The 288,358-nt window shown below is 40.9% G+C and overlaps 1 protein-coding gene across 8 annotated transcripts; it reads right to left on the reverse strand.

Moving 5' to 3' along the window:
* Positions 1-4,432: 4,432 nt before the first annotated feature.
* Positions 4,433-243,107, reverse strand: Cntnap4 (contactin associated protein family member 4). 8 transcript variants are annotated; one of them, XM_048355090.1, is made up of 25 exons: positions 243,023-243,107; positions 191,850-191,960; positions 157,731-157,924; positions 115,333-115,480; positions 98,457-98,660; positions 97,766-97,950; positions 96,542-96,685; positions 93,807-94,068; positions 84,672-84,821; positions 78,824-78,995; positions 71,941-72,047; positions 69,699-69,818; positions 59,020-59,220; positions 56,195-56,351; positions 52,776-52,903; positions 43,815-43,985; positions 42,715-42,933; positions 31,899-32,138; positions 29,118-29,342; positions 27,326-27,459; positions 26,288-26,375; positions 12,228-12,272; positions 12,054-12,131; positions 11,084-11,155; positions 4,433-5,269 (listed from the first exon to the last, which is right to left on the reverse strand). In XM_048355090.1, exons 1-25 carry the CDS (start codon positions 243,105-243,107, stop codon positions 5,076-5,078), a joined length of 3,834 nt encoding a protein of 1,277 aa, XP_048211047.1. In that variant the 3' UTR covers positions 4,433-5,075. The 8 variants fall into 8 exon arrangements, with proteins under 8 accessions (XP_048211047.1, XP_048211046.1, XP_048211045.1 ...); XM_048355089.1 differs by having other exon boundaries at positions 12,054-12,272; positions 157,731-157,921; XM_048355088.1 differs by having other exon boundaries at positions 12,054-12,272.
* Positions 243,108-288,358: the final 45,251 nt, after the last annotated feature.

Raw genomic sequence — 288,358 nt, forward strand, 5'->3', positions numbered from 1 at the left:
GGAGGAAAGGATGATGAGCCCAGGAATGTGAGCAGTCAGGAGACAGATCTGCCACACACAAAATCCGGCCACCTCCTTGGTCTTATAACACAGTGAGACAAGCTTTGGAACGCTAAGCTACAGAACTACAGAAAGAGAAATATATAGTGTTAAAAAAAAAAGAAAAACATGTTGTACTCCATAACAGAAGTAATACAAAAGTAATAAAGGAAGTTGAGTCAAAGTCCATGCAGAATCAGGAAGACTTCTTTGTCCCCTTAGACACTGAGAATGAGGAGTTCTTGGGGTTGGAGGTGTGGCTGGGGTGGTAGAGTGCCAGCCAATGAGAGTGCCAGGTACTGAGTTTGAGACCTGGCCTCAGAGTTTAAAGAGAAAAATAAAAAAGGTCTTCTAAGCATAGTAGGTTTCAGAAAATTCCAATCAGGTATTCATTCCCTCCCTCCCTTCTATCTATATGTGAATGATGCACAAAGATCATCTGATGTTTGAGAGTTGGCCATGAAAAAATATTTAACAAAAACAAATCAATCATAAGCCCTTCTCCCAAAGAAGAGATTGCAGGGAAAAATACAATGTTAGAGAAGAAAAAGGAAAGGACCCTTCCTCGAATTTACCAATAATATGATAAAAATAAGAGATAATAAACAGCCATAGATAAATTAAATAAATCAGAAAAGCACACCCATAGAACTTGTGAGTGTAATGTGAGCTGGAATTAAAATCTGTCAATAGAGGTGTAAAAGGATAATATGAGGGGGAAATAAACCTCTTCACAAAAGTAGAATAAAATGCCAAGTGGATGAAGGCAGAAGAGAATCTTACAGTACAACCTCAGGAAATATAGACGATTTTTAGAAGGAATGAAGACATAGAAATCAGGTGTGGTAAAGATTAACTTGGCCCCAAAGAAGGCTGGCTTTTGCCCCAAGTCCTGGTGAAGGAATATCTAGGACCTTCCAAAGTCCTACCAAGCTTGCATAAATGGCCCATAACCTTCACCAATGTGTCACGATCATACATGTAGGAGGAACTATTTCAGACAAAGGAAAATGAAAACAGCACGTGACAATTTTTACTATAAAAGTCTGAACTGGATCTTTTGGCTACATTATTGGTACCATCAGCAAATCTATGCATTCTAGAGACAAGATGGGTAATAATGTGGCCCAGACCTCCAAACGTTTTCCAGTTTAACAGTTACAGGACATTATACTGATTATTTTTAAAGTATAATCATGTGTTTACATAAAAAAAATTTATCCATGGCATCTAAGAAAAAAAAATAAAGTAAAAGGATTTTTAAGAAAAGATTGCACTGGGGGCAATCATTGTAATTGCGAATTAGATTTACTTTCGTGTGTAAGCCTTTAAAAAATCAAGCATCCTAGAAGGTATTGATTACTCAACCAAAAATCTGGCCTTTTTCTCATATAACTGCAAATGGTGTCATATTCCTTCTATCTTCATTTCCTGTGCTCACTCAGACACATGAAAGTCATTCCCCATACATCTGCCCAGTACCACAGAATCCTGCTTCTGGATTTTTCTTCCCCATCACCACCCTCCATCATGCAGAATTTGAACATGTTGGGGGGTGGGGCGGGTATTCAAGATGATAAAGTCATCATTTAGTCAACACATGGGTTTGAAAGCCAAGTTCTTTCTGAACCTGCTTTAGTTTAGGATGTCCCTGATTTCATCTTTATTTGATAACTCAGTCAGATCCAGTTCCTGTTGTGGGTTTCACTAAACTTATATCAAAAACTGTTTATGTGACCATTGTCTATTCTGGAGCCAAGGTCTCTAAACTTAATGGTTTTAACAGAAAAACTAGAACTATCAAGGACAATGATCCTTCAAATAAAAGTTAATTGTCATTGAAAAGAGATTGTGGATAAGACATAGAACTATAGCTTCGAGAGTCTAGGTTCTAGATTCTAGATCCAAACGATGGGAGGCTCTCAGGGATTCTCAGTGCTTTCCTACACCACTCCATAATGGCCAGAATTCTAGGTCTTGGGCACACTAAGATCAACACCAGCACAGTGTCACACCCTGCACCCTGCGATTGTGCCCTCAGGAGCAGACATTTACTTCCCTCAGTAAAACCGAGCTGCCCAGGAGGCCACAGGGCGGTACTCTTCCTTCTTCCACTAGGAATGCTCTTAGGAAAGCTGCCAGTTTGAAAGACGATGCCATCTAATAAAAGCTACTCTTAAATGACTGACCTCTTTGGTGGTGGTTGCTGAGTTGCTTTTTTTGTTCTTTCACATCTTCAGGGTGTATTAAATGTACTTTAGAGAACAAAGTTTGGGAATGGATCTCACAAAGGGGCTGTTTTCTAGGGTGCATAAGGGTTCTTTCAGGAGCCGGATTCTTATAGATGGAAATGCCATCCCTCAAGGTTGGCATGCTTCCAGTGCCATACTAGCTGAGCTCTTGTGTATGGTTACCTTTCAATTTAACGACACTTGGAAATGTTGCTCTACTTAAGATGAGACTGTTAATTATGCATTGTTTTCATTTGAAAATCACACAAAGAGATTTATGGTGTTAAACTAGAGAAGGCTGCACTATTTTTTCACATCCCATCTCTGCAATTTGCAGGCAGTGTTCATTTGCTTTCTGGAGAACAAAAGAAAAAAAAAACGAATCAATTTGAATATATAGAAATCTTTCCCCAAATGCTGGCAGCCAAACCCTTGTTTTCTGGCCAAAACTTTAAATCTACTGTAACTCTACTTTACTTGTTACAATTAGAAAACATTTTCCTACTTTTCTTTTTTTCTTCCAGTTCAAAGAAAAAAAAACACATCACTACAATATCAGTTCACAGTTCATGATAATCACAAAATCTATCTAAAAGATTTAACACACAACTTCGTGTGCATTCACACACACAATCATAATATCGAAGGCAAACATCTGCACATATTTTTTTCGCTATTTTAGGAAAGAGAAATCCAGTGTTATTCCCTCATTTTAAACGTGTATACAACATTTCTTAAAATATATTTGGCATTTTATTTCAAAGCGCAATTTATTAAGAAACAAAGGAAGGAGTGGATAACAAACTGGGAAATCAGTGTACTGGGACAGCCGGAAACTGCTGTCTCGAGCAGTGCAAACACAAGACTATGCAACTCCTCTGTCTGTGCTCCTGTCCACGTTCCATTTACAAACAAGGGCAATACTACCACTCACGAAAACAAATACTTGTCAAAGATTCAGAGCTGTAATGATTGTTGCATTTTTAACATTAAATATGATCACTTTTATGTTAAATCCTTCTCTTGCCATCACACATCTTCTGATATATATATGTATATATATATATATTTTTTATCTGAAGGCCATTTACCAACATAGATCTTTGATCAACTGTTCATTTGAGTCCTTTAACATTTAATCAGGCATTTACAGAGACACCAATATGTATATAGACAGGCAGGTTTTAAAGAAGAGTCAGACAGGGTAAGTAAGTAAGTAAGACAGGGACTAAGATGATAGCAATGCTGATTTTACATTTTTTCCAAGCTTTCTGGTACACATAAATTGAAGAATATAATTTGTGCTTGGGAGGCACTTGAGGGCAATGAATATGGGTAATAAAGTGCCTTTATGATTTCATTTGGCTTATGGAACTCAAAGATAGTTCCATGCAAGTATCCTGTTTACATGGCCTCAAGAATAATTATTGTAAGAGTTCCATAAAGATACTGATAATTATTTGATCTCCCAGTATATGAATACTCTCCAATTAGACTGGACTAGTTAGTGACATATGGATTGGGGTATTTTTTGAGGAATTAATACTAGCATCCTAGATGCGAAGGGACTAGAATGACAGATTTGATACAGATCTTATAGTAGGCTAACTTCCCTCAGAGTAGATATCTTTTATTTACTCTACTAGTTGTGCACAAATGAGGTTATGGTGAGTTTTTTTTCTCTTATTTCATATTCGAGGTTTGTGTACATCAAAATTCATGCCTAAAGGTAGATATATGTTAGAATAGGGAATGAAAAGCCTGCACTTGAATTTGTTTCTTTTTTGCTAATATGTAAGAAGACACTCCATGGAATGTAATCATAGGAGATCAAAGAAAAATTGATGATAAACTTTAGAAAAACAGAAATAAAACTCTACCAAAGGAAAAAATACTGGCTTAAGGTTTGGGGAAAATATTCTCAAAAGTATATTTCCTTCGAGGTATTATAGTTGTCCTTAAAAAGAACGTCTTTGCTGTGTGAAGAATTTTTTATATTAACAGGTTTAATTGAAAACAAGTTATAGTCTTTGGGAAATTGGTATTATTTGGGGTCTTAACTTCTGTTACTATCAAGCAATGATAACAAATAAAACAGAAAACTCTGAAAAGGTAAGACATCACATACGGATAAATAACCACTGTACCTGCTGAGGTTTTGTTTTGTTTTGTGTACATACAAATCGCATGTTCAGAGTCAAAGCCAGATACTCAAAACCAAACATGTTCAAAATCATTAGGAAGAGTCAAATAGAGAAAGAGCGATACACACAAGCCAAAGACAGCAAAACATTTTTCCCCAGATGATTGGTGTATTGAATGAATACAGAAAAAGGCAAAAGGGGCTTTATATACTCTTGGCCATTGAGGATGCAAACACCAGCCAAACAGGATCTTACAAGCATTTCCAGGTCTATGAACAACACCATGAGAAGACTAAAGCAAACACAGAGTATGTTCTCAAAGAAAGCCAGGTCATTCTAGTCCAACTTTGATTTCTTACCTCTAACGACATTTAGGTTTAATGCCGTGGAGACCAAGGCTACAGTTTTCAGGGCAGGCATTCAGTGAACCTTCTTAGAGATCAGAGTTGTAAATGAAGAACAGTCTCTAGTTCCGCGGTGACATCGAATGATTGCTGGGAAGTCTGTCACTGGATGAGGACTCCTGGAGCCATCCCAAGCCTGGACATGGGGTGAAAAATCCATTGCCAGAACGTTCCATGTAAGAGCAGTCCTCGTCCATTGAGAGCCCCTGGCTATCAAAACCAACCGTCTTCCTTAGCCCTGGAATACGAGCTGTCAATCAGAAGAAGTACTCTTTCTGATTCTCATTGACTGTATTTTGTATATTAAGCTCGCTTTTCAAAACAGCCTGGGCATGGTCTACATTCTCTGACCTTTTTGTCTCATTTCTTTTGTATAACCTTTTCTGCTGATAAATCCGAATGGCTATAGCAGTGATGCAGAGCAAGATAAAGATCACGACAGCTATCAAACCTAGACAAGAGAGAAGAAACGCCAAGTCAGAACCTCTGGTGGAATACAAGCCATGTTGACCTCATTGCTTCATCAGTGTTTAGGAAATTATTTTCCTTCAATCAGCCTCTACAGAATAGAAATTCTAAATAGGACAGCTTCAAGCATTTCTAATTCAAGAAATATCAGAATGCATTGGGTTTCTTCTGGAATTTGTCAAGCTCCTAGGGTCTCTTCTGATTATTCCAAATATACAATCTTCTATTGATTGATCAATCGGTTGATGATTGATGGGTTGTACTGGTAACAGGACTTAAACACAAGGCCTTGAGCTCTTGCTTAGCTTTTTCACACAATGCTGGCACTCTACCATTTGAGCCACAGCTCCATTCCTGGCTTTTTGCCAGCTAATTGAAGATGAGAATCTCATAGACTTTTCTGCTTGCGTTGACTTTGAACTGTAATTCCCAGATGTCAGTTTCCTGGCTAGCTAGGATTTACAGGTGTGAGCCAACAGTGTTGGGTCTCTTTGGGCTAGTTAGTGACTTCATGTTTAACAGAAAATATGACTTGGTGACCTCTAAGAATATTGTGGCCACTTCATAGAAAGACAGAGACATTTTCATTATTTTGAAATTACAAAAAATGTTAATATATCAAAACAATTAATAGATGATTATGTATGTTTATGATGAAATATTTAACAAGTTTAATTAAGTTCAGAAAAGCCCATAGGACTCCTATCTCTGATAAACTACTCAGAAAAATCCAGAAGTGGCTCTGTGGCTCACGTGGTAGAGTGCTAGCCTGGAGCACAAACAGGCTCAGGGACATTGTGCAGGCCCTGAGTTCAAGTTCCAGGACTGGCAAAAAAAGAAAAGGAGGAGGAGCATTTCAACAGGTCAGTTGATGAGTACTGAATGTTGATCAACAAAACCTCTTCTGCAATTCTCATCAACTGTTGAATAGATCACATCTTTGAGTAACTCTAATAGAACATAGGTACCAACACATGGCTATCTATCTATCTATCTACTTGATTATGATGAAAATAGGTTTTTGAAACTTCAGGTTTACAAATAAAAGTTTCAAGCACTGGGACTCTTGGCGACCCCTGTGGGTATCCGCAGCTTAGAGTTACTGTGAGAGGTGGATGGATGGCCCACAAGCATGACTGTCAAGTTCCTGGCATCCCTGGAACATTAGGAGGAAGTTCAAAGGGTAAAAAGTGATTTCAGGGGGCTGGGAGTATGGCCTAGTGGCAAGCGTGCTTGCCTCGTATACATGAAGCCCTGGGTTCCCCAGCACCACATATATAGAAAATGGCCAGAAGCGGTGCTGTGGCTCAAGTGGCAGAGTGCTAGCCTTGAGCAAAAAGAAGCCAGGGACAGTGCTCAGGCCCTGAGTCCAAGCCCCTGGTCTGGCAAAAAAAAAAAAAAAAAGTGATTTCAGGAGCCAGGAGCCTGTGGCTCACACCTGTAATCCTAGCTACTCAGGAGGTGGAAAGGAGAAGATCGTGGATCAAAGCCAGCCCAGGCAGAAAAGTCCCTGTGAGATTCTTTTTTTTTTTTTCTGCCAGTCCTGGGGCTTGAACTCAGGGTCTGAGCACTGTCCCTGGCTTCTTTTAGCACTCTACCACTTGAGCCACCGTGCCCCTTCTGGCTTTTCCCATATATGTGGTGCTGAGGAATGGAACCCAGGGCTTCATGTACACAAGGCAAGCACTCTACCACTAGGCCATATCCCCAGCCCCCCCTGTAAGATTCTTATCTCCACTTAAGGATTCAAACACTGGGAATGGCTCAAAGTGGCAGAGTGTTAGCCTTGAACAAAAGAGCTCAGAGACAGCACCTAGGCCCCTAAGTTCAAGCCCCACGAGGGGCAAAAAAAAAAAAAAAAAGAGAGAGTCATCATGATTTAAGCTATGTTTCCCTAGGTTGAAACTCCCAATGATGGTATAAAACGAATGTAGGTGACATTCCTAGTTCTTAGCACAAATGAAGGCAGGGACTGTTACAAAGGGAATTCTCCTTGAATTCCTGAAGCAGAAATGAGCACACTGCCAAGCAGAAGCCGGTTCATTTGAGGGCGTCCTTGATGAAGCAGGAAAAGGTATTCGTGTTATTAGATCTGACCCTCGACTACAATTCTTTTTAATGTTTTGTGCGCTCAAGTGGAAAATATACGTAAAGCATTTCTGGTACCCGCTGAGGGAAACACGGTCACTAGAAGCGCTGTGCGAACACTGGATGTTATGAGCAGAATTATGTTTTGGTGTCTCATTTATTTGGAAAAAGAACCGGGAAACTCCAGTTACTCGGATGTGAGTACCTTGCGGAGTATTTTCTAAGATGAATGAAGCCAACAATCTGTCTGCTCAAGGGGGGTAAAAAAAAAAATACAACTAGCAGCAGATGTTGTCAATGCTAAAATTTTAGTTGTCCCATAAAAATAGAATTTGGCAAATTGTCGTCTGGCACCACAAGTGTGAGAATTCCCTCACGTCTAAAAACACTTTGAGGAAGGAGTGGAGGTCCTTTCAACAAAAATAGGTACTATGAAAACAGTAATGTGGAGTGTTACTAAGCCTCCATTCTTGTATAAAGTAGACTCAGGCGGGGAGACATGGCTCAGAAGCAAATTGCATGCCCAGCAAGGGCAAAGCTGTGAGTTCAAACTCCAGTACCACTAAAAAAAAAAACTCTTTCATTAAATAAATGCTTGTGACTGTAATGAAGTCCAATCAAGTCTTTAAGATTTCAGTAAATGACTAGGCAGATGATATGCTAATGTTGTGACGGGCAAGTCACAGGATTGGCAGATGGGGCCTTCAGTCAAAATCAGGGGCAGACAGGCAGGTGGCTCACACCTATATCCTGGGTTCTCAGGAGGCTAAGATCTGAGGGTCAAGGTTCAAAGCCAACCCAGGCAGGTAAGTCTACAAGATCCTTATCTTCAATTAACCACCAGAAAACCACAAATGGATCTGTGGCGCAAAGACCTATAGTACTAGCACAAAAAACTCAGGGACCTGAGTTCAAGCCCTATGACTGACCAAACAAAAAAAAAAAAAGAAATCAAAAGCAGTCTCTCAACTTGTCTGCTCCAAACATGTGATTCGTCCCTTGAGATTGGGGCATATTTCATTATCATAATCTGTTGTACTCAGAAAAAAACATTGATCTCAGCTGTTAGCCCCCCTCAAAAGTACAAAATAATATTCTAACTAAAAGATGGACAGCTACTCTACATCCAAAGCATTCTTGCAAATACGTCCTTATGAAGATATGGTAAAGCTTCCCCCCACCCCCATCTCTAGCTGCCTATTTATGTCTGGGTAGCCTGGCCCCAAACTTTCTAGAACATCTGCATCATCACTTCGGAAGGTCTTATTAAATCCACTCTCCTTTATCCTCCTCACTTAGTTTGTAAGGTAAAGAAATAGATCGTTGAACGTTGAGCGCATAGGGGCATTAGCCAGTTTGTAAAAATGCTTAAGTGGATTAATCGTGGCTACACACTGGGTGCAATTTATGAGGGAACTAGACAACAGGCAAAGTTCTACCACGGGGCGACCAGATGGAGGAGCACACATGAGGACTATCCAGTGTGATTTAGCAGAAAAATGCCACATGGTCCAGATGAAGCCCTCTGAGTTTAGATGGCCTTTGCCAGCTGCTTCTGTTCCTGAAAAGATCAAAAGCAGACAGCACTGGTTTTATGGAAGCTGGTGAGGCCCCCAAATGGCAACTTTTCCATACTTCCTGTCTCCTTTCCGAACATATGAGGGAGTCGTTCACAGGTGAATGTTACTTGCTGCGTTCTAAGATAATAGTAGAACGACTTTTTAGCACATCTTATACCCCACTTAACTCGGTTAATCTTGGAAATGATCTTTGCCCAAAGCAACAACAGTCACCTAAAGATGAAATATTTTGCTCTACTGTTGGTTTCACTCTACAATATTCTGTATTTTCATTGCCTCAATAGCTAACGCACCTAGATCCCTACCAGCCGAGCACATAGTAGGAACACTGTGATAAACAGTGGGTTTGACTAGGAATCTTAGTTTAAAATGCTGATCAAATTGTGAATCCAATAGCTCCAAATGTACTCTTACTGTAGAATGGGTTTCAACATTAACGAAATTACAGATTCTTATGCTTTATTTTTCAAATTTTGTTTTGTCAGATGACTAAATGGGATTTCTATTTTATGTATCTTCACCCATCGGGACTAAGGAAAAGAAAAGGTACAGAAAGAGCAACAAGCACAAAGATTTAACCAAGACTATTCATTGTTTAAATAAAATTTCAACTCCATGAAGAAAGTTCATGTCTAGGTAAGTAGGAATATATTACTTAGTTCCATAAGATCCAATGTAAAGCCCACATAAAAATTTTTCAAGTATATGAACAGCCACTTTAATGTGATGAAATAATTATTTACTGTGATATGTCCATATTATATTCAGAGTGTGGAGAAAAGCTAAGCCACTTAACATTTCAGTAATCTGATTAATAGCATCTTATGAACATTAATCAGGAAGAAAAAAGAAACGGTTATTTCTGGAGTTGGTTTTGAATAAATTATCCCTCAGAGAAGATGCTATCACTTTATAAGGGAGATTTTTTTTTAAGTTGTTGTAGCTGGGTGCCAGTGGCTGACACCTGTAATCCTAGCTACTCAGGAGATTAAGGTCTGAGCATTGCAGTTCAAAGCCAGCCAAGGCAGGAAAGTCTATGAGATTCTTATCTCCCATTAGCCACCCAAAAACTGGAAGTGGAGCCGTGGCTCAAATGGAAGAGCATTAGCCTTAAGTGAAAAAGCTCAGGGACAGCACCCAAGGCCTGAATCTGAGCCCCACTACCTTTACAGCCACCCACAAAATAAGTTTTAGTATTAATTCTGCAGTTTAAAACTATAATGAAACATTCAAGCTAACAGCTTTATATTTGATAAAATATGATTGAAAGTATAATATCCATTGATAGGAGTATCCAAACCATGCAAATATCCTCTTTAATACGTATTAACACAAAAGATATGCTTATAATCTCAACTTGAGATTTGTCTTGCTTTCTCCATGAGAATTGATATGCTGAAGAAGCCAGGAAAGAAATGACATTTTCAAGGATATATTCAACACTCCTTTGGGTTAACAATTGGCCATTTTCAGGTTAAATGCTATTCATTATAACAGTACTGTGACTATTTTTTGAGTGTGATGCTTTAGTAAAATTGTCAATAACTTTACTGCAAGTTTCCAAGGAGGCCAAGAAAGAATTCTGGAAGATTGCATGAAACAATCTAGCTCAAGTAGTAAACTGCCCCTGGGCCCTCTCAACTCAGTGATCGGGCACTTGGGGTATGTGTCGTTTCTGTATAGTTTTATGAGGCTATATATTTGCCATTATTAGGGTTTTTTAATTTATTGTCAAGGTAATATACAGAGGGATTACTGTTTCATATGTAAGGCTGTGAGTACATTTCTTATCTAACGTGTTACCCCCTCCCTCGTTTTTCTCCTAACTTCCCCTGCCCCACTCCATTTCCCTTCCTCCCCCACCCCCAAGTTGTACAGTTGGTTTTCAGCATGATGTCTTGTAAGTATTACTGTTGCATTAGTTCTCCTCTTACCCTTTGTCTCTCCATTTTGGTGTTCCCTTTCCCTAGTTCCAATGAACGTACAGGGTTTTTTTGGTACTGGGTACTGAACCCAGAACATTGTATCTGAAAGGCAAGGACATTGCCACTGAGCTACTTCCCAGCCCTTCACCATTATTAGTAATGATAATAAAAGCTGCTCATTTGCTCACTCATGCTTCCCATTACCTCCAATGACCGCAGAGTCACTTTTGATGGCATTGGTGAGAGGTTCTCTGTCATCCAGAGTTCCAGAATGATCTGCAATTAAAGTATAAAACGGGTCAGGGCGATAAAGACAAATAAAGAGAAGAAAGTTTGAAAAACTCACTAGGGGTACGGTTCAAATGTTGGAGCACTTGCCTAGCATGCAAGAGGTCCTGAGTTTAATTCTCGGGACAAGAAGAAAAAGGAGAAGGAGCAGAAGGAGGAGGAGAAGGATAGGAAGGAGAAGAAGGAGGAAGAGGAGGGAAGGGGAGGGTAGTTGGAGGAAGAGGAGGAAGAAGAACAGAAAGAAGATTCCTGGGCTACAAAAAGAAGGAAGAGAGGAATGGGGTAGGACGGAAAAGAAAGATGCATCATGTTTTAAACAAAAACGAAAAAAATAACCAACCCTGGGGTTGGAGGCATGTCTCGGTTGGTAGAGCGTCAGCAAGTGAGCAAAGCATCAAGTACCAAAAGATAAATATATTAAACAAAAATAGGACAGGCCAAGCATAGGTGGCTCAGGCCTGTAATCCTAGCTACTCAGGAAGGCAAGACCTAAGGATCAAGGTTGAAAGCCAGCCTGGGAAGAAAAGCCCATGAAAGTCTTATTTCCAATTAACCACTTAAGAACTGGAAGTGGAGCTGTGGCCCAAAGTGGTAGAGAGCTCGCCTTGAGCACAAAGAAGCTCCAGGACAGTGCCCAGGTCCTGAGTTCAAGGCCCAGGACTAGCAACAACAACAACAACAAAAAGGAAGGATGGAGGTGAGCCTAGGGCCTCTGTAATTTTCTATTCAAACAATATCAACTGCAATCGAAATGGTATGACTCTGGAACAGAAATAAGAAAGCAATTTGCAAATTAAAACCAATGTTCAGAACCCGTCTCCTGACGGCAGTAGCATCACGATACAATGATCTCGTGCAGGTCTCGTGGGGAGACATCCTTCATCACCTGTAAATGAGTGCGTTCTTTCCCTTGACGTGGCATCAGTGCCAGCCTGGGCCACACAGCTGGACTCTGTCACATGTCCTGTGATGGTGACCGGGGTGGGGTGGCTGGGGTGCAGGGCGGCCTTCAGAGGAGCCACGTGGCTGAACTGCACCGCCGAGAGGCAGCCCGTGAAGCCCTGGGCTGCAGCCAGTGCCGTGTCCTGGTCTACTCCACTGTGCTCTGTGAACCCAAAGACACGCCGCCAGGTTAGTGAGATCTGACAAGTGCAGTCAGCCAACGCCGCAGAGCAATCCATCCAGCAGCCACCAAGCCGTAGCAACGGGGCGTCTTCTTGTTGGATTTGTCAAACAGAATAGAGGCGTGGACTCATTCTACAACTCCATGTTGAAATATCCCAAGTTCATGAGCGTCATTTGCAAGTGTGGCTACCTAACCAAGACAGAGCAAGCTCTGCTAAAATGCCCTCACCAAGAATAAGGCAGATGGGCTGGGAATATGGCCTAGTGGCAAGAGTGCTTGCCTCCTACACATGAAGCTCTCGGTTCAATTCCCCAGCACCACATATATGGAAAACGGCCAGAAGGGGCGCTGTGGCTCAGGTGGCAGAATGCTAGCCTTGAGCAGGAAGAAGCCAGGGACAGTGCTCAGGCCCTGCCAAGGCCCAGGACTGGCCAAAAAAAAAAAAGAATAAGGCAGAGTATGAGCCGATTGGGGAAGGGAGACAGGTTCTAACACTGCCAGTGTACAAACAGACCATTAAAATGTATGTATGAGATGGCTTGTAGTCAGTAGTATCAAGAGATGTGTCCTAGATTTTGAAACCAGTTCTGCTCAACTCTGTGTGTGTGTGTGCGTGTTCTTTTCTTTTCTTTTCTTTTTTGAGAGATAAGCCATGAAAATAACAGAAGATAGATGGGAAGGAAAATGACTCTCTACGTTTTCCTGGTCAAATGCTGGTCCTGAAAATTCAAACTGGCTGAAAGCTTTCTGGGACTTTAAGATGCAACCGAAGCCTGCCAGGGCCCTGCTTCTAGAGGTCATAGTATAAGGGCATTAATTTCTCAGGTACAGCACTGAATTTTCTCTTTGTTTCAACAACAGCTGATTAATTGGAAATATGTTTATGCCACCTAGGTAGGTAACACCTGCTCCCATGTGAATGAAAATTTAGTTCGTGTTGAACTATTTTAAATTCTCAAGGATCAATACTATTTTGAATTATATTATAATACATTGTATGTAATAAATATTAATAATTTGGCAGCTCAGAATCTAACCTAGATAGCAATTGTTTAGCATGCCTAAAATCTAAACCAAGAAAATAGATTGTAGAGGTTTTATTTACTGCTATTATTAATTATAAAGGGATGACAATTCCATAAGTCAATTTATGAGTGCAATGTTTCTTGATAATGTCAGCTCTTCATACGTTCTCCCCCACTTTCCCCTCCCATCTCTACCTACAAATCACATAGTTCATTTTTTTACATAACCTACCTTGAAGACAATGACCGCATTGTAGAGTTGTTGTTTTTTTTTGTTTTGTTTTGTTTTTTTTGGTCTCTCTATAAAAAACCCCTAGTAGGCATTAAGCATTCATGGAGTGTATAGGATGCGCTGGGCACTGTGATGAGGAACTCTCGTGTTAATATTTAAATGTTTCCATGTCCTCAGAGGAGGGTCACAGCCCAGCGCCCAGATGTGCGAGACTGGGCTCCGGATTTTAATGATTTACGGGACGTTCCACAGGGTACTGGCATTTTGTGCTGGACCTCATCACGAGTTCCTTTTGTTCAGAAACGACTTGGATGGCTCCCATAGAATTTCCTTTCTGTGATTACATCTTCTGCGGTGCCATTTTACATTTTCTTTTAATTTTAGTTTTGTTGGGGGAGTGAGTTTCAAGGTCTTTCTTTTTAAGGTAATGTTAAGTAGCTCAACTCCTCAGCTCCAAGCCTGCTTTTCTTGATACATGTAGGTGTTTGAAGAATGCTTTCTTCTTTTTTAAAAAAATTTTATGGTACAGAGGGGTTACAGTTACATAGGTAAGGTCATGAGTACATTTCTTTTTAAACAGTGTTATCCCCCTCCCTCATTTTCATCCATTTTCCTCCCCCGACTCCCCTCCTCCAACAAGTTGTAGAGATCATTTTTGAAGAACACTTTCTGTTGGCTCCATTTTCATTCATATTTTTTACCTACTGCAAAGAAACACCGAGCAGACATTTAGTATCATGAGAGTCAATCTCTAGAAAAGAAAACAAAAGATTAGAGAGACCACATCATTTTTCTGTTGTGGCCTTTAATCACTTCCAGAACGTTCACCGTGTATCATTCTTAATTAGCTATACTTAGAAGCGTGTGTGCATTAACCCAAGAGATCTCAACACTAGTTATGGAAAGACTTAGTGGATTTTTTTAAAAAAAGAAAGACGGAAGAGAAAGGACTTTAATATTTAGACACATACTGTGGCTGCATGAGCAGGCCAGTGGAATACAGGATTTCCAGTTCGAATGGCCCATCTCTGGAAGCCATGTCTGACATACACGGAACACCCTCTCCCCCAGTAGTCTTCTGTCTCTCCACACAAAGGCAGCATTGAGAAGATAACACTGGTTCGCAGTCCTAAAGCATCTAGTAAACGCTAAGCCTCCAGTATTAGGGGAAGCACTTCATCCATACACATAGAGCCAAAGGACCACTTAGCCACCCATCATAGTCATCTCTCTGTAACTCAAGTGCTGAATGGATGAATCGGAATGGGTGAGTCAGGAACAGATGAGTTGTGGGTGGATGAATCCTGAGTGGATGTATGCTCAGCCTGCCAAGAGCCGCGGCTCAACTATCAGCCAATCCAACCAACCTTGGATAAGACACATCCTTTAAAAATGGTATCCATATTAAGCATGTAAAGACTTTTCCTTAGTATTACTCTCTGAACACGATAGGATAACAATTATTTGCATAATATCTGCGTTTTTTTGAGTGTCATAATAATTTAGAATGATTTTGAACATCTGGTGATATTTAGAGGTTATCAATTCTACACCATTCTGCATAAGACTCTTGAGCATTCATGGATTTAGGAATCTGAAGGGCGTCCTGGAACTATTCTTCCTGGATAAGAAAGTACAACTATAGATTCAAAAATACATATATTTTAGGAAAATTAGCATTCTTGCTTTGGGAGGTTTTTTGTTGCTGTTGGCTGAAAGTAACTACACTTTAATAGCACCATAATCAGGGCAGTGTTTCTTCCCATTTCTTCTACAAGAAGGTTAAGCGGTTGAATAAATATTCTACAAGTTTTTTAAATAATCGTATCCTTGAGCCAGAAAAAAATAAATGTAAATAGTCAACATTCATTTTCCTCATGGAGATCTGATAGGAGGCTTTTTTTTTTTTTAAACCTCGCATTTACCAATCCAAGTCATTTTGCCTTTTGTATGAGTGATACTGGTTCCAGGGAGAAGAATACAGGAGCTGGATTTCCTGCGGATCTCACATCTTGCCTTTGAGCCGAGAGGACAGATAATAAACATAGAAACAGAAAGTAAATGAGAATTCTGAACAGCAATAATGCTGTTGGGGGAAAAACAAGTAGATCAGCCACGGTGATGGAGGGTGTGTGAAAGAGGAGGTTATCTTGATGGATTGGGTTTGCTTTTGTGTTTATTTTAAGAAGCCCTCAGTCCAGTGGACCTGTTTGCTTAATACTGCATGAATATTACCGCTGCATTTTCTTTCCTTTTTTTTTTCCAAATTTTTATTATCAAGCTGATGTACAGAGAGGCTACAGTTTCATACATTAGGCATTGGATACATTTCTTGTACTGTTTGTTACCTTGTTACCGCTGCATTTTCTGACCCTGTTATTTCTTCTTCTTTTAATGTTTGTCATATTCTTTGTGGGTTTTTTTTCCTGTTTTCATTTTTATCATGGGTTTTCCTCAATAATCTTCCCTCTGAATTTGCATACAAACTATTTTAGCTTAGAAACTTTTCCATAGGTTGTGCAGGCAACTATTGTTTCAATTTTACCTTCTGTGTCCCTTTGTCCACTATATTCTCTTACTGGGTGTTATTATTATTATTATCCAAATGATTACATTTTCTCTCTTGATATCTATTATTGTAGGACTTACTTCTGTGTAAGCCAAAGGTTTTTCATTGCCTTTGTTCTCCAGATGATAAAGCCAAGAATCCATAAAGATGATTCTTCCCAGTTGAATTTGTAGTTGTCTTCTCACCTAAAAAAAAATCATATCTTTAATTCCCAAGGTCCTTTTGCTGCCTTATTGGAATTTTCTTAACATACCCTTGTTAAGATCCACTTGTGGCATTTTCTGTATCCTTGAATAGTTTTATTTTGGTTGAGGAATCTTTCTGGCTGTTTTGTTTTCTCTCTCCTCTTTGGTTGATGTTGAATCCTTTTAAGCGTGAGAGTTTTGTTTCAAAATCTGCTTCCAGATACTAATGTGCCTTGCCTTGAATAGCTGAACCCCGTAAAGACTGCTGGAGTCTGTCGCCATGCGCCCGCAGTGTACCATCTTCATGCAGTTTTGGAGAAGATAAGATGAAGATGATGTTGGCGCCATTTTTAGGTTCTCCTCAGCACCTCAAGACAAGGGGAAAACAAGCAAATTGATGCTTTCTAGGGCAGATCTTTCCTGTGAAGCCCAAGCGTCTCTCTCCACAAAGCGAGCATCCAAATCGTCTTCCCAAGATTCTTCTAGATTGGTCCCTCACATTTCCAGAAGAAGACCAGGAGTGATAGGACATTTTCCTTGCTGGTATCTTCCAGACTGACTCTCCCTGCGCTGGACCATCAACTCCTGGTCCCAGGATCAGGAATGGCCTGGAATTAGAACTAGGACCAAGGACGACAAGAGGACTCAGCTGCCATCTTGCCAGAATGGTGTTGCTTTTGAGAAAATAAGACAGAAAACAAAGAAAGGATAGCTTTACCCCAAAGTCGCTTCTATGCGACGCCAGACTTGCAAACACATAGCATCATGCATTTGCTTTGACAATTGTACAACCCAAAATACTCATCTTGCTTATTTTTCTCTTTTCAGTTAGGGATACTTATGATCAGAAACATATGGAATACTATTGCCTTGTCATCTGTCTGTGAAGCTGAGGACAAATCCTTCCTCTGCTTTCTCTTCTCTAGCCTTTTACACCAGGTTGGCATTTCAGGAATCGTATAATAAGAAACAGAGCTGGACCCTGCTGGTTTATGCCTGTATTCTTAGCTACTCAGGAGGCTGAGATCTGAGGATCACAGTTCAAAGCCCTCAGGGACAGCAACATCCATGAGACTAGCAAAAATCTAGAAGTGGATGTATGACTGAAGTGGTAGAGAGCCAGCCTCAAGCAAAAAAGCTAGGCGAGAGCACATGGTCCCAGTACTCTACAAAAATAAGCTCCCATTGCCTATGCCGACAAAGGGAATAACTTCTACCTGTGTAAAGAAAGGCCATTGAACCAAAGCCCTACAAGAGAAACAGAATCCTGAGAAATTAGAATGTGATCGAGTGTCTTTCTATTACAAAGAAGGGGGTATGCCTGGGAAGCTATGGCAGTAAATGCACTAGACAATTACAGGAAGTACTTTACAACATTCCCTTGGGCTCCCAGGAGCCCCCACAATTAACCATAGGGAAACTCAGGAAACCAATGTGCCTTGGCTGTAATTTCAGACCTCTGAGAGGGAAGCCATCTTTAAAAGGGATCTCAGTATCTTCAAGCCACTGAGAGAAAGAGAAAGAAAGCTAACTACAAAAGTGGCACAACGAATCAAAGAAGCAGCCAGGGAGAAAGCCAAGCAATGCGTGTGTGTCATGCTAGACAATCACACCAAGCCCTCAACAGAGAAAGAATTAGTGAGGGGGGAGGAGGGAATAAAAATAAAAACCAGCAAAGCAGATAATAAATACCATGCAGATAAAAAGAGAAGCTTATTTTAAAAGGTTATTTAACTGCCAAACCTAACTTCTCGGAGGTATAAACTATAAGCCCTAATTAATACAAAAGTTATTTATGGATGGTAATGTTAAGGTAACCTATATTCTTCCCTTTTTCTTTCAGAAAAAAGTCTCAATTGAAGTATAATTTGACAAGGGATTTACAAAATCAAAATGTCCTTAATTATATGCCTCTATGAAGGCGTAGAATGACACTGCCCCATTCGTAAGGAAATGGAAGGACTTGGAAAAAAAATCATACTAAGTGAAGTGAGCCAGACCCAAAGAAACATGGACTCTATGATTTCCCTCATAGGGAATAATTAGTACATGTCTAGGATAGTCACAGCAGAGGATCACAATAGCTCAATAGCTACGCCCATGTGAACATATAAGATGATGCTAAGTGAAATGAACTTCATGTTATGGAAATAAGCGGTATATTATTGTTGTAGTTATTTCCAGCATGTCATGTGAAACTGTACCCTGTTTATTTTTCTCTTGTATTTCCTTCCCATGGCTTTACCGTTGCTATCACTGTATCTGATCTTAGTACCCTGGGAAAGGGAATACCAAAATCAAGAGATAAAGGATAAAAAGACAAACCATTGCAACAGTGATACTTACAAAACCAATTAGTGTAAACCAACTGTACAACTCATGGTGGGGAGAGGGAAGTGGGGAGGAGGGAGACAGAGAAAAATGAGGGAGGAGGTAACAAGTTGGTTAATAAATGTACTTGCCTTACACATGAAACTGTAACCCCTCTGTACTTCACTTTGACAATAAAGAAGAAAAAAAAAGAGAAATTTAATTATACTTTTTTTGAGGATACCTTTGGCTTTTGGAAGCATGTTTTCCTTAAAATCCTCTTGAGATTAAATATGGCTCCTAAAGCTCTGCTGGAGACTGAGCAGGCACCCTATCCTCTCAGACCACATAGTTATTCCATTTCCATCTGCTAAATCTCCAAGGCAGAAGTCCCAGCGTAACGCCTGCTCTGAGATCTCAGAAGAAACAAATGATCCACCTGCCTCATTGCCTTCAAATACACCAAACCTAATGTCCAGAGACTTTAGAAAGCTCTGCGACCAGCTCATGGGCAGAATTCAGAACTTAATGTTATAACAAGTTTGGGATCTCAGGGGCAAATGTAAGAGAGACAACCCATGAGTTGTTGAGAACAATCAAAGGTATTTGGTACAACCCGGCTTTTCTCACTACTGGCATGGAATACCACCAACTATGGTTGTCATTGTTCATAGGCCATTGCATATTTGACATAAAAAGTAGTAATAATCATGAACTTGAACTTTCTGGTGTGTTTGTGCCAGAGTACTGTAGTAACAGCTTGAACTTAGGGCCTGGGCATTGTCCCATAGATTTTTCACTCAAAGCTGGTGATCTACCACTTGAACCACAGCTCCACCTCTAGCTTGTTGTTGTTTTTTTTTTATAGTTAGAAATAAGAATCTCACAGACTTTTCTGCCTGGGTTTGACTTTGAATTGCAATCTTTAGGTGTCAGCCTTCTAAGTAGCTAGGATCACAAGCGTGAGCTACCAACACCCAATTTTCATTTGGTTTTGAACAAAGATCAAGATGATATTTTAGACATTCTTACAACGGGTTAAATTATATCAGAGCATGAGCACATTTTCCCATGAGCGGGTTTATGAAACTTTAATATTATATAATTATCTTAATTGAGATTTGTTTTTCATGAAATATAGTTACAACCAATACAAGTTTAATAAATTAGCAACACAATCTATACCCAAATACCTCCTTTGATTAATGATGTCTTAGGGAAATCTCTTTTTATATAATCTTCCTCATAAATGTTTTATTTAATAAGACTCACGGATGAATCATTCACTTTGACACTGGAACTTAGGCAGGTTGTAAACAACTTATTTAATAAAGAAATAATCTCTGTCTTCCTGCCTCTTCATGAGAAATAGGAAAATAAAAGCAATTGCTTTCCTTCCATCCTCCAATACTCAATTCTACAGATGAGTTTGGACTTTGACAACAATATTTCACTCAATCGTCATTGACAAGAATAGTAGCAGAGATGAAGTGAGAAGCTCTCATTTTTAGTTTATGTTATTAAATAGTGTTAAGCATACATAGAACCTGGGAACTAGTGGCTCACATCTGTCATCTTAGGCACTCAAAAGGCTGAGATCTGAGATCATGGTTTGATGTCAACCAGGGCAGAAAAATGCCTGAGACTCTTGTATCTAATTCTGTTAAAAAAAAAAAAGGCAGGCATGGGGGCATGACTCAAATGGTAGAGTACCAGCCTTGAACAAGAAAGCAAAGCCAAGATCCTGAGTTCAAGTCCTAATGCCAGTACACTGTATATGCACACGCACACACACACACTGGCAGAATCGAAATGTGGCTGTTCTTATACTAAAAAAAAAATGCTAGGATTATAGGATTATCTGACAGAACCATCCAGCACCTTCTGTCTGTGGCTTTGCCCTCTCCACAATTATATTTTCCTCTCTCCCCCATCCTTACCCCTTCTTTAATCAACTTACTCATCGATTAGCCTAAATATCTCCTCATGGCTTTATATTATTTAACTTATTCCTAGTGTAGATCCATTTTAAACATGATAACAATTAAGGAAATAGATCATTCCTAGCTCTTCTTTATTTTAGTAATGATTTTTGCCTTGTCAGTATCTTAAACAGGTTGTCTAGGTTTGTGGCCTGAAAAGACACTATTTCAGAAAGATGACTTTTGCTTTTATCACAGGTATTTTTTTTTTAAGTGTCAGCAGAGTTCTGCATCTCATCACGCTTGACTGCCGAGGGAAATCAAGGCGTGGGATTCCACTGTCAGGGACAGATGCCTGCCCAACCCACGGAGATGGCACACTCGTGATTATATGCGCTTTGACCAAAATCCCCATTTCCACCTTGTCACTTGCTCTGTAATTAAAATTAGGTATCCAGGCATGGCGGTGCACACCCGCAATCCCAGCGACCCAGGAGGTAGAAGTAGAAGGATCACAGTCCAAAGACAGCCCAGGCAAAGGTTAGCAGGCAAACCGTACCTGAGAAACCAACTAAACACATAAGGACCAGGTGGCTACAGGGCCAGACTCAGAGTTCCAGCAGCGATGTCCACATGAAGGAAGGAAGTAAAGTCAAATGAGCATCTCGAATGTCATCCTGCTTCTGATCTATGGTTAGGTCTCATAATTAAAAAAAAAATTATAAGATGCTAACTGATGACCGGTTTGTACTACATAAATAGTTCTCTGGAGACAAACCAAGGTCTCCCTGAGGGTGAAGCTATGTGACATGTTGATGTTTTCATTACTGAAAACAAAACAAAACCGAAAAAGCAATGGGGCTGATGGTTGATTTTCCTCCTTCTCGCATGCATTTCTTATTCTGGCATTTGATTTTACAGCTTGCTTTTAAATTCACTAGTCGGTGAAATTTTGGAACACTGGAAGATACGGATCTAGGTAGGGACTTCCTGAATTGGACTCGGATAGCTCAGAAAATCAGAGCAAGAATTGACAACTGGGATTGTAGCAGGTGAAAGGAAAGCGTCAACATAGAGCATGGGAGAAGATTTTGATAACTATTCATCTCCCATGGGATTAATACTCAAACTACATATCGAACTGTGTATTAAGCACCAAGCTGGGCCCTGGTGGCTCACACCTGTAACCCTAGCTATTCAAGAGGCTGAGATCGGAGGATAGCAGTTCAAAGCCAGTCAGGATGAGAAAGTCTATGAGACTCTTAACCCCAATTACCCACTAGAAAACCGGAAGTGGGGCTGTGGCTGAAAGTGGTAGATTGCTAGCCTTGAGCCCAAAAGCTCAGGGACAGTGACCAAGCCCTGAGTTCAAGCCCCGTGACTGACAATAAATAAATAAGCATCAAAATATCAGATAATCCAAATGCATCACCATTTTCCAAAGGCCAGTAAACACATGAAGAAATATTTAACATGCTTTAACCATGAAGGAAATGTAAACCAAAGCAACACTGAAAATCCATGTTTTCTCAGTCAACACAGCACTCATCAAGAAAATAAACAATACTAAATGCTGGCGAGGATGTGGAGAAAAAGGGACCTTCCTACCAGTTGGTAGGAGGTTAAACTAGTGTAGACACTATGGAAATCAGTATGGAATTTCCTAAGGAAACTTAGGACTACCATAGTCTTTTGCTATAGCCTTCTGGCATAGATTCATATACAGCTCAAATGCCTGCTCACCCATGTGTATTGTAGCATTGTACACCATAGCCAAATAACAAAACCAGCCTAGGTGCCCAGTATCAGATGAATGGATAAAGAAAACATCATATATATTCACTACAGAATATTATTTCACCACAAAGAAGAAAGAAATTACATGTCATTTGCAGGGGAAAATGGATTGAACTAGATATCATCATGTTACACAAAATGACAAGCCAGACACAGAAAGACAAATAATAACCATTTTCTCTCCTATGCAGCATCTAGAGCTAAAGGAATAAGAACCATAAACATAAAAGGGTTATTATTTCCCAAAGTAAGGGAACTAGATGAAGGTACCAGGGGAAAAGAGAGGGTGAGGAGAGAGAATGTAGTGAAAGTGCATTGTTTCCATTTGTGAAAAGGTCGGAATGACACCCAATTTGTTTTTAATTACAAGGAAGATTTTCAAAAGGTAGGGGGGCTTGTGGTAAGAAAGGACAATAATAAGGGGTAAATATGATCACAGCATATTACATGCATGTCTATGAACATCCTAATGGAACCACTCACTTTATACAATTAATATGCACTCATAGAAAAGGGAGCTGATTTCAAACTGGATCTTCCTATCTTCCCTCTTTCCAGTAGACAGGATGACCCGTGTATCAGGCTTTCTGAGGCAGAATTGATCTTGGGAATTAGAGAACTCTGAGTTTGGCTGAAAGCTTGCTAAAGGCTCAGAAGTCTACACAGTTCTGCCCCTCTCTGTCCTTCCCCTGAAAAGAGTTGTATTTATCAGCCGGCCTTTAAAGTTCCTTCCCCATTGTCTCTGACATAATGCTCCCTTAATTAAAGACACTGCCTATATTTAATCTCTAATTTCTTCCAGAAGCGGGTCTAAAGTTATAGGTAAACCAAAACTGAGCGATTCTCTTTGGAAAAATTATTAGCCTTATTTTCTCTTTTCCTTCGGTGCTGGTCCTGGAGCTTGAACTAAAGGGCCTGGGTGCTATCCCTGAGCATTTTGCTCAAGGCTAGTGCTCTGCCACTTGAGCCAGAACCCACTTTTGGCTTGGTGGCTAATTGAAAATAAGAGTCTCATTGACTTTTCTGCCCAGCTTGACTTTGAATGGTGATCCTCAGGTCTCAGTCTCCCGAGTAGCTAGAATTACTGGCGTGAACCATCGACGCCCAGCATTAGCTCCGTCTTTAACTACCTTGTTAATCTATTTCACCATAAATTATGACAGTAAGATATAATCATCTATTCTATAACACTCCATAATAAATTCATAGGACACACACTATTTGACCATAAGTCATTCGTCTCCTTTGAATTACAAATGATGAGGCCACTATCAAGATCTACACCTCAGGCACAAGTTAAATAAATGATCACTCAAACTTTGGGGAGGATAAATTGATTCAGATTATAAAATTCATAGCTCAGCTTGGACTTTCATCTTATTTTTCAACATGAACGATATGCATTTGAATAATACGCAGCTTGAATAAAAACATTAACATCTTTAATTCCATACTAATCTCTCATACTCATTTGCAAAAAAGGGAAACATATATTAAATGTCATTCTCCTATTTAGTTAATACCATCCTCCTTACAGGATGAAAATTAATCCCTTCATTATTGTAAAATACATTTAGCATATTTCCACTCACCAAAAAGTATTTTGAGCATCAACTCTAGCATTAAATTTGAAGATAAAAGTAGGACATCAGCTGGATTGCAATGGCTCACGCCTATAATCCTAGGTACTCAGAAAGGAGAGATCTGAAAATCCCAGTTCAAAGCCAGTCCAAGAGACTTTTTTTTTTTTTTGGCCAGTCCTGGGGCTTGAACTCAGGGCTTGGGCACTGTCGCTGAGCCTCTTTGTGCTCAAGGCTAGCGCTCAACCACTTGAGCCACTGCGCCACTTCTAGCTTTTTGGTGGTTAATTGGAGATAAGGATTTCACAAATTTTCCTGCCTGGGCTGGCTTTGAATTGCAATCCTAAACTCTCAGCCTCCTGAGTAGCTAGAATTACAGGCATGAGCCACTGGCGACCCCTCTCTGTGAGACTCTTATCCTCAATTAACAGCTCCTCTTTAAAAAAAAAAAAAAAGCTGGAAGTGGCGCTGTGGCTCAAGGGGTAGAGCGCTACTAGCCTTGAGCAAAAACTTTCAGGAACAGTACTGAGTTTAAGCCCCAGGACTGGTACACAAGAAAGAAAAAGCAGGACTTTGTCAAAAAATACTTATAATGGTTCAAATTTCTTTCTTAAAGTTCTTGACATTAGCACTTGCTATCTTTATTTGGTTTTAGTTTTTAACTTTTGACTATAGTTTCTTATGCATCTTACTCTATCTCCTTTTGTTCTTTCTTAAATGTTTTGTTATTGTTGGTGGGAGTCATGGGACTTGAACTCAGGGCCTGAGCACTGTTCCTGAGCTTTCTGACTCAAGGCTAGAGCTCTACCACTTTGAGGCACAGTTCCACTTCCAGTTTTTAAGTGGTTCATTGGCAATAAGAGTCTCAAAGGGACTTTCCCGATGGGCTGGCTTTGAACTGCCACCCTCAGATCTCAGCCTTCTGAGTAGCTAGGGTTGCAGGTGTGAGCTGCAGGCATCTGGCTATTTTCTCATTTTAACCAAAGGTCTAGCCATGGTTTCTGTTCATTCTCAATTCCGACTAAAAACAAGAACTCGCGGGCACACATTGTCTGATCTGCTAATTGCTCATCAGAGGCCAGAGTCTAAATCAACCTTAAAGCTACAAAATGAAACAGAATCACCATTTCATGTCAGATGTGTTCATCTCTGCATGGATCCTTAGAGAAAGCGGTACAAATGTCAATATTAAATACTTGGATTTGGGTTTTTGTAATTAACACTGCAAGGTGCACTTGGAATTCTTTCACTTAAGTTTTCAAATAACTAAGTAGGACTGAATACACACACACACACACACACATCCTCTGTGGTAAAATGGAAGGGCATTGAAATTCAGGATATCTCTGCTGTTTGGAACATAAGAACACATAATTTTGGTGCTCATCTTAATACTTATAAGCCTATAAATATTTATAAGCTGAGCTATTAACCTTCTAGAGGGCCAATATTTTGATCATTCACCCATGGGTTTAATCAAACATCCTCAAGTTCCTGAGACTCTATACAGGGAACATCAGGAATGATTAATTGAGGTACAAATAACTGGAAAGGTCAAAAAGCAAAGGATTCCATTTATGATCATGGGCAAAATACTCCAGGGTTACTGTCAAATACCTGAAGAGGAACAATAAACAAACTCTAAGACACTCCCCACCTCCACTGCCAGATAACATGAAATATCAATACTCGCCATAATTTATTCATAACTAAAAATAAAATCTCTTTTAAGATGGACCTCCCTGCTTTCAATTAAGGTCTTTGTCAGCAAGCATTTTTTTAAATGCACAAACAATTTGATGTTCTATTGGCAATAGGACGTCTCCACTTTAAGTGCTATTATAAGAAACAAATCATGAAAACATGTAAGAATTAAACTGTGATTATCATTTGGATGGTGTTTCAGCAGGAGTGGCTAGTAATTAGAACATCGCAATGAAGAAACCAGGGCCCCAGACACAGTCTAAAGCATAGTCTTCAGCTAGAAGAATAGTTATTCTGATGGCCCGAGTCCTGTAGGCCTCATCCTGTTTCAAGGATGAGATGAAAGTTAACTGATTGCTGCATATACCTTGCTTCTACCATCATCTGGTATTTCTGAAGTGTGAGGACAACCTCATACTTCATCATGCCAAATGGCACACGATAGAGCCCAGAGCAAGCGTACTGCGGAAAGAGGAAGCTTGCATACCCCATAGGAAGTGCTTGTTCAGAGTGACACGTGCTTGCCTTGATCATCGCTCATGTGAGATTTGAAATCAAGTAAGAGATTTCCTTTGGCACAGTGCAGTGTGTGTGCATGGTATGTGACTCTTCTGATTCATATACTTGTATCAGGAGTAGGGGAGCGAGAGAAGTTGTTTCTGATACATACCTAAAATCCTGCCCAATACCAGAGACTTCACTGCACTGAATTCTGTGCCTGATGACAGGCGGACGTGTCGTCTCGTGCTCTCGTCGATCTGTGTAGTTATCACACAAAATGCAACCATCCAAATGGGTGTGGGTTCATTGAGAAAGTGACAGGAAGCAAAGAAAGACAGAAAACGTGATAAAAAAAAAAAAAACACCAAGCAATTGTTAGCTCAGCCCTAAAGCTTTAAGGAAAAAAGTCTTTAAAGACATCCTTTTTTTAAGAGGCTAATTTTAAGATACTAATTTCCTTCACCTTTTATCCCCTTATGCCATTCCTCTCCACTGTAGAAGAAATCCACAATTGATAAAGCCAGCAAGAAATCATGAGTTCTTTTTCACTTCAGCACTTTTACTTAGCTTGAGTTAAATATACATATAATATATATATAATTTTTTTTTTACTGGAATCATGCTGCTAAGAAATTTTCTTGTATGGAGATCTGGACATTAGTGCTCTTCTTCAAAAGCTACCACAGGGGAAAAAAGAGCCCATTTTGCTGTGACTCACATCCTTTTCTAAAATTTATCCTGATAATGCAATCATTATTATCTGTCCTAGGATTACTGCTGTGTTCCTACCCATCAAAAATAATTGTGTTTCCTTTGAGTGAAGATGGTCCTACCAGTAGTTCAGGAAACATAGGACATCATTTCTCTATTAAGCAGAAGAAAACCAGGGCAGGAACTTTGGCATTTGAAGACTCAGATATTGGTAATATATAAAACAGGTCTAAAAAAACAGGAATACAAAACAGGTATAAAACAGCTAGAAATAAAAATAAAAAGCAAAAACTCCTGGCCACTATTGATGATTTTGCTTTTTTAAAAAAATGGGTGTTATATCTGTTGTTTTATGTTTTTGTAATCAGTAGAAGACTACTACAAGGTGACTTCGCTATTCTACTTGGGATTCCATTTCTGCTCTAGGTATTGCGTGCTGGGTGGGCTTCGTGTAGCTTCTGTTAAGGTTTTGTTTGCTTGTTTTGTTTTGCATTACCTCTACAAAAAGCATATCCTCTTCTCTGTTGATCTTCACATGGTGAAGCTGTCCGTCGGCCATGGGTTTCAAGTCAAAGTTAACAACATCAGGTTCTTGATACTTATTCAGCTTGTACCTTATTTGCAAACTTCCTAAAGTAGGAAAAAAGAGGTCTTTTCAGTACAAGAAAGAAAGAAATCACATTTTAAAATTACCTGTAGAACCCCAAAATTCTTTTATTGCTGTTCTTTCTTCATTTTCTGAGAAAGATTCACAATCACTCATGTGGAGGCATTCTTTAAACATCATTTCTAAATGAAAAAAAAATCACTTTCTGAGTGAAATGATGTTTTCAAAACCCAGATGTCATTTCCTAGCCCTAAGTTGTCTCTTTTCTGAAAACCTTACATTTTGCCCCTAAAAGTCTAAGACAATGTATATGCAACTTTCTTCACTGACCTCTAATTTTAAAAATAATAAAGAAAATAAAGTATTTCTGCAATGCCAGATTATTGTGGGATACTGAAACAGTGCTCTTTATAATCTCATATTTTAAAAAAATATAGCTCACACTCTGGAAATACAGTTGACTAATAAGATCATGATAAATAAATGATGTTTAAGATAGGAAATATTTTCAGGCAACAATGATCAGAAACTTTGGAATCAAATTAAAATGAAAACAATGGCTTAAAGGCAAGTTTTCTATTAGAATCAACCTTCTTCAATGGTCTGCAGAGATGTTAATTAATTTATCTCACAAAATATCTTGCAATGTAACAAAGAAGACAAGCTTCAAGTTCAGGCATAGAGTAAAAGCAAAATACACTGATTGAATAATAATATTTTTAACTGTAGTAACCCTTGCCATATTGGATTTAGTTGAATTGACAAGCTCATGTATGTTTGTCATCTTTTCCACCTGGAGAATTTATTACTAAAAATTTCACCTTTCATCCAGATATAGGGTACAGTAGAAGTCAGTGGCTGTCTGTGATTTGTGTTTCTGTAGCTGAGCCAATACTTAGCACAAATGGACCAAGATCTCCCCAGGACTGTTTCCTACTGTTCTGCTACTAGACTGCTCCTAGAGCCCATGTGTCATCTTATAGATACTTTCTTATGCATAATGTTGTTGTGTTAATACGGCTTTGATTTTTTTTTTTTGCCAGTCCTGGTGCTCAGACCCTGAGCACTGTCCCTGGCTTCTTTTTGCTCAAGGCTAGCACTCTACCACTTGAGCCACAGAGCCACTTCCGGCTGTTTTCTGTACATGTGGTGCTGGGGAATTGAACCCAGGGCTTCATGTATACAAGGCAAGCACTCTTGCCACTAAGCCATATACCCCAGCCCAATATGGCTAACTTTGAAATGCAAGGAAATATTTATATACAAAGAGACATCCTATCCTAAAATGAACCACAAAACCCGTTCCAGTATTCACGGAACTAGTGAAGAACTCCAAGCAGTAGGAAACACTAACAACTCTTTTAGAGGATAGAACTACTTATTTGTGTTGCTAGGCAAAGTTATCAAAAGCATAAACATCTCAAAGCATCTTAATGACTGAAAGGAGTCTTTTGTAGATCAAATGTATGGGATCATACTGAAGAAGCAAAAAGAACACACAACCTTAGCACATCCTTTTCTCCCTGGTGATTGTAGTCTTGAAAATCAAGAGTGATGCATATTGTCACTGCCCTAATATTCTAATTCAATCTGTGTTCTCTCTCTCTCTCTCGTGTGTGTGTGTGTGTGTGTGTGTGTGTGTGTGTGTGTGTGTGTGTGTGTGTCATGTAAGAGCACTCACCATTTTTGGCAATGATGATCGAAAGGTATTCTTTGTAAAAGGAACTCATATAAAGCAGCAGGCTTGGGGCGCGTGTGGTGCGGAAGCTAAATTCGATCATCTCCCTGCTCAGCTTCCTATCTCCATGAAAGGAAGCAGCATGAGAGCTGGAGTTTTTACTTAAGGAATAATTTTCTTGAAAATTGTAAATCACAGATGAGCCAGTTCCAAAATAGGCAGAAATCTCTGAAATGACAGGCACATTTTATGTTTAAAAAAAAGAAAAACAACACACACGCATACACTTTAAGAACAAGAAAGCTTTTCTAAGGTATATTTATTGATATATTAACATTTTAAAACAACAAGCTCCACCAGGGGAATAAGGCCCTAATTAGCATAATGCACAAAATTAATAGGGTGTTCACAACAGCTCTTAACATGGCTTTATGTAAGAATGACATGTAATTACTTCTTGTGTGTAACATTGCAATTGAAAGCTTGGCACTCTCTCATCTGAGTTCACATAGGAACCAAACACCTAGTATTTTATCACCTTAAACATCAACTTTATTATTTAAATTGTTAAACTTCCATCTATTTGTCTGTAGATATTATATACTAATCCTCCTGGAATCAGAAACAAAAAAAAAGTGTGAAAGACACTTTTGATTTCCAGGATCAATAGGAAGGAATTTCATCGTGTGTGTGCGCGCGCACGTGTGTGTGTGTGTGTGTGTGTGCACATACGAATGCTAGTACTGGGGCTAGAACTCTGGGCCTAGGTGCTTTCCCTTAGCTTTTTCACTCAAGGCTGCCGCTCTACCATTTGAACTCCAGCTCCACTTTTAGCTTCAGCCGGCTTCAAAACAAGGTCCTCAGATCTCAGCTGTAGCTAGGCCTTTTTTCCCCCATAATGCTTTCTTAGATTTATTATGCATTACAAAAAAGAATTCTGTGTCTAGCACTAGTGTGAGAGAGGGTAAAAGATATTTTCTTGTCAGGAACTAACCAAAGGAATCACACAGTCTGTTATACGTCGTTTAACCGAAGTCTAGTATTTTACCTCTGGAGATGCATATCTAAAATTTAAACACCGAATAAACCATATATATATGCATGCAAATAAAGAGAATAGTAAGATGAATAATTTGCTTTGAATTCCTAAACTCATTTCATTCCAGTTCTATAGAGCTCTGTTGTTTGAACATAACATATATAGTTTGATAATACAGTCTGGGTCACAGAGCCACAGTTTGATTCCTTTTACTTTTTCAAATGATTACTTTTATTATCTGTGACACAATGCATCAAAAGTGTGCAAACAAAATGACATCCAACCTTTGCACTTAGGAGATTGAACTAGAAACTATATCCTGCAAGAAAAGATATGTTCTTAGAAAGAGGGAAGTCTTAAGTCCAACTTAAACAAAAACGTCTCCCACACTAGACCCAACAGGGTGTGCTTACTAAATCAAGTCGGATTTGAAATGATAGCTTATTCTTGCTAACAGCAGATGCCTTGAAAAGTGCATTTATGCCAAGTTTTCATTAACTGCTCCCAGTGCTGTCTTTGTGCATCAGGCAGGAGTTGCTTTGACTTGGAGCCAATCTCTGCTAGCCTCCTTCAGGGAAAAGTTCAGGAGCCCAGAGATAGTCAGACAAAAGTAAATGAATTTAAATTAATTGGCTGTCAGTTTTCTATGGGAAAGTATGCAAATATTAGAAATGTTTGTATACCAGGAGAAGTCTGTCCAGATCACTTACAACACGCCTTTCTTTGCTTCTGCCAGCACGTGGATACGTAAAATAAGAATGGAAAACAGTCTGCTATTCTGTTTCACCGGCAGATATCCATACTGGATCACAAAATATTTGAGGGACCCAATGTTGGTTCCAAATCAATGTGTGTGTGTGTGTGTGTGTGTGTGTGTGTGTGTGTGTGTGTGTGTCCTAGGGCTTGAACTCAGGGCCTAGGCACTGTTCCTGAGCTCTCTTGTTAAAGACTAGTGCTCCACCACTTGAGCCACAACTCCACTTCTGGCTTTTTGGTGACAAGCGTCTCTCAGACTTTTCTGCCCAGGCTGGCTTCAAACCTTGGTCCTTAGATGCCAGCCTCCTGAGCAGCTAGGATTACAGATGTAAACCACTGGTGCCTAGCCACATCTGGCTTTGTGTGTGTGTGTGTGTGTGTGTGTGTGTGTGTGTGTGTGTGTGTGTGTGTGTGTGTGGTTAATTGGAGATGAGAGTCTCATGGACTTTCCTGCCGGGATTGGCTTTGAACCACTGTCCTCACATCTCAGTTGCTATCCTGAGTAGCTAGGATTGGCACCTGGCATACATTGCTATTTAAAGGGAAATCATTGTTGGGCAAAATCCAAAACAAGCGAAAAGCAAAATAAAGCTTCCTGCATTTCCTTTCATGGATGGACATCTTCACCAAAAATAACAACACAGCAAAGACCTGGAAACACAGAATTAGAAACACAGGGCTGGCTGCTGAGCCTCATCTCCTCTAAGCTCACCAACATTAGCTAAAAAAGAGAGCAGACACCCGAAGGTAACTACCTATAGATTTTTCCACAAGAGATACCTATTGTTTTTCTTCACGGACTGAGTCACAGATATCTGAGTTTGTCAAAAACCGAAGGGAAGACATCTGGTTGGCCTTCGGGAGATACGATGCAAAGAAATTCACCAACGGCAACCTCTCCTTTCCCGCCGCTACGCAGGAAAGGACTGCGGGGCGTTTGGTGGGTCGTGAGTGTGTTCTGCCATGCGAGTCTGTCTGGTGTCACCTACCGTGGGAGCAGAACGGCCCCGTGTATGCCGAGGCCGAGCAGTCACAGAAGAACCCACTGGGCTTTTCTCTGCACTTCCCTCCGTGGCGACACAGCTTCCCATAGCTGCCACAATGTCCGGGACAACCTGGCTGCACGCCGGGCGTCACCGTGGCTCTTTCTTCCAAATCCAAGGTTACCCCGTTCAGCTGCAGAGACCGGATGCAGCCCAGAAAGCCTCTCTGTCTGGTGGCCGTCCCACCTGGAAAGGAAATACTGCAAATGCAAGCATGTTCCCAGGGATCTGAGTCAGAGGCCTGGCAGGAGAGCGCTAGCTCTGATCTAACAGAGGAGAGCAAGAATGAAAGGAGCAAGTGTAACGTAAGAATTAAAACCCAAAAATGTGATGGTAGTGGGGTTTGAACTCAGGGCCTTCACTTACCAGGCTGGCACTATACCAGCCAAGATACATCCCCGGCTCTTTAAGTTTTATTATTTTTCAAATAGGATATTGTTTTGTGACCAGCCTCCATAGTCTTCCTCTTTATGCTTCCTAGCATAGCAAGAACGATAGGCATATGCCTCTTCACCGAGCTTTTTGTTGCTTGAAATGATCTCCAAGCTGGCCTAGCACAGTAATTCTCTTGCAGAAATGAGCCACTGTACTCAACTTGAAACACTTTTTCTTTTGGGGTGGGAGTACTAAAGTTTAACCTCAGGAGGGCCTTGTACTTCCTAAGATTGCTTGCTCAGCAGGTGCTCTACTACCTGAACCAGGACTTCAGCCCTACTTTTTTTGCTAGTCAACTGGAGATTAAGTCTCACAGACTGCTCTACCTGAGGTCTTATTCAACCACAATCCTCCAGCTCTCAGACTTCTGTCTAGCGAGGATGATGGGTGTGAAGTCACCGCCATTTTCAGATCAGGAAACATAATTTCATTTTTATAAAGTTGCATTTATACTTTTTCTCTAAGAAAAGATGATTTGTTAAGCTTTCACTTGGAGATTTTTTGGTTAGTCTCTTTATTTTAAAGAACAAAATAAAATCTATAGGATTAACTTGCATTCAAAACAGCAATACAGGATATAATTGCACTTCAGGGACTTATGATTTCAGTTTGTGATTTTCAATGCACATCTATGGATGGGCAAATGTACATGTGTCTTGGAAACCTAATCCTGCTCTGTTTGTTTTAAGTTATTAAGGAAGCCTTGAGCATTTCCAACCTGGTTTGGCCTTGATCTAGTCTTCCTGTTGTTAGGCACATCAGCAAGATGGCAAGGATCCTATCAATTACTTTTCTCTGATGTATTTTCCAGTGGCTACTCTTCTCCCTGATGGTGGTGAGAGTGTTCACTGTGTATGCTTGCATAGACCGCCAAGAGCAGTTAAGAAAGGAAAACAATAAAGCAGTATCGGAGCCATGCCTGCTGACCACACGATCATCACAACTTCAGGCCTATGCCCATACATGGAGGGCGTCTGAGAAACGTGGGCCCCAGGGGCTGAGCCTGTGGCCCAAACACAGGAGTGAGAGTCTACTTCACCTCACAGGTTGTCCTCATCCACACAACCCTGTGACCACCCTTGTGCAAGAGCTAGGACACACACACAGAGGACTTCGTGTGCAAGGATGCCCTAAGGCGAAGATGACTGCCCTTCGTGTAAGGAAGCTGGACAGGACCACTGAGTAGCTACTAGATGGCTGCAGAGTGTCTTACAAGAGTCTCCATCTTTGAACAGCTGGTAGAATCTCTTACCTACTCCATAAAACATCTTCGTTTTCATGTTCTCCTCTTCTAACTCGCTGGGCTACCCGCAAATCTAGCCTAAATTACTCGGGCTCTCCTTATCCTCTGAGATTAAACAGCTCTATGGAGTTCAAGACTTTACTCCAAATCTTAAAAACAGCGGTCATAAAAACTCTAAATCCAAGTTTGTCATCATCGACTGAGTTTGACATTTCACTCCTTTCCTTTGCCTGGGTGTCTTGTCCTGAGGCTGCGCATTAAACGGGGCCACACCGTTCCCCGGGGCATTGACAGCACATGTTCAACCATACCGCATCAGCTTGGGATTTTCAGGGTTGAAGAAGGGACCCAGAGATGCTGGGGACCAAACACATGATCATTTCTGAGTTAAGTTAACTTGCAGGTAATGAAATACCTTATAGAAGAAATCTCTGAGGGTTTGGACTGGGGAGACCTCCAGCACCGGTGTAGAAGTCAGACACATAGGCCGAATGGTCTCTATCCAAATGGTTGCATTCAAATTTCCATGTTCACACTGGTTTATAGGACGTGCACAACTTCAATGAAGGCTCAGGTTCTGAGAGAGTGGGATTTGCAATATACAAATACAGCACAAGCATGGGCTGGGGTCAGACACGCTCCCGTTTCTGTGGGCACAGGAAGGAGTGGACTCCATCCCAGAGTGTCAGAATAGCACACTCTTCATGTTTAGTTCCTCCTACATTTACTCCATTTCCTGTTACACTCCAAGTTTCTCTTCTCCCCTTTCTCTCTGGGCTCCTTTCTGTTTTCCCCCATGAACCTGCTCCTCCCACTGGCTTCTCCCTTCCCAATCTTCCCTCTGCTGGTGTAACTCATGGAGACTAGAGCTCGCAGCCCTCAGTGAAGATCTTTCCCAGGTGAGGCAGTGTATAGCTTCTGTTTACTGTTGAAACAGGAAAATGTTGCAGAGGGACAGTTGCTCTGAAGACTGGAAATGTCGGCTGGCAGATTTCGTGCCACAGTCCATTAGATCTTGAGATGCAATGCAGACTTTGTGGTGACAAAAGTTGCTTTCTTGTGCATTTGCTGCTCCGTAATATCTATGTCTCTACTTCAGGGCTCGTCTTAATCCTCCGGGAGCAAAACAATAACTATAGGTAATTTGGGGTCCAATAATTACAACCAGCCTACTTTTGTCTATTCAAATTCACCTTTCATTTGTTTGAAATGATGAGGGGCAGATGAATGGAGAGAGGAAGAGAAAGAAAATGCCGTTGCAGTCAGTCTACAATGCACTTCTGGGAAAATGGCACGAGGTAACTTGAGGGGATGGGGGAGAACAATGAAAAGGGGTAACACTGATGAAGACACATTGTGCTCCCAAACTGACATGCTGAATTGAAACCCCTCTGCAAAACTACTTAAAGATAACCAGATGGATGGCTGGATGGCTGGATGATAGATGAGAGAGAGAGAGAGAGAGAGAGAGAGAGAGAGAGAGATGCGGAAACAGGTAGACAGAAGCTTAGAAATGGCTGACCATGGATGCAGTTAAAGAAACATTAAAATGACTATGTTTAGTTAAATAGGCAGTCTAATTTTAGAATCCATAGGCAGCCTTCATTCAAAGGTGGCCCTTTCTGTCTCCACTCCCAAGTCAGATTCAAAAGGAAATCTCTTCTATTTTCTCCTGCAAATCAGCTCATCTTTGCTTGGCCTGGCATTTAACTATTCCCTGGTTGGCTCAGCAGCTTTATGCTGGGCAGTGTGTGACATTTCAGGGACAAAGTTGGATGTGATTTCTCATGCTTTTAAAGAGATTACAGGGTAGTAAGATATTTAGACAGGAAAAACAAGTGGTGTTGGCGGCAGAAACAGATACAAAAGGAGAGGAATGTGAGAGAATGTGGTTATTAATAGGAAAAACACATATTGTATGTATGAAAGTGAATTATACGCAGAAGAAGAAAAGAAAACCAACTCCTAGCTTTGTAAACATAATTTCTTTATTTCATACTTCCAAAAAGTGCATGTTTACCTGAGCCTAAGGTTTTTCAAGGTATCTTTACTTGAATCGAAGGACATAATGTCTAATTAGACATAAATGGACATATCACACATTCACTGAAGATTTCTACTTTGCCATTAGGTTTTAAGTAACTTTTTTTTTTTTTACTCTTCAGATGTAACTCTGAAAAGCATGGCTCATGTAAATAGGATTGGGCTTGAAAGCTTAATTAAAGATTGCAATGCCTTTCCAGGGTTAGAGTATGTCCAATTAAAATGAGTTGCAGTTTGATTAATTGATTCCGGATGTTTCTGCTGAGCTATTATGTTTGGAACTATCTTCCAATTAATTTTCTATCAATTTACTTGCCATGCAGTATCAGGCATAATGAATTCTGGAACTTCTCAAACACTGTGTATCTTGTGAAGCAAATGTCCATCCAACTTTCCTATGTGACCAGATCTCACTTGAACCGTCTGCCTGCATAACAGGATTGAGGTCTCGGCACCCAAGGAACCCAGTGAGGTGCCGAGCAGAGACTAAATTAGGCTATACCTGTTGGTCCAACCCTTTCATCGCATCCATTCCTCTCAGGAAGCTCGTCTAAGTGACAGATGTTATTTTCACGGACTTGGAGCCAGCAGCTCTTTCCTATGCCAATTTTCCACTACTTTTTGTGGCAGGAAGACCTTTGAGATTGTACTTTGATTTTTTTTTTTGGTACAAAAAAGGCAATTTATTCATGTGCTGTGCTCAGATATCATGGAGGATTAATTGGGAATGACTGAGTAATTGGCCCAGGAATTCTTAAAGAAAGAATTCACGATGCTTATACTTCTCTTTAAAATTCAAGGTTATAAAAACTAGCGTGGCAGGGCCCACGGGCTCTCCTTGACCTTGACAAAAGATCAAGAGGAAGGCAGGTAAGGCTGGCTGACAACCCAGCTCAGGTCACGCATGCAATGGGGCACATGGACCAGGCCTAGGCCAGTTGCAAAGGTTGAAGGGAAACAGCCTTCTATGTCTCTAGAGCTCTGGGTTTGTGTCCTGCCGGCGTGTAGCCATCTTGAGGGGAGATGATCTTGCAGAAAGGGGTGGCGAGGCAGTGGAGAAGACTGTTCAACTGGAAGCCCAGCTTTACTTTTGCAGTGTTCTTGTTGAGCACAGTCCTGGCTCCATGGCACAGAGGAGCACCGTTCTCATTGGACTTCTCACGTATGGAGCCCACCAGAGCTCTCTGGTTTGACAGTAGTCACGTCTGTCTTAAAGAAATGAACTGCTGGGGATGGATGAACGTGTGTTGTCTAGACTCAAGTGATTCTATGACCTGAGGTCGGCCTTGGGTCAATGACCTGCAAGATTTTCTTTCCCCACGGGATGAGGGAAAGCAAGCACAGTAAAGGCTTCTTTGGCTAATGATGAAGAAGAGATCTCTCAGGGAAGAGATAAGCGCATCGTTCAGGGGATATGATTACATTACAAGAGAAACATGACCCATAGTGTACTGAATTGGTAATGAGGGGGCACACTTCCTACAAAAGAAAATTAGACTGGAATAAAAAGGAGTCAAACATAAGGCTATTTGATAGCTTCTTCCCAGGATTATATTTTTGCATATCAAAAACTGAAAGTTTAAAAAAAGACAAAAATCTGGAATATATTATAATTAAGAACTGCTATTCATCAAAAGACATCGTTAGAAATAGGAAAATGCGGTTCAATTCTCTGAGCGGTATAAGCTATTTGTAAGAAAGTTATACGACAAAGGCTAATCCAAGACATATAATGAGCCAATACATTTATATCTTAAAAACAAAGGAAAACCTTATAGATGACAGCAACAAATTTGAGCAGCTACCACAAACAAGGACATACAATATTCAACAATGATATGGCTAGGCTTGCTGTTTAGCACACACCCTATGAGCCACTGAGGTACAAATGGTTACGCTAGAAATACAAACATGCACTCACGGAGGAAACAGCACAGCAACGCATTTGTAATATCTGGTGTTTGAAACTACTCAAACGCCCATGTGCAAAGTTCTAAATCTATCTTTGTTTTGACATTGCCCATTTCCCAAAAGAACTCAGGTAATGCCACTGACCGGGTAAGATTCAGAATTAAGAAGACTAGGTGCGTTCACTATCAACCTTTGTGTAAGGCACTGGGAGATTGTTCGCTCTAGATACTCCATAAATATTCGCTGATTTGATGCAATTCAAATGTAACGTAAATAATTTCTGACTATGTCAGGGGTCTTTACATCACTGGGTTCTAGTCCCACTATTGAAATGGAGTTTAAGTCATTTAAAAACTTGTCAGGAAAGGCATTGAGACAGGAAACAAAAATTGCACAGTTGGTTGAATGAAAATCAATTCAAGGCTAATTTAAGAAGCTTCTGGGGGAGAAAAAAAAATGCTGAGTTTACAAACCAAAATAGAAAATGACCACTGTCACATTTCAGTTTGAAAAAAAAAAAAAGATTGATTCTTTTCTCTCCATCCTTTCCATAGCTGGTGAAGGAATGTTTGGGAGTCCATGATAACAGCAGTGGCTCTGGACATCGAGTTCTCGGTGTTAAGCAGGTCAAGGGCAGAGATTGAATACACGGATAGCAATCACGTCACAAAAAATGTTTCCCAAAGCAATAGGTAGCAGCTCTGAATACGACTATTTAGGATGTCACAAGTCTCTTCCTCTGTCTGTCTCTCTGTGTCTCTTTGTCTGACACACACACACACACACACACACACACACACACACACCAATGTGAAAAGGACCCTGTGCTACAATTACAAAAAAAAAAAAAAGAGCTGGGAATATGGCCTAGTGGTAAAGTGCTCGCCTCGTATACATGAAGCCCTGGGTTCGATTCCCCAGCACCACATATATAGAAAAAGCCAGAAGTGGCGCTGTGGCTCCGAGTGGTAGAGTGCTAGCCTTGAGCAAAAAGAAGCCAGAGACAGTGCTCAGGCCCTGAGTCCAAGCCCCAGGACTGCCCCCCCCCCCAAAAAAAAATGGTGAGGGACAGCCTCTAGCCCAGCACTCTACCGCTTGAGCCACATTTCCATTTCTGGATTTTTGCTGGCAGTAAGAGTCACGCAGTCTACCCCAGCTGACCTTGAACTGTGATCCTCAGATCTCGGCCCCCTGAGTAGCTGAGATGACAGGTGAGAGCCACCGGCACCCAAAGACGAATGTTTACATCGACAGTTTTGTCCTACGTTTGTACTGACTGTGCTTCTGTGTAATTAAGCACGTTATTATTATGAGTAGCATCATCGTTGTTATTAGTCTCTGGTTCTAAAACATTTTCATTAGAATCCGGTCACACTGGAAATGGTAGGCTTATTTTTCACAGTCGTGTTGACACCAATCACTTATCCCTCTTACCCAAATATCAAGGGTAGTGGTTATGCTCACTTAAAAACGACTGATTCGTCACAATTATTTTTTAAGATGGACAGATGAACTACGCATTAAACTCTTGAACTTGTAAGTAAGGGGAATTAAATTACCCTTTAAAATTTCAACCAGAAAATCAATTTGGGTGTATTAAAGTGAGATATTTCCAGTCACCCACAGAACCACAGGCCCGGAGAGCAGAATGGGGCTCGACGCTGACATATTCATTAGTAGCTGAAGGAGCCATTTCCAAGAGCCAGGGCACAGCACATGTGCTGTCACAAGCTATAAGCAGAGAAGCCTGGCTTCCTGGTGACAGTGTCTTTATGAGGTAGGCAGGACTTCACTGTAGGAGACAGAGGAGGTAAGGGATTTCTCCGGATGACTGAAGAAAGCCCTCCGCTTCCTGTCACACAGAGGGACTATAGCTCATACTAGATCATCTGGGTTGTGGGTCCAGGGAGTAACTTAAACGATGGCCACAAGTGAAGACAGAGAAAGAAGTTAACTCCTGGTGAAATTAAAAGGAATGTGAGAAATCTAGAGTCCCACAAAGAAGCATCATCAGTAGGAAATCCGTGATAACCAATTCGTTGGCAAGTTGTGTGGTGCTTGCAAGTCAAGCAAGTTTCCCATTCTCCAACATATCTGCCTCAGCCCACACCCCCACCGTTCTGCCTCACACATGGCCGGCTGCAATAGCCTGCCTTCCCCAATCCCCTTTCCTTCGGGTATTTCACTGCATCAGGGGAGAATTGGGAAAATGCAGCCTCGTGTGTCTTTGCCAGGTTCCTGATTCCTGAGCATGAAGGCCACCTTTCTCCACTGCGGTCCATAACTCAGCTTCTTTCCCCTCATTCATGCCATCCCACTCTTTCTCTACAGCCTTATTGGTTTCCCCTTTGTTCCTGAAACCCTTACAATGTAGTGCCTCCTCTTTGAGTATGACCCTGCCACCTGGACTTCTCTTCCTTAGGGGTTGAAAGGGTTCTTCTCTCCTACTTCCCCTGGCCTCTACTCAAACATTAGGATTTCCGAAAGTGGCTTCGTCCACTGTGTTTGAAATCGAAATGCACACCTATATCATGGCCCGACTTGGTTTCTCTGCATTTTACTCGACGGCTTTCATCCCTATCTGAAAATGTATACGCATGTGTGCACATGTGTCTATATGCATGTTTAAATATAGACATACGGTGTTTTAGTGTCATTTCTCATTACTGGCTGGCTGTCTCCTCTCTTCCTGAAATATGCTCCCAAGAAGGTAGGGAAGTTTGAGGTTACAGTAACCCCTTCATTAAATTAGCTCTATTTACTACTGGCTTTTTAAACTAGTCTCTCATCCATGGGGCTCTAATTCAGCATAACTTTTAAAAATTATAATGTGTCTTTCATGGGGTCTGCCTACAGGGAAAGAATTATTTCTCTACAAACTAAGAAAGTAATCTGATGTGTTTGATATGTTGTCAGTTGATAAGTCTGTATTTTGTGTTGTAAGTACTTTTGTATTATTAGGCTGATTCTAGTTCTTTCCTAGCATAGTGGGAAAGATGAGAGCAAGCCCCTTAGACAGTTGTGAGCTGCTCTAAGGAAGACTGCAAGTCTTTTCTTGGTAAGTCCTTCCCCAAATATCACTCTCATCCACTACCTCATTCAAATATCACTACTTCATTCAATTTACTCACAGTTCCTTGTAAGTAGGAAAGAAGAAACAGCATGCCCCGATCTTCATGTAGAGTCCATATAACTTCCCCCCTTACCCTTCCTTTCCAATTTTCACTGCTTTTGACTTCAACCACAATCAAGATTGCCATTTTTTTTAAAGTTCAAGTGCCACACCATTCCTAAATTCGAACCCCATATGGAGATGTTAAAGGCCCCACTAATTGCCTCGATAAAGAAGAAATCTCTTCTATCCTTATTCAGATTAGAAACCATGCTTGTTAGCAAAAAGACCCAAAAGCAATTTTCTGATGCCTTGCTGTTCTTCATTACATCCAACTCAAAATCAAAGTAAGGCCAGGATTCCTATCAGACCCAATATAGAGTGATTCTAAGTCTATAGAGTTGAAATTCATACCAAGGATGAAAGGTCATCTACAGGCAAATGGCCGCATATTTCACTGAAAAATTCGAGGACAATTTCAGCTCTCTCAATTTCCTAGAAGAGTAAAGGCTATTTCCAAGGTACTGGAAGATTTTAAATTGCCATACCTTTTGTTGTAGTGCTCTCTCTCTCTTCTCCTCCCCTCCCCCTTTTTTGTGAATTTCAGAAATATCTATGTCAATTTCCTGCCCCAGCTGCTAGCATGGTATTAAAAGAAAAGCTATATATTTCTTCTCAAGTATCCTTTATTATTTCTATATCCTTAAATAAGCCAGTGGAGTGGCCAGCCAGCCATGATTAGATTGTTTCTCACAGTGCCTTACACATGGAAGCCATTCATTAAATACCTTTGGAGTAAAAGAAGGAATAAATCATAAAAGTAATAAGTACCTAAATGTATTAGGAGTCCTGAATATGGCTTTGTCAAATATGTTACAAACAAGCTTCATTTCCAGCGGTAAGAGAGTTAATAAGACCAGGTTGTCAGGCAACAGAAGGTATAATCAGGAGCTGACACATTCCCATCTATATATAGCTCTTGAAAATACTGAAACTATGATTTCTGACGGTTCCTCGATTATCCTGTTTCATAGTGTGTCTAGGTCTCTCTTTACATTAAAATGCATCTATTAGCAGTGATCACATGGGAAATGTTCTCTAAGCTGCACGGTTCATAGGTTCTATAAAGTAATTAGCAATGACACGAAGGAAAACAAATCCATGGGGGGGGGGGAAGGGGGAAGAGGAAATTTCCCCAGTAACACTATAAACGCCAACTGAACAAACCAGCAAACAAAGCAACACCTGGCTTATTGATATAAAGCAGGTTCTCAGAAGAGGGGAAGAAAACGAGGCGGAGCCGGTGACCACAGTGGTGATGGCGTCCCATACGCTGCCCCTGCTTTTCATTCCTGGGAGGGGCATGTTCTGGATGCAGCATGGGACAGGCATGGCTGTCAAGGACAGTGGACCACAAGAAAGGCTCTCTGATTCTGGGAAGGGAGCTCCGATTCTGGGTGCTGGCAATATCATACCCAAAGCATTAATACACAAACCGGAACAAATGATGGGCTCTGTCATATGAAGGATGCAGGTATGTGGACTTAGGAGTTTGAATCTTATTTGCTGGATGGATTTCATTTTTATTATGATAATTGAATTCGTTTTAAGATGTTGTCCAAGGGTGTTATTATTTTTTTTTCTTACTGCAACCTTTATCCGTTCAGGAGTACAATTCATCTTGACCAATGTCATCCCTTTCATCATCCTCCCCATCCCCCATCTCTTCCAACTCCACTCATCCCCTCCATTTTCCTAGTTCCATAGTCACAGATTATGATTAAGGCAAGCCAGACAGTCTCCCGAGGCTCAGCTGCCTCATCTGTAGCAAGGGATCATGAAAAGGTAAGGGAACCCGAGCACAGACAGGAGCTGGGGTTTTCCATCTGTGCTGGCTTGTCACTGCGTTTGCTGCTAGCACCATTAAGATTTTCCTAGTTGGTATTATTTTATTCAGGGCCCATCGCTGCATGTGCCTAGTACGGGGAAAGGATGGAGGGCTTCCTCACAGAACTTACCCACGAAGAGTTGGCTGTTGAGCTGCAGGAGAACGTGGCCATCGGCTGGAGCTGGTTGTGTCTTTGGCAAGAGCTGGTCCACCTCGATGGATGCCTCCTTCATGTTCCTGCCAACTCGGACGTGGTGCCACTGGTTGTCATTGAAGCGGGTGGGTGACTGCACCGAGATCTCAAAGGGCCCATTTCCCACATCAAACGAAAAGGTCACTGTGGTCGGAGCTGCAAATATTAGATGGGAAGATTGTCCAAGTCGGTACATGGGACAGAGAGCTGAGTGTTAAACACTGAGGAATAATAATCATCAAACAGAAAGCGCATGGTATCAAAGGAGCCAATGCAATCTTGTAGAAAAAGAAATTCTGATATGGACTCAAACAGGAAGGTAGATTAATGTCTGGGAAGGTTAGCTTTGTCTGCTTAGCATTGGTGGCTCACACCTGTAATACCAGCTACTCGGGAGGCTGAGATCTGAGGACCCAAGCTGGAGGTCAACCCAAGCAAGAAAGTGTGTGAGACTCTTCCATTAACCACCAAAAGGGAGCTGTGGCTCAAGGGGAGAGTACTAACCTTGACCACAAAAGCTCAGGAACGATGCCTAGGCCCAGAGTTCAAGCTCCAGGACTGGCAGGAAAAAATGCTTTGTCATCTGAGTTAATTAATGATGAGTTACTACTAATTATTAACACGTTTATTATTAAAAATCATGAGACATAAGCCAGGGCACAAAAAGTAAATACACCATCAGGGATTTTAAATTAAAATAGCTGATTCAGTGTCTTAAGATGTATATGTCTTTCTAGGCATGCAAGATGCATCCATAATTTTGTAATCATCTGAAAAATTGAACTTTCACATTGTTAATTATTTGAATTTCAACTCTTAATTTGTTACTAAAAATACCAATAATTTTCCCAATTGATCTTGTGTTTAGAAATCGCATTACTTTTCTTGCACAAAGGAGGTCATTATGTGGAATTCTTGCAAGAGGACTCAATGAAGAGATGTAGCTAATAAAGTGTAAAGGCAAGTTCCTTAAATGAGCGGGAGAATTTCCTACCAAATGGCAGCCTCTCATGAACTTCCCTGGAAACAGAACTTACAGCGTAGCTCTATCCGTATGAAATCAGTAATTCCCAGGTTCTCTAAAAATACTCCAGATAGAGCTGTTGTCTTAAAAAAGAAAGACACATCAGCACTAATTTCTCCATGGAAAGTTGGAAAATGAAGGTATGAAGCTTCAGTATTGAAGGAAGCTGAATTCCAAAATGATCCTGTTATTAAAGAAAAGAGAGAGAGAAGAAAAGAAAAAGGTGAAGGACACAAATTCATGACTGACCATGGATGGTGTACAGTCATAGTACTTTTCTATTTGGCTTTTTCTATTTAGAATGTTGCTTAGTCACACAAAAGTGCTGTACATTTTACTATGAACTGTGCAGAATACAAGACTTGGATACAGGAAGAGGGATTTCATAGGAATTACAACCCTGAATTCTTTTTAATTTAGGACAAGAATTATCACTGCAGAAATGACCAGAATAGAAGGAAACACAGTCTCAGTTTAAATACTATGCTCCTCCAAAGTCATATAATACCTGCATTTTTTTATAACTTGAAATTTTAAACACCCACCTGCTTTGACTAAACCCTTGCAGAAGCTCACACTTTTTTGTTGTCGTTGTCCTAACACACAAAATCATAATCTCAACTGTATCCATTGATGGACCTTCTGATTTTTGTTTAAAAAACGAAGATTGCATTTTCAATATCTTCATCTCATTACAGACCAAGACTGACTCCCTCCCTCCATGTTCGCTTGTAAGAATCATATAAATGGGTGGCTCCCACCTGTAATCCAAACTACTCAGGAGGCTGAAATCCAAGGATTGAAGTTCAAAGCCAGACCAGACAGCAAAATCCATGAGACTCTTATCTCCAATCAACCAGCAAAAAGCTGGAGGAAGAGGTGTGTTGCTCAACTGGTAGGACACCATCATTGAGCGAAACAGCCAAGCAAGAGTGCAAGGCCCTGAGTCAAGTTTCCAGTACCAGCATATATACATGCCTACACACACACACACACACACACGCACGCACGCACAAGAGAGTGACGTAAATGAAAGACAATCTCAAAAAAAGTCTCTAAATACTCAGATTAAGAGTTTGGAACAGAGCTGGGAATGTGGCTTAGTGGCATAGTGCTTGCCTGGTATGCATGAAGCCCTGGATTAGAAAAGGATGGAAGTGACGCTGTGGCTCAAGTGGTAGAGCACTAGCCTTAAGCAAAAGAAGCTCAGGGACAGTGCCCTGAGTTCAAGCCCCAGGACAGGCAAAAAAAAAAAAAGAGTTTGGGACAACAACAACAACAAAAATGATCTGCAAAGAGATATGTTGGCCCTAAAGCTAATTATAATTACTGTCCAAATACAACATTTTCTCTTGTTTTTGTTGGTACTGGGGCTTGAGCTCATTGTCTCATGCTTACTATGCATTCACTGTCTCTCCAATTGGAGCCACTCTTAGCTCTTTGTGCTAACATATATATATATACACACATATACATATACATATATATACATATACATATATATATATATATATGATCTCCCCTTTTGCCTAGATAGACCGAAACCATGATCCTCCTATTTCTGCTTCCTCTTATACTTGGGATGACAAGCACACACCACCACTCTGCAGCATTTTTAAAAGTTGAGATGGCATCTTATTAATCTTCACTCTTATATTTTCTTTCCCTTCTATTTTTGCCTAGATTGGCCTCAAACTGTGACCCTCTCAATATACCTCCCATGAACCACTGAACCTTACTCAAATACAACATTTTATCTTTACTTTTCCACACCTTTTTCCTGGATATCTGCAACTTTGCTTGGAAAAAAGTATACTGTGGGTGTTACATAGGAGAAAATATAGAAGATACATTATAAATGCAGGATCTGACAGAAATGAAATGCAGCTGGATATATGTAGTTGATACAGAGAATTATGAGAGAAATGAGCTATGCATTAAAGCTGCCAACAGCAAATTCTGGGCATATCAACTAGCAATATCCATTTTTTAGTTTTAAGCAACTGCCTCTATGCTCACACCCAACCAACCCTGAATAAAATTCTCCTGAAGTTGAAGTCATCTTCCCAGAAGAAAGATTAACTGATCCCTTAGAGTCCAAAGCCACAATTTTAGAACAAGTTTGTTCTATCAGCCAAAAACAGATACCTGGCTTATCAAAAATCACAAGCTTGAATCTGATTTTACATGTTCCTTAGATCTTATTATTCTGTTAAATTCTGAATCAGATTATTTATTACCTATTTACTTGCTCTATTTTTCATGGAGCTGATTCAAATGTGAAATCAAAAGTCAATTCATAGGTGAACAATTTAAGAGCTGAATTTATTCACTTGAGAATCTACTTTCAAAGATTTTTTTTTGCTTTGGGGACAAATCAAATTGTATATTATCTGAATTATATCAAGTCTATTCCTTATGACCTTTCCTCAGCTATTTCTATGCTAGCCACTTTGATCTTAGCTCACAAAAAGAATGCCAGAAAAACTCACAATACCGAATCAGAGAAGATAATAACATTTGTGTTTCTAACAGTCCTTACCTGATCTACTTGATAGGTATTGACATGGTTTGCTCTTCAAATGTCATGTGGGAAAATGAAAATAAAGCTGTAACTTTAACTTAGGGAATGCTATTCAATCTTATTTTGTGTGATTATACGGGAAACATTCAGAATTGCTTACAGGGTTTAAATTAGAGAATATTAATATAAAGAACATTTCATTTGTTTCATATTGTGCCATAAGTAATTCTGGAAAGCATCTTTTGGAGGCCTTTAGGGACCTCCTTGGAGCAGAAGAGCAATTCTTTGAATTGCTGTTTTCTGTTCAATGAATGCTTTTCTGGTAATGAAAACAATTTGTTTCTTGAGGTATCTACCACACTCTCATACCCATAATAGTACGTTTTTGTTTAGTTAGCCAACCTTATTTTACAGATTCACAATAGGTAAGAAATGAAGTAAGGACATTTTATGAGCTTCAGAAATGGCTGCTAATTCAAGACAATTATAAACGAAGCCAAGACCAATATTTACATGACCAGAAGAGAAAAAAAAACACATTAACAGCACCAAATACCTCATCTCGTGATGCTTTGTGCTGAGAGGTACCGGGGAATCTAGGCAGAGAAGGGGGAGAGGGGGAGGACAGGACAGCTCTACAGGCAGCAGTATCGGGGCCTTGAAAAGGATTTCACGGCTTGGGGGGGTTGAAATTCCCTAAGGTGCCCCAGGAGCAGATTTGAATCCAAACTCATACTGTGTGGATTGTTGTCAAGGGACCAAGCACATCTTCCTTTCACCCCCAACCAAAACACATCAGAACGCATTATCCTAAGCAATCAGTACTTAGTAATAATGAAATGGTTAACAATCTATATATTTTTCAATTAAATCCAATATAGGGCACTAGAGACTTGAAAATCCTTTGGTAACACCATCCTGTTTTTTCTAGTGGATTGTGACTCATTGTTTGGGAGTTCTCTCCTCTCTCCTCTCTCCTCTCTTCTCTCTCCTCCTCTCCACCTCTCTCTTCTCCCCCTCCCCCTCGTTATTATCCTCAAATGGTTTTACACAATGGTTTCAGTGCCACGTGTCCATTCACGTGCTCAGTGCATCTTAATGAGCAGCACCTCCTTTCATCCTCCTCCACTATCTTCCCGTTACCCTAGCAGGCCCCACCCACACATCTCCTCAATTTCCTGGCTCCATATTCACAGTGTGCACACCAAGTAGGAAGCCAGTTTTCACCCCTCATTCCTCTCTCCACCCACCCACCCACCTCCCTCCTGCAGTTACTATGTTCCAGCTTTATGGAATTCACTTTGTCAAGATGTCTGTTAAATGCTAAGAGGAGTTACACCATCGAATCTCACTCCCCCCTCCCCCCAAACCATGCTTCAGTCCATATGGATGTGTTTTCATGTATGTTTATATTTTAGGTTTGACTTCCACATATGAGAGAAAACATATGCCCTTTGCCTCTCTCTCTAAGCCTAACTTCACACATTATGGATTTTTTTTCCAGGTCCATCCACGAAAATGACCCATTATTCTTCCTAATGGATGACTAAAATTCCATCATATATAAAGGTATTGCATATTACAAATATATGTGCATTTACATATACTTATATGCTCATATATTTCACTGTATATACACACACACATAAAGAAACAGGATGCGTTGACTTACTTACATCAAAGTGGATGATATACTTTTTGATTCCATATACAAAGATTTATTTTTTATAAGGCCCATTTCAAAATTTTAACTTAGTACTATGTTAACCCATGCACTTCTTAAAAATAAATGTTGTGCTAAACTTTTAGTTTTCTCATGAACAGAATAGCCTTTTTTAAATGAATAGACCTTCAGAGAAAGAAAGCAGATGAGTATTTTCCAAGGGCATGACTACAGGCAGCAATTGAGAAAAGACAGCAATTAGAATCCTTTCATAATAGTCAAAATTTTTAGAAAATGCCCAGGCACTGATGTAGGGAATATTTAGCCATTAAATGTATCTTCTAAATATTTATGAGTTGTTATAAATAGACTGGAAATATAGATCACTTCAGAAATAAAAGTGCACGATTAATTATATGTTATATGATTGGAACAGAAAAACCTATGTATTGATTGGATATAACACTATTTCCTCTTTTTGTATGATTGGTCTCAGCTGTTTATGAACCTCACTAGAAATCCATACAGCAAACTGGAAGTGAAGCACATGAAATTTGACAGAAGATAATTACAGTCTGTGGTTGCAGATCCACAGTAAAGAGAAGAAAGGTGTCCATCGAGGGTTGCATAGTGGCGAAAATTCTCTCCTGTCTCCTCTCCCCGCCCCCTCAGTAAGGTCACATGACAAATACTTCCTACGACGCAGAAAAATTGTCCTCAAAGCCAGGAGCCAATGACTCACCCCTGTAATCCTACCTACTCAGCAGTCTGAGATCTCTGGATCATGGTTCAAAGCCATCCCAGGAAGGAAAGTCTATGAGACTCTTATCTCCAGTTAACCACAAAAACAAAAGAAGAAGCCAGAAGTGGAGGTATGGCTCAAATGGTAGAGCACCAGCCTTGAGCACAAAAGTTCAAGGATAGCTCCCAAACCCTAAGCTCAAGCCCCAGGACCCCCCCCACACACACACACACACAAAAATTGTCCTCATACTCAAAGAATGTTACACACAATCCCTGAAGAATCTATGTCTTATCATTACTCTTGTATTCATTTCGTATGTCTTTTATGTTAATGACACATGTGTATATAGTTCTATTCTTCAAAGACAATACTAATTTAGAAGAGTCTAGAAGAATAGAATTTTGGAATGAACATCCCATTATCTTTTGGCTACATATAAGAGGGTATACAAAAGAGAAAACGAGGTAAGTGAAGCTTACTTAAATTTGGCCTTTCATTAAGCTTTGGTCATTCTCCTGTAGATGAGAATACAGTTGAGAAAAAGGTGTGAAGTTGTGTTAGGTACTGAGAGAAATCCTTACAAGTATTCATCTCTCTGTGCTTTAAAGCACCTTATTTTGAACAATGATGGGATTATAACACACAAAAGAGAGTATCTGACAAATTAAAGACAAATCTTGTCAACTTAACATAGATTTTCTTCATTTAGACATAGCCATCAATAAATGTTGAGTCCAGAAACCCTTGGAAGAAGAGCAACTACTGCCAATAGGTCAGTTATAACCAAATGTAGCTTTTCAAACAACAGAAAGAGTCATTCTGATCTGGGAAAAACACACCAAATGTCAATATAATTAAGACCTTTCATTGATCGCACTCTAGTTATAGTGTGACTTTATTGACATGGTTAAAGTAAAAAGTGACTTGATATTCAGATTATTAGCCTTCTTTTGAAAAGCTTTTTTAAATATTCTGAGTGTTAAAATAATCCTTAGTATCTTTTGGTATTTGTACACACATAGGCTTTTTTTTAAGTATATGTTTTCAATTAAGCACACAGAATCTTTTCCATGTCCAGATATTACTTTCATATATTAATTCATTTGGTATTTGACTCAACCATAATCATTAAAATAAGAGCTAGTCAGTTATTCATAATTCACTTCTTAGTCAATGGCTCCTTAGTGCATATAGGACTTATTTTAGCTACAGTCCCTGTATACAGTTGGAGCTGAGTACACACCTCTCTTAAAGAATGGCTTATGTGAATACACGTGCAACACAGCATAATGACAAACGTGGGTGCTAAATGCTACCCTTCAGTCACACGCCAGTTCCCTATTTTTGCCTTATGAGTCTTGTGTTCTTGGAGAATGATTTCACAGCCTCTCTTCCCAAGCACAAAAACATTCTGTTTCTTGTCCTTGACCTTCCACAAGGAAAACACAAATAGAAAGTCATTCTGTGGAATAGAAAATAGAAGTAGAAACGATGTTCCTGCCTAGCCCTGTGCGCTCTCTCTCTCCCGTGGCAATGAGGCAGACCTCCCTCCTCTTCATCTCTCCAATCGGCCCCAAGGTGCTAACTCTCCCTTCTCCAGTCCTCCACGCCCAATCTTGTGATTTCGCTTTCTTCCCACTGACTACAAAACCATCCCATTGCTCTTCTCACTGGTTCTACCCCAGGCCTTCCTGCCTCAACATCCACCTGAACACCCCACGGTCAGGACAGTAATGATGTCCACACTACTCAGCACAAGGACCTCAGTGCTCACAGGGCCCTTACACGGCTCACTCTCCTGGCCTTCTTGAAGCATCCTCTCCATGTGGAGTCCAGGACTCTTACGCTCCCCCTGCCTTTCTCCTCAGCAATTAGGCATTCTCCATCTTCTTATCTTCTTCCTCCTCATCCTCTCAATCTATCACTGTTGGAATGTCTCAAGGACCTGGTACTCAATTTCTCCATCCACAGTAACTCCAGCGAGTGTATTCTGTGGCGCTCTCTCTCTCTATATATATGTGTGTGTGTGTGTGTGTGTGTGTGTGCATTTTACAAATCAATTTACATATACATATGTGTATATATGCACACACGTGTGTACATACATTTGTGTATGATGTTTGAATATATTTCAGAAGCCTGGAATTCTCCAAGTGACCACGCCATATCTTTCTTTGAGGATCTAATGGCATCTCAGCCTGAACAAGCCCAAAGGCTGAGCTCCAAATGGTCCCACTGTGACGCCTTAACCCTTGTGGTGCTCTTGCCTCTCTGACTTCTCCGTCACCACCGCTTGCTCACTGAACTCAGGACACCGGGGCGTTTCCACCACTGCGTCGCTTCTCTGACTTGAACACTCTTCCAAGGTACGCTCAGGCCTGGCTCATCTATTTGCACCCCATGTGTCTCCGTGATATAGCCTGTGTCAACTTCAGGGGATAATGGGACTGTGGCAGGATGGGGAAGAGAGGGGTCCACAGCAGAGATAAGGGGGATGTGAGCGCCAACAGTTGTATACAATGTGTTTATATAAATTTTTATAGGCTGGTATCAGCTCTGCTTTTCCACTCAGCAGCTATGGCTACAAATCTGCCGCCATCTACTGAGTTGTGATATCGATGTTGTTCCTGTGCTGCGATCTTGGAATAATATTTTAAGGTAGGCTTTTATTTCTCTGTCTCTCTCTGGTCTCTTTCTTTCTGTCTCTGGCTCTCTCTGGCTCTCTCCATGTATCTCTGTGTCTCTGTCTATCTCTTTGGCTCTCTCTTTCTCTCTCTCCTCTGTCTCTCTCTCTCTCGCCAGTCCTGGGGCATGCACTCAGTGCCTGAATGCATTGTCCCTGGGTTTTTTCACTCAAGGCTTGTACTTCTACCACTTTGGACCACAACACCACTTTTGGTTTTCTGGAGGTTAACTGGAGAGTCTCACAGACTTTCCTGCCCTGGCTGGCTTCAAACCTTGATCCTCAGAGCTAAGCCTCCTGAGTAGCTAGGATTACAGACATGAGCCACTGGCACCTGGCTTAAGATATGCTTTTTTTTTTTTTTTTTTTTTTGCCAGTCCTGGGGCTTGGACTCAGGGCCTGAGCACTGCCCCTGGCTTCTTTTTTCTCAAGGCTAGCACTCTGCCACTTGAGCCACAGCACCACTTACGGTTTTTTCTACATATGTGGTGCTGAGGAATCAAACCCAGGGCTTCATGCATGTGAGGCGAACACTCTACCACTTGGCCACATTCCCAGCCCTATGATTTTTTTTAAGGTAAACAAATTTTTATTCAATTTCTATTTTAAGTTCCAGGAATACTAAAGGCATATATAATTAATGCATCTGCCTCTCAGCTACATGATTTCTGAGTGATTAACAATCTATGGACAGACACACTTGCTCATTACAGCACTTATTGAGATTGTGTGTGTGTGTGTATGCATATCTGTGCATGATATATAACATATATAAAGCACACACATATATAAGATGTGCCTATGTATATGTCTGTCTGTGTGCATTCTGTGCATGAACTATGAAGTATATATGAATTTTAAAATTCTGCTTTAGCTGCTAATATACCAAATAAACATAACAGTATGTCTCATTGGTTTAAAGTCAATTCTTTCCCACACAAATTGTTGTTGTTTTTTTTAAAGAAAAAAGAGATTAACATGAAATATGTTTGATGTAACTGACATTTGATCCTACTGATGTTCTAATGTTATCCACCACCCCACCACCCTTCCATCCAGGCTTACCAGTTGAAGATGCATAGGAATTCGTAACAAAGTGAGTACAAATGTAAGGATCCCGGAATGTATTTATAAGGAACAACCTAATGATGTTTTCTCTCAGAATTCAACAAGCTTCCCACCCCCTGCCCAATTTATCAAAGACACTTATTGCATGACTGACTGAAATATTTATCACTGTACTTATATGTGGTCCTGACAGAAGCCTGGTCCGTTACCATATGACAGTTACCATACGAGGCTTAAATGAAATAAATGTCTTTCCTCAGGTAGGCTCAGCACATTTAATGAATCACTTACTGTCTCCCCTGCAGAGCAGAGGCCCCAGTTTATAAGCTGCTTCTGAATGAGGCCGGCCGGTGTCTGTAATCACAATCTCTGTTACTGGTAGGTGTTCTTTATAAGAAAGGAATCCAGTATCATTGGTCCTAAAAATAAAAATTAAGAAAAAAAAACAGTAGCAACATTATTAAAATTACCCTGGTAATTTGTATTTATTTGTTTATTGCCAGTTGTGAGGCTTGAACTCTGGGCGTGGTCACCGTCCCTGAGCTTCTTTTGCACGAGGCAAGGGCTCCACCGCTTGAGCCGCAGCACCACTTTCGGCTTTCTTGAGTAGTTTACTGGAGCTAAGAGTCTCACAGACCTTCCTTCCTCGGGCTGGATTTGAACCGCAATCCTCAGATCTCAGCCTCCTGGGGTAGCTAGGATTATAGGCATGAGCCACCTGTGCCTGGCTTATCCTGGTAATTTTTAAATGAACTTTTAAACAAAGTGCAGCTTTCATTGCATTTCCAAACCAAGATGTTTTTAGCTATATATTTGCATACAAACAAGAAAATAATGATCCGATTGCTCATCTGAGAACACCAAAATCGTGGTAAGCTAAATGTCTTCTTGTATATATTAAAATTTACAATACTAAATGCAGCATATGTGAAAATTAGAATAAAGTTGGAGATTTTTTTTTAATTCAGGGAACTATTTTCTACCTTTGGTTGTAAAGGTAATTCGCTAACATTTAGAACAATGACTGATCGTATGTTTTTAGTTTTAGCATTTTGTTCTGTTTCTTGTTATTTTCCTCTGTACCACCTGTTTCCTTTATGCTCCTTCATCTTGGTCTACTCCAAATTTATAATATTCAGGTTTTTTTACTCAATTCACTTTTTAGTTAAAAAAAGTTTTTTTTGTATTTTAATGTTTGCTTTCAGAAGTGAAAATACATCCACAGTTTATCACCATCTATTCATATTTTATGACAGATAACAACATAATAATGGGCTGGGCAAAATGGTTCACACTTAGAATCCTAGTTTCTCAGGTGGCAGAAAACTGGAGGACCATGGTTTGAGACCAGCCTAGGCAAAAATTAATGAGACTTCTCCCCACCCCACCACCCCCAGCCTGCACCCCCTCATCTCAACCAACAAAACCGGGCATGGTATCTTGTGTCTCTCAGCCCAGCTATGTGAGAAGCATGAAGAGACATGTAACGCAGGCTAGCCTAGAAATAAAAGCAAGTCTGTATTTTAATAAGAAAAGCTAAATACACGTAACTCAGACATATAACCTTAGCTACTCAGGACACCGAGAGCTGGAGGATTGGGATTTAACACTAGCATGGGCAGAAAAGTTCTTGAAACTCTCAGAAGTACCATCCAAAAGCCAAGCTGGATGCATGGTTCAAGTGGTAGAGCACCTACCTAGCCAAGAGCAAGGGCCTGAATTCAAGCCCTATTATTGCAGAAAAGAAATCAGAAAATCACCATGCATCAATTTATTTCACAGCCCTCCACCACATACACAACAACACACTCCATGTTTGCTCTGTATGAAACTGTTCGAATATATCTAAATGCAAATGTGATATGCTTTACCATTACTCAGTGGATTTTATTTTTGCAATTAAGAAAGGAATTTAAACATCACATTTTAGATTTACAAACATATTTACGATTTCCTGTTCCCTTTATTTCTTCCTGAAGATTTCAGTTTTCACCTGATATTATTTCTCTTTAGCCTGGAGAATTTCTATTAGACTTCTTCATTTCAGACACGGTGCTTTGCTGTTCTAAAATCTGCATTTTCTTCTTTAAAATAGTTCTCATTTATTTGCTTATGATTCTCTCTTGGCTTATGATTATTTTTGCCTTGAAGTCTTCAGAAATGTTTCTAATAGTCGCTTCCAAGTTTCTGCCTGCTAATTTAACATCAGTACCCTGGGGTTTGTTTATAATAACTTCTTTTAACTTCTTGACTTTAGATCAAAGTTTATTCCTTTTTGGAAAATTCAGTAATTGTTAGAATACTTTGAATGTTTGGGATGATACACTGCGAAGATCCTGGAATCTGTCATTGATCCATGACTATACTATTGTTTTCACAGCTAATTAAATGACAACCTTTTCACAATAAATTTAGGAGTTTGGTCTTATACTTAACTAGGTTGCCCTATGTCTATTCTATGGCTATTTTCCCTTAGTTTTTATTCTTTTCTCTCATTTCTGGGACATAATATTTGCTGAAAAGAAAGATATGGGCCTTGTATCAGCCATTTGACAAGTGGAAAGGGCTGACATCTCAGAACTTTAACTCTCCATTCCATCTCTTCTCCAGTAGTCATTACAGAAATCTCAGCATAACTTTTTCAGTTTTCCTAATATATATAGGGAGAGATAAGTAGATATAAGTAGATTGTGTGTGTGTGTGTGTGTGTGTGTGTGTGTGTGTGTGTGTGTGTAGAGCTCAAGGGCTCAAGGGACAGTTGAAAATCTGGGGGTGGTGGGAGGAGTTTATTCCATGGACAGCCCCCCAGGAATTCCTCCATTTCTAGTCATTCTCTCATCCCCAAATTCTGTGATTCCTGAAGTCCCTATGTCCCAACAATTGTGTGTTGCCCTTGAGTTCTAGCATCTCCTGGCATATGATAGGGTGCCTGCCATTTAAATACCTGTAAATACCATGATAGCATTGCAATCTATATCTCACCACCATAAAAGGGAGAGGGAGGAAGGGGGTTAAGCTGGAATTTTAGGAAGTAATTGTGAGCTGGGATCTGGAGCTTCACGCCTGTGATCCTAGCTACTCAGGAGGCTGAGATCTGAGGACCAGGTTTCAGCAGAAACATCTGTGAGACTCCTATCTCCAATGAGCACTAAAAAACTGGAAGTGAAGGTGTGGCTCAAGCAGTAGAGCACTAGCTTTGAGAAAAAGAAAAGGAAAGGAAAAATTAAAAGGCCCTGGGACAGCACCCAGGCCCCAACTTTAAGCCTAGGACCCACACAGAAGAAAAAAAAAGTGATAGTTAGAAATTACTGGGCTTTGCACTGAAATTTTTTATAAACAGATTATTGATGAGCTATGCTTTGTGACTGACTACAAATATATTTGAAAATAATGGAATGCCTATTTATACACAGGTTTCCAGAGACACTGTAAACAACTGACTTCCGTGTAACAGATGTCTCTATTTGTCATATTACGAAATTAAAATGAACATAATGTATGGCCCACTACAGACAAAGAGAGAACCCTTCAACTGGCTTTGCTCTTAACATTGAGGATTGATTGCTTGTAGCACAGTTTATCCAACCACCCATTCAGCTAACATCTTCCTTGAGCTCCCGACCCAAGTACGTGCCTAGCTAGGCATACTAAGAGTTACTCATTTCAGAGCCTAGATTTTCTCCTGAATAAAGAAAAAATGTGAAGATCACCATTCATTGCGGTCCGCGTCGCAGTTACAATGGTAATGGGCATCAATACAGTTCCCTTCCAAGCCACAAGTACATTTCCGGGGCTCCGGTTGGGAACCTCCCCAGTAAGTCTGGGTTTCGTTGGTCATTCCAATCCACCAGCTCAGAGGACTTCCATCTGGAAAAGAGCAGTGAGAAACGTGACCCTCACCCCATCCCAGAGCACCCCCCTCAGGGAAGAGAATCAAAGGAGAAAGGGAAAGATTACTATGGCATAAAGGTGTCCCAAGCAAAGCTTTAAAAGGAAAATAACTCAGTCTTTAGCCTTAAATGATTGATTTTTTTTTAAGAGAAACCAGTAATTTGTATTTAACTTAGCATGAGAGTCAAAAAATGTATTAATTGTAGCTCCTGCATGCAATCTCTTTGGAAATAGTTTTGAAACACGTTGGCATAAACTGCAGTCATTCCATAACAAAGCAAAATTGATTGGGAATCATGAAGCACCCATTAAAACAGTGCGGAATGTTATGTAAAAGCACCAATTTATCTCACTACAGAAATTGGTTAAAGAGCTGTTAGCTGATTTTTGTTTTGAAACTTTGGCCCTGGTGGTACATTCCTTGTCATGATTTAAGATTTATTTGGCAGTCTGGTTTCTCCCTTTCATTTACTAGCTTGACTATTTATTTTGAAACTACAGAAATAATACTGAGAGATCTTTACGCCTGAAGCAAATATAACACCAGGAAAAAAAAATTTTCCCTTAGCCAAATGTATCTCTTTCTACAACAAATGTTCTGCTACCAGCTACTTCTCCAAGTTAAGACTAAACATGACGCCAAGGAACTGGAACAAAGCATAGACAGAACATTTAGGCGAGATTTGTAGAAAGTGAGCTGAGGCATGGAGGCAATCCATCTCAGAAAGAAATAAAAGCTCAGAGGACAAATCACAGCCACTCAAGAATGGGGGGGAGAGAAGAATGTAAGTGACATGGAATCAGGGAAGGAACTCAGAGATGCAGGGCCATTTTTCTAAGGACATTCAAACCCTGAAGTTATTACCATCTGAGCATCACAACTGAGAAGCTTCCGGGTTCCCTAATTATCTCTCCCTCACTCACAAATGGCCACACTCATTTTGACATAGCTATTACATAATCCCTCTGACAATCTCTCTCACTACAAGAAGGAGATGGGGGGGGGAAGGAAAGAAGAAAGGAAAGAAGGGAGGGAGGGAGGGAGGGGGGAGGGAGGGGAAGGAAAGGGAGCAAAGGGATGGACGGAGAAAGGAAAGAAAGCAGGAGGGAAGAAAGAAAAAGAGGAAGGAAGGGAGAAGAGAAAGTGAGAAGGAAGAAAGAAAGGCAGGAAGGAAGGAAAGAAGGAAGGAAGGAATATTTGAAGCTTGTGTTACACATGAAGTGATTAATACCTTTGTATTTGTATGATTAACTCATCACTAAAAGGTTAAGCCTACTTGAAACATTTACCGGATATATTTAATCCACCACTTAAATGATTATGTGTTCATAGATTGAAGAGAAAATAAATTGTTCCTAAGTATTAAATCTTTTATTTTATACCTAAACCTCTTATCTTCCTATAAATCAGACATCCCTGCATGTTTTCAAGGTACCAAATAATGTCTCTGGTTGCACCCAAGACTTAATTGATGAATGAATAAAACTGAAACAAGTGTAAGAATGAATTTCCAATCTCATGAGAACTCAGAAATGAAAAGTTAATATAAAGGCATCCATCCTCCCGTGCAAACACTGCACCTACCTCCAAGTCCTTCATGAATAAAAACTCCGGGGGTCGTTTGCCAGGTACTGGGCCACAGCTACTCAGTTGCTGGCACGGTGCTTTTCTACCCCTTCACATCTGGGCCCTCTGGTATGGTCTCACCCACCTGAGCACTGCTCATTCACTAAGATCTGGCCTCCTCTGTCCTTCCTACTGGGGTTCCGCCCCGGGACATGACAATCTGAATGAGACCCTCTCTCTTTCCCACCCATGTACATTCAATCTATTTGTCCTGATCCTAAGAGTCACTGACTTGAAAACTAAACTAAAATAAATCTGTCACACATACCCCCCTCCCGGCCCTGGCCTTGGGGGGGGGGGGAGGGAGGAGGATGTGGGATTTTTTTCTTCCTCCGCTTTGTTCCATAAGTGTGTGACTTCTCTGTGCCTGTCATGGTGGTCCTTTCTGTTCTGTTTTTCACTTTCCTGAAGTGAGGCTGATTTTGTTTAAAGAAGGTACACATTCGATGCATATGGTGTCATGTTTTGATGTCGGTATACCCGCAGAAATGATGGCAACGCTACTCGATCACATCTGTCGCCTCCCATAGTTGTGTGTGTGTGTGGGTGTGTGTGTGTGTGTGTGTGTGCATGCACACCTCCTGTCCTAGCAGATTTCCAGCCTACAGTACAGGTAAGCGGAGGCACCACCCTCTCCCATTCCGATTCCAGAACTTACTCCGCCTGTGAGGGCGTGTTTGGACTCTTTTAACCAACATCTCCACACTCCCCAAGGCCCCAAGAACTCAGAGGCCTGTTTGCATGGGTGTCCCCTCAATCACGCACGGGAAGGAGTGGGTGTGGAGGAATGGAGAGACACTTGCCAAGTGTGCTGGCGCGCGCCTCTAATCCCAGCTACTCGGAAGGCCGAGACCTGAGGCTCGTGGTTCAAAGCCAGTCCCGGTGGAAGCGTCTGCGAGACTCTCACCTCCGATTAAACAACAGAATGCCAGCCTAGGAGCGGGAGCCCCCTCCCCCCTCCCCCTCCCCCTCTCCCCTCCCCCCTCCCCCCCCCCCCCCGCGCCTCGGTGCCCCCACCTTGCTGGTCGACGAGCCGCGAGCGCTTGCAGTAGTAGGCCAGCTCCTGCTGGCAGTGCTCGGCGCGGGCGATGGCGGCCCGGAGCTGCTGGGCGCTCGCCCGGTACTGGAAGCGGCCGGCGTGCGGGCTCGGGGCGGGCGCGCCCCGGACGCGGGTCAGCTCGGAGGAGCCGTTGTGCTGCAGGACGCTCCACGTGGTCTCTAGGATGCGGAGATGGGGGTGCGAACGTTAAAATGCATCCGGACGGGGTCACGGCGCCTGGCGCCGGGGTCCGCGCGCTCTCCGGAGGGAGCGGCGAGCCGGGGCCACACCAATGGGGGCCCAGGGGTGTCACCCCGGTAGCCAAGGGACTCTTCTTCCCCCAAATGCAGGGATTGACACCATGCTCGGGCACCGAGTGTGCCTGGCCCTTTATGAAAAAATAGAAACATCACTCTGTGTGTGTGGTATGTGGGGTGTGTGGTGTGTGTGTGGTGTATGTGCGGTGTGTGGTGTGTGTGGTGTGTGTGGTGTGTGTGTGGTGTATGTGCGGTGTGTGTGTATGTGTGGTGTGTGTGGTGTGTGTGGTGTGTGGTGTGTGTGGTGTATGTGCGGTGTGTGTGTATGTGCGGTGTGTGTGGTGTGTGTGGTGTGTGTGTGTGGTGTGTGCGGTGTATGTGTGGTGTGTGTGGTATGTGTGGTGTGTGTGGTGTGTGGTGTGTGTGGTGTGTGTGTGGTGTATGTGCGGTGTGTGTGGTGTGTGTGGTGGGTGTGTGGTGTGTGGTGTATGTGGTGTGTGTGTGGTGTGCAGTGTGTGTGGTGTGTGTGGTGTGTGGTGTGTGGTGTGTGTGGTGTGTGGTGTGTGTGGTGTGTGTGGTGTGTGTGGTGTGTGGTGTGTGCGTGTGTGGTGTGTGTGTGGTGTGTGGTGTGTGTGTGGTGTGTGGTGTGTGTGGTGTGTGGTGTGTGTGTGTGTATGGTGTGTGGTGTGTGTGTGGTATGTGGTGTATGTGGTGTATGTGTGCTGTGTGTGTGTGGTGTGTGTGTATGTGTGGTGTGTGTGTGTATGTGTGGTGTGTGTGGTGTGTGTGGTGTGTGTGGTGTGTGGTGTGTGTGTGGTGTGTGGGGTGTGTGTGGTGTGTGTGGTGTGTGTGTGTTATGTGTGTGGTGTATGTGTGCTGTGTGTGGTGTGTGTGTATGTGTGCTGTGTGTGTATGTGTGGTGTGTGTGGTGTGTGTGGTGTGTGTGGTGTGTGGTGTGTGTGGTGTGTGGTGTGTGTGTGGTGTGTGTGGTGTGTGTGTGGTGTGTGTGGTGTGTGGTGTGTGTGGTGTGTGTGGTGTGTGTGTGGTGTGTGGTGTGTGTGGTGTGTGTGCATTGTGGTGTGTGTGTGTGCGTGTGCCAGTCCCAAGGCTTGCACTCAGGGCCTGGGTGGGCACTGCCCCTGGGTCTTGTTTTTGCTCAAGGCCCATGCTCTATCACTGGGAGCCACAACTCTTATTTCTGAAGCTTCTTAGTAGTAAATTGAAGATCAGAGTCTCGGACTTTTCTAGCCAGGCTGGCTTCACACTGTGATTCTCAACTCTCAGCCTCCTGAGTAGCTAGGATGACAGGTGCCAGCCACCGGCACGTGGCTCATTCGGAACTTTTTGTGATATACCGGACAAGCCTGTTAGTCTATCGTTTTTAAAAGGTGTGTCTTGATTTCACTTTCTTTCAGAAATTATCATAATTGAAAAATCTAATAATGACGGACATTCCCAGGATTCAATGATGTCACAGTGTTTAAATAAAAAAAAACAAACTGGCCCAGATGAGTTAGTATTACATAATAGAAGCAAGGTGCTTAAAAACTAAAAGTTTCACAAATTATTCCTATCCCCATTGACTTGTGAGGATATTTCTGACTGGCAATCATCCATTGTGGTACTACGTGATCTGTAGAGATTGGCCAGGAAAGAGGAAGTTACTCTTTTGAGCTGACCACAATCTGCCATGGTATCAGCAACTCAACTGGCACACACAAAAATAAGGCATCCTTGAGGATCTGCCAGAAGCTGCCATTACTGGTACCTGAATGCTCATAAACATTCCATCAGCCTCATCAAGAAACTTACTTAGGGGAAAGAGACATCCCACAATATCCAACACAGACAAGAGCTGTATTGTATGTGCTTCCACTTTTCCCCTGTATGCTTTATTTACTCTAAAAGAGATGCCTCAAGAGTCTTACAATATGAGAGGTAAGGAACAAATTGAATTTTTTAATGACGAGGTGAAATGGCATGGTGTGTAACACACCTGCAGATAAATAAAAACAGCATGCACAAAGATACTTTACTGTGGGGACGCTACCAGAGGTTTTACGACAGAATGTGAAACCACACCTAAAATTGAATTATTAGTGACTTCAAGCAGCAAGGCTTAAACTGTACTTGGAATTTAATCGATTACTTCTGCTTAAATATCTAAGGTTATCTCTCGTGTGAGCTCTCACTCTCGCTCTCTCTCTCTCTCTCTTTCTCTCTCTCTCTCTTTTTCTCGTTGGCTTAGACTCAGACCCTGGGTACTGTCCCTGAGCCTCTATGTGCCCAAGGCTAGTGCTCTACCACTTGAGTCACGGTACCACTTCTAGATTTTTCTGGAGTCGTTTACTGGAGACAAGAGTGTCACAGACTTTCCTGCTTTTCTGCCCCGGCTGGCTTCGAACTGTGATCCTCAGATCTCAGCCTCCTGAGTAGCAAGGATTATAGGTGTGAGCCACCAGCACCTGGCTTGATTTTTTTCTCTTTTTACTGTTTGAAATTTATGCTACCTATGGGGAATAGGGTTGGACTCTGGGACTGTCAATGTATGATTCGAATTTTTATTTAATAAAATGATCTAACGTGATATACCTAGAGTGATATTTAGATAATTCTAGTAGCTATATATTTGACAACTTCTTAAAACGTTCTATATTGGACAACAAAAAACAGTTTGTGGTTTATCCAACCTTTCTACTCATGTTAAAAGAGGGAATTCTTCTGTCTCCTAGGAAAACTAGACTTATAGGAAGAAAACAATTTCGGCATTCCCACCTCCTTTTAGCTAATACACTTATAGGAATCAGCAGTAAAAAATAACAAGACAAGGAGACAGACTTTGCAAACTTTTGTCTCTGCTCAGACAGAGGTTGGCTAAATGAGATGAAGAACAAATATGGCTACCATGTGGCCTTCTACTACCTTACTGTGAAACAATAGTTGATATTTTCATTTGTCCCTTTGCATTTCAGCTCACCCTGGAGATTTGTCCATAGGATTCTCTTTTCAAAGAGGCCACGATGTATAAGCTGATGAAATTAATGGGCAGCCATCAGTACAGACCATCAGGAAAACATGACTGTAGATTCGTGTCCTTCGGAAAGCTGAGCAGTTCTCAGCATTCACTAGCAAATGTGGGAAATAAATTGGCAGAACGAGGCACTAGAGTAAGATGGAGACTCTATTATTATTTTAGCCAACTCAACCGACCTTGGTTGTTGAGAAGTTTCGGGGTATTATTAACCAGGAAAATCTGCTTGGTCATTTAGCTTAGGCCCTGCTGGTTTCTGCTTGGATGTTTCAGGGGAACCATTCACCTTTTCATACGGCAAAGCAGTGGCTTGTATGAAGAAGCTCAGCGCTGACTGAGTAGCTGCCAAAAGAGCCAGACAACGGGCCTGCTTGAAGCCATTGTCTCTGAGCCTTTTGGGTCACCCTGAGAGGAACTGCTGGACAGTGCAGCATCCGCTGGGTCACAATGAACAAACGACTCCAAAGGTTTCCTAGGAGTAGTTTAAGACCAGGGTGCATGGCCACTGCTGAAAGGACCAGCTCACAGCAATGCTGTCTTTGAAATTCCGAAGTCTTTCAATATTCTCATGGTTGAGGTTTAAACTGATGCCACTCTGTTTTCTTTTTCTCTACTATCTTTCAGTAGTTGTGCAAAAGGGTTTCAATTCAACATGGTGGCGTACAGGGCCATGCCTCTTGATTGAGGTCACCTCATCCATCATTCTCCCCCATCCCTCCCCTCCCCATCCGTCCCCTCCATTTTCCTCATTCCATTTTCACACAGAGGTATTGAAGATTCTGACCACACACACCCACTTCCTCTTTGCATTTGTCTACACCCCTGCCCTTGATCTCATCCTCCCTATCATAACCCAAGATATTATTTTAGACTGTCAGTCAGTTGTGCAAAAGAGTTACACCATTGGAATGCTCCCTTGCACGTCCCATACTTGAGCCAATACGTTTGTGTATTGGTGCACATAGCCCTGTATATGTTCACAAATATATTTATAAGACAGAGCCAACTTTCACATATGATCACACGCTCTAGATTTCAAAGCAAATACAGGGAAATGGCTGCAATGGGTCTGGTGGCCGGGAAGCCAGCTCTGTGTATTCTGGAGAGAGAGGGCAGTCAGGGAAATCACTGAAAACTCCCTCAGCCTAGGGCCCCTTTTCTGTTTTTCAGATCTGATCATGTGAGCGGAGGTCGATGCAAACACCTGCTTAGAAATAATGATGATAAAAGTCCAAGACTTCATCACGATTTGTCACGCCATGTTTTCCCGTTTACTCCATTCATCTTCCTTGCTGGGAGATTGGTGATGGTTTGTGACAGGCAAACTGGTGTTGCCAGCCATTATCTGAGCACCACAGGCAGAAGGAGATGGGTTGGAGAAATGAGGGAACGGGCCAACCAACCAACGAACGAGGCTGTGCCATCAAGATGAGAGAGGAACATTTCTGGTTTCCTGAAGCCGTTCTACGTTCATTTGTCATCCCATCACCTTGGAACAGCAAACTAGAGATAACAGAATTGGTTGCGAAATGAGGCGAAGTCTACAGCAGTGCATTCATTGCCCAGGATGTTATTCTCCTCACAAGATCACGAGGTAGACAACTCCACAGAGAGTTAGTTACCTAATCACATCTGTGTATCTTCCCCCACCATCTACGTCCAAACTGAACAACACAGCAGCCTCTGTATTAGGGGCCATCTAGATGCTCACAGGGGCCCACGGTACAGGGGGTTCTCAACTTTTCCATCCATGCATCAGGGCCGAATACCCGATGCTCTTGTGCATGCTGACGTACCACAAGACAGGAGTCCCAACTTGTGAGGCACAGAGTAGCTACGGGGTGGCCAGCACCCCTACTCTGTCCATACAGTCAGAGCCTGACCTTGGCTCTGCAATGTAACAAATCTCCTCCAAGGAGAGAAGGCATAAGCCTTTTGGCTTTATTTTCTCTTAGAAGGTAGGCAATTCTCTCTAGAGCAACAGACTGCCTTTCACTTCCAAGACGCAGCAATAGCTCACTATCCTTTAATCCAAGTTGTGACAGGTTTGGGGTTTTTTGTTAGTTTAATTGGTTTGGTTTGTGTGTTGCTTAGAAAGAAAAGTATGGCTTCAATTTATGAACAATGTCTATGTCTGCACAAGCAACTTAGAGTTGATAGACATTCTTAGGGACGCGCCCACTCCATTGTGAAGAGGACAATGGTTATTTCAGTATTTCCAGTGTGCGGATGTGTATCTGGTCTTAGACTTCCTCTTCCATCAGGTTTTTAGCAGCTTACCAATTTCTTCCTTAACTACGTATTAAAGAAAATAAAGTGGGTGGGCTTTTTTGAAAAAAAAAACTTTAGTATTTACTTGTATATCTATATGAGAGTCATGATTTCACGTTCTTGAAAATTATCTCTTAACAAATAAATACATCAACAGTTGTAGCGATAAGGAGGCAAAAAGCAGTGAATGAGGAGAGATTGCTGAACCAAGCAGGAAAAAGCACCTGTGAAGTTCAGAAAGTAGAATGGTAATTTAGGTTTGCCAGGGTCTCTTCCTGAAGAGATTTCTAGTACTATGAATTGTAAATAAAGCAACTCGGTAATTAAGGAGTTGATTTACCTTAGGCTGACTGCTAATTTTTTTTTTTTTTAGTGTGATAGCAGTGTAAGGGAAAAAAATAAAATAAAACCTGCTGTTTAAGCAACACAGTCACAAAGCTGTGGCGTCTCATACTTAATAGCTGAGAGTGATAGATGTGATTAAGACTGGGAGAGTAAGTATGAAGTGCTGTGTTAAGGAAAGCAGCAAAGAACATTCTAGAACAAAGCTTGATATTTGAATAGTAACAGAAGAGCTTGGGTAGCAACAGCAAGGTTTTGTTTGTTTTTAACTTTCATAGCTTTGAAACAAGATCTGTCTATCGAAATCTCTGAAGTAAAACATAGTTAATGCCATTTTATAGGACGTAGACTATTCTATCTTGTGTTAGAAGCACACTGGGGTGTTGGTTAATAATGCAGAGGCTCAGGCCTGGGCCTGTAAACTTACTGAGTCAGGAAAACGAAACCCAAGAGTCTCGGAAATGATGTGGTAGGAAGCAAATACATAGAATTTCCATTTTTACAAGTTTGAAAGCCACTTTGCTGCCACCCATCAATCTCTCCTCACCCAAGCAATCCTCTGTACAATGCAAGGTTTCATAGTGAGAGACTTCTTGGACATAAAACTGTTGCATTGTAGAAGGGGAAAAAGCAATGTGGTTAAGAGACAGAAAACAGCTCTTTGCTCAATAAGGATAACCACCAGAGTTTGTCTTATCCTAGTTAATTATTTTTAAATTCTATTTTCAATGCGCTATTTGCAAAAAAAAAATCAGTCCCAGAGTTTAGTAAATTATCCATTCAAAGTAGAGATTTGGTTTGCCTGTTTATATCATTTAGCTTGCAATTCCTAGTGCTATTTTAACCCATGTGGAATGATTTGACACTAATTCTAGACTTAGATAGTTTTTAAAGTCACACATTAGCAAATGACTGATTCAGCATTTTATCTTGGTCTTATAATTGTGTGCGTGTACACACGTGTATGTGTGTGTGTCTGTGTGTGCCACTACTGGGGGTTAAACTCAGGGCTTCATGTTCTTGCTTAACTATTTTGCTCTAAGTTGACACTACCACTCAAACCACACTTCCACTTTCAGCTTTTGGCTGGCTAATGGGAGATAAGAGTCTCATGGCCTTTCCCGCTCAGGCTGGCTTTGAACCACAATCCTCAGCTCTCAGCCTCCTGAGTAGCTAGGATTAGCAGGCATGAGCTACCATTGTCTGGACAGTCTTGCAATTCTTACACCTGCTTTGTAGATGCTCATTATGTGTTAAATTAACTGTCCACGTGCCATAATTTATTCGGAACCTCAACACTTCTGCAGTCCTTTTCAGACTTGCACAGAGCAGTAAAACTCCAAGGAGCAAATTTCCCCATCCACCCATGAAGTAGGACACGCGGGCACTGTCTCCTGTGGCAGCACTCCAAATGAGAGGTGTGGTGTCATTTTTTATTTATGCACTTCTGGCTGCTGATTTTGCCTCTTCAAATACTTCCCTACTGCTGCTGGGGTGCTGGATAGTGTCCCTAAATACAGAGGGGCGCTGCCTGTGTGTGACAAGGAAAGCACATTGGGTAAGAGTCACAGAACTTACTGCGGGGCTATGTGTCCGATGGTAACAGATCATATGTGTGAGCACGCATGTGTGTGTGAATTTTATATACTCATACATTTATAGATTTCTTTAATCTGAAACACACGTCACAAAAATTAAGCATGGATTAATCAGAAAAATGTCTGTAGAAGCTCCCAAGAACCTCACAAATACGATGAAGAATCTAAAGTTTTCTCGTGAAGTATCTATGGAAACCAAGAGAACTTGGGTGATAGTTACCACCAACAAGGAGAATCAACTGTACACGTGTGGGCATGTATGTGTGCAGGTGTGTATGCACAGGTATGTGTGTGTATCTTAATGCTTCAATGACCCGAAGTAATTGTCACCTGAGAGATACCTGATTTTCAGAATCAAAACGTTATCACATGTCTATTTCAATAACTCAAGATATATTTAGAGGAACACAGCACCTACAGGTTTGCAGGAATATATTGTTCAGCCTCTTACTCTAGCCTACACACACTGGAAAACATGTTTGTTTTTCTTAAAAATAAAGCTGTACCCTTGAATTCATGTCTCATGTTGACAGAGTTTGCTTTCATTCTTTGTGAAATATTTTTACAGCGGTGTTTAGTTCTGACATGGAAGAGCATCTTATTCCTACAAAAGGTTAAGAGCTATAAGTCTAAAACAGCTCTTCTAAAACATGCAGACACATACAGCGTCATTTGGGAAGACTGTATAAGGCATAACTGGCTCTCACCCACCTCAACCCCTAAGTCAGATGCTTCTGGTACTTTCTAGAAACCTGATTGTGCAGGAGACAAGTGTATGAGAGCCATGGTGCCTTTTAGGTTGCTTTGCTCTCAGTCTGCAACGATTGTGAGAAATAGAGGTATAATGAAACTGTGTTACAGAGAAGTCTCCCAAGACGCCTTCCATCATCATTTCCTCTAGGAAAACTAAACTCGGTTGCCCAGGCTTCATGCTAGCCTGCGCGCTTTAGGATGACTGGCACATGGGTCGAAAGGATCTTCCATCCCACCGTCAGCGGCCCCCGTCCTAGCTCCTTTCACCGCGCATAGGCAGCTCAGACTCGCATGTGAAACGGAACGTCTGAGCTTCCTCTCAACGCTTTTCTGATCATTGCTCAGAGGGCAATTCAAAGCGTCTGCTTGCTCAAGTCAAAAGAAGAAAGCTGTAGTGTCGCGCATGTCTCCTTCTGATGCTTGTCTCTGATGGGTATTCAGTGGGCAACTCTAACCTCCTTATCTAACCGTGGTGCCTTTCGTGGTACCATCCTCAGCCCCTTCCTGGATCCTTACAAGAATGCAATGGATTCCTAACAGATCTCCAACTCCTGCGCTGCACAGCCTTTGAGCTCCATTTCCCAACACAGGAGCCACTGAAAGCAACGGAAGCAAATCAGGTTACATTCCACCAGGGGGAAAACTCCAGAACCGTCTCATCTCCTCTCACTCAGAGCTCAAATCAGAGGCCTTAACACGCGGTTCTAAGAAACCCAGGATTCCCGCACACACCCTTGATGCCTCCCCTCCCTGACTACCCCCGCCTCCTACAAGACCCCCAGATTTGTTGCTGCTTCTTAACATAGCGGGCAAGATCGTCTGGCTTAGGATTTTGCACTTGCTACTGCTTCTGTCTAGATGATTCTTTCTCTAAGTATTCACTCTTGATTTTTATGAGCAAATACTCCTTGATACACTGTCAGCTTTGTTTGTTTTTTTTTATTTCCCCACTTTTTGTTTTGATCTGTATATAACACTCACATTTCCTCACTCAGCACTGTCGGTGTAGTCTCCTTCAAGGATGGAAGTGTTCAATACCCGTGCTGAAGAATCCGTTCCTTACTCACCCTAGGAGGTGAGTGACAGTTACAGCACTAAACATAGAATTCCCCTGTGATGCACTTGATTCATTTGGGATGGAAGTTATTTTAAAGAGCCTCTTACACTTACCTGCGCAGAAGCTGCCATATCTTTCATTACACTTAATATCGTGTGTTTGAGATGTGATGCTATTGAAAGCCTATCCTGTAAAAGCTTATATCAGGGGGATGTCATTGTTGGATTTCCACACATTACTCTCAGTCTCATCCCATCCCCTCTAACACACTCCCTGCCCACTGTGCCCCAAAAAGTCAATTTCTAATGACTATATGGCTTCTATACAGAAATAAAATAAATTTCACTTTAATTTGGGATGCAGTGATGATACTAAATCGTAACAACCCACTATGGATTGTTTAGAATGGCTTCACGCGTGAACTAGTGATCTATGAATAAAGAAAATTGCAAAAACATGAATATAAATATTTGTATTTCTCTCTCTTGCTTTATTGCACTGGCTAGGATCTCTAGGACGATGATGAATAGAGTGATATCAATGGCTGCTCTCAGGAGAAAAATTTTCAATCTTTTACTTTAACTGTTTCATAGGCTGTTCTGTTTTCGGGTGTGCTCGTTATCAAGTTAATTTCCTTCCATTAGTAATTATTGAGTTCTTTTTTATCATGATGGGTATTGAATTCAATCAAATAAATTTCCTATGACTGCTCATCGCTATGTGAATTTACATAAGAAATTCTAGCATATTAAAAACCTCATGTTTACATACTTTTAAAAAGTAAGTATTTTTCAGTTTGCTTTCAGTTGTTTTTTTTTTTCCCCCTTTTTAGGGAGCACAAAGGGAGGGTGCAGAAAGGGTGTGATCATGATATTCAGCCTGCATACACGATGTGGAAAATGAGCTGTGCATTTTGTGGACAGGACAGGAGGGAGAAAGCTGAGGAAAGCCAAGGAAGGGTGACCTCGTCCAAAAAACAAACAAAAAAAAAAGAGATGTACTCATTACCTGACTTAAATACTTTGATAATAACAATAAGTTTACATATTTTAATGTAAACATTTTTCAGAGCTACTCCAACAAATAAAGTCTCTTTTTTGTGTTGGGACACAATAGGAAACTCTTACTGTTTGCTTTTCTATGTATGTATCACATGCACAGAAAATTACAGTATTTTAAATCATTAACATTTAATTAATTTTTTAAAAGACTGAATGCTCCTTTTTACTGATCAATGCACGGCTCAGTTGTGTTATAAGTTAAACTTTCACCTTCAGTTTTGAGTATTCGACGCTTTTGTGTAAATACAAGTATTATTTAAATCAGCTGTGAAAGGTGATGAACTCACCAGTCATATTGCAGTAGAGGAGAAATGGCCTTAGAGGACCACTTCCATCAGCATCTACGTAGTAAAAGCCGGAAGTGTTTCCTCTATGCTTATAGGCTTCACATGACTGCTCATAGATAGCTGTAAAAAAATAAAATCAGAAGAGATGGGCCATCAGAAATGATGCAGAATGCAGTGACTATCTAGAATTTTAACTTGGGCCCCATTACTCCAAATCTTGTGATTTTATGTAAGAAAATTCACAAGTTAGTAAGAATATTCTAGACTCCCCCCAAAAGTAAAACAATCTCTAAAACCAAATTTGTTCTTTTCTTTACAAACTATTAAAGATGAAAGTGATAAAATTAGGGGTGGGGGTGGTAGAAAGCAAGAGGTTGTATTTTAAGGACAATTTTTAGTGGAGAATGAGACCAAAAGGCATTTTTAGCTTATTACTACATGGAATAAGGAAGGAAAAAAGTGTTCAAATGTTAAGGTTTTTGTAAGTATAATGTGATACCTTATAACATTTGTTCTATAATTCCTAATTCTAGTACCACTTGTAATAACCTAACGTCTGAGTCATAGTAGTGTCATTACTAATCTGCCCTGATCCAGTAATTAGGTGATAAAAAGAAAAAATTGAAAAATTAAAGGAAATTATAAATATATGCTTGAACTCAGAATCTTGCATTTTCTTTTGGATTTTTACTTCAATCTGGAGCCACACCTCCACCGCTGGCTTCCCTGTCTAAGATGGATTTGAACCATGGATCTCAGCCTTCTGAGTAGCTAGGATTTTTAAAGGCGTGAGTCACCAGCACAGGGCTAGAAATAGTCTAAATAATATCGTAAATATACTCCTGTTCTCATATAAAACAAACCATAGGTGAATAGGAGAAATACAATTCACAAAGCTCCCCGTCAATAATGTCTGAAATGATTTACAAAAGAAACTTTCTGTAAGGCTGAGCACTCAAGGTAATTAAAATTCAAAGCAGAAGAAATATTTGTATGAAATAAGAGGTCTCGATGTGTTCTGATTCATAATGGATTTTTTTATTATATAGGAATCTATTTGCCATGCATTGAGTTTGATATTAACATCTGTACAATCAAACTTCCTATTGAATGCTTGGCTAAATGTACTACTAACTTCCATTAAACCTTCTATGCCATGAAATCTGAAGTAAATAAGCCTCTGGATATCCTTCTCTAAATCTATTTTAAATTTTTGAAAATTATGTTAATGAATGTTTGCGCAACATGGAACATTTATAGCTAATTTGTTCCATGTTACAAAAAATCTCAATCACAGAAATGTACTGTCCCACTTGTCTCCATTCTGATGGTTTTATTTTGTTCTTATTATATTCTGCAGATAGGAATACAGGCATGGATTGTGTCTCAGACACATTTGCATCTTGGACACTAAGGTAGGCATATAAAATGATGAAGTTATACACTTCTACAAGTACATATGGAAGTTCATAAATGTCTTAACATAGACTGGCAGGGTATAAGGGTACACACATAAACGTTCTGAAATGAGGTATAGATTAAAAATAAGCCAGAGACAGGTCACAGTGGCTTACACCTGTAATCCTAGCCACTCAGGAGGGTGACATCTGAGGATCGTGGTTTGAAGCCAGTCAGGGAGAAAAGTCCCTGTGAGTCTCTTATCCCCAATTAACCACTCAAAAAACTGGAAGCGGAACTGTGGCTCACAGAGGGTGAGTGCTAACTTTGAGAAAAGAGTTTGGGGAACAGAGCCCAAGACCCTGAGTTCAAACCCCACAACTGACATACATACATACACACATAAGCACCTACATACATCCATACACACCTACATCCATACACACCATCCATACAAACCAGATGATGGAGAGAAAGAGTGGGTGAATACAGTCATACTATTCAATGCACACCTATAAAAATGGAACTTAAATAACTTGAGGGAACGGGTAGATGAAGGGGAGACTGGATGAGACAAGGGGGATGGCACTAATCAAGATGCACTGTACTCATAAATTGACATGTTGAATGAAATCACTTTGAACATTTCCTTAAAGATAATACATACATAAATCCAGTAGTTAATTTGGTAAAGACTAGAAACCAGTAGAGGACTCACTTCAAGCTGCATATTGTAACAGAAAAGCACAGACACACACACACACATACACACACACACACACACACACACACACACACACTACCCAGACAGCAAGGGCAAGGGAATGGTGTGAACTTGGCTTACAGCTGTGGCAGGTGGCTCCTGTGTAGCCTGTGTCGGTGCAATTGCAGTGGAAGGTGTTCCAGGACTGAGAGCATTTGCCCCCGTGCTCGCAGTAGTTGGGCAAGCACCTGAAAGAGACAATCGTCCTCTGTCAGTTTTAGATATCCTTCAGCATGGAGGATGTCTTACACAAGGCTGTCCACCACAATATGGAGGTATGGAAGATCCAGACCTGGAACTAGAGATTATTTGCAAAGTGAGAATGGATCTGGGGGGCTAGAATGGGGTGTGGGGGAAGAGGGGACAGTCAGGAAAGAATATGACCAAAATATGTTCTATGCATACCTGAAAACATCACAATGGAACCCACTGTCTTGTGTATATACTAATCAATTACTATATGCTCATCTAGTGAAGTATCTAGTGAAGAATCGATTCTTTTAGAGAAGTTTCTGTTGAATGAATGATTAAGAGAAAAAAAATTTTTTTTTACAAGACTAATGGCTGCTCAGTCTGGTGCTGACGTCCTTAAATCACAGAACTAAACTTCAGCTCATGAAATCCATTTGACTGCCAATACCAGACAGCTGTGACTGCTTCATCTCTAACCTGTCTCGGCCCATCAGAGCCCTTCAGTTTCCCTAAGCGGCAGAACAGGAATTTCATTATGTAGCCAGCAACATCCAAGGCTTCCATGAAGTAACATTCCATTGCACTGAGTTACAACATCGTAGGAATGTTCAAAGGAAGAAGGGATACAGAATGGAGAAGGAGAACAGGGTACAATAGCTCACTGCTGTCATGGAGAAGTGGCTCAAGCAATAGAGAACCAGCCTAGAGTGGAAAAAACTCAGGGACAGTATCCAGGCCCCACTACTGGCACATACGAAGGAAAAGAAATGAATGGGGTGAAAAGAGAAGTGGGAGACGTCTTCGTTCATCTCACCCACACATCCAGGAACTCCATGCAAGCATGTATTGTACACGTTCATGAATTTCCAGCTGAGTTGGGGAGCTCCGGGGTGCTGAATTGTACGCAAAGGGGCACTCAGGTCATTTCAAATTTTCAAGAGAAATAACCACCATATTCACCATTTGTCAAAAACGGTGTGATTTACTAGCTCAAGGTAGCTCGCTTTCAATGTTAGACCATAATACATTCCCTTTCATCACAACCTGTCGTGGTGGAGCTGGATTTTTAATAATTCATCTTTGAAAAAGCAAGCACCATGTGAAATTAACATGGAGCAAGAAGAAAATGAGGGCTTACAGCAGGAGATCTGATCCCAAGAGTTAGTAAATTGTACAGTGCCCAATAGGTACATAGCCTCATTATTAAACAATTGTGCTTGATTCAATTACAAATAATTTGTTTTCTCTTTCTCTTCTTTAAGCAAAAATGCATTGTGTGTATGTATGGTAAGCGACATGGTATTATGGGGTACCTAGAGATAAAAGAAGGATTAAATGTAGTGACACGCATTAACATGTCCATAATCTTAAATCCACAGCTCCTCAGTATTTTGGTTTGTTTGGTGGCAAGGGCAGCTTACATCAACTGAATCTGAATTTCAAATACAGTAGTTTTACACCTGTGGTCCTCATGATAAGCCTTAGTTCTACTATTATTTCAAAGGGTTGCTAAGTTGTGGGACATAGAATTTTTGTGTTTTTGGACCTCCACCAGTGTGTGTGTGTGTGTGTGTGTGTGTGTGTGTGTGTGTGTGTGTGTGTGTGTGTGTGTGATTGCCCAGGTCTTATACTCTCATTTGGCTTTTTAGCTCAAGCCTGGTACTCTACCACTTGAGCTGTACCTCCCATTTGTGCTTTTTGCTATTTAACTGGAGGTAAAGTCACAGATTTACCTGCCAAGCCTGGCTCCCAACCACAGTGTTCAGATCTCAGCTTCCTGAGATTACAGAAATCGCAGACATGAGCCTCTGGTACCCAGGTCTCTTCCCCCTCCATTTTTAAAATCAAAATGTCACGTGTTCTCTTGACTGACTGGAACAGTGGGGAAACAAAATTTCTGAGTCACAAAGAACAACAAGCACGAAGACACTGGGGCCTTCTTCAACCAATTCAAATCACCCTGACAGACTACGATGGCTTTCTCATTCCCTTCTACTTGGCCAAACACTAGGCAGGTCTCCCTTTCCTTAAAGCACTGACTTCAGGAAACTATCAATTGTGATTTATTTCTTTGCCCTTTTGAGACGTAAATCTTCTCCCAACCTCTGGCAAATTTGTAACCCAGGAATGTCTTTGGGGGGGGGGGGTGGCACAGGAACTATCCCTTCAGAATGCAAATACCAAGCAAGATGGAACCCTTATTCCCAAGTCACCACGGGAGAATTAGAGTTTATGTCTCATTAAGTACCAATTAGCAAAAAGATGGCGCCCATTCATGGAGGCATTATCAGTTAGTTGTTGGGAAATCAATCCTCATTAAGTGCTTTGGACTTGGACTCTTTTTTATATTGAGGTGTCAGGGATCTCATTTTTAAGTGTGTGTGTGTGTGTGTCTGTGTGTGTGTGTGTGTAAGAGAGAGAGAGAGAGAGATGGGGATACCATGACAAAAATGAGAATATTTGCTGTGCTATGGAGAGCCCTCATCAGATCTCTGGGACCTTGTAGAATTCAGAATGAATAATACATTGAGAACAAGGCTTTCAATGTTCTCATTCATTTTAAATTTAAAAATAAATAACCTATAAACCCAACCAAGACTATATTCGTGGTAGAGTTTTTGCCACCAACTTTATTAAGACTAGAGATGAAAGGGGATTTGCTTATAGGATTTTTCCTAGTTATTATTATTCTGAAAATAATGCTATTGATTTTTTCATGATTATAAAAAATAAAAACACAAGCTAAATGCCGGTGGCTCATGTCTATAATCCTAGCTACTCAGGAGACTGAGATTTGAAGATTATGGTTCAAAACAAGCCTGGGCAGGAAAGGGCATGAGACTCCTTTTATCTCCAATTAATCACCAAAGAGCCAGAAGAGGAGCTGTAGCTCAAGTGGTAGAGTGCCAATCTTGAACACAAAAGCTCAGGTACAGCACCCAGGCCCTTAGTTCAAACCTCAAGACTGGCACATTAAAAATAAATCAACAAATAAAAGTGTGTCCACTGTTCAGAGAGTAAATAATCTGAGAAATGAGAAAGGTCATGTGTGCTCTTGGTGTTCAGAAAGCAGCACACAAACTATGTGTAAATGTATTCATAAGTACAATCAAAAGTAATGCAACTTTACAATCTTCTTGCTAAGAATACACATATATCATATATATTTTATAGGATAAGTAGTGAAATATATACATATATGTATACAGATATCAGATACCACTTGTAAATTTACATATATTCAATGTTGTATATAAATTTATAAATGGTAGCCTTCAGGCACACACACACACATACACACACACACACACGCATGTCTGTGGCTGTCAAGAGATCCACTCAAAAATTATATCTGACTTATTTAATTTTTAAGCATTTCAAATCAGTGGCAATCAGACAAAAAAGATTTAACATCATTAGAAGAGTAACTATCCTAGTTGGTAATCAGATCTGAAAAGACAAAGCAGATCTCTCTTTAGTAGAATCTCCTCCCCCAACCTTATTCTAAAAGAGGCAGACATCATTTTTTATTATAATATATAGGGCACACTAATTTCTATTTCATTTGCTTCCAAAGGACAAATCAAATCCACTTTCCTGGATTCCTGCCAGTCAGGGTGGAGTTGCACATGTCTGAATTCCATGTGAAGGACTTACATGAGATTCATATTCACATTGGGGGCGAGGGGGGGGTTGGTGTGGGGGTGTTCGTGGCCTACAACATCTCCCACTGCTAAGCCAGGGAGGCGTGCTATCCACAAGGTTCTAAACAACTGTGCTCTGTACTTTCCTCCCTCTGGTCTCCAACACAAACAGCCCATATTCTGGAGCGGCTAAGTCTTTGTCATAGGCAATCTCAACACTCGTTCCATGGTGAACTTGAAGAAACGCACTCATGTGTCCCTCCACCCACTCAAGGTGACAGGCCTCATGCTGTGTCTGCGACAAGTGAAATTTTAAAGGACAATGCTGAATTTGGCTAGAATGAATGTGAAGGGAAAAACCAATAGAAGACTTCCACACGGAGGGGAAGGGAACAATGTTCATTTCCTACACATCCAAGGATAATGGCGAATCCCACAATTCAACTCTCCCTTCCTACTTCAAAATTCCTAATGAATAAGAAGCCACCTCCCTCTCAACCCACTCCCCCCGGCCCCTCCCCAAACTCCACACTTGTAGTTCACAGCAGATAGAACAACACTATGATCTCATCTGCTGCACAGGATGGACACAAGACTTCCGGGGCTCATGGGAAGAGGTCAGGGAGAGCGGAGGTCTGTGGCTGGAGCCTTCCGTCGAGGGGAGGACAAGGATGAGCTGGATGGATGGTAACATGGAGGCCCCGCAGCCAAAGCTCCAGGACTGGGCGGTGGAGATGACTGGAAGGCCAGCGTGCTGGAGAAACAGGGCTGGGGCTGGGAGACAGAGGGGACGGGGGCCCTGTGGGGTCACCAGGGCTGACAGGACCACACCACATGGGCTCTCTGCAGCCTGGATGTCACCTGAGGCCAGACACACACCACACCCTCTGCCCCGCTATACCCACCTGTGGCTGCAATGCCCACCTCCTCCAGCCAGTGGATAGTCCAAAATCGTTGGTATCCAAAGCTAGACTTGATGGGCCCAAGCACTTGAATACATATCTATGGACTAACACCTATCAAGTGTGCCCTAATCACACTCCATTTCTGCTCCAGATCTGAGGAGGGCATCTGCAAGAGTGAGTGTGTTGGAAGGACCCTGTGTAAGAAAGGCAGGAGTGTAAGGAGCATGACAACCAGCTTATAGTGTGAGCTCTCAGGATGGTGAAGGTAAGTGTGTGTGTGTGTGTGTGTGTGTGTGAGAGAGAGAGAGAGAGAGGAGTTGCATAAATGAAGCTAAGGCTACATGCACGTGTGTGGAAGGTTTTTATTTTGGGGGGCAGGGGGATGAGACATGGCATGCAATGACCATATTTGCACCTGTGTTCAGAGAGCAAGTGTGCACAGCCATGCACATGTGAGTGTCAACATGTGTGCTTCTATGTACACCTTCATATGTATATCTGATCTCCCTTAAAGTTAGTTCCACTATTGCACTGTATCCATACAGACTGCGTTTTGAAGTTCCCACTCGTACATCAGTACTAGGGATTGAGCTCAGGGCTTGAGCTTGCTTGCTAGCTAGATTGGCACTCTACCACTTGAGCCATGCCTCCGGCCCTGCTTTTTGCTGGTTATTTTGAAGATGGAGTGGCATGGACTCTTCTTCCTGGGCTGGCATAAGCCTCCAGCTTTCAGCCTCTTGAGTAGCTCCTGTTGGAGGTTTAATGCCACCGCTTGCTTTGAACTATAGTTTGTTAAGTTATGCGATGGTGCACTTGTCCTGGCTGGGGGAAAGATTTAACCATCATGAATATTGACTTGCTCCAGGAAGCTGTAGGTAGGGGAGTAAACATTTCACGAATTGGCTGGCTTGGGGGCAGGGATATCCTATCAGTCAGTCTAACTTCTCTCTGAATCTCAGAAACATATGCTACTATTAAGAGCAGGACAACTATCTAAAGCATTGTATATAAAGCCTAGCCTAGAAGCAGTCCAGTCATTCCCAGGAGCTCAAGCAGTATAATTACTAGCCCTTCTTACAAGGCATGGCTGCTAAGATCACTTTGCTACAGTTGCCCAAGCCTTTCCAACTTCTTTTTCCTTTTTGGCAATAGGGTGTTGAATTCACGGCCTTCGGTTTCTTAGGAAAGCATTCTACCACAGGAGCTGTGCCTCCAACTGCCTTAGTTATTCTCTGACAGGGCCTCACACTTTTAGCCTGTCTTGAACCAAGACCCTCCTGTGTTTCAAGCGTAGTGGAGATTACAGATAGATAACAGGCCCTCTTTGTTCATGGAGATAGGCTCTCACCGGCTTTATTGCCTAGGCTGGCCTGCTTCCGTGATTGTCCTATCATTGCCTCCCATGTAGCTGGGACTATAGGTGCAAGCATCAAGCCAGGCCTTGTCTTTAATTGCCCTTGTTAACTGTCATCATGATGATTGCTTACCTTCTACAATTGGCTACTAAGCACTGCTTTTCTGTGTCCTATTCTAATGCCCCTACCGAGTTATGAGACATCGTCACCCCTTGATCAAGTCACAGGCCCCCAGCGTCCCCAGGGGAGGCTTTCTCCCCCTCTTCCTACAGAGAAGGTGCATGAAAAGGGCACATGAGAGGAGACACTAATGAAGTTTGGCCTCTGAAAATATTTCTCAATTGTTAGGGCAGCAACGGCTAGCTTGGACGGTCTCTGATTTATTGATACCTGACTATCAACTTTGATACTCTTCAATGTGCCCTAATCCACTTAGTTTAATGACCTACTTTTGCGATCATTAGAACCCATCCCAAGTTACAGCTGTGTCCACATGCTCTTTTGTGCCTCAGGAATATATGTACCCATAACTAGCACAGTCACCTATCTTGCATCTAAATTTTATTGTTTCAAATATGTTCTCTAAATCAGTAGCCACATGTTCACCATTTCTTTTGCGGTTGGTTGATTTCTTTTGGACAGTACTGGGGGACGAACTCAGGGCCTCGCACTTGCTGAACAGGCACTCTACCACTTGAGCCATGCCTCCAGGTATCTATTTCCGTATTTCTAATGTAAACAAAATCTATCTCCTGTGGAACAGATGGCAGGGAAAGAAGAGATGTTCCCTTCATCCGTAGATTTTAATCTGCCAACAGACGTGTGAATAGGCTAAAAAAAACAAATAGCAAAGCTAGATTATCCTTACCTATCCGAGATCCCGCAGGAGTCCACCTGGAGGTCGCTGAAGTTCCCCAGGGCCCCCCGCTGCACTGCGATCAGATCCACCTCCCTGTCGTTGATGGAGATGAGCCGCATGCACCCCTGAAACCCAGCAAGTGGGGTTCGGCATCGGGATCCAGAGCTTTCATCAGGGCAACCTGATTGTTTTTAAAAATAAAAAAATATATAGCAAAATGGAGATGCCCTGTAATGAACCCAAGTAGAGCATCGCGGGAGAATTCATTAATGAGAAAAATAAACGGAAGAAACAGACACTTGATTACCTTCTGCCTTACAGAAGACAAATACACCCACGCGCCACAGTCATTAGGAGTATCATCTACATTTCAAATTGTAATTCCTACAAAGCATTGCTTTCTGTATTTCTGTAGGACTCACAGGAAGCCACAGAGTAACAATAATTACAAGCCACTCTTACTAGATTGAGCCAGATTTAGAAATATGCACGTGAGGTCCAGAATTCTAAACATGCCAGCCAACAGTACTGAACTTCATAGACTTGAAATGTGGAAAGCTTTGTCTTTGGGCTAGGAAAACGAAGGACACAGAGTGAAAATGTGCATGATAAATAAGAAAAGCACTGGGAGCTCACCTTGGTAATCCTTAGCTACTTAGGAGGCTCAGATGTAAAGATCATGGTTCAAACCCACCCAGAGTCCAAAAATTCATAAGACTCTTATCTCCAATTAGCCAGCAGAAAGCAAGAGGTAGAGATGTGACTCAAGTGGTAGAGTGCCAGCCTTCAGTGGAAAAATATTTAAAGGAGAGCATAAGGCCCTAAAATCCTGAGTTCATGCTTTAGTATTGGATGATCGATGAATGATGGATCGGTGATCAATAGATGGATGGATAGATGGATAAGTAGATTGATAGTAGATAGACAGAGATAGATACAATGCTGGTGATGAAATCCTTTCGTATTTAAAGTTAATTATATTTGGGCTGGGAATATGGCCTAGTGGCAAGAGTGCTTGCCTCCTACACATGAAGCTCTCAGTTCGATTCCCCAGCACCATATATATGGAAAACGGCCAGAAGAGGCGCTGTGGCTCAAGTGGCAGAGTGCTAGCCTTGAGTGGGAAGAAGCCAAGGATGGTGCTCAGGCCCTGAGTCCAAGGCCCAGGACTGGCCAAAAAATAAATAAATAAAATAAAGTTAATTATATTAAAAAGAAGATAGAAATGACCAACTATTGATTTAATCAAACTCTTACTTTCCCCTATGTAGAAAAGTTCCATACACACACATGTAATGGTTACAAATAGTTAAGTTTCAAAAACATTTCACTCCTTGATTTTTCTTATTTGCTGCCTCATAAAAGAATGCTCCTCTTACAGATTTTTTCTATCATTAAAGCTTGTTCTAATTATTTAAATAACGAAGAAATATAATATTAACAATTATTGTCTGCATTTAATGATGTTCTAAATGTTTATCCAAGTGAAATAAATAATTTTATGGAGTCTGAACACATCTATTACTCTTACATATTTTTCATTAATCTTTCTTTGCTGGTTATGGTTGTCAAACACTATTACAATTTCACAGAATAATAAACGAATCAGCAACTTCTGATTCTTGTATGCTAGGTTTCCTACCTGGGAATTAGCATTACAGTTAAATATTTTGTCTAAGGATATTTTTGCTTTTATTTTTTATTCTTTATTTCCCAACAAAATGCACTTACAAGATGCATGAAAGCCAGTATGATTCAAAATTATTAGCAGGCAAATTAAAATATTATTCAATATATTAAGAAAAAGCAATTATTGCATTTTGAGTATTAGTATGTTGTACATAATATTCCACATATTTCCAGTATTTAAAATTCTTCTGTCCTATAGGAGCTGCATGTCATAATCTTAACACATTTTCCAGATGACTTATTAACTAGTTAGGAATATCAGGAGAAGAGGTTGGAGACATGGCTCAGGTGGTAGAGCTCTAGCTGCTGAGCAAAAGCATCAATCAGATACTGAGTTGGAGTCCTGGTCTCAGATCAAAGAAGAAAAAAATGAATATCAGGATAAAACTGAAAGGATAAATATTTGGTAACAGTTGGAGGCAACTCATGACTGATTGATTGATCTGTGCCAATACTGGGGCTTGAACTCAACTTCTCATGTTCTCTGTTTGTTTTTTGCTTGTTTGTTTGGTTGTTTGTTTTCTCACAAAGGCTCCCTGTCACTTGAGCCATAGTTCCATTCCTGGCTTTTTCTTTTGCTGATTAATTGGATATAAGAATCTTGTGACGTGTTTGTCTGGGCTGGCTTTGAACTGTGATTCTCACATCTCAGCGTCCTGATTAGCTAGGATTACAGGCCTAAGTCTCCAGCACCTTGCTAGAAACACAAGCAAACTGCTAATCTTCTTCTCTCCAGGTAATGTTACCCATCTCAAACTATGTCCACGTGAGGTAATATGCCAATGGAAAACAACATTAAGCAAACTCAGCACACAAAGAAAGTGCTGCCACTGTATAGACCATCCACAGTCAGATCATAACACGCTTCGTATTCCTAGCTGGGATGTTCAACAAGCAAGAAATGCCGAGCATCAAGCAAGAGTTCACCCCGGTGAGTCTCGTTCGTCACTGAAGAGGCAGCCACAAGTTAATGGCATGCGATACCAGAGGGACGTTCAGCACTCAATCCACTGGAGAAGAAAGTTCAAAAAGAGGAAGATTCTGGAGAACATTTAATGCTGAATTAATGGAGGGGTCCATTACCAGAGGCAGTCAGCACGTTAAACACCTCTGAGGATGACAGCTCAATTATCACTGTGTGTCACTGTACCAGACGTGAGGTGTGGGGGCAGAGTGCGAGGTGGTGACGCTCGTCATTGCATGGGTAACGCTTACTCTACCCAGGAGGGGAAGGGACGCGAGGATTCTGTACAAGCCTCTCGGCATGTGTGACACAGTGTGTCATCGCACCCTCTGAGTGTGCCTCGCTCAAAGACTCCATGGGGGAATGGACAGAAATTACACACTCCACCACACCCGGTCGGTAGGACACTGATCTCAGACGTGCAAGTCATCAGTGATCAAAGCTGAGCTCCATGGGCCACGTGGCTGTCGGTGGGAGGTGACAGATGACTCGGGAGGACTTCCTGTGGCCTGGAGCTCTGCTGGTACCAGGGCAGCCCCCAGTCCCGCAGCACCGCCCCTCTGATGACTCTAAGAGAGAAGGCAGACCCTCTGCAGGGAGGCGAGCGGCAGGGAAGCATGGCTGCGTTCTACTCACATCACTGGACATTGGCAGCTGGATTCGGAAGTGACAGGAAGAGTCTCTGAACCTGGCGTTCTTTTTTACTTGAAGAAAAACTGGCCGAAGATTGTGGCCACCTAAAACTTGCCTTCTGCTTAAACAAAACAGATCCCGACAGTAATAGGAACTATTGCCCCGCTATGGGGGGGGTGTATGGGGGAGGGGTGCGTGTGCACGTGCTAGTACTGAAGTTTGAACTCAAGGCCTTGGGCACTGTCTCAGAACTTTTTGCTCAAATATGGTGCTCTGCCACTTGATCGCAGCTCTGCTTCTGGCTTTTTGCTGCTTAATTGGAGATAAGAGGCTCATGGACTTTCCTGCTTGGGCTGGCTTCGAACCATGATCCTCAGATCTCAGCCTCCTGAGTAGCTCTGATTATGGGCGTGAGCCTCCGGTGCCCTGGAATAAATGGTTCTCTATGGTGTTCAGCTGCTACGGTTTTCCCACAACCTGGGGGAAGGTCACAAGACTTTCGCTGCAAATTAGAATTGCCCGTACATACACCACTGGCAGTTGCAGTCAAGCAATCAGAGCCTCGTGTCAGTCCTGAAGTTTAAGGGACATGATGCTGTTCCTGAGCTCCACATGATTGTTCAAGGTCCCAGGAGGCACCACAGGGAAAGATGCTGGGTCCACCTGTAACCCTCTGTCTTGAATGTGCCGGAATTTCTAGCCTCAAAGCCCTAACGAGTGGGTTTCCAGGAAGACAGACCTCAACCAGACTTTGGAGGTGCAAGGCTGATCCTGACCCTAGAAACAGCAGGTCAGACCAGATCTTGCAGAACATGTGTTAAAAAGCCTCTGGAGCTGGAGTTTTCTTGAGGCACTCTATGAGGTACAGTATAAATGCCTATCAAATTATGAAGAACAGGAAATGAAAAACAAACTCCAGATTCAAAACAGATCAAAGAATATGCTTTTGGAAGGACACATATGCACAATAATCCATTCTTTCTTAAACAGAGCAAGTGTGTGCAGGTGAATACTTAAAATGATTGTTAGTATTCCTTCCAATGTTCATACAATGTATGAGAGTGGAAATTAGATATGGGGTATACAGAAATTCTCTGTATGGCATTGCTAAGTTTTCAGCAAATCTAAAACTATCCAAAATACTTTTAGAACAACATAGTGTATAGCATATGTATCATAATAAAAGCATTAGTCATATGTGATATATTTTACTATAAAAGATTTCAGTACAAGTAAAAGCAATCACCAGAAAAAAAATAATTCTTCCTAAAATAGCTAAGTATTGCGACAATCCAAACATGAAAGATTGAAAAAGACTTCAAGAATGAGAATTCCATTTTCATGATTTATAAACACTTTTCCCCAGTCTTCTATTTTTTAATTTTGCATCATTAAACAATATGGCTGTAATTTTTTCCTTATCTGTTTTAGTGCTTCTAAATCTTTTCTTGTGAAATGAAATCTCTTGGTTAAGTTGCTCAATGTATCACAGCATTGATTAAAAGAATGTGTTCCATGGCTAGCCATAAAATCTATCATAAATTCTGAAAGAACCTGATTCAGAAATGAACAAACTATAGTCAAGTAAGACACTGTCTCTTTTAAGACTGTAGCCCTTTGCCTGGTAATGGATTATGAATGGATTTCACTGTGGCTCATTTGTTTGCTTTTAAGTTCTGCTAAACGGATTCATGGACTAGGTACTTAGGATCAATTCTTAGGAAATAATTTGTATTTTATTGGAAGAGACTAAAGACTGGATTACTCGCTTCTAATGTAGAAGTGACACTAGAATGAAACAACCATTAAAAGGGAATCAAACAAAACTCAAACAACAATCATACACGAAATACCAAATCATGAATAGAAATGTCTAAGGACTAACAGTTTAAAACTTCATTCCAATTGGCAAAGAACAGTTTGTCCTAATTTTCCAGTGATAAAGATGCATTTCCATTTCTCTAGCTTCTTTTCCCAAGCTTTGAGTTCAATCAAACATGCACAGGGCAGGTAAATGCTTCATTTCTTCTTGTTCTCCAAAGAAGATGGCCTGATACTGAAGGCTCAGGTACCATTTCATCAAAAATGTATCCATGTGTTACTGCTTAGTAGACAAGAGGTTGCTATGGCTAATTGAGTTAAATTATTTGTTCATTGGCATAATATTTGCCTGTCCGCACTGGATGGTGGGAAAAGCAATAAGAAGACTCTAGAGGAGCTAAGAAGCATGAACAAGGAAATAGTACAATAAAATCAACCCATAAAATCAGGAGACCATCTACAAGAGTCATTTACCATTAAGAAACTAGAACAAGATTTGAAGGGAAGAACTGGAGAATGTAAGCCCGCTTACCACTATAGAATTTGTACATTTGAATGAGCCAGCCTTGGAGAAATGCATTTTAGTTCCTAATTTGCCATCTTGATTGACTCAACATTCCCACATAGAAAACTATTCCTTTGTGTTAGCATCGGTTCAAAGCAGAGGGTTTTCCTAAGACGTAGGCATGGGAAATGCAATGACAGTCCAATCACCCAGATGGATGGACCCTACTTTTTTTTTTTTTTTACCTCCAAAATAATAGGTGCCCGCTGAGTAAATCTGCTCAGGGCCCAGCGAAGGGGACGCAGGGGTCGAATGGCCGTCCACCACCAGGCTCAGGTGACTCCTCTTAGCGGACACGGAGACGGAATGCCACTGCCCGTCATTCAATCCAGCACCTGGAGGGGAGGAAGGAGTTGGAGACAGCTCTCAGCAGTCCTCCTTGACCTCGTGGTTAGAAACAGCAATCTGTACCTCCCCCATTCGCTATAGCAGTGTCATCTCGAGTAGGCACATGCCAGACACCAGCAGAGGCCTGGAATCCTATGTATCCTACGGGGGTTTTCCCCCTTATACAAACCTGGGATAAAGTTTAATTTGTTTACTTAGGAGTCTGAGATCCGGAGGACCTCCATTTGAAGCCAGCCAAGGCATGGAGAGTCCATGAGACTCTGATCTCCCATCAACCACCAGAAAGCCACAAGTGGAGTTGTGGCTCAAAGGGTAGAATGCTAGCCTGGAGTGACAAAGTTAAAGGACAGCGCTCAGGCTTTGAGTTCAAGCCCCAGAACTGGCACGCACACACACACACACACACACACACACACACACACACACACACACACACACACACACACACGTTTAATTTATAAATTAGAATAGTAAGATGTTAACAATAGTTAATAATAAAATAGAGTAATTATAACAATTTGCCATAATGAAATGACTTAAAACGTATTATTTATTTCTGGAATTTTCCATTTAAGTTTTTTTTTTGGGGGGGGGTGGAGGAATAAGTAGCCAGTTGTGGGGCTTGAACTCAGGCCCTGGGTGCTGTCCCTGAGCCTTTTTGCTCAAGGCTAGTGCTCTATCACATGAGCCATAACTCCACTTCTGGGGGGGGGGGGTTGGTGGTTACATGGTGATAAGAGCCTCATACACTTTCCTGCCTGGGACAACTTTGAACTATGATCCTAGGATCTGAGCTTCATGATTACAGGCGTGAGCCACAGGCACCCGGCTCCAACACAGCAACTGAATCCTTGGGAAGTGGAACCCCAGATTAGAGATTCGAAATATTATTAATGCCACTAAGAAACAATTTCTAGTTCCTCCTAGCCTCCGTAGCTGGCTAAATGGATGCACTTCACCTTGCCCCATTGGAGTACGGGCTGTATCTGCCATGCCAATGCCATAAGTCCATGAGACTTCACCCTTAAAGGACATCCTGCTGACCAGAGGCTGAATGCCAAAGCATCTCTATGGTGAATTTACCAGTCAGGGCAGCATCTGCTGAGTATTTAACTATGATTTTGCTCATCAAATCAGTAAACAAAGTAAAAGCACTCTATTAAACGCCAAGAGCCTCTTTTCTGATATTATATGTGATTTCTTTTATTCCCCTGAGCTAGTTTCTACCACAAGTGTTCAGATGGGGAAAAAAAATGCATCAAAGCACTGTTAGGCAACCACATCTACTTTGGCACTAGATGCCCTGAACCTATCACAAATATTAGCTAGGTCATAGGATCCCATTTCACATCACCTCTATTCAAAGAAGAAAGGAAGAGGGAGGAGAAGGAAGGAGGAGAAAGACAAGGATGAGAAAAGCAAAAGAAAGAGGAGGATGAAGAGGAGAAAGGAAGATAGAAGAAGAGAAAGAGAAGAAAAGAAATGAGATCCAACCTCAGTTTGGCATGTGAAAGAGTGGAAAGGGCTGGAGAACTGATTTGAAGAATGTAGACCAGATTTTTTTCAGACATGGTTTTCTAAGCTTAGGTTCTAAATAGATGTCTGAATAAAATTATGTAACCCTTGATGGAATAAGATTGGACTAAAATAAATCAAGTGTCCCTGATTTGCCATCCCTGGCTTCCTTCAGAAGGCCCCACGCGTGTATATTTTATTCCTCTTCCCATCGTGGGTCCCCGATTCTGTTCTCTCAGCAAGAAAAGCCCCAGGCCCGTGACTCTTCTGTTTTTATCTATCTTGGACTTTTCATTCATCTTCTAACTGTAGCAATGAGCATGCTGTTCTCTAATCTATTACAAATAGGGATTTTATTTAGTTTGTTTTGTTCTTTTTGTTTCTCTTGGTTTTGGTTTGGAGACAGGGTCTTGCTATGTTGCTTAACAGTGGCCTGGAACTTTTCCTGCCTCCTGACTGCAGGAATTACAGCTTACATATTGGTAAGTATATAAAATATGATAAACTGAATTATATAAAAGCAGAGAGGTGTTTAAAAGCTGAGCCTCCTAACCACATGCTGAGATGTTGCAGAAATACCTTCTCATTCTAACGATTCCTAAGATGATGAATGTCCATTTGGATTCGTGTCATGGATCAGTAACAAGTATTTCACGGGACCAGAGCTGATCCAGAGAGTCACACTTCACACCGCACTGTTCTGGGCAGCTACTGGTTAGGCATGAGAAAAACTTAAAGGCTTGAGGAGGCCTTCAGAAGAAAACTCTCAATAGAAACGCCAAGGTAGATGACGAACAAAAGACCAAAGGCACAGCCCACTCTGCAATTTGGCACGGTGAATGGCATCCATGTAACCACTAGCAGGTGATAACTTTAGGCCAGGCTTGTGGAGAAGCCTTCAGAAAGCAGTTCCCAGCGTCATTCATAATAGACATCACTTTGCAATGGGGAGACTTACTGCATGTCATCAGGATTTATTACTGCAATTAAATCATCAAGGGTCTCTGGAACTCATTTCAACTAACTCTACATATTAAATCAGATTTCTATTTTTCTCTGTAAGTATGCAATGCCTTTCCACTCCTAAGTCTGATGGATGAGAAGGGAACAAAATCCACAGTTATGTTAAAGAGAGACATGAGGGCAAGCCCACAATTTGTATTTTAACATGCTTATATTATATAGCTCAATGGTACTTCTAGTCACCACTAACACTATTGACATCTGTGTGTGTATATGTGGGTGTGACAGAGAGACAGTGTGTGTGTGTGTGTGTACTAGGACTTGAACTCAGGACCTGGGTGCTACCCCTGAGCTTTCTTGCTCAAGGCTGGTACTCTACCACTTGATTTACAGCTCTGCTGCTGGCATTTTGCTGGTTAATTGAAGATAAGAGTCTCACAGACTTTCCTGCTCCATTGTCCTTTGATTTAGAGCCTCAGATATCAGCCTCCTGAATAGCTAAAATTACAATTGTGAGCTACTGTTGCCTGGCTAATCTTTTTTATTTGGTGCCTGGGATCCAACCCAGGGCCTTGCACCTGCTAGACAAGCACTCTACCACTGAATTACATCCCCGAGCCTACTCTTTACGTTGAGTCAACAGAACATGTATGTTGTTGATAGAACATGAACAAAATAATAATAATTGCACTGGGCTATTACTCGTAAATGGTATTACATGTTTTCTTTGTATTATATCACTTAATCTTTAGTACAACTATTATGATCTTCATTTGTAATGTGAAGAAAATGAAGCTCGGGGAGGTTGCACCGTGTCCTAAGGTGTATCTAGTCAGTGAATTGCAGAAATTACACAGAACCCACAGCTGACACCAAAGCTTTTCTCTGCCCGTGAAACAGATGGTTCTTTACTTTTATTTCATCATTAACTTTGGAAAAATAAAATAATAAAACCAGCTCCCACCAGTGGAACGCAGGCCTATGGACGTCAGGGGTGTGTTGTGTTGTGAGAAGCAGGCGAGAGCTCAGAGGATGGGGTTTGGTTGTCCCATGAAGCAGCCTCTCCATACGCCTACAACATTCAAGGTCACCTTGGGGGTGAGGAATGTGTGGGAGGAAATCAAGATGGCCCCCAAAGCTCTGGCAAGCACGGACGAAAAGCAAGGCCACCGCACGAATCACGAAATGGCTCATTCCTGTAATCCTAGCTAATAGCCGAGAGGCTGAGGTCCGAGGATCACGGTTTGCATCCAGCCCAGACGGAAAAGTCCGGGAGTGGGACACGTATCTCCAATTAACCACCAAAACTACACCCGAAATTGGAGCTGTGGCTCAAGTGGTAGGGCCCCAGCCTTGAGCAGCCCTAAGCTTCTCTCTCTTTCTGGATAACACAAATTACCACTCCATTTCCTTTCCACTTTAGCCTCATTCCATCCCTTCATCCTTTTAGACAATTTAGGAAGATAACTAATCACAGAATGATGCTTACTACCTGAGAATAGTTATCTGATTCTCTTCCTTGAAATGCCCGCCCCCCAAAAAAAAACCAGTGATCACAACCCCAAATCCTGTAAAAACCAACCCATTGCGCTGGGCCGACCCCCACAGCTCCCCAACTATCAGCTCCTGTTGTCTTACAAAGCAATAAACCCAAGGTGCTCGCTTTCTGCATTCGTTTGCTGTGGTCTTTGGCTGGAAAACAACAACAAACCACAACAAGTAGAAAAATGGAGTCATCAATGGAAATGTTTGTGATCTCAGGCCGTGGAAAGGACAGAATTGCGTTCTAGAGCCTTCCATCGCTGCCTGTTTCTGGTCTCTGGCTCGAACCCTATAAACACACCAAAAAATACAGCAGGAGGAAGAAAAAAGGTTTATATCTACTCTTTCATATACAATCTCCAGTACAACCCTACATTGCTATGGAGCACTCTGTCAGGTGAGCTGTGATCCCTCTCCCGTGAGACTGTAACAGGCGTCCCGAGGAGAAGGGGTGTAAAGAAAAACTAAACCTGCCTCATAGGGCAGGCTCTCTGGAAAGGTGCAGAGGCAATTAGATGTAGGCCATTACTCAATTGGCAACCAAAGAGGATGGTGCCCATTTTAGGGCTCTGAAAGCACCAGAAATTCCTACAGCCAGAAAGAAGCATCTCCATCACCAGATAGCTCTTGTCAAGGCGAAGATACAGAGTCACTGGAACTCACTGCTTGGTGGAGAGCAGGAGTTTAAGGGGTTTGCAGTCTGTCAGGCAGGATGAGTCCAACGGTGAAAGGGAAGAGAATTGAAAGATGGCTTCCCCATGGGGAAGCCAGACCAGAAAGTCTGTGCCATTGGCCAGGGGCAGGAAAATTTCCAGTGTCCAGGAAGAGAAATCATGTAGAAGCATCTCAGTCATGACAAGCGCGCCTCTACCAGGCTGGGCTGTGGGGGTGAAGGCCTTGCTCAGAGACCTGGAGTTCATCATCAGGTAAAAGCTGCAGCAGAAGCCAGGCAACAGGTGGCTCATATCTGTCATCCTGGCTAATCAGGAGACTGCTGAGATCTGAAGATTACGGTTCAAAACCAGTCTGGATAGGAAAGTTCTTGAGATTCATGTCTCCAATTAATTACTACATAAATAAATAAAGCCAGAAGTGGAAATGTGTCTCAAGTGCTAGAGGGACAACCTTGATTTCAAAAAAAGAAGAAGAAGTTCAAGTTCCAGTATTGGCGCGTGTGCACACACACACACACACACGCACACACACGCACACACATACGTTGTAATAGAGGTAAAATTAGAACAGAAACCACTAGTATGACAATGAAAAATTCAGGCTTAAGAAAGAAAATGCAATCGTATTGTTCATTAGTTCCTTCCTTCCATCTGAATCGTTTCTGCTTTGACATCTATAAAGGTGAAAGGATTGAAAATAATTTGTGTCATGAGGGATTTTAGAGGACTGCTAATATGTTTCATGATTTAGGCTTGTACAATTTCATTAATGTTTCAGAGATAATTTGGTTTGACACAATATTTTTGAATAATTGCAAATGACAATTTGTAAAACTGTACATCACATTAAAAATTTAGGCGAATAATTCAAACATTTGCATAATTCAGTTCTTTCCCCATACCATTTAATTTCTTCTCAATTGTCAAAGTTCCAGAAATGTTGTCTTTCAGACTTCAGTGTTTTAGTAAATTGCATTTCCAATTGGTATGAACACTTAAGCTATCCTTATATAGAGGAATAATAGTATAGTATGATACCAATCAATTTTATCCAAACCATTGCAAGCCAGGATACAATACAGCACCTACACATCCATGTTCATTGAAACACTATTCACTATAGCCAAGCCAAGCCATGAAAATAACCCAGATGTCCTATGACTGACCGATGGATCCAAAAAATGTGTTGTATATTTACACAATGGAATTTTATTTATCCACCAGGAAGAGTAATCCTATGTCATTTACTATGAGGGGGAAATAACAATACTGAGTGAAGTAAGCCAGGTTCAGAGAGACAAAGGATGCAAGTTTTCTCTCATATATGGAAGTCAGATCTTAAATAGACACATATTTGAAAATATATACAGGACCATAAGTATATCGATGGATAGAGAGATAGATTGATTGATTGATTGATTGATAATATGTTGTCTAGTACCCATAGGGGTAGGCTTCCATGTTGTAGTCCCTCTGAACGGTTAACAGTCCTACATGAATACCAGGAAGCTGAAATATGTCCTACTTAAAAGAGGTGGGGCTTAAGGGGAGGAGGGGTGAACAAATGGAGAAAGGAAAGGTGGGCAAATAGAGCCAATAACAGCCAATGTATACATGAAAATGGACCTGGAAAACTTGAGGAGATGGGTGGGACAGGATAGGAGGGGGCAGGCAGGATAATGGAAGGGGTGACTCTGATCTCAATGCACTGTACACATGAGCAGACATGTTAACTTGCAACACCTTGGACAACTCATGGGGGAAAACAATTAAAAAGTCATTTGAATAGAACGGTCAGTTTAATGGTCAAATATGAGTGAAATTCAATTGGAAAAAATCAATCACTGAAGTCGGTTTCGTGAAGAGACTTGATGGACTTGAAATGAACTTGATCACTGAAATTAGTACAAAAACTATATATTTTGAAAGAAAACAAAATGAAACCAGAGAGATTCGGTAAGTACAAGCTGGCTTCTGTTGTCTGAAGTATAACACGATGGCTACCTTAGCACTAATATTCAGTCTAGGTTCTCTATTATTACCTCTGGAAATAATTGCAGTCACATGATATCAGAATGGATTGTTCTGCATGTAGTTTTAAATAGCCACTCCAAGATTTTTCAAATCACTCACAGTATTGTATACATAGTTACAACTAGTAATTTATGAGCTCTATGTTCTGGGGACATGGTTAAATATAAACTTGTAGCTGGTGTCAGGCACTGGTGGCTTAGCTCTAGAATCCTAGCTACTCAGGAGGCTGAGATCTGAGGATTATGGTTGGAAGCCAACACAGGCATGAAAGTCCGTGAAACTCTTATCTCCAATTAACCACCAAAAAGTCAGAAGTGGAGCTGTGGCTGAAAGTGGCTGAGTGTTAATCTTGAGCAAAAGAAGCTCCGGAACAGCACCCAGGCATTGAGCTCAAGCCCCAGGACTGGCACAACATGAAACAAAATAAAATAAAAACTTGCTTCATGGGGTACACTACAGGAGCACTTTACTGAAGCAGTTTCTTCAAAATGTTGAAAATTAGGCTACAGCTACTTCAGAGGATGTCAAACACACCACAATACACTACATGTTAATGGCAAGCTTACCTTCTGAGATCCTCATTTTAGGGACTAATTATTAAAGTGACACTGATTAATTTATTTCCTTTAGTTAAGCTGCGAATCTACCACGTGTGGAGGATTACTTAAAACGTACCTGTTTAACGTTACAATTAATATTGAACTTCCAGCTCTCACATTAAATCTGCAATAATATGTGTGTTTTGTTTGTTTGTTTGTTTGTGCCGGTCCTGGGGCTTGGACTCAGTGCCTGAGCACTGTCCCTGGCTTCTTTCTGCTCAAGGCTAGCACTCTGCCACTTGAGCCACAACACCACTTCTGGCCATTTTCTATATATGTGGTGGTAGGGAATCGAACCCAGGGCTTCATGTATTCCAGGCAAGCACTCTTGCCACTAGGCCATATTCCCAACCCCCTGCAATAATATGTGAACAACAACAATAGACAGATACATAAAGAATAGACATTTGAGCTGGGCACTGGTGGCTCACACCTGTGATCTTACCCATTCAGGAGGATGAGATCTGAGGATTGTGGTTCAAGGACAGCCTGGGAAGCAAAGTCCATGAGATTCTTATCAGGGCCTATTCACTACCAAAAAGAAGTTGGAAGTGGAGCTGTGGCTCAAGTGATAAAGCACAAACCTTGAGCACAAAAGTTCCAGGACAGAGCGCAGGCCCTGAGTTCAAGCTCTAGTAACTGGCACCAAGAAAATAAAAAATAGGCATTTGCATATCCACTTGTATACTTGTTTTACTTACTAGTTTTCACTATATTGTTAACATTATTTTTCCTTATCTGGGTCATATTCTATAAATTTTAGTCATAGTTGGTGCAGAAGAGTAATACAATGTCATCTTTAAATTGTTTTTAAAGATCATTTATCAAATTAATGTAGCAATTTACCCCAATGTGACTTCTACTGGATGAGCTTGAATGCTATTCAATATTATCTAAAACTGTGATGGAGCTCCCTTGCCTAGAACTCTACACATTTAATGAAGAGACAGAAATATCCTTCACTCAAAGTTCTGACCTAGATTGGACATTAATTTTCCAGACATTCATACAGTTGCCTTAATTATGTTACTACTAATGGTTCCAACGATATTGCTTTTCCTTAAAAGTAAATGGAGTGACTTCTTACAAACCAAGTCTCAGGGAGAAATTTCACACAAGCCTTTACCTCCCTCCAAAATCTGTCTAGACCTTTACAAAGTACAGCAGCGAGTGAAGTTAACATTAGCTAAATATTCAAGTTTTCTATTACACAGTAATACAGATAGGTAAGTAGAGGTAAGCCCCGTGAGGCTTTTTTCCGTTCTCCAAAAGACCAGAAAAGACAATAGACATATGGAGAAAACTGGTTTTCCACTGATAAACATCCAGTTCAATGACTGACTTATTTCAACGTCAGTCACATCTTCCCCCAGACTCACAAAGTTGAGGTACTAACTTGCCAGGGGCAAGAGAGAGGATGATGGGTAACTCTTTGGGGAATAAAAATTGGAGTCCTATTCAAAGAGAAATTGGAATCAACTTCCTCTAAGGAAGAATACTGATAATCTTATTAACTTCAGTCTACATTTATTAAGCAAATATTAATTTTTAAGGGAGGGTTCTGCATAACATTTACAAGAGTGACAGGAGAGATAATGAAATCTTGCAAATCCATATGCTTTGCCTAGGGGAGCACACTCGTTACCTGCTGTGATGTCACTGGGTAATTTTCCTGGCTGGTGGAGGTTCAACTTCAGTTGTCCATCACTGAGCAAGAGGAGGAGACTCCCAGAAACCACTTGAAGTTCACTGAACAGCAAAAGTCCAGCTGCATTCCACGTGCGAAATTGAAAACTGGCTGAAATTCCTTCCTCTCCGGAAGAGACCGGCAATATTAAGTAGCTCCTAGAGCTCAGGAAAGTCAGAGGCACCGACTGTGGCTGTGAACAGATGAATGACACATTTCCCTGAGGACAAAAGACAAGAAAGAAAAGGTGGGGGAGAGAGAATGCTGTCAGCCTGTTATACATATCCTACTTGTAATTGACGTTAAAATACTGACCTTCTCCCCAGATTTAAAATCACAAGTATCACCATGAAAGTCTACTTCCATACAGCTTCCATTTTTCAACTTTCTATTATTATTTTTATCATCATCATCATTTGCTGGAATTGGTGTTTCAACTCTGGGCCTTGCGTTTGTTTGCACGCTCACTGCTAGCACTCTACCAAGCGAGTCACACCTGCAGCCTAGCTTTGGGCCGGTTATTCTGCAAATGGGTTTTCCTGCCCAGGCTGCCTTCAGACCATCATCCTCTGGTTCACAGCTTCCTAAGGAGCTAGGATTACAGGTGCGAGCCAGGAGCGCCTCTGGCTTTCAACTCCCAGGCAAACGCAATGCTCACTTCGAAGAATAAACATTGGAAGGAAAACACTGGCTCTTGATCAAACAAAAATATTTGGCTATATTACGATTCTGCTAAACGTGAGTTCAGTTTCACTGTAAACAATTATGCTGTTCTGTTGGGTGAAATAACAAAATCCTAAAAGGAAACAAGGCTCACTTTTGCCATAACCCAGACCATAAAGACAATTATGAGGTCATCAAGCCCAGGGAAAGCTGAGAATGGGCTTAGCCTCATTTGGTACCAGCACAAGGAGCGCACCCCTTGCTACAGCAGAGGGGGTGGGCCTCTCCGGAGCAGTTTCTGGAGATTCATGTTTTAGATGAAGCTCACATCTGTCTATCTATAATCCTGTTCCTCTTCAAGTTTTCCCTTTCATAAAAAAAGCTACTTTAAAAATATTTCTGGCAGTGATGAGCATGTAAACAATACCAATTCATGGAGAATTCAGAAAAAAAAACACAACACTTTTTTCAACAACAAATATTCTTGTGATGTCCTTTAGGATTTGCTGACACAACAGGAGCTTAAATACGCATATTTTGAATTTTAAGCAACCAAAGAAATTAATTAAAATCGATGTATGGCTCTGGGGTTTTTTGTTGTTATAGGGGAAAGGCTGGAAAGTATGTTTCCCAGAATTTCCGTCCATCCTTGTCTGCTTCTGAATATAGCTGGAAGGTGAGCCACTGTGCTGTAGATGATGAAGGATGGATAGATAGATAGATACATACATACATACATACATGGATAGACAGATAGATGTGGATGGATGGATGTATACATACATACATATATACATACATGGACAGACAGATGTGGATGGATAGATAGATGGAAACATACATACATACATACATACATACATACATACATGGATAGACAGATAGATGTGGATGGATGGATGTATACATGCATACATACATACATACATATATACATATATGGACAGACAGATGTGGATGGATAGATGGATGGAAACATACATACATACATACATACATACATACATGGATGGATGGATGGATGGATTGGCAGATGGATGGACAGACATATACATACATACATACACACATACATACATGGGTGGGTGGATAGACAGATGTGGATGGATGGATGGATGGATGGATGGATGGATGGATAGATGGATGGATGGAGAGATGGATGGATGGAGAAAGAGAGAGAGAGAGAGAGAGAGAGAGAGAGAGACATGTTCTTGTTCTTCCTCTCTCTGCATTCCTTCAGATAGCTGGCCTTGGACCACAGCCATCCGAGCCCATCCCTAGACGCTGGGCTCAGGACAGTCTGTGCGGACACTGTATACTCAGAGGCAACAACTCCTAGAGATTCTCTCTGCAGAAAGCATCCTTTGTAAGCTGTAACTGCTCTACAAAGTCCAACATGTCGACTCACATCCTGGCTCCAGGCAGAGCTAGGCTCCTCCTCCTAACACAGATTCCTCACACACAACTCACCCTCTTCCTCTGATCCTCTGACCCAACCCAGTCACATTTAATTCTGGAACTCATCCTGGAAGACAATGCAGCCTGAACCACAGTGCTATTTGGACAGATTAGCAGATCCAATGTTGCAGCAGCTTATTCATTTATTATTATTATTATTATTATTATAACTATAATAATAATTATTACTGTTATTAATGACTATGGCAAAATACAAGAGTTTCTAACATCTCTCTCTCTCTAATACATATGGATGTTACCCAATTTCAGAAACTCTATGTTTATCCAGTGAGTTGCCCAGGGAATATCTTATTAAGGAAATTACTGAGCAAAAGAAATCAGTCTCTTAGGAATAACAACATCACAGAAAAAAAAAAGTCGCTTTACTTCCTGTGAAAATAATTATGGCTTGTGAATTTCTATTTCGTTAGCTAGAATTAATCTCCTATAGGCATCCCACCATCAGGGAAAAAATTTAATAAGAGCAATCCCTATGACAGGTATCACATAAGAGCAATTTCATTTGGAAAAGATACATGGTTTTACTCCCTCCCTCCCATGAAGGGTCTTACCATAATGATGATTTGGGGGTTTTGTTGCTTGGCCAAATCAATGATATCCATGTCGTTATAATAGAGATTCTCTAAACATCCGTGAAAATTTTTATGCGGGAATGACACAGATTTTGCAGGTGCTGGAATCCCTCCGAAGCTGATCTTAGAAAGAAAAATAGCATCAATAATATTGTTTAGTGATTTTAGGATAATCTGATTTTAGGATAATTATGATGAACAGCTCTCCCTGTCATCAGTGCACACACACAGAAAATTTCCATCTCCTCACTCTGGAAAAGAATAGAGACACAGATTTGTTTGTTTTTTATAATGTCTAGTGTTCACACATACAGCATTCATTGACACTAGAGTTTGACAATTTCTACAAGTTGTTCAGCACATCTGCTTTTTGATATATACTGTTTTCAGAGGCGGAAAAAATGCATCTTTATATCCAGGGTACATAAAACTTGATCTGTTCAATAATGTCATCATCATAATGATGTTGATATTTTATTTTGAGTATATTTCTAGTATAATCCATATTTGTCTTTGCCTCAATTGTTAATGAATTAATTGAAAGAGTTTGCCATTACAGTCTCCCTCAGAAGCTGATTGGGAAGTTCCCTATCACACAAAGAAATCATGCAACATAGCTATATGTTTACTTGCATTAATGGGATCTCTTTCTAGAAAGAATTGCCTCCATGTGAAGTTCTATGATTATACATTTCAGGTAAAAATGACAATTGCCTGCTATTTAATGATAAATCCACATGTTAGTCACAAGATTATTTTTTTTTTTTACTTTTTTTTTTTTTTTTTTGGCCAGTCCTGGGGCTTGGACTCAGGGCCTGAGCACTGTCCCTGGCTTCTTCTTGCTCAAGGCTAGCACTCTGCCACTTGAGCCACAGCGCCACTTCTGGCCATTTTCTGTGTATGTGGTGCTGGGGAATCGAACCTAGGGCCTCATGTATACGAGGCAAGCACTCTAGCCACTAGGCCATATCCCCAGCCCCAGTCACAAGATTATTAATATGATCACAATTTCAATCATCCTCTGATCCACGTGAGTTAGACCAGCTTGAGAAATTCTTGTTCCGGCCCCGTGTAAGTGGTGGGAGGAAGGGGTTCTTCTAGTACATATTTTCTGCTGGAAAGTTAAACTACAAACACATCATTAAAAAAAAAAAATCCCATCCAAAGGAAAAATCTGTATTTGTTGAAATGTAACCATCACACCTCATAATCAAGATCCAGGTAATAGAGTTCTCCCTGTGCGTGGAAACGACTCTTGTGTTCGTCCACTGTGAAGTTGACCTGTTTGCCAGCACGCTGGATAAGCACAGAATGCCAGTGCTGGTCATCCAGCAGGCTGCCCAGGCTGAGACTGGCCGGAGAGCGAGGGGAGGGCGCTCTAGCGTCACCTAGGAAAGGAGGGGATAAACAGCACCATCATTCCCAGGCAACCCGGCCCTCCAGCCTCTCACAGCAATTGCAATCAGGGAGGTACCTGAAGCTCCAATGCCTCTAGCCCTGCTTGTGATTTCTCCCAGTGTTAATTCCTTTTATTATCATTACCAATTGCACGGCCATTTTCTATGTAAATTTTATCTTTGCAACAACCTCATGATTTTTACGGCTGCCGTATCTTTCAATGACCCATCTCGTTCTTTATGATGCTACAAAATAGCCATGTCACTCACTCTCTAGGAGTTACGGGAGAAAATAGCCGGTGAGAGTCGTGTGCAATTTCCAAAGTAGGAAACATTTCAACAAGAAAGAGGCATATACAGTCATACATGTAAGCTCTGGCATCTGAAAATAAGATCTTGGAAGTGCTAAAAAGAATAAACTGGGAACACATACAAAAGGTTTTCTAAGGGCTGAGTTAGCGATTTGATTTTTCAAGCAACCCATCCAAGAGTTTTACCTGAATTGATAAGTAAAAACAGTCTTCCTCCTCTTAGCTCCAGTGTGATGGAATCGCCACTCGGGCCCGCTTGGTGGAGCAGAACCCCATCGCTCTGCATGGTTTTAAATTTCAAAGAAATGCTATCTTTCACTGGACTCAGTGGGTTTTGATTGAATCTGTAGAGGAGGAAACTTTTTCCATCAAGATCAACCACCTCTGATCCTAGAGGCAAAAAGAGTAAGGTCATTGGAAGGACAAATACGCTTCCATTAAAGCATTTTGAGTCTGTGTATATGTATGCACACCAAGATATGTACATGTGTGCATGTGTATCTGTGTACTATATGAATATGTGCGTGTGTGTGCATGCATGTATGTATATGTAGGTGGGTATGTGTGTAGGCACACACATCTGGGCATGTGTGCATGTGTATAGGCATGCCTGTGCTTGTGTATGTGTGTATATGCATGCATGTAAATGTGTAAGTAAATGTGTGTATGTGTAAGTGTGCACACACATATGCATGTTTGTGTATATGTATGCATATGTATGACTACTGAGTGTATAATCAACCCCAAGTTGATTCCAGTATCATTTTTATTAACTAATTACAAATTTTAATAATGTATTAATTTCATTATAGAATTCATGACCTAAAAATATTTTAAATGTACACCTCATTTTTCTTTTAGATTGTTAACAGCTATATTTCTCATTCTATAAAAATAGAAAATCAGAAAAAAATGGTTATAGTCAATATATGACAAATTACATTTTCACAATCAATATTTCAGCAGCATTCTTGAAATTAAATGGGCTCTTTTTGCTTCAGAAAAAGTGATGTAGGTATCTCAACATTATTTCAACCATGCACTAGATCAAAAAGACACACACACACACACACAAATATATATGCATACTTACAACTGGTAAAACTTATTTCTAGTACCCATTAAATCATTCTTGTATTCTGTCTTATTATATAATTTTCATGAGTAAGTCACAGTAGTTAAGGGCAATGCTGTTTCTTGCCTTCTCAAGGGCATCATTGGAAAAACATTTAGCTTAATGATACTGTAAGCTTTATTCTGGTGCATTTTATGTCATAACTAGGACACTGACATGTTTTCTCAGCTTTCTGACAGTGCCTTCCCTACTCCTTGTCAAGATTGCTCCAGTTCATCTGAGAGAAGATGTCATGTTACACTCGTGCCATAATAACATGTTTGCCAAAATCAGTGTGTCCTGAACAAGACACACACACACACTCAAAAAAGAAAAAACACACACTCAGAATACTCAGTATTTTGTACATTCTACAAATCAAAGAATTTTTATGATAATTACTCTAGATTGTATATTTATGTAATAAATGCAGATGTTAGAGAGCCCTAATAAAATTGAAGCTGTTTCAAATGACAAGCTGACTTCTAGCCTACAACATAACATGACTGCGTAGCACAACACAATGATCACAGCTATGTGTAACATAAAACACATGTTTCGGTCTTGTTCCCCATCAAGTCTCCTAAGAACCATCACTCCAATTATTTTCCCTATTTTATATAGCCATCTTTTGATGATTCAGAAGTCTGACTTTTTCATGTGTTTTCCTGATGTGCTGATGAAGAATTCATTTGCCAAGCACACACGAATAAACACTTTTTCAGAAAGAATCATGTTAACTAAAGAATTATTCCTTGTTATAAAGTTGAATAAATGCACATAGGGAATAAAACAGGACTATGTGTTGAGTACAAATGACATGTTCTGCAATTATTAGATTACGATAAATTAAGAACAAATTCGATGAAATAGACTTTAAATGCCGACACATTGGGAGCAATGCAGTTATCTCTGAGTTAACGGATTGCTTAAAGGCAACTATTGCAGTAATGATTTCATTTTAAATGAAGACTATTTGGGGAATTAGCTACCAAGAGACTTGCTTTTTACCCCATAAAAGGTTTAGCCTACGTTACTTCAGCCTACTATTTTCCCCTTTTCACTGTTGTTTTTTTAAATATTATTACTGTTACATTACAATAGTCCTATTTGTCTTCTATAGTACCTAAAGCTTTTGTGGCTAGACTATTTTCCTCAGCAAAATAACCTAATTGAAAACATTTCGGACAATGGAGGCTTAGGGCAATGATGTGGTGTTTCATTTGTTAAATTGAAGGTGTGTGCCATTCTAAGGCTTACCCACTTTCTACTTAATAGGTGTGGAATTGTCTGTACAATTATGGATGGAGTTGTGGGAGACCAGATTTTAATCCCATCACGTTTGAGGCGATGCTGTTCAGGCCAGAACACAAGTGTGTGTAACAGGAGCAGGGCCTAGGCCCTCTGAGAATATTTATATAGGAAAGATAAATAATATTTCTCAAATGAACAAATCAATTCATAAAACCATTACACATTGTAACAGGTGCTCTGACCAAGAGACCCAAGGCCAGGGGCTAAGGTGAATGAGAAAGGCCTCTTTTGGGTCCAGAAACCTTAGGCTGCTCAGGCATCTATAGTGGCCACACTCTAAAATGTTCCCCCATAAACTAGATCACTCCTAGAACATTCGACTTCCAAAGGCTTAGATTTTCTCCCAATACACTTACAATCACTAGAAACCCTGAGGACTACTAAGAAACCCCAGTGGCAGGAAATGATTTAATGTTGAGCTGTATAAGTGAGAGAAGCATCCTTCACACAACTAGGTCTAAAGGAAGAAAGTACTGATGGAGTGAACTCAGCCACACACAGAAAGGAATCGAGTCACAGATTTCACATGCCTATGAACAGCCTTTTTTTTTTTTTTGGAGGGGGGGATGGAAGCTAAGTATCACTCACGTTATTAATACTGGAATAGTTAAGAAACACACATGTAATGTAGAAACAAACATGTAATGTAGAAACATACGTATAATATCTAAAAATATTCTAGTAAAGAAATGTGCATGAATCTTCATGTGGTTTCTTTAAACCATACACTCACACAGTCACCATGTGTCATGACTGTAATCCCAGCTCCTCGGGAGGCTGAGATCTAAGAATCTTAGTTTCAGGGAAGAAAAGACTAAGAGACTCGTACGTCCAATAAGCCAGCAAAAAGTCAGAAGAGATGTGGCTCAAGTGGTAGAGCACCAGCCTTGAGCGAGCAAGCCAAGTGAGATCACGAGGCTGTAAATTCAAGTCCCACATTTGGCCCTCCCAAAAAATAATATTCACTTACAATAGTTCACATTTTTACCATGCTTATAAAAGGTAATCTACACACACACTTCCCAGCCTTGCACTTATGAGGCAGGAATTCTACCACGTAATTCTGCCTCCAGTTTGTTTTCATTTTAGGTTATTTTTTCAGATAGGTTCTTGTATTTTAACCCAAGCCACCTCTGACTGCAATTTTCCCAATCCCCATCGATCCAGTTGCTGATAATACAGGGGTGAGCTCCCTAAACTCAGCTTTTAAAATATGATCTTAAACCATGAACACCAAATAGTGAATTATGAGGCAGAAAGTGAATGACATAAAACTGGAACTACTTAAAAAATTTTAAGACAAAAAGTAATCTTCCAAACTTTACAGAGACCGTTTGAATTGTATATACCACCAGCACCTAACTCTTCTAGGATACGATTAGAAAGACAAACACATCCACCCAGTATGTATTGAAAATGATTGTACCACACTGTGAGAAAGAATTGAAAAAACTGGACATCATGTAACAAACTTATATATTACTATTGCATGAAAGCACTTTCTAACAGCCCAATATGAAAGTGACTTGATTCTAGATGAGTTAATACGTGTCTGATTTTACTATTTATTATTATTGCCAAATATATTGCCAAGGTGATAAATGGATATAAACCACTTACCTCCTTATGTAGTAATATTATTTCAGCATTTTCCTTGGATACCTAAATAGTACTGCAGATACACTCACTCCCTTCGACTTTCTTTGAGCTAACCTTAACATACATCTATTCTTTCATGAATGGATCAAACACACATCTTTGAGGTGTATTTATTCCATATCTGAATGAGTCCTGTCTACATTCAGATACCATATCATTGACCAAAAAGCAGTATTTCAAGTCTTTACCATTACTGGTAATTTTCTGAGAATACTTATTTCCTCTTCTACCAAGATTTTTCACATTTTTCCAAATTTTCCTTGTTGTTTTCTGGCTCAGTTTTTGTTTTGAGACAGGGTTTTGCTATAAAGCTCATGCTGACCTCAAACTCTGAATCCTCCTTTAGCCTCCTAAATTCTGGGATGATAAGAATGGATATACCACAATCCCCAGCTCATGATATTTCTTTAAATTGAAACCAACCTAGTGTGAATATGTAGAATTAATAAAAATCAACTCAACTCAATATGCATTTGTTTAGAAATACTAAACATCCGAAATGATATTAATATGTCCATTCATAACATCATATTCATATTCATAATTGTCATATACATTCTTAGCTCTTTTCAAACATTTAGTGTTTGACAAAACAATTAGTGGCCAAACAGTGTTTGAAAATGGGGCCTGGGAATGTGGTCTAGTGGTAGAGTGCTTGTCTAGCATGCATGAATCCCTGGGTTCAATTCCTCAGTACCACATAAACAGAGAAGGCCAGAACTGGGGCTGTGGCTCAAGTGGTAGAGTGGTAGCCTTGAGCAAAAGAAGCTCAGGGACAGTGCTCAGGCCCTGAGTCCAAGGCCCAAGACTGGCATGCACGCCTACGCATGCACGCATACACACATACACACATGCACACACACACACACACACACACACACACACACACACAAACAGTGACTATGTTAGACATTTCCTATGCATCCAACTTGGCTGTTGGTAGTTAGCTGATATATATGTATATGTATATATATATATATATTAGAAATACTGTAATGTAGAAATATTAGAAGGAAATTTAGAATTATGAGAAAAGTGACTAAGAAAAATGCAGCTATATGACAGTGGCTCATGCCTGTAATCCCAGCTCCTTGGGAGCTGAAACTGACACGATCAGATTAGAGACCAACCTGGGCTGAAAAATTCCCAGACAGGAAATTTCACAAGACCCCCTACCCAACCAAAAGTTGGGCCCCGAAGCATATGCTTGATATTCTAACTAAAACAGAAAGCCTAAAAAAAAATAGGTGGATCGTGACTCAGACAAAACGTCTGAGCAGGAAGTGAAAACCTATTCACAAGTAACCCATAACAACAACAACAACAAACAAAAAAGACTGGAGACACTGCTCAGTAGAAGATCAATTGCTTAACAAGCATGAGGTCACAAGTTCAAACCCCAGTACTACAGAAGGGAAGGAAGGAAGGGAAGGAGGAAGGAAGGGAGGGAGGGAGGGAGGGAGGAAAGGAGGGAGGGAGAGAGGGAGGGAGGAAGGAAGGCAGACAGGAAGGCAGGAAGGCAGGAGAGAACTGTGTGACAGTAAGGAAATGTATAACAGTAAAAGACCTTCAATTCAAGGCTTTAAGAGGAGGTTGGTTACTTGTTCTAAAGGAAGAATTATTTTCTAGTTGTAAATTTGTTCATCACTACACTGATTATATATTTAACTATTGGGTTCCTATAAATATCAATTGCATGGCTTTTTCATGCCCTGACTTGTCATGGAGAAGCCACTGTAAATTGCCTTGACCTGTCCGCCTCCCTTGGAGCCACTTGTAATAGTGAGAACTACAATCCCATCATAGCAACCAAGACCCAAAGTCTATGCAGGTGTGGGTCATTGCTCTACCCCGGGCAAGGGCAGGACTCTCCTGTTGTTTGTGTCACAAATAACTACAAACATTGCCACTTAGAAATGACAACATTTTTAGCTTCTAATTCTGTGAATGCTAAAATCCTCCACTCAAGGTGTTGCCAGGGTTTTTTATATTATCTACCTACTATCTATCTATCTATACCTATCTATAGATCTATATCTATATATGGATATGTCCATAGATAGGTAGATAGATCTAGATCTATATAGAGATATGTCCATAGATAGATAGATAGAGATAGATAGACAGACAGACAGATAGATAGATGTAATATATTAGAGACTGCCCATGTTCCTTGGTTCATGGCCTCTTTTTCCATGTGTAACACCAGAGTGGGAGCATCATCAACTCTCTCTCTCTCTCTACCTACCTATCTCTGTCTCTCTCTCACACACACTCTCTCTCCCCCCTTTCTTTCCTTCTTTCCTTCCCCTATCATCTACCATCCTCTTATTGTGATTACATTGTCTCCATCTGAGTAAACCCAACCATCTCCCCATGGTAAGATCCAGAACTTAGCCACGGGTACAACAGCACCCATGCTGCCTAAGGTAACACGCCTGCCATTTTTGCAGGTTCCAAGGATGATTGCCTTCCCTGGGGCAATATTCTCCCCATCACAGGTAAGTCACTTAACCGATTTGGCCTCACTTTCCCGTCGGTAACGTGGATAGCAACGGTGCATTCCTCATACCCCACGAACTTAATCTCTGCATCATTTTTTTTAGGAGCTGGCACATGATCATCAATAAATGTTCACAACTAGAAAGATGGATGTGATTACTGATTAATTAGTAGAACATTGAGCAGGAAAGGGGGTATGGAAGAAGAAGAATGATCAACTAAACACCTTTGGTGCGTTTGTGCCTTTCCAGAAAGTAATGCATTTCTGAAGAAATGATTATCAATGGCCTGATAGCCAGGTTGTATGGCAAGAATGATTTCCAGGCCCCCCCCCCACCTGTGGGTTTTGTGGGTGTGTTCTTCATTCTTCGGGTCACCATGGCATCTGTGGCTGACCTGAACCCTTCAGTGAATGCCCCCATCTCCAGTCAGCTCATTTAGAGCAAGAATCAAAGAAAGCAGAGAGTCCCCAGGACTGCAGGCCCTACCCCCAGGTGAACTCCCCTCGTGACTCTCTAGACACAGTAGATTCCCTTTACGGGATGTGAAACCATAATCTCCCCTGGAATTGAAAACTTTCCAATCAAAAATATCCAAATATCTTTCAGGGAGTTGTATCAGAAGAAATCTTTCTGACACAGATGCTCTTCCGTCCTTCCTGCTGCTCATCTGGTTGGAGAGCTTTCTGGAAACACAGTGGAAGGCAGAACAATGCATACACACATCGAGCACACATTTTCCCTTCAAAGACCTCGTGTTCTATTGGGGAAGGCTCACGTCCCTGCCAGGAGATTATTCATGGCTTTGTTCAGAGTTTTGCTTCTGGATCAGGGCAAAGTCCCCAATGATTTCGAAGAGGTAGGAGAGAATTGATCTGTTTCCGCCACTGAGAAGGATGTCAACTCAATCTCGGAAATGTTTTATGTCCTTGAACAGCACGCTGTTTCTCCACCCCTGCCTATTTCAAATGCAAGCACACTGATCATTGTCATGTATTTTACTCGATTTGGTTTTTCCACCCTCTACTTCTTCATCTTCGTCCCACTCCCAAGATGTGAGGGTTCTTGAATTTTGAGGAGCTGCCACTTGCAAAAAAAAAGCAATTTCCTTCCCACCTCCCAAGTGGATTACTAAGAAAAATAATCAAGAGGATGATTTCTCAAATTGCGCTTGATAGTCTAGCCATAGTGCAATCAATCGAGAAGAAACTCTCTCCCAGGGATCCACAAAATATTCGATATCCTGGCTTTGCCAAAGACCAGCCAAATTCGGACCTTTGGGACTCTAACCTGGGACCCAGGAATACAGGTTTCTGCATGGCTCTCTGGCAGATGACAGTGGGAAATCTATTTGACAGAACAGCTACAGTTACGGAAATACAGCCAGCTACAGAAAGCTATTCTCTGAAAGTAAATAACCCCATTGCCTACTGGATTGTGCCAGGGAGAATGAATATGCTTTATTGATTTATACTGTCGTGGGTGCTTGCAGAAAGTTGTGGAAGTGAAAAAAAAATCTCACTCTGAAAGATATTTCAGAGATGAATTGACTCTGCCAGTTTAACAGTGAATTAAGGCATTATTAATGAGTTCAGATAACTAAAACACGTAAAAGAGAAAAAAATTAGAAAGAAAATATATGAAGAGGAAACCAGAATAAATTAAAAAAATAACACTCATTCATCTGGGAATTATACCTAAAATGCAAATAGGACAAGACATATGGCTTTAAAAAGAACAAAATAATAATTTAGATTCTTTCATCAGCTGGAGAAAGGAGTTGTAAGCCAAAATTCTTCTTGGCTGAATCTGAAGTCAGCCTTAAACACAGATCATACTGTTTTCTTATGTGAAAATTATTACTCATGAATTACTAAACAAACAGAGGTCCAATTTGGACTTCTAAGAAATATAAATCAAACCAAGTCACTATTAAACTATTACAAAGTGAAGTATTCAAGCACCAGCATGATCTATAGGCACTCGAATACTGCATTACTCAACCGGGTTTTTAAGCCATAGAGGGGAGAGATCAAGCACTCAAGAAATCTCCAGGAAATAGGTTGAACTATTTTTTGCATGGTAGCATAAAAGAACCCAGAATGATTTAAGAGACTCTTAAGTTTCAAACAACTAAAATTAAGACCATAAGAAGGAAGAAGGAGCAGAAGCAAGGCCTTCATAAACCACAGAGAAGTGTGACTTTATTACTAGGGTTTTTAATAGAGAGAGTTCAGGTCAGTAACAAAATGCTAGGGTGTTTATCTGGACAAACATGATCCCCACCAACTAAATGAACTTTCTAAAGAGGTGGCATTAGCAATACTGACGAGTGCCAAGTGTCCCAGGAGAAAGCAAGCTCCGCCTCCATCTCTAATGGGAATTTGCAATCACCAAAAGAATGGTGCCCAGAACACTTGAAATGATGGTGGCTTTTACTTTCCTTATTCAGAACACTTAGAGGATAACCCTTGCCTCTCATGCTACAGGAAGGTGCCATGGGTACCAACTAGAAATGTCAGAAGGCCTCGGTATTTATTATTTTCTATGATGTTTGTATTCTTTTCCAAAGTGGGCTCATCTTACAGAGAGCTCTCATTCCTTTCATCAATTGCTACTGTGTGAGTGCCATAAATCAGTGATTTGTATACATATGTATATATATATATATATATATATATATATATATATATATAGTCAGCTTATAGCATGGCCAACCAAAGTATTTTTAATTCATCCACTTGACAAATGGTTATTGTACAAGTGTGCCAAGCTATACTGTAGAGGCCAGGTTGGAACCAAGAGGGGTATTCAAAGTAAGGCAACGGGGCCAGGTGCAAATCTAAGCCAGCACACCATTTGTTTTTATAGACTTCCATTTCTTTCTCTTTCCTTTTACACTCTATTCATTCAAAAACCAAAGGAACAAATGTTGCCTTTAAAAAAGAAAAGAGATCAGGTAAACCATCCTAAGTGCTTAGATGTCTCTTCAGAGTGTAAGGGATGCACAAAAGAAAAGAATAGAGTTTCTGGAAAGATTTGGATAGCTCTTTAGATTAGCTTGGCAATCAGGGACGTAAGCGAATCCATGTAGGAGAACATGGGGGAAAGAGGATGGCAATGAAGAAATAAATGGAACTGGTTGGCTGGGAGTGGGCTGACTAGCAGAACTCTTGGGCCATAGGGAAGTTTTTGGTTCTAGGCTTTGTTAGAGCAGGTCTATCTTGGTTTTGTCTTTAGCCCTAGGACATAATGATCAACCTTCAGGTATGGCCTAAAGTAATGCCCTATGGCCTTCCAGTTTAATGTATTTTTTAAAAATCTCTCTACAATTAAAGGTGTTCCTTCCCAGCACTGAGAAGGTGCTAAGCTAGTTTAGAACTGCAACTTTCTGGCTCCTAATTTCTCCTGGAATTCTAGATAACTCATCTTGGCTCTATGAAGGTCAAGAATCAACAGAGGTGGAGAAGAACAATAGATAGATGGAAGGATGACATTGAACAAACTGTATTGTACTCCTAACCTGACTTGCAGAATTAAAACCCCTCTGTGCAATTACTTAATTTAAAAAAAAAAACAAAGTAATTAATTAAGAATTAACAGAAGATTTGAGAAGATTGCACGGGTAGGGTTTAGAACTATTTCTTCTCTGACCTTGTTCTTTACAATATGCTCTTCTCAATTTCAAGCCACTGTGTGAACTTTGAATCTCACTTTTCTCTCCAGCCTAGTAAAATCTATTACTTTCTATTTGGGCCTTAGAGAAAAAAGCTATTGAGTGCGGATCTCCCTGGGTAAAGTATTACGTGTTTTCACATCTCCATCTTTTTTTAAATCATTGAACTTCAGGGGTCTGAATACATTTTATAAATACATTTTATGTAGCATGCGCCCTTGTTTATTGGCAACAGAGATAACCAAATGAAAGTGTCTTTTGCCCTGACAAACTAAAAAGCAAATCATCTCCTCTGTAAACATTTACAGATATCTTGTCACTTACTTTTTTTTAACTTTTTATTATCTATAAATAATTGCACAAAGGTGTCTCAATTCCTTTTGGAGGGGCAGTAGTAGGCTTTGAACTCAGGACCTCAAGCTTGTTAAGCTGATACACTAGCACCTGAGTCACACCTCCAATCCCATTTACTAGTATCTTGACTCACTCACTTACTTAGGGTTGCCAAGATTCTAAGTATTCTCATTATCTGGAAAAAAAAAATTAAGACCAACTTTCTCTTCTATTTGTATCCCTTGGTACATAATTACAAAAGCCTAGGATCCATATTGTGTCTCCATTAGCATTCAAAATAAGGATTTGGGTCTTTGATATCTATTATAGGCAATGAACGGAACTATTCAGGAATTACTATGACAAACTCATTCAGATAAATATATTTCGTATCTTTTGAAACTCTGTAGTTACTATTCTTACTGGTGCTATGACAGTTCCATTTTGGTCAGTGAGATCCTCTTTAATTGGCCCTAAATACTTGACAAGATCCTGATAGCTTCTGTCATTTCCTTATTTTCTGTATTATTATAATAGCTATCTATTGTAATAGTAATAGAATTCCTGTTGTCATCAAGTTAAAATATTAAGACTATAAGCGTTGCAAAGAAAGAAAGGATTTATACTCTGGCTTTTTGGCTGACCAAAAGCTATCTTCTTTTCGAAATGGTGACCTAAAATAATGATTCTTCCACTCATAAATAATCTGAGCGCAAGATCTATGCCTAACATTCCTTGGTCAGGGTTTAGCAATTAGCACATAAGTGTTCCTCAGTAAATAGATACTGGAGTCAATCGTGGCTATTCTTTTTCATAAATATAAAAGATAAACTGCTGTTATTTCTTCTTTTGCTTTTTCCCTTTGTCCTAGCCAGACACCAAGTATGAAAGATCTGTATCCTGAACAGACAGAAGACAATTGTCTATGACTCTTTCAGTGATTCTTTCTTTCACCTCAGTGGATGTCTGTGTCTTATCACGCTGTTTACTCATATTGCCAGTGCATGTGTGTTCTAAACTGAGATCTCCTGCTGCTATGGGTTGGGCCTTCAGTGTCCCTAAAAGGGTCATAGGTGCAAGGCTTCTTCTCTACCTTGAGGCTACCGGGAAATGGTGGAAACTTGAAGAGGTGGAGCCTAGGGGGATGCCTTTTGGTCACCGGGGCCATGACCTTGAAAGATGCTGTGGTGTCCCAGTCCCTTCCTTTCCTCCTTTCTTCACATCCCAGCCATGGGGTACGCCGTCTCACCATCATCCTGTGCGGTCCTGCCGACGCACCCAGACACAGACCAATACATGGTGGACTGAAACCTCCAAACCTGCGACCAATACATGGTGGACTGAAACCTCCAAACCTGCAGTTAAAATAAAGGCTGCCGTAGCCGTTGTTGATAACGTGATTATCCTGGTACGTGGTACGGAAATGGAAGTTAATGCTAAAAGGGTAAACCCTCCACTTCTTATAGTTTGGTGTTTGTTTTTTTTTCACTACCAAATGTATGATCATACTTTATTACTTTTTTGCCAGTCCTGGGATTTGAACTCAGAGCCCAGGCTCTGTTACTGAGCCTCTTTGTGCTCAAGGCTAGCGCTCTACTATATGAGCCACAGTGCCACTTCCAGCTTTTTCCATTCCTACATTCACCTCTCCCGATGATGAGTTAACAGGGAATGGACATCTGGCTGCAACTCAGTATCAGGCAGACAGGCGTGATGAGGGGAAGAAAGGCTGGACACAGGGGTGTCCAGGGAACTAGGTAAGTTGTCAGAAGTTGGGGTATGAGGGAAGTTGTCAGAAATGGATTTCTATGAGGAGAAAAAAGAGAAGAAGTAAACGAACTTCCTAGGTGGAAGAAATGAAGGCCGAGTACACATTTCTTTTTTTTTTTTTTTTTTGGCCAGTCCTGGGGCTTGGACTCCGGGCCTGAGCACTGTCCCTGGCTTCTTCCCGCTCAAGGCTAGCACTCTGCCACTTGAGCCACAGCGCCGCTTCTGGCCGTTTTCTGTATATGTGGTGCTGGGGAATCGAACCTAGGGCCTCGTGTATCCGAGGCAGGCACTCTTGCCACTAGGCTATATCCCCAGCCCCGAGTACACATTTCTTGACCTGAGCATCCTGCATAAACTATGAAATCGTGGCACGGCAAAGGAACTGAAGTTCATTTAATACTGTTGGGCGACGTTCCTTAGTCTGCTGGAGATGAGTAAGAAATGACTATGGCCTGTAGAAAAAGAATGTCTACACAGGACTAGAGAAAAGGAATTGCAAGCATGTACTGAGGACAACTACCTCTGCAATGCATTCGCAATGAAAAAAGGCGTGGTTTCTATGCCACTTGCTAATGGGCACACAGGTGCATGACTTCGCGGTAGCTATTCCCACTCCGCTGCCTTTGTTTACCATAATTTTCTTGGGAACATTATCTAATTGAGAAGCATTTCTTCCCCATCAAGGATTTTTCTTTTCATCCTTCTTCTCCTCCATCCGCTATATCCTTCCTTCCTCCTTTCCAGATCTATAGCTAGACTCACAGCTGCTATGACCAAGATACCTAAAATTTATACTTTCCATTTGATGCCATAAAATTGTGCTTCTGCTTCCCTCATTGCTCGGGAAACAACTTTCAGTTTACTGGCATAAAAGTAGGACACCCTTTTGGAGATGATTTTCCATTGGCTTAGTGTCCTTTCATAACTAGCTATTGCTCTGTCTTGCCGGGGAAGAAGGCGATGAAATTATGTGTGGATCTCACAATAGCCTGCAATAATCACAGGACAGCCGGTCTCTATAACTTTAGGAACCACTCACAATAGGCACAAGGGGGCTGGTTATAAGCTTGTGTACAATGTCTAAAAAAAAACAGAATAAGTGACTTGCTTTAATTATGGTAGAGAGGCATTACCATTTTTCAAATACAGTATTTTATACTTACACTCTTCACAGCGAGACAAATGGAACAGTCTGGTTTATTAACAGTGATGATATTTATATAAGCTTGTATTCTCTGTGTTGAAGCCAGAAGTTTGGGATTCTAACCTTTCAGATTTCAAAGGCACTTGAACTCAATGAAGCAACAACGAAATTAATTCTGTCCTTGTCCCCCTTCCTGTGTCCTATCCTAGCAGAAGATGCAACCTTCCACACAGTAGCTCCATGTCCCCACTCACACAGTGGCATGCTTTGCTCATTCTGCCTACTTCCTCCTTTACCGATTGGCTTTCTAGGGTGGGATTCAGCCATGTCTTGAACATCTAAGAACCAGAGCTTCTTGCGGAGCTGTGGTGCCTCTATATTTAGCCCTCCAACCCGTACCTCTTGCTTTAGGCAATTTCTGCTATTTAGATTATCTTCCAAAGCCTACCACTATAAATTTTCTGATATTTATCTCAATTTGCCACTTACTTTGTCCCTCCTGCTATGATGATAGGACAGTCTGCCTTCGGGGGGTATAGTATTCTCAGCACTGTATATGTCTATCATTACTAAGAATATATATTTCTAGCCAGTAGTAGAGGTGCATGCCTATAATCTCAGTTACTCAGGAGGCAGGGTCAGGAAGATTGGAGTTGGAGGGCAACCCTAGGCAAAGTTAGCAAGACATTATCTCAAAAACAAAATGTGGACACAAGGGCTGGGGTAAGAGATCGAATGGTAGAAGCACTCGCATGGCATGCCTGAGGCCCTGGGTTCAATTCCTATGCCACAAATTAAATATATATTTAAATATTTCTCCCTATGCCCAATGCAAAGAATTCTCTTTTAGCAAATGTTGGTGCATAGCTAAATGGTGACTACATCTATGAGATGACTCATCTACTCATCAAAAGCACTGGCATTGGAAGTGATGACATAACTAATTTTAACTCTGAGATCTCACACAAGTTGTAAGATCCTGCACAACATTGCTGGTTTCCTGAAGGTTCCCTTTCTTCCACGGAAGGAATGTGAAACACTCAGATTTACACAATTCTGGAGGGAATGGCTCTGGCAAAGCCAGCCAAGAAGCACATTAACTTGGCACGGGTGGGAGATACAGGCAGAAGAGGCTGGCAGGTTGCAGAAAATCCCTTGGCCTTGCTTAAGCTCGGGGGAGGCTTCCTACATCGGGATGGAGAAGAGACTCATGGCTGCCAACCCAAAGGGAGACAGCCAGACCTTCCCCGTCTTCAGCACCACTTTTCCTGTTTAGAGTTATCTCCTGTGTCTGGAGAAAAAAAAAAAAAAAAAAAAAAACACCTAATCTTGCTTGCTTTCTCTGTTCTTAAAATCTTGCAGCTGGTAGCTTGCACTGGTAGGTTCTAAGCCAGATCCAGGAACGTAAGGGATGCTTTGGGTCAACCCGAGTCCTATGGTTCAGAAAACTTAAAGGAACCTGCGCCTTGACCAGCACCAACACTTGGACACGGTGAGCAAAGCAACATCTAGTTCACATCTGATTTGCAAACTCAGGCACATGGCTGAATTTCTCTCCACCCTACTTTACTCTCTAGTAAGTAAGTGGTATGAGGGTTGAATCCAAATATGTCTATTAAAAACATGTGTGACACACAGGACACACACAATAATTATCAGCTCTACTGTGCTATAATATATATTTTTCTGAGGCAGGCACTCAGAATAAATCAAGAATGTCATTATGAATGTGGAGCCTGTTGGAATTTGTTTTCCTGACAATCCATTGTGTAGCATACATTGTGACAAATGCCATGATTCACAGCCAAAGAATGACTGTCTAGGTTCTGAGATCCACCATCTTAGAAGAGCAAAGGTATTATTTTAAAGGATGATTTTATATATATATGCCCACCGACTCATTTTTGCCATCTCACAGCTGGGGGGGAGGAAGAGCTCATGTTCTGGGCTCTAGCAGACCTGGCTGAAAACCCAGTTCCACCCCTTCCTGTCTGGCTGAAAACTCAGCTCCACCCCTTCCTGTCTGTGTGGCTGAAGCAAAGTTGACTGCTCTCAACTTTGGCATTAGCAGTGGACAAATGCACAAGTAGCTGGCAATATTTATCCAGACTCTTTTGAGACATCATAAGCTAGTTGATACAGTGCACATATGAAATACTCAAACACATATGAAAAGCACCCATGCAAAAGTTTCTATATTAGGTATTATGAAAATTAATGCTGTTCGTGCTGGCGCCATGGATAAGTCTATGATTATTATATCAATACATCATCATCATTATTCTAAAAGCCTTAAAATGAACAGAAGGTTTGTGGACTAATAATGGAGGTGAGTACCAAGAAAACCACTAGATTCACAAGGAGATGTGCATCTCTAAAGTATGAGCTATTGGCCAGACACAATGGAAACCACCTCATCAAATCACTTGACTTCTTTACGACATGCTTGCCTTTGATGTACATAAAATAAAGCAGAACCTAGTTAGGATTGCATCATAAAGTTACACAGAAAGAGAGAGTATTTACACAAAAACTAGAGTGGTTAAAAATAATACAGTAAGAGTTTGCTGAAAGACAAATGATCTAGTGCAATTGACTCTCTCTCAACCTCTGACTGTTCATCTGATAATTATAGATCATCTTAACCAACTCATTGTTCTCTAATAAAAGAGCATCTAGCAGGATGGTGTGGGTTGAAGTAGACTATCAATAACTCTTAGGTCCCTTCCCCACAAATATCATAAGATGCCTCATTAAGAGGAGATGAAGTAAAATCTGTGGTTGTTCTCTTTTCGTGTGACAATATTTCAAACATTTTATATGCTGGCAGAGGTCTTTACTTTTTTGCTATTAATTTATGCCGAAGGCATGGCGTGTTTGAAAAGGGAATTACATAGCATGTTATTTTTAGGGAAAACATTCTTTGGTTTCCTAACACTTGAGTGAATAAACCAAATGAACCACTGTCTCTTTCATTAAATTCAGGGTATCTAAATGAAACACCAGCAAAGTATAACTCCTTGCGGGAAAAAGCTCTAATATTTAAATTTTTGATCACTCAATATAATGTATTTGCATATATTACAATTATCTGCCTATCTATCTGCAAGCTAATTTCATCTCTAAATTAAAATATCAAGAGTTATGGCCACTCAGGAGATGGATATCTGAGGATTATGGCTTGAAGCCAGACCAGGCAGGAAGGTTCATGAGACTCTTATCTCCAATTAATCACCAAAAAGCTGGAAGTAGAGTTGTGGCTCAAGTGGTAGAGCACCAGCTGTGAGTACAAAAAGCACCCAGACAGTGCCTAGGCCCGAGTTCAATCCTCGGGGCTGGCACCAAAAAAAAAAAAAAAAAAAAAAAAGATTGCGAAATTAAACATGAAAGTCAACATATATGGATCAAAAAAAAAAAAATATGTTGTCCTAGAAACCTTTCCATCTTAAGATGTATTTACCTACCAAAAAAGTGGATTTGGGTTTGTGGCCTGGCTTTTCAAGCATGCTCTTGAATAGCTGTGTCCGAGTGTGGAATAGACAAACACTTACGGTAGGCACATCCAAACGCCTCAATCCGCATCCCGATTCTGCCCTTGGGGTTCCACTCAAGAGGAAGGAAGCGCAGAAACCTGGCTTTCACAGAAGGCTGCAGCCTGGAGTACACAACGCTGTCCGCATTTGCATTTCCTGAAAATCCCTAGAAAAGAGGGAAAGAAGGAAATCAGTGTCCCTGGAGAACATCCATTCCACCATCTTCTAGAAGAACCCTGGGCAGAGCAGGCGTTGCTTTATCATTAGGCAAAGTGCCGGGTTCTTTAGAGAAATCAGAGCCATGGTTTTGTCCTAAAGGCTTTCCATCCACAAAAGTTGCCTAAAATGTTCATTTTACTAAGAGCCGTTTATATTGTACCAGACACATGAAAAGTAGCTTTGGACTGTGATATCCTCAATAAAGATTGCTTCTAAACTGGTCGCCAGTGGCTCATGCCTGTAATCCCAGCTATGCAGGAGGCTGAGATCTGAGGATGGCAGTTCAAAGCCAGCCTGGGCAGGAAAGTCCATGAGACTCTTATCTCCAATAAACTATTCAGAAAAGGCCATAAATGGCTCTGTGACTCAATGGTAGACCACTAACTTGGAGCCAAAGAAGCTCAGGGACAGGACCCAAGGCCTTGAGTTCAAGCCTCATGATGTACTGAAAACCTATTATCTGATTCAGCAAAGGAGCAAGGTTAGGATGTGCATCAATTCCTTCACTCTCCCATCTTCTTCATTAACATAAGCAAAAGCATCCCCGACATGCTATAGGAACCACACGCTGATATTGGGCGCTAGGCTTCATTACCTGACACACACATTCAGGTTGCTAAGTGAAACTGCAAACAATGAAACTTTGGAAAGACCTATAATTAGACTTCCAGGGTCCAGAATTTGAAAGCTCCAAGAGACCTTCAGAATGACGCTAAGCCAGCACAGTCAAATTGCAGATGAGGAAATTAAAGGTCAGGAAGGTGGAAGGAAAAAAAAACCTTTGGCATTTGCAAAACCATTGTACAGAAAGCGCTGGTGCTATGTCCTTTCCTGAAAAATCAGGATGCATTGTACCAGACACATAGCTCACTTGCAAACTCTTCCTCCTAGAGCATTTAGCTGCTTAGCTGCTTTCCTTTTTGTTTTTGTTTTTGTTTTCCTGTATGAAACACTTTAGAATTTCATGTATGGAGAAGTCAGTATGAACCAGAAGTGTTATCAATAATTCATATTTCATTGATCCTTCCCCTCGCTTTCTTCCTATTCCTCTTTCCTCCTTCTTTTCCTCAACCCTCTCTTAAAAATTAGCATGTATAAAAATGACATAAGCAATGATACACATGCAGGTTCACAGGAAGTCCCTGTATCATGCCTGGCTCTCTAAAGTCATCAGGACAGAAGTGGACAGAAAAATACCAAGACTCAGGCAATCTGTTCATTCACCTGCTTTTCTTTCTATATCCTTTGACTGGGACTTTAAAAAAAAATTCTAATACAGTATAAAGAAAATTAGTTGAGTGTTTCATTACCCAACTTAAGTTGATTTGTTTTAGTGATCAATTCTCTGCAATCCATACCTCCATATACCCATTTTCAGCCACAGGCACCCCCCCAAATTATAAGTAAATTATATACATAATATTGTATATGTTAATTATTGTAAGTTATATAAGTTAATTATTATAAGTAAAACACAGATTATATATGGTAACAAATAACAGCCCAAATCCTACTCTATCCCAATGAAGATCACCCAGTTTCGTGAAATGTTGTCATCGTAGAAAACAATATCAGAGCCAAGCACTAATGTCTCACAACTGTAATCCTAGATATTCACGAGGCTGAAAAGATGACATTTCAAAGCCAGCCAGGATAAGAAAGTCCGGGAGACTATCATCTCCAACTAAACACCAGAAAACTGGAAGTGGAGCCATGGCTTACAGTAGAAGAGCACTAGCTTTTTTTTTTTTTTTTTAATTTTTTTTATTATTAATTGAACATAAATTTTTTTTTACAAGGTATTGTGCAAAGAGGGTGCGGTTACATAGTAGGGCAGTGTGTACATTTCTTGTGATATCTTACAACCTGTTTTTCCATCCCTTGTCTAGGTCAGGTAGACCCATATGCAATATACAATGTATCAAGCACATATACAGTGTTCACAGACTTGGTCTCTACTGTCTCTCCATCTCCCTTTGTTAACAGTCATATATCAGGGAGATCATGCCCCTTTGTTTTCTGTGTTCTAGGCTTGTCTCACTCAACATTATTTGTTCGAGTTCTGACCATTTTCCTGCGAATAACAATATTTCACCATTCCTAATCGCTATGTAGTATTCCATTGTGTATAAGTACCATATTTTTTGGATCCATTCATCTGTGGAGGGGCATCTGGGTTGTTTCCAAATTTTGGCTATTGTGAATTGTGCCGCGATAAACATGGAAGTACAAATGTCCTTTTGATATCTTGGGTTTTGCTGTTTAGGATAGATGCCTAGGAGTGGTATGGCTGGGTCATAGGGTAGGTCTATATTGAGCTTTTTGAGAAACCTCCATACTGTTCTCCAAAGTGGTTGTACTAATTTGCACTCCCACCAACAATGGAGAAGGGTTCCTCTTTCCCCACAGCCCCTCCAGCATTTGTTGTTTCCTGAGTTCAGAGTATAGGCCATTCTAACTGGGGTGAGGTGGTATCTCAGGGTTGTTTTTATTTGCATTTCCTTTACTAGCAGGGATGTTGAGCATTTCCTCATGTGTTTCTTTGCCATTTTTATATCTTCTCTTGTGAAGTCTCTCTTTAGCTCTTTTGCCCATTTCCTAATAGGTTTATTGGGCTTGGAGGGGCTTAGTTTTTTGAGTTCTCTGTAGATGACAGATATCAGGCCTTTGTCTGTTGCTGTGCTGGTAAATATCCTTTCCCATATCGTTGGCTGTCTTTCTATTTTGGTGGCTATGACCTTAGCTGTGCACAAACTTTTTAATTTGTAGTAGTCCCATTTGTTGAGTCTTTCCCCTATTTGTTGTGCCCCTGGGACTCTATTCAGGAAGTTCCTTCCTGGAAGAGCACTAGCTTTGAGCAAAAAAAGAGCTCAGGGACAGCACCCAAGCTCCAAGGTCAAGCCCAGGAACAAGCCAAACAAAACAAAACAAACCACCTCATAGTCTCGTCTTGGCCATCATTCATCAACCATACCCACGATCCCAATGTCTTCCCCTTACTGAACGGCAAGAAGGTTTGTAAAGGTCACTTAAACTATAGCATGCCACTGGCCTCTTTACCTCTTGGGCAAAACCCAAACACCTTATGCAAACACCCCAGGGTCTTCTGTGCTTTAACCTCACTGGACCTCCTAGAGCAAACCAGGCTCTGCCTGACCCCCCCCCCCACCCCCGCCCATATCTCCCTAGGGCCAGCTGCTCTTCTCATTCCAAGTCTGGGTCAGCACAGTGCTATCTGAGACGATCTAACTGAAACTGGGTGAGTAGTTGAAAGGGAGCAGTTTCTAATTTTCCCCTTCTAGAAAGTTCTATCCCATTCCACTGGTCACCTTTTTTTTTTTTTTTTTTTTTACTAAGTGTTTGGAAGAAAGATTGATTGCACCGTATAGCTGCACTAACCAATCCCCATGCCCAAACCATGTCTGCAAATCCACAGCATTCCGTTCTACAGAAATCACTAGTATTTGCCAGAAATGTACGTGGTCATTGACTCGAATGCTTCTTCTAGAATGGTTGATGTAAGGCAGTGGCTTCCTAAACTTAGATTACAGGGTAAAACTTTCAGTGTTTAGAGCTTAGTCATCTATTGTGTGTGTGTATGTGTGCGTGTGCATATTTGTGTATGTGTGTATGTACTCCAGGGTAATATGAGCCAGGTCTAAGAATTTGGCCTGAAGACATGAGCTCTAATAAGTAGCAACATGGTGTCTAATCAGATCTCTTCATACTCCTGATTCTCTTTCCTAGGTGCCTCTGGCATCCTATTACAATCCCTAATTACAATTCTTTGCCAAGTGAACAGCTGGATGATTAATTAGATAACCTTTCAAAAGATCTCACTTTCTTTTTTTCAAAAATAATAGAAATTCACAGATGTAGATCGATGCTATGACAATGATTTCGGCATCTTTATGGATGGGGAGAGAGAGGTCCCGGGACAAAGATGACACACAGAGAAATGGTCTTGGAGGAGGTGGGGAGCAGCCTTTCCCCTCTTCTCAGGTTGATTTATGAGTTCTCTGACGTTTTTAAAACAAGAAGAATATGAAATGCATATTTTTTTCAAGGAACACAAATGTCTTCTGCTGGCACACGCAAATCAATGAGCGGTTATCACTTAAAATTTTTTCTGGCGTGGAGGAGATGGGATTTGTAGCACACCTCAGTCAAATCTGAGGTTTTTATGAGCATGTATTAGTCTCACACTAATTAGTAAACTAACAGAAGACACAGAAAGAAGGGTGTAGAGTGATAAAGTAGTCAGAAGTGTCATTTTGGGAGTCCTCTAGATACCATAAATGACTTTTTAATATCATTGCCATTTGGAAAATTATGCATCACTATTTTTTTAATTAAAAGCTGGTGAATGCATTTGGATTCTTTTGCACTTAATGCTTTTAATCTATTCTTTTATGCCAGCACCCACGTTTGGACTCAGGGCTCTGCACTGTCCCTCAGCTTTTCCCTTCCTGGCTGGTGCTCTACCGCTTGAGTCATGCCTCGGGTCTTTCTGAGTGTGTGCCAGTTTCAGAGCTCGAAGTTGCTGAGCTTCTTTCATCAAGGCTAAGGCTCAGCCACTAGAGCCACAGTTCACTTCCAGCTTGTTGGTTGTTAATTTGAGATAAACGTTTCACAGACTTTCCTGCCCAGGCTGGCTTTGAATTGAGATCCTCAGAGCTCGGCCTCCTGAGTAGCTAGGATGACAGGCGTGAGCCACCAGCCCCCTGCTTTGTCCTTCGCTTTTTTAATACATAAGGTGACCAAGATGCTACTTTAAATTTCAGCATTAGAGGGAAAACTTTTCCAGAACATTTGCATCAGATTGATTCTATACTACTTTATAAATGAAAGCTCCAAATCCGATTTTTTTCTTCACCTAGGAAATTTCCCATAGCTTGTCATGAAACTTTTTTTCTTGTTATATCCAAACAACTCAACAAAGGAACGTAGCAGGGGCAAGACCATTTTTCTGACAAGGGCCATTTGGATATTTATAACAACATCCACAGTTCATACAGAATGATTAATGCACTACATGAAAAGCACACATGTCCATACTTCCATGTACCAAATGATTTCACTGCCCACATGTGGTCCACAGGCCAAACCTGCCCCAACCCCCAAAAGCCAGGTATGGGGGGACATGCCGCTAATCCCAGCACTCAGGAGGCTGAGGCAGGAAGATCATGAGTTTGAAGCCAGCCTGCAAAACAAGACCTTGTCTTGTCTCCAGAAAATAAAGAAAAAGAAAGAAAAAAGGAAGGAAGGAAGGAAGGAAGGAAGGAAGGAAGGAAGGAAGGAAGGAAGGAAGGAAGGAAAATTCTATTACATGAACATTTGTGCCTTCTTTTAAAAATCATGGACTGAAGTAAATGTCAGAATTAATTGAAGTGGGGGAGAAAATTGAAAGGGGTGACACTGACCAAGATGTGTTGTCTTCATAAATTGCTTTGTTTAATGGCAACTCCTTTGTACAACTTCTTAAAGATAATAAAAAATATTTAAAAAAGAAACGCATGGATAATGTATTAAACAACTGTATAAAATATTTAATAAATATATAACACATCTATATGTCATATAGAGATATATACAGCATATAGGGATATACAATGTAGACATATGTTCCATATAGATATAAACACATGGCTAATATGAAGAAGTACTTTGTGGAAACAGAATCCAGGGGCCTCCCATCTCAGATGAGTGCTAAAGTCTGCTTTGCAAATAAATGCCCTGTTGAGTTTTTATTTATAGTCGTTTGCTCTCTCTTTTAAACATTCTCCAGATCTGTGAATAAATCCTACTCTTCTCCTATTTTATTTGAAAACTTTTCTGGAAAGGAAAGGTAATTAAGAAGAGTTCACTAGGGCCCACCTCCCAGGAGAAAAATAAGAAAGATCTTTAGTCCATTTGAGCTGCTGTAACAAAATGCCATGAGCTGAGTAGCTTATAAAACAGACGGCTATTTCCCATAGCTCTAGTTATGAGGGGCTAGAAAGTCTCCAAGGTCAAGGCTTTGACAGAATGGGGTCAGGTGAGGCCCATTTCCTGGTGGGTAGAACGCCTGTCCTTTTGCTGCCGGCTCCTATGATAGAAAAGGCAAAGGAGTCCCACAGGCCTCTTTCATAAAGACTCTAATCCCATTCCCAAGGCCCGGCTGACCTCCTCACATCGTCCCAAGAGGGTCTACTTCCTCATACCAGTGCCTGGGAGGTTAAGGTTTCAATATTCAAAGTTCGGGAGAAGGCAAACATTGGGAAGGCAAGCTATGTCACACAGCACAAAGGTGTTCTGCCTTGTCAATTTAAATGGCAGACAGGCCTGAAGTGTATTATAGAGCTTTAATTTTGCAGCGACCGTACGAAGTAGTTATTTTTGTCCCTCCCTTTACAACCGAGGCAAATGAAAATTATAGAGGTTATATGTCTCAAGTCACACAGCTAGAAAGTGGCAAAGCAAGAATTTAATTCCAGGCTTTTCTAACTCCAAAACTCATAATTTAGCTAAGTCATCAAAAGCTCTCATTCCAACAGAACCTGAACGCAAACAGTCTACCCCAGAGGAAATATGCTATATTATCTAAAGCTTTTTCCCCTTGATCTCAAAATTTATATTTAAAAGCATTTACGCATTTGAGAATAATACAACTTAGATTATTGCTGACCTGGGCCTCAGCTCCACCAGCTGACTTTTATAGATAAAAATTATTGTATTAAGTGTTACATTTTCCCAAAATTACTGGAGAAGAATAAAAATGAAAGACAAATGCTCAGCAATCAATAAGACTTCTTCATATAAATAGCCTCCCCTCATAGATACAGAATATAGAAGAATATACTATTGTGCCATCCAATTAGTGAGATATCGAGAAGTAAAATTAAAGTTATGTGTCTTATGTGATCAAAATAAAAGTATCTTACTTGTATTTTTCCTTTTTTTTTATACTTGTGATTTTCAAACTCGATGAGGTGTGAACAGGTAAGTTTAAAAAGTATTCCAACCATGATAATTGATGAAGCTAATGAATTAAAGTTTTCACCAGATTTTAAGTATTTCCTAACTGATTGTAAAGTTTATGAAGAGGTACAATGGACCAATTTCTTTCCCGAATATTAATTGAGCAACTCATGTATAAAGATTTCCCAGTGGCCATTCATTCAGAGCTCAAAAGCATCATCACTATCACAAATCAGAAAGGCGGGACCTGTTAAACAGAGTGGCATAGCAGGCGCTAATTACATGGAAATCCAGCTGTAGCCCAAATAAACAGCAGCATCAGGAGAAATTCAACACAACAAACAGGCAGGCAAACATGAAAGTCCTCTTGACATTATTGATCTTTCTTATTATGAGATCCCAGTGACCTACCCGTGACCTTCATATGACCTATCCAAGTACAACTTGTGTTGACAGAGATGGCTGACATATAGATACTAAATAAATCATAGCCACTCGCTGTCAAATAAAAATCACTATTTTATGATGTCAGTTATAAATCTGTACTACGTGTGTCTTCCAAGAGGTTCTCTGGTGTGGAAAAAAAGCATAAAGAAAGAACAAAGAAAAAAGAAAAAAAATCTACTGAGAAACAGAGGTGGGGCAGTCATACAAATCCAGATGAGAATAATTTTTAGCATATGTTAAACATGAAACTAATCACAGCTACAAAGTACTCAATTGACTCAGTCTTGAATGTGGATATAATTCCTTTTTTGTGATAGAGAAATCTCAACCAAATTGTGTCCATATTAGTCCAATAATCAATCATGCCTAATAAATCTCAAGTTCAAAAAATAGCATTAATTTTGTTCATATGAAATTAGCTTCTACCACCCTTTAGAAAATATGCTCAAGATCCTTAAATATATAAATATATACACATATGTGTAATATAGATTTGAAGGGGCATCAGATTATTAACAGTAGTCCAATGAGAAGTGGCAGTCACTATCTTCACATCTTTAGACATGAAGCCATAAATTATTACTACTTCAGGTGCTTTTAAAATCAAATGGTTTGAATTTTTAAGATAGAAAGATCCGATAAGAAGCAGAGAAACAGCCAATGAAAGATAGAACCTTGGTTGTGGTCAATGACTATTGTTGCCACACTGTAATAAAGTGTTATGTGAAAGATACATGGGCAGGTCATAAAGCTTACAATTATATTAGGGGATTATAGGCTCAATTTTGTGGAAGACTAAATTTTTACTGAGATAGAAAATAACCTTTAAGCACTATGAAAAAAAATCACATTATGGAAGTGCTAGACTAGGAAATTCTGAACAATCCCCTGCTGGCATGAAAAATAGGGAGTAAGTTAAAAAGACAGTAAAATATGAACTGTCCATCATCTAAAAAAAAAAAAACCAAAGACGTGAGTCTTACATTTCAGCTCTTTCTCTTCAGAAGTCACTAAAGGATTCTTGAAGAAGAGAAATAGAAGCTGAGCTGATTCTTTGACCATTTCAATGGATTTGGGGTACATTGTTAGTTCTAACCCTCTGAAGCATAAGAATACTCTGTAGACCTCTGTACCCTGTGTGTTAGAACATTGAGGGTCTAGACGTTAAAGGGTGTGACCGAGATGGAACGAAGGTAAGTAGAAGAGAATTTTTTTGAAGACCCAACTTTTACAGGAGCCCCCACATTTCTTTGGACATTGTCTTTAGGACCCTTCCAAATTCTTAGGGCCCAGGGAATATGGCTTGGCAGGGAAAAAAGGTCATCTCTGTAAAATATGCCCAGTATCCACCATGATAAAAGCCTAGTCTCCCAGGAAACACCTACCATGTTCTATGCCAAATGGAAAGGGCAGCACGCTCTCTCTCTCTCTCTCTCTCTCTCTCTCTCTCTCTCTCCCCCTCTCTCTCTTCCCCTCCCTGCCCTGCCCCCCCGCCATCTCCCAAGCCTTCCTGTCTCAACTAAGAGAAATCAACAAGTCTTAGGGCTTCGAGAAAATAGATTGACAACTCTCTAGCCACAGAGGAGGAGAGGACAGGGTTAGGAACTACCAAAGACATAGTTGTGAATCTCACAGTTTTGAGACAACAGCTCTGAAACACTGAGATTTATTTGAAATAGTACAGAAATGTCCCCTCCCTTGTACACACCAGGATGCCAGCAAGAGTCCAGTAAATACTAGTGGATTGAAGCTGAAAGAATACACAACACAGACTGCCGAGAGAGGATCTCAGGGTGAAGAGGAGACTGGATGAGGCCGATGCCACTGCTTAGCACCTATGGCCCTTGTGGCCATCGTTGAACACAACCCAATTCCTAGCAAGAGCAATGGAAACCCTTGTAATAATGAACTGCAGCCAGAAACGACATAGCCAGCTTTCAAAACTCACACATGTGTGCGTACACACACACACACACACCACAAAAGTTTGCAGAGACACAATGTAAGTATCAAAACCAGATTCACATAAGCTACAAATGTTGGCACTATCGGACTATGAATATAAAACAAGCTCTCCCTCTCTTTCTTTTGCTCTTTTCTTTCTTGCTCTCCTTTCTCTCTTTTTCTCTTCTTCCTTCCCTTCGGTCACCTGCACTTCGAGTTTGTGCATGCTGGTAGTTATCTCCCCCACCAATAAACTCTTTTCTGCCTTAAAAAAAAAAAAAGATGTTGTGGGCTATAATTAAAAAAAGCGATCAACACACAAAAACAAGTGAATAATAGAAACAGGAAAATGAAAAGTCTAAGGTCAAAGGGAAAACACTACAATGGAAATGAAGAATGGCTGTGATGGACACATCAGTAACTTCAACATGGCTAAGGAAAGCTCAAGGAGCTTGAAGTTATGAAAATACAAGCTTCCTAAACATAATGAAAGAAAAGAGAAAAAAAAAACAGGAGAGAATATTCGAGAATTGTAGGTAAGTTACCAAAGTTACAACATCAAGGCTGGCACTCTACTACTTGAGCCATGCCTACTCTCTTAGCTTTCGGCTGGTTCATTGGAGATAAGAATCTCAAAGATTTTTCTGTTCAGGCTGGCTTTGATCCATGATCTTCAGATCCCTGCCTCTTGAATAGGTAGGATTATAGACATAAGCAAGTTATCAGTGTCCGGCTTGCATTATGAAATATTCTAAAGCAATGAAAATAAGGCAGCTATCCTTACCTAGCTGTCCAAGTGCATTTCATACAACGTTCATCCAAAAAGTTAAACATAAAAGGAATTCACATTGTATGATTCCTTTTGCATCTAATTCAAAACAGACAAAAGTCTTCTGCAGTGTTAGGACTCATGGCACTACTGATTTAGAGAGAAGATAGATAGTAATACATAGAAGCACCAGGAAAGAAGGGGTTGATTGCAATACTCTTGGTCTGAGTAATATTTGCATATTCTTTTTTTTGAAAATTCAGTGAGCAAACAGCTATCCCTTTCCTCTTTTACTGGATGTTTGGTGTGTTTCAGCACAAAACAATAAATGAAAATAATCATGCTAACTGTGGAAAAGAAAGATACCCCTTACATGTTAAAACATAATGTAGAGAATTCAATCGAGTTAACTTTTTTACATGGATTTATCCAAAAGCAAAAAAAAAAAAAGAGAGATTGATGAATACCTCATTAAAATTGTATTGTTTCACTTTAGTGCTTTAAAAAAAATAGATCATTAAGAACACCCTGAGAAATACTTTCCAAGTTTGGATTTTCGATATCATATAATTTATCATGCATTATACCATAAATAGCTCCATTAACATCTTTAATTTTGCCATGAATATTACAAAGAATAATGGCATTCTGGCCATCATCATGAAAATAACTACTATTCAGTGCTGAAATAATAATACTGGAAAGATTATGAAATTTAAAGTAAATCATTCCTAGCTCACCTCTGAGTTCTATTAATGTTTTCATACAGTCTGTCTAAGCTATTGATTAGCTAGCTTCCAGAGTGCTCCAAAGTTGCATTTACTTATTTCACAAATTGGTAATTGTGTTCCCAAGTGAAAACTTCAGTATATATGTCTTTGGAGGAGATTTGAAATCAACTACTTTTCCAAGCAGATCAAAATACTTTGATTATTCTTAACTTGAAAACTTGCAATGTTACTAAAAGCTTGACTAGAGCTCAACTTGACTAGAGCTCCTTACCCTCAAGGGTGATCATTTCAGCTTCTGAATTAAACATTATTTAATATGTATTCATTAAACATTAGTTAATATGCATTCATTATACTAGGAACATATATCGTGTCTATTGATGTAAATTTCATACCATGCTATACATCAAATACTATATGTTTAGCTGATGGCCATGTATAATGACGTAAGCCTCAACTCCAGCCCTTCGAGAAGGCATGCTGGGAATAGCTAGGCTTTTTGGAGACTGAGCAGATGCAGAGATTAATGGTCCCAAGAGTATTCCCTTGAAAAGTCGCTGCGAACTTTAAATTTTACTGAATATTTTTAGACTATGGAGACAAAAATATAAGGCTGTATGATTTGGGGTTGTTCGACCTTCGGGTTTCTGCACAACTTGGTGACACAATTAGAGTTCCAATTACAAAGCAAGTCAAAGGAGACATTACCTTATTTGGTAATAACATAATTGGAGAGCAAAAATATATATAAGCTTTCTGATCCTTCACCAAAGAGACAAACTTATTTTTCCTCAGGGAGCAGAGGGTGAATAAATGCATGCAGTAGATGTTAGAAAGTTAGAAAGACTGGTGCAAATTTGTATTTCAATCAATAATATCACCTGCCGACTGCCAGCTGTAATAAAACAACAAAGCAGTAAATGTCTCCCTACCCCTGGGTAACTTGATACAGATAAATGAAAAAAGAATACAGAAAGCTTACACATTTTGGTGCAAGGGTTCCATTGTTAATGCTAAGGTGTGTGGGATTTGGGTAGGAATCTACTCAATGCAGATGATACAAAACTCATTCACTTCCTGTTCCAATAAACTCTTCTCTTCGCCGAGAATATTTTTCAAACCCTAACCACCACTATTCCAAAATTCAAGTGAAATACTAATATTCATAGAGAATCTAAGGATGTCCATTCCGACCTTGAAACTAGAGACCTTTTGGGCATCCTGAAGCAAATAAGACAATGCGGGCAAGAGCTGGGGAAAGTTGAATTCAGAGAGATTCCTAAAGTGCTGTCACCTATTAATTGGGGTACATAAATGGTTAACAAGCTTGAATTTCAAAGGGAAGTAGTCTACCATCTCCTGTTTTGTAGGAAGCTTGTACCACATGCAACTGTGGTGGTTGTGTTATGTAATGAGGTCATCTACACAAGCATCATCATTTGCAGCTACTTTCTTATTTATTCCATCTTTAGCATTTATTTACATTGTTTTGTTTTCTGAGCGAGCACAGACCACAAGCAGGTCACAATCAATTGGCTACACATGGATTTTTTTTTAATCATTCTCTTACTAACAGCAGGAATAAAATAGCACCCAGAGAGGTGTGCACTACACATTACATAGACAATCTGTGGTTATGCAACAAAACCTAGGTCACAAAATCAGAATCACACACTCCTTGTCTGCTCAGTGGGGCACAGTTCCAGGGCTGGCTGGGGCCCCAGGCAGGCGATACTGGAAGTTGGGGAAAACGGTGCACAGCTTTGGTGGGATTGTTGCAGGCCGGCCAAGCAGACAATGGGAAAGACTCCACCCCAGTCCTCTGGCCAGGGAAGTGCAGGGAACCCCAGGAAATGTACAGAGCGAGGGACAGGTACAGACGCTTGGTCACCTTCAGAAAGGCAACACTCGACACTGATTGAGGAACCAGGGTCAGTTTCGTTCCTAGGACTGGGAAACAGAACGAGACCGGCCGAGTTAGATTCATGAACAGTAGAAATCAAAGGAAGTTTCTTGCAGTGCATGACACACATTCAAGAGTCAAAGTGAATGGCAGACAGTATGTGAAGAAGACATTATGCAGATCATCTCAAGTCTCAGGCAGGGCAGGGTAGGAGACGGAGCCTACGGGGCTCTGGGCAAACCAACTCAGTGCAGTCACACACACTGTTACGTGGTGACATCATGTGCGCCTATCTGTCTGTGTTGCCCAGACAGATTTCTTCATGCTCCTAGTCAACTCTAGCACTGTGCCTGGCACAAGACATCCAGTATGAGAATGCTGAAAGAGTGATGCCCTGGGCACTGTAAACCCTGACTCACTGTAGCTGCCAAGCACAGAGAAATCAAAGTCGCGGTTCACATGAGCCCGTGTGACTAACGCCACAGCTCGAGGAGCAACCATACACAGGCAGACTCTCTGGACAGACGTCTCTGGTCAGTGCTATGATGAGCTAGCAGGTAGTCAGTCCCAAGCAGAACAACTCTAGGCACCTCCACCAAGACTTCCTTTTCCTCCTCCACATCCACATTCCATTTCTAGTTTTCCTATCGTTCAGTGAGGGCCTGCCATGCACAGAGTGAATGAATTTGCAAAGACTTTTCAGCCAGCCCCAAGGTGACAATGAAGAAAATAGTGCAAACAATAATTGACTGGCTGGGTACTTGGAGGAGGAGCTCCGCCTTCTCCAAGCCAAAAGGCCCTGAAGGGATGTTTGAGGTACGGGACCCTGCATACCTCATGAGCGCCACAGCTCAGAACGCTGCACAAGAGAAGGGCTTCGAGGGCAGGGGAAATACAGTGTGTTGAGTGATTCACACACTCACAGAATATTTCTGCTAGACATTTTGGGTTCCCTCACAAGCACTGAGGGGGAAGAAAGAGCAGGTCACATTACACAAGTCCCTGACTATCGCAGGTACTTTCTTAGTCTGGAGTAGGCATCTCATTATTCAGGCTTAAAATCTGAGTCACCTGGCTAGGCAGCCGGAAGACAAACAGCACATCCTCTAATGACATTATGACCAAAGTGACCATTAGAGTAGGAAATGAAGCCAAATATTTATGTGGATGAACCTGAAAATATTTTTTTCCTTTTTTTTTTTTTTTTGCAGTGTCAGGGATTGAACTTGGAGCCTTGTGCATGTTACATCAAGACAACACCAATCAGTATACTCCAGGTTCTCTCTCTCTACACACACACACACACACACACACACACACACACACACACACACACGGTCTAGGTGCTATCCCTTAGCTTTTATTGCCACAGTTCTGCTTCGGGCTTTTTGCTGATTAGTTGGAGATAAGAGTCTTATGGACTTTCCTGCCTAGGCTGGCTTAGAACTTCAAGCCTCAGATTTCAGCCTCCTGAGTAGCGAGGATTACAGGCATGAGCCACCAGCACCCAATTTTGACAGTATTTTTAACTTCAAAATAAAAGCTAACAAGAAAATACTTCCTAGGAAAGTTACTTCAACGAAAATAGTTTTAATTTCTTTAATGTAGAGTTTTATTTCCTTTTCAACTAGTTTGCCTTCGCATATAAATTTTGAAAATTATACTTTAGTCAGTGTAATTACAGTACCATACAGCAATAAGAGGAATCTAAGTATCCATATTGTTTCGCTCTGAATGCAACCGAGATTGGTTGATTAACATTTGAAAACTATTTCAAAGGTGTATAATCAATTTGAAGATAGATAACTTTTATATTTAGAGGCATCCTCTTGAGTCAGTTATGAAACATTCTGCACGTGGTTTTAATGATACTGCATACGTTTTTCCCACATAGGCTGCTTTCTTGAATTTTCAGAAACTACATTATCTATAATATGTACAATAACTATTTCTGTAAGAAACCGAGTGAAATGCCTGGCTGCTTTCTATAGACAGAGAAATTAAAATGAACAAACCAGACAGCAAACTCCACTAGCATTGTAACCACACAATATTAGGTGTCTGTAGTATTTCACACTGAACTGATATTCATCAGAATGACATATGCATAGTCCGTGGTTGCAAACATTGAAATTTTCCTTCCAATCCTTCTAGGACAGTCACAAATCCCTGGGCCACAAAGGTAACAGTGATGAATCTAAAAATTGAACACATTTACTTATCCTGGCTTTTGTTCTCTCCGATCTGAACATTGTAGCTCTATAAGAATAGGAATAGCAGGGTGCCAGTGGCTCACACCTGTAATCCTAGCTACTCAGGAGGCTGAGATCTGAGAATCAGGATTCAAAGCCAACACAGGCAGCAAAGTCCATGCGACTCTCTCTTATCTCCAATAAACTACTCAGAAAAATCTGTAAGTGCCGCTATGGCTCAAGTGGTAGAGCACTAGCCTTGAGCACAGAGCGACTCAGGGACAGAGCAGGCCCTAGGACTGGCAAAGAAACAAAGAAAAAGGAAGGGAAAGAGGGAGGGAGGGAGGGAGGGAGGGAGGGAGGGAGGGAGGGAGGGAGGGAGGGAGGGAGGGAGGGAAAAGAAGAATGTAGGAATGTAGGAACAAACATCTGTGTCTCAGAGACACATCCAGAAAACAGCACTTGAAATCCACACTTCTTCATTTATTAGGATGAGGTCTTTGGAAAGTTCAAGTCGTTATTTGAGTATTAAGAATAACAAAATGGGGGCTGGGGATATGGCCTAGTGGCAAGAGTGCTTGCCTTGTACACATGAGGCCCTAGGTTGGATTCCCCAGCAACACATATACAGAAAACGGCCAGAAGTGGCGCTGTGGCTCAAGTGGCAGAGTGCTAGCCTTGAGCAAAAAGAAGCCAGGGACAGTGCTCAGGCCCTGAGTCCAAGCCCCAGGACTGGCCAAAAAAAAAAAAAAAAAAGAATAACAAAATGTACCTTTACCAGCTTCCTATTGGAAGCTTGGAAACACCAACTGGCTATTGGGTACATGCATGAATGTCCTTTCTTTTTTGTTGTTGTTTTTTTAAGGATTCGTTTTACTAAAATACTCCTCTATCAGAGATTTGTACTGAAGTGTTGGGAAATAAACGCTGAGGATGTTGGCAGTTTGCTTCTAAGCAATGCCGAGAAAAAGAAACCCAGGAAGGAAACTCAAGGGACAGGGCTGAACGGGCAGCGCTGGCTGTCCAGGCTGAGAACAGGCCAAAGTGGTTCATTTCACAGCAATCTGAGTGTACAGACTGGTTTGTATAAGGATTAATTGAATTGGTACATGTGAAGAGCTTAACCTATTTACAATCCAACATTTTCTCTTTATAAGCGTTCTTTCCTTAATATGGGCTATATATTCTGAATATTTCTGTTGACAAGCAGGAACTTTATTTTTATGTATCTAGTTAACTTAATAGCTCTCAAAGCACCAGAAAAAAAATTGCCTGTTTATTTAGTAATCCGGATGGATTGTGTTGCATAAAATGAATGGTTTCTGTAAGTCATATGCTTTAACAACATTTTTAAAAAGTTTAATTTGGGGAGCAATACATGCTATACATATGTTTCAAGAATTTGCTTAGAAACTTAGGTTAAAATTTGTGGAAGTGGCGCTGTGGCTCAAGTCGTGGAAGGCTAGCCTTGAGCAGAGAAGCTCAGAGACAGCACCCAAGCTCTGAGTTCAAGCCCTAGTATAGGCACGCGCATCTGCGCACATACACAAACACACGCACACACACACACACACACACACGTAATTCTCCTTTCTATTTGCCTTAGCAATTACAGTGGTCAAATCTAAGCCATTACAGGAAATAAGGAAAGAGCAATTACAGCTTGTGTGGTTTAAAGATAGCCTCTAGAATAATGACTCTGATATTATATTTAATAGTGAGGATTAAGTGTTGAGCCATGTTGAAAAACACAATTGTGTCCAGGAATACTTGTGGACAAAGTCCACATTAGAAAAATCTCTTAATTTTGTATTATTTTCTATTCAAAGGTCAAGAAATTAAATTATTTTCTTTACTGGCATTGTATACATTTCATCATACATTTATCAGCTGCTCCATCTTGAATTTATACATTTTTAAATGACAGATATGTATGTACTTAAAAGCTACAACATGATGTTTTGATCTATGTACATAACATAGAAAGATTTGATTGATCTAATTAATATACCCATCACCTTGCCAATTATCATTCTTTTGAGACAAGAAAATAAAAAGTTAATCATTTTAGCCACTCTGAAACATTCATTATTATGATCCACATTCACCATGAGATTCCTTAGCACAGTGTCATCATTACAACTTCTGAAGTTCTCCAAGTATGAGTGCTGATATAAAAGTAGACTACAATGTTTTTATTAAATCTAAGTTTTTCCTAATTATGTCTACTTATTGTGCCAGGTAATTTCGTTTATTACTCATTGAATGCTTACAAAATTTTTGGACAGAATCTTCTATGAAGACATCACACATCAAGCAATTTAATAACTAGAAAGCTTTCCAAACTCTCCCAGGTAATAAGAGATCGTAAGCCAGCCTCTCAGCCTGCCTTCATGCTGTTTCATCTACAAAGTTAAGTGATGAAAATTAGACTAAGGCAAGTATCCTAGAGAATGCAGTATTATGATTGACTCTATTTTGTTTAATGGTATTCCTGATTTGGTTTCTTTGAGTCTAAGAGGTCACAAATGTACTATATAGTTCATTAATGATTCATCAATGTGTATCATTTATCTTGAAATATATATGTATATGTATAGACACACACATAATTTGCTATTCTCTTAGTGAATTTTTTTGTCATGGGGCTTGAACTTAGCGCCTGGGCACTGTCCCTGAGCTCTTTTTGTTCAAGGCTAGCACTCTACCACTTCGAGCCACAGCGCCACTTCCCATTTTCTGGTGGTTAATTGGAGATGAGAGCCTCACAGAATTTCCTGCCCGGGCAGGCTATGAACCAGGATCCTCAGATCTCAGCCTCCTGAGTAGCTAGGATTGCAGGTATGAGCCACCAGCACCCGAGTCTTAGTGGATTTTAATATTTTTTAATTGGTGTTCTTTTTCTTTCTTTTAATATTTAAATTGTATTTTTTTTAATTTACTTATCGCTTGCTGGTATTAGGGTTTGAACTCAGGGCCTTGTATTTCTTAGGCAGGGATTATTATACTATACCAGTTGAGTCATTCCACCAGCCCTTCTTTCATTGGTTATTGTTTTAAATAGGGTCTCACTTTGTGCCCAGGCTGGCTTGGACTGCAATCCTCCTATTTATACTTCACCCGTAGCCGGAATGTTATGCATCCAACACCACCACTGCAGCCAGCTACCAGTTGAGATGGAGTCTCATAAACTTTTTCCTCCCCTCAGGCTCCCCCACCTCAATCTTTCTCCCAAGACCTACACCCACTCAAGTACGTAGGACTATAAGTTTAAGGCCGCATGCCTAGCTTTATTTTATTCTTAATGCTCACATAATTAATTATCTTACCAACCCACTTGGAGTACAATGTGTCGTGCATTTCAAAACTGCTAAGGGAGGATTATAAATGCTGTCACCAAAAAGAAATGGGAAATCCATAAGGCAATGAGTGTGTTAATTACCTTCATTTGATACATACACAAGTATAAGACTTCCCATCATATTCCAGAATGGGCTCTGGCAAAGGCTGCATGCAAGGCAAATCTTAAAAGTACAGCCATGGCTACTCACTCCATCTACAACACAACAGCAAGGCCCGATGGCCCAGATCACAAGGCTGCTTGATGATAATTTTACTGAAAATGTTTACTCTCTGCGGGGCAGTACAGAACCACCATTAAGCGCATTGGCTTACAGGAAGGTACGTTAGAACGACTAGACCAATTTCATTAGAGTACGTTTTCGTTCACACCATCCATTTTTAAAGATACCAAATTACTTTCAAGTTCAGAACACTAAAAAAAAAATAATTAACCTGGCACATGCACTTGATGGAATATTATAAAGCAATTAAACTGTTGATTTGGGGGGGACAGATAACTGAAAAATTAGCATGCTCTTTGCTCTTCTTAAGGATGACAGGTGATTGTATGATCAGCATGCTTAGAAATTAATTCCCAGTTACGCACAAAAAGAAGATGGTGCAACATCTATTGAAGATTTAATCGTGATTTTGTTAGCTGATAAGATTTTAGATTTATTCATTTTAAAATTCTATTATTTTAAGTAACTATACAAAGGAGCTGCCATTTATCAAAGCCATTTATGAATACAATGCATCTTGATCAAGGTCACCCCTTTCAACATTCTCCCCCATCCCTCCCAACCAACCCTTCTCTCACTCTTGTTAATTTTGTAGGCTGTTCAGTGAATTCTTGACTGTACTCTCCTCCTCTTCTCATCCTTATTCATCTACTCCCTTTCGCTTGATCCCACTTCATCTCTTTCAAGTACCCGTTTTCTGGTGTTTATTTATTGAACTTTAACTTTGCCTTTCTAAGGAATTACACTATTTGAATTCTCCCTTGAATCTACCATATTTCAGTTACTACATCTATATACACTCGAATGCCACTCAACACATTTACTTATGTGTTATTCTTTTTAAATTTTTTAAATTATCTTTAAGTAGTTGTACAAAGGGGGTTTAAATTCAACAAGTCAGTTTATTAGCACAATACATCTTGATCAATGATCTTCCATCATTCCCTCATCTTTTCCTTCCTAGATTTCCTCTTCACTTCTATTTAGTAACTTCTTAGGAGATACATCTAATACTTACATAAAATATTATAAACAAAAAGCCCACTTGAATATATTCTTTTCTTCATCTACTGTGAGTCTCTATATCCAAATTGAGTTTCTGGGATGGTGTCAATTTCCTGGATCTCACCAACCTTCAGGTGCTGTTGAACTCTTACTCTAGGTACCCGTGACCTCCTAAGATGATTCTCAACTTAGATTGGGGCTGTTGCCTATTTTCTTACAGTTCAAGTCTTTAAATAGTGTCTCTCTTTTTGTGGTTGTTGTTTGCTTGTTTGCTGGTACTGGGATTTAAACTCAGGCCCTTGCTCTTGTTCAAGCCTACTAGCCCTGCTAGCACTCACCCCTTGAGCCACACCTCCTGTTCAATTCTCCAAACTCTTTTCTAAATTTTCCTTTTGAAAAATATTTTTATCGGCTCCAAGAATAACAACCAAATACAGATGACTCATTCTGAGAGCATACTGTTCGGTCAGCCTAGTCTGAATTTCTCTGTGAACATTGTCTGATTTCATGACCTTTTGACAAGACAGAGTTCATTTTTCTTCATTTGATAGATGAGAGAACCAGTACTTGGAAAGGTAAGAGTGTCTTATTCAAGATCACAGCATTAGCAAGATGAGATAAGGAAAACAAGCAAGGGCATCCAGGGCCGATATTATTATTTAAAGACACCATGTAGCATGTTGTGCTTTAAAACCTGGCAAAAATTAGAATGCTTCAGCCTATCATGTGTTAACATACATATAGGAACATACATGCTTTGCTGCTGGAATTGCTGCTTGCTACACTTACGTTTTTATTATGAGTTTTTTGTTTGTTTGTTTTTCAGGAGGAAAAGAGTTTATTGGGGGGAGAGCAAGCTTGCAGCCCACACAAGATGGAGGTGTGGGGAGACAGACAGGGAAGGAAGAAGAGAGAAAGAGAGAACGAGAGGGGAGCCTTGTGTTGAGCTGGATCCTATAGGGAAAGGCGGGAGGTAGGATGGCCGGCGATAGGGTAGTGATGTCAGAGCCTGGGGGACCTCTCGATGGCCGAGGAAGGTGTGACCAGGGTGCCATCGTCTCTACGACCCAGAAATCCACCAAGGCCTCCAACTGAGGAATGAAGGCAGCTCAGAGTCCATGGTGAGGAATGTGGACAGGGAAGTTGAAGCAGGTGTACAGAATGCAATGTCCTGCATCACTTCACAGTCTGCATGCCCATCACCAATGCTCAACAAAGTATATATAATGCTACCACGAAATTTTACTCGTGAAATGACAAAATTGAGAGTTGAGTATAACACTAGATTTTTAGGAATCAAGCCTTACTATCCCCTGTTGTTTAGTGCTACCATTAGGTAGGTAACGGTCGCACTATATAGTCTTTCCCTAGAAAGGCATAATAATGAACACAGACCTCGCCTCTCCATAATGGCCCCTACCCCCTCAACTCCAGCCCTGCACCCCCTGAAGAGAGGGCAAACAGATGCTTTCTCTAACAGCCTTGTGCCCCTGTAATAGGAGACTTTACAATTGAACCCTTCTCCCGGAAATTCCTCCCGATGTTCATAGCTCAGGAACCCCCATGGCTCTGCTTGGAAATCACAGCTGAATCGGGCTTGGTTCTCAGGAGTCATTTCTTCACCTTCTAAGCAGCCTTTCTCCCTTCAACATCACCCGGGGATTCTCTGCTCAGAAACCTCTCCCCATCCTCCTGGACCACGGTTCCCGTGAGTCCTACTGCACAGACCGCCTGCAATGGCTTTGCTTGCCTCCTCCTAGAGACCCGTGGAGCCAGTCAGAAGCTCCCACGTGCAGACCAGGTTGCAGTGATGTCCCAGAAACACAAAGCCAACCCATGACTGGTTCGCCTGTCTGTCTATGGGACCACATGCACTGCGTGCTTCCTAGATACCTGAATGACCGTTGGACACCCAAAGCCTGGGAACTCTTCATTCTTATTACCTTTACCACTCCCAGCTTGAAGTCCTCCAAAACATTCCCGAAGCACATGTCCTTTCTCCAACTCTCTGATCAGATCTCACCCCGTCTTGTATCACCCTGACTGAGTCTTCCTGGCTTTTCGTGTGCTTTTGTTTCTATTTTATTGTTGTTGCTGTTTGTTTGTTTATGATATTGGCAATTGAACGCAAAGCCTTGTACTTGGCTGGGTGAATCCTCTATCATTTCTCCCAGGCCCTTCGCCTTTTCAGCATTGATTATCTTTCAGATAAGGCCTCAGGTGGTGATTCTGCTACACTCACCTTCTGAATGGCTGGGATGTGAACTACCCATGCCAGGCTTGTTTTTAAGATAAGGTCTCATTCACACCTTTTTTTTTTTTGCCCAGACTAGCTCCCAACCGTGATTCTCCTTCCTCCTGCTCTCCAGTAGCTGGGATTACAGGCCTGAGCTACTGCACGGGCTTTTCTACATGAGGTGGCACGGCAGCTCTGTGGCTCTTTGTATTTCACTTCTCCTCCTCTTTGCCTTGGATCACAGTGCACTGGAAGACTTCCCAGACACCAACCACCCATGAAACCCCACTTTGCATTTCCATCCATCCTTAAATAACAACCCAAATGCCACAGCTGCACGAGACGTTCTGGCTCCCCTCAGCCACTCCCGCCAGGGTTTTCTTAAAAAAAAAAAAATGCATGCTGATTCTTGTGTCTTTGTGATTTAAAGAATTATTCTTGCAGCGCACAGCGTTGGTTCTGTGCTGTGAGATGCTCTGCACACTCCCAGACTCCGTAGAGACATGGAGGTTGTGAGTGTGAACAGAGAAGAAGGATGTCACCGGCATTCTGCAGAGCAGTTTGGGAGGGTGGGTGGTTTGTGTTCAGGTCTGACTGCGAGCAATGACTGACACACAGGACAGGTGAGGTGAGGGGCAGCCCCTGCCTGCTGTCAGCAAAGCCAGAAGAGGGTTTTACTATTAAACATAAACCGTCTGATAGGTCATCAGTGTCACGCAAGTCCTGCTCACTGCTCTGAGCGCATAAGCACATCTGCTGAAGATCCAGGCTGAAGTAAAGTCATGTGACCAAGTAGCCACCTCTGCAGTGCGATCAGGAGTGGCTGCTGGCTCTTCACCAATGACACCATTAGCTCTGACCTACTCCTCTCACCCACTGGAATACGGCACTCCTCTTTCCCCTTCGTCATACCAGGAAGTCAGTCCATCTTGGTTTGGCCATAGATGTGTTGCTGGTGGTGTTGTCTGGTGGGCTGCGGCAAATGCTACGATTGCAATCAGCATCACTGCTGCTATCATAAGTCGGCTTTCCTAGTGGATTTATTCCATGTGGCTTTACCAAGTATGGTTCAGTCAGGAAATAAAAGGGCTGTATCTTCCTCATCATCAAGACGACAATCTGCCTCAGTGATTGTCTCCTCAGAACCAAACACTCATAGATGCAAAGGGTCTACTATATTTTTGATTTTTGTTTTCAAGAGGTTTTTGTTGTGGTGAGTGTCTTCCATTATTTGCAATACCTGGGCTTGAATCTAGGACCTCGTGCATGCTAGGCAATTGCTCTACCACTGAAGATAAACCCTCAGCCCTTTCATTTGTATTTTCTTTTCTGGATGGTCTCACTCATATTTCTCAGGATGGCCACAAACCCACATGTTTGTAATACCCTCCGGGCTTTAGTTATTATTTGTTGAATTAAACAGTTCACTACCATGAACATGTCAAGTAAACTCATCCTTTTTGGTTGTTGTTGTTTTTTTCTTACTGTTTATTATCTTCATTTAAGTATAATAAAGTATAATCAAGCAAAACTTGTAAATAAATCTGACATGACTAACTCATTGTAACTATGTCTCGTTTTTAGTAGATACGGATGACTTTTCTTTCTTCATGATCAAGACTGTTTATCTGTCATCACTGCTCAGGTTAATTACAAGCACCAACAGAACTTTCCAGGGCCACAGTGACCCTGGTGCCTGGTTTGTGTGTCCAAAATAGAAATGCCTAAAGGTTCTTCTTGCACATTGATTTCTACTCAAGATGCTCTAAAAATACCATTTCTCTTCCAATGAAATACTTTATCACACCCTATTTTAAGTACCTTTAGCTTGTAAAAAGGAATATTGAAAGTAAAAAAAAAAGGAAATTAATAATGTCAGGTCCCTTGATGTCCTCTACAAATTTGATCTGAGCCATTTTGGAAGGTCATGAAGCTCCCTACAGCTTGGTCTTAGTACCCACCATTTGGCATCCATTTCTAGTGTGTGTGGCCATTGCTCTGGGAGGGGGAAAATGATGTGTTGCCATTAGAAATAAACCATGACAAAGACACAGCTTTTTCCGAGGAAGAGAAACGTGTAAGGGTCTAGTCCCACTGAGTCAAGTGGCCTGGTGGCTCTGCTAAGTCTGTAACCACAGTTCATTCCTCATAGGAGCCGACTGGGACCTGGGGGAACAAGAAGTAACTGTGCCCTTAAGAAAACCTGGCCTATAGCGTGCTATGTACGACTGAGAGAGAAGACATCAAAGGATGAATTAAGCTTTAGTACTTTTTGTTTTTTGGTGGTACAGGGGATTGAACTCAGGGTCTTATGCTAGGTAGGCAGGTGTTCTACCACTTGAGCCATGCCTCCCAAACCATTTGCTCTTAGCTTGAGTTTATTTGATAGAGTCTCACTCACAATGACCTTGGAACTTTCCATGGCGGGGTGGGTCAAACGAGCATCCCTCATCACAGAGACTGGAACCCTTACCTATGCGTTTGAGCTTCTTTGGTAAACAACTTAATGGAACTAAATACACATTTAGGTTGATACCTAAAGATATTTAACTTCAATTCCAACAAAGCTATCTTATTTCAAAGTACACTCTGTGTTTAAATAAATGAAAACCTTCATGATAAAAGTCCCTTTAAAAGGCCCTAGAATTTGGGAGGAAAGAGAACATAAAGAAAGCCTAGTCACAGAAACCACTGTTCTAGAATCTTTCCTCTTGACATTTGTTTAAAACTGTAATTCCAGCTAGCAAATCAGGTTTTTTTTTAGAAAAAATTGTCATATAATACCAGTACCTGTAAATCTTATGTTTTATTGGTTCATTAGCATTTGGAGGACATATTTGCTCTTTTCAGGCTTTTCAAAGGCTCCAAGGTGCATATTTGTGCTTCTGTGTACCAACCTTTCCAATTTCAATGAAAGTAAAGGACATGCTACCTGCGGTTTGCCGAGCAAGCCCCATTTAAATAGGCACTATTTAAATAACTTGCTCAAGGTCAACTTGCAAAATAAGCAAACATCCCTTGGCAAGTCTTTTCCACCAGGAAGATCAGAGACTCTCATGATGAATGCCAATGAGAAGCTGAAGGGGTTTTTTGGGTGTGTTTTTTTACATATTTTCTCATGAATTTTCAGATGTCGTAAAACACCAGCGCTTGCCACAATAAATAGGCGGAACTTTACAGCCTGCACCCTGCACTTCCCATCCCCACCCTCCCCGCCTTTGGCAAGGCCTGTTCATCCCCATGAAGAAGTATATTCCAGAAGAAAAGAAAGAAGAAGGGGAAAAAAAAAAACAATCAGGGAAAATATTAGACACACTAAAGTGCTCACAGTCTAATAGAGTTTGTTTCTGTTGGGAAAAATGAAATAAAGCAATTGTATTGACGATCTGTTTCTCGGAACTCATTTAAACCCCTAATGTTTGAGTTATTTTATCGCTGCTTCATAGATCCAAGGGTTCTCTGAAGAGACATTCAGGGCTTCTGGAGTTTAGCAGGCATTTGTAAGCACAGAAAACCCAAGTCTCTTTTCCCAAGGAGACCAGAGAAGGCCATGGCGCCCTCCACTCGCCCTCATGCCCCCCCCACCCCACCCCCTAGACCCCCTGCATAAACGGAGGCCCCAGTGCTTCCTAGGGACGGTGACATTGGCTATGCCCCTGGCACCTCTGGGTCTTTAGGACGCTCTCCCCTGCTCCATCACGAAGCTACTCTTCAGCAGAGCATGAAGCCGCACCAAGCTCTGAGCACTCTGGGGCCCAGGCCTGTGTCTCCTTCCCTTTGAGCTCTCTAGCAATTACACACGGCCTTCATGGACCTGGACATTTCCGAATGGTAGCCCTGAGCAGGTGGGGGAGGTGGGGGGGGGGCTACCACTGACAGTGAGACAGTGGAAAATGTGAGCTGGAGGAATCACACTGTACACAGTAGGGCAGCCGGGGTGATTCCCCTCTCCTGTTTGGGAAGATAACTGCCCGACCCCTTTGGAATTGTATCCATCCGTTCACCATATTCCCCATTTAGAATGTGTCCCGGAGTTTTTCCCGGGATGTGATGATGACTGTCTCTCAGTTGTAGAGAATAACCATAGCAACAGCAAGGTAAGCATTCATAGGGATTTTTTGTTTTCCTTTGGTCTATTGTATTCATTTTCCTAATGTGAAAAAAAATAAAGGTTGCTAGGTATTTGGCGAAGAGAGTAAATTTGATCATCTAGGGTGTCAGAGATAATGAATTGCTCTGTGTCAGAATGAAATTTAGCTAACCGCGCTGGTTAGAGTCAGATTAAAATCTCCGTGGTAAAAATGAGAGGCTTCTCCAGGTGCTGAGCTGACACCTGTAACCCCAGCCACTCAGGAGGCTGAGATCTGAGGACCTCAAAGACAACCCGGGCAGGCACGTTCGAGAAACTGTTATCTCCAGTTAGTCAGCAAAAAGCTGGAAGTAGAGGTATTGCTCAAGTGGTAGAGTGCTAACCTAAAGCAGAAAAAGCCATTAAGAGTATGGTGCAGGTGTGCACACCGCACACACACACACACACACACACACACACACACACAGATACAGTCCTCTGATCACATAATATCTATCCAAATGAACTTCAGGAAATGGAAACAAGAAGTTTTTCTTTGTCTTCGTTGCTTTGTTTTTGTTGTTTCAAAAAGCTGACTGGGCTAAGACCCTATTTCCCAGAAGAAGGCAAGAGGCAAAGCAATCGTGTCCCGGCTGGGCAGAGGAGGAAGGAAGCCCATTCCTAGTTCAGCAACGGCCACACTGGTCCTACTGTGATGGCCATCTTCAAGCTGTGCAGCAGGGACATGATTGTCCTAGAAATAAACCTGTGTCCGGGCATCTCTGGACTTGTGTCAGCTCTCAAAATTCTAATCCTCTGTCCATAGGATTGCTCCCTAAGGATTCAACACTCAAAAAAAAAAAAAAAAAGAAGAAGAAGAAAGGTTATTTCATTTGTTTCTTTGTGTTTGACTAAGGAACCTTTCCCAAATGGCAATCCGTGCTTGAGTACCATTGGGAGTATTTGCTAGAAAATAAATCTCTGTACACACACACAAGGTGAGAAGACTTTCCTCCATTTCCTCAAGGATATGTTCTAATAGTTTTGAGTAGTCTTGGGATGGCTTTTTAAAAAAAATAATAAAATAGAAAGTAATTCTGCAACATGGTTCTCTCTACCTTTATTTCTCTAGTTGCTTTTTTTTTTAATTTATGGCTCATACTGAAGATGCCTAATGTCCAATTTGTAGAGTTCCAAGAACTCGGATTTCAGAATTAACACCGGGTCTCTCTTTGGATAAGCCATGTTGAGGAACATAACTCCATTTAAACTATGTCAGGATCTCTCGCCCATGCTTATTTTAATGACTAATGGCATAGATTGCATTTATTGACTTGGCAAACACAAGCTAAGTCCAGTAGAACAATACCAGTCAACCTTTACCTGTGTAGAGGCATTACCTGGGGACCTTGTTAAAATACAGATTCTGACTTCGCATGTTGGCATGGGGCCTGCAGCTCTGGATTTCTAACAAGATTCGCTCCCGAGTGGGGCTGCTACTGAGCTCAGCACTGCCCTTGGAGTGCTAGCTTCACAACTCCGTGAACCAATCTTGGGATACACATCAAACATCACACACTCTTCTTGAACCTCATCCTCAGAAGTTTGGCCTGGGCAGGTGTTGGAGGGAGGGCTTCGCTTCTGCATTTCTAACAAGCTATGGAGCGACACCGACAGCACCACTTTCTAGACCAGACATTGAGTTGCATAGAAGGTTCAGCTAGTCACGGCATAAAATATCATCCTGGTCTTTTCTGGACCAAGCTGCAGCTTCTCCCGGCACATTTTTAGATAGGTGGGTAGATAAATAAATGAATAAATATTAGCATGCTTGGGGATATTAAGATAAAAATGTAAGCCAAACACAAATTAGAAAGAGTGCTGGTGAAAACAGAGAAGACTGGAGATGAAGTTTACTTCTACCCGAAAAGAACAAGAGACATAGACTAGGCAACACCTGAGTTCATTTCTGTTGAAAATCGAGGCAAGAGCATTCTTTTACACTTCAGCTAAGTAAGAGTCAGTGTGATTTACACCCCCATCAATGGACAAAGGCCTGTAATTGGAATGGAAAGAAAGGCCAGGCTCTCCTCTGCAAGCCTCAGGAAGGTAAAAGGCTCAGCAGCAGTTGGGAAGAATTCAAGTCAGCTAAAAGAGAGCCAAGGAGGAATGGAGATGGAGTAAATGTTCCAGTATCTTCCTGGGAGAAAAGAACAAGGCCCATCTTGGTGAGTAAGTTACCTGTCAAGCCCCGCCCCAGGCTTTCTATTTGAAACACCCTTGGTAAGGCAACACTGAGAAGGCAACAGCCTAAAACAAGCAGAGGTCGTTTGTAGACCTATTATTCGTGGGCTCTGAAGATGGAGTGTCCACTTACATTTCCTGACCAGAGCCCCTGGCTGGGGAATCTAATGAGCCGGGCAGCACAATCTCTCTGAGAAAGTGCTGGCAGGCACGAGTTTAAGAAGAAGGCTAGGGACAGAAGAACTCAGTCCAGACCCTGGGATTTAGAGTGTAGCCCACGTCACCCGGGTCTTAAGGGTAAGGATAAAGTAATAATATAATAATAATAAAACAAAACTTGATGGCTTCAATACATTAGCTCCAGTAGACAAGTTAGGGCCACGGGAGCTAGAGAAGCTCCTGCCATTTTCCAGATGTCCAGCTGTGTCTCGACAAATCCCAGCTTCTGGCTAAGGATAAGCTTATGCCAGGGCCCCCAGTGAGGAAGGAGCTGGAGCTCCTATACCATCCCCTGGAAGATGGAAATGTCGCCACTCGCCTGCCCCTGCAGGTGGCTCACGCGGACACATCTGGAGTACACATCCGGGCCTCTGTCCTTCCCCAGAGGGCTTCAGCCCTCGTTGTGCAAATTGGACCCTGATGATTAGCACCTGTCCCTTCTCTGTCTCACGACCCCTGCACTTGCTCATGGCGGGTGGGGGGGAGGGGACACCTTCCAGGTGAAGAATGCACAATGGAATTCCTGCCTCAGGTTCTGCTTCTGATGGAGCCCAAACTAAAACGCGTGAGTTCAGGTATCTCAGAACAGAGCTACCTGAGGTGGGGGGAGGGAGGGCAGGGGCGAGGCGAGGTACCTGGGGGTGCGCATGGCGTCCAGGAAAGATCAGAGGCCTAGATGGCATCGTGTGCATTGCCCATTGCCACTGTATCCTGATTCCCTACCGGGCGAGTTCCTTGGTATCTAGCAGCATTTGTTGTCTTTCTTCCCTCCAGACACAACAAAGGCAATACCTATATTCTGTGACAGGCTAGAGGGGCCCGTCCCATTATAATGGTGTTTTGGCATATATACGCAACAAAATGGTGGTTATGAATGGGAATGTACCTTTTTCCTTTTTTTCTTCTAGAATTACTTCCCCATTTCTTCTAGAATTGCTATAATTACCCACTCATTAACTATCATAATGAGAAATACAAAATAAATGGCTACACACTGGGAGCAGAAGCATGCTGGACTCCAGTCAGATACTGCCAGCACTGTAAGACTGCTGTCCAATTCCTTCTATGCAAAATCTCAATAAATAAATGGCACCTCTAGTGATACTGTTTAAATCAAATATATATAGTGTTAACTGTCTAAGACATTTCCTAGCCCAGAAAGGCAAAACATATCTGGGCATTCATAAATATTTGTATATTGGAGAAAATGGTATTATTCTATATAAGGTATTATTTCCCACGAGATAGTATTATGAGTCACAGTATCACACATAAGGTAACTTGATGCTACCTCAAGCTCTTCCTGCTGATTTGTGTTTGTTTTTGCCTGGAGAGAATTGACAGATCTGTTTATAAAAACACTAGGAACAACTATTGTTTCCTTCTATTTGTTTCAAATCCACTGAATCAACAGTCTTGCTCCATGTACATTTCCAAACATGGGAGAGCCACTTCATCGTCTCCCCAAATAGGAAAGAATGGCATTTTGTCGTACAGAAAAAAAAAGATCTTTTTTTAATTTTGATTATTATACCAATGTTTGAAAAATGCTGACTTCCTCAGAGAGTGAACCCCTGGCTTTCTGGGGGCGGGGTGGGGGATGTGGTATGTGCAGCATGGTAATAAACTCTCCAGGTAAATGTCTCAGGAATGTTCCTGACACCAAAAGATGCTGACTTTGTTACATCCACAGGGTCAGAACTTGTACAGTAATTGCTACACACCTACATTTAAAGCGCATTGCATGAATATCATCTCCAGGACTGACTGACAATACGAACCAAAGCCTCTGACTGTGCAGTCCGACAATCACCTGACAATGGTGGGTAACCATAAAGGATTAGGCTTCCTCAAAATTAAGACCTTTTCGAATGAAATATTTTTCACTTGCCTAGAAAGCAAGAGAAATGGGAGGCTAGGTTCCTACCATGCATAGGTAATAATGCTCACCGCAGAGATAAGATGGAAGTTTAAGGTGATGGATAGGCTAATTACCCAGAGAGAAACACTATCGAAGGCCTCCGTGAGCCTAGACATCATATTACATGTGATGGATATATACAGATATCATATGTCAATCAAAACAATTTAATTAATTTTAAACAATAACCATATTAAAACCAATAACATGTTTAAGAGTGGCAACAACCACATTAGGTAGGAGCTTCATATTATCTTCTCTCATTCTTAGGACAAGACCATCATCTATAACTAAACCACTATTAAATCATGTTGTCTGACAAGATGCAATCCAGACTTTTTGTCTATGTTCAATGGTTTTTAAGATGACATTAATTTTCATTCCTTCATTGCTAGATCATTTCATGAACATTAATTCTCAAGTTTCAAAGAGTAATTTTCTTTTCCTAATACTGCACAATTGATCTTACCATATTTTATCACAAAGCCTGATTATGAGACTTTTAGAAATACAGAATTATTACTTAGTGCCTAATTTATAAATAGATGAAATACTAATTTATCCCACACTCGAAAATGACACAACAGTGAGATAAAAATCAATTATTTTAGCCCTAAAGCAAGATAGATGATTGGTTCCAAAGGATTTGTGAAATCAATCAATCAATTTTATGCCTAGATGTGAAGGAGGGGGAGTAACTCTGAAAATATGGGTTTTGTTCCTTTACATGTTGGAGGTTGACAGATAGCATTCACTGTTGGCTGTCTTGATGGATTTTCAAATTTGTGACATCACTTAGTAGACCATAAATGCCACTTGATGGGTGCATTAATTTTCTATGTCATCGATGTACACTAAATTACCAAAACTTTATAGCTTTGAACAACACAAATTGATTCTCTTATGGCTCCCTAGGCCAAAAATCTATCCCAGATCCCACTGAGCTAAAAAATATTTTTTTAATGTCAGCAGGATACTTTTGAACAGTCTTGGAATGTCTGCTTCCTTATCGTTCTCAGTTGCACAAATTCTTGGACTCCTGGTCCCTTCTACAATGTCAACAATAGCAACTCAAGTCATTCTCAAACAACACAAATCTAAAGTCCACCAAAATATTACCAGCTTAGGGGCTGGGAATGTGGTCTAGTGGTAGAGCGGTTGCCTAGCATGCATGAAGCCCTGGGTTCGATTCCTCGGCACCACATATACAGAAAAGGCTGGAAGTGGCTCTGTGGCTCAAGTGGTAGAGTGCTAGCCTTGAGCAAAAAGAAGCCAGGAACAGAGCTCAGGCCCTGAGTGCCAAGCCCCAGGACTGGCAAAAAAAAAAAAAAAAAAAGTAGGAAAATATTATCAGCTCGCCTGCTGTGAGATGAGCTGATTAGCCACTTTGCTTGCCCTCTTGCCTTGAGAAAGATAGCAGATTCAGCAGCCTGGAGGTGACAGACAGGAACATTTTGAAGGGCCCTGCCATTTACTACAGTGGAACGTCCATGCTAATATTCTAGTTAAATTTTTCTTGAGCACCTACCATATTTTCAGCACCAACTCAGACCCTGCAAAGTGAATGTAAATAATGATATTTACCAGATCCCCACCTGTAGGAGCTTATATTGTAAATTTTAATCTTATTAACTCCTGAGAGCAAGCACAAGTTGAATTATTTTATTACTGAGAAGGCATAGGCAGTTTCCAACAGTTAAAAAAAAAGGGGGGGGAGGAGGGGAGAATTTTGCTCACTGTACTATTTTTCCTGAGGCTAGTTCTCCAGGTGGATTATTAAGGTTGTGGAAAGAAAATACCAGCACTACTGACCTGTGTAGTATTTTTTTAGGCAAATAGAAAATTACAGTTAATCCTTATTATCCACACATTCCATGAAATTCACCAACTGGCTAAATTTATTTGTAACCCTCGAGTCAATACTCAAGAAACTTGAGTGATCACGATGGATGTGCATGCCCAAAGCAGTGGAAACTTGGAATTGCCCTAGGCAATAGCAATTGTCAGTATTTGATCATGGGTTGTTCACTGACATTTTATAAATCATAACTCTCAGGCATAATATCAATCGGTTACACTCATCCTGTAACGCTTACTGCCTTAAGGAATCCTGGAAAAATTTAGAGTAAGGTTCAAGGCAAATCAACAAGATGCGTTATTTAAAAATGCATTCTAGGGGCTGGGGATATAGCCTAGTGGCAAGAGTGCTTGCCTCGTATACATGAGGCCCTGGGTTCAATTACCCAGCACCACATATACAGAAATCGACCAGAAGTGGCGCTGTGGCTCAAGTGGTAGAGTGCTAGCCTTGAGCAAAGAGAAGCGAGGGACAGTGCTCGGGCCCTGAGTCCAAGGACCAGGACTGGCAAAAACAAAACAAAACAAAACAAAAATTCATCTAATATGATTTATAAAGAACTGTTAAATATTTGTAATTGCTGACATAAGCTCTTTTCACACTTTGAAAGTTGAACCTGCCAGGTGTATGTGTAATATATGTGTGTGTGTGTGTATATATATATATGTATGTATATATAGTGTATATATTTGTATATAGCTTTGTGTATATGTATGTGTATATGTATATGTATGTATACATACATATATGCAGTTATGTGTAATCAGCTAATCAGCTGATCTTACAGCAGGTGAGCTGGTAATATTTTCCTACTTTTTTTTTTTTTTTTTTGCCAGTCCTGGGGCTTGGCACTCAGGGCCTGAGCTCTGTTTCTGGTTTCTTTTTGCTCGTGTGTGTGTGTGTGTGTGTGTGTGTGTATTGTGCGTATTGTATATATGTATGTAGTATGTATATATGTGTATGTATAGTATGTGTAATATATACATACATACATATATATACATATATATGTATATATATATATATATATATATGCTGAGGAACAGCATCCAGGCCCTGAGTTCAAGCTCCAAAGCTGGCACACAAAAAGAAAATACTGTTGTTGGCTGAACAGTGACTAGAAATAATTGATTCTTTTTTGTCAGTCGTGGGGCTTGAACTCTAGGCCTCGGCGCTGTCCCTGAGCTTTATAGTCCAAGGCTATTGCTCTACCACTTGAGCCACAGCACCACTTCTGGTTTTCTGATGGTTAATTGGCGATAAGAGTCTCACGGACTTTCCTGCCCTGGCTGGCTTTGAACCTCGATCATCAGGTCTCAGTATCCTGAGTAGCAAGAATTACAGGCATGAGCCACCGGCGCCCAGCAAATAAATGATTCCTTAAACATTTAAGTACACACTTCATGTATTGAAAGACATATTTTCCCTCTTCTCATTTTGTAATTTTATCTGCTCTTAGGTATTTCAGGGAAGAAAATGGAGTTATCTCGATACTGATAAATGATGATAAACTACAAATCCTGTTTGACATTATGTCATCATGTGTGCATGTGAAGTTATTTTTTTAGAGTCTAGACAAAGGTAGATGAGATGATCCAGTGGTCCAGCATGTTTGCACCGCTATTTCCAATGACCTTCCCTCTGACTGACTGTCCTCCAAAGGGATGAGGAAGCTCACACCACAGGGCCCGTGCGCTCTCCTGTCACTGCGGCTAAACACCCATCACAGGAGAGAAGACACGGCCCGTATTCCCTTCCTGTCCTCATTATTCTCATTTTCTTGCCTTCAAAAATCTGTCTGAGCTGGGCACCTGTAATCCTAGCTACTCAGAGGCTGACATCAGAAGGTCAAAGTTCAAAACCAACCAACACAGGAATATCTGTAAGATTCTTATCTCCAATTAACCTCTATAGAGCCAGGAGTGGGGCTGTGGCTCAAGTGAAAGGGCACTGGCAATGAGTAAAAAGGCTATGGGATAGTGCCCAGGCCCTGGTTTCAAGCCCTTGTACACACACACACACACACACACACACGAGTAACTGTAAGGAAATGGGATATAAGGTATAGGAGAAAAAATCTTAAGAGAAGTACAGAACATAATAACAGACCCAGGGATGGGCAATAAAGAGAAGATGGCAGACATTTAACTTAAAGAAAATAATTATGAAACAAGTCATTGTTTTTTCTTCAAATTCTAAGATGCACATATTGATACATGTGACATGCAAAAGCATTTATATTTTATTGTATTGTATTGTATGAGCTGCGACTCAAGTGGTAGGACACCAGCCTTGAGCAAAAAAGCTAAAGGATAGTGTCCAGGCTCTGAGTACAAGCCCTAGAACCAGCACACGCACACACACACATACACACACACATACACACACACACACACACACACACACACACACACACACACACTACAGTGGTCCTCAATGCACAGGGCCAATTTTGAATATATTTTCCAGTATACTATGATGAACCCAAAATGTCTTGAGACAGAAACTAGAGTCTCACTTGACAAAATGAATTTCTCAACATGTCTACAGAACATTCACTCCAGAATTCTCACTTCCCATAGCAAGCGTTTGAATGTTATTAAAATAAGCAGATAAATAGACTCTTTGCCAGGGACGTCAGCCTTGGAGGTCATCAAAATGCACGCCATCATCTCCAAGTTAAGCATATCTTTTAAAATCTCAGCTTAAGCATGGAGAAATCCTTCACATATCATTAGCCCAAGGAGAGATCGGGAAAGGCAGAATATTACACATCTGTGGATCAATTTCGAGAAGAGATGAGAACTACTGTCCTGGTCAGAACTAAGTAAGATCAGTCACAGTGATTAGAAGTGATGTGTGCAACGTAGCTACCACATCAGGAGTACAAGCCAGGAAGCCACTCAAAAGACCTTGCTACAGCTTGGTTCATTGCCAGTTCCTTTGGGACCAGAGGCATGAGTACTAGATACGATACCCCCCAGAGGAATGATGAGACAGCTTTGCGGTTATTAGGGTGAAAGCTCTGGCTGCAACATTCAAAGTAGAGCATCGAATTCAGGGTGGCCCAAAGTGGCTGCATGCTGTCTCATCACAGAGGTGAGAAAGGCTGTCTGTCACCTCAGCCTTCCGTCTCTTCCTGTGTCTCCTGCAGTCAGTCCCAGACTTTGAGTGGACCTTGATTTGACATTCCATGACACGAATCCCTCTTAGCTGGGAGGGACAGTGGGAGTGGGGTGACCAGTTACACAAAGCTACTAGAAGCCATAGAAGCCTGTAGAAGAAGACCATGTGGACAGACAGCGTTTCCTACCCTGACATAAGGTCACAGGTACAGTCACTGACTACGTTTCCATGATGGACCTAGTGAGTTCCAGTGACTGGAGAAGGTGAGAAAAGACAAGAAAGGGGAGGGGGAGGGGAAAAGGAGAGAGGAGGCCTAGATTCACCAAAACGTTTCCTAGAGCAGAGGCAAGAGACAAGTGTGTTCTATACTATGGTAGAACATGCAAAGTTACCTAGGTTTCCCACATAACAAAAAATCCAGTGCAAAATTCTATGCAATGTCTAAGGTAGGATGTAATAGAAGGAATATTAGATGGATTAAAAAAATAGAAAGAGAGAGAGAGAGTAGGTAGGTAGGTTGATCTCTATATATAGATATATATAACTTCAAATCATACAAATTTTGCTTTCTTATTAGTGAAAAAATAATTTTTAGACACAGTTGTGCCATAGCCAAGTATAGGCTTAATTCAACTCAAATAGATGAAATCTTCAAAAGCCAAGAGGTTTTGGAAACGTCAATTAAGAAAGTAAGAAAAAAAATGAAAGTAAGAGTACCTGTATAAAAATTCAACATTTCTATGCACACGTATCCAAAGAGTTTGATTTTACAGGAACAAAGGGACTAAACTGAACAATTTCTTTCCAATTTGGAGAAATTTCAATATTTACCTGTCACCGCTGACGTGTAGGTTTTTTAAAGAGAGCACAAATATCACTGTGAACTTAATTAATTCATGTATTTGTTCTGATCTACAGATTGAAAAAATCCATTTCCAAAGTGACATATTGAATTGTTTGTGGGTGGGGAGTTTTTGTTTCTTTTTTTTTTTAACCTTTTATTATTTCAGGTTGCAATGATGGAGTTGGTATTGCCATAATAGCTTTGGAGCTCTTGAGATAATTTTCTAGAACTTTCTACAAATTTGCTAAAATAAATACAAGAGTATTTTTTTTTCTCCTCCTGATGCCGATACTTCCCGGCCTGCTCTTGATGAGCCTGACATATTGTAATAAAGCTATTGTTCCCTAAGGATATCTTTTCATTGCTCCAGCAATTTTTCTCTTCTCTTTCTTATTGAAAAAGAATCCTATTATTAAGTACTTAAAATATTCAAGGCTCTAAAAGGGAGACAAGCTTTCAGTGGGAGAGATTAATAATAACAATAAGGAAATACAAAGAGGAAGAGAGGGGGCTCGACGCCAAGTAAAAATTTCATTTGCAGAATACAAGTCAACTCCAATTCCTTTTGCTGTATGGACACCTCGGTGTGGGTGGGGCTCAGGTGATCTTCACTTCCTACTTTTCTCCTCTCAGTCCCGTGGCTCCTTCTCAACACCTGTCCTCCATCTTCGGTAACTCAGAGAATTATTCTCCATAAACACCTCTGCAGCATATAATAATACAAAGACATCATTTGAGACAAGGTCAACTTAGAGGTGTGTTTTCTCAAGAGAGCACTGGAAATGGTCAAATCCTTGTTCTGATGAGTAAGTATATTTCTTTTCCATAGGACACAAAATACCAGAAGTACAGCCCATCTTCAGTGCCGACAGGAATCTGCATTGTAAACCAGCCGATTAGTAGGCATTATGGATTTTTAAATAAGTCTTCGGAAGAAGAATATTTTCTCATGTACTCCAATGGTATCATTTGTGTCTATTCTAAACCACATTTGCTACTTACACAGAGTATCAAGCTCCCCTCCATGAATCAACAGCCTCCATGAAGACAAGGATATGCTTTTTAATAAAGATAGATGCCTGATATAAATTTTAGTCTGGGGTATTTGGACATTTGCTGATGTCAAGGTTCATCATTTGGAACAGAGCCCAGCATCTAACTAGAATTGAAATGGAATGAAAATATATGTATGAGTCGGAAATTCAGTTGATTAAAGTTAGGCAAACTATGCGAAATAATTCCAAGAGGTTCCCTGAAAAGAACACTATTGGCAGATGGCACTGATCATTAGTGATTCCCTAGAGAGCTGAGTGATAACTGGAAAAGTGGGGGGAGGCTGGAGGGACTGGCAAGGGGCTTCATTGCGGTTGGAGGACCCTGGGCTGGAAGGAGGAGTTGAAGCTTTGGGGGCAAGGAGGACTAAAGACAATGGCCCAGAAGAGAAGTAGAAAACTGCAAGGAACTTGGGTGAATGTCTTTGGAGCATCCATTAGGCATCTGAGATTTGAGTTGTACTGTAAAAAGGAACTTGTCCACACACTATGCCAGAGACAGAGGCGTCGGGTCTGCCTGCCAAGCACAACCTTTCTAGAAGAATTCAGCTGAGCTTCACACACCCAACCTCATGCCAGATGTGACCACAGATGAGAACTAATCCACCCTATAGGCCGTTCTGCCCAGTTCCCAGCAGAGAGCAGCCCCAGCGGCTCATCTGCAAAACATTGGTTGGGATCCAGAGCAACACCACTGTGCCATACAGGAAGCAAATCTGTGCTCAGAGCCACCTTATATGTTGATGAATAACAAAGGACCAGATGCATCAACTATTAAGGATAGCACCATTCTACTTAAAACAACAACAACAACAACAACTTCTGCTGCATGCCAGTAATCCTAGCTACTCAGGAGCCGGAGATCTGAGGATGATGGTTCCAAGGCAGGTCAGGCTGGAAAGTCTGTGAACCTCTTATCTCCAATGAATCACCCAAAAGCCAAAGTGGAGCTGTGTTTCAAGTGGTAGGACACTAGCTTTGAGCGGGGGAAAAAATAAAGAAGAAAGAAAAAAGAAAAGAACAAGGAGAGCACCCAGGCTCTGAGTTCAACCCCCAAGACCAGAAATGTACAGAAACACACTGGATCTAAGACAGTGTGTTTGATACTGAACCAAGAATCCCTGTCAAGTTTATCGACAATGAATCAAACCAAAACACAGTGCAAGTTCAAACTGCAGATATAACCTGGACTTGGACTAAATGAGATGCAACTGTGGATGAGAACAGAGTCGGCAAGCATCCTCTAGGACACTTCCTCACTACCAGCTTCGTGGAGCCAAAGGAATGGCGGAGGGGAAAGGGTACATCCCTCATCTGTGGGGTCGCATCCACCCAGGCTTCTCCATGTGGCCACGTGCACCCCTGATTCCATCTCTCGGACTTTATTCAGCACAGCTGGACCTCATCGGCTGTTCTGAGCTCGCGGCTGTGGTGCCTGCCTCCCTCCTTGCCTTTCTCAGTCTCCATAAACTTGCAGCTCAGTGCCATCCACTCAATCCCTTAATTAAAATGTCAATCCTGAGCCCAAATCACTGCTACAATGATGAACCTGGAGCTGTGGCTCACACCTATCATCCTAGCTACTCAGGAGGCTGAGATCTGAGGATTAAGGTTTAAAGCCAGACTTGGCAGAAATGTCCCCATGAGACTCTTATCTCCAATTAACCACCCCAAAGTGGAAGTGACGCTGTCCTTGAGCAGAAAGAGCTCACAGACAGCTCCCAGGCCCTGAGTTCAAGCCCCATAACCACACACACACACACACAAACCAACATCTACCAACTTTAGAAATGCCATAAGTGTTTGTGTTTGAACATCCAGATGCATCTGAAGTTCACAAAGAAAAGGGAGGGGGAAAAAACCTATTCTCGCATTTAACAATCATGTTTACTTAAACAATTTATAAGATGGGGACTATCTCTTGCTTTGTAGTATGTAGAGTATGAGAAATCTTGGGTGTTTTTCCCATGTTGATCTACTTAAAATGGTTTCTAAGTTACTGGTTTCATGATATTCCCACAATTGTTCCTAAATTGTTCTTAAATGAGTGAAAATTATACCTTGCATTTACTTTTTCCCATCACTTATAAGAAACTGGCTGCAAAGAGTCGATTTTGGGTGCTGTTATTCAGGATATTGAGGGATTTTATTTTGCCTTCAATTTAACAGGAGCAATTTCAGGGGTTCGCATTTTCTACATTCTCATAAGGTATGTTTTCACAGCAAAGTACTTCGTATAACTCACATTTTATGAATATAAGGCTATAAATTTTATGCTGAAGAAATGTGTTTTAATGTGTTCTTTAAATACATCACCTACCTGTCAAGTTTTCTATGTCTATTAAGTGACCTATCTAAATAATAAGTAAGGCATGTTGGTTTTCTTCTTAAAGAATAATGATAAGAAGCAAAAAGGATTTCTGTTAATTCTTACAGAGATGGAGGAGCCATTGCTCTCTTTAGTGAAGAGACATAGGGTCAAAAGAAGGGAAAATTAAAGAACCCACATCGAAACTTTCCCTCCATGTTGATTTGTTTTATAGTGTTTCCTCCCAAATCGACAGCACTTAGGTTTTATTTCCCTTTCTACCAAGTACTTGCAGATTTCTAAATAGGTTTCCTAACCCTCTTTTGTAGATTTATATCATCCAAAACAGACTGTGAAGCTCTTAAAAGAAATTGGCATGTTTCGTATAATTGCCATACATCCCATTATAGCTAGAGAAAAACAAAAACTGGGCACCAAGAAACAAAACAAGTTGGGAAGAACACATTTGTAAAATGTGACAAAGGGTTAAATTCTTCACACTGCACAGCATCCCAGAACCTTCTTCATTTCTTCATATTTTTCGGGCTCCATTCATTCCTCCCATGAATATTTAATATTTGTCTACAGTATGCCAGGGACTGTCCGGGAGGCACTGCCTTTATCTGCAGCTAGTTCAAGCTCAAGAAGGTAGACGGGGTAGAAGCGCACAGATTTCCTACATTCAAACAGCACTGCCCAAACTGCATCATGATCGATGCTCTTGCTTTACTTTTATTGGTTTAGATAATTAAAAATATTACCAAGCCACTAATTTACCCTGAACACTTCATCTTTAACAGAATTCCAACAAGAGAACAAAAAGAAGCAATTGGAAATGCCTAGGTCTGACTTTCCCCAAGCCTATTGAACAGAAATACAGTAATAGCAATTCTGATGGTAGATTTATTGCTTTTGGAAAAAAAAGCAGCAAGAACATACATTTTAATTAGCCCCACTAAGTATTAGCAGGCATTAGTCACGACTTCTCTAGTTTAAAATCCAATGCTTAATTTACAAAAAAAAAAATGAGTAAAAGATAACCCAAACACCTAGTTAAAGTAGTTAAAGTAAATACCTCATTAAGCTTTCATTGTTATTGGTTCATGATTACTAATTGTTTTAGCTCTAACTTTGAATGGTTCTCATAGAATTAGCTCAACCATCACATTTAGTTGGAAGGGTGGAGTTAGGTTTTCATTCTACTACACAGGTTTTGATTTCATTTTGATTTTAAAGCAGTTTTTCTTTAAAAATGCTTGTAGGCAACTCCTTCCAACCCACGGTTCTCCCCAGAGAAAGACTGGCTACCTCTTCTCAATTCAATTTACATCAATAAACACCCACTGAATGGCCACCAAGAGCTTCCCAGTTGCAAAGGTGAGTGAATCACATTCCATTTCTTCAATGAGTTTATCATGGATAACAGAGTTCTGGGAAGTTAAGAAAAAAAAAAGAGGCAATTGGCAGGTCAGAGAAAATGATCATTCTGTGCCCAAATAGGCTTCCAAATTATCTGTGTGCTAAGAATAATGCTTCATTAAGTTACTCATTTTCTCTAGTTTCACAAGCTCAGCCAGAGGGGGAAAAATAGTTCTTTGATTGCAGTGTGTTTTCCCTGGCTCACAGAAGACCCAAACAAATGCTTTTCCACACTAACAAAAAATGCTTCTCTTTATCATCAAGTAAACTCCTTTTAGCTTCCTTTGTCCATCAAGTATTTATATGCATTCAGTCAACTACAAATACATACACACACACATATATATACATACATATACTATACAAATCGATATCTGTATAATACATACATGTACGTATGTTATATAGTATTATAATACATATACAGTATATAATAGCATATAGTATATATGTATTATAATACATATATATGACTGCCTCTCTCCTAGTCTTGTCTTATGAACATTGCCTTCCTATGACAATACTACAATTTACATACTTCAAAAAGAATAGATAAAGGTACATATGTAATTTATATACTTTATATAACTTTATGATGCTATTATACTATATGCTATACATTATATATGTATATATTCTACCTATAGACTATACACATACCATGCATACTAAGGTATTTATATGCACGTATATATATCTTATTAATATATGTATATTAAATTAACTCCAAACACAACCCTATATTCAAGGAACAGAGTTCCAGGAACCCCCAGTCTTCAGAAGAAATCATAAAAGATATTATTTTGACTATCTCTAAACACTACCCAAAACAACCCTTATTATTTCATAAAACCTAACCTTTTTACACAAGTCTTACCTACTTAGTATGTTTCTACACTACTTATTGGACTGACAGGACTTGTATCTATTTCTGAAGACTTTATAAATTTGTCTTTTTCTTTACAAATTAACCCTGTACCATGCCAAACAGTAAATATTTACCACATTTTCTCTTAGAAAATGTTCTTAAAGTTGATGGGTGCGTGGCTCTTTCCTGTCATCCTAGCTTCTCAGGAAGCTGAGGTCTAAAAGATCCTTGCTCAAAGCCATGCGAGGAAGAAAAGTTTGCTAACCCCCCCCCCATCTCCAAAATAACCAGCAAAAGTCAGGGCCGGAGGCATGGCTCAGGTAGTAAAGCACCAACCTAAGCAAGCACAAGGCCTTGAGTTCACAACATCCCAGTACTGACTGCCAAAAGAATGCAGAAAGTGAATGTTTCCACATTCTGGAGATTCAGTATCTACATACTTTAAGGGGTTAATGGTTCTTTCCCTGGGAGTTGGTGGCTTTCATCAAAGAGACATACCCAGATGCTGTCTTCCTGTCGGTACTGTTTCCAGTTCCGGCCGCTGTCGCTGAACATCAGAAGATAGCTGGTCACCCAGTTGGAGCTCCCATAACCGCCTTGGGTGGCCACAGAGGTGACCTCCATTCTCTCTCCAAGGTCAATCTGCAACCACTGGTATTTATTGGACACCAGGGGAGACCAGCCGCCGGCTCCTTTTGTGAAAGCAGAAACAGGAGACCATGTGAACAGTCTCATCAACACTTGGAGCAAACAGCTTCACCCTCATGCCCCAAGTCACAATCAATCCTTTGATCCCAGTGCCCAGGGACAGATATAAAGAAATGCCTTCCCATACTGGTAAAACTAGCAGACGACCTTTGTCCCTGATTAGACTTCTTAGAGAAGGAGATAAAGGACCGTGCTGGGAACCGGGAAAGCCAGTCTGTCTTCACGAGGGGGAACACATCAAAAAAGTATGTTTGAAATAATGCACTGATGATTACAGATGTGCAGCGCCATGGGGCAAGGAAGAGAAAATGGTTGCTTGGAGATGGCTGGCAACGCTATGTCAGAGATAGTTGCAAAGTGTTCAGTTATTAAACACAACCACCTTTGCAAACCGGCCACGCATAGGACGTGGTTGAGGTGTGTGTGTAACCAGTCACTCACGAAGGGAAACTCATCTGGCTCAAAATAGTATTTGTCAAAGAAATGGTCACCATGTCCTCCATTTGTTGGCGTTCTCCTGAAGCCCTCCGGCATCCCAGTGAAGATTCTTCATGTTATTTACTGCATTGTCTTTGAGAAATGGGTACTTTTCCAAATTCCCTTTCCCCTAATGTGCATTACGGTTCAGAGTGTATCTCACCAGGCATAGCGGTTCATACTTATAATCCCAGCTATACTGGAGGCAGAGATAGGAGGGTCACGGTTCAAGGCCAGCTAGGGTTGGGGGAAGTGAATGAATGAGGCCTTATCTTGCTAGAGTGGTGCTTTATGACAGTTACACCACATACTGTGAAAGCCCAGGGAGGAGGATTTCAGTGGGAGGCAAAAGGACAAGAGCCTGTCTGACAAAGAAACTAAAAGTAAAAGGACAGGGGGTGTGGCGCAAGGGCTCCAGCCCCTGCCTAGCAAGCAGGAGGCCCTGAGTTAAAGCCTCCATGACCAGAAAAATAAAGAAATAAAGTATATTCCACTTCATCTACTAAAATTAAAATGCCTTCCTTTAGGGAGCCAGGATATTTCTATGCATTGCAATTTTAGTGTGTTTTCCCTTTGAATTCTCTCCGTATTTACCCCTGAAGAGCTTGCCTCTGGGTTGGGCCGCTCTATCTACCTTGTTTAGAGTAGAGTAGATCTGAGCCCTATGGTAAGCAAAGGAGCCTGTCGGGAGGCCATCGGTTCTGGGTGACCTTGGCTGGCTTTGAACCACAATCCTTAGATCTCAGCCTTCAGAGTAGCTAGGAGTAGTGTGTAGGTATGAGCCACTGGTGCAGGATGAATTTTTGTTAGGGGAGGGGGGCTTAGCTGTCCTAGGTCTTGAACTGAGGGCTTTATGCTCTTGTTTAGCTTTTTGTTCAAGGCTGGTGCTCTACCACTTGAGCCACACCTCCACTTCCAGTCTTTTCCTGGTTAGTTGGAGATAAGGGTTGCACAGATTTGTCTGCCTAGGCTGCTTTGAGCCTGGATCCTCAAGTCTCAGCCTCCTGAGTAGCTAGAATTACAGGTGTGAGTCCCTGGCACCTGGCAATTTTTATCATCTTTTTTTTTTAGCCTTGGAAAGTTAGCAAAGAGTAGCACCTGCAGACAGTTACCATCATAACTGAGTTCTACTTGTAGGACTTAATCTCTACCATCTTGTACCTCTGAGGGGGAGAAGACGCTGATCATTTTGCTTCCTAGCTAATTTGAATGACTTGAAATCAATACTGAGGATGCGACTCGTTCTTACCTGGAATTGGTGCTATCTCTCCAGCATTGCTGTCTGGTTTTGTAGGCCAGTATTTAAGTTGTGGTTTTTATAGACCAGTATTTAAAAAGCAACCAGAGGGAGGCCCAGTAAGGAAAAGGGAATCCTAGAGGGTGAAGATAAGATGATCGCCGCTCATCTGGGGGAAGCAGAAGGTTCCCTGGCCGCGCCCTCTGTCCCGAGCCACTCCAGAGGCAGCCCCCGCCAGCGCCGCAAGCACTCGCAGTTAATTGACCTTGAACATTTCAATTTCTTACCTGTGGTGAAAAGGCACCACTGGTATGCAAATGAAGCTATGTCATTAACAAGGTACACTGATAAAGTAATGGCAATTCAAACGCTCCTAGGCTGAACCAAGTTAATTTCAGCAGGAGGAGTCAGCCACAGGGAATCCTGAGATTCCTGTGGGGTTTAAAGCTCTGCGTCTCTGCAGCTGTGCATGGGAGGCACACGGGAGAGAGTGCGCATGCTCATGCTTAAAGGACGGGGGATGGCAGTGTGGAAAATAGGAGAGAGAGAGAGAGAGAGAAAATAGATGCTAGATAGATATTGATGATAGTTAATAAAAAGATAATAGATACATAGACGGATGGATGGATGGATGGATGGATGGATGGATAGATACTGATGATAGTTAATAGAAAGATGACAGATACATAGACAGAATGACAGATAGATAATAGACATACCATAAATACATAGATATGTAGATACATAGATAACAGATACAAAGATAGATGATAGATACATAAATAGATATCTAGACACACATATGGATCGAGGATACAAAGATACATAGATGATAGATACATATATACATATGTACATACATCTCTATATATAGACACTCAGAGGTAGATATAGATAGATATGATTAGTTAGAGATCGTACTAGACAGATCACAAATACAGACAGATACACAGGTGATGGGCAGACAGATGATAGATACATAAATAGATACACAGACACACAGATGGATAACAAAGACAGACAGACAGAGGTACACACAGACAGGTAGATACACAGAGACACATGGATGGATAGACAGACAGACAGATAGATAGATAGATAGATAGATAGATAGATAGATAGATAGATAGATAGATAGATAGATAGACAGATAGATAGATTAGATAGATAGAGATATTATACAAAGATAGATACACACATAGACATCCGGCAGATAGATACACAGATAGATGCTAGACAGGTCGGTAGAACATAGATGACGATGAGTTGATAGATGGTGGGTAAATGGACAGGTCTCAGCAGCCTTTGGTGACAGGTAAGGGCGATGGCGATGGTGGTGGGGTGATACTGGACCACCCCAATGGGCACCACCAGCGTCTAGCTTCCTGGAGACAGGCCATCAGATAGTTCTTTTTTTAATGGCAAAAGGAATGGTTGCCTCCAGCCAATTAGAAGCTCTGAATTACCATAAATAAAATCCCACAAGAAATTCTTTACTTTGTTTATTAAGTAAACCTTTCAGCGGCTAGTCAAGTGTTATTTGTCCTTAATGTGCTTTTAATATGGTAATCTATTCAGCATCACAGTAAACCAATACCCAGGAACCGAAGGAGTGTCTTTTCCCCACTCCATCTATTCCATGGTGCCGAATACTTAAGCCACAAACACAAACAAGAGTCTTGTCCCTCCCTTGCATTGTCTCCCGTCACAGGTTCCTTTCCTCTGTCCCATCCATTTTATTCTTTCTTCTTCTCGGCCTTGGTACTGAGATATAGCATAATACAATGTCCTGCATCTATTGAAATGGAAACCATTCTTAACTTTTCACGTTGCAATTTTAAAAACCATCTTCCCCATTCGGAAGACTCTTCACTGTGATAGCTTGGGCATGAGAATTAAATTCTTAACAGCATGTGAAGTACCTATTGATTACACTCACTGGCAGCAAGCTTGAGAGCGGATGGAAGCTGTAACTTTGAGTTGTGAAACAATTATTCTTGCTATTGACTTCCAACAAAGAGGTGTGCTCACTGGAAGGACTTAGTGACGGAATGGTCGCACAATACAGCACCTCTTTGATCCACTTTTAATCATCAGATTTCGGAGAGACCCACTTCTGGAGTATACGTGGTTATGAGTTATAAAGAGAGAAAAACTAACTTTAAAACTCTGCATTCACCAGGGAGCGGTGGCTCACGGCTACAACCCTAGCTACTCAGGAGACTGAGGTCTGAGGATAATAGTTCCAAACCAGCCTGGCGGGAAAGTCTGTAAGACTCTTACCCCAATCAACCACCAGAAAACCAGAAGCAGAGCTGTGGCTCTAAGTGGTAAAGCTCTAGCCTTGAGTAAAAAAGCTCAGGGTCAGCAACCAGGCCCTGAGTTCAAGCCCCACAACTGACAAAAATAAAAAGCACTAACTCTGCACTCTGTAGGCCATCCTTAAGCACATTACCAGAATTTGTATGTGACATATTGAACCTCACTATGAAGAGTACCTACTGAGATAAAATGTACTTTCATACATCTTCAAATAAAACTTAAAAATATTTATAGACAATGTATACATTTTCCCGATAATGTACACATGATTTTATCATAGCCGAGAAATTACTGACATTACAAAAAAAAAAAATTTACTACCTTTTTCATTCTTTGGGGAATTGCTCCCCCTGGAGTAATTACAACTCTCCTTACCTTGTGTTGATACTTTTTATCACAATAATACATGCAAATAACATACTAGGTGCTTTCTAAGTCAACCTGGCTGGCTGAATTATGTTTAAATTTCATATAACTAGCTTCTTGCTAGATATCACCAATATTTAATGCTGGTCACGGAGGTACATCTTATAGTTTCAGAAAAGTGAAAGGATGAAGTACACTTGGTGAAGACTTAAAATGTGAGTAAAAAATCATGTCAAGCCCCTAATAATATTTAAAGTGGTATGATGGAAAGCAGAGACTCAAGCTCCTGACTGTAACCCTAGCTGCTTGAGATGTTATAATGATCAAGAGGATCGAAGTTTGAGACCAGCCTGGGTTATATTCATGAGTCGCCTTCTCCATAGGGTTTGAGGCTAACCTGGGTGTGTACACACGACTCTTTCTCCATCAACAGGGAGATGAGTGGCAGGTGCCTGTCCACATGGCTACGTTGAGGGCCAAGATGAAGAAGATCATGGTTCTAGGCCATCCCAGGCACAGAAGTCCAGTGGGAGAAGCTGGGAATGGTGGTACATGCCTATCATGCTACAATGGAAGCCGACAAGGGGCAGATCACCATCCAGACATCCAGACATGCACCTGGGGAAAAGTATCAGTGCAAAAGGCCCAGAGGCATGGCTTGGCGGTTGAGCATCTGCCTAGCAAATGTGAGGCCCTGAGTTCAAATCCCACTACAAAAAAACAACAAAGCATGGCAGATATTTCTGATGATCAGTCAAGGTAATGTGTGAACAAGTAGGAACTACAAAGGAAGGGGTAATCACATTTCATTCTCAAGACATTACAAATATACTTGGGCACAGATGTGGGCTGGATATGGGGTGGGGGGGGACAAGCCTGTAATCTCAGCTACTAGGGAGGTAGAGCTCAAGATGACAGTTCAAGGTCAACTGGGCCCAAGGTTAGTGAGACACCATGTCAACCAACCAATTGGGAATGGTGGCATGAACCTGTAATCAGAGCTACTGTTAGGTATAGGTATGAAGATCGTGGTCCAAGGTGACCTGGGCAAAAGCACAAGACTCTATCCAAAAAAAACAAAAACAAAACTAAAACTAAAATAACAAAGGATGAGGCATGGGTCAAGTGGTACATTACTTGCCGAGCAAATGGGAGGCCCTGAGTTCAAATCCTAGTACTGCTATATATATACATTCATTCATGTATATAATATATATGTATTAAAAGGACACAAATATTCAAGGGCATAAAACACAAGTGCTCATTGAATGGCACTTCTATTCCACCGGGGCATCAACATCCCAGGAAATAATTGGTTTAATTAGAATTGTCATAGGGAGGCTCCTCCAAGATAATTACATTTTTTGTTGTTCAAAATGATTTTATCTCGATTTCCTCAAGAGTCTAAGTTGGCCAGAATCATTCTGATCTTGACAGTAAATCACAAATAATGTAAAAAAAGAGAAAGAGCATGGCGCTGTTATTTATCTGGTTCCATTACCTGGTCCGTGTTAGCCCCAGAACAGCGCTAACAGCTTTGTATTTTCACCCACGCCCATCTTTTCTTTTGCCAGAAGAAATACAAGACTGTCTGGCTGGGGTGTCGATGGGTGTTTTCTCGTGTGCACTCTCAAATCCTGGCATTGCCTGCCCTGGTGCACAAGCGAGATGGACGTGAGTCGGGCCGGCGGTGTGATTCCAGGATGCAGTCGGGACCACTGCAGAAGAACCTCTTTGGCCGTGGATGCCGAGAGGCTGAGATGCAGGCATCGGGACATCGTGAGCCTCAGCTCAGCACAGGATTTTCAATAATGTTCTCAGATGTGGAGTTGCATAGCGCCTAGCACTTCGGACAGTCATGAGCGCACGGTGCTTGAACTCACTAGGCAGCTACTCTACGACTTACGCTACATCCCCAGCCCTTTGTGCATTCATTATTTTCCCTTTTTGCTTTAATTGTTTTTGTAACTAGGGTCTTCCATTTATGTTTGGGCAAGCACGCACCACAATCCTCCTCCCTGTAGCTGGGATGAGAGAAGTACATCACTAGGTCCGTCCTACAGTGCTTGAGATGATGTCTCAAAAACACTGTTGCCTACTCTAGCTTTGATCCGTGATGTTCCCAATCTCCACCACCCAAGTTGCCCCAGAAATCGCCAATGCTTCACACAGCACATGATTGGTTATATTATTTATTATATGTTTATTATAAAAATCCATACAAATGTTGACTCTGTGTATTGGTTGTCTGTCTTGTCTCACTGAAATAGAAGCCTCATAGAGCCAGAAATCGTCATCTGGTCCAGAGCGTGTACTAAGGAAATGCACTCGGAGTCACTTACCAGGAGGGAGACATTCTAAGGAATGAGTCACTACACAATTGCATCCTTGTACAATCATTGAGTGTGTTTACACAAACCTAGAAGGCACAGCCACCTTGGCTTCCTAGTATTCCATGACTGACCACTGCATTAAACGCCACACCAATGCAATTCCTTCCCAAAGCAACAAAATGGGATGGTAGCTGTGTAGATGTGTATGAATTCACACAGACTAGTGCAAAGATGGAATGTGTGCTAAACTGATGGAAATCCCAGAATCCTTTTCTTCATAGCACAGTATTTTTCAATAATGTTCTCCAGTTTAAAAAAAAATCTCAACATCTGGCTGGGATCCACGCACCCACAATACGCACAGAGACAAGCAACTGCCTTCCAGTCATAGTGTAACCACTTGTAAACTATATCTCCGAGATGTACCTATTGCTTTGTGTTTGAAATTCCTGGTGAAAATGAAAAAAAAAAATGACTGTTTTTTCACCTCATCTCCCCAGCAAGACTCTAAATTAATAATACCTCGCTAAATTCTCTCAGGGTTGAGTTCTTCGATGCCAGTCAGTTTGTCCCCTCCCAATCCCCCTCCCAGTAAATTGGCAGATCAACTTTCAGTCCTATTTCTTGTCTTACCAGATCAAACATTTCTAAAATCTTTAATAATTCAGTGGATTAGAAAGTAAATATTTACATCTTCCCCTCTGTTCCGTCAAATTTTGATGTATATATTTAGTTTGCAATTTTTATGCCAGGGAAATTTCCTCCAGAAGGTTACAATTAAGTTACAGAAAGACCTAATGCTGTGTTTCATATTTAGATGTTTGTGTTTTTTTTTATCATGCCAGGTTTTATTTCATTCAAATTATCAGTGTGTGAAAAAAAAATGATGCTGAGTATTTCAGATAGTGACCAAAAGCTGCCCGTGTTTTGCTTTCCAAGCCCATTATAATACTTGTCTAGAAGTTTCCATTTAGATTTATTATAGTGAGACAGGTCATTTCAGTAAATGACATCATGCATCAGAGAGAACATACTGGCAATATCCCAGAGGTTTAAAGAACATTTTTTTTGTTTCTCTACCTTCTTTTTTTTTTTTATCTTCCCCAGCCAGACTGAGATGATAAGCTGTCATGGGCCAAATATCCTCCTATCACTCTTCTGGGTCAACAAACTGCAGTCACTCTACTGTGTCCAACAGAATGTGGCTGCAAAGGTGAGCCTGGCTGGGAAAGAAGAATGGAAAGCAGAGAAGCAGCTCTGTGTGCCTCTGACTGATTCAATCAGTTAACATTTCCCCAATTTGTAACAAAGCTTAAACATACTAAGAAAGTGCCATACTGCTCATTAATGAGAGGAATTTCTCTCCAAGCTTACAAATTTGGTAAATTCAGTCTGGGATGCCTGTAACGCATCACAATGGTTGTATTACAGGCAGCAGGACAGATAGATAGATAGATAGATAGATAGATAGATAGATAGATAGATAGATAGATCTACACATATAGATAGATATATGTGATATATAACATATGTGTGTATGTGTGTGTATATATGTACATACACACATATATAAACACACACATATATATGTATATATATATATTCTCTAAAAAAAATCTTAATGTCTGTTCTCCACTTGATTAAACTTTAAAGAAGCTTTCTCCCCAGCTGTAGGCTCCTGGCTTCTCTATTCTTGGAGCATTTCCCCTATATAACATATTATTAGAAAATTCTCTGTCCCTTCAGGTACAAACCTTCATCCAGCCTCTTGCTAGCTCTATAACCAAGAAAATATCCTTTCTCACTCCTTTGGAATATAATTGTGAAGAAAGGTTAAAAAATCCCTTGGACTGAAGGTCTTTGGGGCTGGAATGTGACTCAAGTGGTAGAGTGCCTGCCTAGTAAGTATAAGGCCCTGAGTTCAAACTCCAACCCAACCAAAGCCATTTTTTAAACAGAAGAAAGGTAAAGTCTCTATCTTCCAGATTCTGTGGGAGGCTTCGTGACTAACTTCCGTAAACTCCAATTAGCAAGCAGATGGCCTGATCACCCTGGCTAGCTCACAAATACACACACACACACAGAGCATCCTCCAGTACATTTCCACCAGCTCATCTGTGCTTCAATGGACTTGTTGCGAAGGAACTGAGGCGGAGGCCCCCACCCAACTATTGCAAGATAATCAACCTCTACTGCAGTCCTCTTGAAGAAAAGTCTTCCCTATCCATGTAATTCAACCCAGTACACATTTCTTTGACAGATCATTGTTTTCAATTTATCTACCTAATGAGACATAAGTAGCTGAGGAGAAACTGTTGCACAATAAATACAGACTCACTGGGAGATAGGCACAAGGATTTTAAGGTAGGAGCAACACTTGAAGGTTATCACACTTAGCAGGGCACCAGTGGCTCAAGCCTGTAATCCCAGCTATTCAGGAGACTGAGATCTGAGCATTGAGGTTTGAAACCAGCCTGGGCAGGAAAGTCTGTGAAACTCTCATCTCTAATTAAACAGTAAAAAGCCGGAAGAGGAGCTGTGGGTCAAGTGGTAAAGAGTTAACCTTGAACAAAAAAGCTCAGGGATAACATCCATGCGCTGAGTTTAATCCCCAGGACTAGAAAAAAAATTGGTAGCAGCTATGTAGTTTCAAGGCAGAAAAGATCCTCTTAGCAACTGAGTCAGGGACTGACTGCCACAGGAGTGTGCATCCCAGGTCACCATCTCAAACCCATGATTTTGCCAAAGGTGAAAAACAGGTGGCACATTCATGTTATTCATTAACTGCTGACTGACCTTCAGACTCAGAGGTGTGGACTTGACCTTGGAAAATCACACTGACCAGTATGTCAGAGCTGAAGAACTGATACAATGCTGTAAACACTGCTCTAAGATATTTACAGTATCCATAGGAGCACTCTTCTTTGGGTGCCCAACATCCTCAGTTGTTGGTTGTGCCTTGTATATACATTATGATTGTAGATAGAGATAGATGGATAGAAAAAAATAGACAGCATAGATAGATAGATAGATAGATAAATAGATAGATAGATAGATAGATAGATGGATAGATAGATAGATAGGGAAATATGTCACATTTCTTATCATTCTGTATTTCATATATAGACAGACATAGTGTTTGATTGAAATATATCACATTTTCTGTAAATTATCATATATATTTTATAGACACACAGGTAGATAGATAGATAGATAGATAGATAGATAGATAGATCAGATAAGTGGATCACATTCACTTGATCCATTCAATGGTTGTAGGGCATCTGGGCTGTTTTCATAATTGTTGATTATGGCGACTCACATAGCAATGTGCATGGATGTGAAAGTATCTTTATTGTATTCTCACTTTTGATCTTTTGAGTAAATGCCAGGAGTGGCATCGCTGGATCATAAGGTAGGTTTCGTTTTTCATTTTTTGAGGAATCCCCATACTGCATTCCACAGTGTTGGCACTAATTGACATGCTCACTAACAATGTAGTAGGGTTTCTTTTTCCCTCTGAAGCCGTGCCTGCATTTGTTATGGTTTGTATTCTTGATGGTGGCCAATCTTATTGGTGTGAAATAAAATTGCAACCTTGTTTTGATTTACATTTCCTTTATGGCCAGGGATGTTGAATATTTCTTTATGTACTTACTGGCTATTTTTACTTCTTCTTCTGAGAAGTGTTTACTTAGGTCCTGTGCTGATTTATTAATTGAGTTATTGTTGAGTCTTTGGGGCTTTTCTTTCTTTGAGCTCCTCTACATTGATTTTTCTAGCCCCTTGTCAGATATATAGCTGGCAAATGTGATATATATGCATATATGGGTATGTATGTATGTACAGATATGTATGTGTGTGCATGCATAAAACATGTATAGAAACACATACAGGACCATACATATATATGCACAATCAAAGTGATGAAAGTATAGTATATGCGGGGGTAGATTTCCATTGACATAACCCCTTTTAAATGACAGGCATTTTATCAAAATTATTATCAGGGAACTGAGGAGAGTGGGGTCTGAAAGGGAGGGTTAGATGAATAGAGAGAGGAACAGTAGGTGAATACAGTCAGAATAGTCCCTGGCCCTATGTGAAAATGGGACTTACAAACATGGGAGAAGAGTGGGGTTGGGATAGATGGGAATGGTAGAGATTGATAGACAGGCTAGCACTGCTCACAATGCACTGTGTACACAAGTTGACATGTTGAAAAATTATGATCTTCTGAAGCTATATATGAATCGTCAGGAATAATGGTATTTGCAGGCAGATATAGGCAGTAATCTGAAGGCAATGTATATACAATAGCAAAAGCATTTTGCTATATGATAACATTGACACAATGACATACACACATTACTCAGAATTTATTGGATACAGCAGTGATTTGGGGTTCAAACTATGCAGAGATAGGCATCAACATATGTAGTTATATAGATGCTCCCTGTTGGCTTAAATAGATGTAATATTCTACACTGGCATGGCAAAGTGGTATGCAAATAGAATTTAGAATTCAAGGCCAGTAGGTAAAATATTCCCCTTGCATACATTCAATTCCAGAAATGCTTTCACTCGTAGACCTGTTTGCTACACAATGAATTGCTTCCTCTAATACCATGCACCCCAGCTAGCTCCATCTGGTCCCTGGTTTATGAAAAATAATGAGAGGAACACATGAAGGTTAAGATTTCATGAAAAACATAGAGGGAATAATGCTATTGTGAAATTAATGTCACAAATTATTTAACTAGCATGAGTTTGTGCCAGATAATCACACACATCTAAGTATTTTGAATTACCCTTGGTTTATTTTTTTTGCCTGTGTTTTAACTGATTTCTCTGCCTTGGGTGATACAACAAAATGAAATGTCAATATATTTGCTTTTTAGATATTGTGTTGAAACAGTGAATGCAAACGTAACACTACTAAGTGATTTTTTTAAATTTCTAAATGACTCTACCTATTAATCTGATTTTAGACATGGTTGTAAATTTGAATTCCAAATTGACAATAGGCTTGATTTTTTCATCACCCACATAGAAAAAGAAATATCTTGTCCAATTGCAAACCACTAGTGAGGCTAGATTTGAAAAGGAAGTCCAGCCACTATGCTTCTGGTTTTGCCAAGAGGGAATTTACCCCCGAATTTCCAGAAAGTATAACCAAGATAGTCAGGAAAATGTACAAGCAGAAGATAGGGAGGATGGGGAAAACACCACATCGGTTTGTTCTGCTTATCTCCATCTTATTTCTATTTATGATGTACAATAGAAAGTTCTAGATTGACCTTCCTGGTAAAAAAGAAAGAGAGACAGAGAGAGAGGGAGAGAGAGAGAGAGAGAGAGAGAGAGAATGGGAAAGAGAAAAAGGGAGAGAGAGAAAGGGAGAGAGAGGGAAGAAGAAGAAAGAAAAGAAAGTAAGTCTCACAAAGCGACCTCATTTCCACTTAAACCAATGAGGCCTTTCACACAGTTGTCAGCCTACCTATCATAGTTCCTGCTTCTCGGTGAATATTGATCCACTGAGTCATAATAAAGTAGTGCTTCCAGCAGAGAATGAGAGTTAATGCAAACATTTTCTGGATCAGACAAGATGGACAAGGGAAAAAAAAATAGGTTCTGTGCTTCTGCCTAGCCGATTTCAAATTGCTTCTGGCAACACTATGAATCTCATCCACACCCATGAGTTTTCCCACACACTCTGCTACCAGAAGGAGAATACAACAGAAATAAAAACCAACATGCTAACAGAAGCAGCTTGATGCGTGTCTATGACGCATGTCCACAATGCAAGGAACAATCATTGCAAAAGGCAAATACTTTCAATAAGCAAAATGGAGAATCAATTCCAGCAGAGATTGTTATATTGCAGTTGCTATTGCTTTTATTATATCTGTGTGCTGAAAATGTGTAACCCCACAGTTACTCAAGAATTTTTTTTAAAAAGTACATAAAGGTCAGATCGTTGCTTTGAATGTACTTTCAGAAATCAGAATTTAGCTTTTTTTAATTTAAGAAATCTGCAATTTGTAGCTTTGGGAAATATGAATACAATATTTCTCGAGTCGGCTAAGCTCAATAGTCAACCATAAATGTCAAGAACTTTATGTTTTCATTTAACGGCACCAATTTTTCCTTCAAGAGATGCATAGCTGAGTCTAAGAATATTGTGTTGTATAATTGCCCTTGTGAAGTTTTAAAATCTATCATTTTTTTTTAAAATTTCACAAAATTGCACACAAGCCTGAATGCAATCATTCTAGAATTTTATGCTTCCTTACATAAAAATAGGAGGGGCTTTATGACAATAGGCACGCATTTAAGGGGAATTTGCCGATGACCTGAAGGTAGAGTTTCAACAATAAATTTATGATATATGTGATTTTTTTTTGAGGGATGACGCTTTTCAAACAAAGGCACAAAGTAGCTCTTTGCTTTTTCTGTGTTGATATCCCACATCTTACCAATCTAGGTCAATAAATAACCTGAGGAAAAAAAAACACACCACAACCACACTTTTCTCCCTTAGGGGAAAAAAAATCCTTCTTTTAGGTTCAGGGCCACTGAAACTCCTTGAAACTTTTCTCCCCTACTCCACCAGCACTTTTAGCATCCTTCATAAATGCTTCTGTGCTTGATCTTTGCTAAAATACCAAGACCATTTTCTTCTCCTCTTGCTTTTATATCCTCAGCAAACCACATTTCTCCGGACGGTGGCTTCAATGATGTGTTCAGGATGATGAAACCTGATTTTTGTTTACTTGCTCTGATTTTCTTTTATGAGACCCACTTCTCGAATCCTGAATGCTTCCTCTACAGCTATTCGTGGATGCCCTATAGATATCTCAGCATTCTAAATACAGACATTTTACCTCCTGTCAAAACCAGATGGCCACATCATTCTACTCTTCCATTCCTCCGCGCTAAAAATCTTTTTAAAAAATCATTTTTATTTGCTCCCTTTCAATAACACTGTGCAGAATTTCCAGAGTGATTTTTCACGGTAGCACTTTCCTCTTCTTTATCTCTTATTATTTCAAACAGGTGAATAATACTGCTTGCTTCTCACAGGGCAAAATGAATTTCAGTAAGTTATTATCTCAAAATAAATGGTATTGGATTCACCTGAGAAACACGGACCCCTGTTAAGTGGGTTGTGAGGTAAAAGATCCTAAGTTGGCACAAAGGCAAGGTATGTGACCACAACTGAAAAATTCAGAATGGTGATCCAGAAGAAATGGCAGCAACACTGAATTTGCCTCACAAGAATTACTACCGAAGAGGAGAAGAAAGAACAAGGGGAGGGAGTTCCCAAAGACAGAACAGATATGAGAGAGAGGCATGCTTACAGACTTCAAATTGTTTGAAAGAGTTGAAAAATAGAGGACAAGGTCAGAGGAATTGTCTTGAAGAGGAGAAGAGTCTACAATCGAAGGCAGAGACTGATCTTAAGGGCCATCAAAGGTATATCAAATAATGCAGGAAGGAAGATTGTATTCGCTCGGGGACTCTAGAAAGTGAGTGTATTGCCAGTGGGTGGTATAAAAAGAGCTCCTTGGTCAAATTAGGACAAAAAGAAGTACTACTTTGAGGATGATTGTATTCAGCTGAGTCAGAAGTTCCCTGTCTTAAATAAAAGCACTGTTCACTCACACACAAACCCCATGGCTGTGAATGAAATCGAAGATTTAATAATAGTACAGAATCCCCAGGCTTCGTGAACAACCACAAGATGTTAGACCACCATGCGAGATTGGGAAGTGAAAGGGGGTATGATAAAGTAATAGTTTGGGAAATTTCTTAGATAGAAGTACTGAAAATAAGGCACCATTAGTAGATAGTAAATTTGAAAAACAGAAAATGGAAGCAATAGGAAATGTTAGGACAAACAGAAGACACGGGACTTGGTAGTGATTCACTTTTGAACAGCTATGCAATTCTTCTTGGGTGATGAGAAGAACAGAAGCAAGGCCTGTGGGATTCAGGTCAGTTTACAGACTGTGGAGAGGAAGACAGAAAGCTGTGTTTCCCAGTGACAATCTCTCCTTTCCTCTTGAATTTAATGTGTGCCTCTTACATAACAAATCTATTCTCATCCTTGTTTATAGAGCTGTTTTTGGATAGATGCAGGTTGAGTTCTGGGAAACACACTTCATTTTTTTTTTTTTTTTTTGCCAGTCCTGGGCCTTGGACTCAGGGCCTGAGCACCATCCCTGGCTTCTTCCCGCTCAAGGCTAGCACTCTGCCACCTGAGCCACAGCGCCCCTTCTGGCTGTTTTCCATATATGTGGTGCTGGGGAATTGAACCCAGAGCTTCATGTGTAGGAGGCAAGCACTCTTGCCACTAGGCCATATTCCCAGCCCACAACTTCATTTTGATCTTGGAACCTCAGGAAGTAGCAGATTTTCTTCTTCTTATATTCTCCATAATTTCATTTGAATTACAACAGAACTTTCTTTTCTCCACCTCTCAACCACAGTCATCTGACTTAAAAAGTATGAAAACTTTTGTCAGAGGAAGGAATAGAACCTTACCTCTGCTTGTGAAAGTAATAGCTAAGAACCAAATCCCATATTCAAATATCATTGTCATACTCAAATTCAACTGAAACTTTGAGGAACTGGGAAAACATAAAGGTACACCTTGTCATTAGTTGAACTGTAATTGTTCTAATATGGTCAAATTCAGTGACTGAAATAAATCAGATAGATTCTGAAATGAATTCAGGTCAGAGGGTAATGAGAGCTTTGTCTCTCTAGTAACAAAATGAATTGGCAGAGCTCTCTGTAATGGACGAAGCCAACATTTCAAAGAATCTTCCAACCACATTTCTATCGTTTCTTTTCTAAGAAATATTTTTTGATTAATCCCCATCAATCCTTCTTAGAATGTCTGAACTGTGATTTGAATACCAAGGAATGAATAAATAGTTCCTGAATATTGATGTCATAAAATACTTAACATAATTAAAAGCTTAAATCTTTCATTAATTGGGTTTGTATAAAGCTTACAAAGTGGCTAGCATTTATAGTTTGGAAAAAATGTAAACAATAGCTACATACTTCCTCGATGTCCTTTTTTTAAAATGTGAAGGTTGCAGAAATTAGAGATTTGTGCGGGATTATGATGCCTAGAACATTGCTAATTCAGATAGACAGAGAGATGGGTGGATGAATATATATATATATATATATATGCGTACATATATATGAATTAAACATACATACATAATGGAAATTCAATGACCCCTGAATAACACAAGATGTTGGAAGGTTATAAAGACCACCTTCTTCAAATCCTTAAACATCACCCCTTGCAGGAAAGGATATAGAACAGTTCTCCCTAATCACATAGATTAATTATGGCTTCAAGGACTAGATCTCACACACAATAATTTCAAACCAGGAGAAACCGAGTCCGAAAGTTACCAGCATGATCCCAATCATCATCACTGTACCCTAAACACCTAAAACAGACTGAGCTTCATGTCCATAAGCACACACACCATGGAAAGAAATACAAAGGCTGGGCACTGAGAGCTCAGAACTGTAATCTTAGCTACTCAGGAGGAGGCTAAGATACCACGATTGCCATTCGAAGCTAGCCCAGAGACACAAACCCCTGAGACTCTTATCCCCAACTAACCACTAAAAAGCTGGAAGTGGCAGCATGTCTCAAGTGGTAGAGTGCCAGCCCTTGAGTGGAAAAAGCCAAATGAGAGAGAGAGAGAGAGAGAGAGAGAGAGAGAGAGAGAGAGAGAGAGAGAGAGAGAGAGAGCACAAGCCCCAGGGTCCACCCCATACAAATAGAGATATACATAGATGTAGATATTCCAGAAGTGACTCGTGTCTTGTACAATGTCCTACGTGCTTTTGGGTCCCGACTCACAGGAGTCTCACAGCAAGCATAGGAGATGGAAATATATAAGATGCATGCATGCATATGTTTGTGTGCTACATCGCATAACATCTCCCCTTCAGAGAGTTTGTCTCATAGGAAAGGACAGCACGCCACAGGAGCAGGTGATAGTGCCGGACCAAAGTCTGAAATAGAACGAGCCCCGGAGAGGCCAGGAGGAGGACAGCGCTGCTGGCTGAGTGATTAGGGAAGCAGAAATGTTTTATGAGGTTCTGGGGTGGGATCCTGAAAGGCCAGGATGAAGGGATGGAGACTTCTGAGTGCAGAAGGGGCACACCAAGGCAGGGGACATTTTTCAGCATGGCAGTAATTGGACTGAAGGGATTGGAGGCTCGTGGAAAGGGCAAAGGTCATGAAAGCCAGAGGAGAGTGGAGGCAGATGATAGAAAGTCTCTTATTGGAAGCGAAGGGCATCTGCTCTGGAACTTTCATTATCCAAGGACCAGGTGGGTCACTAACTGTAGACTAATTAATTAAAAAGCAGCCATCATGGTTTCAAAGGTACAGAACAGACAGTGTTTTGAGATCAGTACTGATATTCATGATTATTACATACACATTGCTTTACAATAAGATAGTATCCACAAACATGTATTTGTTTTTGTTTTTTCACAAAGCCATTCCAAGCTGGCTAGTGGAAAATGGAACTTGTACCAGGGACTTTCAAGGCAAGCTGGTTGAACTACTCACTCCTGATATTTAAAATAAAAATCTTAACTTGTATGTATAGGTCACTGAGAGGGGAGAGGGAATACATGATTCTCTAGCTCTAATAGAGATTTTTAGATTGATCAAAGATGAACATTGGGGCTTGGGGACTAGCTTGGGGGTAGAGTGCTTGCTGGGCTAGCACGCACAGGCTTTGGGTTTATGCCTAAGCACCACACCAAAAGCAAGTAAACATAGATAGACATTAAAGGGAGAAGGGTCCGCTTCTGAGTATGAAATCAAACAGCCAATAAACCAGAATGTCCACTCAAAAGCTTGATTGAGGTCCAGAATTTTACTTCGTAATGTGTATTCTCACAATGCCTACAAGCAATGTGCAGCCTTCTGATAACCTGTTATGCTAAAAAGCTTACATGTGAGTATATACAATGACATACAAATAGATAGATACAGCCATATCTACATTTTTATTTACATATCTATAAAAAGATACAGGTAGCAATAAATCGATAGGTCTATATCTTGATATAGATAGGTATAGATCTACATCTATATCTATTTTCTTCCTCTCTTTCTTTCTTTCTTCCTGGTTTGTGGGGCTTAAACTCAGCACCTAGGCATTGTCCTTAAGCTTTCTTCATGGACTTTCCTGCCCAGGCTGGCTTCAAACTGCAATCCTTAGATCTCAGTCTCCTAAGTAGCGAGGATTACAGGCCTGAGCCACCAATGCAAGCTCCATGAACCTCTTATCTCCAATTAACCACCAGAAAACCACAAGTAGTGCTGTGGCCCAAAATGGTAAAAGGCGAACCTTGAGCGAGAAGCTCAGAGACAACACCCAGACCCAAAGTTCAAGTCCCATAACTGACCTAAATAGATAGATAGATGACAGATAAATAGATAGATAGATAGATGATAGATAGATAGATAGATAGATAGATAGATAGATAGATAGATAGATAGAAATCTCATAGACTTTCCTACTCAGGCTGGCTTTGAACATTGATCCTTAGATCCCAGCCTCCTGAGTAGTTAGGCCTGATTATAGGTATAAGCCACCAGCACCCAGCTATACCTTTATATTTTTTAAGGAATAAATAACCAAGTACCAAGGACAGGTCAAACTCTTTAATCGCTGTCCAATTGTTAAATGAAATCCTAATATCTTTTCCCCAACATTCTCATACTTTGGCTGATGAGCGCTAAGTTCAGGCTAGTGGTATCCTGGAAAGAGTTTAATAACTCCATCTCCGGGGTGCTGAGGAATTGGGACAAGGTCCTGCTTTGTAGTCTTTGTCATGTCCTGTGGTGTAAATGTCCTCTCTCCTGCAGTTTCCAACGGCAATGGCTGCGAAGAGATGGGCACAGCAGGCTTTCGCATGCCAGCAGGTCACTGACCACATCTCTGAGATAAACTACTTAAGCAAAGCAGTTAGAATGATAGCACAGTGATGAAATTCTCCGCTGTAGCCTCAAGGGTGAAAAACGCATTTTTTTTTTTACTGACTCCAATCTAATTTTCTATCTTGAGCTCTTATTCTGTCTCATGTAGAAAATCAATCTAATCATTTTAGAGGAACTCAAGTCCAGTTCATGGATGGCTCAATCAATTAAGGATTATATTTCTGTCACCTTCAGGTTCAAAATGCCTACAAGGGATTTATCTCCCTTCCCATCAACCCTGGGAGAGAGGACAGGGGCACTGGTCTAGGGGACCACTTCTTGGTGTGCTGCCTGCCGAAGAAAAGATCTCAATAGTCAAGCATCTTCTACTCTGCCCTGTATGGCTCTATTACAGTATGGTGAGGATGCATCTAATTGGACATGCAATACCTTACCTCCATCCCAGACATAAGACTTCCTCCACAACCACTGCCTCATGTATCCAGCTTCTACGCTCATTCTTCTTTTAGTAAGCTACTGACACAGTAACCTTTATTTCCCAAATACTTGTATTTCCTAAGACCGTTATCTATCATAACCACACATAATGTCTCAGACTCAAGATGTTATTAACACCACTTCAATTCTGTTCTCCATCTCTCTCATCTGTCAGTCACTTGCCCCAATACTTCATCTCACCACAATAAATGTGTTTCTTGGTCTGATTCGAGCTCGATCCAATCCAGAATCACGCGCTTTATTTCGTGTCCAGGTCTCTTTTGCCTTCTTTAGTCTTGAACAGCTTCACGGTCATGAGTTCTCTCACGACTTGGCCTCCAGAGGCTACCCAGCTCATAATGGCACATTTACACCCTCGCGTACACTCCTCCTCCTCCTCCTCGGTACCCAACGCTCCATTTGTTCTTGGGGCCCTCAGAAGCTCTTGATTTTCCCAGTGGGCCATTGGGACGATGCACTGTCCTTCCTACATGACAGTCTCTACATTTCACCAACAGATGATAGAGAAACCTCACATGGGACTGCAGTCTTCTCTTCAAGAGAAAACTCACTCTCGTGACATTGTTCCTATTCAGAGATCTAAGAATTAAAAGGGGGGTCTCCATAACACCCCTATATCGAATCCATTTGAGGACAAAGCAACAGGCCAAAGGAGTCTTCATAGTTGCTTGCTCCTGTCTTATCTTTTCCTTCCCATTGCAAACTCTCCTTTTGTCTTCCTTTCAGAACACAGGGGAGGGAGAGAAATCGCTCCCGCTTCTTCTTTCCCCTCATGAAATCTTTTATACTTTAGACTTTAAGGGTATCAGCTGAACCTTGTCCCCAAGCTGCGCGGTGATCCGTGGTCTCTGAAGCCTTGGATGACTCGTGCCTACCTGCGCCAGAGGAGAAATAAAGAGCAGCAGGGAGCTGGCACCCGTTCCTGCTCTCCGCAGCAGCCCGCGCGGAAGCAGCCACCCAAGGAACTCGTTTGGCTATTACAATTTTTGCCTCTCTTTTTTCATTAAAAAAAAAATGTCATCCTTCAAAACAGGAATTCAGGGGTTCATCTTTGCCCACCTTACTCAGCCTACTTAGATGCTACACCATAGTTTCTACCAAACATTGTTTACGATAGCCAGAAAGAACCCTCTCATGCCCACACCCAGCGGCCTCCACTTGATCAGGCTAGAACATAGAGACTGATGGTCGGGGGTAAATAAAGTCACAATATCCATCCAGTGCTTTTTCCTTCCAGATTCACAATCTACAACCTGGCACATGGAAAGACCCAGCAGGTGAGAGGAAGTGTATTCCCTGTGGCACACCAGCCAGATAAATGTTCTTTCCTTTCTGTCTCTCAATCTTCTCTCCTCTCTCCACTCTCCTCTCTCCTCTCTCGTGTCAATCCTGAGGTTTGAACTCAGGGCCTGGGTTCTGTCCCAGAGCTATTTTGCTCAAGGCTCTATCTACCACTTCAAGCCTCAGCACTGCTTCTGGTTCTCTGATGGGTTCTTGGAGAGAAGAGTCTCACGGACTTTCTTGCCAGGTCTGGCTTGGAACCGCAATCTTCAGAGCTCAGCCTCCTGAGTAGCTAGGATTCCAGGCCTGAGTCACTGACAGCCAGCTGTATTTTGCTCTCTTCTAGGCAGGAGCAAGATTGAAAATCAGGAAGCAAAGCAGTTCTGACATGGACTAAAGCAGAGTCTACCAAGACTTACTCATATGCGCATCTCCACAGACTGGACCACTGAAGAACAAGGTTGTTGGCAGAGTTTTTTGATAGAATTTTGCAAATGGTGTGCATAGTCTATTTTTTCCCCTCAAGGAAAACATGAACAGCGAGATGTATTTTTTGCTACAGGAGTGCCACTTGGGTACCTATGTCATTTATTCTTGTCTCTTTTTAAAAGTAATTAATAACATTTCCATTAAAAATAGTTTTGTACTGTATCAGAAAAGTTCTATGGTAATATAAGAGTTTTGTTGGGGAAACAGTTGAAATATTGGTTATTCTCCTCACTCATGAGACCTAATTTGAGTGATTAAGAGTGAACACGAATTGGAGGATTATGTTTCTGAGCAGGGATTAAGAAATGAGGCAGAGTGGTATACGATGTGGCGAAGGAATAAATATCCCAATGCCGAGCCCATGTGCAAAGATTGAGAAAGGCTTTTGTTTTTTGTTTTGTGTTGGGGTTTAGTTCCCTACACGCTTGAAAAATATCTCACATATGGATCTCAGAGACTACATCTCAAAAATAACAATCTTGCAAATAAAAAAGTAAATAGTCACCAGAAGAACAAACACAACACACACAAACAATAAAAAGCAAACTCCTCGTGGAGGAAAGGAAGATCTGATTTTTAAAAGTTAGCATGTTATAACACTCCTAATGTTCCATTTTCTACCATCCAGAATAAGATGTAGACAAAGAAACAAGAAGGCAGTGCACTTTCAGGCAAAATGGATAGACGCTGTCCCAGAGGAAACACAGCTCTGTGACCCATGAAAGCAGGATTTCAAATCAACTTTCTTACGTATGCTCAAAGAGCTGTAAGAATCCATGAGCAAAGAGTTAAAGGAAAATAGGGAATGATGTCTTGGTAAACAGAAGGATATTAATACATCGATATAAATAATGGAGCAGCACAGGACAAGTGAAGTGAACTCACTAGAGAGTTTCAGCAGCAGATCTGAGCAGACAGAAGTAAGCATAAGTCCATGTGGAAATGGCTAATTGCCATTCTCCACTCCCCCCCAACCCCGCACCTCCCATTCTGAGGAACAACACAAAGAAGAAAATGGAAAACCAAACAAAGCTCAGAAAAGATGTGGAGAGGTACAAGCTTATTAATGTACAGGATCTAAGAAAGGCAGGAACAAGGAAGAGGCAGATGAAAATGCTTAAAGAATTAATAGCCAGAAGGTTCCCAAACTTAATAAATGATTCAAGTCAATATAGCAAAGAAATTCAACAAACACAGGGCAAGATAAACTCAGAGTTCCACACTGATAGGTGACCCTCGAACTGCTGAAAGCCAGCTGGGCACTGGTGGCTCACCCCTGTCATCTTAGCTACTTAGGAGGCTGAGATTTGAGGATCACAATTCGAAGTCAGCCCAGGAAAAAAGGCAGAGACTCTTATTTCCAATTAATCAGCAAACAGCCAGAAGTAGATCTGTGGCTGGAGTGGTAAAGGGCTAATCTTGAGTGAAATGCTGAAGAACAGCGCTAGGCCCTGTGTGCAAGCCACACACACCCCCCCACACACACACACACGAAGACCGTGTGAGTGGAAAAGAAAAGACACTATATAGTAACGCAAAGCTGTATGAAGAAATACCCCTAGTATATTTAAGGCACAGATGAATACAAAAGGAAGTATTATTATATCGGGGGTTGTAACTCTCCTTTTCCCTCTATATGATTGAAAAGATAATGCACAAAACAACAATTATAAATGGGTAAAGATAAAAAATCATGAAAAATCATACAAACAAGAAGACAGAGCTTTATTGGATCAGAGTATTCTATGTAGCCACTGAAGCTAGGAAATATTCATTGAAATTAGGTTGTTGTATAATTGACACTACTTTCAGTGCCTAGAGGATCCCTCAAAAAATAAAAATTAACATGAAAATAAATGAAAAAGGTAGATATCCCTAGTTCAATTTCAAATATTTAACTATTTTTTGTAACCTGATGCATGCGATGGTTATACACTTTTTGGCTTATTTTCCTTAGTGTTGTGTTTGTGGTTTGGTTTGAGACACAGACCCACTATTTGACCCAAGTTGGCCTCAAACTCGTGATCCTCTTACTTGAGCCTCCTAAGTGTTGCGATTACAGACATGCACGGCCATGCTTGGCTTGAACTATGCCTTTTACGGTTATATGTTACATAAATTTTGTCCCATTTTAGATATGCATCCAGCTCTTTTTTTATTTAAATACTATTGCAAAATCACCACATTTAAATATCCACCTATCCCATGGCAGGTGTTTTAGTTCTTTACTTGTCCTAACATTGTAGTCATCCCCTCGATTTACAACATTGCTCAGAATTTCCACTTCTCACATTTTTACTTCATTTCTGTATTTCCGCATCAGTGAGCTCTTTATGTAACTGCACTAATCATACACTCAACACTGTGCAGTCCTAACAGCAAAAGAGCAAATCAAATAAATATAAGCAATAGGATGCAAATTAAGCAAAGATGGGTTAGTCAGAGAAAGTCCCCGTGAATGGTCATAAATTATCTCGCAGCTGCCTTTTTTGAAGGTTTGTTCATTTGTTTATTCCTCCTTCCTGAGAACTGTGGAATAATCTGCTCAAGCACTATGGAATATTAGCTAGATTTGGGGAAGCACATTCATCAATTCGTAAACTCCTTCCTGGACAGTATCCATGGGGTTGAAAACCTTCAGCAGGCACACGAGTCTTTAGAATGTACTTACACAAGGATTTACTTTGAGCTTTAAAAATCGTCTTTATTGAGAAGAGCCTCAAATTGCATGAGCAGTAATGTTTCTGCTAAAACAACCTTGATGAGAAATCAAAGAGTCACATTAGAATAGAAGCAGTTACAAGGAAACAAAACCAAAAGAGAGAGAGTATGGAAGAGATTGCAAGTCATGCAAAAAGAGAATATATCACTATTTTTTTCTCAAGGGGGTATCAGGAGATAAATAAAAGGTCATTCGAACAATCCTAAATCATAGTGATTAAGAAAAACACCAGGAATCCGAAGGGGGGAGGCAGGGAAATCACTTAAAGGATCGTATGTTGGTGATGTCTTTAAAAGCTACAAGGTTGAGTGGGGGGAGGAGGGGGGTGTTCAAGACATTGCACAGGCAGCTGGGAATGGTAAATACAAGCAAAGAGATTGTTGCATGCACTTCCCTTTTGCACAGATCTGGGGAGGGCCTGCCCAGGCCTACTCCTGAGGCCCAGCAGCGGACCAGGGCTTAAAGGGGCAGGCCCAGAGCCCAGGTCAGCAACGGGGCTCTGAAACATTCTCCACGATCAGTTCTCTTGTGGCATGGAATCTCTGGCTTTATTTTTGTTTTCATTTTAATGCAGCCATGTAATCGTTTAAATGCAGCACCCAGGAAAGTTGGTTCCATTTCACCATGCCCATGACTATGACGAGGGGCATGCCTCCTTTTGTTTCATATTCTTAATGTGATTGACAAGAAAAAAAATTAAAGAAATGAAATAACCTGGTAGCAGAAAAATGACAAATAATCCTCAAATCTTCTAAGTGTTGTTGCCAGCTGGATCTTTGCTTTAATTACCAGATATATATGGCAAGTAATTGAATTCTCCAAGAGGTAGAAAAATCATTTTGCTAGAGAGGGACTCCTGGAGGAGACACAGAGAGAACGCCCAAAAAGCCATTGATTCTGCCATGTTTTTCCTGACAGGATTATGGTCATAAGAATGCAATTGGAAAGCAAAGAAGACAACACATCACAATAGATTTTTATATTATAAAACTACAAATAAGCCAGGCATCAGTGGTTCATGCCTATCATCCTAGCTACTCAGGAGGCTGAGATCTGAGGATCACGGTTCAAAGCCAACTGGGGCAAAAAAGTCCCTCGTGAGACTCTCATCTCCAATTATCCACTCAAAAACCTGAAGTGGCGCTGTGGCTCAAAGTGGTAGAGTGCTAGCCTTGAGCAAAAGAACTCAGGAACAGCACCCAGGCTCTGAGTTCAAGCCCCACAACCAACAACAACAAAAAGATAAATAAATAAAACAAATAACAAGGTTAGAAACAAATCTAAAAAGCTACTATTGCCAGATTGCATCAAACTCTTAAAATTCAACTCCTTGGGAGAATATGAGATACAAAGACTTTACCAAATCCTGGGTACTGATTTCACAAAACCACTTCTGTCGTTGTGGATAATTATGGGGGAGGGGCACAAACCCCTCCTCACATTAATTCCAAAATGGCAGTTAACCCATACTAATTTTTGCACTAGGTTTCCCATTCTTTTCGTTTTTCCTTCACTCTGTCTCTACCATACACTCACTTTGTTTATCACTAGAGGTCTCCTTTTCATTCCATATTTATAAAGCCTAAGTATGTGTGCATATTTCAAATAAGACTTATTTGGTTAAAAAAAACAGTTTGGGAGCTATAGAATATTACAGAGTTCCCATACATCATATACCTAGACTTCTTTATATTATTAACTAAAGTCCATGCTTAATTTGAACTTCCTTAGTTTTTACTGTTTGTCCCTTTTTTTTTTTCCCAGTCATGGGGCTTGAACTCAGGACCTGGGTGCTGTCCCTGAGTGCTTTTGCTCAAGGCTATTGCTCTACCACTTTGAGTCACAACACCACTTCTGACTTTCTGGTGGTTAATGGTACATAAGAGTCTCACAGACTTTCCCGCCTAGGCTGGCTTTGCATTGTGATCCTCAGGTCTCAGCCTCCTAAGGAGCTAGGATTACAGGCATGAGCCATGGGCACCCAGCTATCTTTTTTTTTTTCCCCCATTCTAGTGTCCCTTAATAAAATCACATTATATGTCAGCCTTCTGGTTGGCTTCCACTCATTTGGATCCTGACACTTCTCATGTTTCTGAGTGACCTTGACAGTTCTGAGCACGGCTGGTCAGGTAGAATGTGCTTTACCTCAGATACAACTCCCCACCCCCCACCAATGGAAGATCCCAGAGGCAAGAGGATAAATGCAGCACAGCAAACCAAAGGTATATACTTGCAAAACTAACTTGTCCCTCACGGGGTTCATACTGGCCAACTGGGTGAAGTTGTGTTCATCAGATTTCTCCTCTAGTCCTTCTCATGATTCGGGAGAAAGTTGCTTATATATACATCTTAAATGAATCTTATCTTTAAGGGGTTGGGGATTGACATTCCATTCATCTATACACAATCATTCAAAATTCTTCTCAACAGAGTACATTCTCCTACATCACTGAGTGATGAGAAAGTTGACTTTAAGGCCAATGCTTAAGTGTTTACATGAAAGACATGATCTTATGGGGTAAGCACACAAGGAAGGGGGTGTGAAACCACGGAAGCCAAGGCAATGCTGTGCTTTCGACTTGGATAAAACTACAGGCTCCTGATGCCCAATCCTCTGTACACACACACACACACACACACACACTTACTTCTGAACAGCCTCACAAGATGCATCTCAGAACACTCTACCCTGAGGATAAAGAGGGAAGCTCTGATCCATCCATTCTCCCTTTCCCATGTTGCTCACAGCCCTGGAAGGCACACTCGCCATATTTCACTGATGAATGTAAGTCCCACTTGGACTCTCAGAGCCAATGATCCCTTAGTATCAGGAAGGTCATAGGGCGAGAAAAGAAGATGCAAAGACTATGGCCTCAAGATGCATCCCCGGTCAATTCTGCGGGGTGCCATGCTTAGTCCTTGCAACATTGGCTAGAGAAAGAGGTGGGGCTAAGTAACACCTAAGAAGTGTCCAGTACCTCATGGCCCATCTTAACATGAACAGTCTCTAGCACAAGTAAATGATACCTTCCTTTTTAATGCTAGCTTACCTCATCCTTCAGCTCCATACTCCCCTTGCATAAAAGAACGCTCAAGATATAGAGACAGACAGACAGACAGACAGACAGACAGACAGACATGTAACTACAGCAAGCAAGAGAGCCATAAACCCTGGGTTTGGCTGCTTTGTCAGTTATACGACTCACCAAGCTTTCAGAGCCCAGCTCATTTCCACCTACAGAGGACATTCTCATTCTGAAGATAAGTCTCGGTCCCTTCCCACATGTATGCAAATATTTTGTTTAGAGTATTTTGCATTTATATTCATGAGAAGAGAGAGTGGCTTTTAATTTTCCTTTCTTGTTTGTCCTTGACAAGGCTTAGTATGAAGGTTATACTGGCCTCATCAAATGAGTGAGGAGTATGTAGACTTTTTGGTTTCTGTTTTCTGGGAGAGAATGTGTGAGATTAGAGTCCTGTCTTTCTTAAATGTATTTGGAAGCATTCCCATTTTGAAGACACATTAGCCTGGAGTTTTCTTTGTTGGAACCTTTTAATTAGGAACCTATTATCTTTTGAAGACAGAGGGATGCTTTGCTTTTTAAAAAAAAAATCTTGAATACAATTTTGTAGGTTGTGTTTTTCAAATACTTTTTCAATACACTGAAATTTGGGGCATGATTGGCAGGAAGATTGTTAAAGTGTCCTCTTGCATTAGACGTTTTCTTTTCTTTTCTTCTTATTATCTTCAAGTAGTTGTACAAAGCAGTTGGCATTTAACAAAGCAGTTATGAACACAATATGTGTTGATCAGTGTCACCCCTTTCGACATTGTCACCCATCTCTCTCCTACACACCCTTCTTCCCTCCACTTAATTTTATAGGATATATGCTGGATTCCTGGGCATTAAACTTTTGTTTTATTAATTATACTGTATGCTTGCCATCTCTTTCGTGAATTCATGCACTCTTTGGAGTTTTCCCTTCTTCATTTGTTTCTTTTCTCTTAACCTTTTGGTATATTTTTTTTCCTATTTTCTCCATATGGCTATGGTTGGGCCATTCACATTGAGCTTCCTTTCTTTTGCAGTATTTGCAATTAATTTGCTCTCAGCTGTGGCTTAAACTACACCCACAATTTTGATTCATCATATTTTGTTATCATTAAACTAATATCTTTCTCATTTCCATGGAGATTTCCTTCTGAGGTATGTATTAATTGAATTCCACACCTTTCTGAATTTTAAGTGTGTTTTTTTAATTAATGATTTCTAGCTTAATTCCACTGTAGTTAGGGCATCTACTTTGAATCATTTCAATTCTTCAAGATTTATTGAAACACTATTTTTATGACCCAGCATAATTTAGGTAAACATTCTAAGGACACTTGATAAGACTGTATATTCTATATTGTTAGAGAGCTGCTGTTCATTATACACAGATAAATTGCCTACTTACCTATCATAAAGTTTATTAACTTTTGATTATCATCGTTAGGTGGTTCTACAAAGCAGTTGCCATTAAACAAAGCAGTTTATAAATACCACATCTCTTTACCAATGTCACGCCTTTCAACATTCTCACCATCTCCCCCTATCTGTCCTTTCCGTCACTCTTCTTGATTTTGTAGCATAGACTTTGGATTTATGTCCGCACTCTCCCCCTCTTCTCCTCTTTGTTCATCTATCAATTTCCCTTGACCCCATCCTACCTTTTTGAGTACCCACTTCCTGGTGTTTTATTTTTGCCAGAGTTTGATTTTGTCTTTCTAAGGAATAATGTTACTTGAGATCTCCCTTGAATTGATTTTGTTGTTTCAATCCTCTGAATTCCCAGTGAATTTTACTCCCAGGTTACTTGTCAAAGAGCTCTAGAGAGCGATGACTTCATCATAATAACACAGTCTCTATTTCTCCTTGTATTATCTATTCCTATCATTATTTCTATTCGCTTTTCCTTCTCTGCTTTGAAGCTTTGTTATTTGGAGCAGCAAATGTCAGGATGGCTACATGGAATTTCTTTTCTACCCAGGACCCTTTGTCTCGAAACTTTGGCTCTCTTGGTTTCCTTCCACTGACTTTCAACAGTTGCCACTTTATTCACATATCTCAACAATCATCTGTTGTTTGATCTACACAATCTACTCAGGAGTAGCATAAGGCACTAATTTTTCTAAGTTAATCATTCAAGAAGCCAGACACCTGCTAGAGTCTGTACCTTTACCTGATGGTGGGACCTAGTCATCAGCTTTGGTCTGCTGGAGGCCCGAGCTGTGCTTAGGAGTTCTGAAATCATCTACTTTCTTCACCTTCTCTACTCTGCTTCCTCACCAGGGTCTTTGCTCCTAGCAGCTCCATCCTGACAAAGACTTGAGCCTCAGTCCTTGGCTCTAGCTGTGCTTCTGGGGGAAATTCGGCTCAAGAAACCATTTCATTCCTTAACTTTTCATCTACTCATTCCATTGATGTTGAAATGTTCTTCCTACTGTGAAAAGTATTTGACATACACTGAAAGAAAGTATGCTGTGGGTGGGGGGTTGGGTGGGGGGGCGATTTTCTGGGTTAGGAATACGTTTTGGCTGAAGGAATTTGAGCTGTTCTATCAGCTTTAGTAGGATCATGTTTGTCGATTGGCTTTATCTTATGACAGCTCAAGGTCTTTCCCAACACAGGCAAATTCTGTCTTCTAGTTTGAGGGGACTTAACAAGGACTGTCTGCTTTCACACTCTCCCCTTACCTTCTTACTAAAGGGCCACCAATTTCTCTCACTCACATGCTTTGAAGATTCCCATTGCTAGATAACTTAGAAAGAAAAAATAATGGCCCTGACTATAGACTATTACACAGAAAAATAACACTGTATCCGAGCATGTAGAGGTCTTCAAAGTCAACCTCACACTTTTATAAAACTAGAAAGAGAAGAGAGAGAAAGAACTCATGTCACTTCTTTAAGGCCAGCCACAATTTACTATTATAATGTAATGTCCTTGATTCCCAAACCAGCATTTTTTTTATCACTATAAATCACTTAGGATTGGAGACTTTATACATTCGCAAGGATGACATTATCAGGTTGATTTAAAGCTAGACAATGAGGACTCTGGAACAGACAAGGACAATGGAAGGTACAATCGAGAGGACACCGACACGGTGAGGGACAGAGGGAAAGGGTGTGTCTGAGTGAATGGAGGGGGGAATCAGCAGCCACAACAACATCCAAAGAAAAGCGGAAACCAAACAGAGCAGGCCAGGCATTGCCGGGGTTTAATCAAATGAATCGATACAAGAACACAAGCAACTCTATATTCATCTCAGAACTGGCAGCAAACTCTCCTCTGCTTTAATGAATCAAGGATGTGAGCACATGGAGAAATAAAAGATGTAAATCTCGATTCATTTGTATTTCACCTTCTCAAGGCCAGAATGCAAAATACACACTATAAGCAAAAGTGACTCGGCCCCTGACCACAGAATTGATCTGGAACCTCATTCTCCCTCTCGGTAAGGTAGGGTTTGTTTGGTTTTTTTCAATTCATAATGTAATTTGAGTGCTAAAACTGCAAAAAAATGTTTTAAATTAAACCATCCTATTGCTCTAGCTCACCAACTTTGACTAAAGACACATGAGAATGTTTTACTGCAGTCTAATTAGGAATGTGTAAAATATTAATTCTAAATCTAGGATTCTGCTTTGCTTTGTAATAAATTAGGAATAAGTTAACTCTCCCTAAAAAATTGATTTGGATCTGGTTCCCTTAGACAATCTTGATATGGATTATTATATATATTTGGCCCCATGAGGTTTGCTCAAATGGGGTTAATTGGCAAGCTGTAGACTGACACAAAGGATTGTGTTTGGAAATGTGTGTGCCTACACCACAGAACTGCCATCAAAGTCAACCAGGCCCATGTCATCTAACTAATACTGTCACAGATTTAACCTTATTCTTCCAACAGGAAACTAAAGTCTAGAGGCTAAGTATGTGGCACGTCCTCAAATGAAAAAGAGGTAGCTGTAATCTGAACTCAGCAATGGTGAACTGATTCCAGAGAGGTCTAATACTGAAATGGGTGATCTTTGCTTCGAATTTCATTATCCCAAATAAAGAGTCCAGGAGAACAAAGCCAAGTGGAGGGACTGAAGAACAAGCCCCTAGAAGAAGCCAGTGGCCTGTGCTAGTGATCTATGGCTGCAGCGGGGACTTGGGACTCGAATCCCCAGGGCTTTAGTTGGAGTGACCTGATCACATCTCAGGGTGGAGAGTGATAAGCCTATGGATTTAACATAGAGACCATCCAAGAGATGAGCAGGGCACAAGACAGAAACTGTAGGCACATAAGTTAATAACATTCTTCCTGCCTCCTAGTAGACATGGAATCCTCCTTCAAGTACAGCTTTCTCCTGTCTCCTCCTTTCTGTCCATCGCAGCTCAGAGTAACTGTGACTTCTTAAGCACAGCTGAGAAACACATTGCCCATCTCCTGCCTGGCTTTTCTTTGTCAGTCTTCCCGATTCCTTAAGAAAGAAGTCTCTCTGCATTACCAGGTGAGTGCAACCTTTATTTGCTGCTCCCTTAGTTTATTTGTACATGACCTCCTGGCTTGGTAGAATACCTTTCCTCAGCCTGATCTAAAAGACAAAGCATGTTTTAACACTAGGAGTTGATATAAAGCCTTTTTAAATAAAAAAAATCACTCAAAATCTGACATTCCTTTATGTAATTAATAGGGGAAAAAAAGAAAAACTAAATAAAAAAATAAAAATGTAATCAAGTAGGTTGACAACTAGCAAAAGATAATTAAAATGATCCTGTTTTGTTTCTCCAGTTCATTAACATGCAAATGAGATTCATGAAGTTTGATATTGTGTTGCAGCAAGAGCCACAGAAACAAATTAAGAATGAAAATGAGTCCCACTGATGGAGACTCCTGATGAGGATAGAAATTAATGAAAAAAAATATGATTGGATACAATTAATAAAGTATATTTCTGTGATTTATTAGGCCTTGACCAATAAAATAAAGATGCATCAACAAATTAAATGTTGTTTCTTTTCAGTGAGTCACAATCTGTGAAGGCTTTTATGAGTTAAAAGGCAGGGTGGTAAATGTTAAACTCTGCTTTACTTGAGAAAGCACAGAATAGAGGCGACCTTGCTCTTGGAACAGTCTTGTGGTAACAGCTCTCCTGTTGGTAGGGCAAAGAGTACAGAAACTGGAGTGACCCTCGCAGAGGCTCCGATAACCCTGTTGGCTGGCCAGTCATGGGTTCAGAAATGCCAACAGGAAGAGACCATCCTAGATGACCCATACCTCTCACTGGAGAACACCTAAAAGGGACAAAGAAACGCACCCACAAACCCAAATGCCCACCTTTCCCACCCGACAGAATGATCTCATTGTTTAATTCTCTATTGACATCTTCACACTTAGAAGCACAGGGAAAGTTAGTATCTCAAAAGAATGTGAGATGATATTTAAGATAAATTCAATTGTATTAAAACCTACCAACATCAAGACTGTAATTAAACTACGTAGGTTACCGCATACATGTAAGTATGTATTATATTGTATAACAGATGGCAAAAGACAGACACACATACATACAACACATATGCACACACAATTGACCAGTGATATCCAACGTTGAATGTGCATAAACATAAATAATAATACCAAAGGTCACATCAACGAGTCAGTGTAAAAGGAGTGGCTGTCATGAAATGAGAGAAGGCAATAAATGACCCATGCCTGGTTTTAGCAATAGATGATATCGATATCTACATACCTATGGTGGTTCTTTCCATCTTAGTATTACCAATACTCTTCCCAAAGCATATGCAGATGGTTTTACTTTACATATTATGAAAAGTTAACACAATGATATCGTTCCCAGGTTCCCGGTGTTTTGAAAATTCTCTATAATTGCTTTTTAAAAAATTTTTGCAATGCTGGGGTTTGAACCCAGAGCGGGTGCCCTGCCACTAAGCTACACCTCAGATGTCCACAGCCTCTCTTCAGCAAGTAGCATTTAAACATGCTGCTTTTTCCCCTTTAAACAAACACGAGCCATCAAACCCAACCTACATAAGAGACCACAAACAACATGAACTGAGTACGCCATTAGGAACATAAAAAGCTTTATGAAGTTCCCCTTCTTCAACGGCAAAGAAAACCATGCCAACCACATTGAGAATTAAGCAGACCAAGGGATCACGATGTTTCAATAACTAGCATCTCTTTAAATTACTTCTTGCAAACTTCTTTAACTTGGAATAGGACCCCAATGAAGTGTTTCCAGTTTGCAACGCTGCTGTTCCCGTGCTTCTATGCTGGTGTGAGGCGGTTTTTGTATAAGATACCCCGAAAAGCCTGTCACATCCAAGGAACTTGATTCCTTAGGATGGTAAAGGGATGACAGATTAAATTTGTCTTATTTATGGATATATTGCCTGCATGTAGTTTTGACCATGCATAGTCAAAAATAATATTTTTTTAATCAAAAGCTGTTTTAAGACAGAAGTGTTGGTTCCCGCACGCGCCTGGCACAGCTGGACTGACACAGAGCAGCTCAGGCCGCGCCGCGTGGCTGTCCATGGGTTCAAATCCCTGTGCACTCGCTTGCTTTTCCCAGCGGCCCTTCCTTGTGTGAAAAACCTGCCTTCCCCCCACCTCACCCCCACCCCCCAAAAAAGAAACCACGCCCCAGAAAGCAATCGAGCTAGGAGTGAATGCGCTTCACTTGAGTGATGAAGTGCATTTTCTTTTATAAATCTGTTTCTTTGGTGAATGTTGGGGCAGCCTCACCGAAAGGATAAATCACGCATGCGCGGTACAGCCCCTCAACGACTCCTCACCACTGCTGTGTTTTCTCAAGAGCCCCTAAACTCACGCATGCGCAGTACAGCACTGGAAAAAAAACCAATGCATCCTGGGCATGCGCAGGTTTGTTGATGTTTGTTTTTTCCTCAATGGCGTCCTTGGCGCCATCTCCCCACGCATGCGCAACACAGCGTCTGCGCGCTGACACCAGGGGTCTCCTGCGTAGCATTTGCAGGCCTCTGGTCCATCTCCCCAGTCCCTTGCGCGAGGCATAGCACGATCGCGCGGGAGAACGCGGCTGAGACCGGCCCGCCCGCCCGCCGTGGGCCCATCGAGGAGGGGGAGGAGGCCGACTTACCGTCCCTGCGGTTCAGCCGGGCGAAGCCGGGCCCGTGGCTGCTGGAGAGCTCGGAGGAGCTGCTGAAGGCGGCCGGGGGCAGGGCGGAGGCCAGGGGCTCGTCGCAGTCATCTGCGGGGAGATGGGGGTGGGGGGGAAGCCACAGGCGGTTAGCGGGGTGGAGCTGGGGGACCCGGGACTCGAACACGCGGCCCGCGGCCCCCCCACCGAAGGCCTCCCCGCCCCCCCCCCAGGGGGCCCCCACCACCCCCCGGCGTGGAAAAGGCCTGCTTAAACAAGAATGTCTTTAAAGAAGCCCTGGTCATAAATGAAACAGATGGAGTGGTGTAACCAGCGTTACGAATGTGGTTTCTTGGGGTGCAGACACAGAATGGATTCCATCCGAAAGAAGGGCCCTGCCCATTCCCAAGGAAATGGAAGGACTTGGGGGAAAAAAATCATACTAAGTGAAGGGAGCCAGACCCAAAGAGACATGGACGCTGTGGTCTCCCTCCTAGGGGATAATCAGCCCAGGTCTAGGCCAGTCACAGCAGAGGATCACAGAGCCCAATAGCTATGTCTTATGAAGGCATAAGATGATGCTGAGTGAAATGAACCCCATGCTATGGAAGCGGCTGTGATATCACTGCTGTAATTACTTTCAACATGCCACGTGAAACCGCAGCTTCTATTGTTGATGATCCTCTTTCTTGTATCCCCTTCCTGTGGTTGTCCCCCACTATCATTGTATCTCATCTGAATACCCTGGATACTGTATATACTGGTACTAGAAGTAGGGAAGTGAAAGGGAATACCAAAATCCAGAGACAATGGATAAAAAGACAAACGACTCCAAAAGCAATACTTGCAAAAAACATTTGGTGTAAACCAACTGAACAACTCATGGGGGGGAAAAGGGAAAGGGGGAGGGGGGAATGAGGGAGGAGGTAACAAATTGTACAAGAAATGTGCCCAAGGCCTAACATATGAAACTGTAACCGCTCTGTACATCACTTTGGCAATAAATGTTTTTTTAAAAACTGATTTCTAAGATACCATAAAGTGAAGGAAAAAAAATCATAGAGTATATGTAAAAGTACTGATGAAAGACATGAGGAGTCTTTGGGTGTTTGTAAAAAAATGTGAAAAATCTGTCACCCAACATGTGGAAGTATGCAGCACAGAGGGAAAGAGAGAATATATAAAAATGAGGAGAGGAATGATGGAAGGAGTGATATTGACTGAGATACATTGTACTCCTAAATTGACATGTTGAAACCCCTTTGTACAACTATTTAAAGAGAGTCCAAAATAAACTAAACAGAAGACATAGTATATATGAAATGAAAACCTGGAAGCACCTATACAAGAATTATATAAACAAATCACACAAACCAGTATAGAATCAGTATTCCAAATAAAGAATAAAAACAAATTGAAAGAAACCACTTCTGATTCAATTAGAAAATATGCTAGATAAAGTGTTACAAGGACCAACCGGCAACTTCACAGAGCAATAGCTATGGAGAAAGGAAGAATCAGGATTTCTTTCTTAAAAAAATGATGATATGGAACTAGTGATATAATTCCTGGTGGAAATGGCCTCTGGATAGGATTTCATTTTATTTATTATGACATTTCATACATAAATACACACAGGCATAATCATATGTGCATATATCAGTCTGTATATTAGTATATATAGAAGGATATATATTTGTAGCATATAATCTATTTGTCTTCTTATATGTATCACGTATGCTCCCCTTAATATTAAAAAATAAAGTACAAAGTGAAAATACAAGAATAATCATGTCTACCATCATGTCCATATATTCTCAACTTAGTTAATTCTCTTATTCTACATAACCACTTATCTCTTAATGTTTATAATTGTTAAATGGTTCCCTTCTTTTTCTGTGATCAGGAAGAAAAGTCATTTAAAAGCATGCCAGGGGAAGACGGCGGAGGAGCAGCAGAGCCCTAGCTGAGCTCCCTCCAACATCGCAGTTTTCCCATCCCAGAGAAACTTTTACTCCTAGAAAGACAGCCGAAGTAAGTTCTAACAGTACAGGGAATCTGGCCAGGAAGGAAAAATTGACTTTGCTGGTCTGAAAACACAGATTTGAGCTCTGGGCGGCGTCCCACCACCACGCCAGTGCCTGCGCCAGCACAGCACCTCGTACTCCACACACCTAAAGCACGCGGCGACCAGGGAGAAATCCTCCAGACGGCGGCAGACAGACGCAGATCACAGGCTGAGCACTGACGGGCCGAAATTGCAGAGAAAGCGTGACCACCCCAGAAAGGCATTCTCACTCGCTTCCATAGAGCAGCTTCTGGAAGGCAGCCCTTCCCCCACCGCCAGAGCAAAGCGCCATCTTTGTCACTGGCATAGGGTCAGACCAGATTGGACCTAAAGCGGGCCTGGGGAAAGCGAGGACAAAGTGGCCATCTTTGAGAAGGGCAAGAGAGACCCACCAGTGAGAACCAGCTCTGCCCAGGAGAAAGACCCCTGCCCCGGCAGGGGGCTCATCCTGGGCCTTGGCTCAGCTAGAGGTTCCCGCCCTGCCCGCCGGAATTCCTAAATTAAAAGCGAAAGCGGCGAGCACCTACCAGCGGCACAGAACAACCAGATGGGAGAACAAACAGTTCCCAAGACAGAGAACGGTCCCATTTAGAAGCCCAATTCCCAGCCCGAAACTGAGCTGAATTCCATACCCTGCTCTACCCAGGAGGCCGCCCCACCCAGGAGGGAGGAGCCTCCCCCAGGCAAGCAACTCTTAGCAGGGTAAACCAGGCCAGAGGGGCCCCGCCCTGCTGAGTCCACAAGCTATTCAAAGGCAGGCATTAAAGGCAGCAGCCCCACAGCAGATGAGAGGAGCCACGATTCCCGAGACTGTTCATGTCCCCATCTACAGAGGACACCCAAGGCCTACCTGCAAGCTGTGCGAACCACAGAGCCCCGGAATTTCACTAACAGGGGAGGAGGGTCAGAGCAGATCCACCCCCTGCAACTGAAAGCAAGTCAAACCAGCCAAGCGGCAGAATAGACTGCAGACCATCGCAAGGAGACCAGAGACTGTAAAAAGCCCACCCAAACAAGGAAGACTCCATTTTTTTCTCAAACATTTTTTAAGCTTTCTTTTTATATTTTTTTTTATTTTTTCATTTCTGAAACGTCGTTGGTTTTTTTTGTTTTCCATTTTTACCTGTTTGTTTTATCAAGGTTTTTTTTTTTTTTTTTGGAGGGGTTGTTCGTTTTTCTGGGGTTTTTTCCTTTTTTTTTTTTTTAATAATTTTTCTCTGTTTTGTGCATTTATCTTCCAGTATTTTTTCTTTATTTCTCTCTTTGCATTCTCTTTCTTTAAAAATTACTTTCCTATGAATAACACCTCCACTCTTTACTACTAACTCTCCATTGTCTATCATTTTAACCTTGTTCTTTCTACTGATTCTACTCTGCTCCACATTTCCACGTCACTGAAACTAAACCAAAGTCATCACCCCCCCCCATACATTTTACTCTATTCTCTTTACTACCTCTAACTTACCCTCCTGACTTACTTCCAGGACTTCCAGATTCCATTGACTCCTGGTTATTGGATAGAGAGTATCCCTGCTTAATCCGAGTGAATCAAAGCGGTTCATAGAGAAAGCCAGTCCAAAAAGAACTTAATATAAGAACAAGAATTGCTCATAGGGTTGTAACAGTAAATAAGTAACTAATGAATACAGGGCTCAGGATTGGTTGTTATATTGAAATTGTATTCTTTAGGAACACCAAATCTAATTTTATATACAGGTATCCAAGGTATCTGTATATAATTGTGAACTTCTAAGATTTACACAACTGTGCTTGGTAAGCTCTGCTTTAGGTCTTAAATGGTGCTCACAGGTGCTTGTAGATTGGCATTCCCAATCCAAATGGGCAGAAGAAACACAAGAAAGATGGAAAACAATGAAGTCTCATCTCCCACTCAAAATAAGCAGGAAGCAGAGCAGTCAATCAAAGACATAGAAGAGAACCCTCAAAATGCTCTACAAAGTCTACTGATAAACATGATAAATGAAAAGCTTGAATCAATACAACGATCTTTCCATAAAGTAATAGACGATTTCATGGCCTCGACAAATAGGAACATAAATGAAATTCAAGAGTCAAATGAAAAGATAGCTACACAGCTAAAAGATTTGAGAAACAGCACTCAAAACCAAATTAATGAAGTTAATGAAGTAAAGAAGTCCATACAGGACCTAAGAGATGACATGGAAATCATCAGGAAAGACCAGTCAGAAGGAAAAGAGATTCAAAATAAAGTAGCTAGCCTACAGTCCCGACTAACTGAAGCAGAGAATCGAATCTCAGGGGCTGAAGATTCCATAGAATCTATGGAGAAAGATCAAAAATCAATACAAAACCAATCCAATCAACATAACAGATCACTCCAGGAGCTCCAAGACACAACCAGGAAGCCCAATTTAAGGCTAATACGTATTGAGGAAAACCAGAAAAAGAAGTTAATAAAATAGGTAAACTATTTAACCGAATATTAGCTGAGAACTTTCCAAATATCCAGAAGGATAAGCCTATACAGATACAAGAAGCATTTAGAGCCCCAAACCCACCAGACCAGAATGGGACATCCCACCGACACATTGTGATTAAAACAGAATAGGCTGGGAATATGGCCTAGTGGCAAGAGTGCTAGCCTCACATACATGACGCCCTGAGTTCAATTCACCAGCACCACATATATAGAAAATGCCCAGAAGTGGCGCGGTAGCTCAAGTGGCAGAGTGCTAGCCATGAGCAAAAAGAAGCCAGGGACAGTGCTCAGGCCCTGAGTCCAAGCCCAGGACTGGCAAAAAAACAAAAACAAAAACAAAAACAAAATCAATAGAGTCCAAAGAAAGAATCCTTAAAGATGTTAGGGAGAAGAAAACAATCACATATAAAGGAAAAGCAATCAGAATTACCCCAGATTTCTCAGCAGAGACCATGAAAGCAAGGAGAGCCTGGAATGAGGTATGCCAAGCCCTAAATAAAAATAACTACCAACCAAGAATACTGTACCCAGCTAAACTCTCATTCATAGCTGAAGGTCAAATAAAAGTCTTCCACAGTAAGGAAAAACTGAAACAATATATCTCCACCAAACCAGCTTTACAGAAAATCCTCAAAGATGTACCATACATGGAAAATAATCAAGATCCCAATACAGACAGAGAAATGAACACTAAATAGTAAACCAGAATACCAGATCAAGAAATGGGAAGACACAGCTTTTAACAAGATAGTGATAATGAAAGGAACAAACAATCATCTCTCAATCCTAACTCTCAACATTAATGGACTTAATTCTCCAATCAAACAACATAGGCTCATAAGTTGGATCAAAAATCAAGATCCATCTTTCTGCTGCCTCCAAGAGACACATCTATCCAGCACAAGTAAACATCTTCTAAAAGTGAAAGGCTGGAATCAAATCGATCAAGCAAATGGCCCCCATAAGCAGGCCGGAGTTGCAATCCTAGTATCAGACAAAATTGACTTCAAATTAAAAAGGTAAGAAGAGACAAAAAAGGTTACTACATACTAGAAAAGGGATCTCTCCTACAGGAAGATGTAACCAACCTAAATATCTACATTCCAAATACAGGAGCACCCAACTTCATCAAACAAACACTACTGACTCTAAAAACATTCATAGACCCAAACACATTGATAGTTGGGGACTTTAACACTCCACTATCACCTATGGACAGATCAACAAGCCCAAAACTAAACAACTGCATAGGCCAACTAGACTTAACTGACATCTACACAATATTCCACCCAGCAACAACAGAATACACATTCTTCTCTGCAGCACATGGAACATTCTCCAAAATAGATCACATCTTAAGGAACAAAGAAAATCTGTACAAATTCAGAAGTATCAAAACCATTCCCTGCATTCTCTCAGACCACAATGGAATAAAATTAGAGCTCAACTCAAACAGCCACCACAGAAAATCCTACAATTCATGAAGACTAAACAAAACACTGCTGAACCATCAGTGGGTCACTGAAGAAATTAAAACGGAAATTCAAATGTTTATGGAACTCAACCAAGATGAAGACACAAAGTACCAGCTCCTTTGGGACACAGCAAAGGCAGTACTCAGAGGAAAATTTATACCTCTGAGTGCATACACCAACAAACTGGATAAACAGCAACTCAATAATTTAAGGAAGCACCTTAATTTTCTGGAGAGAGAACAGCAAGCCAAACCCCAAGTCAATAGACGGAAGCAAATAATTAAAATCAAATCAGAATTAAATCAATTAGAGATGAAAAAAAACCATCGAAAGAATCAACAAAACAAAGAGTTGGTTCTTTGAAAAAATCAACAAGATAGACAGACCCCTAGCAAACCTGACCAAAAAAACGAAGGCAGCACACACAAATAAACAAGATAAGAGATGAAACAGGTAACATCACCACAGAAACAACCAAAATTCAGAACACAATAAGGGACTATTTTTCAAACCCTTATGCCAACAAATTCAAGAACTTGGAAGAAATGGATGATTTCCTAGAAAAAATTCATATCCCCAAAATCAACCATGAAGATTTAAACCTTGTAAACAGACCCATATCCAGTATTGAAATAGAAACAGCAAGAAGTGATCTCCCATCCAAGAAAAGGCCAGGTCCAGACGAATTTACAGCTGAATTCTACAATGCCTTCAAAACAGAAGTCACACCAATATTTCTCAAACTCTTCAATGAAATTGAAAGAGAACGTTCACTACCAGACACATTCTATGAAGCCAGTATAACCCTCATCCCAAAACCAGGCAGGGACTCATCATGGAAAGAGGACTATAGACCTATTTCCCTGATGAACATAGACTCAAAAATTTTCAACAAAATTCTGGCCAATCGACTTCAACAGGTCATCAAAAAAAATCATACACCATGATCAAACTGGATTCATCCCAGGGATGCAAAGTTGTTTCAATATATGCAAGTCAATTAATGTAATCCACCACATCAACCGGAGCAAGGTAAAGAACCACATGGTTATATCACTGGATGCGGAAAAAGCATTCGATAAAATCCAGCACCCATTTATGCTAAAAGCCCTGGAAAAACTGGAATTCCAGAGAACATTCCTGAATATAAGCAAGGCAGTTTATGACAAACAAACAGCAAGCATAACTCTAAATGGTGAAAAACAAAAGCCATTCCCTTTAAAATCAGGCACAAGATAGGGATGTCCACTCTATCCCCTTCTCTTCAACATAGTACTAGAATTCCTAGCCAGAGCAATTGTTGGGCTCCAGCTATACCTTTAAGGGGCAGTCCCGAGAGACCTGCCTCTTCTCCCGCCCTGGGGCTTGTGGCTGTTATCCACTCCTATCTTTTCCCGGGTCCCGAACCAGAAAGGCGGTTCTGACCAGCCCCGCCTTCCGCCTCAGCCACCTGTGAGTCAAAATGGAGCCAGGCGGAACCCAGGGGGCGGGCCTGTGGGATGTGATGACCGCCCATAGAGGAAGTCCCGTGATGTCACTGTGATGGACAGCTCATAATCAGCCTATCGCCGTGCCTAGTTAGCCACTCCAAATCCCTCCCCTTCCTGCCACCATTGCTGCTATAAATGTGGTTGTTTTTCCTTGAGTAAACCGGAATTCCAAGAAGCTTTCCCCGAGAACGCCAGCGTGTCCTGCATCCTCATTTAAGCATGAGGGGGGAGGGGCGTCTTCGTATCTGCACGCAGTCCAAGGCTTTCATGTGAGGCCTCGCTCCAGCTGTTCCACCCGCAGGACGGGGCGGAACGCATGCGAGGGTGAAAGGGTCTCACAGCAATTATGCAAGAAGAAAATATAAAGGGCATCCAAATAGCAAAAGATGAAGTTAAACTTTCTCTCTTCGCAGATGACATGATCCTATACCTAAAGAATCCCATAGACTCTACCCCCAAGCTACTAGAGCTGACCCAAAACTTTGGCAAAGTTGCAGGATATAAAATAAACCCTCAAAAATCAATGGCCTTTCTCTATGCTAACGACCCAAAGACCGAGGCTGAAATCAGGAAAGCAACTCCTTTTGCAATAGCCCCCCAAAACATAAAATACCTAGGAATAACCTTAACCAAAGAAGTGAAAGACCTCTTTGAGGAGAACTTTAAAAGCTTGAAAAACGAAATTACGTCAGAACTAAGGAAATGGAAAAACCTCCCATGCTCCTGGATTGGGAGGATTATTATAATCAAAATGGCAATATTGCAGGGCTGGGAATATGGCCTAGTGGCAAAAGTGCTTGCCTCGTATACATGAAGCCCTGGGTTCAATTCCCCAGCACCACATATATAGAAAATGGCCAGAAGTGGCGCTGTGGCTCAAGTGGCAGAGTGCCAGCCTTGAGCATAAAGAAGCCAGAGACAGTGCTCAGGCCCTGAGTCCAAGGCCCAGGACTGGCAAAAAAAAAAAAAAATGGCAATATTGCCAAAGGCTATCTACAAATTCAATGCAATACCCATTAATATCCCAACACCATTTTTTAATGAAATAGAGGAAGCAATCCAGAAATTCATATGGAACAATAAAAGACCTAGAATAGCAAAAACAATCCTAAGCAGAAAGAACAGTGCTGGAGGAATAATACTCAACTTCAAGCTGTATTATAAAGCTATAGTAAGAAAAACAGCTTCGTATTAGCACCAGAACAGGCCTGAAGACCAATGGAACAGAATTGAAGACCCAGAAATGAACCCACAGAACTACGCCTACTTAATCTTTGATAAAGGAGCTAAAACAATAGTCTGGAAGAAAGATAGCCTCTTTAACAAATGGTGCTGGCAAAACTTGTTCAACACATGAAACAAACTAAAACTAGATCCTTATATATCACCCTGCACCAAAATCAATTCCAAATGGATCAAAGACTTCGAAATCAAAACAGACACCCTGAAAACACTAAAGGAAGGAGTAGGAGAAACACTTGGGCTCCTTGGTGCAGGACGGAACTTCCTTAACAAAGACCCAGAAAGGCTACAAATCAAAGAAAGGTTGGACAAATGGGACTGCATCAAACTGCAGAGCTTCTGCAGTGCAAAGGACATAGCTTGCAAGATAAACATAAAGCCCACAGACTGGGAGAATATTTTTACTGGCCATTCAACAGAACTAAAAAAATTACCTTCCTCCAAAACAAAACCACAAAGAACCAATAGCCCCCTCATCAAGTGGGCTAAAGACTTAAAAAGAGACTTCTCTGATGAGGAAATGAGAATGGCCAAGAGACATATGAAAAAGTGCTCTACATCACTGGCCATAAAAGAAATGCAAATCAAAACAACACTGAGATTCCATCTCACCCCAGTAAGAATGTCATATATCAAGAAAACTAACAATAACAATTGTTGGAGGGGATGTGGCCAAAAGGGAACCCTACTTCATTGTTGGTGGGAATGTAAACTGGTTCAGCCACTCTGGTAAGCTGTATGGAGATTCCTCAGAAGGCTAAACATAGAACTCCCCTATGACCCAGCAGCCCCACTTTTGGGTATCTATCCAAAAGACCACAAACAAAATCACAGTAATGCCACCAGCACAACAATGTTCAGCACAATTTGTCATAGCTAGAATCTGGAACCAACCCAGATGCCCCTCAGTAGATGAGTGGATCAGGAAAATGTGGCACATATACACAATGGAATTTTATGCCTCTAGCAGAAAGAATGACATTGCCCCATTTGTAAGGAAATGGAAGGACTTGAAAAAAATTATACTAAGTGAAGTGAGCCAGACCCAAAGAAACATGGACTCTACGGTCTCCCTTATTGGGAATAATTAGCACAGGTTTAGGCAAGTCACAGCAGAGGATCACAAGAGCCCAATAGCTATACCCTTATGAACACATAAGATGATGCTAAGTGAAATGAACTCCATGTTATGGAAATGATTGTTATATCAGAGTTGTAACTACTTTCAACGTACTATGTGTAACTGTAGCTTCTATTATTGATGATCTTCTTGTATCCCCTTCCTGTGGTTGTATCTACACTATCTCTGTATCTTATCTTAGTATATTGGAAACCATGTTTACTGGTATTAGAACTAGGAAATTTAAAAGGAATACCAAAATCGAGAGACACAGGGTTGAAAAAAAAAGACAAACAACTACAAAAGCAATACTTGCAAAACTGTTTGGTGTAAATAAACTGAACAACTCATGGGGGAAGAGGGAAAGGGGGAGGGAGGAGGGGGGAATGAGGGACGAGGTAACAAACAGTACAAGAAATATATCCAATGCCTAATGTATGAAACTGTAACCTCTCTGTACATCATTTGATAATTAAAATTAAAAATAAAATGAAAATAAAGATTAAAGCATGCCAGAGATTTTGCTTCAAAGGTTTGACAGCAAGCAATCAATTTAAATTAAATTAACCCGAGAATTGCCTCGATTTACCTTAAATTTTGCTGAAGCTCATCCTACCTCAAAGTAATCTGCCCTTGGCTATCTTTGATAAGAATTTGCCTCTGCTGGCATGTTTTTTTTTTTTAACTCTCTCCTTTTGGTTTCAGGTCCACTTTTTCTTCTTTAGAACCTCCAATTCTTCAGCTCACTCTTTAAAAAAGAGACAACTCCTTCATGTCCATCGATTGCCTTAAGTACTAACACCAGCCAATCTTGTTGTAATTCAGGTAGTGAGGAGTATATTCATTAAAAGACATACAACCCATAGAGTGTTGAGTGGAATTCTGGTTGTACCTAATTAGACAGCCAACAAGCCACTGTGAAAACTATGCTATGTGTTTGCACACACAGGTGAGTGTACTCCACCACATGTACATGCGTGTGTGATCACTAGCAGTGCAGTGATTTGAGGATTATTATCAGCATGCAGGTGTGTGATGATAAAGAGCGTTTAACTGCATTCCCAATCAATTATGCAGATTTAAATCGATATTTGGGACATAAAATGCCTCTCTGGTGCAATCACTCTAGAGGGTATATATATATTGCCCATTTGTTTTTGCCAACTATAAATTGAGAATCAATACAGCTGCACTACTTTGAGCTTTAAATGAGTAGAATTCAAATAGGAGAAGGGAGTAGGTTTTCCATCGCTTGTGAAGGGTCATGCATGTGATATAGGAATGGGGTTGTGCAAAGGCAGATGGAGGCTTCTGATGTTTGGTGAAGATCCAGTTGACCTTCACCAAATAATACATGACAATATTCTATACCATGAGTAAATACACCCTTCTAAAATCTGCTGTATGTTTAGCAGTGATTCGTTACATAACGAAGCATGACATTTGGCGCAGCACTCTGGGCTAAGAATTTGTAGTATGAATCTAGAATCACTTCACTAATCTTCACTCCTCCTCCTTGAAGTATTATTATTATTGGTATTATTATCATGGCGATGAAGGCAGTAGGTAGAGTTTGGCTCCCTTTCTCATCCCACAGTAGAGGAACCATATTCACAAAGCCAAGTTGAAGTTGAGAATCCAATACACGCTGATTAAAAGTATTATTTCTTCCACTTCGGTGTAAAGGAATTTCATCAGACCCCATAACGGCATGAATAAAACATCCCTCCAGGATTCCTTCCAGGTTTGCCACGTTATTTGTTGGTTGCCCCTTTGATTTTTCAACAGTCTTCACCTCAAGGGAGGAGGACCAGCCTTGAACGGTAGTAATGAGTCTGGAGTGACTAAAATGGATATTCCCCCCTGGACAGTCAGGGAGTAGAATTCTGGATTCAGTATTGGTTCTCCTGGGAGTTTAACACCAGAAAATCGAGGGGGAGAGGGATGTTGTAGCTATTTTTGCACTAGCAAAAAAAAAAGAAAAACAAAAATGAAAAAACAAAAAATGGGTTCTGAACTTTCAAAGCTAAGGACATTTCATTGTAAAGGTTCTCAAGCAGAGGTGAGTTTGGGCCCCCTCGGGGACCTTGAGCAATGCCTGTAGACCACTGGGTATTACTCCTGGGAGGGAGAGCACCACTAGCAGAAATGCTGCTGAGCACACTGCAATGCCCAGGGCAGCCCTCCAGGACAAATAATTACCTCGTCTCAAATGTCCATAACGCTGAGGCTCAGAAACACTTTTTCAGATTCTGGGAGTTGGTTTTTTGTTTTTTGGTTTTTTTTTTTTTTTTTTAGCAGTCCAAAGACTAGTCTCCTACAAAAATAATTTCTCAGGTAAAGTGCTTCCTCTCACATTTCAGTTGATTATTAGATCTCATTTACAGCTTTTCACAGGCAAATAAAAATCATTTAGAGTACCTAAGTATATTGGCATTTAAGTCAGGAGCTTTGAAAGCCAAATTAACACTCTAGCTCCAAATGTAATTCTGTTTCTTAAATTAGGTACAAGCATCGCAGCCCTGGCATCTTCATCCTGGACAGGAGGCTTTGTTCCTGGGGGGAGGGGAGGCCACAGGGGAGCAGAAAGATTACATTCGCTAGGAAAATTGAATATGCAGTCACTAAACATTTTATGGACATTTGTATGACTCAAAATTATAGCAGGGCTATTGAGTTAATTATTGTTTATTTTTTTCCATTAGGGCAAGAAATGGACAAAACTCATTATTCTCTGCTTTTCCAAAATGATGATACATGGTTTTTGACTTTTTTGTCACAGCCATATTGATATGCTCAGTTTTACCTTGATGTTAGTTGGAAAAGAGTGAAATAACAGTATTTACTTTTAGTAAAAAAAAAATAATAACTTTATACACACTGATCTGAGTAATTCTGTTTTCATCAATTCTGTTAGATTACCCATATTAAGAAAAAAATTACCCACCTTATGCTGAAATATATCCATATACACACACTGACATACATACACACACACACACAAACACAAACAGACACACACAATATACAACTCTATGGCTTTCCACTAAATATTTCCCCAAAAAAGTCACCATTTTCTCTTTACCCGGTAGAAAAACTAACCATTGTCATTAGAAGATCGATAGCAAATTAGATATTAGCTCGCTGGCAAGGTGTGTGTATGAAAATACACAGTAGTTTCTTACAAATAAAGAAGCAAGCCATGTTGAAAGTATTTTAATATCGCTCAATAGAAAAGTAATTTAATTTTATTTTACAAAAGCCTTTAATGCATAATTCTCATAAGTAAGTAAAAGCTGTTGGGTTTTTAATAAAAAAGTAATTCAATTTTCTTAAGCTGTGTGCAATCTTACCTGCACCAAGATAATAAGTGTATATTACTGGGTGCTTAGGTTCTCAAAGCTTTAGACCAGTGAACTCATTTGGTTCCTGATTCACACCCTATATGATTTTACTTGACAGACTCCTCACACAGTGTGGAAAGGGGTACAATATTAAAGAATGTATCCAAGGACACATTATAAGCAGGTGATAGAAACAATATTTGAACCCAGGCAAACTCAATGCCAGATATGCAGGAGGGGAAAAAAAGAATCACAGAAAAATAAAGCAGGCTTTGTTGGTAGCAAGGACCCGTGGTGAATGAAGGTGCCTATGGTGATAGTACTTTATAGACACATAGGAAACCAGAACAGTGAAGCCTGGTGAAAGTGGGAGGGGCAGAGGGGTATGAAATGGGTGGGGTGAATTGATGAGGGTACATTCTACCTATGTGTGGAAATGACACCGAAACACCCTTGTACATATGCTAATAAAAATGTTTTTTAAAAAAGAGATAAAGCATGGAATTATGTTCATATATACTATTAAAAACTGGTGACTCACACCTATAAGCCTCACAACTTCATAAGGCTAAGAGCTGAGGACTGAGGTTGAAAGCTACCTGAGAAGAAAAGTCTGTGAGACCCTTATCTTAAACTAACCAGCTAGAGGTCAGAAGTAGAAATGTGGCTCAGGTGGTAGAAAACCAGTCTTGAGCACATGAGCTCAGGGACAGATGCCAGACCCTGAGTTCAAGCCCCAAGACTGGCACCAAAACAAAACACACACACACACACACACACACACACACACACACACACACACACACACACACACACACAACACTGTTATACACAAGGCAAAGCTTCATCCGGAAAACGTAGACAATATCATTCTCTAGCCATAAACCTAATCTGAGTTAGTTCTACAAATGGTCCAAGCTTAGCTTCACAATTCCACATGGAACTCTGTCTTTCTTATCTGGCATTTCACATGACCCAGCCGTTGATCCATCTTCGTTTCCTGCCCAATGAGAGATTGAATAAACAAATGGACAATGGCCAGCCCACATATTTCTACACAGAGAAATAGAATCTGTAGCAAGCCGTTCACAAAGCCAACCCATTATTTGCAATAATCAGTCCAGGAAATCAAACAATAACTCTTCTAGCAAGTGGCTCTGGATATCCAGGGTTTGGCAGATAACTCACAGCTTCTCTAAGGCTTGTCCCTGTTTCCAATTTGGAAAAGGCTAAAGAAAAAGTCAATATATACTCCCAACCAAGCATGTAGGACGTTCTGTTCCTACTTAGCTTATCTTCATGCCCAGCAACCTCTGGTCAGGACACACTTAAGCCTTGCTCTCCTTTCCATTCCTTTCCTTTCTTTGTTTTTATTTTTATTATCTTTAAGTAGCTGTACAAAATTGTTTCAATTCAATTCAACATAATAGTGTATAAGTATAATGCATCTTGATCAATGTCACCCCTTCTAGCACCCTCCCCCATCTCTCCCAACCCCCCCATCCCCCAAATTACCTGGTTTCATTCTCACATAGATTCAAACTTTCCCATATGAGAGAAAACAGCTGCCCTTTGTCTCTCTGATTTTCTTCACTTAACATAATTTCTCCCCAGGTCTCTCTCTATTTCCCTGCAAATGACATAATATTAGTCTTCCTGATAAAATTATATATTGTGTGTGTGCATTCTCTCATTTCTTTTCTTTTTTTCTTAACCATCCAAAGCTTTTTTTCCCCCTCTTCTGCTTGCTTTTAAGTCTCTGCCAAGCACCGGTGATGGCAGCCACCTCCTTTGCTGGAGCAAACCTTGAAAAGAAAATCAGCCTCTGCTTATTCTCACTTGGGTAGTCTTCATTTATGTTTCCATCACTGATGACTTCCCAACGCTGCCATCGCCTGCACTCAGCCAAAGCCATCCAGGCGGTTCGCTCAGCAAACCAAAGCAAAGCCCCCAAAGTCCATCCTGTTGATTTTAAGATATTTATCCTGAGTAAGCTCCAAGCTCTCTTATCTGCAGAGCATAGATCCGCACGGCACAGCAGAATCACAGGGGAGACTTAAACCACACACGCCTGCACGCCACAGCTTGAATGGGACCAACTTGGGAGCTACTAAAACAGATGTGTAAATGAATTCCTAGCCCGTGGAGAGTTGTGTTCCTCTTCTGCTCTCAGTCTGGACATAAAGGAAGACACTCCCTCTTGAAAACAATGAGTGCAAAAAAGGGCTGGAGGCATGGATCAAGTGGTAGAGCACCTGCCTCACAAGCACAAGGCCCTGAGTTCAATCCCTGATATCAAGAAAAAAGAAAGAAAGAAAAACCTTTAAGGAAAAGTGAAGATTGCTATAGGATTAAGTAAGGTATAATTTTTCATCAGAACAGATCGCCGAAATATAAGTGTCTCCATACGTCAACTCATCTTTTCATCATTACTTAAAATAACATTTCATCTCAATTAAATATCACTGAAGGGCAGACTACGACAAATTCTTTAGCTTCTTCGAGTATGAATTAGACTTGACATGAAAATTAACATTCATCCAAGAGTAGTGGTTTTAGTTATATTAAATAAGATGAACATGAGCTTCTAACATATTGCTACAATGTACAGCCAGTAAATATTCAGTAGTGTGTTTTCCTGGCACTAAGGTAAAGACAGGGATAATTTTTCAAGTAAAGCCTTCAGGCAGCAGACTGTAAGTTACACACATTTCTTCCTGCAGATGATCGGAACATGATGTGAACTTTGATTTGGAGGCAAACATGGGCTTCTAGGCTTCAAGCTATCACTTGATTCAAATGACTTTCCCAATGAATCTTGACCAATTAATGGATTCACGGGAAAGTAGTTCACATCTAATGGCAACACAGCCAGAAGCTGATGGATTTGGGAGTTTTAATAGCAACTGTTTACATTCTAGGTGTTAGAACAAAGAAATCTAAACATTCACCGAGCAAAGGTGAAGAAGTGGAAGGAATCTTGTTTATTTATTTTTAACTTATTTATTATCTTTACATAGTTGTACAGAAGGGATTTCAATTCAACATATCAATATATGAGTGCAATGAATCTTAATCAACGTCACCTCGTCCATCATTCTCCCCATCTATCCCAACTCCATCCCAGGAAAGAAGGAAGGAAGGAAGGGAGGGAGGGAGGGAGGGAGGGAGGGGGAAGGAGGGAGGGAAAAGAAGGAGAAAATAATGTGCTGCTTATTTGTAATGTAGCTTTGATCAATGTGGTCAAATAAAAAGTTTTCCTACCTTGTCATCTGTTCAAATGGACATTATCCCTTAATTTTCTACCTACAAGCATAATTTAGATTCATTCTAGTATTTTATATATCACTGATAAAATGCATTTGCTTCCACTGGTTTTCTAGTGCCATATTCATTCTAGTGCCATCTTTAGCTCTGTTTATGATGTTTTATTATTCAATGAAATCTTTTTGTGTCTGTATTTAGGACATGGGGCATGCTTACTTGTTGTAATCAAGTATTTATCCCTTCATAAATGGTCTGTTTAAACAGAAATGACATAGGAGATTCTGTGCATTATGGAAACGTGGGCTTTGTTTGGATCTAAAGAGCCTATCCTCAAATACAACTCTAACTCAGCATCCTTTTAGTGAAAATGCACATAAAAACATCCCCTTCACAACACAACCAGAAGAACTTCATGAAATAAATCACCCAAGATCTGAAATGAACAGAGCATTTGCTCAAATAATTCATCTCCTTTCTTCTAGTCCTTGTTCTACTGAGTGAAGAAAAATATGTTTTTAAGTAGTTATTAATATGCTTGTCTCTAATGCACCACCTTGAAAATTAGTGTAATAAATGGATTCAGAGCACTGTGAAAACAAAATATTCAAATCTAGTACCTTGCCAGCCACTGGAGGTAAGAGAATAATCTTAACTTCTGCCCTCTGACACCTCACATTCAAAGTCTTGGACTTCAGAGGAATGGAGAATTCTTTATGCATTTTCCCTTGAATAATCATTCCAATTAGATACTCAACAATTTCCGTGTAAGGAAGCCCATCATTTTTAATTGAACTACCTTAGGGTTTTTAGTTGTTTGCTTCTTAGACATCAGAGGAGGGTCAGGAAAAGACAGACAGACAGGCAGGCAGACAGATGGAAGGACAGACAGATGGGTGGGTGGGTAGATGAATGAATAGATAGATGATGAATAGCAGACAGACTGACTGGCTGATAGATTCCACATACAGTGGATAAAGATCATAAAAGGTACAATATACTCAGGAGGAAAAGAGGAACTGATGAACTGCTTCAAAGGGTAGTCTATAACCTCAGGAGTATTAGTGAACCTCACCTTACAGCCAGCATCCGAACATCCATTATTCATTCTCTGCTATTAACCATCTAAACCTCATTCAATGATTAGTCCAACCAAGTTCTGACACACTAGTAAGAATGACCAACTCAGCTTAAATTCAAGAGGCTTACTTTCTTTATTTAAGAATGAACAATAAAAAGAAATTACTAAGCCAGGAGCTGGTGGCTCATGCCTGTCATCCTAGCTACTCAGGAGGCTGAGATCTGAGGATCAAGGTTCAAAGTGAGCCAGACAGGAAAGTCCTCTAATTAACCACTAAGCAGCCAAAAGCGGATCTGTAGCTCAAGTGCTAGAGGGCTAGCCTTGAACAAAAAAGCTCAGAGCCAGCCCCAGGCCCTGAGTTCAAGCCCCAAGATTGGCACAAAATACAATAAAGTAAGATAAAATAAAATGATGAAATAAGCTTAAGGAAAGAACACAAATAATTAGTAAAAATGAAATCATTCAGTAAATCTAAGATCTTCTTCTTTACAGAGTGGAGAAGAAGAGTGCAATCCATAATTTTTGTATAAAATGATTATTATAATGGCATAAACATAAATTGGTAAAGTGAGAATTAAACTGTTAAGGGAAATAGATCATTTTCTTGTTGTTTTTTTAATTTTAGTAGGTTCAGGTAAAAAAATATTACTTGAGTAAGCTTTTGAGAAATTATTTGAGTAAAATCAATGAGTTGGGTTAATGACTATAGAAAATTGCTTGTATTTTATAGTCCGTAGACAGAAGCTGAGCAAGGAAAAAAAGCAAATGGTGACAGTGGTCATTGGTTATGGCTTCTATACCAAATGTTGTACGTTTACTAATTTATTTTCTTACAGTCTAGAAAGCCAGAAATTAGTTTAAATGAGCTCATGCCAAGATACCAAGAAGACAACGTTCTACCTGCCGCCTCTAGGGGAGAAGTCCCTCCCTGCTTGTGGTCGGAGGCTACCTGCATCCCTTGGCTTGTGGTTCCGCACTCCCTCTTCTCACTTTGGACTCGTGCCTTCCCTCGCTCTCCTGCCACTCCCCCGCCCTCTTCCACTCATGAAGATGCTCCTGTTGCATCGGGACTGGCTGGATGACGCAGACAATCTCCCCCCCTCAGCAACCCTTACTTTAGTCACGCACACTAACTCCCTTTTGACGAATGTAATCAAAGATCCTTAGGCTTAAGATACGGACAGCTTGGGCCGGCCATTTTTTCTGCCTTCCACGCTTGTCCAACTGTAGGTATAGAACTGAAACACAATTTTTTTTTCAGATGTTTTGGCCCAAACGAGGGCCCATGGATGGACCAATGGCAGTTTTGAAGGCTGACACAATGACACGCATGGATCGCGTTCATAAATGAGGCCTTATGCAGTGAGTGAGTGAGCTACTGGCATGAACAATGGGATCCACCTGTAAAATGATGCACTGAAGTCGATAAGACCACATCACTCCCGAGCTCACCTGGAGCACGGCCCCCACGCCGATCCTCAAAGCTCAATGCTACGGAATGCTCTTCTCCCCTTTCTGAGCACTGGGGTACGTTCCCAGATCAGCCTTCACACCCCCTTCTCCTCAATACCACTCCTGAGCCACCAGCTGTGTCCTGAACTTGAACAAGCCTCCCCGCAGCTCTTGCCCTGTGGCTAGACTTCCATTGTCTGGGATGGAAGTAGCTAGGAGGTCAATACCAGCTCATCTACCTGTCACCTGGCACAGAAACCATATTTCAGTATCGTGTTGTGACTGGAAGTGTCATTTCTGGAGCCATGTCTCCCACATTCCAGAATAGCCTCTGCCAACTGCTTCCTGATTTTAGGCATGTTAGTTAAAGAGCCATCTCTCATCTCTAAATGATGCTAAATACGTAATGTGAATGGAAGGAAAACCTTCTGCAAATTAAACGAATCAACAGAAAGAACCTGGCGTGGTTGGGATACAGGATTAACCAAGCGTTTATCATCAAAGTTTACACGGCCATTATTATAAATTCAAAAAGCCTAAGAACTGAAACGGACCTGCTGCTTGCTAGACAGGCACTCCAGTGCGGAGCTATGACAGCAGCTCCTCTTTGGGACTGGCTATGTTTGAGATCGGGTCTGTTTGTCCAGGGATGCACTTGGACACTTGGACTCCAATCTGCCTCTATTTTGCTTCCCATGGAGCTGGGATGACAGCCGTGCGCCTTTACTTGGCCAGACTAGAAAAGCAATAGCGGAGATGACAGGTGCATGCCACCCACAGGTGCGGGCCCACCTTTGGGTGGAGAGGAGGCCTCGCAGCGATGCCCAGTCTGTCCTCCAACTACAATCCTGTTGCTCTCAGTCTCCTAAATAACTGGGGTCACGGGCAGGAGCCACTCGTGTCCAGCTTAGCCAGCTGTTTCTTACAAAATCTTTTCTTTCATCGGTACTGAAGATTGAATTTTGTGGGTGCTAAGTAAGTGCCCTATAACTGGAGCTACGACCTGTGACCTTTCTGCTTGTTTGCTATTTTCGTTTCTGAGACAGGGTTTTGAGCTTCATTTTGCCCAAGCTGATCTCAAACTCTAGATCATCCTGCCTCCCTCTCCTGAGTAGCTGAATTTACAGGCAGCTTCTTATGAAATTACACCCTGCTTCTTTTTTTTTTTCAAATTTTTATTATCAAACTGATGTACAGAGAGGTTACAGTTTCATACGTTAGGCATTGGATACATTTCTTGTACTGTTTGTTACCTTGTCCCTCATACCCCCTCGCCCCTCCCCCTTTCCTTCCCCCCGCCCCCCCCCGGAGGTGTTCAATTCACTTACACCAAACAGTTTTGTAAGTATTGTTTTTGTAGTTGTTTGTCTTTTTTTTTTACCCTGTGTCTCTCAATTTTGGTATTCCCTTTCAATTTCCTACTCCCAATACCAGTATACACGGTTTCCAATATACTCAGATAAGATTACAGAGATAGTGTAGGTACAACCATAGGAAGGTGATACAAGAACATCATCAATAATAGAAGCTACAGATACAGATGGGATGTTGAAAGTAGTTACAACTGTGGTAAAACAATTGTTTCCATAACATGGAGTTCATTTCACTTAGCATCATCTTATGTGTTCATAAGGGTATAGCTATTGGGCCTTGTGATGCTCTGCTATAACTTCCCTAAACCTGTACTAATTATTCCCAATAAGAGAGACCATAGAGTCCATGTTTCTTTGGGTCTGGCTCACTTCACTTAGTATAATTTTTTCCAAGTCCTTCTGTTTCCTTACAAATGGGACAATGTCATTCTTTCTGATAGAGGCATAAAATTCCATTGTGTATATGTGCCACATTTTCCTGATCCATTCGTCTACTGAGGGGCATCTGGGTTGGTTCCAGATTCTAGCTATGACAAATTGTGCTGCGATGAACATTGTTGTGCTGGTGGCATTACTGTGATTTTGTTTGTGGTCTTTTGGATAGATACCCAAAAGTGGGGCTGCTGGGTCATAGGGTAGTTCTATATTTAGCCTTCTGAGGAATCTCCATACTGCTTGCCAGAGTGGCTGAACCAGTTTACATTCCCACCAACAATAAAGCAGGGTTCCCTTTTGGCCACATCCCCTCCAACAATTGTTATTGTTAGTTTTCTTGATATATGACATTCTTACTGGGTACACCCCGCTTCTTATGAAAGATGATAAGAAGGACAAAAAGTAAGAGAGTAACATTCAACATTACTAACCAAATGTTACCCTTACCCACTAAGGGAGTAAAATTGTCCCTGAAATGCACTGTGGGAACGTGTGTGTGCATGCATGTGTGCACGTGTGTGTGTGTGTGTGTCATTACCTGGGCTTGAATTTGGCATGGCACTGTCACTTAGCTTTTTCGCTCGAGGGCCATACTCTTGCTGGTTAATGGAAGACAGGAGTCTTGCAGATTTACCTGCGTGCGTGGCTTTGAATCTCCATCCTCAGATCTCAGCCTCCTGAGTGGCTCGGATTACATGCGTGAGCTACTGGAGCCCAGCTGGAGGATCATTTTTAATGTGCCAAATTGTTGTCCCTTTCCTTTATACCTCGTAAGCCTCAGAGTTGTTCCATTTGCTCCAGAACTAAAAAAAAATTGATCCAATTTAAGACTACATATGATGTAGAAATCAAGAGGTCTCAATTCATGAGGAAAATGAAAGAAAATTCAGAGGACATGAGCCTGTCTTATTGGACACCTTTGAAGGTGTGGCTGTAATGCTGTACCTTAAGTAGGAACAACACGGTCCTGCTAAGTAGGTGCCATTTGCATTAACCCCTATTTCAGCCTCAAATTGCCATGTTTTAGACCATGATTCCTGGAGGGGAAAATCACATAGGCTTCAATTCAGCTCTCACTCTAGTTACATCACATGATATTTTGACCTCGCCGAGCCAATGCTCCATTTCATAACTAAATGATTTCCAGAATTGCTATCTGTATCTCCACGCTGAGGGATGAAGAATGACATGCTTTTTCATGACAAGCGATTGTTCTTCAGGGAAGTGTATTTTAATAGGGGAGTCCATAAAGCTATTTTAATAAACAGCTATTTCTCACCAAGGGAGGGGGAAAAACATCAAGCCAAGTAGAAACAATTCACATCTCTGAGCAGGAACATATGTGATTAGGTGGAGGCTATTTCCATCTCATTGGCTAAGATTATTGTGTTTGATTTCATAATCAAGCAAAAGACAAGCTTGGCTGGCCTTGGAGGTTCATTCCATTGTGTTGACAGCTTCGCTAAAAGCTGGCTGAGCAGGTGCGCCGCAGCTCAACCTCAGAACAGCCCTGGCTCTGGGGAACTCTGGAGCTCCTTTTCCTCTACTTCAGAGGCATCTGAATGTCCTCCACACCTGATCATCCTAATATGGGTGGTACTGAGGTCAGACAGTAGAAAGACAGTCAGGTATGTGAGCAGCTCCATAAGTAGAGTGCTAAGATGGCCACAAGAGTCCAATGCTTTAGTGTAGATGTATTGCAAAATCCCCGGGAATGCAGGCAGCTCTGGCAAATGCTATCAGATCGCTCCTGTGAAGATATTACATCAAATCCTTCACTTAATTGACTGTCAAGTACAGGGAAGTAGGGGCCCCTCTAGATGGTCCTGAGGGAATCAAGTGAGTCTTTCCAAAGGGGATCACAGACACAAGGAAGTCAGAGACAAAAAGCAGGAGGAATCCGGGCTTCAGTGACTCTTCCCTGCTCTCCTAGGTTCCTAGGTACTAAGGAAGCTGAGATCTGAGGGTTGCCATCCAAAGCCAGCCTGGGCAGGAAAGTCTGTGAGATACTTTATCTCCATTTAACCACCAGAAAACCGGAAGTGGGGCAGTGGCTCAAGGGGTAGAGCTCGGGGACAGTGCCCAGGCCGAGAGTTCAAGCCCTATGACAGACAAAAAAAAAAAAAAAGCAGGAGGGAAATTTCTCCACAGCCCTAGCCATTTCAAACCGCCACCGTTAGAGAATGTCCTGGGGGCAGCCTCCAGGCCCGGAAGGACTCCCCTTGCCAGCCACTGAGAAATGGAGAACTTCAGTGGCAGGAGTTTAAATTCCTTTTTTTAATGTAAACTTGGAGAGGACCTGGAGCCTCGAGTGAGATCACAGGATAAATCTTGAATGTGTCTCTGTCCACCGTGTCTTTTACAAAATGAGGACAGAGCCAGGCGTGGTAGCGCATCCTTCCATGGTCTAGACGCTACGCTTCCTGCTGGAAGCTTTGACTTCAAGCTTCATTCTCCACTCAACCTCGTTCCTTTTGTTGACCGTGATGCTGGAGGCACAAAGACCCCCACGTGCTTGTCTGAACTTGTAAGGAGTGACTTGAGCAGAACTGGGGGTGCAGGTCTGCAGGACGCCCTACGTGGAGAGATTTCTTCCCCCAGATTTCCTCCACTCGCTCACATGGCATCTGTCACCTGACTCAACTTTTTAGAGATAAAGCTATTGCCAGAAGGGAAATGGACAATCCCCATGCTGGAAAGCAAGTCACAATCAGACACAGGAAAGCTCATGACTCGATCCCAGCTCAATCCCCTGCCCTCCCCTTCCTCCCTAATCCAGCAGAATGGCTGCCACCACGCAGCTTCCTACAGTGAGGGAGATTTGCTGTTCTGGACGTTTGAACTTCAGTGGTTTGCATTGCTACAAGCAGCGGAGCCGCTAATTTATAGGGATGTAGAGGGCTCCCCACCTTGCGCCATTATTTCTAGGATCTAGCTCACTGGCATGATGGAAGGTTCTCTTGCATCTCTCCACTTGTGTGGGCCCTACAACTACAGCCGTGGGTTTCTTCCCAGCACTGTGCACGCGCGCACACACACACGAATGGGATAATGGAAACAAACGAATTCCCATCCATAAGCCTGAGGCATTCGTGATAAACTCATCTTCAATTCTTCCCCCTCCCACCCCATCAAGCCTTCAGATGGCGGCTCCTGGGCCATCCCGTCCTTGATGACTACATTTGAGTTGAGTCTGACTATTACATTTTGATTAAACTCTGAGTTCTCTTCGGGTTCACTGCTCTGCGGCACCGCTGAGACCATCCGTCTGGAATGGCCTACAGACAAAGACCTGTTGGCCGACCTCTTTGCTTTGAAATGGCCTCTTGCTTCTGTATCACTCAGGGTAAGACTCTTGCACAGCAATTAAAATAATGCCTCAAAATGACGGGCACACATTTCTCATCCCAGAACAAAAAGGGAGAGGGGTAGGCAAGGAACGAAAGAATGGAGATGGCGTCTGACTTTCAGTTTAGTGCCAGTTTTATCCAGTCTTACTGTATGAATAATATTTCTGAAGGTTTATAACAGACATTTTTATATCTTGTAGGTTCTGGGAAAAAATTAAAAGCAGCAAGTTATTTGAAGAGCCTGAATAAAGGATGACAAAAAGAGCAAGCTGGGAGATTTACATATAACCATTAGCAAAAGATATCTATCTACATATCTATCTACCTTCCTATATATGTATAATCTATCGTAAACCCCTAGTCTTCCTTTCCTACAGTAAATGTTGACAAATTTCATGTGTTAGATTAAAATTTTAATAGCCTGGGAATAAATAGTTAGTTCAACGAACTTGGGAGAGATTCAAATGATAGATTGGAATCAGATCAAATACATCAAATAAAATAACTATCTTATTCCTCCGTATGAAAGCTTTAATTTTCACTGTAAATTAGCTCATAATGTGAACGTCTGAAAGAATGATTCCTTTTTTATTCTTTAGAACTGGGACATAATTAATGAACATCTTATAAGGAGTGGAATGAAAATAAAAATAAATATTTGTCTTTTAGTTCATCCAACATCTCAAGTCTTTTATGAGACATGGAAATTACATTGAGAGAGTACATATTCCTAGCAAAGAGAATTTTGCATATATATTTGCTGGTTTTAAGGAAAAAATTGTGAATTAAATTACAAATATCAAAATCTCCATGACCAAGAAGGGGATGCTAACTTATATCCATTAAAATAGCTTTCTAAAGATAAGTTACTGGTTTTGTTGTCCACACTTAAAATTCTGTGTGCAAAATGTTAAAATACTGTTAAAAAAAAAGCTTTCGTTCTTATTTTTCATAAGTCTTCTGAGTTCACTTATAAATTAGTAAAGGTTATTTCTTCATAACTTTGAGAAGAAACCTTCCGGGTTTTCCTTCATTGCTGGATATGACCAGGGGCGTATTTTAAAAATGTAACAGTTGCCATTGGAGAAAAACTGGAAGTCTCAAATGTTTCCTGCCACAGAGTTTTAAGTCTCACAAGACTGTGAAATGTGATAGGACACAGTGAGGAATTAAAGCTCTCTGGAGGGACAATTACCGAGGCTCTTCTCAATGCTTGGGGTATCAAATCTAGTCAATAATTCAATAGCGTTCATAGATGGCTGCTTGGATCCCCAGATAGAGCAAAAGAAACGGATTCAAAATGATGAAACATTTCCAAAATTAGTACCGTGAGTTCCATCAGGACAAACTGTTCCATGGATCTTTCTAGATCCAGACCCTTGCTTCCATTCCTTCGTGCACCTGTTTTCTAGAATGGAGCCCAGTATGGCAGGCACATGGAACATATTTCAAAGAGCAAGTTGGAAAAATGTTGCTGGGCTTTTGCTTTTCCATTTTCTCTTTCTTTTTTAAAAACACATCCAGTGATGAATCCTTAAACTCTAAGTGTATTAGGCCTAACACAATGAGACAACCCAACGATAAGGATTCTGCATTATTTTCCCCTACAAGGTATTTAACCTTTAATGGCTTAGCCAAATGAATAGGATGGGGCAGCTGTTAAGCAGAAGGCAGAAAAATACAGTATTCTGTGATTGGGGGAGGGTCTCCCCATGAGCCTTCAACTCAGGGCAAATTCTTGTTCTACCAAAAGCAAGAGACACCATCAAAATGCAACGTGAAATGCCACAAGTGGTTTGTCTGGGTCTTGCTTCAGAATGATTTTACGCATGAGCCCCATGGTGTGATTCCTTTTCCCTAAAATATTGCATCTATCCATATCCCTCACAAACATGCACCCCCACCTCCCAAAAATTAAGTATGGTCAGGAAAATTTAAAATGATCAGGAAGTGAGTTGGAAATAGGAATGCCGTTAAAATTCTTCATTCAGAAGAAAAGGAATGGCAGGTGAAATGGATATTTTAGAAGACACAGATCGAATTCATAATAAAGCCATAGCAAGGCGTATCCACCGGATTTGACTATTCCTGGCTTTCCTATGTTTCTACCTTCAGTTAGCCATGACATTCGATCAATCCTACATGTTCACCTAGAGTGAATCTCTAGCTCACTCTTTTATTACCACAGTTGAAGTCCTTATTATTATTATTATTTGCCAGTCCTGGGCCTTGGACTCAGTGTAAGGTCCTCTCCCTGAGGGCTCCATGTAGCTGCCCCCACCTCATTAAGTCTCCACCCAGTTACCTGGGTAACCTGCAGACCTGACCGGATCATCTTGGCCACAGGCCAGCACTTCGGTAATAAACTTTCTTTCCTGCCTGAATACCGCGTGGTGTTCTCCTTTACCGGCTACCTACTTTAAAAAACCTAACATATATGGTGCCGTGACTTGGATGGGGCTTAAGAGTCAGGACAGGAGGAATTCCCCTCTATTTTTCTCCTTTTTCTGGGAGTATCCCCAGTCCTGACGGCCCTTTTTCCGCGAACCGAACTGCTGCGAGTAGCCACGCGGCACTTTTCACTAATACCGTTGCTGGCCTCCACACCCACCTCCACCTCCACACCACTTGTCTACCCTGGTGAGTGAAACTGCTGCTGCTCGGGTTCTCTGCCGCTCCATCCGCCGCTTCTGCCGCTTCTGCCCGGTAAGCTCATCCACTCACCAGGCGCCTCCCTCCCGTGCTTTTTGGGTTTTGCATCACAGTCACACCCGAGCCGGGACACTGCTAGCACGCCTCTTGACAGTGCAATGAGGCCTGCTCGAAATACTCAAACAGATACAGTTTTCCCAATGCAATGGTAAATGGTCAGAAGTCACTTATATTTAGGCTCTCTCTCTCTCTTTCTCTTTTCCTCTCTTTCTCTTCCTTTTTCTCCCTCTCTCTCTCATTTTCCTGCTTACTTGCTTACTGTATAAAATTACCAAGTTGTACCATCCTTGTGTGCCTTGCTCACAAAGCTGCCTCTTTTCACAGACCTCCGATACTGAGGCTTGACCACCAATGTGCTTTGTCAGCAAAGATATCTAAAAGGTCTCTTCTCTAGCATTGACCACGTGGTGGATATTGGGTTTAACAGGCACCAGCTCAGGCGCCATTATGCCATGCCACGTGTTCTCTATTAGTGTGTTTGTGTCCTCCTGCCACCCCCCTCAACATGGCATCCCACTGGAGTTTATCAAAATATGGTTTCTCCATTTTATAATCTGAAAATTGTCTTTGCTAGTAAAATTGTTTTTCTAACTGACCACGTGGTTTTAAAATATTGGGCAAAAAAAAAAATGTCATTTACTATTGGAATTCCAAAAGAGTCTACTGCTGAAATTCATTTTTGCATGCTGTAAAACCTATGTGCACAGTGTGTATGTCTGTGTAAATGTCATTTGTTAGTATGTCCATCTAACTATATATCTGTGCTAAAACTCATCACATCTACTGAGTTTTGTCATTGCAGAATTCTGGCAAGTATTTGGTCAATTCTTGACAAGGTACAGGTAAGCTCTAGTCCCCTTGGTCTCTTTGTTTTAATTGGAAATCAAAAAGGGCTTTTGTGGCAAAGACGCCTTGGATTGCAGTTCGAAGCCAGCCCAGGCTGAAAATCTCTCTCACACTCCATCTCCCAACTAACCAGCAAAGAGCCAGGCTGGAAGCATGGCTGAAGAGACTTATCTCTTACCAGCCAAATGCTGGAAGTGGAGCTGTGGCTCAAGTGGTAGAGTGCTAGCCTCGAGCAGAAGTGCTCAGGGACAGTGCCCAGGCCCTGAGTTCAAACCCCGTGAATGCCAATGGGGGCAAGCCATCCCAGTAACAAGCACCTAGACCCCTGGGACTCAGCCAGTTCCGGAAACAAGGATCATGGAGAGGAGTAAGAGGAGAATTATGTCACATCCTAGATGGAGTCACTTTGTCTCGCCCTTTCGAAATTAATCAGCCGGGGATCAAGAGATAGTAGCTTGTCCATCTAATGTCCATACCTGAGTATAAGAACTATCCAAGTCATCCAATTTTTAACTGTGTGCCCTAAACCCTTTCTTTTGCCTTAATATTTTTTTTTGTCCAGCCCCTGCCTCATGAAACTTCTTCCAGGCTTCATTCAAGGACTGGCATCTACCACCAAGGGACCTTGCTGCTCACCTTCTCCAGGAGGGGCCACATTTCTGCCTTTTACCCCTAATGCCGACGCCCCTTGCCAGCAGGAAGCAGCCAGAGAGAGTCTTCGCCCTTTTTCATAACTATTAAAAGGCTGGAATGTTAGGTCCTCTCCCTGAGGGCTCCGTGCAGATGCCCCCACCTCATTAAGTCTCCACCCAGTTACCTGGGTAACCTGCAGACCTGGACGAAGTTACCTCCCCTTTCCTTGAGGTCACATCCTAATCCACCTGGCCACACCCCTTGCCCCTGCCCTAGATATAAGGCAGGGCTGGGTGGGGGTCACTCTCTTCTCTCTCTCTCTCTTCCTTCTCTCCGGCCATGGATCATCTTGGCCACAGGCCAGCAGTTCGGTAATAAACTTTCTTTCCTGCCTGAATACCGCGTGGTGTTCTCCTTTACCGGCTACCTACTTTAAAAACCTAACACTCAGGGCCTGAGCACTGTCCCTGGCTTTTTGCTCAAGGCTAGCACTCTGCCACTTGAGCCACAGAGCCACTTCTGGCCTTTTTGTATATATGTGGTGCTGGGGAATTGAACCCAGGGCTTCATGTACGCAAGGCAAGCACTCTTGCCACTAAGCCATATCCCCAGCCTGTTGAAGTCCTTATATTCTGTGGATCTCGCAACTCACCTAAGTCCAAATCTGACCTGTGGAGTCCCAAGTTAACTCCCACCTCCTTCTTCTCATCAGTTCCCATCCTTCTCATTGCTGAGAGTTTTAATACCATGAGATATAAATCTAACCAATGTCATACATCTGGGTGCACAACACACTTATAACAATAAAATAACCCTCTTTGAGATTCTAGATAAAATAATCCATCCTTAGATGTCCACACAGGAGGCCTCGCTAACCCTGCCCCTCTGTGCCAGTTTCCTTCTTCATCCTTTCATTCCTCACCTCACGCCTGTCCTTCTGAGCTAACACTCAAAAGTCCCATGATTCTGTGGACTTAAGTCTGATTGACATAACTCCCCTTCTCTCCCTGTGTGGCTGTTTCATTCATCGGATCAGAAATAGCTCCCACGGCTCACACCTGACGCTCTGCCGATGGCCACCCCCAAAGACTCTGTATTTCTGTCTCACCATGTCTCGCACCATGCCGGGCTTTTCTACAGAAGGAGAGAGTGGGAGAGCTGAGCTGAGCGCCAGGATGAGTTGTGTCCCTCCCCCCTCCACACACACCGCTGAGCTGCAGATCTGCAGTCTCAGTGCCCTCCCCCTCGTCAACACCCCTAGACAATACCTTTCCTTTTGTTTTAAAGGAAAACAAAACTTTAGTCACAAAACATGATTAGAAAAAAAGCATGTTCTGTTTCTCACAGTCAGAATTCTGCTCTCAGTTGTGATGGGGGAGTTACTGACACATATCGCCATCGCGAGGGGCACCAGGCTGTGGAGGGTGGCTAAATATTTGTTGAATGAATAAATGAATAACCCAAGCAAAGAAAGGTGAAATTCCAGGCAGTGAAGGAAATTACAAGAGGCAGAGTCACTTTCATAGACTGAACCAAACCCTCTGAGCAGTGATGGTAGAAAAACAAATACGAAGGGAATTAAAAACTCTTGTTTCCATTTTCTGGAGTTCATTTTGATAAATATTATTTTATATGATCAGATTCACATCGGTCTTGTGCTTTGTGTTCCTCTCCTAAGAATATCTTCCTTTGGCCTCACTGGGTGTGAATGTCTAGAGACCTGTATAACTTATCATATCCCAGTGTATTATTTTTTTTTAACCATAGTAGTATGTTTGCTTGTAGATTTGTAGGCACATTCTAGTTACCACAAATGAGGGAAACCATGCAACCTATGTTTCTCTGGGTCTGGTTTGCTCCACTTACTAGAGTTTTTTCCAAGTCTTTTCATTTCCTTATGAATGGTACAATATCATTCTTTCTGGTGGATGAGTAGAATTCCATTATGCGTATATACCACATTTTCTTGTTATGTAACCATAACCCCTCTGCACATCACCTTTATAATAACAATAAAAATGCATAAAAAATTGAATAAATTGAAAAGAAAAAATATATTTGGAAAGCTGAAAGAAAAAAGAAAAAGACAACCCAATATGTTGATGTAATATTCAAAAAATACTTTACTAAGAATTTTATAACATATTTAGCTAATATTTTTTCCTTTCACTATAATTCTCTGAATTATCAGAGACGACTGAAAAATAATAGTCCCAAAACATGCAACTATGAGAGTTCATTTAACACGGAACACATTCAACTTGTGTAACTGTTATGGATAAATTTCAAACCATCATTAGTCAGGTAAAAAAAAAAAACAAACTCAACTCCATTGATATTACTGGTCATTTATTGACTTACTTTACAGGAAATGAGAAGACTCAAGTAGGCTATCGGATCAATCAGAATGCTGTTATCTAGGAATTCATATTGAAATGTACTGTCCCTCTGTGTGTCTTTTACTAGAGTTCCTTCAGGGTATATCTTTGTGTCTTTTGCATTTCATATTGGGTCCCCAAATGGCAGGGGTTGAGATGCATTGATGGTTTTACACTTCTACCTTAATGAGAACAGAGAATTCCTTTGCGGGTATAAGGGGTACACAGACAGATACATATATGCCTTGCTCCAAATTGCTCCTACAGGCCTTCTTTACCCATACACCACACCTGAAGCTCACTGAGAAAATCAGGAGAAATCTTGAAATGGCATCCAGACAGACCAGAGCCCATCCTGTTTGCAACTCTTGCTTTTAGGAAGCAGGTATGGTTCAGGAAATGACTTTGGCAGCACATGGTGCTAAGCAGAACTCTCTCTGGTCAAGCCATCTCACTACACACGCTACCATTGGTCAGTTAGAAGCACCCATTGTGGCCCTAATGGCTCCCCTGTAGTCCTAGCGATCGGGAGGCCGAGATAGGAGGATCACCAGAGCCCAGGAGTTTGAGAACAGCATGAGAAACAAGGAGAGACCTCTACTAAAAAAATAAAGAAAATAAAGAAGGACAATTATTTGCTTTGTTTCCAAAAGGTCTAATGATTTACCACTCCAAGATCAGCCATTAACTGATCTATCCTACTCGATATATTGTGTAGCCCACACATACACACATACCAAAAACAAAACACATAAAGATGAGATTAAATACATGTCTTTTCAACACAATCTCATTTGTTCTAAGCAAATTAGTATAAAATTATGAGTAGATACTCGTAAAGTAGATACTTTGTAAGCACACAGTTACAAGGGTTCACTTAACATTTTATTATACAAATTATAATGAAATTCATTTTAGAATAAATTAATGCCCTACATAATCACTTCCTCCAACTCCTTTTTAAAAAAAAAAACTTATGTAATAAACACACCTGTAAAAATACAAGGAAGAAAAACTAGAAAGCAGCGCGTAAGTATTGTTAAAGAGAATCTTACTAAAGTGGTAATCATCACTTTGCTCAATAAGGCAAGTATGTAAAGGTATGGTGTGATACTTATGAGCAGCAAGAAAAGAGATATTCGTCACCTCAGAAATAGCTATCGAGTGATCTGAGCTAGACTCGCAGGGGTCAACCGGCAAAGAAAATGTGAGGCACAAAATGCCCTGAGAACTTGTGATATTTTTCTTTTTTAGGAAGAGGTCAGAGCTAATGAGAAACACCATTCAAAAGCCTATTAGCAATCTCACAAAACTGTGTCTGCTTTCCAGGAGACTGCCCTAGGCGCCAAGCTGGCTTCGCCTTGGAAACACTGGCATACAATCTCGGTGATAATTCAGAGTATTTTCTTTTCCTTTTCTGTTTGCCTTGGTTTTGTTTTCAGGTAGTACCAGGGTTTGAACTTATTAGGCAAGAATTCTATCACCAGAGCCTGAACTGCAGTCCTTCTGATTCTGGTTATTTTTTAGAGGCTATTGCTTTGGAGCCTGGGCTAGACTGCACCTTCATTTTTCTATTGATACTCCCCAGGGTAGCTGGAATGGTAGGCATGCACTACCACATCCAGACTTCCTGTTAGGGATCCAGGAACATTCCCCACCCCTACCCCTCAGACTGGCCTGGGGTGAATCTCACAGACATCCTACTGCCAGCTATCCTTTGAAATGGAGACCCAAGAACTTTGCATCTGGTCTAGCCTCAATCCCAAAACCTCCTGGTCTCTACCTCCCAAGTAGCTGGGAGGATGGGTGGGAGCCACTGGCACCCACTTCCTTTCTTTTTCATGGTCACGAAACAGACGTCATTTTCCCTGCTTACAGAAAAGAAGAACAGTATTGGCAAACACTAGAATGTTTTCTTAAAATGGTGAAATGTTTCTCAAAAAGACGAAAAACAGCTTTAAAAGAAAGGGAAGAAAAGAAGATAGGAAAGTGGGAGGGGCCAGAGAACAATGAAAATCAACACCCAGAGAAGAAAGGGAGGGGTCCCCCCGCCCCAACTGTGCTCCGTGCCTCCTAGGGAAGACACTGGGCTGATGGGTACAAGAGGAAGGCTGAATTCCCAGCCGCCCATCTGGGGTGGCCCACGGGAAGGAGACACCTGGGAGGGGGGAGCGGGGAGCGGCTCAGGGCTGGACAGGGCTGCCTGATGACCCAGCCCTGCCCAGGAGGGAGGGCATCACCTGGAAGGTGACAGAGGCACTTCTGAGATCTGTCAAGGGTGACAACCCCGACCCACCACCACCGACTCACACGCAAACGAGCCACGCCGCTGGAAGTCACACACAGCCGTCTTTCAGGGCCATCAATTCTTGAGCAGAAAAAAAGAAAAGAAAGACTTTCTCCTTCCGGAAGAAATCTGAATTCTTTTTGCTTTTTCTTTGGGGCAAGGCAAAACTCAGGCAATGAATGACATTGAGCCGTTTGTGACATTGACATTTGTAAATGGCTGGAGATACTAGACTCACACTCCTAAGGGAGCCATGTACGACTAGAGGAAGATACAGTTAGACCGAGGGAATTGACAAAAGAAATCGATCAACAAAGACTGGTACAAAATAGAGGAATGTTTAAATAAGAGCATAAACATCTGATGAGCCACTATGAACCCTGTATAAAGAGACACATAGAAAGGTTACTGAGGCAGGAGAAAAGCTCACTGGAAAGGGTAGGAGACCAGCAGACAAAGGTTGAGGTGGGCATGGATGCTATGTGAAGATGGAGTTAAATAACAGAGGGCCAACATGTGCCCCAGAGTCGAGGGCATTGGGTACATTGTTGGCTTCGGCAAATTTTAAATTGACCTGTGTAAAAAGTTATTTGAAATGATGATGGTTAACTTGTTTGATTTGGTTTTTTTGGGGGGTGGGGGGGCATAAAATGTAAACCCAGGAAAGAAAGAGAAATCGATGTGACCTTTGGGGTTGATGACGTAGGAAAGGAGAAAAATGACAAAGAAAATAAACGGCATGATCAGACTTTTGGGGACAGTTTGTGAGTATGTGTGTGTTTGAGGGGGGAGCACCAATTGCTATCATAAAGGAGGAGGTAATTCGAAGGGGATAAAATAAGACTTGTGATAGTTTCTATGGGAATGTTGGCGATACATAGAGATGATTTTTAACAAAGGGCAGTAAATTATCATCCTATGAATCTCTTAGGCTCTGGGGATGAGTTATTTGAAAGAGAATAATGTGCTGAAAGGAAATTACTTGCTTCAAAGACATAAAACTATTGGGAAATGATAGAAAGGCATGGGGGTTGGGGGTGGGGGAGAGGAGATCCTGGCCACACACATCTATCGCCAAAGGATATCAGAAACTCTTGGGTAGAGGGCACTAGAGAGCAGTGGTACAGATCAAAGGAGGGAGAGAGAGAGAGAGAGGAACACAATAGTGGTACCCATCACAACCAGCTAATTGATTTCCTCTAAGTTCTTTCCTGAGATAACACCTCCTAGCATAGGGGTTCAAATAGCCCAAATTTCTGCCCTATATCCCCCAACCTCCAAAAAGGAAAAAACTCCTTTCTACAGGTTGCACAATACCTGGCAGGGCACTAGGCCTGCATAAATGTTCCTCCTGCCCTGTATTCTGGGACAGACTCCTATTGGGCATCAATATTATTAGTCAGCTAGACTGTGTAACAAATACTTTGGGTGGAGTCACTTCCGCTGTAAGGCACTGTGGATTCACAATACTGAAGGCTGCAAGTTCAAGATCCCTAGACTCAGGTCTTCTCTCAGTAGCTTTGGAAGTACTTTCCAGATTTCAATCTCCTGGTTTGTAAAAGATGAGAGTGAAGACACCTACCCTCCACCACCATCTTCCATTCCACAGAGACCAATGTAAGAGGAAGATTTGTCATCGTTGATGACAGCACCTGTCAACACGGGTGCAAAAAGTTCTGAATTCTAATTCCAGTGATAAAAGTCACAGATGTGTGCCATGAGAAGGAAGAAACAGGAAGGGCAATCTCAAAGGAAAAGTGGTGGGATTTGAATAAGGAAAATCATAGCCACAGAACATGTATGCAATTAAAAGAGGGAAATAAAAAGTTCATATTTTATGAAGGCTGGTTTTAAAAAAAATACATATCACCCAAAGCCATGAAAAGAAATGACTAGAGGGTGTTTGTGGACAAAGTAACAACAAGTAAGATGCAAGGACACCTTTGATGAAGTTCATGATGGTGGGGGAGGCCGGGGGAGGAAATAGAGGAGGTCTTTTTGCTCTGTCCATAAAGAAGAAAGATTTTTCAGATGTGAAAATGTAAAATAAAGGTCAGTACAGAGAAGCTGGGATTGAAGGTGGATGAAGGCTTTGGAATTGTGGCGAATGCTATTTGTACCAATTCCATATTAGAAGGCAGAACCAACATGGCGGCATCACCAAGATGGCAGCACGCACAAGGGACCTGGAGGGGACAGAGTTGTTGTGTCTTTATCTTGCACTAATGGTATATTGTTTTGCTTTCTGCCTATCCATTTGATTTAGAGTCTTCCGTCTAAAATGGTTTAATATAGCTAGATATAGGTAGCTCATGCCTGCAATCCCAGCTAGCTATTTCAGGAAGCTAAAATCTGAGGATTACAGTTAAAGCTAAAATCTGAGGATTATGGTCCGAAGCCTGTTGGAAAGTCCATGAGATTTCTATTTCCAAATAAGCAGCAAAAAGCTAGAAGTGACAATGTGGCTCAAGTGGTAGAGTCCAGCCTTGAGTGAAAACAGCAAGTGAGAGTGCAAGACCCTGAGTTCAAGACCCTGTACCAGACAAAAATAAAATAAAAGGTTGATCTTGTGAATGAGCTAACTTTTGCCATAAATTAAAGAAGATGAGGGCTGGGGATATGGCCTAGTGGTAGAGTGCTTGCCTCACATACATGAAGCCCTGGGTTCGATTCCCCAGCACCACATATATAGAAAACGGCCAGAAGTGGCGCTGTGGCTCAAGTGGCAGAGTGCTAGCCTTGAGCAAAAAGAAGCCAGGGACAGCACTCAGGCCCTGAGTTCAAGCCCCAGGACTGGCAAAAAAAAAATGAGGAGTTGGGGGTTTAGCTCAGTGGAAGAGCGCTTGGCTGACAAGTACAAGAACCTGAGTTTGGTTCTTTGCTCTGAAAAAAAAAGATAAGGAGAAGAGAGAGTAAAAGACTATAAAAATAGATCAGCCAAGAGATGGTGCCTCCTAACAGATTATGACAAGATAAAATCAATTGCCCAACATTGACAAATGAAATATTAAATATATACATATATGTGTGTATATATATAGTCATACTTTTAAAAAGGAAACACAAACAAATGATCAGCTAAACAAAAGTGACTTGTTTAATAGTGAACATACCATATCCTCTTCCAATGTTATATGCCCATATCTCCTGATGTTGGTGTTACAACTGGAGAGCAACATATAAACCTTGGAAGTTACTTTTGTTGGGAAAAGAAATACCTTTGCTTTCCTAAGAGTTAACAGCTTTATAAAGATCTGAGCAGGAATGGGTTTCTGGCCCAGGGAGGAAAAGGCCGTTTGGCTTCGGTGGGGGGGAGGGGGGAGCTTGGAGGACACTGAATGAGGTTGGGGGCGGGGGTGATCCTGGCAAAGACAACCACACAGGTAAAGACCAAGAGAGGGAGCCCAGAGCAGAGGGAGAGCACCCCGACTTTCAAGAAGAGACCCCAGTGGGAGTCAGACAGAAGTAGAAAGATTGGCATGGGCCAGGCAGGTAAGAAGATCTGTTACTGCTATGCCCCTAAGTCTGAACTCCACATGGAAAAAGCACCTAAGCAGTGAGATTTAGCTGTGAGACAAAACTAGTTCCATCTAGCAATGCATGATGCCGGGCTCATCTGAAAAACACACGAATAGGTGTAAGCAGTGGCAAATATTGTTGCATGCTACGGGGAGGAAGGAAAAGGAGTCTCAGTGAGGACGGAAGAAGGGACAGCTGCTTCACCAGCCCCACCAGCCAAATCAACGCTGGCAATGCTCGCATGGCAGATGTCACCCAGCTCGGCCTCATCTCCAGGAAAATGAAAGACAGAAATGATCGCAAGGAGGCTCGATTGTGCTATCTCAGAAACACAGAGAACTTTCTGGTATCTTCTCTAGAGAATGCTTCCATGATTAATGATACAACAACACACACCGCCTTCATGCTAATCTATTTTATTTTGCAATTACACACACACACACCCATTTATTTATATAAAGCCACACCATGGACAACCATATAGCAGAGCTTTTACAAGGCAAGCCAGTAAAAAAAAGAAGAAAAAATGAATTTAATCTCAGTTTTACAAGTTAAGCATAGAAAATGATTGTGAGCGTAATTTGACTTTTAGTACCAAGTACCCTACATCACATTTTTTATTAGCCTGCTTTTCCCCCATCCCTTTAATAGATGTTGTATTTGATTATGGAATGTTTCATTTCAACACATTCCATTTTGTGATGAAGGGAGCTATGGGTTTAAGAAACCAAAGGTTATCTTCAGAAATTGGTCTGTGCTTTATTAAATGTAGTCTGCTCTGTCTACCAAGTTGTCTTCAATATTTTGTTTTTAAAAGGAAAATGAATCCATCTTAGGATACTTAAGAAGTGAGGTTATAATGTTTTAGAGGCACGTCAAGTTTTCTTAACAGGACTATAATGCAGCCTACAGTGCTACAATTTAGCACTTCAAATAAGCAAAGAGATCATACACAGCATGAAACAAAAGGACCTAATTGAGTAGCTTTATAACCCTGCCCAGAACTCCCTTACCACCAATTTAGACAGAATTGCTTTTATTTTAGCAATGTTCTTTTAATTAAGTCCTAAACATCTAAAACATGGCAAATGTAAATATGTATTATAAATCCTTAATTATGAGGATCACCAAGCATTCATGCAGTTTCCTGCCTTGGAGATAGGTTCTTTTGTTGTTGTTGTTTTGTTTTGTTTTGTTTGTTTCAAATCAGCCAAAATTGAGAGATAAAAGTGAATGGTGTGAGAAATGTTAAACTTTGTTTATTGGGACTTTCTCCTGGTGCCAGGATTGTTTTACCACGTTGTGTTTTGAGAGCTGAATTATGCTTCAATTTGCCTATCGGCTTTGCAGCCAGAATCTGTCCAGCTATTTCTAACCTTCACTGTCATGTGCCCAAAGACCAGCATTCAGGAACTGATGAGAAGTTCACTCAAAGTTCCTGGCCCTGCTGTTGTCACTGCGTAGTGTAGAAAATGAAGACCTCTGAAACATCAAGGGAGCCATCTTGTTTTTTTATGTTGGGGATGAATGTAAACTTTGGAACCCCAAAGTCATCCTGGTCATGTTTGAATCCTACATATTGGGGATTTGTGTTGTTTGTCTGCTTGCTTTGTTATTCAGAAGTGGTCTTTTGTTAGTTATACAAATTAAATTGCATGTGTTTATGAGGCACCTGATGAAGTTTGAGTGCATGTACACATTGAGCAATTATCACATCAGAGAAAAACGTACCCATCTCCACACACTGTTATAAAACTGTACTGGAAGTGATTGTGATGTGGAAAGAAAATAAGAAACAAACCTTCTTTTTAACCCAATATGATTTCCTTCCAAATGTACCACCTGGAGCAATGCCTCCCATTTCCCCTAACAACATATATGCATATATTGTTAGGGGGGAAATATATATATATATATTATATATTTGGGTGTGTGTATGTATATATGTATGTTTATATATATATATATGTATATTCCATTCCTCAGTTCCCGCCCCAAATATCCTCTCCTATATGTGCACACACATGCATGCTTGCATGTTCACACATACACACTGTCATAATTTTCCCTCAGCAACTCAGTTCCCTTAATGATCATTTTCAATTTAACTTCTTCCCTTAGCTCTGTCTTCTGTTGATGGACAGATTTTAAAAGACAACCAAGTCTGGAAGAAGAGTAGCTAGATAAATGATAGATGGATTGACAGATGGATAGATAGATAATAGATAGACAGATAGATAATAGGTACACAGACAGATGGATGGTAGACAGACAGACAGACAGACAGATTGACTGATAGATTTGCAGTCATTTAGAGAAAATTAGCCTAGAAATTTCACTTTCTCTTGATCTCCAGGAAATCTCTCTATTGTTCTGGTAAGTAAGTGGTTTATAATGATGGGAAAATGTGAAGATCTTTTGATGGCCAAGACAATCAAATGTCAGTCCAAGGTCACGCATCCTATCTACCACCAGGTCCAAGGCATAGCTAATTCCCAGAGGAGAATATCAGCGTCCTTATTTCAAAGGGCGTTTTTTAAAAATCTGTGTGCATTATAACTGCAGAGTAAGTCAAGTAATAAAATTACAGGTTATCATTGTTCTAAAATTTCTACAATAAACATGATTTAGGAAGAGAAGTGAATTTATGTATTACATATTGCTTTTGAACAAATCTGAACCTGTAACCCTATTTGCAAGAGCCATAACTACCAGTAGAGGGGAGGGAAGAAAATAGTCACAGACACAAATATGTCTTTTATGATTTAGAAGTACACAATATCTTATTCTAAAGCACTGCTTTGTAATGAGAGGTACTTAATAATAAAAAAAAAAGTAATTAGCACTCTAGCTATGATACACATCATACCATTTTCCCTTGGTGATTTAAGAAAAAAAAGCCTTAAGAGATAAATTTTATCACTACTCTATTAAATACTTACGGCATTAAAATTTTTTATAGTTCCTAATTTTTGAACTACTTAAAATGTCAAGTATGTGCAGGCTTCAGTCACTTTTCCAATTATTACATAGGAATGACTCATTAACTGTAACATAAACAGGCTCAATTTTACCTCCTGTTATGCTGCGTCCCCATTTTATTACCAGAGTACCATTTTTGCCATGAAAGATGACAAAAAAAATTCATTGGGGGGGGGGGGTAGGGGGTTCCTCCAGCGTGTACTCTCTCTCTTTTCTAACTGCCAAGCAATGATAGTATCTTGTAATGGATTTTGCATTGTACATGCTTTATGATTACACAACACCATAGCAATATTCTAGTTTTGTGTGTGCCTTAATGGGAGATATGTGACCAAAAACTGACTTGAAAAGTCAGTAGAAGACCAACTAGACTTAACCGAAATCTACAGAATATTCCACCCAGCAACAACAGAATACACATTCTTCTCCGCAGCACATGGAACATTCTCCCAAATAGATCACATCTTAGGGCACAAAGAAAATCTGTACAAATTCAGAAGTATCAAAACCATTCCCTGCATTCTATCAGACCACAATGGAATAAAATTAGAGCTCAACTCAAACAGCCACCATAGAAAATCCTACAATTCATGGAGACTAAACAACACACTGCTGAACCATCAGTGAGTCATTGAAGAAATTAAAATGGAAATTCAAATGTTTATGGAATTCAACCAAGTTGAGGACACAAAGTACCAGCTCCTTTGGGACACAGCAAAGGCAGGACTCAGAGGAAAATTTATATCTCTGAGTGAATACATCAACAAACTAGAGAAACAGCAACTCAATAATTTAAGGAAGCACCTTAATTTCCTTGAAAGAGAACAACAAGACAAACCCCAAGTCAATAGACGGAAGCAAATAATTAAAATCAAATCAGAATTAAATCAATTACAGACGAGAAAAACCATCGAAAGAATCAACAAAACAAAGAGTTGGTTCTGTGAAAAAATCAACAAGATAGACCCCTGGAAAACCCGACCAAAAAACGAAGGCAGCACACTCAAATAAACAAGATAAGAGATGAAACAGGTAACATCACCACAGGAATAACCAAAATTCAGAAAATAATAAGGGACTATTTTGCAAACCTTCATGCCAACAAATTTGAGAACTTGGAAGAAATGGATGATTTCCTAGAAAAAATTCATATCCCCAAACTTAATCATGAAGATTTAAACCTTGTAAACAGACCCATATCCAGTATTGAAATAGAAACGGCAATAAGTGCTCTCCCATCCAAGAAAAGCCCAGGTCCAGACGGATTCACTGCAGAATTCTACAAGGCCTTCAAAACAGAACTCACACCAATATTTCTCAAACTCTTCAATGAAATTGAAAGAGAATGTTCACTACCAGACTCATTCTATGAAGCGAGTATAACCCTCATCCCAAAACCAGGCAAGGACTCATCACGGAAAGAGGACTATAGACCGATTTCCCTGATGAACATAGACTCAAAAATTCTCAACAAAATTCTGGCCAATCGACTTCAACAGGTCATCAAAAAAATCATACACCATGATCAAACCGGATTCATCCCAGGGATGCAAAGTTGGTTTAATATATGCAAGTCAATTAATGTAATCCACCACATCAACCGGAGCAAGGTAAAGAACCAAATGGTTTTATCTCTGGATGCGGAAAAAGCGTTCAATAAAATCCAGCACTTATTTATGCTAAAAGCCCTGGAAAAACCGGGATTCCAGGGAACATTCCTGAATATAAGCAAGGCAGTTTATGACAAACCAACACCAAGCATAACTCTAAATGGTGAAAAACTAAAGCCATTCCCTTTAAAATCAGGAACAAGGCAGGGATGTCCACTCTCTCCCCTGCTTTTCAACATAGTACTAGAATTCCTAGCCAGAGCAATTAGGCAAGAAGAAATTATAAAGGGGATCCAAATAGGAAAAGATGAAGTTAAACTTTCTCTCTTCGCAGATGACATGATCCTATACCTAAAGAATCCCATAGACTCTACCCCCAAGCTACTAGAGCTGATCCAAAACTTTGGCAAAGTTGCAGGATATAAAATAAACCCTCAAAAATCAACGGCCTTTCTCTATGCTAACGACCCCAAGACCGAGGCAGAAATAAGGAAAGCAACTCCTTTTGCAATAGCCTCAAAAAACATAAAATACCTAGCAATAGCCTTAACCAAAGAAGTGAAAGACCTCTTTGAGGAGAACTTTAAAAGCTTGAAAAATGAAATTACATCAGAACTAAGGAAATGGAAAAACCTCCCATGCTTCTGGATTGGGAGGATTAATATAATCAAAATGGCAATATTGCCAAAGGCTATCTACAAATTCAATGCAATACCCATTAATATCCCAACACCATTTTTTAATGAAATAGAGGAAGCAATCCAGAAATTCATATGGAACAATAAAAGACCTAGAATAGGAAAAACACTCCTAAGCAGAAAGAACAGTGCTGGAGGAATTACAATACCCAACTTCAAGCTGTATTATAAAGCTATAGTAATAAAAACAGCTTGGTATTGGCACCGGAACAGACCTGAAGACCAATGGAACAGAATTGAAGACCCAGAAATGAACCCACAGAACTATGCCTACTTAATCTTTGATAAAGGAGCTAAAACAATAGTTTGGAAGAAAGATAGCCTCTTTAACAAATGGTGCTGGCAAAACTGGCTCAACACATGCAACAAACTAAAACTAGATCCTTATATATCACCCTGCACCAAAATCAATTCCAGGGGCTGGGGATATAGCCTAGTGGCAAGAGTGCCACTAGGTTCGATTCCCCAGCACCACATATACAGAAAACGGCCAGAAGCGGCTCTGTGGCTCAAGTGGCAGAGTGCTAGCCTTGAGCAAAAAAGAAGCCAGGGACAGTGCTCAGGCCCTGAGTCCAAGGCCCAGGACTGGCCAAAAAAAAATAAATCAATTCCAAATGGATTAAAGACCTCGAAATCAAAACAGACACCCTGAAAACACTAAAGGAAGGAGTAGGAGAAACACTTGGGCTCCTTGGCGCAGGATGGAACTTCCTTAACAATGACCCAGAAAGGCTACAAATCAAAGAAAGGTTGGACAAATGGGACTGCATCAAACTGCAGAGCTTCTACAGTGCAAAGGACATAGCTCGCAAGATAAACAGAAAGCCCACAGACTGGGAGAAGATCTTTACCGGCCATTCAACGGACAAAGGCCTCATATCTAAAATATATGCAGAACTAAAAAAATTACCTTCTTCCAAAACAAAACCGCAAAGAACCAATAGCCCGCTCATCAAGTGGGCTAAAGACCTACAAAGAGACTTCTCTGATGAGGAAATGAGAATGGCCAAGAGACATATGAAAAAGTGCTCTACATCACTGGCCATAAAAGAAATGCAAATCAAAACAACACTGAGATTCCATCTCACCCCAGTAAGAATGTCATATATCAAGAAAACTAACAATAACAATTGTTGGAGGGGATGTGGCCAAAAGGGAACCCTACTTCATTGTTGGTGGGAATGTAAACTGGTTCAGCCACTCTGGCAAGCGGTATGGCGATTCCTCAGAAGGCTAAATGTAGAACTCCCCTATGACCCAGCAGCCCCACTTTTGGGTATCTATCCAAAAGACCACAAACAAAATCACAGTAATGCCACCAGCACAACAATGTTCATGGCAGCACAATTTGTCATAGCTAGAATCTGGAACCAACCCAGATGCCCCTCAGTAGATGAATGGATCAGGAAAATGTGGTACATATACACAATGGAATTTTATGCCTCTATCAGAAAGAATGACATTGCCCCATTTGTAAGGAAATGGAAGGACTTGGAAAAAATTATACTAAGTAAAATGAGCCAGACCCAAAGAAACATGGACTCTATGGTCTCCCTTATTGGTAATAATTAGTACAGGTTTAGGCAACTCATAGCAGAGCATCACAAGAGCCCAATAGCTATACCCTTATGAACACATAAGTGAAATGAACTCCATGTTATAGAAACGATTGTTATATCACAGTTCTAACTTGACGTCCCATCTGTATCTGTAGCTTCTATTATTGATGCTGTTCTTGTATCACCTTCCTGTGGTTTTACCTACGCTATCTCTGTAATCTTATCTGAGTATATTGGAAACCGTGTATACCGGTATTAGAACTAGGAAATTGGAAGGGAATACCAAAATCGAGAGACACAGGGTAAAAAAAAGACAAACAACCACAAAAGCAATACTTGCAAAACTGTTTGGTGTAAGTGAACTGAACACCTCATGGGAGGAAAGGGAAAGGGGGAGGGGGGATGGGGGTATGAGGGACAAGGTAACAAACAGTACAAGAAATGTATCCAATGCCTAACGTATGAAACTGTAACCTCTCTGTACATCAGTTTGATCATAAAAATTTGAAAAAAAAAAAAAGAAAAGTCAGTTGAAGCCAGGAGCTCATGGCCCACACGTGTAATCCTAGCTGTTCAAGAGGCTGAGATCTGGCGGTCACAGCTCAAAGACAGCCTAGGCAGGATGTCCATGAGATTTGTAGCTCTAATTAACCACCAAAAAGCCAGAAGTTGAGGTGTGGCTCAAGTGGTAGAGTGCCAGCCTGCGGACCAAGTAGCATTCTGGAAAGACTAAAATCATAGGCTGAAAATAAGAAAGGTCTGGAAGTCAAATAAATATAAACATAGATGTTAAACACATATATACATATGTTATATAATGTTATTATAATATATATGTGTACATTATGTATAACCAGTAGAAGCACACAGTCACACAGCCATAGCCTTAGATCTCTCTGAAGACATTTAAATGTTGACATGTAATATCAAAGAAGTTAAGAAGACCATCGAAGGACATCCACTCTTCATGACATCTTTCTTCTTTGGAAGTGTAATTTAAGAAACTTAGAACTGGGGTAGACGATTATTTCTCAAGACATTAGTTTAACGTGGTTTAAGAAACTCCAAATCTTTTCAAAATAAAAAGTTCATCTTAAAAGCAGATGAATCCATTTCAGAATATCCTATTAAATTGGGGAGTCTGTTTTTCCCTTTAAAAAGCCTTTCAAAGGGCTAAGGAATCAGCTCCAAATACATTCATGGTAGAGAGCTTGCCTCACATGAGCAAGGCTCTGGGTTCAAACATCAATGGTAATGTGGGAAGAAGACACAGGCGTTCAGAAACAACCGCATTTATTTTATTTTCTGAGCATGTCCTTTATAAAGTGAATAAAGTCTGACTAAGCATTCACTATGACGATTGGATATACACTGTGGAAAACCTGTACATTATTAACAAGTATTTCTTCAAGTTTTGGGCTAAAATTTCCATTCAAAGAAGCATGCACAGTTTCTGAATTCACACCACCACCAACACACAACATGGCTCCTTCTACCTCATCCATGTAGTTAATTCATAAAAATTAAAAAAGAAAACAATCTCTAGTTGAAGCACATTTTGGGTAATGGGCCAACCCTTTGCTATCAGCCTAGTTAACTTGAAAAACAGCAATGATTTTGGATAAATAGACAAGTTAGTGAGGCCAAAACTCTCAAATCAGTAAAAATAGGAGAAAACAACCTATCTAACCAACCTTTAAAACACTAAGACATTGGGGGGAAAAAGTCAGACTAACATATCAGAATATTTAACAGAACTATTCAGCTATTGATGTGAATATGGATGCCAGTCTTGACATAACAATGTTAGGTACACTTTTCTTATTTTTCTTGCTGTTTTCAGGGGCTGGGCCATTCTGTGAAGTTGCGATCAATAACAAGGAAAGGAAAAGGTTTTACAAAAAAGAAGAGTGAAGGATTTCTTAGATTATGTAGAACTAATTGGCAAACTAAAAGGTCAAATAATTCATTAGTTGACAACAGGTAGTGCCCCATATTGATTCATATGAGATAAAAGAGATGTGAATTCTAAACATAATATCAACTGGAGAAAAATGGGCATTTGTAAAGCCAATGGATATTCTAATGCACCAGCAAATTGAAAGCGGTGTAATGTTGCCCATGCTGGTCACCGAGGGACTTACAGCACAGTTTTCCTAATGCACAGACTAAGTTCAGTTCCAGTAGGTTCCATGAGGTTGTCCCTAGGTTAACTTTGATCAGGATATTGGGGCTTTGATAAGACTCAGACATGTTCATTTAGAGTAGAACAATTAGATGTTTGTTTTGAAACATAAACTTTTTTAAATGCTCATTTACTTTGAAAAATGCTACAGTGGAAATTCCATGGTGTTGGATTATTGACAGTTATTTAGAGAATATAGCTTCTGCAATGAAGCTCACTGAGGTGAAACCTTGCATATTGAATACAGCGTGTTTCTTCTGTACAAATGGGGGGCGGGTGGCTGGAGGATAGAGTTTCACATTTCTAGACCAACATGGCTATTAATTTCTAACAACTCAGTGTAGTAAACTGAGATGCTTTTTGCTACGTTGACAGCTCAGATAAAAAAGTATACTTCATATAAGTGAAAAAAGGAACTTGGAAAAGTAAGGGGATGTGTGGGGTTGGGAGAGATGGGGTAGAATGATGAAAGAGTGACATTGATCAAGATGCATTGTACTAATAAACTGACAAGTCAAATTGAAACTCCTTGTACAACTACTTAAAGATACTAAAATCAAAATGATGAAAAAAATACTCTATCGTATTTTAACTTACTTCTCACAATGCTGTAAATACTGTAGTATAAGAAAAACGAAGTCCGTGATCAGTTCTTAGAAATCAAAAGTAAATACAATTCCAAATGAACAAGACATTTACATACAAATTAATTATACTGGCATGAGAAAGTAAAAAGCACTTGCTTAATTATTGTGAATTCTCAGTGGGTTGTGCTTAAATGAAAATCTATTTTTTAATTTGTTCTAGAAAGCTTGCCAATTTCAGTACTTTTGGAAAGTGCTACTTCAAAAATTATAGAAATAAGAACACTTTTCAAACAAGAACCTTCTGTCTTATAATTGATTTGATTCTGAATTTATGTTTCTGATTGGTATGGGGTAGATTATTTTGCAGTCATGAAAATATAAAGTTAACAGCAGAGTTTTCATTGTAATGTCTAAGATACAATCACTTACATACTTTTTGACACTGTAGCCTAGTAGGATTAGTTGAGATTAAGTTTCCTGGAAGCCAACAATTCTACAACTTCACAAATAATGTGTGTTCACTGAAATAAGATTTTTGAATGATAAAGTCATTAAGAAAAAAATACTTAAGGAAGATGGCAAGTTGAAGGTTTCTTCCATTACTATTAATGGAAATGTTAATATTACCTTCAACTCCATAAATTTACAGGGGCATGCTTGGTTGCTAATAATTAAGACTAAACTTTATCATAGTAGTGTAACTTCTACACTCTTTGTGCCTTGTAATTCTATTGTATTATATTACATATTTAACTCAGAACTTGTTCTATAAAAGGACCAGATGAAAAGAACATTAGGTAAGTATTTATCTAACAAGGATGGAAATAATTTTAACAAAATTTTATTGTTAAAATTCAAACTGTTAAAAAAATAATATTTAAGTACAAATTTTGCTTATCAAGTTCTATGAAGAAGGTGGGTGGCTGAAATGGGAATTTCACATGATTATTTTATGCCATGAAGAATTAGGTTTCCTTTCCATGCTTTTTTCAGCCAAAGATGTTAAGAAGCATTCTTAGTTTATAAACCAACAAAAAGAGGCATCAAGCCAGATTCGGCTTATAAGCCAGACTTTCCCCATGAGCAAAATACGTTGTGTTGAAATTAATGCTACTCAAGTCTATCAATCTGTTTTCATTTTTAGAAAGCCAACTTAATCTTGATATGTGCATAGACTGACTGTATCAAGAGATTGTCTATATGGGATATGAATTCCAAAACTAATTTCAGAAGTCAGTAACCAGGCTTATCACTTTAAGAAATCAACAGCATCCCAAGTATCTTGTGAGAAGAGTGTTCGATTATGTTATTTTATGTGCTATGTTATCCCAAAGTTAAAGACCACCTTTCTCAGAAAACATGGATTCCATCAGTGAAGAGATGGCACCCAAAGCCTGGAACCATGTGTGCCTTGCACACATGAGTTGTGTCACACACCATACTTTCTTCCAAGAGTCAGCCAGTGTCACCTCATAGGATTTTATTATCAGGACTCTACTACTATATTCTAGTTTTTCTCCATGAGGGAGAAAAAGGACATGAAAGAAGCTTCTAGAGAGGAATACACGATGGAGTGTTGATCATTGAAGGCTCTATCCCCAGGGCATCTACCTACTCCAGCAGTGACTTTCATTTATTATTCATATTATCTTATGCTTTGGTATCCCGGGGTAGATATAAGATATGTTCTTTATATCAATTATAGAAAATGAAGGACACAGTGAGACACTAACTTTTAATTAAAGGCATTGGCATGCTACTTAGTGGGCATTAATTAAGGCTCAACATGCCCTCCATCATGTGATCTCCAAGAGCAAAGCCAAAAGCCAAGCTCTCTCCAGCCTCACCCGCCTTTGGTGGGGAGCTGACCTGCCTTGACAATATCTTAGCAATCACAGCTCTAGGTCCTGAAGAGTAAGTATAAAGCAGAGCGATGTCTTCCCACTTTAGAGTACGTCTCTTCACTGGAAGAGAAGAAACCAAGAGGTGGCCTAGCTTCTCAAAGAGTAAGCCTTCCACAAGGATTTGTCCCTAAGTCTCTCAGTCTTTAACCAATAAACCCACTTTGACTGGAGCAGAGAGAAGACAAAGAAAAATAAATAAATAAATAGATAGGTAGATAGATAGATAGATAGATAGATAGATAGATAGATAGATAGATAGATAGATAGATAGATAAAACTTTGTTGCTGGTTCCCTGCTTCTGAAATGTCAAATGGGACAGGAGGGACAAAGCAGACCCGTTCACTACAAACCATCTTAACACACGTGGGCTCTCATCAGTGCCACCAAAGGTATTCAAATATACAAGGCTGGTAGTTAGCCCATAATGATGAGCCTATGTCCACACAAACACATGTGTGTGTGTGTGTGTGTGTGTGTGTGTGTTTTACAGATGGCACCTAGTGTGAAGTTTTTTTAATGCTGATTAATCAGATCAATTCATAGTCAAATCAAAGCACACCTACTCTCAAGTTTGCAAGCCTATGAAAAATTGGTAGCCTCGGGCAACTCAGTGGATGAGAGATTCCCTTCTTGTGAATCAGTTGTAAATAAAGAGCAAAGGGTCTTTGTAATTCACCTGAGAGACTGACCTTCCTTATTTACTGTCTTCCTTATTTACTGTCAGTTCTTCCTGAGTTTAATACTGGTATTCAACATCAGTTGTTTTCTTTGCATTAATAGAAAGTCTTGTCCAGAAGGATTACTGGGGTCATTATATTAGAGTAACACTAAAATGCTTATGTTAAAATGCTTATCCTCTTGCATCTTCCAGCCTTGCTCATAAACATTTATAATTGCTCTTCAAAAAAAGCACAAAACGTGATATACTCTCTATTGACAACAAGTGTGACTTGGTCCTTCTAAAGAGCAAAATATTTCCTAAGCATTGAGGAATGAAATAAAAATTAGGAACTGAAATAGTCCTTTTTAAATCTCCAGCTGCAAAACCTTGTCAACACATTCACACACAAAAAGCACTAAATGTAACATTCATTATGCAAAGTCATTTAATTACTTTTTTTGATACTTGAATAACCAGCCAACTCTTAAAAGGTATGCTCAACCAAATATTCAACTACCTTGAATATTTAAATGTTCCTGATCACTTAAAAGAATTATAGTTTCTCTAAGTTTATCCAACGTTTCTGAAAGCATTGAACAACTTCCCTGAAAAAATTAAAGCTGGATGACTAGAAGAAGGATGAAAATGACAAGTGTGACTGAGAAACACAGCCGGAGCAAGATAGACATGAATACTGTACAAAGCTCAAATTTTAGCAGCTCACTTTTGCTTGACAGAGAAGACACGTGACAAAAAGAAAGCTATTTACTGGAGATCTGAGTGTTACACTTTTCATGGGGCTTCCAGAAAACAAACAATCATAAACATGTCACCCGATTCATCCTATCCAGAGATGCAGCCTGGCTATATGTAGTGTGTGTTGGAAAGACACTGCTAGGCCAGTGTGAATGAAGTCGCTTGCAAAGGAAGGACGCCAATGGCAATCCTCTCCACATCACTACAGTGACCTCTAGTGCTTCCTTGCTGGTTGAACTTCAGCTGCTGGGAAAGGCAGCACTAATGTCTTTGCTACAAAAACTTTGCTTGTGTGTGGCTGCATTGTTGTTGGTTGTTGTTGCTTGGTGGTTTGTTTTGCTGCAGTATTGGTCAAAGGATACCATTTTAGCATCTCAAGATTTGGAATAGGAAAAGTTAGGCAAATTTCCACTGATTTCCAGGACTGTCAAATACTCCACTGCCAATGGCCCTAGAGTGAAATTCTCTCCTTGCAGAGTGCAAGATGCATCCTGACATTAAATAAACTCCTATAAATGAACACACAGCACACCGCAGCCATCCAGTGAGAACAGGCATTTAGCCTATGAGTATAATATACAGTGAGTATAATATTCTTCCCACAGAAGAGCCCTTTCTAGTTTAAAACTAATTCTCCCTAGCCAATGTCTGCTTACTGGCTTCCTTCCCCTGAAAGTCTAAACTCTGGCCCATCTAGCAGCCATGTAAGTCGAGGCCCAAATGGACATCATAGCTTTTTTTTTAATGAAATATAAACAAGCCTTTGCTTTGAAATCTGACAAAGAAATTAAAAAGTTTCATTTGCCCAGATTGTTTACTATTCATTGTGGAGGGGGGAAGAGGAGAAGATGAGATTTTCCTCATTTAGACAATGAAAGGCAAATATAACTTCTAAAACTTATTTTATTGCTCATGACACGTAGACATAAAAGGGTCTATCAAATTATTTGGGAAGATATTTTAAATTAGAAATGGAGATGAGGACAAATGTTCTCTGAATCCATGAAATCAGAATGATTCAATCACAAGCAAATTCATGAAATCAAAATATTCAACCCTGAAAGAATACTGCTTTTAAATAAATCACCTGGATGTTTTCCCCTTAAATCTGATACAGGAATCTGCCCCCCATGCACGAGCACTGAAAGTGTTTCTCTAAGCTTTGAGGACACGGCTGTTAATGCTCGAGGTCTATCTCCAGTAGCTCAGCCTGCTCATGAAGTCTGCAGTGTGCCTCCGATATTAGCCTGAAATCATTTGAAAGATACAGCCAGGTCCTCGCCTGCCACATTGCAAACTTCAGAAACCTAAGCAAATGCAGCATAAATTCCCATCAAACTCAGTAATCCTACAAGAAAGGGAGCAAATGAAGACATTCACAGGCAAGTCCCTGGTTAAGATGCTCATTTTAATGTTTTACTAGAACTTGAGCATTCCCAATGAATATTCAAAGACAAGAGAGAGTCACGTTGTGCTCCTAGACAGCACTTGGCACATTTTGACCAGACCCACAGAAGATACAAGTGAAAACCCAGTCACACTGGCAAAAAAAATAAAAATAAAAAAATGTGTAAGCAACATTTCATTTCTAGCAACCATCCTCATTAAGAAAACACAACAACCACGGAATCAAAGTTTTGCAGGGGACACCCCGCTCCCCACCCCCTTGCAAGTTTTAAATCATTTGCTGCTATACTTACACGAATTCCCAGCCTCTGCTCTGTCCCAGTTCTGAGTCCACAACACAAGGAGCAACCGGAGGGCGGCTCCGGTGACAGACCCCATGTCCCCAAAGACTGAGCCTCCCCCCTCCCACCTCCAGAAGACCTCTCCAGTGGCTCCCCCAAATGCTGGAGTCTGTTCTCAAGTCTCCCTTTCCCAGCTCACACTCACTGGGTCTTGTGTGTGTCTCTAGGAGTGTGTGTGTGTGTGTGTGTGTGTGTGTGTGTGTGTGTGTGTGTGTGTGTGATTCCCTCTAGTCCCTCCCTCTTTACCTCTCTCCTCTCTCCTTCCCTCCTCCCTCTCTCCTCTCTCTCTGATCCCCCCTCCCTCTCTCTCTCTCTCTCTCCCTCTCTGTCTCTCTCTCTCTCTCTCTCTCTCTCTCTCTCTCCTCTCTGCTCTGGCTCCTCACTGACAGGCACCCAGCATCTTTAACAAGCCTCCACAGGACCCAGGCCACGCCCACTCCTCCCGCAGTTATCCCCGGAACTGACAGCCCATTGGTCCAGCGGCCGCAGAGGCAGCAGAGCAGCAGCAGCAGCAGCAGCAGCAGCAGCAGCAGCAGCAGCAGCAGCAGCGGCAGCAGCAGAGGCAGCAGCAGAGGCAGCGGCGGCAGCAGAGCTGGGAGCTCAGCCGCTGAGCCGCGGGTGATGAAAGCTGGACCCACCCGGGGGCCGCCTCCTGCTCCTGGGCCTCCTCGGGGCTCCCCCTCCTCCTCCCTTCCCCCCCCCCCCCCCCCCCGCAATCATCCTTAACCCTTGTTTTCCCCTCCTGGCGGCAGGTGGAGGGAGTTGGGGGGCAGGCAGGCAGGGTCTCCTGGTTTTCCAGGAGGTCCTGCTTCTTTGGGCCGGAGCTCACCCCCATTCCCCAGCTCAGGGCAGGTGCCGGGGACACACCGTGCCATGCTTGAAAACGGAGGCACAGAATGAGAGAGAATTCGGCAGCATTGGTAGAATGTCCTGGAAGAAAATAGTTGCCATTGTTGGGGAGGTGTTGGGTTTTTTTGGGGGGGTTTTTTTTGGGGGGGCGCTATCCTTTTTTTTTCTATTTTTCTATAGAACTATTCTATCTTCTCTGGCAGCCAGGGTTTTGTGATGGAAATTCCTCACAGGAGGAACAGAGCAGAGATCCCTGCTTGGAAGCTATTTAAAAATCAGTTAGTAATAACTCTCCAAGAAATTAACATTTCTTATTTTAGTTAGCATGTCTGGAGTACAAATCCACACACACTTAGATTTCAGTTAGGTGTATTTTACTGGATGTACCATGCTGTAAACAGTAGCATACTACAATCATATTCTTTAATAGAAATTCCCAAAAGGCCCCAAATGGAGAGCGATGGAATTGCACACACACACACACACACACACACACACACACACCACATCATCACACCACTACACAACACAAAGTCTTCATTCCAGTGTCCCCCAGAAGAGAAGAATAAGGGTGAGTTCAGGCGATCAATAACTACAGACAGATCAATCTTCTAGTGGCGAATCTATGACGAGCATATTAAAGTATTTAAATGAGGACGTTCAGATTGAATAGTGAGCTGCTTATTCCATAGTGTCACAGAGGGTGAAGAATCATGGAGGTATTTGACTGAGAAGGTGCTAGCTTTTGAAGAGATGGGACCCTGGAGAGCACATACGTCTCTTCGAGACGGCAAACTGGAAGAGCCCTAGGCCTTAGCTTGAGCCACCAGCATCCTCGCTGGTGGAGAGGTGCAATGGAGAAAAAAAGAGAGAAGAGGACAGAAGCATTCATTTAAAAGAATTTTCTTGATGAGCATATGTAGTTCGCTCTGGCCAGCAAACAAAGCAGAATGATGTTTTTCTTTTCTTTATTTTGCAGGTGAGGAAACAAGGACAGAAGTCCAAATGACATGCAGAGGTCACAGAGTTAGGAAGCAAAGTGTGGAAGGCTGGACTTCATGATTCTGACTTCACGTCTGCTAATCCCACTGAGTCATTTTTTTCCCCTAAGATCAGAATTCACTTCCTCCAGGAAAAAAAACATGGCATCCCTTGATTGTTTTCTCTGTATCCTTCATTTCTTGGCTTGGGTCTTTCAATCGTAGCATTAAGCAGACACGGCTATAAATTGAAATTTTGTGGTGATTCATTATTGAGGGGATTAAATTTTATTAAACATATATTATACGCCACCTGTTATCTAACTCGACGATCACCATGTTCCTTTGAGGAGAGCAGCACCGTATCTACTGGCTGAAGAGACAGGAAGTTTGTGGAGATGAGCAGGACATCTCCCAGTGACTCCGGCAGTGGGAAAGGAACTTGACCTTGGTCAATGAGGTTCTAAAACCTGTTCATTTGGATGGCTCCATACTGAGAAACAGGCTTCCCAGCTCTCCTGGGGAAAAACAGAAGAACGTTATCTTCCTAGTCGAGTTATTCCTCATTTCCATAACGCAAACCAATGAATTTTGTTTTTTGGGACATTGAAGCTTGAACCCAGGTAGGCAAGGGGTCTGTCACCTGACCACACTCCCAGCGATGCTTTTAGTTTGTTTCTAGATAGGGTCTCAGGTTTTTGCCCAGGCCGGCCTCAACGATCCGCCTACTTCCACCTAACAAGTAGCTGAGATTACAAATGTGTATCACCACACCCGCCCTTCCCTCTCTTTATATTTGGTTTACTCGCATGTATTATTTGTAGAAGGGAGGCCTCATGGTGATATATCTATACAATGTGCCCAAATCACACCCACTCTCCCTTACCCCTCCCCATTCTTTCAACAGGTTTCATTGGGTGACTTTCATAGAGCTTTATATTTTTCAAACATTGGTATTGATGTGAAAAAAATTTTAAAGAACCAATTGAATATGTTATGACAATGAAAATTAGGACAAAGTAAAATTGCCATAGCAGCCCCGAAGATGGGATTTTCTGTGTTCATAGAAGACTCTAGTAAGAGAATGGATTGGAGACTAAAAACAAGAGCCTTTCAAGTCACTGCACAAACTCATCAAAGGTGGGGGTTTAGCGGCTCACCTCTGTCATCCCAGCCACTCAGAAGGCTGAGATCCAAGGATCACAGCTTCAAGCCAGCCTAGGCAGAAAAGCCCATGAGACCTTTACCTCCAATGAGCCAGCAAAAGACAAAAGGCAGACATGGAGGTGTGCCTCAAATGGTAGAACACCAGCCTGGAGTGAAAAAACCAAGTGAGAGCACTTGGTTCTGCATGGATTGATCAATCCACCCATCAATCAATACTCATCCCTGCCTGCAGGCCACTGAGGAGGAGAGAGAATGGACTACAGGAACGATGGAGACAGCTTCCAGGTGGCACTCAGTGAGGCCTGGGTGTGAATTCAGCTACCACTGCTCTTCTGATTCAGGTGACTGAGTCATTGTGACGAAATGCATGAGACTCCAGGGAGGGCCACGGGAGCACGTGGCTGGGGGGCGGGGGGGGGGGTCCCTGCGGAGGGCGGTGTTCCAGGCAAGCATTAGCAGAAGGTTGGCTGTAACACCACCACCCACCAGCTATTGAGCAAGCTCCTCTGGTCCCCGATTCCCAATGTCTCCATCCGTGGCCCAGGAGAGCGTCAAGCCCATCACTAAGACAATGACCTCGTCATCGCTTAGCAAGGGTAGGAAATCTGATGAGCAGAGGAATTACTGCTCACCAGGGGGCCATGCATGGTGCCATTGCCACAGATACAAAGTTAGTCGCCAAGGCCTACCAACCATGGCTTCATTTCTCCAGCCAGGGAGGTGGTGAATATCAGAAAGAAAGAAAACACAAGTAGAAAATCAGGAAAGTAATAGCAGCCTAATTTTGCATGGTTTTTATTTTCAGTTGATTCAGCTTCCATGAGCAACTGTGTGTCTCCCTGCATGTGTGCATCTGGGATGATTATTTTCTACGAGGGAAGCAAAAACCCCCAACTACTGATATTTGAGGGTTGGTAAATCCCTGTGAGGGGTGGGATCTTGTCTAAGAAATCATTGTAAATCAGATCAAGATTTGGAGATGCATACCATCAGACAGTTATACAGTCTTCATTCTCCATTTTCCCTCCCCAGGGTTTACAAAAGCTCAAGTGGAGCTATGGGTCAAGGGGTCAAGAGCTAGCATGGCGGGGTCGGTGGGGGGTGGGGGCGCAAGAAGATCAGGGAAAAGCCCAGACTTGGAGTTCAAGTCCTAGGACACACACACACACACACCAGCTCCTTTCTAAAAGATGTTACTGAATGTTTGTCAAGGTAAATGCTACGTAGCTACGCTCATCTGTCATTTAATATCATAACAACATGCCATACTCATTGATATACAGATTTCCTTATATGATCACTTGGGATTTCTTTTTTGTTTTTTAAACACAAAAAGATACATCTGACTCTATACCAAGGTTCATGCCTCACTTAATAATAAGATTTCTCTAAAATGAGGGTGAGATTTCAGAAACAAGAAACTAAATTCTTGATTTCATCCAGTTGTTTATTTAAAAAGACATACCATAAGGGGGGATGACTCAACTCCCTGAATATTGTGCTTAAAATTCAAATATAGCAAATCAATGAGATTGTTTTAATCAACCTTATCTGAATGCCTTGAATTGTGGTCATTTTCCTAGGGGCATGGTTTATGGGAAGATAATTATGACTTGATTCAGGTAAACTAGGCAGAAAATAAATATAGTATAAAGTTAGGCAGAGTAAGAAAAGTGGACTGTGAAGAAGAAAAACAATCATTAGAGTGTCAATGGTGGGAGCACATCCTGGACAGTTAGTTTTGTCTCGGCAACTACAGCATTTAGTTCCCTTTCTCTGACAGCAAAAGCTTATCCCAGTGGGAATGGTGTGCATTAGCAAGCATCCTGCTTAGAGTTCTGATGTCTTTATAGTGAACTGATTTAAGCATAAGGGGACGTAGTTACACTAGCGACAAATCTGGCAGATAAGGACTTGAAATGATGTGGTAGCTAACAACATTTATGTTTTAGGACATGAGACTTGTCCTCATGGAAAGTTTTCATTTCTCACAATCATGAAGCAGAAACAGTTTTGGCCTCAGGCAGGTTGAAGGAAATCAAATCCACCCACTACCTCCATCTTCACAAGGACAACAGGCAGCAAGTTTCAGGCCCAGTGGCTCGGGGCCTTAGGGAGCAATTCTCTAGCTCTCAGGTAGAAAACCACCGCTAGAAAGTGAGGATGGGGGGAGGGGCAATCTACCACAAGCAAAACTGGTCATTGCTTGCAGGAACACCGTAATGGAAGCCTCTTTATCATGGCAGGTGAAGGGAGAATGCAGTCCACTTTCTTAAAGAGACAAGTTCACTCTAGGCGCTGCTGGTGCATTGCTGGGAATCCGGTCCTAGAATGGCAATGCATTAGGTCATTTAATTCTGACCTTCATGTTGACCTTTTATTCGACATGATAGCCACCAGTTATGTTAGAAAATAAACCCATTTACAGATGGGTGCCAGTGGCACATACCTGTAATCCTAGCTACTCAGAAGGCTGAGATCGAATTCATGGATCGAAGCCAGCCCCAGCAGGAAAGCCTGTGAGATTCTTATCTCCAGAAAAAAAAAAAAGAAAAAAAAAAAAACAGAAATGAAGCTGTGGCTCAAGTCATAGAGTGCTAGCATTGAGCAAAAGAGCTAAGGGACAGCACCCAGGCTCTGAGTTCAAGCCCCAGGACCGGCACACTAAATAAATAAACTCAGTTGCTCTATCACACTAGCCGTATTTCAAGAGTTCAAAAGCATATGTATCTAAGGATTACCATACTCAACAAGCAGGTAAAGAACATCTCCATCTTAGCAGAAAGTAGGTTTGAATTCCCACAAGTGTATAATAAAGAGCTTTCTACTGCAAATAAGTAAACACAATTCATTGCACCATGGTAATCAGTAATAGCCAGTATATGATTCAACGTAAGGATCTGGCAAGAGACAAATGGATAAAGAAAATGGAGTCTATGTACACAACGGAATACTACCCAGCCCTGAAAAAAAGAAATCCTGTCATCCATAGCCACATGAATGAACCTGAAAGACATTGTAAATAGGATAACTCAGGCCTTGAAAGAAAGATCTCATTTCTGGGTGGAATCTAACAGGGTTGGATTGATAGAAGAGGAGAAGAATTGTGGATACCAGTGGCTGGGAGGGATAGAAAGAGGGTGGTTGAACGATCCAAACTGCTAGATAGACAAGAGGAATAAATTGGAGGGATCAATAATGCAACATTGTTCTATGATTAACAACTCTATTCTATTCTTGCAAATTACTGTGAGTGGATTTCATGTGTCCTGGCCACCAAAAGGTGAGTGACATGATACATATGGTAAGTAGCTCAGATAGCTTTCCCATGGTAGGTAGGTAGGTAGATGGCCAGACAGATGGACGGATGGATGGACGGATGGACAGATGGAGGAATGGATAGATGGATAGATAGATATACTTAGAAACAGATAGATAGATAAGACAGATAAAAGATAGATAGATGGATAGACAAGAGATTTATGGATGGATTGATGAGAGAGAGAAGGTAGATGGGTAAACAGATGGATGAGCTGATAGATAAGCAAATAATTATGCATACTCTAGTTCAAATTTACAATAAATTGGCTTGGACTTGATAAGTAAACACATCCAGAAAAAAAAGAAGAAGCTAAACTAACAGAAACGGAGCCTAAAAATGAAAACAAAATGATGATACGTGAGCTTGAGCAGCGCTGTGGCTTCCTGCGTGAGACGGTGGGGGCGTGAACCATCACTGAGAGGCCTGAGCGTGCCCCACACACACCAGGGCACCGCCTCCATATGCCTTCTCCCCTTCAGATTAGCTGTAGGTGTTGTATAAGAATAATCGGTACTGCGAGTCTACTTCAGCTTGAGAACCGGGTTTCATCCTTACAATAGTGATTAAAATGTTACTAATGATCATTATAAATACACCTGATGTAAGTATTTAGACCACACCAAAGACAGGTTTAAGATGCCCAGCTGTAGATTTTAGAATATAGATCTCCAGCGTAATATCTTTTAGGGATGACTTTGGTAGATGACTCTCCTCTGTGATTTCCTAAAGCTTATCTGTTAGGTTTTTGCATGATGTTATTCTAGAAGAATATTTCTTTTCCAAAAAAAAATAATAACCTCTTTTATTCAAGTCCATCATCTTCATGCTTTCTTTGATGGAAAATGTACCCACAAAATGATGTGAACCTTTTTCAATTCAAAGTCTTTGTAATGTCCTCTTACTACAATGAATGCCCAGGTTAAATTAGGAAAGTTGAAATTACCTGCATGAGAAACTCCATTTAAATACCATTGCAAACAGATCGGCTTCCATAGAGAGCACTGCCATTCTGTTTCATGTGACTCTGCCGAAATTTTTGTTTCCTTATAAGTTGTGACGCATAGTTTATGATGTATGTGTGCCATCTAAATCTCTATCCCTAGTGGCATATGTGTGTTTGACTCAAGTTTTAGAGTTCTACGTTTGGCAATAGTTCGGTGATGTCAGATTTGGGGTGTGCAGTTTTATATGCATCATGTCAATTCACTTTTAAGAAAACACCAGGGTGGTGGGACTTTCCTCAAAAGTTTAGGAATTTCATGTCCCCACGAAGACTTGTAGGATTGGAATTGAGGTGACTAAAGGCCTTCCCCTCACACATCCCTTTGACTTCTCCTTCTCTAGTCAATGTCATGCTATTATATGGGTTCAAACTATGAACCAAAGAACCAGCTTGTGAATTTCAAACACAGGGAATTTAAGGCAGCGTTTTCTCAGATGTGGGTTTCAATGACTAGCAATGGCAAGGAAGTGCAGACAGCCTTACTTCAGAGCACAGACGCCATCATCATTACCCACAGCGCCCCCGTCCTGGGCTCTGGGGACCCTGGGTGGCCGGTGAGATGCTGGAACCAGTACCCAGGACTCCCTGCACTGTCCACCAGGGCTGGGTACCATCCCTGTCTCCCGGGTGCGCCGCCCAGAATGTCCACCAGGAGGCGCGCCCTCCCCTCCCCTCTCCCCTCCTCCTTTCTCCATCTCCCCATCAGTTGAGCCAAACTTGACTTCAGGCTCCGAGCAAGAGCATCTCCAGGTTCCCAGCCTCACAACAGAGCAGAGCACCCGGAGCAAGAACAGCCAAGGCAGAGAAGGAGCTGGGCCTGCCTTTGTGAGAGGGGTCAGAGGCTGCGGCAGGCGTGGATGAAGGGGACCCCCGACCCCAGCAAGATGGACCACTGTGGGGGTTGGGATGAGGCGAAGATGAGCCCCACTCACAGCAGGGCTGAGAAAGAAAGATCACAAATTGGGAGATCAAATAGAAATTGGAACTTCGAAGTGAGGCATGGGTCCCTGCCGGAGAAAGAATTTCCAGGGAGAGCAAGTGACCTGTTTGTTTTGCTTTGCTTTATGCATAGGCAAATCTAAACTAGACACTGGGAGGACTGTGGTTTCTTGAATTGGGGGTCACATTCAAGGGGCTACCTATTTATTAACAGGCCTGAGAACACTTGTGGCAGGAAGTTCAAGTTCGATTTAAGTGTCCTGAAAACAAAAGTTAATTTCTGTGTCTAAGGTCATACAAATATACAGGTGTGTGGGCAGCAAGGCGGGGCAGTGCTTGCTCCTAGCTGTCTGTTGAGCACCTTAAACCTTTCCCTGTGCAAGGACAGGGCCAGGACTAAGTCTGTTCTCTGTGTCCCCCAATATTTGAGCCTCCTACACTTTGAAGTTGGTCACACATGTGCTACCCTTCCCTCCCTGACTTTAAAGAAAGTGTATCTAGAGCATGGGGGGGGGGGGTGGCGGGGGTGAGGCCTTGGACGGCAGCTGTGAAATTGCACTGTGAGTACACTGTGCAGAAGCGAAATACAGCTGCGCCCTTGTGAGGCCACCAGAAGGGTTGGCGTATTCTCATTCTCTCTCTGTCTCTCTCTGTCTCTCTGTCTCTCTCTGTCTCTCTGTCTCTCTGTCTCTCTCTGTCTCTCTGTCTCTCTCTGTCTTTCTCTCTGTCTCTCTCTGTCTCTCTCTCCCCCTCTCTCTCCCTCTCTGTCTCTCTCTCATTGCTTCTAAAAGCCTTATTTGTCCAGAATGACAGCAATCCTTCAGCTCATTGGATGGGGCTGAAGCCACCTTAGGATTCAAACACCAGGAGAGCCGACCTTGAGCCCAGTCCTGCTTAGCTGATCGTTGCTGCTCTTTATAGCTCTGATGTGGTTTTAAAAAAAAAGAAGTAACAGAAGAGCTTTCCAGGATGCTCGACCCAAGCACATGGGGGAACCCGTTACAAAATTCTGCTCCCAGTTGATACTGCTTTAAAATGTTAGTGTTTTGTACCTCTGCATTTTGGAAACTATTAACTTATTTTCAAATGGAAGCTCTATAAAACATCCGGAGATCTATGATATTGTTATTAGAAATGAGACTGTGGATCTTAAAGGATTCTGTTAAGAGTTGCCAAGAATGAAGTCACTGGATAATAGATGATCGTTATTAAAAAAAATACTATTCTTTTTTTTTGGGGGGTGGGGAGGGAAGTACTGGAGATTGAAGTTAGGTCCTCATACTTGCTAGGCAGGCATTCTAGCACTCAAGAAACACTTCCAGAATGTACACACACACACTCATATATACATAAATGTACACACATATGCATGTGTTCATACATGCACACACATATACACACATAGGTGTTTGTGTGTATATATACATATATATATATACATAATCAAACTAACAGGAATAGGATTATACACCGAAACATGAAATAATCATTTAACAAAATAAATTTGGAAGAGATATGGGGGTGAAAAGAGGGGTAAAGAGGGGGAAAGAAGAATGCTGGGTGAGTAGGGTCACAATAGCATCCAGTTGTGGAAGGAACCAGAAAACCTGATGGGACAGGTGGGGGGGAAGGAAAGATGGGATTGGGGAGGGGGGAAGGGGTGACTGATCACAATGTGTTCCACGTAGGCATAAAGAGACATGTCCAACTGAAACCTCCTATGTGAAGATAACAAGGATGTTCTACATGTGATGACAAAAATGAAAAGAAATGGCAAGGACTTGGTTCCTATGCTGGAGGAAAAAAAATAACTACCAAAGAAATGACAAGAAAAAAAAATGACTGTTTCCCAGTCAGTCCCTGGTAGAGGGATCACGGATGTAAGTCTGCCTGCTGTATGGCACTGGACACATACATTAACTTTAAGGTGACTCCGCTTGGGGGCCTTTTCCCAAATGGAAAATCTCGCTGCTTTCGGTTCACAGCCTTCCTTTTGCTTTCAAATAAACATATTGTGTTTACCTCCAAAAAACAAAACTAATTAACTTTTTTGATCTCACCTTTCTTTCTTATCAGATACATAGGATGAGATTAGCCACAACATTTGGTTCACAATTCCCTATCAGTATAAATACTAATTTAATTTTTATTTTTAGCTGATTTCTTCATTTTGAAGACCTAAGAGGATAAGAAATAATCAAATTTCTTTTTTTTTTTTTGCTTGTTTCTGAAGTTGAAAAACAAGCTAAACTTCACCTTGCCTAAGGTCCTATCTTTTTTCCACTCACTGGGTGTTACTAAGAATATTCTTGTTGCCCTGAGCATTCATTTTCATTATCATCTATTGTGTGAATATACTACAACTTGTTTAAAATTAATTAGGTCACCCCTGAATTCTTATAATTACAAACATTGCTACTATAACTACCTTCTTTATGTCTCTTAATGGCTGATGTAAAATTGGGACCAGATATATAGCTTGCGATGGAATTGCTAGATGGATAAATGTTCCCATTTCTAAGCTAATAGGAACCTAGTTTCCAACAAGGTTATACTGATTTAAATTGCTGTCAGTAATGAATAATAAATTCCACTGCTCCACTGACTCTCAAATACTCTGTATTTTTGTCTCCTTACTTTCTGCAAGTTGAATGAGTGCTCCATGGTTAGGCCATTCTTTCAAGAGGAGTCGTAAGTTTCTGTTTTTCTTATTGACTGTACATGCTTCATTATCAGAAGATAACAAGGAAAATCATAGTTGATCATCAAAATGCCTATTTGTAATTCCTAATTTCACAGGCACCCTCTATAGATTTTCCATGCTGTTCTATTGGTCTACTCATATGCCCCTGCATAGTGGCATGCCATGTTAATTATCCTAGCTCTTAATTTATTTGTATCTCTAGAATAAGTTTCCCATCTTACTCATCTTTCTACTCTGACATGCCTGTTAGATTTTTATAGAACTCTTCTTGAGCCTACAAAACAATTTAATAAGAATGGGTATGCTCACAGTTCTATAAGAGCAGGCTAAAAGCAACTGTAAGTACTTGTAATGCAAGTAATTAAGTGAAGAAGAAATGGAGATGTAAAAACAAAAAAATCCAAATATACACTTTTCTCTTTTGTTACACATGTCAAGCAGCTAAATCGGGATTTGTTAAACAAAAGGATAATCTAGAGAAGTAGTCTATTCCACACAGACAAAATATCCATAAAGGCATATACATATAAGAGAGCTATTTTATAAAATACTATTGCTTTAGCTGTTCTTCTAGGTTCTCCATTTCTGAAGTTAAATAGTTTTATGTTTATGATTATATTTCCATGAATGTTTAATTTAGGACATGAATGTGGCATATGAATGTATTTCATTGTAACTATTAAACATAAATAGCAAATTCCATTAAAATAGTATTGACAGTATTTTTGTATCTAAATATACTAAGTTTAAATTGAGAAGGATAACATTTTAAACAGGAAACTTGAGTGTTAAATTCCTTTGATATAAAATATTTTAGATATCATAAGGTGACATTGGAATTTCTATTTAAAAATAAAATGTGACTATAAAATGAAAAAAAAAAGAATGGATATGCTCAGAAAGCCTGTGTTCATTTGCATCATGAGCATAAAAACATACCCATTTATTCAAGTTCTGTAGGTTATATTTCAGCAAAGTCTGCAAACATCCATGCACAGAGCTTGAAAAACCTTTGTCTACTTTGGTTCCATTTGACTTTAGTTGTCAGTGGTATATTACACACATATATACATGCATACACATACATACATTCACACACACATATATATATATCTTTATGTGTGTATATCTTCTATTTGATGATGCTATATAGAAATTTAATTTGTTTTTGTATATTGATCCTATATCCAATCTCACTGCTACACTCCTGACAGGAGCCATTTTTTTCCCTACCTGTAAGATGTCTATTACACATGTAGACATGGAATGCAAAGAAATGACAGCACATATTTTTACAGGAAGATACTAATGATGTCTTCTGAAATTGAAGACATATGTTTGGGAACGTTAATCTCCATATCAGACTACCTAAAAGGTTTTACTTAGTTGATTTTTTAAATAAAGTTATCATTGAATGAACTAACTTAAAGGTAACTAGTGAAAAAACCCACCTTGATAAATTCCTTGTTCATGGTTTGATTCTTTTCTGTCCTGATTTACTTCCTTAGCTTCAAATAAGAAAACAAATATAATTCTTGGTAAATGAAACCTCATCAAAATTTTAAAAAACAACTGTTTGCAGTAGAGAAATACCATCAGACTAAACCTGGCAAGACTAATTCTACCACTTAAAAAATGAATGTGAACACAGGAAGATATCTTTACATCGAAATTTTGTCTTTCTTTCTATTCCTAAAGTTTTATTCCAACCATCACAATTAATGATTTCTTAAAAAATCCGGATCTGTGGAAAACTCAATAAAGCTCAGCTTAGTCTTACATATAAATGTCTATTTTGAAATCCTTCATGTAGGGTGTTTGTACAATATACAACTTAAAATTTTCATTCTGTAATTGAGCATCAATATTCAAATTGTTCCATTGCCTTCACTTAGATCAGGAAAACACTGAGCAAATCATCATTGCCTTGCAAATAGTCAGGAAAAGCAAAAGATATATTCGGAAATGAAATACTAATCTGATGGCATAATCATTCCCTAAGATATTTTATATTTTCTTTAAAAAAAAAATCACCATGAAAGGAGTGACATTGATAAAGATGCATTGTGGTCCTAAACTGACACAGTGAATTGAAACTCCTTTGTACAACCAAAGATAATTTTTAAACTTAACCAAAATGGAGAGACAAAGGATAAAAAGGCAAACTTCCAAAAACAATACTTACAAAACCATTTGGTGTAAACAACTGTACAACTCAGGGGGGAGGGGTGGGAAAGGTAAAAGGGTAGGGGGGAGGCAGGGGGAAAATGAGGAAAGAGGTAAAAAGTTGGATAAGAAATGTACTCGCTGCCTTACATATGAAACTAACCCCTCTGTGCTTTGCTTTGACAATTAAGAAAATAAAATCACCAAAAAAGATAAAAGACTAAAGTTTAAAAAAAAATTGCCTCACTAGGCACTGGTGGCTCATGCCTGTAATCCTAACTATTCAGGAAACTGACATCTGAGGATCCCAGTTCAAAGCCAGTTGGGACAGGAAAGTCCATGAGACTCTTATCTCTAGTTAACCACCAGAAAACCGGAAGTGGCCCTGTGGCTCAAGTGGTAGAGTGCTAGTCTTGATCTGAAGAGCTCAGGAACAGCACCCAGACCCAGAGTTCAAGCCCCACAACCAAATGAATACATACATATATACATATATACATTATAAACAAAGTCGAAATGCCTCAACAAGTTTCACAAATACACACTCTCATTCATTCTGGAATACCTTGCCCAGGAAGGCAAAATCCTACTGGTTACAGGGGATGACCAGAATGGCTGAAAACAAACTTGGCTGTCACAGCTGAATACTTGAGATTTAGATTCTCACAAAGTCCCTATTAAACTTTGTTTTCTTTTCTGTATGAATAACTCCAACAAAAACAGCCAAGATTTGAGCTCCTTGTCCGTGTGTGTGTGTGTGTGTGTGTGTGTGTGTGTGTGTGTGTACACCGTTCTCCTTCATCCCTCTCCTTGGGTGTATTTTACAGGTCCTGTTAACTTATTTTGGGGGAGTTTGTAGACCTAATCAAAGTAAAACTGAACAACTCATTAAACCTCATTCCAATCCAAGGTTCTCTGCCATGAGGAAACATTTATCTTTATAAGTATATATGTTCTTGATTACGTTTGGGGTGGGGGGGAGGCAATGATGAGAAATTATCTTAAAAGAAATAACATTGATTTCTCTAGGGTAAAAGGGAAAAGTGAAGTTAATTTCTTTCCCATTGTTCCTAGTTTTATCTGATCTGACTTTAATTTAAAATTAACTAGGTCTATTTGGCTATGTGGTGCTCAATTAAATAGAAAGAATTACCTAAGTCATATATTGAGGCAAGACTTGACAAATCTCACTCCCCAACCCATGTAGTGTGTCCAGAAGCCAAGATGTCTGCCCATTTGTGGATAATATCTAATCAAAGGAATTCTGCACAACACCAAGTAGGGGCCAAAGGACTAAATGGTCTTTTCAGATGCAGTGTTCTTACTGGATGTATTTCAAGAACATAAATATTATATTTTAAGAACACATACAATAACAGCTAAGGGGTATTTTATTTCTTTGGTTTTTTTTCAAAAGACACACGATTCCGTACGTAGACATTTTTAAGTCCACGACATTAGTAAAGATACACACTAAAAAAAAAAAAAGTGAAATTCCAGGCAAAAGTTTACATGGGCAGTCCATCTTTGGTACTTATGAACTACACAACCAAGGGCAAGCCCTTTGCTATGTTTCTGTTCCACTCTCTCCACCTCTCAAAGAGCCTTTACTCTTAAAGTTGTTGTAAAATAGGATTTAAAAAATCAAGATATGAGTAAACATGGAAAAAGTAAGTACAAAAATAAATGATCACTTTTTTCGCTCTTGCCATCCTGGCAGGCATTTATGGATGAGGCATTTGCTCACGTCTATAATCCCAGCGACTCAGGAGGGTCAGATGCGAGAAGCATGGTTCAAAGCCAACCAGGGCAGACAAATCCAAAAGACTCTTGCCTCTAATCAACCAGCCTTGAGGAAAAGGCAATTTGAAAGGAGGCCCTGAGTTCAAGCCCTAGAACCAGTGAGCACACACACACACATGCGCGCGCACACACACACACACAGGCACATAAAATGTTGTCAATGTTGTATATTATTTATTTGCTTTTGTCTCTTACACAGTTAACTTTATTTTGTCAGTCATGGGGCTTGAACTCAGGGCCTGGGCACTGAACCTGAGCTCTTTCACTCAAGCCTAGCGCTCTATCATTTTGAGACACAGCATCACCTCTGGTTTTCTGGTGGTTCATTGGAGACAAGAGTCTCACGGACTTTCCTGCCCAGGCTGGCTTTGAACCACTATCCTCAGCTTCCTGAGTAGCTAGGATGACAACAGGCGTGAGCCACCTGCACCTGGCTACACAGTTCACTTCATGCACACACTGTCTCTTCAACTGCACGAATACAGTTGCTAGCTCTTAAGTTGGTTGACTCACGAGTCTTTGGTATTTATCAATTGAATTAGGAGTCTGGGGGACAAGGGTTGGCCAATCCAGCCGTGGGAATTTACAGGCACAGGAGACTGGATGGATGTGGAACAAGAATTTGGGTGGTAGGCCATGGCTGTGCTCGCCTGCTGTACCCAGCGCCTGGCCTTTTGTTCTCACCGTTGTCAAGTCGAGTTGCCTGCTGGCTGACTCGGCTCCAGGCAAAGAGACCACCTTCAAAAGCAGGAGGCAGGGGCCCGCGGGTGCCAAGAGCCTTTCATCTCCTACGGGAGCTTCTCACTCGGAAGAAAAAGGGCTCTTGAAGAAGCCTCCTAGTACAATTCCTCCTGCATCTCATTGAGCAGCAAGGATGGAGTTTCGGGGGAGCCCCCACCCCAAGCCGGGCTGTGGCCAGGGGACTTCACACAAAACAATGGCATCACCTTAATTGGCTTCGACCACCAAGCCCCAGCCTCGCTCATTGCACAACTCCATCGGGCTTGGCGCGTGCTTATTTCCACTGTGCCCACAGGCAAAAATCAAACAAACACTCCCTGTTCAGAAGTAGCTGAGACCAAAAAAATGTCTATATACTCATGTAGACTCTATCTACATAAGAACCCCCCCCAAAAAAAATCATTTTTAAATATCAGCAATTCTCTACTAGGTGGACATGTGTGTCTATGGGCATTGCATAACTTCTCGATTTTAAAATCAAATTAGCCGTCAAGATTCTCATTTTCAGATGCTGCTAGTCATTGCATCCCCATCTCCAGGCTTCTTCTCAAATTACATTTCTTCTCTAGAGATAGCCGTTTATAGCTTCAGTTTTGCTTTCTCTCTTTCCATTCCAGACTGGATATCTTTGAGAAAGTTAAACAAATGGCTTTATACATTTTCTAAGTTTATAAAGTTTTCAGTTTAGAAAAGAAAGAAATGGAATAGCCCAGTGGCCAGTGGCTCACGCCTGTAATCCTAGCTACTCAGTAGGCTGAGATATGGAGGATCATGATTTGAAGCCAGCCCAGGCAGGAAAGTTCACAAGATTCCGTCTCGAAAAAATAACCAGCAAAAACCTGAGATGGCGGCGTGGCTCAAGGGTCAAATGGTAGCGTTCCAGTAGAGCGAGCAAGCAAGCCTAGTGTGCATGAGGCCCCAAGTTCAAATCCAGGTACTGGCAAGAAAATACTTTGCCTGCACCAACATACAACAGTTGTACACGTTTCCCAATGAAAGCAGGGTTTCCATATGTGGGGGGGAAAACATTCTCCCTGGCACTTTACTGAGATGCTGCAAATTCTGTAGTTATCTTTCAGGTTCTTAATATGCATATTAACACTCCGATTATTTTATTACTGTGTATCTGGCACTTTCCATACTGATTCACCTCCTGCTGTAGGTTGTAAATTTTTTGGAGGCATAACCCATGATTTCTCCTTAGTAAATAAAACTGCAACATCTGCACATTCCTAAAAGTATAGCAAAGCCTTAAGAAATATATGCAAATATTTTTCAAATTAAGAGGTCTTTGTTGCAAGTAAAAGAAATTGATGCTGGTCACCATACGCATTAGAGAAATAGAGATGGCGCTGGCTCTGTGGGGTTCTCAAGGATTAAGAAATGCACAGAATCTACATGAGTGTGACTATGAGCTGTTGGTGGAGACATTGCGGCGGGGAGGGGCCACATGGAAGACATAAGGGAGAGGGAGAAGGAATGATGGAGGAGGCAATATTGAAAACCATGATGTGTGCGTATAAATATCACATAAGGAACCTCACTGAGAGCCATTGAATACCAGGAGGGTAATGGTGACAGGGACAGAAAAATAGAGGGAGTTATTCTGATTAAAATATAATGTACGCATATGTGAGACACAATGGTGAAACTCCCTGGTACAATTGATTTACACCAAAAATATAAAGAATGAGTGAATGCTGGGAAAGTTTAACCGGTTCTGGGATGGGGGTATTGGTGGCAGAGAGGGGTGGCAAGAGAGTAAATGAATGAAGGTGGACATGAGCTAAGTACTTTACATGCATGTATGAAGTTAGAACAGCGGAGGTGTTGTATGGGTTTTGTAGTTGGTGGTGGTGGTGGTGGCTTTTTGTTGTGGGGGGGGGATTTTTTTTCTAGTTCTTTGGGGGGAGGTTCCATGGGAGGGTTTGTTTTGTTTTAGGGCTCACTGGGGCTTGAACTCAAGGTTTTGTGCTCGCTCACTCTTGGCTTCTTCTGCTCAAAGCTGGTGCTCTGCCATTGTGCCACACCTCCACTTGTGGCTTTTTGCTGGTTAGCTGGAGATAAGAGTCTCTCAGATTTGTCTGGCCCGGCGAGCTTCACTGTGATCCTCAGATCTCAGCCTCCTGGGTGGCCAGGATGGCAGGTGTGAATCCCCGGTACCCCACTCGTGACTCAGTGGTATTCAGTGTGCCTGCCCACCACCAGCTGTGAGGGCTGAGCTCAGACTCGGCACTGCCCCCTACCGAAAGGATAATATTAGATTACATGATGATTTCTCCTTAATGAAAATGATTTGAACACCTTGACAAACTACATGTTTAAATAATAAGGTTTATTGGCTATTTCAGTTCACTGAAAGCTGTTAGGTTCACCTAGTCTATAATTTTCTGTGTCCATCGTTACAAATGCATAAATCTTTACCTTGCGCATTTTCTAACTCCTTCCTGTAGTGTGTATTGCAGAAGATGCCAAGGACAAGCCTCACAGCTGGCCTCCGTCCTGGGATTATGAGGAGAACCGAATGTACTAAAGCTTGCAGACAGGAGCATGCGCGATAGGAACGCAGGTAAGCAGCCGTTAGGACTCTTATTCTTTTTCCTGCCTTTTAGAGGAAACGTGCTTTACTTAGGATTGTTTTTTGTAATCTGAAAATCGTGAGCGATACCATGGCCATCACAATGACATCTAGTCTGGAAGATTCTCAGTGGTAGCAATGCACATTCAGAGGTCTGTGCCAATGCAGGACCAGGAAGGTATTCCTAAAGTTAGGCCATGTCCCGCCTGTATCTGGCGCACAAGCACTTTATTGAGTTTGAACATATGGGGAAATTTTAGCAAATGAACTTTTTATCTTAAAAGTTAATAGATTCTCCACATGGAGGGATGCGTTAGTGAAGCTATTATCTGGGAGAGTTTAGAGAATAAAAACACAAATAAATAAAAGGAGAGAGAGAAGCCGGAGGCGGGGGGTGGGGGAGGGGGGAGGGAGGGAGCCACTTCCAGATTTTTCTGTGCTTTAATTGGAGCTGAAAGTCTCACAGACTTTCCTGCCCTGGCTGACTTTGAACCGCGATCCTCAGATCTCAGCCTCCCGAGTAGCTAGGATGACAGGCGTGAGCCACTGGTGCCCGGCCACTTGTGGCTTTTGGGTGGTTAATTGGAAATAGGATTCTCGTGGACTTTTCTGCCCTGGGTGGCTTCAAATTGCATTCCTCAGATCTCAGTTAGTATGACAGGCGTAAGTCACCAGCAGTTGGCTTATTCTGTTTGTTTTATTTTTTAACATTACAGTAAAACTATAAAATGTCACAGGAGAAATGGGAAATGCACCATAATGTTTGAAAAACTAAGGGAGGTTATATTTAAAATTAAATATGTTTGCCTGTTGTGAATTCAAACAATTCCTCTACCCTGTAATTCAATTTGGTGACTTGGCAAGTAATGTGTTTAATAAAAATAAATGGTAGATTATAATGGAGAAGGACAGGGAAGAGAAAAGATAAGAACTGGGCAGCAAGATGGCACAGAGAAAGAGAAAATGGCTTGAGTTTGGGAATGGAAGCATCACAATGCAATCCACTTGAGTACAGGATACACATGTAATCATTAGTACTTTCTCTCTATAGAAATATCCATTTGCCATTATATGTTCCTTAAAAGCAATGGTCATCTGTATCTTCTCAAGACAGTAGTGTTTCTATGCTGGTATTTCATGGAAGGAAGTGTCTACCAAGGAAGCCCAGGCCAAAGAAAGAACACAGGTGACTTCACAAAGGTCCCAGAATAAGGACGCTGACAAAGCTGAAGTCATTCTTTCTCTTTACTCCCAACAAATATCTTCCTCCACAAGAGAAACTTCTCTATGGAAGCCTAAAATTATTTCTCCCAAATATCATCAGCAATTATACAAATGTAGATGACAGACAGAACCAGATGATAATGATGATGGAGATAGATCGATCGATCGATAGATAGATAGATAGATAAATAGAGTGGGTGGACAGACGGACAGACGGACAAGATGGACGGACGGACAGATGGACCAAGCACCAACAGCTCATACTTGTAATCCTAGCTACTCAGAAGGCTGAGACATTAGAATCACCATTCAAAGCCAGCCCAAGGAAGACAAATCCAAGAGACTCTCATCTCCAGATAATCAGCAAAAGGCCAGAAATGGAAGTTTGACTCAAGTGGTAGAACATCAGCTTTGAGTAAAAACACTAAGGGAGAGGTGAGGCCCAAAGTTCAAGCCCCAGTACCAGCAAAGGGAGAGAGAGAGAGAGAGAGAGAGAGAGAGAGAGAGAGAGAGAGAGAGAGAGAGAGAGAGAGAGAGATTAAACTACAGTAACTCAAAAGCCATGATAGAGGGCTGGGGATATGGCCTAGTGGCAAGAGTGCCTGCCTCGGATACACGAGGCCCTGGGTTCGATTCCCCAGCACCACATATACAGAAAACGGCCAGAAGCGGCACTGTGGCTCAAGTGGCAGAGTGCTAGCCTTGAGCGGGAAGAAGCCAGGGACAGTGCTCAGGCCCTGAGTCCAAGGCCCAGGACTGGCCAAAAAAAAAAAAAATCCATAATAGAAAACCAACATCAAAACTTTTTGGGCTATTGTTTCTCAAATAAGTCAAGTAAATTAGCATTTTTCAGAGTGGATTTTCGAGATATTTAAATCAAATAAAAATATTAAGTGAACTAATCATGTTCCACATTCATGAGGCTAAATGAGGCTGGGAAAGAAATTAATCCACATTCAACACCAACTTAACCTGGTTTGTAAGCCTCTGGGAACCACTTAACAGAAATTGCATAATCTTGCATTAATAGCAGATCGACTCAATACTCACAGTTTGCTGACCTGGCATTTTGTTCTCACAGAGCAATTATTGGGAAAAGAAGTTCTGTCGGATAATAAAATTAACATTGGCACAGTATTTAGATTTGAAAAATCTGGTGAGATGATGATTTCAGTGGTAGTAATAAAACACACACACACACACACACACACACACACACACACACACACACACACCCCTCCAGTGGCATAATAAAGCTTTAAGCTTAAACCATCCTAACAGATCTCGTGATTATAGTGACCCAACTCTGCAGTTCAGTGTTGATTACTGAATGAAATGTATGAGTATTTCTTACCCATTTCTCCCAAATTAGCATAGATTGGGGGGGTTTTTCTTTAGATTTTTCTCTGTCCTTATGTCACAAAATATGTATCCCACAATCAAATCAAGATACATATCAAATACCCCTTCCCACCCCTGCTAGATCATCTAAGTTGATAATTCTCCATTTTTATTTCACTTGTGAAAACCATCCATTTACGAGTCTTGAAAAAAATTACAATATAAGAATTCCGTGTCATATCCTCTTATCTCAGCTTCTCCAGTACGGGCGTTGCGGGGGGGGGGGGGGCGGGGGGGACCGCCCCACCTGCCCAAGCACAAACCGGCTTTCCTTGGGCTCCTACTTTCATCACTTCAGCACTCATCGTGCCTGCCCTCCTCCACACGGACTTGCGTTATCTTTCAGAACATACATAGATCAGAATCTGCATTTGCTCAGCAACAACAGAAAATGCCCGTTGGTTACAAAATGATCTTATAAAACTCCTTACCAAAGACGGCCTGCGCAGAACTTCTCAATACAACCTCCCCTGTCACCTCTGAACTCTACACAGCCTTCCTTCTCCTCCTTACACCTTGTCTTTCTGGATGCTTCTTTGGTTTGCTTTTCCTTTCCTCTCCCCAGGCATCAACTTCTGTCTTCATCTCTTTGCAACTGAATACTGTGTCCCTGAGAACCTTGGCCTCCATCGCTGCTACCCCGCACCCTGGAATCTCAGCTCCTCCTCAAATCAGCCCAGCATGGCTGTTTTCCAATCGTATCCCCAGTTCTTCACCACTTGGGAGAAAGGCTGGGTCCGAGGGGAAGACTTCATTAATGGATGGTTTCGGTAGGTCTGAAAGAAACTGGAATGCAAAAATGAAATTTGAATCTCTCCTAGCTGGGCACTGGTGGCTCCGGAGGCTGAGATCTGAGGATCATGGCCCAAAGCCAGTCTGTAAGACTCTCATCTCCAATTACCCAGCAAAGGGCTAGAAGTGGAGGCGTGTTTCAAGTAGTAGAGTGTCAGCTTTGAGGAAGAAAGCCAAACAAGAGCTTAAGGCTTTGAGTCTAAACTCTAGTACCAGTACACACACACACACACATACACACACACACACACACACACACACACACACACACGTTCTTATCTTAACATGTTTGTTCACAGAATTCAGGTGCAGAAGACAGGCCTGGTTTGCCTTCAAGGTGAATCCTCCATGGCGACACCTGTCTGTTTCTGTGTAATTAATAGTCTCTTATACCTTAAATTAAAATGATGGGTTGTGAAGCCCCATAGTTCTGTATTTCCATTCCTCTGATTAAAAAAAAAAACAATAATAACCTCAGTTATCAACATTGTGAATTTGAACAATAGCAAATGTTGGCAGGGATGTGGGGGAAAGGAACTCTAGTGCACTGTTGGTGGGAATGTCAACTAATACAACCATGCTGGACAGCAGTCTGGAGACTCCTCAAAAAACTAAACAGAGATCTTTCCTACAACCCAGCCATACCACTCCTGGGCATCTGCCCAGAGCGTCCCAAGCCCGGATACCGTAAAGACACTTGCACATCCACGTTCATTGATGCACTATTCACAATTGCCAAGTTGTGGAAATAGCCCAGAGGCCCTACAATAGATGAGTGGATCCCCCAAAATGTGGTGCCCATACACAACGGAATTTTACGCAGCCATTAGAAAGAATAATATATCATGTGCTGGGAAATGGATAGACCTAGAACAGATCATGGTAAGTGAGGTAAACCAAGCTCAGAGAGATCAACAGTGCATGTTTTCTCTCCTATGCAGAAGCTGGATTTAAAATACACTGGGACATAATTGTATAGGTCTCTAGGCATTCATACACAATGAGACCAAAAGAGGATGCTCTTTGGAGAGGAACAGAAAGGCACAAAGCCTCTGTGCACCTGATCATACAAAATAATATTTATCAAAATGAACTCCAGGAAATGGAAACCAAGTTTTTTCTTTTTTGCTCCTTTTTTTTTCCTTTTTGTCTTGTTTGTTTGTCTATATGTCTTTGCGAAGGTAAAGGGGGAAACAGAAATGGAGGAACAAAGGGTAAACAAATGCAACAGTGGTACTCACTGAACACTATATTGAAAATGAGCTATACAATTGTGGGTGGGGATGGGAGAGGAAAACTGAGAGAGAGGAAAAGGGTGACATTGTCCAAAAAAGAACCATATTCCTTACTTGACTTAGGTAACTGTAACCCCTCTGTTTTTAGCATTCTCAAATGAATAATAATAATAAAGTCCAAAGCAGGCAACGGTGGCTCACGCCTGGAATCCTAGCTATTCAGGAGGCTAAGATCCGAGGATCAGCGTTCAAAGCCAGCCCAGGGTAGAAAGTCCATGAGGCTCTTATCTCCAATAAACTACTCAGGAAAAGGCAGAAGTGGCGCTGTGGCTCAAGTGGTAGAGCACTAGCCTTGAGCACAAAGAAGCTCAGGGACAGCACCTAGGCCCTGAGTTCAAGTACTAGGACCCACAAAAAAAAAATGTCCCGGGGCTGGGGATATAGCCTAGTGGCAAGAGTGCCTGCCTCGGATACACGAGGCCCTAGGTTCGATTCCCCAGCACCACATATACAGAAAACGGCCAGAAGCGGCGCTGTGGCTCAAGTGGCAGAGTGCTAGCCTTGAGCAAAAAGAAGCCAGGGACAGTGCTCAGGCCCTGAGTCCAAGGCCCAGGACTGGCAAAAAAAAAAATGTCCCTCAGTTAGGAGTTGACATAATCCCAGTATCTTCCTCCATTCCTGTCTCCCACCAGGACAGCCTGTGAACTCAACAGCCGGAGGCTGCTGTGTTTCCCAACACATAAGCTATCATCTCAAACACTGCAGGACAGCTGGCTTGCACGAGACCAGGCACAGTTTGTCTTGGCTCTTTAAGTCCTTCAAGGATGGAGATTAGACTCTTGCCCACCGTGTCCCTGTGTTATTTTCACATGACAGGAGAAAATGTAACTGTTCAATCTTTCCCTTAGGACCTCTTTAGCCTCTGGGGAGCTGCTTGGAACAGGCCACCACACACGCATGCGCCAAGGCAGGTGTGCACCTTTGCTTTCGTTCATCTACCCAACAGATGCCTTTTAAAGACTTGTACGTTTCAAGTCACCCGGATCGGGGATGTGTTCCTAGACCTCAGCATAGCACGCGGTCACACGAGGCAGACAAATCATGTCAAACACAAACCTTGAACTAGACAGTGGGTTAAGCATAGCAAAGGGAAATTACAAAGCATGCTGAAATTGCCCAAGTAGGGAGAGGGAACATAGCCCGATCTTGAGGCCAGAGACGATGTCCCTGAGAAAGTGACTCTAAATTGCTCTCCAAAGCAGAAGTATTGATTAGGTGAAAGAGGAAATGGTATGACCAGGGAGAGCATCTCTAAAGAGTCCGAATTGTTCCAAAGTGCACCAGACAATGTAAGACACATTCAGGACAAATCCATCAATCCTAGAAAACATAATTCCAATAATACATTCCTGTGATGGTGCATTAGTAAAATCACATTCAGACATGAAGGGCTTTTTTTTTTTAAGCTGGTCTGGATAGACTTGAAAGTTGGAGAAAAAAAGAAAGCATCTATCTTACATTTGTGAAAGCTCTCTCTTTCAACATTTTAACACCAGCCAAGGCCAAATTTATCTTAGGAACCATTTTCCTTTGATCTCACAGGATTCGGTGGCACTTTGTCTTTGGCAAATAATAGACAGATGCATGCATTTGCTTTAACCTTCTGGAATAGCTGGGAAAGAGCATTGCCTATAAATACACAGTGATAATTGATGGTCAAAAATGCCAGTCAGGGTTTGGGCTCACTGAACAACTTTAGACTCAAGAAAAGAAACTGAGTGAGTTAAAAATTGCTCTAAGCTCAGATTTCTCCTGAAGACTCTTTGCTTGTATAATGCACTGTGGTTTCTGAATGGACTCCAGTGCCACAGTTTCCCATTCAGAATGCTTCTCTTCTGAGTAGTCCAAAGGTAACCATTAGGTTTTGTTAAAGTATCAATTCAGCACATGGTTAAATGCCTATGTAAAGAGGGCAAGTTCAAAACCTAAGAAGCTCATGAGTCTATCAAGTGAAAAAATGGATAAACTCTCCCTTGGTGAACATTGCTCTGCCATCAATCTCACTAGCAGAGGTCTCCTATGCAACAGTTCCTTTCTACTTTGTGTCTTTGATGAGCAACTTTTCCTTCTGAAGGCTCTCGTAGTATTCTGCCCAGTGGGTGCATCTAACCTGTACATATCTGTGACTACTTAAGACATTCTCTTTTGTTCCGGTGAGAGACACTATAATAATCTATTCACGCCTGTTCATAAAGCATGCAAAGACCTCTATACATCTTATGTATAGCAGAGGTGCACTGATGTTTAAATATTAGATTTACTCCTGTCCATGGTTAGGGAGAATCAAGTGATATTCGTGAGGAATGAAATGATCAACAAAAAGCCAGTGTTTGTTCCTCCTGCCCTGGCAACTATAGAGTGTGACTATTCCAGAAGGTCCAGCTGTATCAGATGATGGACACACTCTTTTCTTGATTATGCGAACCAGAACTTTTCCCCAGCTACCTAGCCAGAACAGACATACACTAGACTAGGAGTAAGGAATAACTACTTACTGTTAAGAAAGGTTTGAAGCTTTGTCGTGACATTTGCTCTTTGGGGTTTGCCCTCCTACTTTGTGAGCACTCAGTAGACAATCTATAAATATAACTGTGGGGCTGGAAATATGGCCTAGTGGTACAGTGATCTCCTCGTATACATGAAGCCCTGGGTTCGATTCCTCAGCACCACATATATAGAAAACGGCCAGAAGTGGCGCTGTGGCTCAAGTGGTAGAGTGCTAGCCTTGAGCAAAAAGAAGCCAGGGACAGTGCTCAGGCCCTGAGTTCAAGGCCCAGGACTGGCACAAAACAAAACAAAATATAACTGTGGACCTATACCTTACATTCATTATAATAATAATAATTATTATTATTATGCAGTTTTACAAAAGGGTTACAATGCTGTAAGTCAGGTCAAAAGTACAATGCTTCTTGGTCAATGTCATCCCTTCTTTTGTCCTCCCTCCATTTCTGTCCTCAAGGTTTTTTGTTTTGTTTTTGGCCAGTCCTGGGGTTTGAACTCAGGGCCTGAGCACTGTCCCTGGCTTCTTTTGCTCAAGGCTAGCACTCTACCACTTGAGCCACAGCGCCTCTTCCAGCTTTTTCTGTGTATGTGATGTTCAGGAATCGAACCCAGGGCTTCATGCATGCTAAGCAAGCGCTCTACCACTGAGCCACATTCCCAGCCCTGTCCTCTGGTTTTATAGTTCCTTTTTTACATACTGTACATTGACTATAATGACTGTGTTTGCTCACCCTTCCTCCCTCCATTCTTGGGCACCAATCTTGCCCACCATACCTTATAATTATGATCTCTTATATCAGTTATTTCTCCTTATCTGGCTGGCCAAAAATATGTATGCCCAGAATCTCCAGGTCCCCCTTAAATATTTATCTATCTATATATGAAAGCATAGTTACTTACGTAAATATAGATTTCAACCACACTTCATACGATAATGCATTCGAATTTGGTTCTGGATTTCCTAACGAATACAATCACCTCGCTTATTCTAGCTATAAATTGATAACTGAACAATTATTCACTTTGCATTAGTTGCACCGTTATGTAATTGTCATGTGACTCTTCCCTCCCTCTGAAGGGCACACAGTCATTGAGTTCACTTTCCTGTTCCAGGCCCAAACCCTCGGAATGGCACCTGGCTCATTCAAGTTGTTCAACATACATTGTTTTTGAATACTATTTTGCTTAATTATAATGATGAGCGACTTTATAATTAACATAGTTATTTGAAGCAATTCTATTCAAAAACTACACTGCTTGCAGCACGAACACATACATGATTTGAAAGGGGGGAAAAAAACATTCGAGTCCTTCTTTTGATTTTCATAGATACTGATTGCACCAAAGTTTTATTTGGGGTATTTTGTAAAGTAGTTAGATATGTTATGGTTTTTATATGATTATGTGCTCCTCTATATTGATAAAAATCAAAACCGGTGTGTATATGTGTGTGTGACTTCACATACTCATGCATAAAAACATGTGTGGACATGCAAGTGAACTCTATAAAATATTAACTTAAATCAGTGACTCCCACTAGGAGTGACTTGCCTCTGACATCTGGCAACGTCTGGAGTTTTCTTCTATTATTATCAGTGTCTGAGGACAGGAGCTACTGCCTTGTGAGTGCTGATGTCAAGAATCCTGCAAATATCCCACAATGAGACAGGGCAGCATCCTGGATTCAAAACAATTATCTGCTTAATAATACAAAACAATTATCTGACCCCAAATGCTAATACCATCATGATTAAGAAATTCTGCCTTCTTCGTCCATGATCTTGAAATACTCGTTAGTAGATATTAATTGCACGAAGGGATTTCTGATATTTCCATGTCTGCCTACATTGTACTTAGATCAAATTCACTCCCCCTCTTTCTTATCCCAACTTTCCCCTCCCTTCTACAGTTCCAATGAGTTTATTTTATCTTTACATTGTACTTCCACCATAGTCATGTGACATCCATTTTAAATCAAGAAATAGTAGAGAACATTTTTTGAGTTAACACATGTGACATATTTCATTCTTCCGAATAAGTATGTATTGGTTCTTTTTGTTGGAAACAAAACATAGATCTTCATCAAACTCTTGTGACCCATATCCCATTTAAGTTCAACACTATCCTTGAAACCAGAGGAAGGTGAAGTGAGATGCCATTGGCCACATGAGTCTCTGGACAAGGCCCTGAAGCTAGCATCCCTCTGTGCACATAGCTCCAGGATGGAGAGGACGGGGAAGACTCAGTGCCCAGAGCTGTTAAGCCCAGATGTTGGGAGAGAATCGATGGAAACGAATGCCTAAATCCCAAAGCCCACAAGAAAGCCTGACTTCATGAACCAGCATGAATCTCCATGTGCCTATGAAGGACTTAGTTACCCAGCATTAGCATTAAGTACAGCTTCCTCCTGTATCCGGAACAGGAAATGTGAAGGTGGAAGCAGTGATTTCTACTCCCCAGGGGAGGCGATCGTCCTTATGATACTCAACAAAGGAACAAAGCAAAGCTGCTCTATGCGTGTCTCCAACAACAATTCTCTTAAAATAGATTGGCCCAAAACTCTTTGAAACTGAGTTTTACCATTGCTTCGCAGCCTTGGAGAATTTAATAATTGATAGGTCTGCACATTGACCATAGAAATATGTTGTCATTGATGTTTCCATTAACTTGTACTTGGTTACAGTCAGCATGGGGTTGAAATTCTTTTCCTGGTGAGCACTATCATTTCTTCCACTCATTTATCAAGAATGCTTATTGATGGTTTACATGGGTAGAATCTTACCCTTGGACATCAATTTTACAAGAAAGGAACAATGATAACATTGTGTAAGATTCTTTGTGAAGGGGGAAAGCTTACATGACTATATGTATTGTATATATATATTTCTCATCACTATTTCCTTTCTTTATGCACTGGAACACTAGACATACTTTTTCATTCACTGTGAGAGCACCATTAGAGAAGCAAGACTTCAGGTTCCATCTGGCATCTCACTCCAGCCTTTTGATTAAGGCTTAATGACGAGGTTAGACACAGGAAGGGAGGGCCAATTTTCTCAAACCCACTTAAAGGGCTCATTTCTGTCTCTCTGCTCTGAATGAAACCCTAGGAATGTGATGGCAAACAGAAGTGAAGGAGCACAGTTCTTTTTGTTCCGTGTGATGCTTAGCCAACATTCAGCCACTGAGAGCTTTGCTATGGGTTTCATAATCAATTCCACGGGGAGGCCGATACAAGAAGGAACATGTTTCATTCTGAGGAAAGAGATGATACCTATACAGCCGTTATAAATGATGAACGAGTGTCAAGCTACCCCGTGCCATGGGGAGGAGTTGGCATTTCCACTGGAATGGAAGGAGAGAGGCCCACGGAAACGGAAGGGGTAAGTCCTTACAACAGAAATCCAAATGCAAGAAAGTCCCCCCAACCACCACCACCTCCGTACTAGAAACTGCAGAAGTCTGACTCTCCAGAGCTTCACAGACCCATGACAATGTAATACACGCCACATACATGGTGGAAAGACTCTCCTGTGACCGTGTTACCACAGGTGGAAGGAAACAGGTAGAACTGATTTTAATAGCTAACCCAGTACACTGAAAAGACTATTCTATTTATAAGCCAGTTTATAAATGATCGGCTAGACCTGTGGATTGGCTTTAACCTATCGTGAGAGGCAACCCAAGAGCTGCTTTTGCCAGGTCCCATGAATGAACTCAGAGCCACCCCCCCAAACTTTGCATCTGTGCCTTTTGCTCTGAGCTGTTCTCTGCTGTGGTCCCTTTTACCATCCATTGGGCTCCAGGAAAGGGAAGATTCACTGATTGATAGATAACTTACATGGAAGGTAAACGATCTCCTGCAACAATGTCTTTTTACCTCACATCTTAAAGTAAACAGGCAAAAACTCAAGCAACTTGCTGCAGCTCTGTCCCAAAGGTAAAGTGAAAAACATTTGGGGACTTCCTCCAGAGACACAGGCTGAGCTAAACCGGCCTCACCTGGGACCTGGGACCATGTATCTCCTCCTCATTCCCTGCCCTCACGTCTCCCTAGTTCACCTGAAGCCACTGTCTGTATCTCTGATGATGTGCTTTGATATGCTTTGTGAATACACAGTTTTCCACCGGGCACCAATGGCTCATACCTGTAATCTTAGCTACTCAGGAGGCTGAGATCTGAGGCTCCCAGTTCAAAGCCAGCCCAAGCAGGAAAGCCCATGAGACTTTTATCTCCAAGTAACCACCAGAAAACTGGAAGTGGCACTGTGGCTCAAGTGGTAGAGCGCTAGCCTTGAGCTGAAGAGACAGCGCCCAGGTCCAGAGCTCAAGCTCCACGACTGACAATAATAATTAATAGTAACAATAACAATAATAATAATTTTCCTTGTTGTGAAAAATGTTAAAAATAGAACCAAATAATAAATATAAGATAGGGGATTAAGAAGAAAAGGAAACAGCCAGCTTCTCAATGATTTCCAGCCACAACCCTAGCTACTTGGGAGGCTGAGCTGGGAGGATCATGGTTCTGGGTCAGCCAAGGCAGAAAAGTTCACGAGATTTCTCCATCCATCATTGAGCACCACAGTGTACCTCAGAAGGGGAGGCATGGCTCAAGAGGTAAAGCACCAGCCTTTCATGAATAAAAAAAAAAGCTAAGTATGAGGCTCTGAGTTCAAGTCCCATTTGGCAAACACGTGTGTGCAAACACACACACATACAGAGAAAGCATTTTATTCATATTATGATGCACTGTCACCTCATAAGTGGCTCCTTCATTCTATTCTTTTTCCCTACAAATTCACAGCTCCATGGTTTTCCTTTCTACGAGTGAACTCTCCAGTCTACACTGCACAGATTAACCTGTAGCCTCTCTAGGAAATCCTGACTCTGATCAGGGCCCTTTGTCAGTTTCATCCTCTACGTCTATTGTAATAGTCCAGGAAAGTTGTTGTTGTTGTTGTTGTTCAAGGTATTTCTTCAAACATGAACCTATAAAGTCGATCCCTAAAAGATTTCAAATCTTGGGCTGGTGATATAGCCTAGTGGCAAGAGTGCCTGCCTCGGATACACGAGGCCCTAGGTTCGATTCCCCAGCACCACATATACAGAAAACGGCCAGAAGCGGCGCTGTGGCTCAAGTGGCAGAGTGCTAGCCTTGAGCGGGAAGAAGCCAGGGACGGTGCTCGGGCCCTGAGTCCAAGGCCCAGGACTGGCCAAAAAAAAAAACAAAAAACAAAAAAAAAAAGATTTCAAATCTTCCATTCCTAGGACTTAGAACAGTATTTCAGATAGATAGATCATTAGCTATGGAGTGTGGCATTTAGAAATGTTTTATAGTCAAACATCTGATCAGAACATTTATGAGTACTGCTCACATAAATCCTTTAGCAAATTATATCTACAAATGCAAATAAAAACATCTTGGAAGCATATTTCCTACCATTAATCATAAATATGCGGCGTTTCGTGGTTACAGATTCAGCAAAGCAAGCAGAGTCTTATATAATAACTGATTTTTAAAACACTGTTAGGTGAAATATAAGATATGTAAATGAAGATATTTAGCCTAGCCAAACAATAAAATCATTGGAAATAGCAACAGTATAAACAGACATCATTAGAAACGAATCTTCTTTTCTAAGTCACCGGAGTAGAAACAAAAGATTATTTATATGAACCAACAACAAGACATATATACTTTTTTTTCAAAACTTAGCATTCCGTCAGGAGAGTTCTAAGAGTTGACGTATGGCCTACCATGCCTGCTGTCACATTCAAATAGATACTAAAGTTGGTCAAGTCAAGACTCTTCAGCCTGGTGTGATAGGTCACGCCTGTAATCCCAGCACTAAGGAGGTTCAGAAGTGGAATGCCAGCCTGGGTAGGATAGTGAAGCACTATTTCCAAAGAAAAAGGAAGAGGAATCTTCAAACCTGGAGCATTGAAAATTATGGATAGGTTGGGATTTTTTTTTTAAGTTTTCACTGTGCTTTCATGATTCTTTCCTCAAGTGAGCTAAAAATTTTTCAGCTTTGCCAACCACAGCCTAGAATTCTACAAGTCACCAGAATAATGGACAGCCTGGCGTTTGATGAAAGGAGATAACACATTCTCCAAGTTCACACACACACACACACACACACACACACACACACACACACAGAGAGAGAGAGAGAGAGAGAGAGCTGCTTTTCTGGAACTTACCTCTCGATTTTTATTTAGAAAACAAAAGAAGAAACTAACCATAAAGAACCCAGGTTGTGTCTTTTCTTTCTCAGAGTACACATCTGTTTTAATAAACAACCATGTATTAAAATAAATCCTATGTGTATATTTTATGGCCCCCAGGAAAATACATTCCACATGTGTGTGCTCCCTTTTCCTGTTCTACATTAGTGTTTCACTTAACGTAAAAGTGATTGCAGAAGGAAGTGGACCCACCAACCGAACTACAACGTTAATGAAGTTAGCATTCCTGAAATAATCCAACCATTCATGTGAACTCATCAAAAGAGACAAGTACTAGGTACAAGGACCAGGGATGTTTCTTTGAGATCTTGTTTATTTTGTATGGTTTTGTGGCGCTGAGGTGCAGAACTAAGGTCCTAGTGCTGGCTAATCAACTGCTCTACCATTTGAACCATGCTCCCAGACTTTCTATTTCTTTAGTTAGTTCTTTGTTCAGATTAGGTTTCCTACTTTTTTCCCAGTGCCAGCTTCAGACTGCACTGATATTCCTTAACATAGCTGAGGTGGTAGACACTCACCACAATACCTACTTAGTTGTTGAGATAGGGTCCTGCTAACTTTTTTTTTAAACTTGGGCTAGCGTTAAACCCTGCTCATCCTTATCTCCACTTCCCGAGTAACGAGGATTACAAACATCAGCTGCCATGCCCAGCCTTAAATAGTAAGTGCCACTATCTTAAATGTACAGAATTCACCTATTTGAAAAACTAAAGACACGAGAAATGTAAATGACCAAAAAAAAAATAACCAGTATGGGAGGGAATCTTCTTGGTGTTTGGAGATAAATCCATTGCCCTAAACTGACCCCACCTTTCCCCAGGACGAGGTGGGGCAGGGCTGCCGTGTTTTATTTTGCTTTTCTTTCTTTGACTACTTAATACCTCATGCTTGAAGTTTCTTCCGAAGTAAGAATTAGCTAAAGAAAGGTAGATTCTCATTATTTACATTTGCTGGTTCACCGTACTGATTTATTTTTTTCCAAAAAAAAAAATAGTGAAATTATTATGGAGCAGAGATTGTTTTATGAAAAACTGAGACCCGAGTGAGTGTTCAGAGCCACTGCATTATTGACTTAATGGTCTGTCTTAATGAGCTGTGTAACCACCCTCTGCTAAGAACGCTGCTAGTTTACCTAATTTCACATTGTTTTCTCCTTTAAATGCTTCAACCATCGAAGTCATAGGGTAATTTGAATCCTTATTGATTGTGATCTCCTAGAGCTCTCTCCCAAGGTCTAGCTTGAAGCTGGTCTCAAATGTGTTTGTTTCATTATGCTTAAGAAAGAAAATAAAGGTAGCCACTACAGATGAGATGTATTTCATTCCTCCTTTGTTTAAATAAATATAAATATATATACATATATATTTGTATACATATGACATATATAACATATATTACATAGCATATACCTATCACATACATATATACATCTGTATACATGTATATGCACATGTACACATATATACATCACATACATATACATATATACACATATAGTTATATAAATTTAAATAAGTTTTATACATTACTTATTTGTACGTATAGTATTGATATATGTATATAATACGTATATACTTAAACATTATGTACATTCAAATATTATATTAAAACATATTTAAAATGTTATTTTATATATTTATATATTCATATTTCATATCGTTCATAATAAATATTAATATGGTATTTTGCCATGCCATATATACATACCTATGTGTACATGTGTGTATATAGGTATATATGTAAATGTATGTGTATATATGTATGCATACATATATATTGGGGGGGTTAGTCAGATGTATTTTTTTCCTAATTGTCCAATCTATTTTTAAAGCTTTGCCCAAGATGCATACCTTGCATTTGTTTCCCAGTAGTCAAAATATTTCCACAGAGATGAACTCCAGCTGGACCCAACATCCATCTAGAAACCCTCTTCTCACCATTACTTGCACCTGGATCCCTTTTTGAAAAAAATCCTATAGGGCTGGGAATATGGCCTAGTGGTAAAAGTGCTTGTCTCGTATACATGAAGCCCTGGGTTCGATTCCTCAGTACCACATATATAGAAAAAGCCAGAGGTGGCGCTGTGGCTCAAGTGGCAGAGTTCTAGCCTTAAGCAAAAAGAGGCCAGGGACAGTGCTCAGGCCCTGAGTTCAAGCCCCATTACTGACAAAAAAAAAAAAGAAAAGAAAAAAATGCTATGTATCTTTCGCATTAAACTGTTTTAACATCTGCCTGGAATACAATGCTTAATGATACTCTGGATTAAATAAATTATAATGACAACTGAATTGATTCCACCTCAACTCTCTTTGTTCCAAGTCGATTTTCAGTGATTTTGTTGATCCTGCAAGATGCTAGTTTGGGGCTCTCAATGGGACTAATATGTCTGCTCTTGCAAGTACACACAGCAATTTTTAAAGACCTCCATGTTTCCTGGACTTGATAGAAGTGTGAAGCTATTTTAATATGAACATGTTAAAATGTACGTGGGCTTGCACATTCGCCCACCTCATCAACTAGTAGGTGAAACATTTGTTTCCACAGGGTTGAGTGTGCTCATATATTTACAGCCATTGGTAGACATGAAATACTTAAAGTCTAAGCTTTTAATAAACCCTACTCCAAATCTAAATATATTTCAGATTTAAAATTGCCAGGAGAGGAGATTTCAAGTGTTCTCCCAATGGAGAGCATATTAGTTCTTTTTAGAGATGGTAAAACTAAGATACAGAGAAACAGTATTTTACCCAGTGTCATACTCTTATGCATAAAGTCTGGGGATTCTAATTCCATTGTGCCCCATGCCTAGTCCATCAAGGCTGGGTTGCTGGGAGGCTATTGAAATCACAGCTCCCTAATCAGGTAATCTGACTCCAGCAGTCCTTTAGTTTCTTTCCAGAAATTGCTAATAAATCTCACCACTGCCTTATTCCATTTTTACCACTGCAATGAAATTTCACCCTTGCATTATTCTTCCCATTGGTCATGGATGTTTTAAATTGTGTCTCAGGCTGCCTTTGACAGAATTCCCTTGCATATTCTGAAGCAACACGACACTTCGTCCAAAGCCATCTGGGTTTGGGCGCTTAGTCTTCTGAGCCCGTGAGTCTAGCAACCAGCCAGCTTCAGAAAACGGAAGCAGAGAGGAATCAATGTGAGTCAAACAAGTACCTAACCCATCCAAACATGATACATATGTTCCACAACTCTAGAAGAAACACACACACACACACACACACACACACACACAGGCACACATATATCACAGATCTTGTTTGGGGAAGTTAAAAGGTTTTTTTGGGGTTTTTTGCCAGTCCTGGGGCTTGGCCTGGGCACTGTCCCTGAGCTTTTTGCTCAAGGCTAGCACTCTACCACTTGAGCCACAACGCCACTTCTACCACTCACTGCTTTTTCTGTTTATGTGGTGCTGTGGAATTGAACCCAGGGCTTCATGCATGCGAGGCAAGCACTCTACCACTAGGCCACATTCCCAGCCCCAAAGCGGATTTTTTTTTTTTTAATGTGAGAGCAAAGGTGTATCAATGGGAACATGATGAAGTGGACGGAAGGAAGCAACCTTTGATTCTAGAGTCTGATGGGCTGGAAATTCATCTCGTGTAAGGATCCAGAGGTGATGTGACTGCAGCCATCTTGGGCGTTGGTACCATTGAGCCTGCAGGACTGTGGTGGCAAGCGCATATTCCCAAACCCAAAAGGACACACAGATTTGTTTAAAAGCAACCAAACAAGTGCACTGTATGAGCCACTGATATCTGAGCTGTTTCTTAACTGATAAGTGATTGGCTTTGAAAAAGGCCCAGTGCATTCTTGCTGAACACGCTGATAGCCTAGCTCTGCATCTAAGCCCTGCCTATTCCTACCTTGAGGCTACGGACTCACCTTTCTTGCAGCTACTCCAGACATGCTTTTGTTTATAAATGCCAGATAAATTGTACTTCCTGTACTCCTGCACCTGTGTCCTGTTCTCATGGCATCATTGATCACTGCCAGTTGGTTCTCGTATATGGTGGCCAGATTTTTCCAGAACATTAGGTAAGGGAGTTGTTTGTTGGTGTTATTTTTAAATTAACTATGAGTAGAAATGTAGCATTCTTCTTACACTTCTGAATGACCTTTTGGGTGAACATATGCTATTATTAAAACTTAAGTGTCGGTGATGTTTAATTAAGAGAATTTTGAAGTCCCGGATTGTGTTTCCTGGTGATTAACAGTCTCTTCCTACCATAAAATTTCCAGTCTCTTTGGGTTTTTTGTTATGTGTTTTTTTTTCTACAAACTTTGGAAGTATTTCAAGAACTGCTTTTGGTAGTAATTCAATGCTTTCCTGGCTGATATTGATTGAAATAATACACTTCAGAAAGGCATGAAAATTTAAAGAACTATTTTAAACTTCAAAACTGTTTCCATTTGATTTCAGTCTGACAGTTGAAAGTAGCTCTTATATTAAAGAATTCTTTCAGCTACCATAACTAATTTCATAAAGAAGGAAGCATTTTCTTAGGTAGGATTTTATACTTGGCATAAAAAGAAGACTAAGATAGTATAGTCTAAATAAAATAAAAGGTCAGGTTATAAGATATAAGGTTATTGGTCTGGGTTATTGGCTTAGTGGTAAAGTGCTTGCCTAGCAGGCATGAAGCCCTGGGTTCGATTCCTCAGTACCACATAAACAGAAAAGGCTGGAAATGGCACTGTGGCGCAAGTGGTAGAGCACTAGCCTTGAGCACAGAGAGGCCCAGGGACAGAGCCCAGGCCCTGAGTTCAAGCCCCAAGACCAGCAAGTAAAAAAGATAATAAGGTATTTAGATGGTTTACATTAGTCCAATTTTTAATAAAAGGAACAATTAATCGTGCTTATTATTTGCTGGGCACTGCTGGCTCGTGCCTATAATCATGGCAACTGGAGGCTAGATGTGAGATTCTCAATTCGAAGCCAGGAGGTTGAGCTCTGAGGATCACAATTCAAAGCCAGACTTGGCAGACTTGGCAGAGTTATCTCCATTTAAGCAGCCAAAAGCCAAAGGTAGAGTTGTGGCTCAAAAAGTAGACTGCCATTTCACTTTTAATCATTGCATCCAGCATGCATACCACTCTGATTTCACAATTTGTTATAACTTTTTGCTGAAGGTAATACTTATATAGAGAAAAGTGTGCATATATGAAACAACTCTGCTGTAATTTAATTTTCTAAATAACTGTATCTTTCAAATTTAAGTGAAAGTTTTCCCTGCTGCATTCCCATCCCAAATTTTAATTGACTAGACTTTGTTTCTCTATTGTTCTATCTACATAGATATACTTTATTTTTTTTGAGTGGTATGCATGCTGGATGCAATGATTAAAAGTGAAATGTACTGATATCTTGAAATGTATACAAAAATTTGCAACTTTTTAATATTCAAGTTATTGTAAAATATATGTCAAATAAACAGGAAATAGACTTAAAAAAAAGTTGGCTTTAACATACCTTAAGTAAACACAACACTGTATCCACTGTGGGACTCTATGATTTTCTTACTTGCAATCAATGCTAATAAATTTTCAACCACAAAAAAAAAAAAGTAGACTGCCAGCCTTGAGTGGAAAAGCCAAGGGATATCAACAAACCCTGAGTTCAACCATACACACACACACACACACACACACACACACACACACACACACACACACACTATACATATGGTTAATCCTGATAGGCTATAAAAGAATATTCAAAATTACTTTCTTCTCATATGCAAAGGTTTAAATTGTTGAGCATATCATTGATATTTGATAGGTCTGATGTTTTCTTATAATTTTCTTTTTTCTGCTTCTGGCACCTCAATTTCTGGGATTTCTCTGTCTCCTATCACCAGTCTCCCTAATATACCTCTCCCAATTCAAAACTGATAGCCCCAACTCAAGAGACACTGCTATTGGTCTAAAGTCCATATCTTTATTATCAAACAGTTGCTTTCTCCTTACTCTTGCAACCATGCATACTTTATTCCTTCCTCCCTTCATTTATTCAGAAAATACCAATTAAGCATGTTCCAGTCTCTGAACTTGAGGTTAGGGATGAAAAGACAAATAAAACTAACTTCCTGGCTGAGAGAAGCTCATCACCGAATGTTGAATGAGGTTGATCAACACTAAGCGTTTATCCTGGGCTCCACTGCATGTGAAGCTTGGTAATTCTCTGTTCAGAGGTGGTTTAGCACATTGTAGATTTGCTAGCTGCATCCCCTGACCTCTTTCCATTAGAATGCCAGTAGCAACAGCCCAGATGTGACAACCAAAATGTTTCTCGACATCTTGTCTCCTTTGGAGTCAAATTTCCGCAGGCTGAAAACTCTTATAAACCAATGTGCCAGATCCAGTAATAACACACAGCCTCAGGTTGAAGATAAGAAAAGATTGGAGAAGCCTGTCTAGAAAAGAGGGGGAGTTGAGCTAAATCTTCAAGGACATGCAGCAATTAACCAACTCTGTATTGTTTCTGGAAAATGTCAAATGAGAGAAATGGACACAGAAATGAGATTCAGTTGTTTGCAGGTACTACGAAACTTTGAAAACACAAAGACTTCCAAGTCTAAATTATATATATATATATGTATATATATTAATAGTAAAGGGGAGGAAGTGTTGCCAAAGTTATAGGCAAGTGTCAGCTCATGGAACAGTACCAGAAAAACATATTGTGTCAGAGCAATCGGACTCCATCTATAAAAAAAAAAAAATGGCCAGCTGCTGTAGTGTGTCAGGGAGAATTGGAGTTTGAATAGATGGTTTTTGTAACTCTGTTAGAGACTAAGATCTAAAACATAGGAATCATGCCTATGCACTTGTATACTTTGTGTTTCCATCTTTTTAAATCTAACACACAGTGATCATTACTATTCAAATAAATAATTAATGGATAAATCTATTCCTATACCTAGTATTTATAACACCATCACTAAATGCTTCTCCAGAAGTGATAGAACTGCGAAGAATTCCTGTGAAGAATGCCGGAGGTAAGGAGATGGTTAGGATATATTGAATTATGCCAAATTTCTGAGGTAATTGGTAGGTAAGAACGATGCTAAGAGCCAAGGATACAAAAATGACACCCGTCCTTCTAGTTCATGTAAAAACTCTTATAAGATCCCTCCAAATTTATGATCTAGTGCTCTTTTAATACGAGTCTGACTCTCCTGTATCCTAGTTTCCTTCCACTGAACTTCAGATTCTTCATTTTTAAGTGAACATCAATATCTACCTTGTCTTCCTTACTTAAGTTCTCTGGTGAGCAAATGAGGTAATGTCTGCAAGTCGCTTAGGCAACATAAATGATCATTAAGGTCCATGGTTAAAATGTTCATGGAAATATATGTTCTGCCCCAGCGTGGCAGATATTTATATTACATCAATTTCTTCTTAAAAACAGTCCTGATGTTTCTGCATAAATTAGTTATTGATTGGGTTTTAGTGGAACTAGGTGGATTTAGATTTGATCAAAGAAAACACAAGGAATATATTCACTGAAAACATATTTTTTTACAGAAAAGGGTTGCCATCAGATTCTTCAGGCATTTGCATTCACTTTTCTCTTTTATTGTCCAAAACAAATTCACAGATCTGAAAAGGAGAAAGGCTACTTATCTTAAAAGCTTTGTAAAAGGCTTGAAAATACAGCGATCTCTATCCTCAACAAGAGTTAATTTGCTGACACTTATGAATGGAGCCTTAAAGGAATTTCTGTGCATGAATAGATATTACATCAAAACTTTCCACTCTATTTTATACACAGACATATTAACTAAAATATGGTATATGCAGAGGAGAATTCCAGGGGGTTGATTCCTTTGAACAACTACTCTACAGTCTAACAAAATGAATACCAGGAAGTTGGAACTTGAGTTGTTGGAAGGTACAGAGGTGGTACACAAATGAAGATAAGAAGAGTGGAAGAATACAGTCTTAATATCTGTGTGTGAGTGTGAGTATGTGTGTGTGTGTGTGTGTGTGTGTACATGCGCATGTACCAGTCCTGGGGCTTGAACTCAGGGCTTGGGTACTCTCCCTAAGCTTTTGTGCTCAAGGCTAGTGTTCTGCCAGTTTGAACCACAGCACCATGTTTGGTTTGGGGTGGTGAATTGGAGATAAGTGCCACACTGGACTTTCCTGCTCGGGCTGGCTTTGAACCACAATCCTCAGATCTCAGCCTCCTGTGTAGCTAGGATTACAGGTATGAGCCATTGATGCCCAGCTTGCAGTCATCATAGTTAATGTATAGATGTAAACATGGAACTAGGGAAAGAATGACTGGGGTTGGGAAAGACCTGTGGAAATGAGGAAAGGGTGACATGGATCAAGGTGCATTGTACTCACAAACTGACATGTCAAACTGAAACTTCTTTGTACAGCTGCTGAAAGATAATTTTAAAATAGTAAAACAAAAAACTTTCCATGCTACTGTTGTGGGTAGGGATTCTGTCCTTTGCTGGCAGAGAATCTATGTCTATTACTTAGGTAAAAGACTCCTGCACAATGACCAGTGATGTCCCCTTCGGTTTCATTCCTTTCTTAACGGTTCATTTCAACTCACCAATTTATAAAGGAATTTTTGGATCATCTATCAGTGTCCTAGGTTGCATATCCTCACACTAAACATGTTGTCATTTGCGATTTTAATCAGAAACGTGTCTAATGCCTTCACATCACAAACATCTAGTTTCAAATAATTCTAGGGGATTTTCTTTTGATTCTGTTGACAAGTAACTGAGATTGTTGAGTTTGTCGAATGTTACTCTATATGGTTTACACCATTCTATAAAAGAACTGATCCTTTTTCCCCCGAATAAATGAGCTTTGCTCTTCATCCCTTCCTGACCACTGCTGTACAATCAATTCTAAGATCCTCAATATCAAAAGTATTTATTTTAGCAAATGAAAGCAAGCCCTGTTGTTCTGGAGAAGTTCAATTGTTTATGTTACTGAATCCTGCTGCCAAGCTCTCCCACTGACTCAGTAAATATTCTTTCCCTTTGTCTTTCACCTTTCTTTTTGCCTGGAATCCTAAATTCCTTTTTATCTCTCAGGCTGGAAGCCAGATTTTTACACATCCGAGCTTCCAATTACATGCAGACTTATGAGCTAGATTCTCCCTGGGTATGGGCGTGAAACTATATCCATCTACGTATTTCTTCTAGTATTTTTGTTATTAAAATGTATTAGCTTCACTTTGTGTTCAGGCATTCATTTACATAAGGGTAAAATATAAAATCTCTGAGTAGGCATTGCCAACATTTCATGAAAGTGGAAATTTTTTTTCAATAGAAACAGACATAGAATATCTAATTTTAAGGGAGAAAAGAAAACCAACTTTCTTTGCAATGCTACAACATGAAATTGTCAAAGCTCTATATTCTCCTGGAAATTAATGATTTCATGTGGAATGTAATGCTACTGGGATTTAATTAAATATTATATCCTGTACATAGTAAATTACTATTTTGATCCATTAGGGTAAATAATTCTTCTGGGTTGTAATGGCTAGTCTATTAAGAGTCTTCTTTCTTTTCCTTTTCCTTTTTCTTTTTTTTGCTAGATACTAACTATATTAATAATGTCTTGGGAGAGGGTGTTGTGTGCTTTATTTTGGTTTTTGTTTTTTCCCTGCGGTTCCTTAAGTCTATACATCTCAGACCTTGGTCACTATGAGAGAGACTGCTTTGTGGAAGACTGGTCTACTGCTAGAGACAATAACAATGCAGAAACACCCCTTTGTTCCAACCAACAGAACCCATATCCCAAGTAAGTCCCTCAGGGACTCCAGGCCTGGCACACGCTGGCCATTCTTACCCCGAGGACCAGGTTCCACACAATCAGGGGTCACCCTTGTACCTGGAGCTGAATCTCTTCAAATCAGCTCATCACAGGCTTGGCCCTGTGTCGGCTCTCCATTCCCATAGAAAGCACAATCGCGACTGGCTCTCATTTACATTACACCCACCTAGCCTGGCCCTTCTCCGTGTGGTCAGAAGCAGGTGAAACCCCACAGAATGTACCACAGAATGTAGTGGCCCCGAATCTTGGGAAATATCTGCCCAATGGTCACATCTCCTCGTCGCTGGGCCATGAAATTGTCTAAGGGTACCTTGAAAATGTGCTTAACGTGAAGATCTTGAAATGAAGAAATTTTTCGAGATGGAATCAGTAGGCCTGAGGAAATCATCATAGGAAGAAGGTAGGAAACACTGTGGAGAGAGGGAGGGAGTGACCCAACAGACAGATGACACATTTCGATTGGAAGGTGTTTGGTGTTCTGCCACTTGAGCCACAGCTTCACTTCCGTCTTTGGGGTAGTTAACTGGAAATCAGAGTCTCTGACATTTCTGCCCAGGCTGGCTTCAAACCTCTATCCTCAGATCTCAGCTTCCTAAGTAGCTAGAATTACAGGGATCAGCCACCAGCATCCAGGATCAAAATGAGTATTTTGAAATGATAAATACTTGCTTTAGGTGATTTGCAGAACTTCATATTTTAACGTGTAATTAAAAAAAAAAAACTAAAAATCTGGATCCAGACTTTTCTGTGGTTCCGCTCTGCCTGTTCTAGCACTGAGAACCGCTACCTTGATGGCCCCTTCGGTCTCCAAGCTGAGTCTAGCAGATGACCTTTGCCCTATGGGTAGCCACCATTGTTGTTTTACAATAAATCTATGTCAGGAGATGTATCACAGGAGCCCAAAAAATCAAGCCTTATCTTTAGAACATGTGAATAATCCAATTTCTTTGGCTTAACTAAGGCTGTCTTCCCTTGTTTCATTCTCATTAATGAACGCTTGATTGAAGAAAAATAAATTATTAAGATGTATACGTGTCCTTCCCATCGGAGACAGAACTATTGCCAAATTTATATTATCTTCTCTTATTAACTGATACAATAATAATCTCTCCAGTCACTAACTCTCAAGGTGAGAAAGTGGTGAACCTTTCTAGACATTGCTTTGCTATAATACTGTTTTTGCTTTTCTTGGATCTGTGTCAAAGCAAAGCCATTAAGGATAAGAGGCCCTGTTTATAGACACACGACACACACACACACATACACACACACACACAACACACTCTCTCTCTCTCTCTCTCTCTCTCTCTCTATATATATATATATATATATATATATATGTCCCCTCTTTAGCATCTGATATTATAGCAATTTGCTGGGTGCACCTTTTTGTCAAAAAAAAAAAACATAATAGAGCATCACAAAGGACCTTTATTTACAAGAAAGTTAGGAGGAATTCACATGGGGTGGGAGGAAGTGTTTTTTCATCTCTTTAAAGCAATATAAGTGAGGGCTGGGAATATGGCCTAGTAGTAAAGTGTATACATGAAGCCCTAGGTTCAATTCCTGAGCACCACATATATGTGAAAAGCCAGAAGTAGTGCTGTGGCTCAAGTGGTAGAGTGCTAGCCTTGAGCAGAAAGAAACCAGGGACAGTGCTCAGGCCTTGAGTTCAAGCTCCACAACTGGACTCCATGTAATGGAAACGAGTGCTATATCACTGCTGTAATTACTTTCAACATGCCATGTGAAACCGTAGCTTCCACTGTTGATGATCCTCTTGTATCTTCCTGTGGTTATACCCGCACTATCACTGTATCTCATCTGACTACTCTGGATACTGTATATACTGGTATTAGAACTAGGGAGGTGAAAGGGAATACCAAAATTGAGAACAAAGGATAAAAAGACAAACGACTCCAAAAGCAATACTTGCAAAATCATTTGGTGTAAACCAACTGAACAACTCATGGGGGGAGAGGGAAAGGGGGAGGGGGGAGGGGAGAGGGGAGAATGAGGGAGGAGGTAACAAACAGTACAAGAAATGTACCCAAGGCCTAACGTATGAAACTGTAACCTCTCTGTACTTCACTTTGACAATAAATAAGTATTAAAAAAAAAAAAACACTAAAGCAATACTAGTGAACCTATCCATTCAGCTTCCTGAGTAGCTGAGATTACAGGTATAAGCCTAGGAATTATTACTTGTTTAGAAATAACAAGAAACCTGCTCTTGGAAAATGATAGCCACTTCATGGCATGGCAAACAGTAAACATGAAAGGCATTTTGAGTTTATTGTATGTACATCAATACATACAAATAACTGTCATAATTTTATGTGTGTGTGTGTGTGTTAAATTCATCTACATGTGACTTTGTAAGCTTTGCTGGTGAGTCACATTTTCACATTATTTACATTGTATATGTTAGACTTACTTTCTAGCACTCTGTTAGAACAAGTAGGCTTTTCAGATTTACTGTATATCTCATCGCCTTATTTGGGGGTCTACGTCATTCTTTTTCTGGCATTGTGCACAGGAATCAGTTTCAAATCCCAGAAGAAGTAAGCATAGAAATCTTTTCGTTTTGCATTCATTAGAAATCTGTGCTAACCGGCAAAGGACATAGCTTGCAAGATAAACAGAAAGCCCACAGACTGGGAGAAGATCTTTACCGGCCATTCAACGGACAAAGGCCTCATATCTAAAATATATGCAGAACTAAAAAAATTACTTTCCTCCAAAACAAAACCGCAAAGAACTAATAGCCCACTCATCAAGTGGGCTAAAGACCTACAAAGAGACTTCTCTGATGAGGAAATGAGAATGGCCAAGAGACATATGAAAAAGTGCTCTACATCACTGGCCATAAAGGAAATGCAAATCAAAACAACATTGAGATTCCATCTCACCCCAGTAAGAATGTCATATATCAAGAAAACTAACAATAACAGTTGTTGGAGGGGATGTGGCCAAAAGGGAACCCTACTTCATTGTTGGTGGGAATGTAAACTGGTTCAGCCACTCTGGCAAGCAGTATGGAGATTCCTCAGAAGGCTAAATGTAGAACTCCCCTACGACCCAGCAACCCCACTTTTGGGTATTTATCCAAAACACTACAAACAAAATCAAAGTAAAGCCACCAGCACAACAATGTTCATTGCAGCGCAATTTGTCATAGCGAGAATCTGGAACCAACCCAGATGCCCCTCAGTAGACGAATGGATCAGGAAAATGTGGTACATATATGCAATGGAATTTTATGCCTCTATCAGAAAGAATGACATTGCCCCATTTGTAAGGAAATGGAAGGACTTGGAAAAAATTATACTAAGTGAAGTGAGCCAGACCCAAAGAAACATGGACTCTATGGTCTCCCTTATTGGGAATAATTAGCACAGGTTTAGGCAAGTCACAACAGAGGATCACAAGAGCCCAATAGCTAACCCTTATGATCACATAAGATGATGCTAAGTGAAATGAACTCCATCTTATGAAAATGATTGTTATATGAGAGTTGTAACTACTTTCAACATCCCATGTGTATCTGTAGTTTCTACTATTGATGATGTTCGTGTATCACCTTCTTGTGATTGTATCTACACTATCTCTGTAATCTTATCTGAGTGTATGGGAAACAGTGTGTACTGGTATTAGAATTAGGAAATTCAAAGGGAATACCAAAATTGAGAGGCAAAGGGTAAAATACGAGAAACAACAACAAAAGCAATACTTG

This window comes from Perognathus longimembris, chromosome 10 (assembly GCF_023159225.1).
Source record: "Perognathus longimembris pacificus isolate PPM17 chromosome 10, ASM2315922v1, whole genome shotgun sequence".
In the NCBI taxonomy this organism is placed as follows: domain Eukaryota; kingdom Metazoa; phylum Chordata; class Mammalia; order Rodentia; family Heteromyidae; genus Perognathus; species Perognathus longimembris.

Bases quoted from the DNA above. Each gene is read 5' to 3' on its own strand.
- Cntnap4 (XM_048355088.1), bottom strand. From the start codon at position 243,107: ATGGGGTCTGTCACCGGAGCCGCCCTCCGGTTGCTCCTTGTGTTGTGG. The intron at 59,221-69,698 runs GTGAGTTCATCA...TCCGCATCCTAG, and splicing joins CCTCTACTGCAATATGACTG to AGACCACGTGGAGCGTCCTG. The intron at 11,156-12,053 runs GTGATGAAGGAT...CTTTAATTGCAG, and splicing joins AAGAACGCACTCATTTACAG to ATCATTCTGGAACTCTGGAT.